This window comes from Giraffa tippelskirchi, chromosome 4 (assembly GCF_054371585.1).
Source record: "Giraffa tippelskirchi isolate mGirTip1 chromosome 4, T2T-mGirTip1v1.2.pri, whole genome shotgun sequence".
NCBI classification, from domain to species: domain Eukaryota; kingdom Metazoa; phylum Chordata; class Mammalia; order Artiodactyla; family Giraffidae; genus Giraffa; species Giraffa tippelskirchi.
In genome coordinates this window covers 138,535,513-138,823,870 of record NC_137278.1, presented here as the reverse complement: position 1 = coordinate 138,823,870, position 288,358 = coordinate 138,535,513, and the positions used below count along the sequence as shown (strand labels likewise).

Here is a 288,358-nt window from a genome sequence, read left to right as displayed (position 1 = left end):
TGAAGGACTGATTACAGTGCTTCGAAATTTGCATATTGTCATCTTATTCACATTCTGGGGGAACTAAGCCTTGAAGTTGTTCTGATAATTACCACTCCCTTTCCCCACATTGCACACAGATAATTCATATCCAATTACGATTTGACTAATTCAAATATGATTATTATTCAAACATAAATAGTCTTGTATTTTCATTGCTAGAAAAGAACTTTCTACTTGATAGAGCCAAGTTATGGAAAAGTCAGCATTGTCTGTTTTTCATAAAGCACATTCTTTCTCTGCTTCATGCCAAAATTCTGTCTCAGTTGAAAATAAAGTGGAAAAATCTTCATTATGGTTGATGTATAGCTTTTCTATGAGAAGGGATATATTATGATTCTAACTTTAAGCTTTGACCTTCTGTTCTGATTTAAGGCTACATGAGTAGAATATTTAAAAATCAGAAAGACTGCTTAGAATATGGATACAAAAGAGAAATGTTAGGTAATTTTTTTATTTTGACATTAAAATATTTTATGAAGTTAAAAAACTTAAGGAAAAATCTTCCATGGGACCTTTTTTACTTTTACTCAGGAAGATCAAAGCAATGTTATTTATAGATTATATCAGGCAGAAGTGCAAATTTTGTCCCCAATCAACTTCATCAAAAATGTTGTCTACCACAAACTTCTCTTTGCAAAACTTGATTTTAGATATTGAATTTCAGTATTATGTACACAGACTGAAATATGAGTGTTTCTCTTACTAATCCAGGTGGTTCTACTTTCTGTTCCCTGTTAACTAGATGGCTTAGAGTAGACCATCTTCCATTTTTATATTCCTCCCCAGCCTGAAATAAGCAAATGTTGCATGGATTTTTCCTTCTTGCTTTGGTTTCCCCTTGTTGCACATTTTGCCAGATGGCTGAGTTTCATTTAGAGAAGAATTTTCCATCATAACATATCGCTTGTTACTCATGGCCAGTGGTCCCACTCCCCCCTGCCATCTGCAAGAGCCATGGAATGGAGGGAAGTGGCAAATGAGTCAAGCCTGGCAGAGCCTGGAGGAGGGAGAGGAGAGAGGCAGCAAGGAGAGGGAGGCTTGGATTGCGCGAGGTGAAGGAAGAGTCTATCACAGCAAGAGCTGAGTGGGGTTGTAGGGGGGAGAAGGGGAGACAGAATAAAAGGGGAGAAAGGGAGAGAGAAAGGAAGAAAGGAGGGAGAGAGATTAAGAGAGAGAGGGCAAACCACGTGCACATACTCAGGAGGAATTGTGTATGTAAGTGTTTTGGAGTGTGTAGCTGCTGGAGGGCATTTTGACAGATGTGGAACATGTGTGGCTCAACTTTGTACAGAGGAGGGGAGGACTGGGGGAGAGGAACACTGCTGAGCTGCCAAAAGAGATGCGGCTAAGATCCTGGGTGTGCAAGGGAGGGCTGCGTGAGGGAAGCGGTATTAAGAAGGTTGGACAAACTCATGTTGGGCCATTTCCTGTGTTTGCCAAATTTTAGTCAGAACTACAACAAAGAAGAAATGAAACTCTTTATCTAGAGCTTGAGTTTATAATATTCAGAAATTGCAAGACTAAGGACTCTGCAGACAGAGTAACTATTACATAAAATCTAAACAAGGGGCCAGAAACTTCGTTCTGCCCAGTACAAAACAGGTAACTAGCAGATATGGTCTTCAGTGAGACTGGAGTTCATGAGAGCTAACTTTTGGACTTAGTGACTTTCAGCAATTATGTAACCTCTCTGAACTTCGAGTTCCTCTATTGAAAAGGAAGCAGTTGGTCTAGAGAAGTGTTCTCCAAACAATTCTCTACATTTTTTCCTAGAGAGTGCCTCTCCCTCACTTCCAGGGTTCACAGTTAATAAGGGTTTTCTTGCTTATATCTTAGTCCTTCAAAAAGGCATTCTATAGATTAAAAGAAAAAAAAGGTCTGGGATTCACCAGGTTGAACTCTAAGCTTCCTTCTAGTTGTTATCCTAAATAAGTTCACCTTGGTGTTGATGTGAACACATTCTGACCCATTCAGTCAGTCAACAAACATCACAAAGCATCTGTTATGGACTAGGCACAGTTACAGGCATTGAGAGTACAGCAGGAAAGGAGACAAAGTCCTTCAACATTCCAGTTGAAGGAAAGATGATGAATGAAGTGATTACAGCGGGTGCTTGATGTGTGAAAGGAGGGTCAGGATGCAGAGAGCTCCCCAGAGCGACTTTGAACAGACATCTGAACAAAGCGAGTGAAAGACTGTAAGGATGTGGGGAAGAGCATTCCAAGTAGAGGGAACAGTGAGCCGAAGACCTCGCGTGGATACACGACTGCAGATGTATCTTCCCACATGACCTGATCTTGGTCTCCAGGCTCCACGCTCCCCTGGGGAAGGAAACATTTGCTGATGAAAGATGATGGAGTCTCTTCTGCTTTTGGTAATGTCTGTGTAAGTGGTTCCTCCTTGCCCTTCTCCAGGGGCTCCTCCAACCTTGCCCACTTCCAATGGAGAGAAATGTCTGTTCTGCCCCATCCTTGGGGCTCAGCCTCTGTTCTTGCTCTGCCTGCTGAAGTAAACGCAATGTATCCTGATCCTGTTCTCTTCTGCATTGGAACCTGGTCACCCCTGCTGAAGACCATTGGCTTCCCCACTGCCCCACACCCGAGGACCCCAAGCCCATTAGCCTGGGGCTCTCTGTTCAGACCCCAGGTCCTTTGGTCTACTCAGCCCTGTTCAGGCTTGGAGCTTTGTTCTCTGCTGGAGGGAATGGGAGAGGCATTAAGAATCCAAGCTCCCGAGCCTCAGCAGGTGAGTATCTTCATATTTTCCTCTTTGTCTCAGTTCTTCAACCTGTAAAATGAGGGTGATCATGATGGTACCTCTACCATAGATGGTTGTTGTCAGGTATAAGTTGGTTAACATATTCAAAATGCTTTTAGAAATGCATGACATGTAGTAAATACCTGGTAGGTTTTTGGTTTATGACAATCCTAGGACAGTGCCCTGGGTTCCTTGCTCAGCATTGCTGTTCACCCAACCTGTAGCCAACAGAACCCCCACTTCCTGAGAGGACCAGAGTGCTCCATTAGCTCCTGTGGTCCAGCCTTTCTCCCTCTGAATGGGATACTCATTTAGAATTTCACATCCAACCACAGACTGTTTGTACTTAACCAAACATTTTCACGTGCATTATTTTATTGACTCCTCAACCTGCCATTGTGAAGTTTGAATGATCAACCCCATATTACACATGAGAGTTAGAGAGGTTGTAACTTGATCACACAGATCATCAGTAGCTAAATTCATGCTTAAAAAAAAAGAATTCTGCTTACAAAGTTCCTTTCAGTATACCTCAGCTGTCTCTTAGAAAATATTTGGATAAACACACAGGTCAGAATATTAGGCAGATGAACTGGGCTAAATTCAAGTGTAGAAATAACCTGTCTTATCAAATTCCTGCTTCTTTGTTTTCCCACACTATTTTTCATGTCATTAGTTTCTATTCTCCTTAGTCATTGAAATGTCATGAGTGAAGATGGAGTAGAAAATGTAATTTTGAATTGTTTTTAGTACTTTTGTATTTTATTTTAAGCATCATTTAAGTAAGGCTCATCAAAAAAAATCTTCTTGGAAGAAATCCCTCTTCCCTTTTTATTTAAACATAAATTGCAAAATAAAATCACTAAGTCGATTGATTATTCATCAGAGACTTGTGACAGGTCAAGAAATCAATTATTTATTTTAATTGTGAGAGAATGGTATATGGAAAGAATAAAATAAAATTGTTAAGAGAAATACTGTTGAGTTTCATACCAACAATTCCCTTTCAAATTATGAGTTTTACAATTCAACCACAGTGCAATTAAAATGTGAATGAACTGATTGCACAAAGTGTCCATCTACAGAATCCTGGTCCCAGAGAGTGAAGCCAACACTCCATACTGGCTCTTTTTCTGTAGTCATGACTCCTATCAAAACCCAAGTATATTTCAGTAATTATGGTCTTTTTCTTTTCCTTGCAAAGATCACATACAGTTAGTATTCTGTATATTTTGATAGACTCTCTAATTGATAGAATATCTAACGGTTAAAAGGAGTTCCACAGAAAACATTTTAAATTTATAGCACAATCTTAGGGGTAAAGCCTATGTTTTATTGTGTGAGAATTTTTCTGACTTAGCCTTTCAAAACCAGTGTCTGAGTTTTGTCGACTATTAGAAAGCTGCTATACATAGTTTGGAGAGTAGGGCTTTGCCTTGGACCGTGTAGCTGGCTTTTGAGAGCCTCGGTGGGAATGCTTGTTGGGAGAGATCCTAGTTCATGCCCTGGCTCTGCTCTTGCAGACACTGCCATGTGGACTTGTTACTTACAGGTATTGCTAACCTGTTAGTTCCACCCATGATGGGTTGGAGATGACGCCCCCCATGGTATCCAGGTAGGTCTACATCGCAATGATGCAGCCTGAGCTTTGGCCAGCAGCTTCCATTTTCTCTGTCTGAAGCATCCATTAAATCATGTCAAGAATTTCAAAGCTGAACTTTCTTTTCTTTTCTCTCTAGAAAGCTTGCCAAGTGCATTCCTGCCTGTGTATGAAGGGAACTGGGGAGTCACTGCAAGAAGGTTCAGAAGGATAAAAGAAACATTCCGATTTCCATGGTGTTGATCAAGAATTGTCGCACATGTTAGTTTTCAAGGGGCATCATGTAAGTCTTCGTTTTAATAAGTGTCACTGTTTGTGGTGGGAAACTGGGCCTTTTCACGGCTCCTTGCTTTACAGGAAATCTCTATAGGTCTTTTCCAAGAGTCTGTGCACCCCCTCAAAGAGGAAATGCAACCTTCCTCTTTATTTACGCTCACAAGTCTGAGAGGAATACTGTATTTTGAGAGCACCGCATGCAGCATTCCTAACTTTAATTATCTGCTTGAGGTGTCAACAACTAGGGAAACTGAGAAAGTCACAATTTCCGAGATGAGGGGGACTTTTCAGGTAATGCTAAGAGGTTCAAAAAGGTACCTTACTACTTTGGTGAATGCAGTCTCCCAACCGTTGTTTAATTATCTGTCAGTTAGAACACACAGGAAGAAAGCACTGAGATAGCTCAGCTTGTCTGAGAGGATGAAAGAATTCACTTTCTGGTGAAATAGCTAAAATTTTAAGCTGCTTTAAGGCATTAAGTGAGGAAAATTGATTTCAGTTCATTTTCTCTCTGTTGTAGTTTTTCTAGGTGACCAAGAGCAAATTATTTAAAGAGAGGGTGACGATTATGCATAACTGCCTTTTAAAATACAGAAACCAAGTTCATTCTTACTGGCAGATTTATTTGTATGTGTGTTCACCTTGGGTTGGAAGGTATAGCCTAACATGGCTCCATCATCTTCAGGCTACCATTTCTAGGAATGATCAGTCCAGAAAGACAGGAGTTTTCTTCTCCTCAGTTACATACCACTATTCTCTTTCCTTGCATTCAGCCTCTGTCTCTATCTTACTCTGTTAAGATTATGATAGTTGTCTCTTGGACACCAGGCCCACTGCACAGACTTGCTTTTCACTGTCTAACAGCAGCTTTGTACTCTGAAATGTCATCAGAGAGAAAGTTCACCTTCAAAATGTTTCTTTTCACAATGTTTTTTGAGGGACAGTATACAGGGCTCCATACCAGGTGCTGGAGCACAGTGGCAAACCCAGTGGAGAAAGATCCCTTCCCTCAGAGCTTATGCTCAAGGGAAAGGGAGATCAGCTTCTTACTGAAAATAGGCTGATATGTACATGGTATAAGCTGACCTTATATCTTCTGGAGCTTTCTCATCCCAAGATGTGTATTGGCGCAGTTTATACACATTTTACCAAGGTCAGGGCAGAACTCTTATTAAGAGAGAATTGTATGTACTGTGTTAGTGTGTTAGTTGCTCAGTTGTGTCCGACTCTTTGTGACCCATGGACTGTAGCCTGCCAAGCCCCTCTGTCCATGGAATTCTCCAGGCAAGAATACTGGAATGGGTTTCCATGCCCCTCTCCAGGGGATCTTCCCAACCCAGGGATCGAACCCAGCTCTCCTACATTGCAGAACACTGGAGTGGGCTGCAATTCTGTACTCCAGGTGATCTTCCCGACCCAGTGATGGAACCAGGGTCTCCTGCACTGCAGGTGGATTCTTTACTGTCTGAGCCACCAGTGAAGCCCCTTTACTGTATGAAGCCTTTGGTAATTTGGAACCAAGATCATTTGTTTTCTGCTATAGATGTATCATTCTGGTCACCAAAATCATATGAGAACAGAGGGCCTGAAAGACAAACTCTGCCCTGAGATACTTGTTTTAAATTTAAAGGTGAAAACAATCGAGAAGCAACACCAGAAAAGACAAAAAACAAACAAACAAACAAAAACCTCCTGCTTTCATACAGCTTGCATCTAGTTGAGGGGGACAGAAGGCAAAAAAATAAATAAGTTAACATATGTTATTGTGTCAGGTGCTGTTAGGTGATATGCAAGTACTGTTGGCTACACAGTTTGCAAAGTAATCTTGCAAACACCCTTCATTTGTTTAACCAATATTTGTTGAGTATCCAATATGTACCAGTCACTGTGCTTGTAGCAACTACATAATTGTTAGCTATTATCTAAATTTTAAGACTCTGGGCCTTGAAGCAAATATTTCTATAGAAGCGTCCTTGTTTCTTCTTTCACTACTTCACTTACTAAGTTGCTGCAGTCGTGTCCGACTCTGTGCGACCCCATAGACGGCAGCCTACCAGACTCCGCCATCCCTGGGATTCTCCAGGCAAGAATACTAGAGTGGGTTGCCATTTCCTTCTCCAGTGCATGAAAGGGAAAAGTGAAAGTGAAGTCGCTCAGTCGTGTCCGACTCTTAGCGACTCCATGGATGGTAGCCTACCAGGCTCCTCCATCCATGGGATTTTCCAGGCAAGAGTACTGGAGTGGGGTGCCATTGCCTTCTCCCACTTCACTTACTACTTAATGGCAAAATAAACATGTTTCTAGAGAAATGGATTTCTACCTTCAAGGATTCCTTGCCCTGGGTGCTGCTGGATATTTAATCTTCAGTTGATGAATTTGGTAGCCTAAAAGTTCATTATTACTTGCAAAAAAAAGTATGTTTATGTGTTTTAAAATTTGCATTTATAAACTTTCCTTTAAGTGAATTTAAAGAAATTCATTTACTGTAATCTTCCCCTCCCTGTTTCATAGTTTTTAGTTAATTTTCTTTCTTCAATTTCCTCTGGTTAAATACATTCGAAGTTCAATCTTTTGACTCTTTTCTAAACTATATTTGGAAAGTCTTTCAAACCTCAGTCTTGGCTGAATTCTTAAAAGCCCATGGCTTTCTGAATTCATCCTTTACCTGGAAAACAGGAGAAATTTTTGGAAATAATCTGAGTTGAAGTCTATTTCTACTGTTTTACATAAGTTTCCTGAAGTAGGCAGTTTAAAATAAAATTAGAACAGTTGTGGAAAAGTCAGCACAGAGTTGCAAATTGTAGTATTCGCAGGCCAGAGAAACCAGACTTCTTTTACTGACTGTTTATGCAGGAATTTTCCTTGAGTTGTGTTTTTAACCCTCTTCTCATTCCTTTTTTTTTGGCCATGTGATGGATCCATCTTCAATAAAAAGTTTTCAACTGATTTTGTACCAGAATGAATGCAGCATTGAGGATGTGAAGTCAGGACTTTGCAGTAGACAGAGTACAGCAATTTAAAAAAATAATTGAGCAGCTTGTATAATTGATAATCTTTAAAAAGACAAAATTAATAAACTTTAAAAATACAAGAGCAACTTTTGTTCAATGCAGAGACTATTACTGTTGATATCCTGGTATGGTCTATCATTTTGGTTATGTTTTCCTCCTATAAAAATTTGTAAGCATATATTATGGACTTCTGTGTCAATTTTTTTTCTTTTTGGTCTGCTTCATTTTTATGACTCTTTAATGGACTGATATAATTTCTCTATTTGTCTACTACTGATTATTTAAGTTATTTCTATTTTTCACTCTTATTAATAAGGCTATAATAAATATTCTTAAAGTAAAATATTTAAGTTCCTTAAACTAATTAACAGAAGTTGTTAGGTCAAAGGGTATATAGGATTTCTAAGGCTTTGTTTGTTTTGTCAAATTTTTCTCAAAATTCTTTATTTCTACTAGTAATAAGTGGTGAGCTAAAACATTGAATAAGAAACTTTAAAATGTATAAAGTATAAAATACAAATTTAAAAAGTAGATTTTAGATAATTTCAACAACTAAGTATACTCTGATTCTTTATTTTTTGGAGATTTCCTATTGGACAACCTTCCTAAAGAAAAAAACAGAAACACTAATATAATTGAGAAGCTCTGTGGAGTGTGCTTAGAGGGCAGTCAGGAAACTTGGTCTCTAGTCCTGGCCTTGCTACTTACTGATGTGTGTGACTCCAAGCCAGCCAGTTAGCCTGCCAGGGCCTTAGATTCTTTATTTGTGGTTCTAGCACAATAATTACTAGCATCTTACTTTACTCTCAAAGTGGACCATAAATCCTATACTTTCACTACTTGCCTATTTGGGAGGCATTTCACCTGTTGACGTGGATGTCTTTTGTTTTGGCTGCCTCTCCTGTTTCTCTCATTATGTTTTGTAAAACCACTCTTTCCCACATCATAGACTCTTTCCCAGCCTACACCTTGCAATCTAACTTCATCCTTAGGCATATGAACAGGCTTGGCCAGTCAGAGCATCACCTCCCTCTGCCTCAGAGATGGATCTAAATGCGGGCATGCTGCCCAAGCTAGGCTCCTGTGAACTACCCTGGATTTCTGATGGAATTGGCTCACATGGCCTGCAATTCCCAATTTCTAGGAATTGTGCAAATCAGCTGTTAAATATAGCCATTATTAAAAATTAGATTATACAAACTTATAATTAAGTTATATTAAAATATAGCTACTGAATACTCAAAATTCAAAGCTTTCTAATTATTGTATTATATTTTATTATTATCTATTGTTTTAAAGTTATTTATGTGTGTTGTACCTGTATGTATGGTGGAAATACTAAACGATCTTCCCTTTGCATTGGAGGGTTCCATATTCTCAGATTCAACTAACAGATGACTGAAATTGAAACTGGATAACCCTGAATAGGAGCACCAACTATGCTACACCATTTTATATAAGGAACTTGGGCATCCATGCATTTTGGTATCTGAGAGGGTGGTCCTGGAACCAATCCTGCAGGGACACAGAGGGCTGGTTGGCTGTATAAAGGACTAGTGCACAACCCTTCCTAACTCCATGTTTAGTGATGTCAAGTTAGTAGGTTGAAATTGACCAGGGTAGAAGTACTTACACCATAAAAATCAGCGAATGCCACAAACCAGCATTTTTTTCTCTGGAAAGCCAATTGTCAAAAATTTACTTTATTCCATTGGCTGAATCTATTGGGAGGGGATATTTTGCTTTTTTACTTTGTTGCTATGCTAGTAAAATATAATCCTGGAGTAGCCAAATGGTTGTTTTGGTCATTTGTGGAGAGTTTGTCCCAAGAATAATGCCCAGGAAAGCAGAGCTGAGGGTTGCAGAGAGACCAGATTCTTAAGAAGGTAAACATTTGATATTTTAGTTGAATGAGAAACAGGTTCAAACCACATTAGGTTTCTATACCTTATAAATGAAAGTCTTTTGATAATACAGATTCCATGTCCCTGCAACTGCCTCATAGCTTTAATAATACAATTCATAATATAAGATCCTAAAACTATATGAAAGGGTAACTCCTTAGCTAGATTTTGAGTGCCCATAGTTACTATCATGGTCATAGCAAACACCCTCTTCCAATAACAACAAAGAGAAGACTCTACACATGGATATCACCAGATGGTCAACACCGAAATCAGATTGGTTATATTCTTTGCAACCAAAGATGGAGAAGCTCTATACAGTCAGCAAAAACAAGACCGGGAGCTGACTGTGGCTCAGATCATGAACTACTTATGGCCAAATACAGACTTAAATTGAAGAAAGTAGGGAAAACCACTAGACCATTCAGGTATGACCTAAATCAAATCCCTTATGATTATACAGTGGAAGTGAGAAATAGATTTAAGGGACTAGATCTGATAGACAGAGTGCCTGATGAACTATGGACAGAGGTTCGTGACATTGTACAGGAGACAGGGATCAAGAAAATCCCCATGGAAAAGAAATGCAAAGAAGCAAAATGGCTGTCTGAGGAGGCCTTACAAATAGCTGGGAAAAGAAGAGAAGCAAAAAGCAAAGAAGAAAAGGAAAGATATTCCCATTTGAACGCAGAGTTCCAAAGAATAGCAAGGAGAGATAAGAAAGTCTTTCTCAGCGATCAATGCAAAGAAATAGAGGAAAACAATAGAATGGGAAAGACTAGAGATCTCTTCAAGAAAATCAGAGATACCAAGGGAACATTTCATGCAAAGATGGGCTCGATAAAGGACATGGTATGGACCTAACAGAAGCAGAAGATATTAAGAAAAGGTGACAAGAATACACAGAAGAACTGTACAAAAAAGATCTTCATGACCCAGTTAATCACGATGGTGTGATCACTCACCTAGAGCCAGACATCCTGGAATGTGAAGTCAAGTGGGCCTTAGGAAGCATCACTATGAACAAAGCTAGTGGAGGTGATGGAATTCCAGCTGAGCCATTTCAAATCCTGAAAGATGATGCTGTGAAAGTACTGCACTCAATATGCCAGCAAATGTGGAAAACTCAGCAGTGGCCACAGGACTGGAAAAGGTCAGTTTTCATTCCAATCCCAAAGAAAGGCAATGCCAAAGAATGCTCAAACTACCACACAATTGCACTCACTTCACACGCCAGTAAAGTAATGCTCAAAATTCTCCAAGCCAGGCTTCAGCAATACGTGAACCGTGAACTTCCAGATGTTCAAGGTGGTTTTAGAAAGGCAGAGGAAACAGAGATCAAATTGCCAACATCTGCTGGATCATCGAAAAAGCAAGAGAGTTCCAGAAAAACATCTATTTCTGCTTTATTGACTATGCCAAAGCCTTTGACTGTATAAATCACAATAAACTGTGGAAAATTCTGAAAGAGATGGGAATACCAGACCACCTGACCTGCCTCTTGAGAAACCTGTATGCAGGTCAGGAAGCAACAGTTAGAACTGGACATGGAACAACCGACTGGTTCCAAATAGGAAAAGGAGTACGTCAAGGCTGTATATTGTCACCCTGCTTATTTAACTTATATGCAGAGTACATCATGAGAAACGCTGGGCTGGAAGAAACACAAGCTGGAATTAAGATTGCCGGGAGAAATATCAATAATCTCGGATATGCAGCTGACACCACCCTCTTGGCAGAAAGTGAAGAGGAACTAAAAAGCCTCTTGATGAAAGTGAGAGAGGAGAGTGAAAAAGTTGGCTTAAAGCTCAACATTCAGAAAACTAAGATCATGGCATCTGGTCCCATCACTTCATGGGAAATAGATGGGGAACAGTGGAAACAGTGTCAGACTTTATCTTTCTGGGCTCCAAAATCACTGCAGATGGTGATTGCAGCCATGAAATTAAAAGACACTTACTCCTTGGAAGGAAAATTATGACCAACTTAGATAGCATATTAAAAAGCAGAGACATTACTTTGCCAACAACGATCCGTCTAGACAAGGCTATGGTTTTTCCAGTGGTCATGAATGGATGTGAGAGTTGGATTGTGAAGAAAGCTGAATGCCGAAGAATTGATGCTTTTGAACTGTGGTGTTGGAGAAGGCTCTTGAGAGTCCTTTGGACTACAAGGAGATCCAACCAGTCCATCCTAAAGATCAGTCCTGGGTGTTCATTGGAAGGACTGATGTTGAAGCTGAAACACCAATACTTTGGCCACCTCATGCGAAGAGTTGACTCATTGGAAAGGACCCTGGTGTTGGGAAGGATTGAGGGCAGGAGGAGAAGGGGACGACAGAGGATGAGATGGCTGGATGGCATCACAGACTCGATGGACATGAGTTTGGGTAAACTTTGGGAGTTGGTGATGGACAGGGAGGCCTGGCGTGCTGCAATTCACGGGGTCGCAAAGAGTTGGACACGACTGAGCAACTGAACTGAACTCAACTGAACTGAGTGAACTCACCCAATCTGTCCTCACTCAGAGTAGCATTAAATTAGCTAATAACTTAATGTTGACTAACTTATTAGTTAACATTAGCATTAATGTTAGCATTAAGTCTTCTAACAACGTTAAACTCATAAGATAAATAAAATAAACTAATGTTAATAATATCAGTTCATTTACCAGAATTTTCTCCTTCCTTTAAAGTGAAATGTATTTATTTTAAATTGGTACTCTTTCAAAGATTTTAAAAAAGTACTTTTAATTATCTTCAGATAATTAATCTTACCTATATTCAATCTTAGCACTGTTTCCAGAAAACCAATTAGAATAGAGTTACTCTTCATTTTAATAACAGTGAACTTTCCCTCTTTGAATTATTGATTTCATTTTACTGAAGCGCTTCCTGCCAATGTGTACCCTGAGGTACTGTTTCTTAATTAGAGACTGAGTCCGAAGTAGGTTCTACTGAGGTAGTAGGAATACTCTCCAATCTGACACTGCTTCGGTGTATATTAAACACTTAATTCCTGGCTCTCTGCAGCTATGACCTATTTCACATATTGTTGATTCAAAAGAATCAAAATCCCATTGGTATGTTTACTTTCTGGTTCTTGACTGTTGATAACTCAGAGGTGTTAGTGGTTAATTGTCACCATTCACAAAAACCCTGGGACCAAACCTGATAATTTGCCAAATGCTAAGTTGGTTTAAATTTACCACTCACCCCTGCAAATATAGTGTTCTCCTTTTTCTCTGCCTTTAAAAAGATGTTGAAGAAAATGTTTAGATTTGGATTACCCAAAAAATAAACTCAACAAAGAAAACCTTGACACTGATACTATTAGCTCTGTTAGAGTTACTTCTGGATGTCAGAACTTCGGGATGTCTTGTTGCTAATAGCTGGCTGCCCTCTCTCAATTCTATTGCTAGTTTGCCCCCTTTTCATTAATGAGGTGATATCATGCAACTATAACAAAAATGATTCAAATTAATATGGAGGAGAACCATAGTGTAGTGGAACAAATCAACCTTCTCTTTGACTAACTTTGGGTTAGTTCCCTACAACAGCATTTGCATTTCCTAAAGTGTATTCTCATGTTGGGAAAGATTGAAGGCAAGAGGAGAAGGGGACGACAGAGGATGAGATGGTTAGATGGCATCACTGACTCAATGGACATGAGTTTGGGTAAACTCCAGGAGTTGGTGATGGACAGGGAGGCCTGGCGTGCTGTGGTTCATGGGGTCGCAAAGAGTCAGACATGACTGAGTGACTGAACTGAACTGAACTGAAAGTGTATTCTGAGGAGCCTAGTTAGAGAAATAGTCCAGGTCAGAGTTTCTCAACATACTGGTCTTCTGCATCTGAAGCACCTGGGGTGTCTGTTAAAAAAGAGACTCTAGGCTGTTGTGGACTCCCATTTTCTGGGAGTGAGGTTGATATTCTAGATTTTTTTAACAGTTCCTCAGGGTGATTCATACGTCCTCTGGGAATAAGGATCTAATAAATCTGTGAACCACTTTTTTTGAAGATTTACAACCAAAGTAGCACATTAAAAGCACTGAAAAGTCCTGTAGTAGAGAGACTGCCTAACTTTTTAAACTCAGGATTTCCCCAAATTATTTGATTACAAAAACTCTTTTTTGGGGGAGTATCTGTTATTTGATCAAATACTATTGGGAAAGTTTTCTCTAACTAATCACATAAGAATTGTAGATTGTTTCAGGTGCTTTCTAGTTTGATACCAAAGAAGTTATGTCATATCTTTGTACGAACTTTGGACAGGAGGTATGAATTCTAGATTTTTCACTGTTGGCTCAGCTGCTGACCTGTAATGTTCCTTTCATTCCAAGGAAGATGGGATAAAAACATGAGTTAGTATCAACGCAGAACCATTGCTAGAAAGTTAATTTAAACAGAAAGCTCCTTCTTTGGTAATGTCATCTTTTATGAAGAGCAACCCATTAATACTTATGAGAATATACTTTGCCCAGACATTGTACTTCCTCATTATACGCCCCGGGAAGAGATCTGGTTACTATTTGACAATGGAAGATATGGAGAGAAGAAAAATGAGCTACTCTAGAGATGCCAATCAAGTTGAACAAAGGGAAAAAAGAAATACATTTGAACAGGAAATTGAGTGGAAGTGAAAGAATTCTTTATCCTGTAGCAGCAAGGGAGAAAGGCGACCCCAGTCTTCCGTCCCACCCTTCCTCTTTCTTATTAGCTGCAGACAACACAGAGACTGAAGAGGTGCAGGGGGTAAAGAAATGGTAAGTGAGGATGAACTGGGGAGCCTTCACTAGCCTCTCTGGGTGGGGCTGCCTTTTGCTTGGCTATAGAAATAGAAGGTGCCAAGATGAGTACAGACAAAGGAAGTAGGGGAGACATTAGCTAAAGGGAGAAAGATAAAGAGACCTTGGGGTTTCCTTTCAGATTGCTTGGACTGGTTCACTGGGGTAAAGGGGGATGTTAGCTCTTGAGCACGTTTTGCCCCCGCTTCTGCCCCCGACAGATACTTCATAGTCCAGTGACTTTGCACTTGCTGTCTCCTTTGTTTCAAATGCCTTTTTCTCTCCTACTATGTGTTCATGGAACGTTGCTGATTTCGGCTAGTTTAATCCCATAATATTATACTAATGGTATATTGTTGAATTAGGAGCTCTTTGAGGGCAGGAATATTGTCTTTTTTATTTTAAATATCTTGCACTAGGCACAGCTCCTGGCATAAAGAAGCATTTCAATACATGTTTCTTGGTGATAGCCAGGAAATCAGAGACCTGAACTGGATGCCCCCAAACAGGTCCCTGAGTATTTCTCTGGAGTTCCATGGATGCAGAGTTTTAGAACTGAAGACTGTCTAGTAGACTCTCATCATTATACAAATAAGAAATGGAGAGTTTACACAGGAAACAAGTAGTGACTCAGGACTCAAGCCGCCTAGTTCCTAGGCCAATGTTGTTTTGACTATTCCAAGGTGGTCTGTGTCATTAAAGAAAAAATTTCTTATACTACCCAATGGTGGCAGGATCTTTTCTGAATTATGGTATAAACCAGCATTTAAATTAATATTTGCATGAGTTAAAAACGTAGAATCATTGAGCTTGAAAGTGATTTGAGGAGGATATTCCACCTCCAAATAGAATTGTTCCATCTCTTTTTTTCACTCCTTGGATTTTTGCATCCCACTGTGCTCCTTTGGATTCTTGGCTTCACTTGGAAGTTAGTTAAAAACTGCTGGGTGAGAAGCTATTCTCCAGGTACTTTCAGCTTTATTGGAAAGAGAAGATCTCATAAATCACGTAAGGGAACTGGGCCTGTGGGATTGCTTAGTCGCCAAGTGAATTCTGATTGATTGCTTTGGAAAATATGTACATTTTCCAGGAGCTTATCTGAAATAAAATAAAAGATTCATACTTTCTCAGACTGAGCTCCCTCTCCACCAAATTTCAGTGACAGTCTTGTAATTTTAATGCAGTGAAAGGGCAGTTAAATCAACTGTATAAGCATTAGATATTTAGTCAAAAACTGGGAGAGCAGAGCACAAATGTTATTCCAAATGGAGGAAGGTGTGGAACAACAAAGTATCCCTAACTAAACAGAAAATCAGAACCAGATTCAGGTTATAGGGCTCATGTTGACTTTATCAAACTGATTTCTTAGAATGATCAGCATAGAAGAAGAATTGCTGGGAAGATCAGATGCAGCTATATCACTTCCATATCAGGCAGTGGTGTGAGTTAGGATTTCAGGGGAACTGAAATCGAGTATGTCCAAGAATAGTGAGATAAGTGGGAGGAAGGCATTTGAATTGTAATCCTTTTAGGTCATAGAATCTGTTGAAAATTTCTAAAAGCAGTGATCCTTCTCCCTGGAAAAATTCACAGAGACATAAAAGCCTTCGGGTGATTATTTCAGGGAATTCATAGACCCATAGACACCCAGGAATGTGGGACCCCACACTAAGGGCCTCTTACTTAGCTGTTCCTCCCAAAGTCCCTACTTTCTTCATGGGCAGCTCTGCCTGGCTGGCATCTGGGACTTCCAGGACTATTACACACACACATACACCCCCCATAGGGCCAAGTCCTAGCAAACAGAAAGGACTGAACATATGCTATGAGGCTGATTCAATTTTATTCAGAGTGAACAGAAATGGCTTTAATCCCCTACAGATTTCTTTAACTTTGTTGTATGGTGAGATCATCTGGGGGAGATTTAGACTTCTTTTAGCATTTATTTATACTTTCCTTTATAGTATGTCTGAAAGGAAAATGCAAACTTTTAATTGGACTGACTTGGTCATTTGGCTCAGTGGTAGATTAGGTTTAGAATTGTGTCTACATTTATTCACTGGATGATCACAATTCCCATGGGTAACAGGATCCACTTGATCTTGCAGATATACAGCTCACAGGATTTTCTAGTCTTCAGTCATTTCCATCTTATTGAATTCACTGGTGAAAGGAATTCCTTCTGTATTATTAGCCTAGCAAACATGGTAGATTGAATCCCTGAACAGACACGGGAAAGGAGGGTGGATAATAACAGTCTACAGCCCTTTTTGTTTATCCAGAAATCAACCATCTCCAGGAGGTTGACATATAATCCCATCCTTAATCTGTCATCCATACTTTATGTAATAACAATAATAATGATAATGATAATCATTTACACTTATATAGCTACTTTCATCTAGGGAAACTCAATGCTTTACAAACACTAATTAATTCTCCTAGTGTCCCTGTGAACTAGGTGAGGTCCATTTTACAGATGAGGCAATTGAGGCACAGGAAGGAGGAAGGACAAGTGGCTTTCACAAGGCCATTGGGTAGCCAATGACAGAAGCCTGGAGAGGTCTGTACTGTTCAGGTTTCCAGAGCCAGCTGCATCTTGTGGGTGAGAGCGTGGGAGGGACCACACTAGAACGAAACCCTTGCTCTTTTGGATCTTGGTTACCTAAGCCTCAGCAGTTCATAGAAACTCAGGGCGGGTTTCCAAAGCAAACACTTTACCATCCCCACATGACATGTGCAGTCTGTGAGGGGTTGTTTTTGAGGTCTAAGCAGTAGAGATGGAGCTAAAATTGGCTGTTGTACATGTTTGGATAGAAAGGAGCGGAATGAACTTGGGTGGAAAATTGCCTTTTCGTTGGATGCTGCAGAGAAGTGTTGCTCACTCTATGCCAAATCGGAGCAATTGTGGCCTTGGACCTATTTTATTCTATTCCACTCTGTGAACTTTCCAGTGTGTACGTAACAAGGATGAAATAATTAAAGAGGGCCCCATATGCAATTTTCTAGGGACCAAGTGGAAAATAGCTTCTCACTATTTACAGGCTTTTCAGTTGTAGAAAATACTGGAGTGAGTAGCCATTTCCTTCTCCAGGGGGTCTTCCTGGCCCAAGGATTAAACCTGGGTCTCCTGCATTCCAGGCAGATTCTTTACCATCTGAGCCACCAGGAAAACCTAGAAAATTCTTAAAATTCCCCCAAACAGGTGGTGCTGACTTCCAGGTAATATGATGGTCTATATGAGTGCTTCTCAAACTTTAAGATGCATACAGATAACCTGGGATCTGTTAACGTGCAGATGCTGGCTCAGTAATTCCGGAGCGGGGCCCAAGGTTATGACTCCAGGTGATGCCATTGCTAATGGTCCCTATGTCGTCATACAAGCAGCAAGATGCTATGCTGCTGCTATATGACTTGCTCAGTTGTGCCTGAGTCTTTGCGACCCCATCGACTGTAGCCTGCCAGGCTCCTCTGTCCAGGGAATTTTCCAGGCAAGCATACTGGAGCGGGTTGCCATTTCCTACTCCAGGGAATCTTACTGACTCAGGGATCGAACTGCAATCTCTCATGTCGCCTTATGCTTGGCAGGCAGATTCTTTACCACTGCGCTACCTGGGAAGCTTGAGACACTATGCTACTATCCATCAATCTGATAGGTTCATTCCTACCTACTGCTCTGGAGTAAGTTTTGATCTCTTAGAATGAGGCTTGGGCTTAGAGAACTAAGGCCTTGGTTTGAAAATTGATTAATAATTACATATGATTAATAGCTGAGAGATTTGGGACACTAAACCTTTCTGAACTTCACTTTCCATATCTTGAATGGATATAATGAATCCCTCCCTCTTAAGGTTGACAATGAGTAAGATAACCCAATAGGAAAACTCTGTCCTGGGCTGAGACTCCAAACATGTCCCTTCATTTCCCATCTCCCCAGTTCAGCCTGTCTGACTGTCTTCTCTAACAAATACTGAAGAGTTTCCCTCTATGTCTGACAAAATCACCAACCTCATTTGCTCCAGATTGCCTTTTTCATATAACTTTATATGCTTTTTCTTCCACATGTAAAAGCCAGTTTCAAATGTCAACTCTTTTTCATTATCAAATGCTTTCCTTGAGCTAATTTCTTGCCTCTTTAATGACTGTAAATGTGTCCCTGCCTTCCTGGGTTCTCATTTGATCTAAGCTACACAATGGAAGTGAGATTTTGGGTATTCATTTTAGTAGGTAAATATTTATTGAACATCTACTGTGTTAGGCCCTAGGTATACCACTGTGAATAAAATAGACATCTTTCTTTTCTTTCTAGTGTTTTTGTAGCCTCTATTTCCCATTCTATTGTTTTCCTCTATTTCTTTGCATTGATCACTGAGAAAGGCTTTCTTATCTCTCCTTGCTTTTCTTTGGAACTCTGCATTCAAATGGGTATATCTTTCCTTTTCTCCTTTGCCTTTAGCTTCTCTTCTTTTATCAGCTATTTGTAAGGCCTCCTCAGACAACCATTTTGTCTTTTTTGCATTTCTTTTTCTTAGGGATGGTTTTGATCACTGCTTCCTGTATAATTCACGAACCTCTGTCCATAGTTCTTCAGGCACTCTGTCTATTAGATCTAACCCCTTGAATCTATTTGTCATTTCCACTGTATAATCGTAAGGGATTTGATTTAGGTCATACCTGAATGGTCTAGTGGTTTTCCCTACTTTCTTCAATTTAAGTCTGAATTTTGCAATAAGGAGTTCATGATCTGAGCCACAGTCAGCTCTCGGTCTTGTTTTTGCTGACTGTATAGAAATTATACAGTATACAGAAATTCTGTATACAGAAATTAAAAGACGCTTGCTTCTTGGAAGAAAAGCTATGACAAACCTAGACAGCATATTAAAAAGCAGAGATATTACTTTGCCAACAAAGATCTCTCTAGTCAAAGCTATGGTTTTTTCAGTCGTCATGTGTGGATGTGAGAGTTGGATCATAAAGAAAGCTGAGTGCCGAAGAATTGATGCTTTTAAACTGTGGTGTGCGAGAAGACTCTTAAGAAGACTCCTTGGACTGCAAGGAGATCCAACCAGTCAACTCTAAAGGAAATCAGTCCCGAATATTCATTGGAAGGACTGATGTTGAAGCTGAAACTCCAATACTTTAGCCATCTGATGTGAACAACTGGCTCATTGGAAAAGACCCTGATGCTGGGAAAGATTGAAGGCAGGAGGAGAAGGGGACGACAGAGGATGAGATGGTTGGATGGCATCACTGACTAGGTGGACATGAGTTTGAGCAAGCTCCAGGAGTTGGTGATGGACAGGGAAGCCTGGTGTGCTGCAGCCCACAGGGTTGCAATGAGTTGGACTTGACTGAGCAACTGAACTGAACTGAGCCTCTGTTTAATTTTCTGGACCACAGAGAAGTCTTCTTTTAATTCTTCATTTGTTGATGGCTTTAGACATTCTCTCTTCCTCTAGTTTCATGTTCTCTATTCTTATTGCCCGTACTAATGCTTTGGTTCTTTTTCTCTGAATATATCAGGCTGACTTAAAGCTTCTCTACTAAAAATTTTTATAAAAGCTATTTTTTGTGACTCTCTCTGTGTAAAACTGCTTTTTTTTTTTTTTAAATACCAACACTGAAAGTCATGTATAGTTATACATACAAAAAAATCTGGAATAACACACACCTCACCGTTAGCACTAGACTGTGAGAGGGAAATCTCAATTTCTTCCTTATGTACTTTGGCATTTTTGGAAAAAAATTTCCCCCTTTCAGTCAGCAAGTTTGATCCTGTAACACAGGAAAAAAGTAAGGAGAAAAAAATTAACTGCATGGATTAATGGATAACACAATGAAAGATGAAGAAACAGGAAAATAAAACTTGCAATCTTCGAATCTTCCCACATTCTCACCTGTAGTTTTATGACTCAATTTCTGGGTCTGTCTTATTTAAGTTTCAAGTCACTGGTGCAGAACTCTGTCTTCCAGGGATTATACAGTGTCAGGAACACTGTTGGCATGAAAGCAACACTAATAGTAAAGCAACAGGAGGCATTTTTTACAAGAGAAAGCACAACCCAGATGGATTTTGATAAGGTTGGTATGCGCCCCAAGAGGTCATAATTACCCACATCAAAGAAGGAGTGGCTTCTTAAGCAAATGGACTTTATCTTGCCATCTGCCAAAAATGTACCAAATGCTCTTACTTCGTTGAAAAACATCTGCACTCTTGAAACCAAGTCTTCACAGTTTTGTACTGATGAGCAGGACTGAAGAAATACTTTTATTACTGACACATTTGACCCTCCAGTCTTTATTTGGCACCTTGTTGCTCTTACGTCCTCCTAGTTTAGACACATCATCTACAATTTGCATAAGTAAGATAGTACTATGTCATGGCTGAATTGAGGAGAGAGAGAAGCTATCTGATTAAAAAAGTGCAGGAAGAATTTAATTTCCCCAGCTCACAGTCAATTTTCACCTACCAGCTGGTATGCTAGGCTGAGTAGTTGTCAGAGAATTGAGGTGGCAGGCTAAACTGTATTAGAATTTAGCTAGGACTCAATATGGCTTCTTATTAGAATCTTCTAGAGAGGCTGTTTTATTTGGAGAGCTTGATTTAATCAGCTAAACTTCAATAAAAACAACAAACAAGTCAAAACAAAACATCAAGCACAAAACCCCATGACTTTCCAAGTGTCTGCTGGGACCACAAGAGGTCTTCAAACAGCACGGCTTGTAATTAGATACCACATAGTTCTCCAAAGGAAGACTGGACACTTCTGAACTTCATTCTGTTGTACATCTTTTGGTTTTATGCACACTGGAAAAATAATTGGATAGGTAGAAAAATTAGAATAGTCCAAGAATATGTTGAACATTTATAATTGTTTAAGGTTATTTAATATAAACAAAACTCTACTATTACATTTCTTTACAAATAAATCTTATTTCTTGGTGGTGATGGTTTAGTCGTTAAGTTGTGTCCAACTCTTGTGACCCCATGGACTATAGCCCACCAGGCTCCTCTGTCCATGGGATTTCCCAGGCAAGAATAGTAGAGTGGGTTGCCATGCCCTTCTCCAGGGTATCTTCCTGACCCAGGGATCAATCCAACTCTCCTGTATTGTAGATGGTCTCCTGCATTACAGGCGGATGCTCTACCCTTGAGCCACCAGGGAAGCCCCCCAAATAAGCCTTATTTCTTAAATATTACTTAATAAAGTATTTTTCCTATTGTTTCTGCAATAATGTTTAAATTATCAATCTTAAAAAAAAAAGAATAAAAATATGTTTATTCTCACACCGGAGCTTCTGCCACTGGGGTAATTTTAAGCTTTTTCCTGCTTCTCCTTTTTAGAAGTGCCGTACTTGTTAGATTTTCCATGCATTTGATAGAAGTGTTTGAGGCTATTTTTATGCTTTGTGGTATTAATTCTCTTTCCTTGTTTTCAGTGTTACTTGAGGGGTATATTCAGCTGTAGACTCCGGGAGTCGGTGATGGACAGAGAGGCCTGGCGTGCTGCAATTCATGGGGTCGCAAAGAGTCGGACACGACTGAGCGACTGAACTGAACTGAATATTCAGCTGTGTTGTTTTCGACTCCACCATTTTCCAGAGAGTTCTGGGTATAACATTTTAGAAGGTATCCCCATAGAAGATAATCTGGATGTCAAAAGACCTGAAGACCATGCTAGTGGTTTAGTCACCAAGTCGTGTCCGATTCTTGTGACCCCATGGACTATAGCCCACCAAGCTCCTCTGTCCATGGTATTCTCCACGCAAGAATACTGGAATGAGTTGGTTGCCATTTCCTTTTCCAGGGGATCTTCCTGACCTAGGAACTGAACCTGAGTGTCCTGCATTGCAGATTCTTTACCAACTGAGCTACAAAGGAAGCCCGAAGACCATGCTGAGTGATGAACATTTGAAGGAAATACAGGCAAATATCTTAGAAAAATTATAGTGTGAAATTGTAAGGTGATGGCTTCCTTAGTACATTTGCTTTCTTAATGAAAGTTTTCTTTTTTAATTAAAGAAAATTTAGATCCTCCAAAGTTGCAACCCTTGTTCCTTGATGTGCAACTTCCTTTAGGGCAAGGATGGTACTCATCATTCATTTATGTTGCTGCTTCCTCTTCATATTCATAATCTATAGCAGTGATTGATCAAAGCATTCTTTTCTGTTGAATCTGGACATGGCCTCAGAGTCTTTCTCAACAGTACTCCAGACAGCCACTACTAATTGATTGCTGATGGCATTAAAGATGATGCATATTTGCAATCCCTACCTTAAAGCTCTCTTGCTAAGTACTGCTGCCAGGAGGATAATTCTGTCCTTCAACCACTGAAGAGGCTTTATGATCTTTATTTGAATACCCAGAAAACAGTTGAGACAAGATTGGAATATTTTACTAGAACTGCAATCAAGGCCAGGTGAGTAATAGAGTGGGAACAGAGTAACTTAAAACCAGACAGTCTCGTCCATTTTCCTCTACCCATTCTTAGCCCATGATCCCCTAGAAAGATACATCCCTGCATAGTGCCTGGTCTTCCATGAACGAAAGTCATTTTTAATTCCAGCTTTCTGGGAATATTTTTTGTGTCTCCAGGACTTCAAAATTTAGACCCAAATAAATGAAGCTCTGGGGGTGGGGGTGGGGCGGAATTGCTCTATTTGTTTCCTTCTAAATTATAACTGAATTGCTTGACATTTATATGAATATTGGCAACAGAATGTTCAAACAACTCATCTTTAAGCAAAACCACACTTCACCAACATTCAGCCATGATCTCAAAGTCCCAACATTCTTTTAGGAGATTCATACATGTCAAGGTTATAAATGCTATATTCAAATATTTGAAGAGATACTTTGGAGAAGAGGGTGTAGGGTTATTGTGTATTGCTTCTGAGGGTCAACAGATCAGTGGCTAAAGATTAGAGGGGGACCACCTTGGGTTTGATAGGAAGTTATATTTTGTATTAATAAGAGCTTCCCTCACGTGAATAAGCTGTCTAATGCTATTGAATGCTCTTAGTCACTGGAATAATGTAGGTAAAGGCTGGATTGCCCTCTGCAAGAGATGAAGTTCAATGGATTCCTATTTTAGATGGAAAATTGAACTAACTCTCCTTTTCAGAGGAAGGCTCTGGTAAGCTAGATATAAGTAAGCTATGCAGTACAATATGTGCTCTTGTAGTGAGGTAGTCCACAGACCTTTTGACCTTTTCTATTTTGACACCTGCTGGCCAGCACATGACAAATCATAGGTCAGGATGATATATCTGCAACATCTGAATAGGAAGGTCTTTGAGTGGGAACTGAAAAGGCAAGGTTATGGAAAGATAAACTTGATATTTCCAAGGTGATGGAAAAATAACCAGTGGTAATATATGCTGGCACAGGTTTATAAGTAAATACAATACAGTTGCATTATAACATATACATGTATTCATATATAATCTATAGTTACTACTTTATGTGAATGCAACATAGTTTTAAAACAATTTTAAACATAATTTTGATCTTACAATTATGAGATGGAATATTATGTAACCTGAATAACACTGTTATGGAAAATATGTAACAGGGAAATATTCACACAATACAGAAGAAAAGCAGATTATAAAAATAACACATGATGATATGTTCTATAAGTGCTTTCAAAATGTTAAATAGTGTTTGTACTGGAAGGTGGGCTTACCGGGTGCAGTTAAGGAAGGGTATATATACCAGTAAAAAGGAGTAACTCCTTTAAGCCTGTATGTTAGGGCTACTTTTAAGGTTGTGGAGGCTGAGTTAATAATCAAGTGGTCAGACTTCAGGTGATGTCAAGAAAAGCTGTGAGGCGATTCCTTTTACAAGCAACCTGGCGTGGAATTGATTTAGAGCATGGGGCATCATTTAAGAAAATGACAGTTTATTTCTAGTCTTGTCAAAGATATGTAAATTTCCATACACCTTCTATTTTCATATTTGAAGTGAAAAGAAGGCTTATGTGTGTGTGATGCTTCAATTTACAGCCTTTGTGAGAATATTGTCATTGACCTGATAGTACTTGTTTAACAAATCATTCAAGTGAGACTATGCTACCAGACATGATTTCAAAAGGGCTGTGATTTCATAAAACTTATTTTCCTTATTTCATTCTCAATCAATAGGTAAAATATGAGTGATTCATGGTCACTTAATATTTTCTGAATTTATAATCCTTATAAATCCTTATAAATCCCAATTTTAATGTTAGCCATAAAATATTAATAGAAAAAAAAAAATAACACATGAAGTATGATTTCATTTGATCAGGAAAAGCCTATATTTGTGCTTTTAAAAACAGATTGGTTAAAGGTGTGCTTTGATTTTGTAAGAAAAGACTAGAAGAATATACTCTGAACAGTTAATAGTAGATACCACAGGATAGTAGAATTCTGGGTGATTTTTGTTGCTTTTTAAAATGTTTCCCCAAATTTCCAAAATCTTTAAGATAAACACACATTACTTTGGTGGTGAATTAGTTCCGTATTGTTGCCCAAACAAATTATGACAGATTTAATGGCTTAAAAAAACCCAAATGTATTATTTTATGGTTTTGTGGGTTAGGAGTCAAACATGAGTCTCACTGGGTTAAAATCAAGATGTTAACAGAGCTGCCTTTCCTTTTGAAGGCTCTGGGGGAAATTCCTTTCCTCACCTCTTCCAGCTTTAAGAGGCTACTTGCATTTCTTGGCTTGTGGCCCCTTCCTTCATCTGCAAAGACAGCAGAGTTACATCTCTCTGACATTCTTCCAGAGTCACACCTCCCACAGACAGGCTCTAGTTGGAAAATATTCTCTGCTTTTCAGGATCCTCATGATTAGATTGGCTTTACTTGAATAATCCAGGATAATCTCTCCATCTCAGGGTCCTTAACCCTAATCACATCTACAAAGTCCCTTTTGCCAGGTGAGGTAACATATTCACTGATTCCAGAAATTAGGCCATGAATATATTTGAGGGGCATTATTATGCCTTGAGCAAACTTTGGGAGACACAGAAAGACAGGGAAGCCTGCTGTGCTGCAGTCCATAGGGTCACAAACAGCTGGACACAACTTAGCGACTGAACAACAACAATTCTGCCTACCTCAAGTGATTAGGATAAAAATGATTCTGTAAAAAAATGCACTGAACCCCTACTGAACTTATACTGCACTTTTCAGTAGAAATAATGCCATGCATGAGGACATGCTCCCTGGTCAGCCACCATAACCTATATGACCTGCGTTAGAAGGTGCTTTGTTCTTTTAAGTACTGCAGGATAAGAACACTACTGAGACTATTTGACACAAAACCATGAATGACATTTATTTTGGAGAAAAAATGTGTTCAGAGTTCTCAAGAGGATACCCCTTCCCCTGTCTTCTCAGCATTTCCCCCACGTAACCTTATCATTGCCTCTCTCCCATCCTCACCTATTTGGAAAGTGTGAGTAGAGGACTCAAGTTCTAAGCTTTGGTGGTGGCTGCCATGGTCTGTGGCATGGACTTGAGCAGAGTGGGAGTGGGGAAGTGAGGGACAGCTGAAGAACTAGGTGACTCTGAGGGAAGGTAGCTGAGGGAGCTTTTCCTGGTGTAAATTAAATCTCTAGGGTGACCCTATGAGGGTTCTGGGTCTCTCCCTTAGTTCTCCCAGGGGCCTTGGCTTACCTACTTTTTCTTAGCTGCCTCTGCAGGTTTCAACAAAGTTTCTCTCCTTACTTGCTCAGTGTGGAATAAAATATATGATTGTTCACACAAGGCACAGCCTTTCTGGAGTTTTCTGAGGGCTTTTGTTTCCAGCAACTAGGGGAGAAAAAAAGCCCTCTCCCCTGCCTCCTTCTATTTATTTTTACTCATGTGGGGATCACACACATAGGTGCTCATGAAGGACGGCCTTGGAAGGTGAGGAACACAGGAAGGCTCTGCGGTGGGTCTGAGGCAGGAAAGAGCTGCGTACCCCTCACAGGGTTGATGTGAAGGGAAAGCCCCGGTTGGCTACTGTGGCCCCACATGATCCTGACCAGCAGAGCAAGTGTGTGTCCTCACAGCCTTGGTAGGCGGTGAGTCTATTGTCATCTCACTTCCTGAGATTCTCTGTAGTTCACTGAGGGAGTGTCTGGATGTTTGTTTTGGAGAAGTTTCTTCTTTTGGGAGGAGTTAAGGCAAACATGGCTCCTGAATGGGATCCAGGGCTCACTTCCCAGTGATGATGATGATGGTGCAAGCTGTGGTCGCTTTGAACACTGTGTCTACATGCATGGTCTAGTAAAATCCTCACTGTAATGCTATGACATAAGAACTAATTCATCATTATCATTTGCCAATGACTTCAAAATCACACAGGAAAACGTTTAAAACTGTGTACTAAATTGGTGCAATACATAAGCCACTCAAAAATCATTGGGAATAAGATACACTGAATAAAGCACTGAAGTCACGGAAAGGGCTTAGCTTGGCTGTGCCAGGCATGGAATAAGACACATAAAATAAAATGTGGGGTCTGACCTCTCCCCCTGCTGCTGCTCCTTGACTGGCTTTTGCTTGGCCTGCTATGGCCACTCCAGCACTCTTTCTGTCTCCTGAACACACCGAGCTTGTAATGAGCTGAACAGTGTGCCCCAAACTCATATGTTGAAGTCTCCTCACCCCAGCACCTCAGAATGGAACTGTATTTGGAAAGAGGGTTTTTAAGAAGGTCTTTAGTTAAGGTAAAATAGGTCATTAGGCAACTTCCCAGGTTGCTCAGTGGTAAAGAATCTGCCTACCAATGGAGGAAACGCAGGAGATGTGGGTTTGATTCCTGAGTCTGGAAGATCTCCTGGAGGAGGAAATGGCAACCCACTCTAGTATTCTTGCCTGGATAATCCCATGGACAGAGGAGCCTGGCAGGCTACAGTCCATGGGGTTGCAGAGTCGGGCACGACTTAGCCACTGAGCGTGAGGTCATGAGGGTGGCCTCTAACCCAATGTGACTGGTGTCCTTATGAGAAGAGAGTAGGACATAGATGCCCACAGAGGGAGGGCCATGTGAAGGTGTAAAGACGAGCCAGCTTTCACCAGCCCAGGAAGGGGGTCTCAGAAAAAACAACCAACCTTGCTGACACCTTGATCTCAGACTTCTGGCCTCCAGAACTGTGAGGAAACATGTTTCTGTTGTTTAAGCCCAACAGACTGTGGTGTTTGTTATGGCAGCCCTAGCAAATGAATAGAAAGTCTTTATGTCCCAGGAACTTTGTGCTCCATACCTTCTGGTTGCATTCTCTGCCCCCAAGTTCAGTTCAAGTATTCCCCCCTCACAGAGGTTGTCCCTACCTGTAGTTAGTAAAATCAGTGCTCTCAGCCTTCACAGTGAACCCCAAGCACCTGAGCCTGTTCTGAGTTTTTTTTTAACCTTGACTAGCACCTGGGATTCTCACCTGTCCGAGTGTTCGTTTCCTCTCCCTGATCCTTTGTAGAATTTAACCTCCTTGAAGGCAATTTCTTACTCCTTTCCAACAAGTAACACTTGGAAAAGGGAATGTTTCCGGTCCCCCTGAATCCATTTGTGTAAAGTCCAGGGCATCGTGGTATCTGCTGTCTTCCCTCCTATGACATCTGCAAATGCCAGCTGTTCGCTTCCCCATCAGCCACTATGGCTGCCTGGTAACCGCAGGACACCCTCACCCTCTTAGACTTTCCTGTCTGCTTCTGGCATCCCTTATGTTTTTGTTTGCGTGTTGTCCTAAGGGACTCAACATTCTGTGTGTCGTGGTACTGGGAGGGGAGTAGGAATCCCCCTTCGACAGCGAGAGCTGCTGTATGCTTAGAGTCAGAACTGAAAATAGATTTCTTCATTGGGCAGCAGTTTGGATGCCCCCACCTCCAGTAGCAGTAGCTCAGGGATATTATTATTTGAACATCATGGTGATGACTACATATCCACAGGAATATACATATGGTAGGGTATTAGAAATGTATAGAGAAGCCCGTTTATTGTGTAACTAAATGGATCTTGCCGATCATTTACAGGTCAGGTTAGCTGGTCTCACAATTTCAGATGGATATATTGTATTTAACGATTGATGGCCTTTCATAATTTAGTTGCTGGCATGGACAAACAGCAATCTGGGAGTGACTAGATAAAATAAAGACCCGTGATAATCTATTTTATTCTTGGGGAGGAAAATGAAGCTGATGCAAAAGAACAGATCTGCCTGCTAACATTTAAAAAAAGATCTTATTGAGAATGAATACAATTTCATGAAAATTGCAATAGTGTTTAATTTAGGTAATATTATTATTATTGCTTTACAGAAGCAGAAGCACTCCACTATATGACGGGCTACTTTTTACACTTATTAAATGTGTCATAGGAATTTTCAACTCCTAAAACAGGGCAGAAAATATGAAAAATATGCCCTTATTTTGGATAAAAAGAAGCAGAAGGCAAAGCAAGGGACAGGATATTGACCATACAAATAAAGTACAAAATGACAAAGACCAAACTCAAAACACTGAGGGTACCAATTTGCTAACTGAAAATTTTCTGAGATTATTGTTCCTTTAAAACTGTAGACAGAACCGTGAGCTTCTCCTCTTTATGGCTCATAGTTCCAGATTGACCACCGTCATCTTTCCATACCAGAGGGAGGAACTTTTTTTTATGGTTTTTGGATATTGAGCCTGCTCAAGGTGTGCAGGTCCCGGATGTGAACACAGATTTACACTGCAACGGCACAAAATCAAACCTCATTTTTGGACTTTGGTCTAAAAGCAAAATTTAACATTGAGGTACTGATTAAAGCAAGACCTCCCTGTTTCAAGAGGTTTATTCATTAAAAAAAGAAGCCTATTAGGAACTGAATGAGTTTACAGTTCTGAATACCTATATGTATGGTGTATAGTAAACAACCTGAATAGCCGTCCTAAATGAGTTCTTTATATTCAGCTTCTAGAAACTTGTAATTACATTGGAAGCAGGACATGTGATATAGAAGATGTAAAGCTATTCAGCCCCAACTGCCTCTTGAATTCAATGCAGGCAGCCCAGTGAGATCAGTGAACACAGAAGAAAATCACTGCAATTAATCATCTCTTAAAGTTGAACTGAGGAAAGCTTTTCCTTAAAAACAAATAGATTTAACTCTTTTTCATTAGTCCTGGGCTTTTAAGATAAATTGTGATGGGGTTGCATTTTCAGCAGCAATTGATCTTTTCCATCATACATTTTCTATCTTTCTTGGTCATATTAGAAAATTAAAAACATAAATACTATCACAGCATTTCAGTTTGAAAAGTGGAGGTTTGAGAAGAGAGTTAGAAAAAAAGGATACATTGATTTTCAACAACTCTGAAATCAAATGGGGGGCTACTGCAAGAATTTCTCCCCATTTTGAACTACAGAAGCACATCCTAAGAGAAGACATATATGCCCAAGGGAATTTAGAAATTTAAATATTAACAATCTTTGAATAAATAGATCATGTTTTAAATACGCTTATGTTAATAAAAATATGGCAAATTTGAAAGAGTTGCCTTTCCAGGCAGACTGACCAAATATCTAACAGTTTGCTCATAACTTTAGCTACTTGCAAAAATTTGATAGACTTTCTCATTCTTCCCAACACACATTCATTATTTCAAAAAAATATTTGTTGAGCTTCACTCAGTTCTGTGTGCTCAGTCACTTAGCCATGTCTGATTCTTTGCAGCTCCATGGGCTATAGCCTGCCCGACTCCTCTGTCCATAGGATTCTCCAGGCATGAGTACTGAAGTGGGGTGCCAGCCCCTATTCCAGGGGATCCTCTGAACCCAGGGATCGAACCCGTATCCTGTGTGCCTCCTGCATTGGCAGGTGGGTTCCTCACCACTAGTCCCACCTGGGAAGCCCTTCACTTAGTTCTATTGCTAATGGCAGTAAGCATTAAGAGCCTCAAGTTTCTTATTCATATTTAGGAATATACAATCCATTTATCTTCTAATCTTTCAGATTAGGATTAGGTCCAACCTCATTTCTTTCTGATCTTGGCTCTCTTGGGCTATGTCAATTATAGTTGAAGCCAGCTGCAATGGGACACTGGCTAGCGTGAGCTGATGCTGGCGAGCCATGCAGAGGAGAGAAAGAACCACGAAGAAGCGACGTGTGGGTGGCGTTACCATCCCGAGCTAAACCATCGGCTGCCCACATAGGTCATGGCTACACAACTGGACTATGCACTGCTCTTTAACTAGGCACCTAGTTTACTTGTTTTCTGGTGTTGGCACATGCCTTTTTTGTCTGCTGTTTCCAATTTTGGCGCTTTGAACTTTTAACCACTCTATAAGATATAACTCAAATCATTTTCCATCATTAAAGCATCTCTAATTTATCTTCTTCATTCTCTTCCCAAGATACTTTGTTCTTTTTAAATTTTCATTTATTTGTATTTTTATTTTGGTTTGAATCTAGGAGTGTGTTTCGTAGAAATTTTCTCCCTTGTATTCCTACTAGACTGTAAGTTCTTTGAAAATAAAATTTTCTGTCTTGTTTATCATAGTAGCCCATGGAAAATTTTGTTTGTCTTTTAAACAGAAGATGCTTGGTAAATATTAATTGACAGAATTGGGAAGAATTGGATGCAGTGTTGGTGACATGTATCTGGCATATGGGTTTTACTTTTACCTTTATTTTCTCTTTCATCCCCATAAATGATAAAAAAAAAAAAAATCCCCACATCAAGACTCCATGTATAGTCAAAGAATCCTTGAATTAGAGTGAAACAACAGAGGCTAGAATTCAGCTCTTTATGTTACATTTGTGGCACTAATTTTTCTAGTGGCCGTTTGGGAAGTCCCCAACACAGACATAACGTCATTGCAAACCAGGAGGCCAAGCATAGCTGCGGGAAAGAGAGCCCATGTTCAAAAGGAAATATCCAAAATAATAGGATGGAGGGTCTAGAAAATCGCCATCATGAATGCCTTTTTTGTGGTCTCATTTTCCCCAAGGTTGCTCTGGTATGAAAGTCCTCTTTAAGGAGATAACATGAAAAGAAGTAAGTGGTGGCAAAAAAAGTCCACTCATGTAATGGCCTTGTGTTCCTTGGCTATTTGAATGTAATGTTTATCTAATAAATAGCATTTCAGCGTCAAACAGTAGACCTGTGTCTGCACTCCTGTGCCAAAAGGCAGGACCTCCTTCAGGTCTTGCCATGCTCTCACTGCTGTAAAAAGGTCCTGTTTTAATGAAAAGAGATACTATATGCCTGGAGCCAGCACTAGTGATGGCTGTTTAATGTTTTCATGCTTCTGTGTAGCATTTAAGTCTTCAAACAGAATCAGAAGTTCATGTGTGTATGCATACATTCATGAAAAAATGTGATTTTAATAAAAATTCATAGTTCTTCAATAATAAAAAATCACCCAGATAGTGCATTTTTGAAATATTCTATACAGTTACTTCTTGTTCTAAACTATTTGAGAGAAGGCTGTCTGTAATGTGATTGGTTCATTTGCATAATAGCAATAGTGAATATTTTGATGTCAATGTTAAAAAAGAAGGAAAAAAAGAAGACTAATGTGTGGTTGTGAAGTTTAAAAAAATACTAATTCCAGAAGAGAGAAAATGAAACCTCTGTCCAATTACCCACCTCAACCTTTAGGCAGTCAACACATTTAGATAGTATCTGAGTCAGAGAAAATTCTAGAAATGTAGTCCCTGACCTTGCTATTCTCCAATGGAAGGAAATGTGTTTTGAAAAGAGTTAGGTAGATCTCCATCATGGTGGCATGAAGAGGTGACTGGGAGAGGGTAGGTGTGCTGGAGACGGACATTAAAGAGAATAAAATGTAGTGCGTTAAAGATGACCTCAACTACAGAGAGAAAATATATGATACTTTCTTGTTTACTTAATCTGTCTCTGTAAACTGAGAAGATGTTTATGTGGTTCTAAGATGGCATTTCTACTCTGACAAAGTATATGGATTTGGTTTATGAACCAAGGAGTTTCAGGCAAGAAAATGTGAAAGAGAAACTTGGAGGGGCAGTTGGTTAAAGCGTTATTATCATCAGTCTGAACTTCTGAATAAACCCTTATGTATTCATTCATGCATTCCGTTCATTAAAAAAAAACTATTAGGAGCTTTCTGGGAGCATTAGAAAGGGTAGAGACACTGAAACAAACATGTCCTTCCCCTGAGGAATTTAAGATTAGGTTTAAATTATGGTACCAGTTAGGCATAGTCTATATGCCCTGCAGCTCATTTTATTTAATTATTTAATTAATATTTTGGGAGTTGGGAAGGGTGGTTTTTATTTTGATCCTGTAATACTCAGGCTCCAGCAGCCAGCAGGCTATTCCATGTAATACTGGCATTGCTGTAGAGTTCCACTGCAACCTGAATATTGGCATATTCATCGAATGTTTCCTACACCCTCTCATTAAATACCTGATGACTATGGGCCAGTATTGCTCTAGACACTGGGCAGAAAGAACGAACAGTTCAGCATTTATACCTGCTAAGCTTTTATTCTTGTGATGGGATAATGATGTGAGTGAAAGTTGCTCAATCACGTTCAACTCTTTGTGACCCCATTGACTATAGCCCGCCAGGCTCTTCTGTCCATGGAATTCTCCAGGCCAGAATACTGGAATAGGTAGCCATTCCCTTCTCCAGGGGATCTTCCTGACGCAAGGATCAAACCCAGATCTTTTGCACTGGAAGCAGATACTCTAGCGTTTGAACCACCAGGGAAGTCTGGGATAATGATGCATGCATGTGTCCTAAGTCGCTTCAGTCGTGTCCGACTCTTTGTGACCTATGGACTATAGGCCACCAGGCTCTTCGGGTCCATGGGTTTCTCCAGGCAAGAATACTGGAGTGGGTTGCCATTTCCTTCTCCAAGGAATAATGATGTGAGGCGCCAAATGATCAGCCCACAAAGCATAGGAGAAACAGCTTTTTAAAGGAAAAGTCAGATGCTCTATCAGAAAGAGGGAAGGGGTGATGAGAAAGCAAAAGTGACAGATGTCTGGTGCAGTTCTCACCTAATGTTCAGCTTGACCCATCTCGTGTCTGTCACCCAGCATTTGACTTCAGACCTTGCTGTTTTCTTCCTCCAGGATCAGTGCACTCCTGGATGACAGCCTTGTTGCTTTAACCCAACCCCAAGATCTCTCTATTCTGTACCTTGACCCAGTGAACAGTCCCTGCTCCAGGGTGTCCTGGCCATTAGGGCAGGATGTGTACACGAGAACGAGGAGGCAAGGTGTGGGGATGACAGCAGCAGGGTGAGTGAGATGGGACTGGGGACGGGAAGTCATTGTAAAGGGGTGAGGACAACTTTGCAAATAGAAATGACAAAGCACGATAAATGGCAGTAACTCCAATGAAAGCTAAGTCAGCTTAGAGCAGGAAGAAATTAAGGGAATACTATTATTTTTAATAGAAAAAAAATGAATAAAGTGACATGAAGGAAAGGTATGGGGAGAAAAGTCCACTGTAGTGTTTCTAAGTGTAGGCCCAGGGACCACAGCATCAGCATCACCTGGAAGTTTGTTTAAAACTCTGCATTTTTCAGAAATCCTGTGAATAGAATCCCCCAGATGAATCTGATACAGGATATTTTTCAGGCCTTTTGTTCTAGAGGATGATGGATCCCACCCACTTGGTGATCCATTATTCTTTTAAAACAAGGTGCTGATACTTTGGCCCCCTGATGTGAAGAACTGACTCATTGGAAAAGACCCTGATGCTGGGAAAGATTGAAGGAGGGAGGAGAAGTGGGTGGCAGACAATGAGATGGTTAGATACTGTCATCAACTCAATGGACATGAATTTGAGCAGTGTCAGGGACATAGAGAAAGACAGAGGAGTCTGGTGTGCTACAGTCCACAGGGTGGTGAACAGTTGGACATGACTTAGTGATTGAACAACAACATGAAGAAGAACAACAATGATATTCTCTAGGTCCAAGCATGCTGCTGCAAATGGCATTATTTCATTGTTTTTTAATGGCTGAGTGATATTGTCGGCTTCCCTGGTGGCTCAATGATAAAGAATCTGCCTGCCAATGCAGGAGATGCAGATTCAATCGCTGGGTTGGGAAAATCCCCTGGAGAAGGAAACGGCAATCCACTCCAGTATTCTTGCCCGGGAAATCCCATGGACAGAGGAGCCTGGAGGACTACGGTCCTTGGTATTGCAAAATAGTTGGACACGACTTAGTGACTAAACAACAGCAACAACAATCTTTTAGCAATTCATAGGATGCTTCCTTTCTGATCTCTTCTTTCTATTCCTTCTTCCTTATTTTCTGTAATTTTGATCTGTAGCCCATGAGCATTACACAAATTGTCAAGGTTCAGGTCAATGAACATAGATAGAAAAAAGATAATGAACAGCTTGCAAGTTCTTAAGAGAAGTCACATGAATCAATCCAAACTTCAGCTTGTGACCTGCTTGCTCACAAAAATGCGTCAGTCATTTATTTGAGCAGACATGTAATGCAGAAAGGGATTGCACAATCTTTGTTGTACATTATCTCACACATACACAGAGACACATGCAAATATTGTAGAATTCAAACATCAAACTTTCCCACCTGAAATTAAAGGATAACAGTTTTTAAAATATGTATTTTTCTGCAAATAACACGTTAATGCTTTAACTTGGCAAATGTGCAGAGAGTATGTTCAATGTGAAGGAAAAAGACATTGGTTTCAAGTCAAGAGCAAAGAAACCAATAGAAAATAAATAACAATGGACAGTTTTACACGATATTAATATTTAGAGCTTCCCTGGTGGCTCAGAAGGTAAAGAAACCACCTGCAATGAGGGAGACCCAGTTTCGATCCCTGGGTTGGGAAGATCTCCTGGAGAAGGGAATGGCTACTCACCCCAGTATTCTTGCTGGTGAATTCTATGGATAGAGGAGCCTGATAGGCTACAGTCCGTGGGGTTGCAAAGAGTCGGACAGGACTGAGCAAGTAACACACATGATATTTATGTGCCAGGTCCTAAGTACGTGACATATGAATTTACTCAGTCCTCACAATGGCTCTGTGAGTTACGTGCTGCCATCAGGCCCATTTTATTTATTTATTTATTATTAATTTATTTATTTTAGTTGGAAGCTAATTACTTTACAATATAATATTATAGTGGTTTTTGCCAGTAGGCCCATTTTAAAGATGAGGATGAGGCCCTGAGAGGCACGATCTTGCTAAAGATCACACAGTCTGGATTTGCAGCCAGGGAGCAGAGACCAAGAATCTCAGTTCTTAACCTCCATCCTCTGCCTTGACCTCTGCTTCTAACCATTCTTCAATCCTTTCCTTGGGCATTCAAAATGCCATGGTGCTCCATGGTCCTCTGCTAGGGTGCAATAAAAGCATCATTTTGTTAGGCAGGAAGTTAGCTGAGAGCAATGAGAGATGAGCCCTTCAGCTAAATATCCAATGGCTATCTAATCCCACCAAGCTATTTACCAGTCTTGCCCCAAATATGCCCCTATCAGTACTCCAAAATAGTTAAGGGGCCAGAAAAATCCCCCACTGACTGGGAATTTTCCCTACCCTGGCACATGTGCATGCCTCACTATCCTGTACTAAAGTATAGGCAGCCAGCTTTGGCAGCCATTGGGCTCATTAACTGCTCATAAATATTCCATAAATACCTATATCTAATTATAATAGACTGAATTATGGGAAAGATATGTGCAATAGAACATCTTGTTATATCACCTGCAGCTGTCAATCAAGACAGTCAATCAATGACCTCCTGGATTATGCAAATGACCTTACCTAAAAAACTCTTGGCCTCCCTTGGCCTGGCCTACCTCTCCCTTGAGGTATTCTCTCCGTGTTCTTTCTTTCCTTATCTTCAATAAACTTTCTTCCAATGGGTAAGACCTCAGATGCTTCTTTGCATCCTTACCAAGAATTGAGGCCCATGAGAGGAGGGATCTCCAGACTCTCCTCCACTAAGATTTTAATAAAGTGCTTGGTATCAGCGTCGTAGCACAGACAGGAGAGCATTCTTTACTAAAATCAAAAAGACTGGAATCCCGAAGCAATGTCTTTTCATTTTGTCTCTCCACTCTCCCACAACTTGTACGCTTTTGCTTCTTAAATATCAGAGACACAAGAGTCCAAGATTGGCATTCCCTGACCACTCAAAACAAGTCCCAGCCCTGCCAGGGGGGCAACCTAGAGGAGGGTGTGAGCTATAGAACACTGTTTTAAATTGCCTTCAGAGGACTATATAAACCTTCTACTGAGAACACAGCCCAGTTCAACACAATAATAGCACGTAACGTGGCAGCAGCATCCTATTTGGGCTATGGGCACTCACACTTCACAGTCCCTTAGCTGCTCAACGCAGGCATGTGGGGGCCTGGTGTTACATCTATCTGATAGGCCTGGGTTCTTTAAGGTCTTAAAGAATGTGATTTAATCAGGACATAGAGAACAGACTGGTGGTTGCTGAGGTAGAGGGGGCTAGAGGAGGAGTGGCATGGGAGGTTAGGGTTAGGAGATGTAAGCTTTTAAATATAGGATGGATAAACAACAAGGTCCTACTGTATAGCACAGGGAACTATATTCAATATCAACAATGTAAAAGAATATTAAGAAGTACATATATATATGTTATAACTGAATCACTTTGCTGTACAGCCATAGTTAACACAGCACTGCATTTCAATTATACTTCAATTATAAAAATGTGATTTAAGAGTCAGAAAGATAAAGAAAAAAAGTTCAGAAATATTTTGCTTATTGACCTGAGAAGTGAGAAGCCTCCCTTGCCAATGGATTGCCTTCTGAATAAGAGTCAAATGCAAGGCCATCCTCAATTCTATACCTCACATTCCAATGTTCCCCAAACTTACCAGATATCAACAATTACTTCGAGTGCTATATTTAAAGAAGAAAAATGTTTGCCAAAAATGTGTTCTGGAGCTTCTGAATAAAAACGTTTAAATGGTGCTCAAGAATCAATGTTTGTTCTCTGCAGGTACACACACATACACACAAATAATTCTTTTGCTCTGACGTGTTTGGGAGGCACTGATGTACCTGATGCATCAGTTCAGCTGTGTTTATTTGTGCTCACTTTCTGTTCCTCTCCTGTTCTATACTTTACATCCCATAGCTTTATATGTCAATCTCTAGCTCCCTCAACTTCTGCCCACCAATACTATCTACTCCTATTGAAATGCTAGCTATTCTTCAATGAGTAGTATTTCTTGACCTCCCCAGTTGAAAATGGTTTCTTCCTCACTGCTCTCATAGGCAATTCAGTTGGTGTTTGTCTTGTAGCGCTGCTCACATTCTGCCTTGGATTGTGGGTAGAGTACCTATAACTCCTTTTTACTATATTGAAAACTTGTTGAAGGTAGAAATCATGTCTTCAAATAGCCATACGTATACAAAATGTCTGGCACAGTGCTTGGGACATTGTGTCTCATATTCTCATTGTATCTCATCCCTTCCCTTCCCTTTTCCTTTAGCAAGTTGTTTTGCTTATAGTATATGTTATTGCATCTGGTCCCATCACTTCATGGGAAATAGATGGGGAAACAGTGGAAACAGTGTCAGACTTTATGTTTTTGGGCTCCAAAATCACTGCAGATGGTGATTGCAGCCATGAAATTAAAAGACGCTTCCTCCTTGGAAGGAAAGTTATGACCAACCTAGATAGCATATCAAAAAGCAGAGACATTACTTTGCCAACAAAGGTCCGTCTAGTCAAGGCTATGGTTTTTCCAGTGGTCACGTATGGATGTGAGAGTTGGACTATAAAGAGGGCTGAGCGCCAAAGAATTGATGCTTTTGAACTGTGGTGTTGAAGAAGACTCTTGAGAGTCCCTTGGACTGCAGGGAGATCCAACCAGTCCATCCTAAAGGAGATCAGTCCTGGGTGTTCATTGGAAGGACTGATGTTGAAGCTGAAACTCCAATACTTTGGCCACCTCATGCAAAGAACTGACTCATTGGAAAAGACCCTAATGCTGGGAAGGATTGGGGGCAGGAGGAGAAGGGCACGACAGAGGATGAGATGGCTGGATGGCATCACCGACTCAATGGACATGAGTTTGAGTAAACTCTGACAGTTGGTGATGGACAGGGAGGCCTGGCGTGCTGCGGTTCATGGGGTCACAAAGAGTCAGACAGGACTGAGAGACTGAACTGAACTAAGCCTATGTTAAGTAAATGAGTAACTGATAAAGGAACTGTTGGAGGCTTTTGTTAATTTGTATTACTTTTTGGTCTAGATAGACATAAGTTTGTTGAAAAAAATACCTGGAGGCAATTACAATGCAGAATGGAAATGTTTTATCTTTCTGTGTCCACAGTCACAATGCTAAGACCTTGGCTGCTTAGTTTGGGGATATTTTTAGAAGAAACAAGCATTTAATTGAGTATATAGAAGGCACAAAAATTTCTCCAGAGAACTAAGGAAGGACACAAATGGGGTAATGTTCTCCTATTCTCATCAACTGTTTTCTTTAAACATAAGAAATGTTATCTTCTAATATAGTTCTAATATCTTCTAATTACTTCAAATTTCTGTTTGATTCTGTTTGTTTGGTATATCTTTAGATCAAATACAGTTTTACTTCCATAACTGTAATTCCAAGTAGATCAATATTTTTCATCAATTTTTATAGTGATTTCCCTTAGTGACAATTTCACTCTATGTGTTTTGCTTGATTTAGGTGATAGGGTTATCCTTTGGATCACTTTCCAGTTCCTTGAATTGAGATTAAGTTTCCTTCAATTCCATCTTGATGTGTAACCTTGGCTTTGCAAGGTCCCTCCTGTAAAACATCAACTTAATTGGATAATGATCACTCATCCATGTAGTTTTCTTATAAACATCCCTTATACAACTGGATGCAATTTTTTCAGAAATCCAGGAGGATTCTACCTGGGAAAGAAATCTCTTCCAGATATACCTTTGAGATTATGTTCTAGTATTATGATATAAAACTACAAAACAGTCATGTTCTGATGTTGACGAGGCAGCCATGGCCACGATAGCAAACATAAATTCACATTAAAAAAAACCCCAACTTTAAAAATGCATTCAGTTGTCCAAATATTTCTTAACATCCAGATGTTTGGCATTACCAGAACAAAACATCTGGATAGCAATAAAATGTTTTTAGTTATCACCGGCATATTTTGCTTCCTATAAGACCCTATAAGAGTCTCAAAGATATTATCAAATTTTTCTGATAATCACCTCCACAGTCAATGTAATCAAGGTCACAGAAATCTTAAACATGAATTGCTTCCCACTTTTGAACAATGCTCTCTGTTGTGGGCTCTCACCCAGAGTGAATGTATAGTGTGTACATTTCTTCTGAATGCACTGCATTCCAGTCTCACAAGTGGGGACTTTAAATAGCAGCTTATCATTATGTCAAAATTCCTTAATGCTTTTACACCAGAAAGAAGGCATATAAGGAAAATAAGAAATTGAACTGCTCTCGACCATCACACTGCTATTTTTGTGGTTCACAAAGTGACTTCTGAGGATCATAATTGTTCAACTATACAAGACAGCTGGTACATTTAAAAGATGAGTTCTTTAGAAATTGGTTAAACAAAAGGATTCATTTGGAACTAGTACTAATGGCTTTCTGTTACATAATATCAGATGTGGAAAACTTCTATGCATATGCCCTATGGCATTTTATAAAAATAGCATCTCTCAATGCAGCTTGATCACTAGGTAACCTTACTGAAGGTAGAGACAGGTAACAAGTAACAGTAATTTGTGGCTATCCAGCTTTAACAATGAAAACACCCCAAAAAGGCAACCTAGTGAACTCTTTTTAGTTAACAATCAGGCTCCTTTCATTCTTTTGAATTGTAAATTTCCAGAGGCAAAAAGAGGGAAAAGACCCACAAATATTTTGCCTCAATTAATTTGAACAGGATGCTGGAATGGATGTGTCAGACTTGACCATTATTAAACCTGGTATGTAATTACAGCAAAACATCTTATAGAATCTTGAAGCAATCATTTTTATTTTTCATTCCTATTTGGTGACTAAAAATTACCATTTCAAATTTCAACGAGTAATTCACATCAATTTTGGATACTTAAGTCATAGAGACCTAAAGATAGAATAAACATCCACAAAAGTACTCAGGTGGAGCTTTTGGTGGTTCTTGACTAGGATACTTCGATGTTAGCACTGCTTTATTTTGAATAATACAAACTTGGTAAATAGAAAAATATGTATCCTTTATCATTCCTCAATTTCATATACTGTATAGTACCTTCAGGGGAAGGAGAGAGCATTTCAAATGAGGGTGACCACAAATACCCATCTACTATTTGCATTCTCGGAGAAGGCAATGGCACCCCACGCCAGTACTCTTGCCTGGACAATCCCATGGACGGAGGAGCCTGGTAGGCTGCAGTCCATGGGGTCGCGAAGAGTTGGACATGACTGAGCAGCTTCACTTTCACTTTTCACTTTCATGCATTGGAGAAGGAAATGGCAACCCACTCCAGTGTTCTTGCCTGGAGAATCCCAGGGACGGTGCGGCCTGGTGGGCTGCCGTCTATGGGGTCGCACAGAGTTGGACACGACTGAAGCGACTTATCATTTGCATTCTAGATAAGTTAAAATAAAAGAAAAGAATGGAACTCCTAGCCCTGGTTCCTTTTCAGAGAAGGGAAAGGTGAAAGCAGCAGTAAGGAGAAACTTCAGGAAGGCTAGGCAGCTGTGTCTAGACATTTTAGGGGAGGGTAAGGGACTAGACAAGATGTCACTTGATGATAGGAGTGACCACTTCATTGTTGGTTTTTAGCTGTTGTAGGATCTCTAAACTTCTGATTTCTGGAAGGGACTGCCCCAGAAGTGCTAAATATCCTGAGAGAAGGAGGAAATCATGTTTTCCTAAGAGCTCCAGTTCAGTTTTTCCAGACTGCAGAGACAAAATGTTTCCCTGAGCAATGAAACTTTTGGGTGGTCATCCAAGATAAGCCGGAAAGCCTTTTGGGGTTCTCCAATTGCTACTTATCATTCACTGTAATTCTTATAATTATAGGTTTGTCTGATATGATCCTTGATCCATTATGCCTTTTACATATATATCAATTTTTCTATTTTCTATTTGTCCTAGGAGTGATTTAAAGCTATGCTATTATAGAATTTAAATTGGAAAAAGTAAATTTAGAAAAGTTATAAAATGTTACCTCTGAAATGTATATGTATCCTTTATAGAACTATCATTTCACTGGGTTTAACACAGTGGGATATGTTAAAATACTGTAAGCAAAGTGTGACTTTTTCTGTGATTAGTGAAAAGTTTTTCCTAGGATTTGCTTCAACTCTTATTGTGTGCACTCGCTGATGGGTTCCATAAGAGGATGGATTGGATGCTAGCTGATTTTAATTCTCAAAGATTCAGGCTGCAGGGATCGTTTCAGGTGCTCAGACCCATCAGAAGAAAAAACGACCAACAACCAGAAGTACTAGAGGATTGTCACACTCTATCTGCTTCTTTTTTCACGATATTGTTTGGAAGGTCAGTTCAGGTGTTGTCCCTGCTAATTGCTTCATGCATATGCAGTGCTATGCTGCAGAACCTCAGGCTTGTCTTCTTCCTCTGGGCTTAGGCAGAAAGCCTGCCAGTCTCCCACTGCACCATTCTAGGCTTCGCTTAATGCTGTGAACCCAGATAGTGCTCCAACCTTAGCCGTCTAAGTTCAATACAAAGCCAGCCCAACATTGATATAAAAAGGCACAGAGTACTTGCTTTCCCCCAGGGTGAATTCTCATAGCTGTGAGAAGGCATAAACATTGAGTAAAACAAATTATTAATGGCTGCTTCTTTCAGAAAAGAATACTCTTTTGCTTTGCTTTTAGATGGGTGAGCTCTGAGGCACCGGAAGAGCCATTTCCATAGCATCACTTGTTTTGGAGTAATGGAAAATGGTTTGGCAATTTCTTATAATCATTTTTATTTTATATTATTTGATACATTTATCATAGGACTCACTATCCCACTGTTAGGTATTTAGCCATGATAAGACTTGAGAAAATGAAGCCTCTCAATTGTGTCTGACTCTTTGCGACCCCATGGACTGTAGCCTACCAGGCTCCTCCATCCATGGAATTTTCTAGGCAAGAGTACTGCAGTGGGTTGCCATTTTATGTTCACACAAAATAGGGGACACCTCTATTCATAATCACCCATCATGGGAGACACTTCAAATGCCCTTCCATGAGTGAAAGAATAAACGTCCATTCAATGGAATACTACTTAGCAATAAAAAGGAACACACTATCAATATATGCAGCCACTTGGATGAATCCCAAAGGCATTATGCTGAGTGATAGAAGCCAGTCTCATAGTTGCATAATTTATGATTCCATTTATATGATGTTTTCAAAAATATGTATTTATGACTATAGCAACAGAGAATGGATCATTGTCAGAGGCTGGTTGTGAGGGATGAGGATTGACTGAGAGTAATGGAACTAGTCTATATTCTTACTGTGGTGTCAAAACACACTGTTACAGAAATGGAGAACAGACTTATGGTTGGTTGCCAAGGGCGAAAGGGCTGGGGGAGGAATGGATTGGGAGTTGGGGATTAGCAGATGCAGACTATTATACATAGGATGTAGAAACAACAAGATTCTACATGCAGCACAGGGAAATATATTCAATATCCTGTGATAAACCATAATGGAAAAGAATATGAAAAATAATGTACATATATATATATGTAACTGAATTTGCTGAACAGCATAAATTAACATAACATTGTAAATCAAGTTTGTAAATACTTAAATCAACATTGTAAATACTTTAATAAAATAAAATCTAAAAAACCAAGTGTTAAAACTCATAGGATCGTTCACCCAAAAAAGTAAATTTTACTATTTCTGAATTTAAATAAACACATGCTCATACACAGCAGCATCAGCAGAAGCTCAGGGAAGGAACCTGAAATGCAGGGGTCAATGGATCCCAGTATGACCTGCAAGCTCTCCAGGGGTGCCTGGAACAGATTGTGTGCCATGCTTCTGGACACAGACAGAGGCCATGCAGTGTGACTGCTATTTAAGGTGGCTTCAATGCCTGCCCCCCCCACCCCTTATCCTGCCATAATTCTTGATATTATTAGCATTAGAGCACCCCTCATCCCTGGGCTTAATGTATGTTGCCTTCACCCTGCTAATTCCAATATTATCTAGGAAAAAGAATCCATTAACGCCTTAGCAAGAAAGAGGTTCCTTGGATGAAGTCAACTCAGAGAATTCTGAGAAAACAGTGCACAAAGCTGCTGTGTTTGTTAGAAGGACGGGGAGGAGGAGGCTGGAACAAGGGAGGCTCCCAAATAAGGGAGACCTAGGGACAGGAGTCGAGGCCACAAAGGCTGTCAGCACCAGTCCTCATTTTGCCCCCTCTCATGGGGGCAAAGCAGCCATGTCAGCACAGTTCCTTTTCTGTAGACATTAATACCAAGTCAGTCAACCTTACAATAAGCCCCAACTAACAGGTCAAGAAATTCTAGCTATTGGAAATGGGTTATTGAAACTGCCTTTTGGAAATATGCTAACCTTGGAGAGGGCCCTCACTCATGCACAGTTTGTTTATAAATGCTAGAGAGCAGATTCTGCCCATCAGTGTCCCAGTAGGACACCCTGGAGATTCCCAGTCCCTGCTTCAGGTCCATACTCAATAATTATGGGATGACCGAAGTGACTCCTTCCAAGGGCCCCAGCGACTTCCTGTCCACTCGCAACAAAACCCACACTGTGTCTCACAGCCTTTGGGGTCCTACCTGGCCTGCCGCCTGTCTGACTCTTAGATTTGGTGCCTGGCCCCCCTTGTTTATTATTTAGTCTGTCTGACTGTCCTGCTGGTCCTTGAATACACCATGCTCAATCTCACCTCAGGATTTTTGCACTTCTTGTTTCGCCTGCCTGAACACTGCTCCCACAAACCTTATCCTTCCAGTCTCAATTCTAGTGTTATCTCCTGCCAAAGGCCTTTCCTGACCTCCCAACTAATGCAGCCTCTGCACACCAAGGCATGCTCACCTGACCCCCTTGGATTTTCTTCATTGTCTGGTCACTCTCTGAAATTATTTGGTTATTTGTTTAGAGGGTTGTTTGAGTCCAGTGATTCTAGAATGTGATGCCTGCTCTGAATCCAAGCATCACCACTTCCTGTGTGACCTTGGGAAAATAACAGCCTCGCTGTGCCTTGATTTCTCACTTGTCAACTGGGGGTAATGAGAACACCTATCTTGTGTGCTAAGGTTTCTCCTGAGAGAACACACATGAACTGTTTACAATAGTGTCTGGTGGTGGTGGTAAGTGCTGTATTTACTCAGATTACTACTTAAGAACTCAAAGCTTTTCGGGCAGAGTAGCTCATGTATGGCCTGGTCACAGTGACTTGTCACTGGGTGGACATGTGACATCAAGGGCGCCATTATGAGCCCTTCCTGAAGCCTGATATGGAAGGAAAGAGAGGACCACTCTCCCCTGGAAAGTTCAGGAGCTAAGATCGTGCACCTCAGGTCTCGCTGAGGGAGAACATAGACTTCCATTTGGAGGAAGCAGGGGAGGAAGGAGAGAGAGAGGCTGGGAATTCTATTATTATTACCTCTCTGAGTCTAGCCATGCCAGAAGTCAAACTACTATTAGAGGTTTTAGTTATATGAGCCAATTAGGACTCTCTTTCAGTAAAACTGGATAAATTGAGTTTCTGTCATTTGCAGCAGGAAACTAAGTCCAGAGGACATAAAAGATGCTGTTTTTGTTCCTGAGTATTCACTTAAGTCCCCTTCTCTTTGGTTTTCCTTTGGGAACCCATGCGCCTCTCCACACTTAAGTTCTGGGTTGTGGCACTTGGCTTGAACAATCAGTGGATTCCATCTTCTTGGCTACAATGATGGGTTCAGGAATTGGCACAAGGCATAATCCATGTCGGAGAGACTCAGTTTGGGGGGTTTTATGGGAACTATTGGAAATATGAAACGAGATTTTCTCTAGAATTACAATACCGGAGGTTGCCAGCCCAGAGCTCTTGGGGCCATTATGTGAAAAGGGCCTGCCTGGGAGCAAAACCCACACACAAAATTTGAACATGGAGAGATCAAGACTGATGACATCAAGGTTCAGAACAGCTGAGGTTAAGAGGTTCGGGAAGCTTAAAAAGCACATTAAAGAGAGTTGTTAATCAGCTGCAGAGCACACATGTTTAGAATCTTGCTAAATCACAGTCAACTTAAGCAGATTTTCTCAATTGGTGTTTTGATCCAGAAGAAGACTTTAGATTCAGTGTTGGCCAAAGGAGAAGTTATTCCTGCCATTTGCTCCATTATATGGAAGGGTTAAGGCCACGTTCATTGAAGTTATGATAAAGTCAGAATTTCAAAGCTGAAAAGGAGGGACCTTAGACTTTATCTAGACTGGTGGTTTCTGAGCTATGGGCCATATAGTCTTTTTTACAAGTGGTCCTTGAACCCATATACATCATAAATTTTGCCCTGTAGGTGAAAGAAAGCACAAACCTGGCACACATACACGATTTATACTTTTTTGGATGTACATAGATGCTACTACAATTCATTCTGCTAAGATAAACTTAAATCTGGACTGAAAGTGTAGTAATTATTTATCATTATATTTTCTCAATCACGATTGAGTAAACACATCACCAACATTTGGTGAGGAGGAGGGTCAGAAGATTTTTCAACACTATAAAATTTCATGTAATTGAAAAGATTTTAAAACACTTAACTTGGCTAAAATGTATTTCTATTAATCGAAGAAACTAAGAGGTTGCATGACCTGTCTGAACATTTGTCTGTGATACTTTTGGTACCCATCATGGCTATTGAAAGGCAGCTACCTAAGTGACATGGTACCATGAGGTAAATGGGATAGTGAGAGTCTTACTGACTGTTACAGCTTCTCAATCCATATCCTTACCATCCCTGGCCACGTCCTGCAGCTTCACCCCAATCATGTTGTCCCCCTTCCCCCTTGCTCTCTGCACATCTGTCTCGTGAGTTTCTTTCCTTGTTTTGGAAAGGCTGTGCTTTCTCTTGTCCCAGGGTGGTGGTTGCCTCTGTCTGTAATGGTCTCCACCCTGTGCCTCCTCTGTTCTCACCGCTCAGCTCAGGAATCATCTTCCAGGCAGGGCAGCTTGTCCCGGCTCCTGTCCAACTCAAGCGCTTTGTCACGTGTCTTCCATGATAGCATGGCTTTCCTTCTGACTGCTCTCAGCATCTCACTGTGCTCATGGGCTGTGGGTGGGAGTATCCTGAGAGCAGGGACTGTCCATTTTTGTGTGTTTCTGTCTTTGCAGTGCCCGTACCTGATAAAGTCTGTCGCACCAATGAGGCAGGCTGTGAAGGTGTTTTAAGTGCCCGTTGTCTGTGTCCCTCTGCCTCCTTTATGCCCTTTTTTGTATATTTTTTTGGTCTGCTTTCTACTTTTTCTGTCCTTAGACCTAGTCTTAGAACTCTTCAAGGGCAGAAACTGTATTGCATTTATCTTTCTATCACCAATACACGTACCTATTTTTATCCAAAATGTGAATAGAAGGCACACCTGCAAAATTGTGACATAACCAGAAAACTATGTCCTATATACAGCCCTGTTCTAAAAATAGCCCAGCACATGCTCTGGTTTAATCTGACTCAGATGCTTCATACCATAGAATTTCAGGAATAGGCCTGTTTTTATACACTAGTTAAAATCCAGGAATTGAGTTAGTACCTTCAAGCCACTGCTAAGATAAGATCAATATATTACTCCTGGGCTTAACTGGAAGCAAAGGCTCCTTAAGCCTGGTGCCTTCTGTGGCTTCAGAAACACCCCCTCTGCTCAGCCTTAAGTGAAAGCTATGGGAATGTAGGACACGTGGCCTGGAAGACCACCCAAGAATAGTGCCACATTTACCGCCACATGAAAGCAGAACGTTTGGAGTTACACACCCTAGGTTTGAACCTAGCTTTGTTAATGAGCAGCTGTGTGGCCTTAGCTGGCTACCAGATCTCTCTGAGTTTTGTTTCCTTCACAGTTAAGTGGAGAGGACAATAGTTCCTACCCCACAGGGCTGTGGGGAGTGTGGCCGAAACCATGCAGGTTAAGTGCTCTGCCCAAGGCCAGATGGAGGTGATCGTAATCATGGCTTCTCTGAGCTCAGGAGGGGTACGTGGGTCTACTGGGTGTAGCCTGAGTGGGACCAATATTCTGGATTTGGGAAAGTGTGCCAATTCTTCTTCTGCATTGTGGTAAATGGATGAGGGTTAACAAAGATCCCGGGGAATAGAGAATGAGCCAGCAGTGACCATTTGGTCTTTTTTTGGGTAAAAGTAGAGGAGGTGGGAGTGTTGGGGTGTGGTAGCTTGAAGATAAAGACGGGACAGCTGATAGACATTTGGGGACAGCAGTAAGCTTGTTCCAATAAGAAGAAAGTCTCAAAAGACCTTGAGGAAAGAAGACGGAGTAGATATGTGTAAAATACAGTTCAGTACAGATCCTGTGATAAACAGCAAGCGCCTCAGAGCTTCCTGGCAGCTGCAGACTGTTGGTATTTTTATTGTAGATTTTAAGTAGGGGTCGGGTTTGTGATGTTTTCTTTGTGTGATGCCTCACTTACATGCTCATTTCCACTGAGACCTGAAGTTTAATTATTGCCTTTTTAAATGGTGAGGATTCAGATTAGATAATGGAGTGAGAGAGTATGTTATAAAGTACAACACAAATGTGAAGAATAATCATTAAAGCTTTCTAACTCCAACAAACTGTTTGCATCAGTTCTTCTAATCCATTCTCCAGACTCACTTGGGGCTTATTCCTAAAACACAGTCTGCTCACATATTTCCCTTATTTGTAGTCCCCCTGTCTCAATACTTAGAGCAGTAATTGTCATTTTCCTGAAATTCTCAACTTTTTGTTAAATGGTTGAAAACAGCAAATGGGTACAGAAAAGCAACAAACCTTTTCCTTACTTCTTCCTTCCCCAGTCCTGCTCCTCAGAAAAAAACCACTTTAAATTCTCTTAGGTCTTCAATTTCTCTTTGGGTTCTACATAAATACTATGCTTACAATAGTATTTGATTTATCAATGTTTTTACTGCATCTGTTGACTTTCAGCATACCCAGACACAAAGACACAGGATTATTCTTTTTTTCCCCTGAGTCATTTGAGAACTGGCTGTAAATATCCTGCTCTCTTACTCTATAATACTTCAGTGTGTATTTCTTAAGAACAAGGATGCTCTCTTACGTAATCACAGTACAGTTATCAAATCCAGGAAACTGCACATTTGTATAATGTTATCTAATCTGTAGTCCATTTGCCATTTTTATCAATTGTCATAGTAGTGTATCTTGCAGACTCTTTTTTTTTTTTCCTCCAGTATAGGATACAGAACCACAGATTGTATCTTGGGGGGGTTACATTTCTTTAGTCTATAATTTGGAATAATTCTTCAGATTTTCTTTGTTTTTCATAACATTGGATTAAGAAAAAAGAATTATAGACCCTTAGTTTTATAGAATGTTTCTTGATGTGAGTTTTACGATAGTTTGTCATGATTGGATTCAGTTGTACATTTCCAGCATGGATACTACAAAAGGGGCACTGTGTCCTTCTCAGGGCATCACATTGAAGGCTTATGACATTAATTCTGGTCATCTGACTTTGCTATTGTCCAGTTTCTTCCTTGAGTGTACAGTTACTATTTTTCCTTTGCAGTCCTTGGAAAGACACTGTGAGAATATGTGCATATCTGGGTCCTCATCAAACTTTCTCCCCTAGATTGAGCATCCATTGATGAGTTTTTATTAAGCCAATCTTTACTCTGATGGTTACAAAAATGGTGATTTTCCACACCCATCACATCCTCCACTTTTATTAACTGACATTTCACCAAAAAGGAAGAGCTCTCCTCCCACTTTCCTCTTCCATTAGCCACCCCTACCCTTCATTGTCCCCCTGTCCTCTCCCCAGTCTGAGAGCCTTGAAGGGCTGCTGCTCACTTTCATCGATGTCAGGTCAGAGGGATGGAGGTGATGGCAACCAGTCTACTTTAGACATACCACCATATGGATGTGCATGCACACACACGCAGTTTAAAGGGATAGCTGAAGAATAAAGAAAAATTAATTCATTAATTTTTGGTTGCCTGGGTCTTCATTGCTTTGCATGGGCTTTCTCTGGCTTAGGTGAGCAGCGGCTACTTTTTGCTGCAGTGCACACTCTTCTCATTGCGGGGGCTTCTCTTGTTGGGGAGCAGGCTCTAGACTCGAGAGCTACAGTAGTTGCAATATGTGAGCTCAGTAGTCGTGGCACATGGGTTTAGTTGCTCCAAGGCATGTGGAAACTTTCTGGACAAGGTATCAAATTCATGTGCCCTGCATTGCCAGGTGGTTTATTATCCACTGAGCCACAAGAGAAGTCCTAAAGATATAGCTTAAAAAGGAAATTTTATCATAGATGTGCCTTTAATCTCTGCATATAATCAGAAGGTAGCCTTAAGATTTACCATCTGTTGAATCATAGAAAATGCAAGAGAATTCCAGAAATATTTCAACTTCTGCTTCATTGACTTCTTTGACTGTGTGGATCACAACAAACTGTGGAAAATTCTTAAAAAGATGGTAATACTAGACCACCTTACTTGCCTTCTGAGAAACCTTTATGCTGGTCAAGATGCAACAGTTAGAACTGGATATGGAACAACAGACTGGCTCCAAATTGAGAATGGAGTATGTAAAGGATGTGTATTGTCACCTTGCTTATTTAACTTACATGCAGAATACATCATGGGAAATGCTGGGCTGAAGGAAGCACAAGTTGGAATCAAGATTGCCGGGAGAAATATCCGTAACCTCAGATGTGCAGATGACACCACCCTTATTGCAGAAAGTGTAAGAGGCCACTGATGAAAAAGAGCCCCTTGATGAAAGTGAAAGAGGAGAGTGGAAAAGTTGGCTTAAAACTCAACATTCAGAAAACTAAGATCATGGCATCTGGTCCCATCACTTCATGGTAAATAGATGGGGAAACAATGGAAATTGTGACAGACTTTATTTTCTTGGGCTCCCAAATCACTGCAAATGGTGACTGCAGCCATGAAATTAAAAGATGCTTGCTCCTTGGAAGAAAAACTATGACAAACCTAGTCAGCTTATTAAAAAGCAGAGATGTCACTTTTCCAACAAAGGTCTGTCTAGTCAAAGCTATGGTTTTTCCAGTAGTTGTGTATGGTGTGAGAGTTGGACTATAAAGAAAACTGATCGCTAAAGAACTGATGCTTTTGAACTGTGGTGTTGGAGAAGACTCTGGAGAGTCCCTTGGACAGCAAGGAGATCAAACCAGTCAACCCTAAAGGAAATCGATCCTGAATATTCATTGGAAGGACTGATGCTGAAGCTGAAGCGCCAATACTTTGGCCACCTGATGCGAAGAGCCGACTCATTAGAAAAGACCCTGATGCTGGGAAAGATTGAAGGCAGGAGGAGAAAGGGATGACAGAGGACGAGGTGGTTGGATGGGGTCACCGACTCAATGGACACGAGTTTGAGCAAGCTCTGGGAGATGGTGAAGGAAAGGAAAGCCTGGCGTCCATGGGATTGGAGAGAGTTGGACTTGAATGAGCAAATTAACAATGAAAGAAGAAGATGGGTGGCTCATGCCTTCAGCTCAGTTCAGTTCAGTCGCTCAGTTGTGTCCGGCTCTTTGCGACCCTGTGAACCTCAGCACGTCAGGCTTCCCTATCCATCACCAACTCCTGGAGTTCACCCAAACTCATGTCTATTGAGTCGGTGATGCCATCCAACCATCTCATCCTCTGTCATTCCCTTCTCTCCTGCCCTCAATCTTTCCCAGAATCAGGGTCTTTTCAAATGAGTCAGCTCTTTGCATGAGGTGGCCAAAGTACTGGAGTTTCAGCTTCAACATCAGTCCTTCCAACGAACACCCAGGACTGATATCCTTTAGGATGGACTGGTTGGATCCCCTTGCAGTCCAAGGGACTCTCAAGAGTCTTCTCCAACACTACAGTTCAAAAGCATCAATTCTTCGGCGCTCAGCTTTCTTCATCGTCCAACTCTCACATCCATACATGACCACTGGAAAAACCATAGCCTTGACTAGACTGACCTTTGTTGACAAAGTAATGTCCCTGCTTTTTAATATGCTATCTAGGTTGGTCATAACTTTCCTTCCAAGGAGTAATCGTCTTTTAATTTCATGGCTGCAATCACCATCTGCAGTGATTTTGGAGCCCCCAAAAATAAAGTCAGCCACTGTTTCCCCATCTATTTGTCATGAAGTGACGGGACCGGATGCCATGATTTTAGTTTTCTGAATGTTGAGCTTTAAGCCAACTTTTTCACTCTCCTCTTTCACTTTCCTCGAGAGGCTCTTCAGGTCTTCTTCACTGTCTGCCATAAGGGTGGTGTCATCTGCATATCTGAGGTTATTGATATTTCTCTCGGCAATCTTGATTCCAGCTTGTGCTTCATCCAACCCAGCATTTCTCATGATGTACACTGCATATAAGTTAAATAAGCAGGGTGACAATATACAGCCTTGACGTACTCCTTTTCCTATTTGGAACCAGTCTGTTGTTCCATGTCCAGTTCTAACGGTTGCTTCCTCACCTCATACAGGTTTCTCAAGAGGCAGGTCAGGTGGTCTGGTATTCCCATCTCTTTCAGAATTTTCCAGTTTATTGTGATCCACACAGTCAAAGGCTTTGGCATAGTCAATAAATCAGAAATAGATGTTTTTCTGGAACTCTCTTGCTTTTTTGATGATCCAGTGGATGTTGGCAATTTGATCTCTGGTTCCTCTGCCTTTTCTAAATCCAGCTTGAACATCTGGAAGTTCACGGTTCACATATTTGTGTAGCCTGGCTTGGAGAATTCTGAGCATTACTTTACTAGTGTGTGAGATGAGTGCAATTGTGCAGTAGTTTGAACATTCTTTGGCATTGCTTTCTTTGGGATTGGAATGAAAACTGACCTTTTCCAGTTCTGTGGCCACTGCTGAGTTTTCCACATTTGCTGGCATATTGAGTGTAGCCCTTTCACAGCATCATCTTTTAGGATTTGAAATAGCTCAACTGGAATTCCATCACCTCCACTAGCTTTGTTAATAGTGATGCTTCCTAAGGCCCACTTGACTTTGCATTCCAGGATGTCTGGCTTTAGGTGAGTGATCACACCATCGTGATTATCTGGGTCATGAAGATCTTTTTTGTACAGTTCTTCTGTGTATTCTTGCCACCTTTTCTTAATATCTTCTGCTTCTGTTAGGTCCATACCATTTCTGTCCTTTATTGAGCCCATCTTTTCATGAAATGTTCCCTTGGTATCTCTAATTTTCTTGAAGAGATCTCTAGTCTTCCCCATTCTATTGTTTTCCTCTATTCCTTTGCTTTGATCACGGAGGAAGGCTTTCTTATCTCTCTTTGCTGTTCTTTGGAACTCTGCATTCAGATGCTTACACCTCTCTTTTTCTCCTTTACTTTTCACTTCTCTTCTTTTCACAGCTATTTGTAAGGCCTCTTCAGACAGCCATTTTGCCTTGTTGCATTTCTTTTCCTTGGGGACGATCTTGATCCCTGTCTCCTGTACAATGTCACGAACCTTGTCCACAGTTCATCAGACACTCTGTCTATCAGATCTAGTCCCTTAAATATATTTCTCACTTCCACTGCTCATGCTTTAAAACTCCCAAATTCCCTGAAGGGTTTCAGGAAAGGATTTTTAAAAACAAGGTGAGGGAGGAGTTCAAGTTTAGCTGTTGCAAGCTTCTTGGTGTAGGAATCCTTTGTCCACTTGGATCAGGTCAAGGGTGTTCCTGTAAACCTCTAAGAAGACACATGTTGTTCTCTGTTTTGCAACTTTTGTCTGTCCTGAATGGAAAAATGCTATAGTCTGAAAGGTCAGAGCTTTGAGAGTGGGCTGTCCTGTATATTTTAGGCTATAGGCAACATTCTTAACTCTAAGCAAAAGCAATAGAATACAAAGTTTAAAATAAAAGAGACAGATATGAAGTCAGTATTCCTTCTTCCTTATTACAATGCTTTAAGGATCTATTTATCTCAGGAGCAGCCTGATATTTGCAAAGTAATGTCTAGGGGGCAAACCAAACCAAACCCCAAACAAAAACACCCCTGCTATGATTTGAAGTTCCTAAGTTGTTTGAACCAGAATTTTTCTTGATTCTGCACAAACTAGAATACAGATATAAACTGGGTGCTGAAGATGCTATATGATTGCAACTGTTAACTATCAATATCTATTTTAAGCTGTGTACTTGTACTTTTATATTTGTTTGTTGTTTAGTCACTCAGTTGTATTGGATTCTTTGTAATCCTATGGACTGTAGCCTGCCAGGCTCCTGTGTCCATGGAATTCTCCAGGCAAGAATATGAGAGTGGGTTGCCATTTCCTTCTCCAGGTGGGATCTTCCCAATCCACGGATCAAACCTGGATCTCCTGAGGGTGCAGGCAGATTCTTTTACCATTGAGCCACGGGGGAAGCCCTCTATATTTGTATTTCTATTTATACCATATGTTTACCCAAACAGCCTAATTTTTACCACTGTTTGACCTTGAACTGAGTTTGAACATATAAAATCTATTCTAATTTTCTGTATCAAGGCCTTATTCTTTGGGTTTCCTCATAATCTAGTTAGAATGGAAAGATTAAAAAAACTCAAACTTTTGGAATCACTAGCTGAAGCCTAAGCTCCTTACAAGGACACACAAGGGTCTTTAAGATATGGTTTCTTCCTAACATTCCAACCCCATGTCCTGATCCTCTCTACTCCTTCCAAACTACTTGACACTCCTTGACTATGCTGAGGTTTTCTTGCTGTCATGTCTTTGCCTGATGGTTCTTGCCTGGCGTGTACTTTCTTGACTTGCTTACATGATGAAATTGTATTCATGCCTTCAGACTGAGCTCAGAAGTAATGTCCTTGGGGAAAGGTCACAGAGAGAGTCTGTTCATCTCTTCTAGCTGCATCTGGCCCCTCATGCACCCCATGACCTGGGGTGTGCTCATTCTCAGCATCTACTCCTTTTTCATGATTCTTTGTCAGTGGTGATTAAAGGTCTTGGGCATCTTGCCTTTCTTTCTTCCCTGTGCTACTGTAGTTGGAGGCATGTTCCAAGTACACAGTGACTGTAATTATTTGACAAACTCTATGATGGTATGCTATTTTCAAGAAATATGTTCAAATGCTGGCTTCCTGAGAAACACATTTCCTGTTGCAGAAATCAAAGTGTCAAAAGGTATGGATGGAGCTACTTCTTCAGCAATTTGTAAAACTGCCTCAGTGTTGAAGCTCTCAGGACACTCTAGGGCATTGGTGCTGTTTTGAGGACTTTAAAATGTTATTTAAAAAGTATTACTGGGGAGGGAGGTTCATGAGGGTGGGGACATACGTATACCTGTAGCTGAATCACGCTGATGTATGGCAAAAACCAAAACAACATTGTAAGGCAATTATCCTCCAATTAAAAATAAAGTTCAGTTCAGTTCAGTTGCTCGGTCATGTCCAACTCTCTGCGACCTCATGGACTACAGCACGCCAGGCTTCCCTGTTCATCATCACCTCCCAGAGGTTGCTCAAACTCATGTCCATCCAGTGGGTGATACCATCCAATCATCTCATCCTCTGTCATCCTCCTGCCTTCAATCTTTCCCAGCATAAGGGTCTTTTCCAATGAGTAAGTTCTTTGTACTCCTTTCCCAATTTGGAACCAGTCCCTTGTTCCATGTCTGGTTCTAACTGTTGCCTCTTGACCTGCATACAGATTTCTCAGGAGGCAGGTCAGGTGGTCTGGTATTCCCATTTCTTGAAGAATTTGCCACAATTTATTGTGATCTACATAGTCAAAGGCTTTGGCATAGTCAATGAAGCAGATGTTTTTCTGGAACTCTCTTGCTTTTTCTGTGATCCAACAGATGTTGGCAATTTGATCTCTGGTTCCTCTGCCTTTTTTAAATCCAGTTTGAACATCTGGAAATTCACAGTTCACATACTATTGAAGCCTTGCTTGGAGAATTTTGAGCATTACTTTGCTAGCGTATGAGATGAGTGCAATTGTGCAGTAGTTTGAATATTCTTTGGCATTGCCCTTCTTTGGGATTGGAATGAAAACTGAACTTTTCCAGTCCTGTGCCCACTGCTGAGTTTTCCAGATTTACTGAAATATTTTGTACAGCACTTTCACAGCATCATCTTTTAGGATTTGAAATAACTCAACTGGAATTCCATCACCTCCACTAGCTTTGTTAGTAGTGATGCTTCCTAAGGCCCACCTGACTTCACTTTCCAGGATGTCTGGCTCTAGGTGAGTGATTATACCATTGTGGTTATCTGGGTCATGAAGATCTTTTTTTGTATAGTTCTTCTGTGTATTTTCTTAATATCTTCTACTTCTGTTAGGTCTGTACTATTTCTGTCCTTTATTGAGCCCATCTTTTCATGAAATGTTCCCTTGGTATCTCTAATTTTCTTGAAGAGATCTCTAGTCTTTCCCATTCTGTTGTTTTCCTCTACTTCTTTGCAGTGATCACTAATGAAGGCTTTCTCATCTCTTGCTATTCTTTGGAACTCTGCATGCAAGGTATAAATATATCATACCACTTTATAGCAAGTTTATAACCAGAAAGGAAAAATATGTCTTTGTGTTTATTGTCCTAACAGTACCAAAGTTTTCTTAAGCATTTCCACATTGTTGGCTGTTCCACCAATAATACAATTATTCTATTAATTTAGGGACATTTAAATTGTTTCCAATTCTGGTTACTATGAATAATATTATAGAAAGCATATTTCCCCACATATTTTAAAATTATTTCCTTAGGATTGATTATCCAAATGACAAAATCTGTGCCAAACAATACAAATACCTTTTGTTTTTGTATCGTGAATCATGATAGTTATTACTGAACTACCCTCAAAAATGATTTTACCAATACACTATTCCTCTATTCCTGCCAGAAATACTAGTGCCCTTTCACCTCATTCTTGCTGCATTTTTAAAAAAATTTTTGACTAAATAATATTTCAATCTAGGTATTTTAATTTTGAATTATCTGTAAAGTTTCTAATTATCTTTCTTGATGGGAAGCTTACTGAGACATAAAATTTAAAAGTCTGCTTTTAAACTTAATTCCCTTTCACAGTTCAAAATACTGGAACTTGACTGCTTTCCAACTCATAATTATCAAATTATCAAGTGATCAAAAAGGGATATGATGAGTTCTAGCATCATTTTTTCATAAATTTAGTGTTTCTTCTTTGTTTCACTTCCTGAAGCTTGTTGCTATAGTAAAAGTCACTGTGAATCACATGGTGTCTATCCTGTGTTGGATAAGAAATAACGCCAACTCTGCAGTTGTCTGGCACATCTTGACTAAATATAAAGGCACTTTGAAGTGTCTCAAAGTTTTCTGGTTCCAAAATTTAGTTAAAAACTGAGTTGTTTGCAAAAGCAGGCATGAAAGGATTCACTTGGTATTAGGGACTTTAGGTTCTTTGATTGAAGAGTATGTATGAGGGAATGGAAATTATCCTCATTTCAATGCAATTAAATGCTTGATGTTTTTTCCTCTTTGTTCACTAGAAGAGATTGATAGTATAGTAAATGGAGATTCTAAACTGACTCTCAGGCCTTGTGTCTACATGATGCCAAGTTTTACAAGTGAACTGTAAATTTTGTTCTCAAACAGTTGCATGGATGGCTGATCAAATTGATCCACCTGCCTTAATGGATCATTGTGTAACAGGGTGGAAAAACAGGAAACTTAATTGAAGCACCATTTTGATCAGAGACTGAAATCACATGATGTGACTGCTCAGTCATTACGATGTCCTCCAGTAACTCTGTCCTGTGTGACTTCATCTCATTGTAGAGTGAGGAGCTCTGCTAACCTCACCTTAGTCAGGCTCATGACAAATGGAATCATTTTTCATAGCATCAACATTTCATGTCACTTGACAAAATGTTCAGTTTTCCCAAGACATGTTATACATGCAATACATTTTTGTTCTGAGAATTTTGATAATTTTTCCATGTAACTTTTGAATGAGGAGAATATATGTGGTTTTCTCAAGAGTGAGAATTAAACAATTCTCAACAAATCAGAATTTGTTGCGAAAAAAATGCATGTTGATTTTATAGTTGTTTATCTCTTTACACTCCTAGCTCATTTTCAGCTTTTCCATCTACTTACTGGCTCACCTACAACCTCATCCATCTACCTACCCTACCACAGAACTTGTACAACCCCTCGGGAAACACAAGGTGTCCTCTTCCTGCTAATGAGGGGAGTTTGGAAAGCATCTTCTCCTATAAGTGTTAGTCCTGAAACAGTTGTTTCATACCATTCTTCAGGGTCAAATAAAGGAGCTGCTATAAAGAACCAACCAGTTAAGTGAGTAACTAGTCAAACTGACTCATCTGCCTTAATGGATCATTGCATGCATGCTTAGTCATGTCCACCTCTTTGCGATGCTATGGACTGTAGTCTGCCAGGCTCCTGTATCCATGGGGTCTTCCAGGCAAGAATACTGGAGTGGGTTGCCATTTCCTTCGCCAGGGGATCTTCCCGACCCAGAGACTGAACCCACATCTCCTGAGTCTCCTGTGTTGGCAGGCAGATTCTTTACCACTGAGCCACCTGGGAAGCCCAAATAACGGTTAAAAACAACAATAACCAACCACTTTTGCATTTAAACTCTAGGGCTGCAGTGCCTTGAGGTCAGCCATATCTTTCCTGCCCACGTAACAGCTTCCTGAACCAATCTTTATTTGGGGAGGAAATTGGGAGTGTAGTGGGGTCTGAAGGTTCAGAGATGGAATGTTTGGTCTCCCTCTGCTAAAATCTTTATCTGGGTCTTTTAGTTATTTTCTTTCCAAGTTTTGTCTCTCCTTGACACTACTCCTGTGCCTTCCACCACCCTCACATAATTAGCCTGTCCTTTCTCCCCACTTGCTCCATCACCTAAATCTGTTATTCAGAGGCTTCCTTAGTTCAGTCTCCTGGAGGTGGATGTGTCTCCAGAATTACTGTGGAGCTTTGGCAGAACTTTGTTACTTTCCTCATGAGGGCTCTATCTCAGCTATGGTAGTTTCTCCTGATTCTGCTGCCCTTTCACCAGGCTGTTCTCTTGTCACTTTCCCTGTGTTAGGCAGTTAGTGCTGTGCTGTGAGTAGGTCAACCTTCTCTTAGGAGGTATTTTGAAATTTGCCTTAGTCGTTTGGATTCTGGGCCCAGATGAACCCCCTCTGCAGTCTATGTAGGTAAATGACTATGTCAAAAAGTGATACAAAAAATGATGTGAAAATGCACATTTGGAAAGTAAAGCCAATATAAATATGAATTATGTCATTGACTTTTCTTAATAGGAACAAAATCTTCTGGCAGCAGGGTGTAGAAACATAAATTTAGTTTCTGGAGACTCATTACTTAATAGAAAATGTTCCATTTTAATGTTTGTAAACAAACTTAAACTACAGTTTATTCATTAATTCATTCATTTAGTTAGAATATGTTAGTTGAGCATCTTTTATGATGTGGATTTTGCACTAAGTAATGGAGATACAAAGACGAATAGAATAGTTCCCACCCACTGGGATGTAACAGTGTAAAAGAAGAGACAGAAAAAGAGGTCATCTGAAAATAGCATGATTCTATAAACAGGGTATACACAGGGGCTTAGGGAAAATGAATAAATGAATAATGGGATAAGTCAATGAATCTAGTTCCTTTAATGTAATAGAAAGCAAGTAATTCAATTTGTTACTTACTGGATGTAGCAGTTTGAAAGTAAGTCTGTAGTGTTTTGTTTTTTTTTTTAACTTTTTTATTATTCTCTTTATCAAGGGATGGGTTTTAACACTCTTTCTCTTGAAACAGGGCAGGATATTTGACTATTTGTGATGGAAGTGATGCTATGTGACTTCCAAAGAGAAGATGTAAAGAGAATGCAGGAGCATCCTTGCTTGCTGGAACACTCATGCTGGAGCCCCAGCTGCTGTCCTAGAGGAAGCCCAAGTTAGCCCTTTCATAGAGACTTCATGGTAAAGCCCTAGGGCTGAGAGAGAGAGAGAGAGAGAATGATGCTTGGCCAGCCCCCAGTTTTTCCAACACCACTATTATTCCATCTTTAGCACTATTTGACAGCAACCACATGGGAGACCCCAAGCCAGAATTACCCAGTGAAGCCCTTCTCAGATTCCTGACCTGCAGAAACCATAAGACATAATAAAATGCTTGCTGTTGTTTAAAGACATGAAGTATTGGGGAGGTTTATTATACAACAATAAGTAAATGGAGCAGATTTTTGTTTATGTCTTTTAAAAAAATTTGTAGTGAGGTTCTGCAGTAACAGAAACATTAAACATATGGCATTAGCTTTGGGCCTAGGCAACAGACAGATGCTAGAAGAGCCTTGAAGAAATTGTTAGCAGAAGCTTGCTGGACCTTGAGGAATCTGTTGTAAAAGTTTAAAGGAAAATGAGAAAAACTTTATTGAAAACTGGAGGAAAGCAGATCTTTGCTAGATGGTGATGGGAAGAATTGTCACCTAGATCGTGTGGGAAAGAAGATGTACCAAATGAACTGATGGAGCTGGCTAAGAAAATTTTCAGGGAGAATGTCAAAAAGGCCAAATGCTTTCTTTCAGATGCAGGGGCTAAGATACAAATAGAAAGAGATAAGAACAAAATGCAACTGGGAAGTTTTCAATAAAAATTTAGAGAAAATATTAAGATGTCAAGATTCTCTAGGCTGGAAAATAAAACTGTTTCTTATTTGTAATTTAACTAGATGACAAGAAACTCTCAAATTTATTAATAGCTTTAGAGTAAAGATCAAATTCATGGCAGTTCTAAAACATATTTGGTTAAGACCTGAGAAAAATGTCAGGTGGTACCTTGTAGATCCTTTCAAATAGACAGAACATCTTTTAAGGATCTTGAGGGCATGCATCACAGGCTCTATCTGTTTAACAATAGGGCTTTTAAGAATCCCACATCTGGGCATATACCCAGAGAAAACCATAATTCAAAGCGATAAATGTGCCTCAGTTTTCATTGCAGCGCTATTTACTATAGCCAGGACATGGAATCAATCTAAATGCCCATCAACAGAGGAATGGATAAAGAAGCTGTAGTATACATATATATTATCCCATATACAATGGGATATTACTCAGCTACAAAAATGAACAAAATAATGGCATTTGCAGCAACATGGATGGACCTAGAGATTGTTGTACTGAGTGAAGTCAGTCAGACACAGAAAGACAAATATCATATGATATTGCTTATATGTGAAATCTAAAAGAAGAGAGTACAAATGAACTTATTTATGAAACAGAAGCAGAGTCACAGACATAGAAAAGAAACTTATGGTTACCAGGGGATATGGTTGGGAGAGGGATAAATTGGGAGATTGGGACTGACATAGACACACTACTATATATAAAACGGATAACTAATAAGAACCTGCTATATAGCCCTGGAGATTCTGCTCAATACTCTGTGGTGGCCTATATGGTAAAAGAATCTAAAAAAAAAAAAGAATGGATATATGTATATGTGAAAAAGTTGGCTTAAAGCTCAGCATTCAGAAAACTAAGATCATGGCATCTGGTCCCATCACTTCATGGGAAATAGATGGGGAAACAGTGGAAACAGTGTCAGACTTTATTTTTTTGGGCTCCAAAATCACTGCTGATGGTGATTGCAGCCATGAAATTAAAAGACGATTACTCCTTGGAAGGAAGGTTATGGCCAACCTAGATAGCATATTTAAAAGCAGAGACATTACTTTGCCAACAAAGGTACATCTAGTCAAGGCTATGGTTTTTCCAGTGGTCATGTATGGATGTGAGAGTTGGACGGTGAAGAAAGCTGAGTGCCACAGAATTGATGCTTTTGAACTGTGGTGTTGGAGAAGACTCTTGAGAGTCCCTGGGACTGCAAGGAAATCCAATCAATCCATCCTAAAAGAGATCAATCCTGGGTGTTCATTGGAAGGTCTGATGTTGAAGTTGAAACTCCAATACTTTGGCCACCTCATGTGAAGGGTTGACTCTTTGGAAAAGACCCTAATACTGGGTAGGATTGGGGGCGGGAGGAGAAGGGGACGACAGAGAATGAGATGCTTGGATGGCATAACCGACTCGATGGACATGGGTTTGGGTAGACTCTGGGAGTTGGTGATGGACAGAGAGGCCTGGAGTGCTGCAATTCATGGAGTCGCAAAGAGTCAGACACTACTGAGTGACTGAACTGAACTGAACTGAAGTGATTCACTTATACTTGAAACTGACACAACCTTGTAAATCAATTATACTCCAACAAAATTTTTTTAAAAAAGAGAGAAAATAGGGCAAAATTAAAAACAACAACAACCAAAAAAAAAAAACTTAAGGGAGTTTTCCAACAGCAACTTCACAGGAAGCCCAAGGTAGAGAAGGTGGCTTATCTTAAAGAGATTTGTATAGCTTTTGTTCAATGGAGTGGTTTATACATTCATATACAAAAATTCCACAAATATTTTAAAGGAATTGTATCAGCTTGAACTGAAAAAGACAAAGACAAAACAAAATGAAAAGAGGCCTTTGTTCAAACTAGTATGACCAAGAAGGAGGCTGAGAAAACTACTCTGCTGCAAACAGGCTGGTTTTTATGGTAAAGTAAAAATGACTTAGAGGGTAAAACCAAGGGTGTGTAGGGAGTGAAGCCAAGAACCACAGAGAAACACTCCTTGGTAGAAGGACTGGGCCTCAGCTAGGAATTGGCAACACATGCCTAACTGGATTTCAGAACTGTATGGAGCAGAGACTATGTTGTGCTCCTTGTTTTCCCCTTTATTAATGGGAGCGTCTACAATGGTTATCCTATACCTGCCCCTCCACTGTGTGTTAGGTACATGGGACAGACAACCCGCCACTCTGTTTCATAGTTGAGAACATTTTTTGCACATTGGAAGGGACTGTACCCGGAAACTCACATCCAAAGAACTGGACCCCAAAAATATCATCACACTTGGATTTGATTTAGATGAGAAAATCCTGAACTTCAAGCCTGATACCATAATGTAATGAAACGTGAGGGGTCTTGGGGAGGGAGTAAATGAATTTTGCTTATATAATTGTGCCCAGAAAGTGAACTGCCATGGTTTAAAAACACATCTGAAATCACTTTGGCACTCCTTCTGTCCAGAGGATTTTAGAAATTGTTTTGACCAATAGGGTAAGGAAGAGGAATGCTGTCTGATTTCTAAGATAGATCATAAATGGTAATGTAACTTCTGCCTTCTTCGCTGGAACATTGCAATGGGGCCTTGTGCTGGTAGCGTAAGCCACCAAACTGTGAGGAAACCCAAATGGCCCACCTGTGGAGATTACATAAAGGAGCCCTGAAGCAATATTTCTTTCTATACATCTCTGTTTCTGTATTTTTATCTATCATCTGTTTATCTGTCTACATATACACAGTCATCCCTTGGTATCCTCAGGATATTCCTTCCAAGACTCCCCACATATACCAAAATCTAGGAATGTTCAAGTTCCTTTTATAAAATGGAATAGTATTTGCATATTTGTACATCTTTCCATATACTTTAAATCATCTCTAGATTACTTAAATACAACATAAATGCTATGTAAATAGTTGAGGTGCATGGCAAATTCAAATTTTGCTTTTGGAACTTTTTAGGATTTTTTTTTTTTTGAGGGGAATATTTTTGATCCATGGTTGGTTGAATCTGGATACAGATGGCTGACTGTTAAGAGAGGTGCCTGGCCAATCCCTTGTTGCCCCAGACCTTCTGCTGTTCCTGTGCCAGCACCTGCCCCCTGCTTCTGACTAGATGAAAAATCCTGAGCTAGAGCTGCCCAGAAGAATCCTTCCAAAATACCTGACTCACAGGAACTAAGTTTGGGGCTGATTTGTTGTAGAGTCGTAGCTAGTCAGAATGCTGGCCATGCATACTTAAGAGTATGTAACTTACATTTCCAAATGGGAACATAGGTATTGACCTTTTTTCTTTTAGTCTTTACTTTATATTAGATACCTTGTAAGCAATGTGTTGAATGATTGAATCAATGAATACCCCCGTTTTAAGGTGAGAAAACTGAGTCATCGAGAGATTAAGCAAATTAAAGTTACAAGGTAAGCAAAATCACACTTGGATATGAAACATCCCAAAAGCCATTCAATAAAGTTTGTTCAACAAATACTTTATTGTGTTTCGTCTATGTGTCAAGCACTGTGCCAGGCAATCGGACTATAACAGGAAGCATGAAAGCGATAGTTCTTGCTTTCAAGGAACTTGCATTCCAATGAGAAACCATCAACAAGCAAGAAGTAATTATTCACTTTGATAACTGCAGAGGAGAAGCATAAGAGCATGCTCTAATAGCTTACATCAGGGAATGCTTACTCTAGAGAAGGTATCCAGGAAAGGTCTCTCCAGGGAGGAGATGTTTGAACTAGATCCTGAATGTTGAGGAGTAGCCAGTTATGTGAAGGGAACTCTTAGCAAGTTTTGGGGAAGTTGTGAGTTGAGTTTTCCACTCAGTACCTTGGCGTGTGGCTGCCCTTTCTGGAGCCTCAGATGAGTAGGACTGGCAGTGAAGCTGCTGTGCACTGGGCATTCTGCCTGGCGATGGTTGTCTAAATTTTGCACCTTTGGCATCCCTCCCTCACCCTAGTCCTAGCCCTGCTGTGAATTTCCACATTTAAGTCTGATGCATGACTGCTTATCAAGCTTAAGACTCAATTAATAAAATGAAAGAATTGATACAGACAGACTCACACAGACACACATACCTGGGAAAAAGTCAAAGCAAAACACTCTTAAAAATTATGAAGTTTTACACCAATACAGTATACTAATGCATATATATGGAATTTGAAAAATGGCAACGATAACCCTATATGCGAGACAGAATAAGAGACACAGATGCATAGAACAGTCTTATGGACTCTGAGGGAGAAGGGGAGGGTGGGACGTTCTGGGAGAATAGCATTGAAACATGTGTATTGTCATGTGTGAAACAGAACACCATTCCATGTTCGATGCATGGGGCAAGTGCTCAGGGCTGGGGCAATGGGATGACCCAGAGGGATGGGATGGGGAGGGAGGTGGGAGGGGGGTTCAGGATGGGGAACACGTGTAAACCCATGGCTGATTCGTGTCAATGTATGGCAAAAACTACTACAATATTGTAAAGTAATTAGCCCCCAACTAAAATAAATAAATTTATTTAATAAAAAAAAATTATGAAGTTTTAAAATAGAACTAATGGGAATCTTATGAAAGGTAGCAGGAGAACTGGCTCTTACATTCAGGGATGGAACTAGCTAAATAGGGTACAAGGCTGGGGTAATACTGTGGGGAGGGCTGTCTCCTTACACTTGTAATGTTTTAGTACCTGTTCAGTGATGAACTAATCAGCTCCAGGTGGATAAAAGGCAGTGATAGCTTCTGAAACAGAGAGAAAGAAAAGCAGTGTTGAGCCCCAGAGGCACTGTGAATGCCATTCCAGCAGGGGACTTCAGGAAAGTTTTACTATGCACAAAGTGCTCTTCTGTAACACAAATACCTGTTTTGGTCAAATTCTTAGAAACTCTCTCCTTCAGTGATTCAAAGAGAATGTGTTACTGCAGTAGGATTCAGAATGTATCATGGCCAAGTTGAACTGAGAGTCTCCCTTCATCAGTGGACTCACTACCCCTTACAGGTTCTAAAACATTCTTGGGACACTGAAGATAGTAGCTGAGGTGAAACTACGTGAATTGCAGACTCACAGAGGGAGGTGGTGCCTAGCAACAGACCTGAAACAAATCTGTACTTCGGGAAGAGATAATGTGTGTCTGCTCACTTCATGCTTTGTTTTCCAAGTATTCTTTTGATATAAGCAGCTTTGCTTATTCTATCATTGTTTATTTTTCTTTTTGATTCTTGGAGGGATTGTTTTTCCAGAGGAAAATGTTGTTCAAGGTCATTCATTTCTAATTCCCTGTATTTGTTCCTGTTGGGCTATTAATGTCTTTTTACTCTATGTATACCTTTTTTCCCCCTTCTGTCTATGAGAATTTTATGCACATAACTTTTCTTCTTTACACACACTTCCTAGTTCAGGCCTCACTGCAGCCTAAAGAGGCCCAGGACTCAAAGGGAACTGAGGAAAGCTTGAATTCTGCTCATCTGAAAAGCTCAGGCTAACTCAGGTTTATAGAGTAATTTCTTGAGCCAGGCATTGTCTCCTGGGAGTTGGGGATCTAGAGTTTCACGCATCCCTGGAAGAACTCACAACCTAATATAATTACCTATTTACATAAATGTCTGTAGTAGAGAGGTAATTATAATACTGATGCTGGAGCTGAAGCCCCAGTACTTTGGCCACCTGCTGTGAAGAGCTGGTTCATCGGAAAAGACCCTGATGCTGGGAAAGACTGAGGGCAGGAGGAAAGGCAGATTACAAAGAATGAGATGGTTGGATGGTTTCACTGACTCAATGGACATCAGTTTGAGTAAACTCAGGGAGATAGTGAAGGACAGGGAAGCCTGGCGTGCTGCAGTCCATGGGGTCACAAAGAGTTGGACACAACTTAGTGGCTGAAGAACAACAACAACAATTACAATACTAGTTATATCAGGTATACATATCTGATATAGATACAGATGTAGATAGATAGACACATCAGATATCAGAAAAGCATAGAGCGTGTTCTTGGAGTGAGCTGCTCACATGTGGGGTGATGCCGAGCACTCTTTTGAAGGACAACTTTGAGTTTTCCAAGTGGACCAATAGGGCATTCCAGATAAAGTGATTAATTAGGTCATTAGTTTTTTTCCTTTCTCTTTCTTTCCTTCTCCCTTCCTTCCTTTCTTTTTTCTATTCTCTCTCTCTCTTCCCCTTCTTCCTTCCTTCCCTACTTCCCTTATTTCCTTCCCTCTTTCCTTTCTTTCTATGCTTATTATGTGCCAGATATATTCTAGATAGTAGTCATACAAGGTGAATGCTGCTGCTGCTGCTGCTGCTGCTGCTAAGTGGCTTCAGTCATGTCCGACTCTGTGCGACCTCATAGACGGCAGCCCACCAGGCTCCTCCGTCCCTGGGATTCTCCAGGCAAGAATACTGGAGTGAGGTGCCATTTCCTTCTCCAATGCATGCATGCATGCTAAGTTGCTTCAGTCTTATCCAACTCTATGCGACCCTATGGACAGCAGCCCACCAGGCTCCTCTGTCCACAGGATTCTCTAGGCAAGAATACTGGAGTGGGTTGCCATTTCCTTCTCCAACAAGGTGAATAAGAATGGTCAAATAGCTGAGATATTTTTAGGTACTATGATAGAGGCCTAGACATGCATAATAAGGGGACAAAGGGAGAGCTAATTTCTCTTGGGAGAGGTTTCAGGAAAATTTTATAAAGGCAGTAATGATTGAGGAGAATGTTAATAGATAAGGGATGGGTTACCAGGCTATATGAAAGAGTGTGAGGGGAAGAGAATTTTCCAGGCAGGGTATGCACAAGGGCAGGGAGGCTTGAAGGAACTTACACATTTTGCAGAACTGCAAGAAATTCAACTTGTTTGGAGATTCAGCTGTTTATTTTGGGGCCCAGGGATGGAAGAGATGAGATGGTGCCCAAGGCCTTTACTGGAGGACCACACACTAGTAGAAAGGTGAGGCACAGGGAGGTTGCTTAGAGACCATAAGTGATTTGGCTTGTCTTGAAGGAAGGGAAGGAGAAGAGACTAAAGGAGAAAAGGGCATGCAATCCTGGCCTAAAGCAAATGGAACTTTTCCTTGTCAGTGGTGAGGAGCCATGGATAGATTAAAAAAAAAAATGGTTTAACAATTTTCATTTGTAAAAATTTACATGTAGTAAAATCTGCTTTGCTTGGTAAACAGTTCTATGAGTTCTGACAAATGCATAAAGTCTTGCATCAGCCCTCATGGACAAACATGGAATAGATCCATCACCCCCAACAGAGTCCCCCAGACTGCTGCTTTGGAGTCAACTCTCCCCCATCCCAGGCAACCACTGGTCTGTTGTTTTCTGTTCCTATAAGTTTGCCTTTTCAAAACATCGTATAAACAGAATCAGATAATATATATGGCTTGCTTCTTTCACTTATTATAATGCATCTGAGATTAATCCATTTGGTGTAGGTTTCAGCAGGCCATTCCTTTATTGCCAGGTGGTCTTCCATGTATATATATGTTCTGTAGATTGTTTATCCACAGAACGGTTGGGGGACATTTGGGTTACTTTAATTTTTTGGCAATTATGAGTAAATCTATAAATATTCAGATGCAGGTTTTTTGCATGAACATGTTTTCATTGCTCTTGGGTAAATACCTGGGAGTGGAATTACTATGTCATGTGGAGAGTATATATTTAACTTTGTAAGTAACTGCCAAACTGTTTTCCAAAGTGCTCATAATCTTTCATTCATTGGCAATGTATGAGAGTTCCAGTTGCTCTGCATCCTTGCCAACTCTTGATGTTGTCAGTTTTTTTTTCTTAATTTCAGTCATTCTCTAGGTGTGTAAACATATCTCATTGTGTGTGTGTTTTTACATTTCCCAAATGACTAGTGATTTGAATATTTTTCATATGTTTTTTCCCAAATGACTAGTAATGTTAAATATTTTTCATTTGCTTTTTACCATCTGTATGTGTTCTTTGTTGAAATGTGTCTTCAAATCTACTGCCAAATTTATTTTATTGGGTTGTTTATTTTCTTATTACTGAAGAGTTCTTTGTATATTCTGGATACAACTTATTTATCTGATATGTGTTTTACAAATATTTTCTCCCAGTTTGTAGTTTGTCTTTTTATTCTTTCAAAGATGTCTTTGGAAGATAAGAAACTTTTCATTTTGATGAGTCTAGTTTATCAATTTTCTCTTTTAGGGAAACCTGCTTTTGGTAGATTTTCTAAGAAATCTTTGCTTAAGCAAACATTTAAGAATTTTCTTCTATATTTTCTTTAAAAAAATTATAGTTTAGGTTTTACTTTTAGGTCTATAATCTATTTTGGGTTAATCTGTGTGTAGTGTAAGAGTTACAAGTAGAGGTTCATTTCTTTTTTTCTTTCTTTTTGAAGACAAGACAATTTTTTAAGAGCAGTTTAAAGTTCACAGCAGGGAGGCGGGGCTAAGATGGCGGAGGAATAGGACGGGGAGACCACTCTCTCCTCCACAAATTTATCGAAAGAACATCTGAACGCTGACCAAACTTCACAAAACTACTTCTGAAGGCTGGCTGAGGACGTCAGGCTTCCACAAAAACTGCGCATTATCTTCAAAAGAGGTAGGAGAAATTATAAAAGATAAAAAGAGAGACAAAAGAGTTAGGGACGGAGACCCGTCCCGGGGAGGGAGTCGTAAAAGAGGAGGAATTTCCAAGCACCAGGAAACCCTCTCACCGGCGGGTGTGGGGGAGGATTTTTTATCTCGGAGGGCAACGTAACTGGGAGGGAAAAAATAAATAAAATCCACAGATTACGTGCCTAAAGCAACTCCCAGCAAAGAACCCCAGACGCTCGCATCATCCGCCACCAGCAAGTGGGGGCTGAACGGAGAGGAGTGGGCGGCATTGCCTAGGGTAAGGACCGGGCCCGAGTGCCCCGAGGGCAATCTGAGGGAGCTAACGTGAGATATTAACCTAAACTGTGGGACAGCGAGAGAGAGAGAACTATCCCGCGAAAAGCCCAACTCTAAGGCACTGCCGGCCCGCTCACAGAACAAAGGACTGAGCGATACCAGAGGAGAGCTAGCCGGCTGCGGACCGCCCCATCCCCCGCCGGACACAGCGGGCAGGCGGGGCCCGCCAGAGCCGGAAAGGGGCAAACTCGGCTCCAGAGAGGGCACCCCCTACCAAACTGCAAACAGGCTCCCAGTTTCTAAGCAAAGACTGCCTGAGATCCCGGAGGGTCGACAGCCGCCGGGAGGGTCGCAGCCAGAGACCAGCTCCCCAGAACCGACACAAAGCACACCGGAGCCGGGCGCGCCCGTAAACCGAGGCGGGGACCAGGGAGGTGATAAGCCGCACCGCCCCAACAGGGGAGAGCGCCCTCGCCAAACTCCTGGCCGCCTGGGCAGCTCCGACCGGGAACGGCACAAGACGCGGGCGAAACCGAGTCTGCGCCTTTGTGGAGTAACCGGGAGCCTGAACCTGAGCGGCTTAGACCTGGGAAGTGCACGCAGCTCAGGGCCCGCTCCCCGGCCGAGTAACCTGAAGCCTGAGCAGGGTAGACGGGAAAGCACACACGCCGTGAGCGGGGGCGAACCCAGTGCGGCCGAGACACTGCGAGCTCACCACACACACGCCAGAATTGCAGTGTTCCTTCCTCCCCACAGCACGATTGAACAAGCGAACCTAAAGAGATCACCTCCACCGCTTTGTTGCAGGGCGGAAATTAGATACTGAAGAGATCTCCAAACAGAAGCCAAATAAACAGAGGGAAGCGCTTTGGAAGGGACAGGCCAACAGATTAAGATCCCTGTAGTTAATACCGACTGCATTAAAAAGGACCTATAGATCTTGAAAAGTATAAGCAGGAATAAGGATCTATCTAAAACTGAGCAGATCCCACACTGCTCACAACAGCTCCAGAGAAAGTCCGGGATATATATATTTTTTACTATTATTATTATTTTTTTTTTTTAATTTTTTTTTTAATTAAAAAAAAATTTTTTTTTCTCTTCTTTCCTTTTTCTTCAAGTCCTCTATTACACCTTTAACTTTCATTTTCATAACCCACTATTAACTTGCAAAAAAAAAAAAACCCTATTTTTGAAGCAAACTACATACATATATCTTATACCTTTTGTGTTTTCCTTTTTTAATGTTTTTTTCCTGTTCTACATTTTTTTACTGTTTCACTGTTTTTTTTTCTTTTTACACTGTTTCCTTTTTTCTTTTTTTTTTTTTAGATTGTAAGTTTTATAAGAGTCTAACCTCTACTCTAGATTTTTAATCTTTGTTTTACATATTTGATATCAACTTTGTACATTTAAGAAGCCAATCTTTAGGACCCATTTTTACTCAGGAGTGTGATCACTGGCCTGATCACTCTCTCCCCCTATTGATGCTCTTTCTTCTCCCTCAGGGAACCTCTATCTCCCACCCTCCTCCTTCTCTTCTCAACCCAATTCTGTGAATCTCTGAGGGTGTTCTGGGTACCGGAGAACACTTCAGGAACAGGATACTGCCCAGATCTCTCTCTCCCCTCTTAATTCCTCCCTTTCTACTCATGCTCACCTCTGTTACCTTCCTCCCCCCTCTCTATGTATCTCTGTGAATCACTCTGAGGGTTCCAAACTGTGGAAAGCACAGAGGGAAGTGCTTACTGGCTAGATTGCTCTCTCCACATTTGAATTCCCCTCTTCCCCTCCTGGTCACCTCAACCCACCCCCCCCACCTCATCTCTCCATGTAACTCAGTGAACCTTTCTGGGTATCCCTCACTGTGGAGAATCTTTTCACCATTAACCTAAAAGTTTTATTATTGAGGCTGTATGGAAGGAGAAGTCTTGAGGCTACTGCAAGAATAAGACTGAAAGCCAGGGGAAACATTAATTAATAAGAGACCATCCAATAGCCTCCATAAATTCACTGAAACCAAGCTCCACCCAAGAGACAATAAGTTCCAGAGCAAGACATACCACGCAAATTCTCCAGCAACGCAGGAACATAGACCTGAGCATCAATATACAGGCTGCCCAGAGGCACACCAAATCCATAGACATCTCAAAAATTAATACTGGTCACTCCATTACACTCTAGAGAGCAGAAATCCAGCTCCACCCACCAGAACACCGACACAAGCTCCCCCAACTAGGAAACCTTGACAAGCCACCTGTCCAACCCCAACCGCAGTGAGGAACCTCCACAACAAAGAGGAACTTCATACTACCAGAATACAGAAGGGCCACGCCTAACACAGCAATCTAAACAAGATGAAAAGGCAGAGAAATACTCAGCAAGTAAAGGAAAATGAGAAATGCCCACAAAGCCAAACAAAAGAGGAGGAGATAGGGAATCTATCTGAAAAAGAATTTAGAATAAGGATAATAAAAATGATCCAAAATCTTGAAAGCAAAATGGAGTTACAGATAAATAGCTTGGAGACAAAGACTGAGAAGATGCAAGAAATGTTTATCAAGGACTTAGAAGAAATAAAAAGGAATCAATATAGAATGAATAATGAAATAAAGGAGATAAAAGACACTCTGGAGGGAACCAACAGTAGAATAACGGAGGCAGAAGATAGGATAAGTGAGGTAGAAGATAGAATGGTGGAAATAAACGAAGCAGAGAGGAAAAAAGAAAAAAGAATCAAAAGAAATGAGGAAAACCTCAGGGACCTCTGGGACAATATGAAACGCCCCAACATTCGAATCATAGGAGTCCCAGAAGAAGAAGATAAAAGGAAAGGCCATTAAAAAATACTCGAGGAGATAATAGTTGAGAATTTCCCTAAATTGAGGAAAGAAATAGTCACAGAAGTCCAAGAAACCCAGAGAGTTCCAAACAGGATAAACCCAAGGCGAAACACCCCAAGACACATATTAATCAAATTAACAAAGATCAAACACAAAGAACAAATATTAAAAGCAGCAAGGGAAAAACAACAAATAACACACAAGGGGATCCCCATAAGGATAACAGCTGATCTTTCAATAGAAACCCTTCAGGCTAGAAGGGAATGGCAGGACATACTTAAAGTAATGAAAGAGAATAATCTACAACCCAGATTACTGTACCCAGCAAGGACCTCATTCAGATATGAAGGAGAATTCAAAAGCTTTACAGACAAGCAAGAGCTGAGGGAATTCAGCACCACCAAACCAGCTCTCCAGCAAATGCTAAAGGATCTTCTCTAAACAGGAAACACAGAAAGGGTGTTTAAACACGAACTCAAAACAACAAAGTAAATGGCAACGGGATCATACTTATCAATAATTACCTTAAATGTAAATGGGTTGAATGCCCCAACCAAAAGACAATGGGTTGCTGAATGGATACAAAAACAAGACCCCTATATATGCTGTCTACAAGAGACCCACCTCAAAACTAGGGACACACACAGGCTGAAAGTGAAAGGATGGAAAAACATATTCCATGCAAACGGAGACCAAAAGAAAGCAGGAGTCACAATACTCATTTCAGATAAAATAGACTTTAAAATAAAGGCTGTGAAAAGGGACAAAGAAGGACACTACATAAAGATCAAAGGATCAATTCAAGAAGAAGACGTAACAATCATAAATATATATGCACCCAACATAGGAGCACCACAATATATAAGGCAAATACTAACAAGTATGAAAGGGGAAATTAACAATAACACAATAATAGTGGGAGACTTTAATACTCCACTCACGCATATGGATAGATCAACTAAACAGAAAATTAACAAGGAAACACAAACTTTAAATGATACAATAGACAAATTAGATTTAATTGATATTTACAGGAGTTTCCACCCCAAAACAATCAATTTTACCTTTTTCTCAAGTGCACATGGAACTTTCTCCAGGATAGATCACATCCTGGGCCATAAATCTAGCCTTGGTAAATTCAAAAAAATTGAAATCATCCCAGCCATCTTCTCTGACCACAATGCAGTAAGATTAGACCTCAATTACAGGAAAAAAACTATTAAAAGTTCCAACATATGGAGGCTAAACAACACGCTTCTGAATAACCAACAAATCACAGAAGAAATCAAAAAAGAAATCAAATTATGCATAGAAACGAATGAAAATGAAAACACAACAACCCAAAACCTATGGGACACTGTAAAAGCGATACTAAGGGGAAGGTTCATAGCAATACAGGCGTACCTCAAGAAACAAGAAAAAAATCAAATAAATCAACTAACTCTACACCTAAAGCAACTAGAGAAGGAAGAAATGAAAAACCCCAGGGTCAGTAGAAGGAAAGAAATCTTAAAAATTAGGGCAGAAATAAATGCAAAAGAAACAAAAGAGACCATAGCAAAAATCAACAAAACTAAAAGCTGGTTTTTCGAGAAGATAAACAAAATTGACAAGCCATTAGCCAGACTCATCAAGAAACAAAGGGAGAAGAATCAGATCAACAAAATTAGAAATGAAAATGGAGAGATTACAACAGACTCCACAGAAATACAAAGGATCATAAGAGACTACTACCAACAGCTATATGCCAATAAAATGGACAACTTGGAAGAAATGGACAAATTCTTAGAAAAGTATAACTTTCCAAAACTGAACCATGAAGAAATAGAAGATCTTAACAGACCCATCACAAGCACGGAAATCGAAACTGTAATCAGAAATCTTCCAGGAAACAAAAGCCCAGGACCAGACGGCTTCACAGCGGAATTCTACCAAAAATTTAGAGAAGAGCTAACACCTATCCTACTCAAACTCTTCCAGAAAATTGCAGAAGATGGTAAACTTCCAAACTCATTCTGTGAGGCCACCATCACCCTAATTCCAAAACCAGACAAAGATGTCACTAAAAAGGAAAACTACAGGCCAATATCACTGATGAACATAGATGCAAAAATCCTTAATAAAATTCTAGCAAACAGAATCCAACATCATATTAAAAAGATCATACATCATGACCAAGTGGGCTTTATCCCAGGAATGCAAGGTTTTTTTAACATCCGCAAATCAATCAATGTAATACACCACATTAACAAATTGAAAGAAAAAAACCATATGGTTATCTCAATAGATGCAGAAAAAGCCTTTGACAAAATTCAGCATCCATTTATGATTAAAACCCTCCAGAAAGCAGGAATAGAAGGAACATATCTCAACATAATAAAAGCTATATATGACAAACCCACAGCAAACATTATCCTCAATGGTGAAAAATTGAAAGCATTTCCCCTAAAGTCAGGAACAAGGCAAGGATGCCCACTTTCACCACTACTATTCAACATAGTTTTGGAAGTTTTGGCCACAGCAATCAGAGCTGAAAAAGAAATAAAAGGAATACAGATAGGAAAAGAAGAAGTAAAACTCTCACTGTTTGCAGATGACATGATCCTCTACATAGAAAACCCTAAAGACTCTACTAGAAAATTACTAGAGTTGATCAATGAATATAGTAAAGTTGCAGGATATAAAATTAACACACAGAAATCCCTTGCATTCCTATACTCCAATATTGAGAAAACAGACAGAGAAATTAAGGAAACAATACCATTCACCATTGCATCAAAAAGAATAAAATACTTAGGAATATATCTACCTAAAGAAACAAAAGACTTATATATAGAAAACTATAAAACACTGATGAAAGAAATCAAAGAGGACACAAACAGATGGAGAAATATACCGTGTTCATGGATTGGAAGAATTAATATAGTGAAAATGAGTATACTACCCAAAGCAATCTATAGATTCAATGCAATCCCTATCAAGCTACCAATGGTATTTTTCACAGAACTAGAACAAATCATCTCACAATTTGTATGGAAATATAAGAAACCTCGAATAGCCAAAGCAATCTTGAGGAAGAAGAATGGAACTGGAGGAATCAACCTGCCTGACTTCAGGCTCTACTACAAAGCCACAGTCATCAAGACAGTATGGTACTGGCACAAAGATAGAAATATAGATCAATGGAACAAAATAGAAAGCCCAGAGATAAACCCACGCACCTATGGACACCTTATCTTCGACAAAGGAGGCAAGAATATACAATGGAGAAAAGACAATCTCTTTAACAAGTGGTGCTGGGAAAACTGGTCAACCACTTGTAAAAGAATGAAACTAGAACACTTCCTAACACCGTACACAAAAATAAACTCAAAATGGATTAAAGATCTAAACGTAAGACCAGAAACAATAAAACTCCTAGAGGAAAACATAGGCAAAACACTCTCTGACATAAATCACAGCAGGATCCTCCATGACCCACCTCCCAGAATATTGGAAATAAAAGCAAAAATAAACAAATGGGACCTAATTAAAATTAAAAGCTTTTGCACAACAAAGGAAACTATAAACAAGGTGAAAAGACAGCCTTCAGAATGGGAGAAAATAATAGCAAATGAAGCAACAGACAAACAATTAATATCAAAAATATACAAGCAACTTCTGCAGCTGAATTCCCGAAAAATAAACGACCCAATCAAAAAATGGGCCAAAGAACTAAACAGACATTTCTCCAAAGAAGACATACAGATGGCTAACAAACACATGAAAAGATGCTCAACATCACTCATTATTAGAGAAATGCAAATCAAAACCACAATGAGGTATCATTTCACACCAGTCAGAATGGCTGCTATCCAAAAGTCTACAAGCAATAAATGCTGGAGAGGGTGTGGAGAAAAGGGAACCCTCTTACACTGTTGGTGGCAATGCAAACTAGTACAGCCACTATGGAGAACAGTGTGGAGATTCCTTAAAAAACTGGGAATAGAACTGCCATATGACCCAGCAATCCCACTGCTGGGCATATACACCGAGGAAACCAGAATGGAAAGAGACGCGTGTACCCCAGTGTTCATCGCAGCACTGTTTACAATAGCCAGGACATGGAAGCAACCTAGATGTCCATCAGCAGACGAATGGATAAGGAAGCTGTGGTACATATACACAATGGAATATTACTCAGCCATTAAAAAAAATACATTTGAATCGGTTCTACTGAGATGGATGAAACTGGAGCCCATTATACAGAGTGAAGTAAGCCAGAAAGAAAAACAACAATACAGTATACTAATGCATATATATGGAATTTGAAAGATGGTAACGATAACACTATATGCGAGACAGAATAAGAGACACAGATGCATGGAACAATTTTATGGACTCTGAGGGAGAAGGTGAGGGTGGGACGTTCTGGGAGAATAGCATTGAAACATGTATATTATCATATGTGAAACAGAACACCATTCCATGTTCGATGCATGTGACAAGGGCTCAGGGCCGGGGCAATGGGATGATCCAGAAGGATGGGATGGGGAGGGAGGTGGGTGGGGGGTCCAGGAAGGGGAACACATGTAAACCCATGGCTGATTCATGTCAATGTATGGCAAAAACTATTATAGTATTGTAAAGTAATTAGCCCCCAACTAAAATAAATAAATTTATAAAAAAAATAAAATAAAATAAAGTTCACAGCAAAATTGGAAGGAAGGGTACAAGGATTTCCCTGATACCCCTGCCCTCACACATCCGTTGTTGTTGTTCAGTTGCTCAGTCTTGTCGGAACGACTCTTTGAGACCCTATGGACTGCAGCACTCCAGGCTTCCCTCTCCTTCACCAACTCTGGACCTTGCTCAAATTCATGTCCATTGGTGAATGGTTGGTGATACCATCCAACCATCTCATCCTCTCATCCCCTTCTTCTCCTGCCTTCACTCTTTCGCAGCATATTTCCCACATACATACACATGCATAGCCTGTCTTATTATCAACATCTCCCTGTAGAATGGTACTTTTTTTTTTTATAATTGATGAGCCTACACTGACACATCATAATCACCTAAAGCCCACAGTTTACATCAGGGTTCACTCAGTACTGTACATTCTGTGGGTTTGGACAAATATACAATGATATGTATCTACCATTAGTATCATACAGAGTAGTTTCAGTGCCCTAAAAATCCTCTGTGCCCTGCTTCATTTCTCCATCTTGCCCTGCCCAACTCTAGTAAGCTTTGATTTTTCTACTGTCTCCATACTTTTAGCCTTTCCATAATGCAATATAGTGGAATCATATAATATATCATATAAGCCTTTTCAGATTGGCTTCTTTTACTTGGAGATATGCATTTACACTCTCACTATGTTTTTTCATGGCTTGATACATCATTTCTTTTTATTACTGGATAGTATTCCGTCGTCTGGATGTGCCACAGTTTATTATTCCATTCAGCTACTGAAGGGCATCTTTGCTGCTTCAAGTTTTGGCAACTATGAATAAATCTACTATGAATATAAAGTTCATTTCTTCTCATTCAAGGTTGCATTTTAGAAAGCTTACTCTGAAACAATGTGGAAAATATGTTGAGGGACAAGAAAAGATTGGGTAGAATTTTTCTCAATTAATTTATCTCTTACTGTTCCAGGACAAGTTGTCCATAATAAGTAGGTACGTAGAGAAAGCATTTCCAACATAGTGATTGCTAGTATCCATGAAGCAATTTAAATGATTTGACTGAGTGGCAAAGTATTTTAAAAACATACCAATCAGTCTATTGGAGTTTGACTCAGTGACTTGGCCACAACACAGCCTGAACCTTGTTTGACCTTTTTTTTAATTGCTTAGTGGATATAAGGAATTTAAAAGGAAGAATGTGTTCTCTTTTATGTCACATAATTGCATATCTGAGTAAAATGATTAGTAGAGGCTTCACTAATGTTCTGGGTGGTGTCATATTATGGGAAGATGGATTTACTTTGATTAATGGATTAAAAAAATCTTAAGAAAATCTAGGTGTTGGCTTATGAGATCAAATACCTGATGAGACCAGTTGTTATTTATTCTGTAGACAGCAAAGATAGGAAAATGCAGCTATTTCTTTTGCCCATCTTGAAGTTTCATTTTCAGTGGATGAATAAAGTCTATGTGTTTCTTCTGAATTCCAGAAAAATAAACGACCCAATCAAAAAATGGGCCAAAGAACTAAACAGACATTTCTCCAAAGAAGACATACAGATGGCTAACAAACACATGAAAAGATGCTCAACATCACTCATTATTAGAGAAATGCAAATCAAAACCACAATGAGGTATCATTTCACACCAGTCAGAATGGCTGCTATCCAAAAGTCTACAAGCAATAAATGCTGGAGAGGGTGTGGAGAAAAGGGAACCCTCTTACACTGTTGGTGGCAATGCAAACTAGTACAGCCACTATGGAGAACAGTGTGGAGATTCCTTAAAAAACTGGGAATAGAACTGCCATATGACTCAGCAATCCCACTGCTGGGCATACACACCAAGGAAACCAGAATTGAAAGAGACACATGTACCCCAATGTTCATCGCAGCACTGTTTACAATAGCCAGGACATGGAAGCAACCTAGATGTCCATCAGCAGATGAATGGATAAGGAAGCTGTGGTACATATACACAATGGAATATTACTCAGCGATTAAAAAAATACATTTGAATCAGTTCTATTGAGATGGATGAAACTGGAGCCCATTATACAGAGTGAAGTAAGCCAGAAAGAAAAACACCAATACAGTATACTAATGCATATATATGGAATTTGAAAGATGGTAACGATAACCCTATATGCGAGACAGAATAAGAGACACAGCTGCATAGAACAGTCTTATGGACTCTGAGGGAGAAGGTGAGGGTGGGACGTTCTGGGAGAATAGCATTGAAACATGTATATTATCATATGTGAAACAGAACACCATTCCATGTTCGATGCATGAGACAAATGCTCAGGGCCGGGGCAATGGGATGATGACCCAGAGGGATGGGATTGGGAGGGAGGTGGGAGGGGGGTCCAGGAAGGGGAACACATGTAAACCCATGGCTGATTCATGTCAATGTATGGCAAAAACTATTACAATATTGTAAAGTAATTAGCCCCCAACTAAAATAAATAAATTTATTTAAAAAAAAAAGTCTATGTGTTTCTTAACTTTCATTAAAATTGATTTAGAAACTGTCAAGTGGCAGGTAAAATCAGAGAATAGGAGTTCAGGCTGTGGAATTTGACTGCTCAGGATCAGCTCCTAGAGACACTAACTGTGTGACTTCTGTAAAGGCACTTAAATACCATGACCTCATTTCCTCCTTTGCAAAGTAGGAATGATATTTACAGTACTTTTTTAAGGGTTCTTTTGAAAATTATTAGAAATAATATCTTAAAATACTTAACTAAAACTGATATATAATATCTGATCAATAAATACCATGTATAGTAAACATTAACCAAATTAAGAGCTTACTTTAAAGCATTGTGCAGAAATAGAATGATGAAATACTATATAACTTCCTCAGGAAGTTTGCAATTTGCAATATATTTGGAATGGCAGATCTGTTAAGAGCTAGCACTTATAACTCAACCAGAATGAAATAAATGTTGTGTTATTTTTACAAGATGAGGGGAAGCTAGAGTGGTGAAGGCTCCCTGGGAGGATGAGAAGAAGCTTCAGTCAAGGACAGCATTTGATCTGAACCTTGGAAGAAGATGAGGAGTGTATAAATGAAGAAGCAGAGAATGACCCAGACGTGGGTCCAGAAAGGGTTTAGAGATCGAGTCTCTTGAGCTTATAAATAGAAAGGGTAAGGGGTGATGGAGAAAGAAGCAATCGGAAAGGCAAGAAAAGAGTAGATTATAAAGGGCTCTGGATGCCAAGAGGAGCAGTGGGTTTGGTTCTAATTATTTTCAATACTTTAAAAATTTTTCATATCAGTGTTCTGAAAAAGCCAGCTTGGAAGAGAATGCATGCAAAGTTTTATTTCCTTTCCTTTGGAAAAAAAGCCCCCACCCTTGTAAATCATTAATGGCCCATTTAAAAAGGAGATTACAGTTGTGAGAGTTACTATTTTTCTGTTCAGCAGAGAAATAAAAAGAAGCATATTGAATTATGTGAAATATGAATTGGTCTCTGTGCTCCAGTACTTATCTAGGACAGATTTATAAATATAAAATGATATAAATGACCATCATTCAGCTCCTTTAATGTTAAAAAAAAAGCTTTTAATGTTAAATCAAGGGTACTGAAAGAGAAAATTTTAGGGAAAAACAGTTGTAGTCTGGAAATCTTAAGGTTATTCTTATTTTCATCTGTGTTCACTTATGTCTAACCAGTATTTGAAGATTTTTAGCTTTCTGCCTACTCTGCCAATTCTTAAAACACTTGAGGAATTGACAATTTACATACTCATTTATTTGTCCCTAAATACATTTTATAAGAAACAGTGAAATCTTAAATTGTTTCATCACTTTTCGATGCATAGTTCATTGCGGAAGAACTAAAATTCAGATAATTAATTTTCAAGAAATGTTTAATTAGTTCTAAAAATGACAGAAGATTGCTTTCCTCAAAAGTTTAATCCAATGTCTCCTGGAATAATACTGGGGAGTAGTGTTGGGAGGAGATGACAAGAAATTGTTTCAAATTCTAGGTTAGGCAAGCAATGCTCTAATTAGTAGATTGTAGTGGAAGGAAAAATTGTCCAAAAAATAAAACATGAAAACAAACTCTTTCAGTGTTCCAAGGATAGATAATTCTCTTAGAGAAGTTTACCTGTATCTCGACTGGGAATTATTTAAATTGTCTATGAAATCTTCAAGTTATTATTCAAAAGAACAACCAAAATAAAAACTTCCCTCAAAAGCTTTGTAGAGGAAAGTTTGGAAGCACTCACAATTTTATTGTTCACCTTTACCTGTTCCTCCCCCATTTCAGAGTCCAGATTGGCTTTAGGAGTTTTCTACTGTGGTATTTTTTTCAGGCTTACCCTCCAAAGGAATTTTCTTTTTTTTATCAAAACTAAGCTTAGTCATTTCCTTAGCACTCTGATAAATGATTGCCAGTTTGAATCTAGTGTTTATTCATTTGTTCATTTAGTATTTATTGATTTCTGTGAATGTATTTATCATGATCTATCATAAATACTTTTTCACTTACTTAAAAGGAAACATGAAAATAATAGAGACTTTAGAGTTCAAAGTTCTGAGGTGAAATTCTGAGTTTACCCTTAACCGCTCTGATGTCTCAGCTAAACTCATGTAACTTCCCTGAACTTCAGTTCTCTCATCTGTAGAAGTGAAGTGAAGGTGGCTCAGTCGTGTCTGACTCTTTGCGACCCCATGGACTGTATAGTCCTGGAATTCTCCAGGCCGGAATACTGGAGTGGGTAGCCTATCCCTTCTTCAGCTGATCTTCCTGAGCTGGGAATTGAACCGGGATCTCCAGCATTGCAGGCTGATTCTTAACCAACTGAGCTATGAGGGACTCATCTGTAGAATGGTGTGAGAAAAATTCCCACCACACAGGGTTTCTGTGAATACCATAAAGGAGAGTTGCAAACTGTAAAGTGCAACATGAATGCTATTTTTAAAAATTAGTAACTCCTGCTGAAGGAACACTTGATAGGCACAGGACACTCTTTTGATAATGTACATTTCAGGCCCATAGGCAGGCAGATGCAGGATAGACTGAGATGTGTGGCAGATGGATGTGCTCTAAAGATGGCTGCAGTAACACTCCAATCTCGTGTGTTCTTCTTGCAATGTGATCTTGGCACATCTCCCATTGAGAGATGTGGTCTGTGTCTCCTGTTGGACATGGAGATGCTGTGACCACCTCAACCAAGCAAGTATGGCAAGACTGACATTATATGACTTCTGAGGCTAGATTATGCAATGCCATGCACTTCTATCATGCTTTCTTGGGACACTCACATTTGGAACCCAGCCTCACTGCTGTGACGAAGTGCCTGTTTACACACATGGAGAAGCCACATGTAGGTGTACTGGTGGACAGCCTAGCTGAGGTCCCAATTGACAGACAGTATCAACCAGCAGTGACTGAAGAGGCCTCCAGATGATTCCAGCCTTCCTTGGGCCTTTGAGTCTCTTCAGAGAGCAGAGATATACCATCTATGCTGTGCCCTCTCCAAATATCTAATCTACCATAATCCTTGAGCAGAGTAAAATAATTGTTTCACACCATTAAGTTTTGAGGTGATTTGTTACACAGCAATAGCTAACAAATAGCCTTACAAATAGCTGTGAATAGAAGCAAAAAGCAAAGGAGAAAAGGAAAGATATTCACATCTAAATGCAGAGTTCCAAAGAATAGCAAGGAGAGATAAGAAGGCCTTCCTCAGTGATCAATGCAAAGAAATAGAGGAAAACAATAAAATGAGAAAGACTAGAGAGCTCTTCAAGAAAATTAGAGATACCAAGGGAACATTTCATGCAAAGATGGGCTCAATAAAGGACAGAAATTGTATGGACCTAACAGAAGCAGAAGATATTAAGAAGAGGTGGCAAGAATACACAGAAGAACTGTACAAAAAAGATCTTCTGACCCAGATAACCATGATGGTGTGATCACTCACTTAGAGCCAGACATCCTAGAATGTGAAGTCAAGTGGGCCTTAGGAAGCATCACTATGAACAAAGCTAGTGGAGGTGATGGAATTCCAGTTGAGCTATTTCAAATCCTGAAAGATGATGCTGTGAAAGGGCTACACTCAATATGCCAGCAAATGTGGAAAACTCAGCAGTGGCCACAGGACTGGAAAAGGTCAGTTTTCATTCAAATCCCAAAGAAAGGCAATGCCAAAGAATGTTCAAACTACCACACAATTGCACTCATCTCACATGCTGGTAAAGTAATGCTCAGAATTCTCCAAGCCAGGCTTCAACTGTATGTGAACTGTGAATTTCTAGATGTTCAAGGTGGATTTAGAAAAGGCGAGGAACCAGGGATCAAATTGCCAACATCCTCTGGATCATTGAAAAAGCAAGAGAGTTCCAGAAAAACATCTATTTCTGCTTTATTGACTATGCCAAATCCTTTGACTGTGTGCACCATGACAAACTCTGGAAAATTCTGAAAGAAATGGGAATACCAGACCACCTGACCTGCCTCTTGAGAAATCTGCATGCAGGTCAGGAAGCAGCAGTTAGAACTGGACATGAAACAACAGACTGTTCCAAATAAGGAAAGGAGTACGTCAAGGCTGTATATTGTCACACTGCTTATGTAATTTATATGCAGAGTACATCATGAGAAACGCTGGGCTGGATGAAGCACAAGCTGGAATCAAGATTTCCAAGCGAAGTATCAATAACCTCAGATATGCAGATGACATCACCCCTATGGCAGAAAGTGAAGGATGAAAGAGCCTCTGGATGAAAGTGAAAGAGGAGAGTAAAAAAGTTGGCTTGAGGCTCAACATTCAGAAAACTAAGATCATGGCATCTGTTCCCATCAGTTCATGGCAAATAGATGGGGAGACAGTGGAAACAGTGACAGAGTTTAATTTTTGGGGCTCCAAAATCACTGCGGATGGTGACTGCAGCAATGAAATTAAAAGATGCTTGCTCCTTGGAAGAAAAGTTATGAACAACCTAGACAGCATATTAAAAAGCAGAGACATTACTTTGCCAACAAAGGTCTGTCTAGTCAAAGCTATGGCTTTTCCAGTAGTCACTTACGGATGTGAGTGCTGGAGTATAAAGAAAGCTGAGCACTGAAGAATTGATGCTTTTGAACTATGGTGTTGGAGGAGACTCTTGAGAGTCCCTTGGACTGCAAGGAGATCCAACTAGTCCATCCTAAAGGAAATCAATGCTGAATATTCATTGGAAGGACTGATGCTGAAGCCGAAACTCCAATACTTTGGCCACTTGATGCGAAGAACTGACTCCTTGGAAAAGACCTTGATGCTGGGAAAGATTGAAGGCAGAAGAAGGGGACGACAGAGGATGAGATGGCTGGATGGCATCACTGACTCAATGGACATGAGTTTGAGTAACCTCCAGGAGTTAGTGACGGACAGGGAGGCTTGGCGTGCTACGGTTCATGGGGTTGCAAAGAGTTGGACACAACTGAGCGACTGAACTGACTGAGCTGAACTGAATAGCTTACCAGGACAAGATCAGAGGAGTTATCTATTCTAAACCTATTCTTAATATTTTAATATGGTTGTAAAGAAAATTGAAACTGCGTTACCTCTTTAATTTTAATAGCTCTACCCTGTAATAGAAAGCTATAGTTATTACTTGCTGGAACTCTAGAGCGGAACAGAGATTTAAAAATATTGGAGTTCTTACCTTTTCTCAAGTGGGACCAAATATAATGATGGTAATTGCCAACAGTCATCCGTAAGACCACTTCCTTAACTTTTCAGTGGAGGGCTAGGGTATTCCTGCTTGCTTGTTTCCACTTTTCCAAGGAATGAAAAGTGAGCCTCTCCATCTCCTTCAATCTCTTCAGATGGAATCCAACAAAAATTGTTTTTGGTGCTACCAACTCTGGCATTTCATCTTTCAGAATAAGTGGCAAGCAGAAAGCAGACACTCAGTGAATAATTTGGGAAGAGTGGAGAAGTATTTTATTCTCTTTGCAGCTTGATAAGACACTTTGGACAATATGCTTTTCCTGATCCCAGATGTCTCAGTTCTATAGTTCATCTCCTTCATCTGTTCAAGAAAATTATAAGCTCTCTCTAAACCTAAGCATTTTGCTCAAATGATTTATTCTAGTACAAATGACTCCCTTTACTTTAAAGTCTAGTAGAAATTTACTTTCTTCATGAAAGTTTCATGAGTTAGAGACAGCCCTTAAACCTTCTTAGCACTTTGTTGGCACTTCTCTTGGAATTCTTAACACCGCCAATGCTTGTTTCCCTGATTAGATTTCAATGCCATTCTTGGCAAGGTCACCATCTTGTTCTCCTTCATGACCCCTACTGTGGTTTCTCAGGAAATGCTTGTTGAATTCCATAAGGCAGGCTGAGGTGGTGCCAAAATTGTGCAATCAGAGTAAAGAGACTTGGCTCCCAGTCTCAGGCCTGAGCCAGGTTTGTCAATAAGCAGATCCTGAAAATGGGGTTGTGACCCCTGAAGAGTCTTCACCTTTCTGGGCCTCAGTCTGCTCCTCTGGGAAACAAAATTTTAGAGTAGATCAGACATTCTCAACTAGGTATGCTTTCTCAACACGGGTCTGGTTCATCCTTGGTTATACATCCTTGACTGGATACATGACTTATAAGATGCCTTCTGCTTCCAGAAATAAACATGGGTTTTTGGATGTTGCTGTGGCTTATACAGTTGGATGGAAGGAAGCGAGCAGATTGGGATCACAGGTTAGTACTTCAGAGACATTCAAAACAGAGTTGAATTAACTTTCTAAATGCTAATAGCTAACATTCATTAATCCAGGCCTTTTGCTAAGGGCTTGAAATACATTCTCGTTTGATCCTCATGATACCCTTAATGAGACTGCTGCTGCTGCTGCTGCTAAGTCGCTTCAGTCGTGCCCGACTCTGTGCGACCCCATAGATGGCAGCCCACCAGGCTCCACCGTCCCTAGGATTCTCTAGGCAACAACACTGGAGTGGGCTGCCATTTCCTTCTCCAGTGCATGAAAGGGAAAAGTTAAAGTGAAGTCGCTCAGTCGTGTCCGACCCTTAGCGACCCCATGGACTATAGCCTACCAGGCTCCTCCGTCCATGGGATTTTCCAGGCAAGAGTACTGGAGTGGGGTGCCATTGCCTTCTCCCTTAATGAGACAGGTCCTATTATTACCCCCCATTTTATAGATGAAGAAACTGTGGCTTAGAAAGGTTAAACAATGAGGCGGGTTGCTAAACTAGGTTACTAAGCACCGAGATTGATCAAACCTAAGTTCTTTGACTCCAGAACCTGTATTTCTACACACCCCCTGGCTGCCTCTCTCTTAGTTTTTGTTTGTATAGTAGGAGATATGCTCATATTGTAGGGAGTTGTCATGTGGTTCTTAAAAATATTGACTTTATTAGTGTATATAATCCCTTTCTCTCACTGATGGCTGGCAAGTGAGGTGTACACTCCTAAGTGTAATAATTTTTATGAAGACAGACCATGGAGACATCATCAGGCTATTTAATTTTTGCAATTTGCAGTGTGCCACTCCAGATTTATACCACAGTGGCATCTTTTTATTCTGTCATACATACCAGGACAGACTGTTATATGAAAAGAACTTGCATTCTGAAAGAAATGCCTGGAGTTGAAGGAAGAGCTGGTGTTACAAGATCACCAAAGACCAGCAAATGGAACAAATCCTGTGGAAACTCACCCAGAGTTCTCATTAGTGGGGTGGGAAATGCTGCTCTGTAATTTCATAGATAGAACCATGATAACCTATTTCCATTTGCAAAAAGTTTCACTCCCTAGCATGATGGAGCACTTAGCACTCATGGCACCCCAGACATTGTACCTGTTTCTGTATGAGAATAATTCCCAGAATGACTTTTTTACCCCGTTTCCCTATCAGTTCATGGTTTCTAGCTTGCCTCCGTAATGCTTCTGCCACCTGAAATGGCTCTTGGCTTCTGCTGAGCACAACTGGTTTTCCCCTCAGGTGTTTTGAGCACCCAATTTCCTAGCCTTTGTGGGCAGAATGCCTTTGCCTTTGTCTGATAGGTACTTTGCTGTAAGGTCAGTTGGGCTGTTAGCCATTTGTGCTCTGTCTTCCAGTCGCTGCCTGATCTCATGACTTGTACCTGCATTTCTAAAGCCTCTTCCCACACTCTCCTTTTCTAGAGGATTATGATCCCCTGTCCCACACCCGCAGTGGTCCTCCTCCACCCTTGACCTCTTAACCTCTGAACAGTAAAAAAAAAAATCCTATTACAAACTGGTAAAGTGATCCTTTCCCTTCTAAAGTCAGTGTGGAATAGTGTAAGTGGGCCTGGTGTAACCAGTCCTTGTGCTTGGAGCTGCAGGAGATGAAGGAAAGACAAAGAAATTGGAAAGGACCTCAGTAGGGTTGTGGAGGGCTGGTTCCAGGTGTTGGGCAAAGTCCCCTGGCTGCCTGTTCCTGGGAACCTGGCACGTGATGTCAGGGCCAGGACATGCAGCCCTGGCCAAGAGAGGGCTTGAAGACTTGGGCAACTTAGTCACTGACATCTGGGGACTTCAGTCCCTCTACAGGAGAGGCCTCCCTGGTGGCCAGTCTCCCTTCCTTGTATTATGGGAAGTGACAGAGTGCCTCACCAAACAAGTGCATTTCCCAGCCTCCTCGGCAAGAAGTATAGCCACACGTGTCTGCCATGCGATCTCAGTAAAGTTCCATGTGAGTTTAAAGTAGGAGGTAACTGAGTGGGGAGGGGCTCCTTTTTGGCCTTTCCTCCTTTCTTTCCTGCTACCTCCTGTGCAGATATTGGAATTTCAACAGCCAACTTGCACCCTGAGGTGCTTGGGAATAGAAAGTATGCCTAATGTATTAGTTTTCTACTGCTGTGTAATAAATTACTACAGATTTAGTGGTTCAAAGCAGCACAAGTTTATTGTCTTACAGTTTCTCTGGGTCTGAGGTCTGGGTAGGAGCTAGTTAGATTTTCTGCTCAAGGTCTCATGAGGCTGGAGTCATTCAGCTATGTTTTCATCTGGAACTCAGGCTCCTCTTCCAAGCTCGTTCAAATTTTGGCAGGATTCAATTCCTTGCAATGGTAGGACTGAGGTCTTTCTTTCCTGCCCAGTGCCTACAGGCCACTTGCAGGTTATAGCCACTTGACCCTCTCACACAAGGCAGCGTTCTTTTTGAAGGCTAGCTTGCAAATCTCACTCAAGAAGGTTTAAAAGCTAGCTTTTTTTTTTTTTTTTTACCTTCCATATTTGTAAAAGCTAGCTTTGAATATCTTCCTTTAAGAAGATCTCAGTACCTCTTAAAGGTTCACCTAACTAGGTCAAGCACCCCAGGTTAATCTCCTTTTTAGATTAAATCAAAGGCACTTGGGACTTTAACTGCATCTGCAAAATCTCTTCACCTTTGTCATATAATATAACCTAATCACGATGGTGAGAGCCATCAGATTCACAGCACTGCCCATGCTTACAGTGAGGCGGTTGTTCTGGGCATATACACTAGGGGCAGGAATCTTGGGACCATCTTGGAGTTCTGCCCATCACAAAGAAGACAGTGGAGATCCATCCAACAATTACCACCATGTACAGGGCTTCCCAGGTGGTGCTAGTGGTAAAGAACCTGCCTGCCAATGCAAGAAACGTAATACAGGCATGTTCGATCCCTGGGTCGGGAAGAACTTCTGGGGCAAGAAGTGGCAACCCACTTCAGTATTCTTGCCAGGAAAATCCCCGTGGATAGTGGAGACTGGCAGGCTACAGTTCATAGGGTCACACAGAGGTGGACATGACTGAAGTGACTTAGCACACACTCACAGAGTATTGGTATGCAGAGATCCTGGTTCTTAATGACCTTGGTGCCTCTACCACCTATAGACTGTTCTTCTTTAAAATGCACTTCTTTTAGATGAGAGACATATCCTCAGTTGATTGAAGCCATGGTATTCAGGCCTCTTTTATCAGCAGCTGAGAACAATTCCTGACTAATTCAGTGAGGGAGCTGGATCAGATAGTTTTTTCATTCTCTGGAGAAAAGAAGACATGGAATTTGAAGTCAGAAGACCTAGCTCCCAGCTTGGGCTTTCTCATTTATTAACTTTGTAACCTTGAGCAAGTTCATATAGTTAAACTTGAATGTCTTAATTTAAAATGGTGATCATCATCAAACTTGCCTTGCCAACTGTACAAGGCTGATGTGAGGAATAAACATGTGAAGGTGTTCTGAGTACCATAAATCTGTGAGCAAATGTTAATGACATGCCATAACCCACTCTTCCTTCTTTCCTTCCCTCTTTTCCACAAAGAGTTACTCTGCATGAACTATTTGTCCAGCATTGAAATAGTACTAGACAATAAGACTTGTCAGAGAGAGTTCCTGGTTCCTGCCATCATGGGACTCAATTCTGTGGGAGAGACAGACATATAAACAGTACAGTGTGAGACTTGCTATGATAGAGGAAAGTATGAGTTAGTTTGAAAGCCCCTGACCTAGACCTAAGGGCTCAGGAAAATCTTTCTAGAGGCTATGGCAAATAATAGATAACCAGATGAATAAATATTAATAATAACAATTACCGCCATGTATACAGTATTGGTATGTGTTAGGAACTGTTGTAAGTGTGACATATATATATGTGTATATATATATATTTGTGTATGTATATATCTGTATGTGTGTGTGTGTGTGTGTGTGTGTGTGTGTGTGTGCGCGCGCACGCGCACTCACTTGGTTATGTCTGACTCTTTGCAACCCCATGTACTGTGACCTGACAGGTTCCACTGTCCATGGAATTTTCCAGGCAAGAATACTGGAGTGCTGTTTCCTCCTCCAAAGGATTTTTCTGACCCAGGGATTGAACCTGCGTCTCTTTCATCTCCTGCATTGGAAGCAGATTGTTTATCACTAGCACCTCCTGGGAAGCCCTAATAACTCTATGACATAAGTACTGTTATTATAGCCTCCATTTTGCAGATAAGGAAACTAAGGCACAGGGTAACTAAACAGTTTTCTCAAAGTAACACAGCTAGTAAGTGGAAGAGCCAGGCTCGGAATCCAGGCTATCTCATTCCAGAGCCAGAGCTTGTAACTGATATTCATTGATAAGGTCGGGTGGGGACTTCAGGCAGACATAACAAGAGAGCTTATTACTCTGAGAAATTGCAAGAAGTTCACCAGGGCTTGAGGAAAACACCAAAGAGTTGGGGGAGAGAGGGAGGTAAGATTACAAGGGCACAGAGAGATAGGATAGGACAGAATCTGGAGAACTTTGATGTTCTACCATGTGAAGCTTTAATATGGTAGATGCAAAGGGATCCTGCATTCATCCATTCCACCAATACTGGCTGAGGCCCTACCATGTACTAGCCACTCTCTGAAGTGCTGGAGACACATTTATGTCCAAAACACACTAAAAGCCCAGTTTTCAAGTTTGCATTCTGGTGGGAGGACTCAGATAATGAAATAACAGAGTAAATTAGGTGGAATATTAAAAGTTGGTAAAGGCTTAGGAAAAAAACAGAAGCAGGAAAGAGTCCTTGGAGGAGTGAAGAGGGGCCTGCCTGAGAAGGTAGAGATCTGAGCAAAGACATGGAAGGAGATAAAAGAGAGTTGTGCAGATATTGGGAAGAAGAATATTCCAGGCTGAGGCTCAACTGCAAAGGTCCTCTTTGCAGAGGAAGGGGTGAGCCTGGCTTCTCTGAGTTACTGAGTGGCCAGTAATAGGAGGTAATGTCTGAGAGGTAATGGTAGGGTGTGGTGGCATGTTGCTTAGGGCCTTTTTTGATCATTTTAAAGATTTTGGCCTTTTATTAGGAGTGAGACGGGAAATCACTAAAAGATTTAGAACAGATGGCTGAACCACGCTGGCTCCATCTTGTCAGCTCCATCTAGGCCTGCTGCCTTACCCCCGCCCTTTCTGTGAGACTGAGCTTTAGCCTGAATTACAAGGAATGTACCCAGGCCAGATAAGTTCCCTATCAACTTGCCTTCATCTGATATGAACCTGGAAGAATGCCTTTTGATGACACAGATGGTTAACGGTCCTGAGAACCTCCAAGGGGAGAGAAAAAACCCTCAATTCCTGTTGGTGTGGACGTGCCTCTCACTTTGTTGTCAGATTCCATTTTTAGCTCTGGCCTCTTGAAATCCCCCTGTACCTCCTGCATTGGAAGGTGAAGTTTTAACCACTGGACTGCCAGGAAAGTCCCTCTTTTCACCTCCTGATACTGCTAATTGCTGGACTCACTGTTTCCTATGTACTTTTCATCTCTTATAAAGCCTTTGGAGCTACTTGCCATATTAAATTCTTAATATTGGACTAGCTGGTATGGACTGTTTTCCTATTTGGATCCTGACTGGGACATATATTTATTGTAGAAATTTGGCCAAAGGAGAATTTTGTAGAAAATACAACAAAGCATATGAAGTCACCACTAACCCCACTATTCAAAGGTACATATGGTTAACATTTTGATGTGTATCTCTCCAGTTTATTTTCATATGCATGTACACATTTTTTTCTTTCACAGCTTTGGAGTCATACTGTATTCTCTGTGATCATCTCTATCTTTCCATTTAATCTATTGAAAACAATTGTCTCATTCATTAGGTATTCTTATAAAACATGATTTTTAAATAGTTATTCTGTGACTTCAAATGGACGTACTGGAATAACGGATATATTTAGCCATTGTTGGTTATTTAGATAGCTTCCAATATTTTGCTACTGTAATAATCCTCTATGCTGAATTTTGGCTTATATTTCTGATTGTTTCTTTAGGATAGATTAAAAGTGTAACTACTATGAGAACAGAGGTTTTGTCTGGTTTGTCCAATAATGAATTCTCAATTCCTTCCTGATGGTGGGCATTCTTGGTGTGATTGAAGTAGGATGACTACATTAAGGGATATTAAGGGACACGTGCAATCTGGGAAAGATTGAAGGAAAAAGGAAAAGGGGGCAGCAGATGGTGAGATGGTTAGATAGCCTCATCGACTAAGTGGACGTAATTTTCTGAGCAAACTCTGGGAGATAGTGAAAGACAGGGGAGCCTGGCGTGCTGCAGTCCATGAGGTCACAAAGAGTCAGACATGACTTAGTGACTAAACAACACAATCTAGAGATCCCATATGTCTTGACATACTTCCCTTTGAGGGCCAGGGCTGATTCATCACACAGAAAGCAGTTGGCTCAGAACTGGCCAGCTGTCTGATGAATTGTACAGAATGGAGTCTCTAGGCTACCACAGCTGCTAGGGGTCATTCAGCTGGTGGAATTTGCCTTGTTGCAACTGGAAACCAGCTGGACTGAGAATGAAAGCCAAGGCTACGTGGATTCCTGTGAAGTCCACTTCTGCTCCCCCAGGATATCCTCTGGCTGCTCGGCTAAGGCTGTTGTAACTGTGCTGTGGTAAATCTCAGGCTAACCTCAGCTGGACGAAGGCCGGGGGTGGGGGTGGGTCCTTCTGGGCCAGATCCTTGTGATGGAGTTCTCTGGTCTCCTCAGCCCTGAATTTTTGAAAACTGAGATTTTTAAAATTGGAGGCTTTCGACGAAACTCACAAACAATACACTACTTTGAGGGTCACAAAGAATGGTTTGAGTAGATGAAAGAAATTTTGTCCCTTCTGGTAAAGGAAGATACTTTCTTTATTGTTTTCAGTTGACAAGCTTAGCTTTTTTTCTGTTTGTTTTTTAAGGTGAGACAGCCACATGAGACTAGCACCTTGGTGTCCACGTTTATCTTTGATTTTTGTAAGCCCAAATACATCTTTGTGCAACCCAATCTTATGCTCCTGGGGATGTTGTCTGCTCTCTTTTGGCCTGTTTCCTAGTCTGTAGAAGGGGTGTAAGATCCTCCAGAGTTGGCAGGAGAAGTCAATGAGTTACCATTTGCGATGTGTGTGGAACACTGCTTGGGACCTGGGACATCCCACGTTGTTACTCCAACTTCTCCTCCCAGAGGGGTGGGGGTGGAGGGTGATGGGGGACATTGGTGTGTGTCCTCTGTATGGGCATCGACTTTCTAGCTTCCACCTCCTTGTGACTTTCTGACCTTGCTCATGGCCTTTGGTGTTAGTTATTAGTCTGTCTCTTGTCTGGGGGTTGATGCAGCGCTAGGCTAAGTGCTGTGGAAGACAGAGAATTCTAAGAAATGGTCTTTTCCTGATATGCTGGGACTACGAGGGTCAAAGACATCTGGCCCAGGAAGGGATGAGCCTTAGCTTAGAATGCAGGCATGAGTGTGGGGTCCCCAGAGTCCCTGTCCTTAGAAGGAGTGAAAGGGGCTCTAGCCTCTGAGAACTGCACAGTTGCTAGAACAAACCTATGTATTCGCAGAAAATCCAGCCTTTCATTCAGATTTAGGATTCTTTGGACTTTATGCCTTAGAGATAGTAATTGAGCTCTTGCTGGAATATTTCTTTCATTTATTCATTCACTCAGTCACTCGCTGGACAAGGAGCTTTATAGGGACTTCATTACCTGTCCTGTCAGACAGCACCAGAAATCCCCATGCAACTTCCACCTGGTAGTTCTTACTCTGGTTTTGCAAAAAACAAGTCAAATTTCTGTTTTATGTGTTTAATGGCACACATTTTCTTTCTAAATCTTTTCATTTTTGGACTCATCATGCCATAATCAGATCATTCAATAGAAATGGTATGAGAAGAGTTCCCCATGCTCTGCCATTCTGATTGCTTTCCTTGAGAAGAATCTCAGTCTGGGAATCTCCTTTTTAAAATTTGGCATGATGATTTAGTTTCAGCATACGTCTTGTACACCGAGTCTCCTTGTTGCTCTACATCTACTAATGTAACCTAAGACTGTTTTAACTTTTAGAGAAAAATGTGTGTAAAAACCATTATCCACTCAGCTTTCTTCCACTCTATAGTTGTGTAATTGGTTTTGTGAGCCTGAATGCAACTATTTATATGATTTTATTATTTTTTTACATGAATTTATTTTAAATAACTTCAGCTCACCTATCCTTTGATGTAATTTTGAATTTATCAGTTAGAGGTATTTGTGCCATCTATAATTTTGATGAGCATAGACTGAATAAGAAAAGGGAAAAATCAGCACACTCCAGCACCCCACCACAAATTTATTCTGAGGTTTTACCCATCTAATAATCAACACTCTTTGGCTTTTGGGTTTAACCAGTTGATTCTTCCTACAAATTGGAGTCACTCCATAATCTGAAGCTCTTCATTGATTAGCAGATCAACATTGGAGAAACTATGGGACCTTGTCAAACCTCAGTTTCATTAACTGGAAAGTGAGTAAGTATCTACCTAATAGAGTTGCAGTGAGGGTAAGATATATTAGGTAATGGGATTATCAGTGTCAAACAAATGGTAAGCATTTAAATGTCAGTTATTTAACATGTTATTTCTTTTCTCCATCATATCTATTAAATATCACAAAGACTGAAATTTCATTATCATAGTTATAATATTTTCTTATCTTTGCTTTTATGGAGCTTTCTCATTTTAAAGACTTTTAAAGGATTAATTGGCAATGATCTTGAAATGAGCCTAGAGAATTGTTTGAAGTAGCAACTGAGGGCAATTATGACTTCCTATAAAGCCCTAAATCAGCCTAGTGACAAATACAAATATTATCATTAGTTATGTGTGGAGGAGATGGAAAGCCAATTTGACTACAAGAGGTGAGAGTCAGAACAAGATGTCAGACAATAGGTTTTTTTTTTTTTTTTTAATTAGTTATACAGAAATCAAAGACAATACAGGGTAATTTTTATTAGCTTAGATTACAAAACATTCAGCAGGACTCAGGGGTTGCTGCTCAGAGTGTGGTGGCTGATTGCTGTTTTCACCTTGGACACTTTATCCAATAGCATGATCATGATTAAGCACTTCTAAGGTCAGACTGCCCTGACTACCATTTATCCCCTTGGCTAAGCTCAAAGCTGAAACCTTGTACTGAGTCTCAGTTAGTTTATCATTTGAATGATGTTAAGAATATAAGTTTGATCCCAACAGAACTCTGAACATGTATTCCTAAAAAGGCACTTAATAGAATGTTCAAAACAATGGTATTTGTGGTGGTGCTATATTGGAAATTATAGAAAAGACTATAAAAATAGAGTCTATGTAGAGTTATGATATATACATATTCTGTAGCATTGGAGCATTGAGAATAAACTATCTACAATTATGGGAAAAAAAAGAATATAAGGTGGTTTGAGGAGGATGAGAGACAGGGCATCTAAAGTGCTTGTGTTGGTTCCTACTGAGTCCATAGTCAGTACTCAATAAATGGTAGCCATGATTTTAATTATGCTGAGAGAAAAAATTGCACTAAGGAAGTGCCCACAGAACACCACTGACTTGCAACCGAAAACTATAGCTGGTGCCTTTTCCAGAATACTTGCTTCTTTTCTGATCAATTGCGTAACCTGTGACCGAATGACAGAGAGAGTGCTTTCTATCAGCAGCCCCCAGATTTCTCTTTCACTGGAATTCAGCTTATTAGCTGTGTGGCCAGCTCCGAGAGCCAAGAAACCCTGTCCCACACATGACACCACTGTCAAGCAGAGGAGACAGATATTTCTCGGCTTCCCCTTTCTGGGACTTAATAGCTATTGAAGGTTAACCCTTACTGACTCATTAAGCCATGTCCGTCTAGGGGTCCGTGGTGGCCTAGCTTGTGTTAACCTTGACAAGCAGCCATCACTGAGGCTTTAAGAAGGGAGATGTTGCATTTGGGAGAAAGACAGGTGATACAACACACACGCCATCCTCAGATGGCCGTGATCCCCTGGAGATGAGTAAAAAAAATATGTGTTTTCTTATAGGATTAAAAGAAAAGCCTTTGCTTTTTTTCTGTGTAGCTTATCGGTAGGAGATCTCAAAATTCAATCCCTTGTTCTCTCTCTGCCTTTAATCCATTTGCTAAGGAGGACCACTCGCATCCAGCATCTACAATGGTGAGCATCTGAGAGGCAGAGTGCTGTGGCCACTGCTGGGAATGTAATGAAACCCACTGGGAAAGGAGGGAAAAACGATGTTATTCTCTCTTTCAGTGAAGCATTTAAAGTAACTGGTTTTATTTTTCTCTTTTCTCTCTCTGGTGTCCCATGTATAGATTGATGGAAATGGAAATGATTCCATTTGATGTTCTCAACTGAATTGTTCTGAATCTATTCTGATGTGCTTCTATTTATTTTCTTACTGAGTCTGCAGCTGCCTAATCTATATGCTGTTTTTCTTCTAGTTCCCCAGGTGCAGTTCACCCTTCTTCTCTTGTGAGCCGCTTGGAATCTAAGCTGTTTCTGGAATGGAAATGCATGGGTGGGGTGAAAGTGTGCTGCCATTGTCAACAGAGAATATTTATTGAGTGATTGGACAATGGTCCCTGGAGAGGGTCCGATGACATTTTCTTACTGAGCCAATACTGGCTTCTGGTGAGCATCCTTTAGTAGGTGTCAGAAGTCAGTTCTGTAACAATCTATTCTATAATAGAACTTTGTTAGGCTTAAACTTTATGATAGTGTGTACATTTCTGATTAACACCTCTAATAATTTCTCTGTAACTGTAGACTTCAATTTATTCAAAGGGAAAATACTCATTCCTTTGGGCTTCTGGTCTGTTTTGTGTGGTTCACTCTATGCTTTATAATTTGAAGAACTTTTTCTTTGGTGGACAAATAAGGAATAAGTTTCCTGTTGGTAGTAAAGAGAATGGTCAAAAAAGTTGGAGATATAGATGGGGTTAGAACTGTGCTTTCCAATATGGTACATGTGACTAGTGGCTACCATCTTGGATGGGGAAGATACAGAACATTTCCATCATCACAAAAAGCTCTATGGAACAACACCAGGTTAGAAGGGCAAAAGAGTAAGACCACTCTCTGCTGGCTTGGAGGTCTTCATCAGTAAAAGTCGAGAGTGCTGTAGAATTCTTCAGGTTCCACCCCTCCCTACCTCCTTGTCAACACATACCCTCTTTACCTCCTCTGTGACCTTGGGACCACAAGGACTGTTCTCATCATGTCATTTATCATAAGAAGCCCAGGAGTGCCCAGTCATCTTCATCCCTGGACACCAACTCCTCTATGATTCTACGTCTCCTCTTTAAAGGATTTCATGGGCCCTTTGGAATTTAAGGTCAGCTGTCAGCGTAATCCCCCATAATCTCAAGGCTTCACTGAATCTTCTCTTTACCTTCTTGCTCCCTGCAAAACACCACTTCCCTGCAGCCCTCTTGGGAGATTGCTGTTTTCTCTTCCTTCCTTGTTGCACTGCTGGACCTGGAGGTGAGGAGGTAAATTCTTCTACTCACTTCTTCCTCTGGACCATACTCTCTCTCTCTCTCTCTCTCCATACTCAGCTATGAAGGAATCTCTGTGATCAACTTAATTCACCCACTAGTCCTCACCCCCTCACTGTGGTCAATTGGCACAACCTGGACCACTCAACCTGCTTTCTTGAAGACGTTACCTTTGGCTCACTGCCATTCCCTCATCACTCTTTCTTTACTGTTGGCAATTTGAATAGACAGGTAGAGGATTCTGGACTTTCTCTCCTCTGATTATCTTGTTCTCTGTCCTTTGTCAGCAACTCCCTCTCTTGGTCAGTCACAGTCCAGCAGACCTTGCTCTTATCCTAAGCCTGGATCTTGCCAGAATCTTAATTTCAAATGTTATACTCTCTGACTACATTTTTCATCTTTAAATACAACCTGCTTCCTGTAGCCCCATGACTGCAACGGGATTTCCAACCTAGGGTCTCCACTAGTCAAACCCCAAAGGCAGCCCCTCTGAGTGGATGAATTAGAAAGAGGTGTCCTCACTGAGTGACACAGCCCATGACTTGGGACACAGACTAGATTTCAGTCCCCCTTAGCCCTTTTCAGCCAGGCACTTCTGTGTAGTATACAAGCTTCACAAGTGTACATGAAAGGCTTTTTTTTAATCTATTCATTCTGTCACATTTTAACTGTTCCTCACCAGGATCCCTAGGATCTCATTTCCCTCTTTACCTTGTTTAAATTCCATGATGAACCATTATTATCCCCCGGTTGTGTACACCCTTGACTCCCACAACTCTTCTTTGCTTTATTGTACTCTCCTGGCTAAACTCTAGCCCTGGTTAAATCCAGCTCATTTTTTCCCTTCATGCCTAAGTTCTGCCATTAACATGGCTAAGGGAAAACGTTTAACTGTGCTTGCCTGGCATGCCCTGTGACTCGGATCCTAAAGAATCTGCCTGCAATGCAGGAGACCCAAGTTCAATCCCTGAGTTGGGAAGATCCCTTGGAGAAGGAAATGGCAATCCACTCCAGTATTCTTGCCTGGAGAATTCCACAGACAGAGGAGTCTGGTGGGCTACAGTTCACGGGGTCACAAAGAGTCGGACACGACTGAGCAGCTAACAACCTTAAGTGGGTCCTAACTTTATAATTGTACTGTATTTTCTTCCCTAACATAATTTTCTATTTTCCTAGACAATTCTTCGGTTTATTTTCCTTCTCCTTAAGATTTTAACACCTCCTCCCTCACTGAGTTTTAGCTGGTGCCCTTGCTTTCCACCTCGCTGAGGAAACTGAAGATGTCAGAAGGTGCTTCCACAAGTCCATCCCAGCCCACCTGCCCTCCCTCTGCGCCTGTGTCCACAAGTGAGGCCCGCCCTTCCATGCGCTCCCTTTACTTGTGTACCAGCTGTCCCTGCTCTGTCCTACTTAGGGATGCTCCCCCTCTCTTCTGTGATCAAATACTGCCTTTCCACTGAATCATTGCTACCAGAGGATAGACTTGATTTCCTCCCCCTTAAACATATCCATCCAGAGACCCCATTTCCTCGTCAGTTACGGCTCCACTTTTTTATTTCATTTCATAGGAAAAATCCCCGAGTGTGTGGTCTATACTTGAGCTCTCCATGACTCTGGTCAGGCTTTCCCTTTCCCACTCCACTGGTACTTTTGTTGAGGTCACCAGCATCACCCACATTGCTAAATCCTGTGCTCAATGATCATTCACCCTTTCCTTGGCCTATTAAAGTCATTTACCATAGTAAGTGGAACTTCCCCCGTGGCTCAGCCATAAAGAATCCACTTGCAATGCAGGAGAGGTGGGAGACTTGGGTTCGATCCCTGGGTTGGGAAGATCACCTAGAGAAGGAAATGGTAACTCATTCCAGTATTCTTGCCTGGAGAATCCCATGGACAGAGGAGCCTGGTGGGCTACAGTCCATACGGTTGCAAAGAATCAGACATGACTGAAGTGACTTAGCACAACATAGTAAGTAGGTGTTTCTTTCTTGGAATATTTTTTTTCGCTTAGCTTCTAGGATGCCTGCTCTTCTGGTTTCTTCTGACCTACTTTTCTCCACACACAGTGACTTAGCCTTGACTGGTTTTTCCTCCCCTCTAACCTCTAAATATTGGAATGCCCCAGGGCTAGTCTTTGGTTCTCTTTTCTGTTGTTCCATCTGATCTTATCTGGTCTCCTAGCCCCAAGTAATATTTTTATGTTGCTGATTTTGAAATTTGTGGCTTCAGCCCAGATGCTCCCCAGAACTTTAAACTTGTACTTCACACCTCAATTGCCTACTTAGCATCTCTATTTGGATATCAAATAGGAATCATAAATGGAACAAGTTCAAACTGAGCACTCAATATGCCTCCCTTTCCCATCCTGAAATCTGTTCCCTTACCTCTATGACGACAATCCCATATTTTTAGTTGATTACCCCCAAACCTTGGAGTTGTTGATTTATATTTTTTCTCAGAACATCAACAAATCTCGCTGGCTCAGCTTTTAAAATATACTCAGAATCTAATCACTCCTCACCTCCTTTACTTCTTCCACCCTGGCTGAGCAACCCTCATCTCTTATTGGATATTTTTAGCAGCCTCCTAACTAGTCTCCTAACTAGTCTCTCGGAGAAGGCAATGGCACCCCACTCCAGTACTCTTGCCTGGAAAATCCCATGGATGGAGGAGCCTGGTAGGCTGCAGTCCATGGGGTTGCTAAGAGTCGGACACGACTGAGCAACTTCACTTTCACTTTTCACTTTCATGCATTGGAGAAGGAAATGGCAACCCACTCCAGTGTTCTTGCCTGGAGAATCCCGGGGACGAAGGAGCCTGGTGGGCTGCCGTCTATGGGGTCGCACAGAGTCGGACACGACTGAGGTGACTTAGCATAACTAGTCTCTCTGCTTTCACCCTTGCTCCATTTCTGTTTTCCACAGAGCAGCCAGGCTGATCCTTCTCAAACCATCATTCCCCTACTTATAACTCTGCAATGGCTTCCCAGCTCATTCAGAATAAAAGCCTAAGTCCTGTGCATAACTGACTATGTATTCTGGCTCCCAGTTACTTCTATGCCCCATGTCTGGCCTCCTATCCTACTAGTTTTCCTCTCTCACTTTCAGCCACACTTCCTCCTTGAATACACCAGCCATCCTACTGTCTCAGGACCTTTGCACCTGCTGTTCCTATGCCCCAGATGCTCTTCATCCAGGTGATGACATGACTTATGCCCTCACTTCATTCTTCACCTAAATGTCTCAGTGAAACCTTTTGTAGAGCCCCTATCTAAAATTTCATTCTCCTGTGCATACTTTCAGTCTCTTCTCTCCTTCTCTTTCTTTGCTTAGTTTCTTAGTACTGTTAATAATTATTACTATCTAACTTAATGGATATTTTATATTATCTGGCTCTCCTATAAGAATTTAAGTTCCACTGAAGCAAAGCTTTTCATTTGTCTGTATTTGTTTTGCTTACTTCAGAATCTCCAGTGCTTAGAAAAGTGCCAGCCCCTCAGCAGATAGTTAACAAACCTTTGTTGGTACCTAATTGATGGTAAAGAGGAACTGGCCAGTACTGCTTCTTTTTTTGAAGGAATTATAAGCTACTGCTAAAGAGTGGGGGTTCAAAATCCCACTTGTGTAACCTTAGGTAGGTTACTTTATCTGATTCCTCTTTTGTAAAATGGGGTAATAAGTGTTCCTACAGTGGTTGATAGTAAGATTAAGTGAGATGATATATGCAGGGAAATCCATGGAAATTAGTTCTGCAGGGATGACACTTGCAGAGTATGTGCACAGTAAATCTTCATTCTCACCATTACTGTTGTCCTCTGAACATCATGTCACCTTCCCATCTTCCCCTAACACTTTCCTCCTAAGTTCTTTAAAAGTACAAATAAAGGCATTCATAAGGATCCCAATTCTGCTGCTCATTAACTGTGTGATTTAAGACAATGTAGTTAATTTTTCTGAACTTCAATATTCTCACCTTTAGACTAGAGATAATACTTTGCAGATTTATGGTGAGGATTAAACACTGTCTCAAGAGCAGTTTGATATCTTTCCCTGACACATAGTAAATGCTCACTAAATCATAGCTGTTAACTGTGTTGTAGGAGTGCCCGCGACGTGGAAGAGGCATTCTGGCTGGGGAAGCATGTGCCTGGCTGTGGAGCCTGCTAGACTGTCACATTCAGGTTCTTCTAAACTTGGAACTTCTCTGAGAGCAGTCTGTGCAGTCACAGTCTTTAATTCAGTTCTTCCTTTTTCTCATCGACATCACTCCAAGTTGTTTTTTTTAAATCAGGGATTGTGATTTTTAAGAGTTCCTTTAGATGTGTTTCTTTTTATAGTTTCTTTCCTCTGTAAGCTCTTTTCTCTGATTTTTAAACATCCTGTGTAAAGTCTAGGGAAAAAAACGTTCCTTCTTTCTTTGTTTTTGTTCAGCTTCAAGGAACACTGTCATTCTCTTCCAAGGTTCCAGTCACTTCTGTATCACTAACCAATCCTTCCTTGTTACTAGAATCACAGACAGCAGCAAATCCACTTGTTCCTGCCTCTGCTATTTAAGCATCCAGCAATGAGACTGACATTGTTTATAGATTACAGAGCATGAAGATGTCTACACTGATCTGCTTTAAACTAATGTTCCCTCAAGCCAGACTTAACCAGGTTTAGCACAATTCTGAGAATACCAGGTAAGCTGATTATTCAATACCACCCACTTTCACCCTGAAACATCCTTTGGTATTGTTGCCCAAGCTCATCTGCTGTCCTGTTTCAGAAGGAACTCCATGAATGGAAGAATCCCTTAGGGGACAAGAGTGAGAGTTAAATCCTACACTAAATACATGAGCTCATCCTTTTAGAATCCTTCACAGCAGAAAGTGGAATTCTGCCAACACTTCACATTGACCAGGCAAACTTTCAACATGGTCTACTTCCTTTCTCTTAGAAGGATTAACTATCTTTAGAAAAACCTGCTCAGAAGCTTTGGCAGAGACCGACTCCCCTCATCCTAGTCATGCTCTAATTTTTAAAAATTGAAATACAGTTGACTTACAATGTTGTGTTAGATTCAGGTGTATAGCAAAGTGATTCTGTTATACATTCATATATATCTATTTCTTTCAGATCCTTTTCCCTTATAGGTTATTACAAAATGTTGAATACAGTTTCTTGTGCTATACAGTAGGTCCTTGCTGGTTATCTATTTTACATATAGTATGTATTTATATTAATCCCGTGTGCGTATGTGTTAGTTGCTCAGTTGTGTCTGACTCTTTGCAACCCCATGGACTGTAGCCCACCAGGTTCTTCTGTCTGTGGAATTCTCCAGGCAAGCTTACTGCAGTCGTAGCCATTCCCTCCTCTAGGGGATCTTCCCAATCCAAGGATTGAACCCAGGTCTCCTGTATTTTGGGCAGATTCTTTATCACCTGAGTCAAATCCAGCACCCTAATTTATACCTCCCCCTTCCTTTTCCCCATTAGTAACCATAAATTTGTTTACTATGTTTGTGGGTCTATTTCTGTTTTATGTGCATATTCATTTGTATCATTTTTTTTTAAAAAAGATTCCACATATAAATGTTACCATTTGATAATTATCTTTCTCTGTCTGACTTACTTCACTTAGGATCATAATCTCTAGGTCTATCCATGTTGCTACAAATGACATTATTTCATTCTTTTTATGGTCATGTAATGTTCCAGTATATAAACATACCACATATTCTTCATCCATTTATTTGTTGATGAACATTTAGGTTGCTTCCCTGTCTTGGCTACTGCAAAACAGTTTATGGCTCTAGTTTAAGTGAGTAGGCAAAATGAAGAAAAATGGTTAAGAACAGAGAAAAAATTTGAACACAGTTTTTAAAATGAATTTTCCCCTAAGTAAAAATGTTGAGATTGGGTGGTAAAATAATTCTTAGAGCCAATAAAGGACTTTCCAATTGTGGAATATTGCATATTTAGTAATATATTTTGTGCCATAGTATTACACAGTTTTAGAAGAAACTGAACATTATTGCTAATTAATTTGAATTTATTTATGAAATAAAAATTTCTTCAGCATTTTGTTGCATAGATAAGTGCCCTTCCATGCACAGAAGTGAAATAAAATACTAATTGAATTGACAGTTTTTCTTTTAATGAGGTAAGAACTTGTTAACATCTCCCCCTCTCATTTATTATTTATGTAATTCATAGTTATCCATCCTGATTCCATTTCTCCCACATTCATGCAGCTCTTGAAAACAAGCCAAAAAAATAGAGATGGGATTTTTGAAGCTGTTTTGCTCTGTCACATTTGTTTTTAAAGAACAGCTTTAAAAATCAATTCATTTCTTCAGAAACTTCTTCTAGCAGTGCCTGCATGGGGTGAGTTGTGCCATGAGAAGAGGTCAGACTTTTGAAATCAGGACACTTTTTTTTTTCTGAGATGTTGAGAATGTCAATATTGTTGGCAACTCGCTGCTCAATCAAATGGCTTGATACATAGGGGAAACGTTTTTAGTTCTAGCGTTTTGGCACCAACAGGTGAATGGCCTTTTCCTCTCTTCATATCAAGCTCAAAAGTGAACTACAACAGCTCCAGAACCCTATTCAATGCACTCCCAAAGTACTCACTTTAAGCCCTAGATGGATCTTGCACTGTTCTCTCAGAGTTTACTGTATTTTTTTTTTTTTTTACTTTTTAATTGTTCAAATAGAAGTATAGTTGACATACAGTATTGTATTAGTCTCAGGTGTACAGCATTGTGATTTGACATTTTTATGCATGAAAAGTTGATCACCAGGTTAAGTCTAGTAACCATCTGTCACCACACAAAGTTATTGCAATATTATTGACTGTATTCCCTATGTTGTACATTACATCCTAGTGAAACATTTATATTATGACTGAAAGTTTGTACCTCTTAGTCTGCCTCATCTATTTCATTTACCTCCTTACTACCCCCAACCTTGGCAACCACCAGTTTCTTCTCTGTATCTATGGATCTGTTTCTGTTTTTGTTATATTTATTGATTTATTTTAGGTTCCACGTATAAGTGAAATCATGTGATATTTAGCTTTCTTTGTCTGACTTATTTCATTTAGCATAATGCCCTCTAGGTCCATCCATGTTGTCAGAGATAGCAAAGTTTCACTCGTATTATGACTCAATAATATTCCATTATCTGTAGGTATGTATATGCATATATGCATGTATACACACACACACATGTGTATATATATAAAACTTCTTTATCCATTTGCTTATTGATGGATACTTATTTTGCTTCCATATCTTGGGTATTGTAAATAATGCTTCAATGAACATAGGAGTGGAGTGCATATATCTTTTCAAGTTAGTTCATTTTCTTTGAATGAAAGAAAGTGGAATCCTTGGATCATACGGTTGTTCTATTTTTAATTTTGGAGAAACCTCCATACTGTTTTCCATGGTGGCTGCATCAGTTTACATTCATATCAACCAGTGGACGAGGTTTCCCTTTTCTCTACATATTCATCAACACTTGTTTTCTGTTGTCTGTTTGATGATAACCATTCTGACAGATGTAAAGTGGTGTCACTGTGGTTTTGATTTGACTATCCCTGTTGATCAGTGATGCTAGCATCTATTCTTGTGTCTGTGGGCCATCTGTATGCCTTCCTTGGAAAAATGTTTATTCAGGTCCTTTGCTCAGTTTTAATTGGATTATTTGTTTTTTAATATTGAATTGTTTGAGTTTTTAAAAAGTATATTTTGGATATTAATTTTATGATGGCTGTATCATTTACAATATCTTTCCCATTCTGTAGGTGGCCTTTTCATTTTGTCGATGGTTTCTTTCACTGTGCAAAAGCCTTCTAGTTTGATGTAGTTCCATTCATTTATTTTGCTTTTGTTGCTTTTGCCTCAGGAGAGACATCCAAAAATATTGCTAAAATCGATGTCAAAGAGTGTACTGTCTATATTTTCTTCTAGGAGTTTTATGATTTCAGGTCTTAGATTTAAATCTTTAGTCCATTTCAGGTTTACTTTTGTATGTGGTTAAAAAATCATCCAGTCTTACTCTTTGGCATGTAACTGTTCAGTTTTTTCAAAATCATTTATTGTAGAGAATTCCTTTTCCCCATGATATATTCATAGATCCTTTGTCATAAATTAACTGACCATATAAATATGGGTTTATCTCTGCAATCTCTGTTCTCTTCCATTGATCTATATGTCTGTTTTTGTGCCAGTTCCATAGAGTTTTGATTACTATAATTTGTAGTATAGTCTGAAGTCAAGGATCACAATGCTTTCAGCTTTGTTCTTTCTTAGATTGATTTGGCTATTCAGGGTCTTTTATGTTTCCACACAACTTTTAGGATTACTTGTTCAGTTCAGTGAAAAATTTCATTGATATTTCAATAGTGATTTCACTGAATCTGTAGATTACTTTGGGTAGCATGAACATTTTAACAATAATAATCTTCCCATTCCATGAGAACAGTGTATCTTTCCATTTATTTGTGTCATCTTCAATTTATTTCATCAATGTCTTATAGATTTCAGAGTATAGGTCTTTCACTTTCTTGGTTCAATTTTTATGCCATTGCAAAAGGGATTATTTTCTTAATTTCTTTCTGTTAGTTCATTTTTAGTGTATAGAAACACAACTAATTTCTATATGTTGATTTTGTATCCTGCAACTTAATTGAATTCACTTATCAGTTCTAGTAGTTTTTTTGATGGCATTTTTAGGATTTTCTATAGCATCATGTCATCTGCAAATAGTGAGTTTTGCCTCTTCCTTTCAAATTTGGATGACTTTTATATCTTTTTCTTGACTGATTGCTGTGGCTAGGACTTCCAATATTATGTTGAAGAAAAGAGGCGAGTGGGCATCTCTGTCGTGCTTCTGATTTCAGAGGAAAAGATCTCAGCTTTTCAGAAATTGAGTACTACGTCAACTGTGGGTTTGTTATATGTGGCCCTCATTATGTTGAGGCATTTTCCCTCTATATCAGATTTGTTGAGAGGTTTTTTTTTTTAATCATAAATGGATGTTAAATTTTGACAAGTGTTTTTTTCTGCACCTATTGAGATGATCATATGATTTCTATCCTTTGTTTTGTTAAGGTGGTGTATCACACTGATTAATTGTGGCTAGTGAATCATTTTTGCATTCTTTGGATAATCCTAAGGGTTAAATCTCACTTACTCATGGTGTATGATTCTTTCAGTGTATTTTTAAATGCAGTTTGCTAATTTGTATTGAGAATTTTTGCATCTATGTTCATCAGGAATATTGGCTTGTAGTTTTCTTTTTTTAGTGTTTTTATATGGTTTTGGTATCATGTTAATACTTCCTTTATCAAACAAGTTTAGACGTGTTCCTTCTTCAATTCTTTGGAATAGTTTGAGAGGGATGGGTGTTAATACTTCTTTATATGTTTCATAAAATTTTTCTATGAAGTTGTCTGGTCCTGAATTTTCATTTGTTGGGAGTTTTCTTTAAATTACTGATTCAGTTTCATTGCTAGTGATTGGCTAGTTCAGATTTTCTATTGTATGTCTGTAGGAATTTATTCATTTCTTCTAGGTTGTCTTATTTGTTGGCATATACTTGTTCATAGTAATCTCTTATGAGCCTTTATATCTCTGTGGTGTCACTTAATAACATCTTTTTTATTTCTAATTTTAATTACTTATTTGGCCTCCCTGCCCCCCAAATCTGGTTATCAATTTTGTTTATCTATTCAAAGAAGTAGCTTTTAGTGTCATTGATTTTTTCTATTGTTTTTTAGTCTCTATGATCTTAGCTTTATTTCCTTCCTTTTTACTAACTTTGGGCTTTGTTCTTTTTTTTTTTTTTTTTTTGGTTCCTTTAAGTGTAAGGTTAGATTGTTTTATTTGAGATTTTTCTTGTTTCTTGTTTCTTGTTTCCTGAGCCGGCGTGGTTATAAACTTTCCTATTAAGACTGCTTTTGCTGTGTCCATAGATTTTAGAATATTGTGTGTTTCTATATTGATTTGTCTCTAGGTATTTTTAAATTTTTTCTTTGATTTTTTCATTGACCCATCGATTGTTTAGAAACATTGTATTTAGCCTTCACATGTTTGTGGTTTTCCCAATTTTATTCTTGTAGTTGATTTCTAGTTTCATAACATTGTGACTGAAAGGATACTTGATATGATTTCAGTCTTCTTAAATTTATTAAGACTTGTTTTGTGGTCTAACATGTGATCTGTCCTGGAGAATGTTCCATTTGCACTTGAAAAGAAGGTGTATTCTCTTGGTTTTGGATGGAATATTCTGTATAATCTATTAATTTTATCTGGTCTAATGTGTCATTTAATGCCAATGTTTCCTTATTGATTTTTGGTCTAAATGATCTATTCACTGATGTTAGTGGGATGTTAAGATTTCCCACTATTATTATATTATTGTCATTTTCCCCTTTATGTCAGTTAATATTTGCTTCACAAATTTAGGCACATTTTTGTTGGGTATATAGATATTTACAAGTGACCTATTCTTTTGTTGGATTGATCCATTTTATCATTATGTCAGGTCCTACTTTGTCTCTTGTTACAGTCTTGTTTTAAAGTTTATTTTGTCTGATGCAAGTGTTGCTACCTCAGCTTTCATTTTTTTCCATTTGCACAGAATACCTTTTCCCATTCCCTCACTCTCAGCTTGTTTGTGTCTTTAGATGTGAAGTGAGTCTCTTGTTGGCAGCATGTACACAGTTCTGTTTTTCTATTCAGTCAGCCATTCTAAGCCTTTTGATTGAAACATTTAGTTTATTATATTTAAAATAATTATTGATAGATGTGTACTTCCTTCCACTTTGTTAATTGTTTTCTAGTTGTTTTGATAGTTTTCTGCTCCTTTCTTCTCTGTTCTCTTCACCTGTAATTTGATGACTATTTTTAGTGTTGTGTTTGTGTTATTTTCTCTTTATTTTTTGTGTATACATTATAGGCTTTTGGTTACTCTGGGGTTCATATACAATAACCTGTGTATATAAGTGTTTATTTTAAGTTGATGATATCTTAAGCCCAAATGCATTCTACATTTTATTCCCACCTCCATGTTTTATGTTTTGGCATCATCTTCTATATCTTTTAATTTAGGTGTATTCCTTAACCACTTTATTGTACATAGAGATAATATTATTACTTTGTTTTTTATACTAGCTTTGCAAGTGATTGATCCAGTACCTTTATCATATGTTTGCCTTTACCAGTGAAAATTTTTTCTTTCATAATTTTCTTATTTCTAGTACTGACCTTTCCTTTTCCATTTAAAGAAACCTGTTACATTTTTTCTAAAGGTGATTTAGTGGTAATGAACTCCTTTTACTTCTGTTTGTTTGGGAAATTTTTTATTTCTTTTTCAATTCTGAATGATAACCTTGTTTGATGGGTATTCTCAGTTGTACTTTTAGTACTTTGAATATGCCATGTCACTCCCTTCCATCTTATAAAGTTTTTGCTGAAAAAGCAGCTGATAGTCTTATGGGGATTCCTTTGTATGTAACTTGCTATTTCTCTCAATGCTTTTAAGATTCTCTCTTTTTTTTAATGTTTCACATTTTAATTATAATGTGTCTTGCATAAGTTTCTTTAGGTTCATCCTGTTTGGCACTCTCTGTTCTTCCTGGACCAAATATCTATTTCTATTGCCAGGTTAAAGATGTTTTCAGAAATTATTTCTTCAAATAAATTCTCTGTCTTTTTCTACCTCTCTCTCCTTCTGGGGTCCTCTACAATGCAAATGTTAATATGCTGGATATTGTTTGAGAGGTCCCTTAAATTATCTTCATTTGAAAAAATATTCTTTTTTTTTTTTTTGCTGTTCTGGTTGGGTGATTTCTACTACAATGTCTTCCAAATTGCTGATTGTTCTTCTATATCGTTTAATCTGCTGTTGATTTCATTTAGTATATTTTTCCGGAGAAGGCAATGGCATCCCACTCCAGTACTCTTGCCTGAGAAACCCCATGGACGGAGGAGCCTGGTAGGCTGCAGCCCATGGGGTCGCGAAGAGCGGACACGACTGAGCGACTTCACTTTCACTTTTCACTTCCATGCACTGGAGAAAGAAATGGCAACCCACTCCAGTATTCTTGCCTGGAGAATCCCAGGGATGGAGGAGCCTGGTGGGCTGCCGTCTATGGGGTTGCACAGAGTCGGACACGACTGATGTGACTTAGCAGCAGCAGCAGCAGTATATTTTTCATTTCAGTTTTGATATTCTTCATTTAAAGTTGATTGCTTTTTATATTTTCTATCTCTTTTTTGAAGGTCTTATTGAATTCCTCCATTCTTCTCCCCAGTTTGGTTAGCATCTTTATGACTGTTCCCTTGAACTATTTATCTGTTTTATTTTTCAGTCCTTTTTCTGAGGTTTTGTCTTGTTTGTTTATTTGGAAACTATTAATTTCCTCCTCATTTTGCCTGGACTTCCCTGGTGGCTTAGAGGTTAAAGCGTCTGCCTCCAATGCGGGAGACCTGGGTTCGATCCCTGGGTCGGGAAGATCCTCTGGAGAAGGAAATGGCAAACCACTCCAGTATTCTTGCCTGGAGAATCCCATGGATGGAGGAGCCTGTTAGGCTACGGTCCACAGGGTCGCAAAGAGTCGGACACGACTGAGCGACTTCCCTTCCTTCATTTTGCCTAACTTTCTGTATTTGTTTCTATGTATTAGGCACATCAGTTATATCTCCTAGTTTTGAAAGAATGACCTTATGTAGAAAATGTTATGTGGGGACCAGTGGAGCAATTCCTTTGATCACTGGATCTAGGTGTTCCAGGGGTATCCCCTATTTGTGTTTTGTGTACCCATATCTTGTGGTTGGGTTTGTTTGTTGCAGGTGCACTCATGGGCATGGTTTGCTCTCAGTCCAGCAGGCTGAGAAAACTGGTTGTGACTGTAGCAGGCATGCTAATGTGTGAGGCTTGTTCTCAGTTTATCTGGTTGTAAATCAAGGCTGCAACTCTTACAGGCAGGCCTAGCATTTAGGGCTGACTGCCTGGAATGGAGCCACTTTAGAGGGACACCAGTACAGGTTGATATAGCCTGCCAGGTAGAGTCGGGCAGGAACTGCTTTGATCAAGCCACTCATGGCCATGAGCTGGGGGGAGTTAGTCCTCAGGAAATGCCAGGGTGGGGCCCATGACATTAAGTAGATTGATGGAGAGTGACAGAAATGTACACACCAGTGGTGTGCCACCTAGATGAAAGGAGAGTAAAATAAATGGCATGCTCTAGTGCTTTTGTTCCTGGAGAAAGTTCCACCAGATGCCTGCCTTCAGGTACATGCCCTATTAGTTAATAAATTTCTTTCTTGTATGATCCAGGCTCTTTTCAGCCTGCTGCCTGTGCTGGGACTTGGAATGAGTGAGTTTGTACACATGCCCTTCAAAAGCAGGTCTCAGTTTCCTATAGCCCTCTCACTCTGCTGAGTGAAAGCCCCACTGTCTTTCAGAGGCAGACACCATGGGGGCTTATCTTCCTGGTGTAGATCTCCCAGACTGGGGAGACTACATGGGGCTCAGACCCTTCATTTCTGAGTGTGGGGGTGCTGCATGGTTGTGATATCCCTCCCACTTGTGGGTTGCTGACTACCAGGGTGTTGGTTCTGTCTAGATTACATCTTTGACCCTCTTACCTATCTTGATGTGACCTTTTCTTTATATCCTTAGTTGTAGAAAATCTGTTAGTTTTCAGGTCTTCCTCAGAAATTGTTGTTATATATTTAGTCATAGTTTTGGTGTGTCCATGGAAGGAGGTGAGCACAGGGTCTTCCTCCTTTGCCATCTTGATCTGGACCCCTCAGGATTTACTTGTCTTATCTCCTAAACCAGATCATCATATCTTACCTCGTGGGAAGAGACTTACTTTAAAAAAAACTTTTTTTTTTATTCAAGCGGGCTTCTTTGGTGGCTCAGATGGTAAAGAATCTGCTTGCAATGCAGGAGACCCAGGTTCAATTCCTGAGTCAGGAAGATCCCCTAGAGAAGGGAATGGCTACCCACTCCAATACTCTTGCCTGGAGAATTCCTTGGACAGAGGAGCCTAGTGGGCTACAGTCTATGGGATCGCAAAGAACTGGACACGAATAGCAACTAACATTAACAGTAACTATAGTTTATTTACAATGTTGTGTTAATTTCTGCTGTAGAGCAAAATGACTTGGATACATACATATATATGTGTGTGTGTATATATATATATATTATTTTTTCATATTCTTTTCCATTACAGTATATCACAGGATGTTGAGTAGAGCTCCCTGTGCTATACAGTAGGACCTTGTTGCTTATTTAACCTATATATAACAGTTTGCATCTGCCAATCCCAACCTCCCAATCCTTCCCTTCCCCACTCCTTACTACTGCTCCTCCTTGGCAACCACAAGTCTATGGAAGAGACTGACTCTTAACCATCTTCTTTCAAGGTGGATACTTTAATGAGAGTTTCTCAAAGGGCCGTCCTCGATATCCTATGTCAGGAATATCTGGAAAGTCTAACTAAAAATGCAGATTCTAAGGCCCCACCCATCTTACTAATCCAGTATTGGCTGCAGTGAGGAATAAAAATATGGGTTTTAACAGCGTTCCCAGGTGATGCCTAAGCATGCCAAACTCTGAGAACCACAGCCTCAAAGGCACAAGGCAAATATTTGCTGACTGGCTTCACTGACATCCCTCGGATACTCTCAGGATAAGTCTTTGAAGACCACAGGGATCAGCAGGTTGGGCCCAAGAGTAGAATTTGTACCTGCATTCATTTAACAATCATGAACTTACTATGCTGGTTATGGGTATATGATGAGGAGTTAGATAGAAACAGTCTCTGCCCCAGTGGACGTAAAACTTCAGAACCTGGAAATAGTCCCTTCCTCAGTATTTCCTCTTTATTTCTCTTTTTGATTCCTCATATGCTTTATGGGTGTCTTCTATTAGTCAGACTATGTTCTATTATGAACAAGACAGATAAAGAGCCTTCCTCTCTTACAGAGTTTAAATTTCAGAAAGGAGAAAATGAAAATAAACAAGTAAATCCAACCCCCCATGTTAATCACAGATCGTGATAATCACAAAGATGTAAATAAACAAAGTAAAGTGTGGAGAGATTGACTTTAAAGGATGAGGTCGCATTTGAGTTGAGAATTGATGGATGAAGGTCTTTGGGTCATGGCTGCAAACTGGGGCAGACTGATGAGTCATTTGAAGCACATAGGCCTAAGACGGAGTGATAATGATGATAATAATGACAGCTATTACATGTTGAGCATTTCCTGTGCATCAGACTGTGTATTAAACATTTTATATGCTCTATTGTATTCAGTCTTGGCAGGAAGCCTAGAGAGAGGTGTTATTACTCCCACTTTCAGATGAAGAAACTGAGGAAGCCCGGAGATGTTAACTGTGTTGTTTGGGTCAAACAGCTATTAAGTGACAGATGGAACAATTAAACTTAGCTCTGTGTGATGGCAAAGCCTTCACTCTTTGGCACTACACCTTTTTCCTTTTTGGTGGTACGAGGCTGCTGATGCTGACTGCAGAGGAGCATGATGAAATAGGAAGTTCACAGGCTTCTTATGACGATGAGGATGGTTAATATTAAAAACATTTAATAGTAATAATTTAACACTGTTGAGCATCTGCTCCGTACAAGGCACTGAGCAAAACACCTTATATTTATTAACTTGTGTGATCCTCAGAACAATCCTTTGAGATACAGATGACAAAATTGGGTTTAGAGAGGTTAAGCAACTTGGCCAAAGCCACTCAACTAATAAGTGGTAGAACCAGAGTCACACTTAACAAGGTCTGATCCTGAATGTTGACTCTCTCCCCTCTGCTTCCCTAATGAAAGGAGCTAAGGTCTGTGCAAGGGCCTTGGACACACTTAAACACAGAGCTTCCCAGGTGGCACTAGTGGTAAAGAACCAGCCTGCCAATGCAGGAGATGTGTGAGGGACTCGGGGTCAGTCCCTGGGTTGAGAAGATCCCCTGGAGGAGGGCATGGCAACCTACTCCAGTATTCTTGTCTGGAGAATCCCATGGACAGAGGAGCGGGCTATGGTCCATACGGGCACAAAGAGCTGAGGAGAAACACGTGAGGACTAACATGGCCGTCTTAGCACACACACACAGAGGAAAGCCCAAGAAATCAACCTTCCCCAAACCTACCATGGCTGTTTTACTTCTGGCCTGGCTCCTCCCTTGTCACTTTGGGACACTTGCTTCAGAATCACAATGCTTTTCCTCTCCTGTGCTGACTTATGAGAGTTGACTGTTATTGGCGAGTACCTGGGCATGTCACAGGAGAATTTGCCAGTTTTCTCTCTTTAGAATGAATGCTGTCAATCCAGCATTAAATTGCCTCCAATCATTAATAAGCCAGCATGGGTCTGTCTGTCACCAACTTTCCATAGGGATGGGACTACTGAAAGCCGGGTGCAGAGGAGCGAGTTGCACTAGGAGGAGGCTGCCTGCCTGGTTCAGAGGCTCAAGGAGTGAAGTTGTAGCAAAGACTCAGAAAACTAGGCTGGAGAGGAAGGTGGAGTCTCCCAGGGTTGTGATTTCCCCCAGGGGGGCTTGAAGCTCCTTGGAATGGAAGACAGATGGAGAAAAAAATTAAACTTCAGCATTTTTCCTAGTGTGGTCCTTTCTGCTGGCTCACATTGAGTCAACACCACCACCGCAATAGCTCCAGTCTTTATTATGTGTCTCTGTACAACAGCAACAATGGCATCGGATGGCAGTGAATATCCGGTTTGTGATTCCATGTTGTTGCTTTGCTTTTCAATATCAGTTAAAACATGAGACTTATCTCATTCCTGGAAAATCCATTCCTTTGAGAGTTTTTGACCCATTCTGTTTGGGCTATTCTGTGGCTTGGATGGGGTTACATGTGGAGGGTGACCCGGCCCATTCTCTTCACCCTTTGTGTTACTCTGGGTTGGGATTAGTGGGATATGGCTTCATTCCCTGTGATTTGGGGTTGAGCAGGGTTGAGTTTGGGGGAAAAACTAGGGCTCATTCTCAATCCACCAACCCTAAATTTTCAGCTCCCTACCAGTGTGATTTCATCATTGGCCAGCTGGTCACACATTTCGGAGTTCCTATTATTTTGTCAAACTTAAATCTAGAAAGATGACGGGATCTTATGCATTCAGAGAGTGGTTTTATCTTCACCTTAATCTTGGACTTTGGTATGAAAATGTATTTTATCATCAGTGTTCCATCTTCTTTTCTGTCCAGGCTAATTGTATATAATTAGCTATTCATATGACATGCATTTAAAACTTTTTATTGCCCCAAAAGGATTAAAAGTAGGTTTGTACAATATTTTGCAGTACAGTTTTATTATTAGAACTTTTTGAAAAAGCTCTGAATATGTAGGTGACATCTCTAACGTGTAGAGTTGGAAAGAGCAGTAAACCAAGGGATCACCTGGTCTCCGGTTCTTGCTTTGGCACCAACTAGTTTTGTGATAGTGGGCTAATGCCCTTGTCTTTTTATGTCTCAGCTTCCACGTTTGCAAAGCAAGGCCAAAGGTGAAGGTTGGGGGACGGGAGGCTGCACTAGCTGACTCCTATGCATCCGTCCAACTATGATTATTTTTTCATGAAAGTGACCTTTGACTTCTATAAACTGTCCCTTTGTGTTACTGTCAGAGGCAGTGACTGATTTGAATGTGCTTACATTCTAGCACACCAACATATGGTTTCTATCCTTATTTTAAAATCATGATGGAAATCTTTGCAGTGAATTCAGATGCCAGCCTGGCTTCACAGGCCCTGATTGCTTTGGTATGGCACTTGGGTGAAAAGGTTTCCACTGATTCTTTTAAATTGTAGGACATGGGTTTCCAAATTGCAACTTTGAACATAATCTGTTCTTCTTAGCCCAGGCTTTGTTGAAGCCTTAGGCAGCAGATATCAAAAAATCAGCCAGCTTTATGCACTGACTTTTTTTCTTTAAAATCTTTTTGGCAAGCTTCACTGTGCTTGTCTCACCATCATACACAAGGGGACTACTTTCCCAGTTAATAGAAGAGCTAAAGACCAGGCTAACAGGTTTGCTGCCGTGCTAATATGGAATAATCTCTGATAACTATAATTAACTTGTATGCGCCTGTCATTGGTTGACTCACCAGAACATTCACACCCTGCAGGATTGCTATTCCTCTTTGAGAGGCAAGCAGATGCTTCCACCAGCTATCTGAAGCCCCAGTGCTGCAGCCTCAGTTTTGTAGGCATTTATCCTCGGCAGAAGCACCATCTATTTTAGGAAGGTATTTTGACGTTACCTCTGGGCTACAGTTTCTCCAAAAATGCACTCCGTGAACAGAACAGCTCTCTCTCCCATGTGACAGTCAGCCCCAGCACGTGCTGTGGCAGAGGAAGCTGGCCTGAGACCAAAGCAGCTCGTCAGCACTGGGTTTATTCTGGGGCGCAGTTCCCCACCATTCACTGACAGTTCTGCCTGGCTTCCTCTCCTGGTAGCCAGCCCTGTTGTGTAGAGGGGCTGGACAAGGTGCTGGGGAATTCTCATTAGGGTGCATTCATGAAAATGAGGCTGTTGCCAGGCTTCCCACTGGGGCTCTTCTGAGGACGTTTCAGAAGGACAGTCTTTTCCCTGGTAATGCTGTGGGCTGCCTGGCTCCTCAGGGAAAGCTGTTCTTCCTTGTATGGGTTTAGGAGAATGCTATGGAGACTATCTGCTCCTTCCCTCTGTGGCAAAGGTGAGAATCAGGATGAGGAAGCATTCAGAAAACAAAAGAAATACCCAGACCTATTTAATATACAAATAAATGTGCATAGAAATAAAAAAATAAGGGATTTATATGAAACAAGGCCATGATTTATTTTCTAGATTTGGGCAAGGTAGAATTGTATCAGACAAGACAGATCTAACCCAGTGAGAATAAGTTAGTGAAGTCTGCATAGGAGTTAGTAGTGGGTGTTTCCAAGTAGTTTCTTAATGAAATAAACTCTAAGGATGCTGTGATGGTCATTTTTTTCTGAACTTTTTTTTTTGGTTTCCTGGAAGTCTATCTTTTTCATATTCTCAAACCCTAAACCCCAGCACCTAAGCCACATTAGTAAGAAAATCTGCTGCTGGTTGCTAGTGACATTTACCAAAAACACAAAGTGCCTCAGAGGAAAAAGAAGAGGAGTCTGTTCTTAAAGCTGTTTATAGTAAATATTTTTAAAATTACAGAGTAGCGGCTGTCAACTTTTCTGAGGTAAAACAATATTTGATTTGTTTTCAGGCATCTTGGGAAAGTCTTAACTTGTTCTTTCTGAAATTTTCCTTCATCTTTTTTTTTCTATTTTTAAGGATCGTGAATTCCCCCCAAATGGTTTCTTATAAGTCAGTCATTAGAAGTAGTACAAATCTGTGTGTGTGTTAGTCGCTCAGTCATGTTTGGCTCTTTGCGACCCCAGGGACTGTAGCCCACCAGGCTCCTCTCTCCATGGGATTTCCCAGGCAAGAATACTGGAGTGGGTTGTCATTTCCTTCCCCAGGGAAGTGCAAATTCGTAAACCTCTCTAATATTATCCTGTGAAAAGGCAGGTCTCACCACAACATGTGTCTGAGTCAAGAAAGTTATACAGACTGTTGACAGGAAGGTCTGTGTGATCCATCACCTTGGCAAAACCAGAAAAACTCCCTTAAAACAATTATACTTCAAAGCCAGGCAACATCTTCAAAATTTCCCTATTTTCTTTTAACCATTAATGATAGTCCATATTTGTTATTCTTTAAAATGCTAGCATTTTCAGAGTGAATGAATATGAGCTCTTATTAAGGAGATAAGCAGGGCAACATTGCAAAGAAGACAGGGCATTTTCTAGATGGGATAATCTGTTGTTACTTTAATTACAATATTTTCAGTTAAATTGTTTCAATTATTGGGCCATCGCAAAACAAAATACAGTTTACATTTTTCTTCATTTTTAGAGTTTAAACAAAGTATTATTTTAAATGACAGCAAAAATTACTCTCCAGGATTTTCACCTTTAGAATTCCAATTTTGTTTTTTTCTGATTAAATGAGATCTCAAAAAAAGTGTGTCTGAGCATAAAAAGAAATATCTGGAATACAATTACTTAAAAATGTTCCATTTTTGCATTTATAATACACTTCAGAATGTGGAATGAATATTTCATGCAAAATCTACTTTTGACTTGAAGATGATTTTATATTTAAGTCTCTACCCAAATGTATTCTCAAAAAGAATATATTCAGTCACCCATTGTTTTCATGTCCAAGCTACTGTCAGAAGAAGGGAGTTTTTGGTGATATTCCAAAAGTAATTTTTCCATTTGCAGAAAAGATAAATTAACATCTTTATGCTAATGTGGTATGCTCAGCTGACCTTTGATTCTTTATATGGTTAAGTAAATATATGGCATAATTTTTAGATTTTCCTATGAAAATGAAAACCTGGCACATCTATCAAAACTCCAAGGTTGGAAATTCAGATTTTGTTGAACATCAAGTATATACCATGGACTCCCCTCACAGTATCTTAGTTTTCACAGAAAACAGGTGAATGTGTGAGTGTTGTGGACAAAGGCAGAAATGTCTTGGTAAAGTACCGTTTGGCATGGAGTATTGTCTCCGCACGCCTCATCCTGCCCTCTCTTCTCTAGGTCCATCTCCTGTGCTTGGTCAGGCCGGGGCTCCTGGTCTCTGAGCTCTCTCTCCTCTTCGGGCTCTGGCGGTGGGAAGGTTTGTGAGCTACTACTTTCGGCATAAGGTTAACTGAGCTGAAACATATCTTCCATTGAGCCAGAGCTTAAAAGTTCTACCGCTCTCTGTGAAAAGCCATGTCTCCTGCCAATATCTGACTAAAGCAGCTAAAAGGTACTACTGTGTAGTCCTGTTACCAAACACAAGTTCATGTATCCGATGCACAGAGAGGACAAACATATCCAAAATGTCAGAGTATGGAGTAGAAAAAAGCTTATTGCAGGCCCTGCAAGGAGACTGGGTGGCTCATGCCTCAAAACCCCTGAAGCCCCTGAAGGGTTTCAGCAAGGCATTTTTAAAGATAAGATAAGGAAAGGGCAAAGTTAGTTGTTGTAAACTTCTTGGTGTAGCAATCCTTTATTCTTGCAGCTTTCCACACAGGTCAGGTCACAATGTTCCTGTAAGCCTGTAATGTGACAAATGATATTCTCTGTTCTGCAATTTTTTATTGCTATATGAGCAGAAAAGTGTTACCCTTAAACATCAGAGCCTTGGGAATGGGCTATCCTATATATTTCAGGCTATAGGCAACATTCTTAACTTGAAGCAGAAGTAACAGAATACAAAAGTTACAAAATGGATCTAATATGGAGTCAGATATTGTTCTTCCCTATTATAGTCTTATCATATCCTATATTACATGGGTTATAGGTATACATAACCATATACAGGACTTAGAAGATACAGACTTAGAGTCATAGAAGATCAGGGCTGGAAGGAGACTTTGAGATCATTTCGGGCAGTGGGTTTCAGAGTTTCCCTAAGTATGAATGTTGGGGAAGGGGTCAGAAAGGAAGGCTCAGGCCCTTTCAACAAGAACAAGCTAACTATTGTTTTATATATTGTTGTTCAGAGTAGTATTTCTTCAGGGAAGAAGTACTCTGCCATTTTCCCCACTAAACTATTTGAGAACCACCGAGCCTGTCTTTTTACAAGTGAGAAAATAGCGGTCCAGATTTATGCTGGGTGTTAATTCAATGTCACTTGCAAATACAGAGATTTTACCTAGGCTGGAAATTCTTGCATAGCCAGTAGGTAATACATGTATCATTTTGATGGAAACTTCTTAGCTGGAAAGCCATGAACAAAATGTTTATAATGGCCCATTTCTGGGATTGTTCCACTGTTGCAACAAACACCCTCAGCACATGGGCATGTATGTGGGGGTGTGGGCTCGCATATGCTGCTTGAATTAGGCTGAGGAGCCATTCATGCAAAAAGTCTGCAGAACTTGGGGATCAGTCTGGTCCCCTCAGTAGCTGAAGGAGCAGTGCTTGGAACACTTCCTAATTTTTCCCACAATATGGCAGGCGCCACTTTCTTTAGGAATCAGATTGTAAATCCAATCTCAAATCCCTTGGCCCCCATTGCCACTAATGTGGCTTTGATATTGGTGTTGATTGAAGACCTTTGGATGTTTGGGAGAGGTCATGAATTTACTGAGAATGTTCTGTTCTGGGTGTGGCACCCAGGCCCTTGAGTGCATAGCATGTCAGTGGGAGGGCCAATGGGACATGGTCACTGGAAGCTGGTGTGGTAAAGAAGCCTATAGCCATGGTTACAATCTGATCAGAATCGTTTGTTCTAAGTTTTCAGAGTTCACCTCATGAAACTCGACCTTCTGTTTCCTTCCTGTGCACCACATTCAGTTCAGTCTGGTCCAGCAAACACCTCTACATGCTCTGTGCCAGTCATGGGGCGTGAACCTCATGAGAAAGATTCTGTGTTAACTTGGGCCAGGATATCCATATTTCTTTCCAATAGATTATTTACAAATAGGTTTAAATGGGATTGATAGACCGATGGGTATAAGCTTAATGTCCATCAAAACAAATGAATGGAGTAGGGAGGTGGCAAAACCTACCTAAGGGGTCATTCAATTCCAGCCCATCATTGTCACCTGGAAACGTAGGCTTTGTTGTTGCCATATCATCTAAATTATATGAAGCAAGGAATCCAGATTTTTAAAATGTTGCATATCCTAGTTTTTAAACGTTGACAACTTAGTAAAAGAAAAAAAGGTAAAAGCCCACGTCTGTGAGCTGTTCTCTTGTTCCCAGAAAGCCCAGTTTGTGACTAATGCTTTAAACTCATCTTTGAAGGTGATCCTTGCATTTGTAGTTGACTGTCCTGCTACGGGAAACATATTGTCTCTGAGGCTGTGATGCTGGAAAGCTTGCGTTGCACATATGGTTTTGTGGACATATTGCGGGAAGCCAATGAATATTAATCATCTGCAGCAGTTTTATCACCGCTGTTATGCAAGCTTGAGAAAGCCATTGTAAAGCAGTTAGTATCAAACCTGCAACAGTCATTGTGGGACTGCTTTGGAAAATGATGATCCAGAAATAGATCTCACTCACACATTTAAAAGCAATCATGAGCCATGAGAGAAATATGATAATGCAATGGTCCAAAGGCTGAGGTGTTTTAAAATAATTTCTATGGATTGAAGAACTGGAGTACCTTGCCTTCCATGAAGATTTAGTATAATTGATTTTATATATATACATATACATATATATATATATATATGCTACTTGGTTTCATGGAAACCATAAAATGTTCATTTGCTTGATTGGTATGACGGCTATAGCTGCTTCTTCTCCATTATTATAATCATAAGCTCCTTCCAGATTTTACAATTGTAGAGACAAAATTTAAGAGATCAGTTCATGGAGAGAATAAAAGATACATTTTTTATGAAAATGAGGTGACAGTGTGTACATTGCTCCTAACAAATAAATGCCCTTGATATAGACTGAGTTTGTATTTTCTCCAAATCATATAATGGCATTTGGAGGTGGGGCCTCTGGGAGGTGATTAGGTTATGAGAATGCAGCCCTCATAAGTAGAATTAGTGACTTTATACAAGAAACCTCAAAGAGCTCCCCTACCCCTTCTACCATGTGAGGACACAGTGAAAAGATGGCCTGTGAACAAGAGAAAAGAACTTCATCAGATAACAAATTTATGCCTCGCACTTGTACTTCCCAGTCTCCAGAACCATGAGAAATAAATGTCTGTTATTTATATGCCAACTTGTCTATGGTATTTTGCTACAGAAACCAGAACAGACTAAGATAGCCCTTATAAATAAAATTCACAACTCCAAAGCTGCCCTTAATAGAATACTTAATAGCATCAGTATTTAGGACTAAGAACAATCTTGCAGATGATCTACTTCAACTCTAGGATGCACAGAGAAGTCAAGTGATTGACCTAGTGCCACACAGTCAAACAGTCTAAGTCTCTAGCACCAGGTACAGGAATCTAGCACATTTATAGTTTTAACACTTGTAGTTTCAATTACATATCAATGATCTAAAATCCATGATACATAGTGTTTATAATTTTGCTGAAGCAGGGATTTGCATGCATGCATGCATGCATAGTGATGCAACTGCATTGAAATGAGTCACTTTACTAGTGAATGAGCCTAGCTGACTGTTTGGTATCTAATCTCAACCTGGTTGTGCTGTTTTCTGCTCTAAAGGGGTCGCTTAAATTGTTTGATTTTACTTTATTGCCTGCCTGTAGCAAGATTTCAATAAGATGCTTCTTAAATGAATTAGTGAATGAAAGACTACCATTTTATGGAGAAAATTATATGTTGTAGAAGCATTCGCAAATATAAGTATTCACATTTTCTCACAATGTTAGTCCTTGTGAATGTTAAGGGTCAACTGTAATTTGTATTAATAGAAACGATATTCAGATAAGGAGGTAGAGTCTCCAGTGGTTTCTCCCAAAGGAATCTAAACCAGTCTCATGAATTTGTGGGGTTAAAAGGTAAGACTAAAATAAAGACTTAAAAATATTGAATCAGATTCTTCTAGTTCTAAAACTGGTCCCTGAGATTAAGTTAGGGACCTATGAAAGCTACATCACCCCATTCCAGTAAATCTATGTACTGTTTGATAAATTATTGCCTTAGGGATAAAAAAAGTGTTAGGCCTAGACGTTGAATAGTGTCATATGATCAAAACTCCCCTTCTGAATATATACGTTTAACTTGGGCAAGGCACTCAGCCTTTCTACTTCTTGGTTTCCTCATCTGTAAAACTGACGATGACACCTGGAGCCAGAGAGTGTCTGGAAGTTCAGAGGGAGCCCCTTAGGAAGGTGTGCTGGGTACTCCCTGGTCTCCCTGGTGCTCTTTCCTAGCAGGCTGCCTCTCCTTCCTCTGTTGAACTGTAGTCGCCTGCTTGCTTGTCTGTGAGTATCCACATCAAGCTATTCTTTGGGAGTGGGGAGAGGAATGTCTTGCTGCCTTTTGTGTCCTTCTCAGTAAATGTTATTGAATAACTACAGGGCATAATGTAAATGTTAAGGACCTATTAGAATTCCATCTAGGAAGTCTGTTTTTTCTAAGTTGATGGTACCAGGTATTCCTGCAGACACCCCTGTTAGTCCAACCAATGTACTCTGCTCAGTTGAAAAATGTGGGAAAGTTGTGTGTATGTGTGTGTGTGGGGGTACATGGTATACAACAAAGAGGGGTCCTTTCTTGGGTTTTGCAGTGGGTCGTATTCAAGCTTGTTGTGCTATGTCACTGTGGCACACTGTAGCAAGATCATTGTTTCAAAGACTGGTTTCTTTTGTTAAGCAAAAAGAAAAAAAAATAACAAAGATAGAAAATTATAGAAGCAGAATTGGGAAAGTCCATGGCTCTGAGATTACATTTAATACAACAATGTGTTTACTTGCTATAATGTTTTATGGTTTTGTTCTCCCCAAAGCACAATTTACAATGGTTTTACTAAAGGGTTTCAAGTCATCTTGGTACGTAATCTTTTGTTTATGTGTCTTTTAATTACCCAGATCGGTTTTTCCTTGACTTTAGCTCATCTTAAAAATTTTCAGAGGGCGTGACAGGATAGCTTAGGGGGCACCAGGTTTCTTGCTAGACAGCCAGAAAAACCACTATATATTTGTTCTGGGGAATCATAAAAAAATTAAAAGGTGTAAGGGAGTGGTCTTTGTAATCATATACTCCTCTCGAGCTCCAGACCAGTTGTGTGCTCTCTCCTGAACCTAAACCCAAAGCTATATATGGTATTGGTATGAAACAGCATCATGCTAGAGATAATTATGTCTGTCTTGAGGACTTGGACCCAACCAGGCTGACACTTCATAAGAAAAGTCTTGTGATGCTGGCATACTTAGCATTTGCCTGGGGTGATTTGCAAACCTACTCTATTAAAGACACAGGCCCTTCTAAGGGAAATGCTCTGTGCTTGGAACTCCTCAAAACTTTTCACTTTAAGCTAATAGCAGGCTTTCCTGTGGGCACAGAATCAAGTAAATATACATTTAAAATGAATTTCTGACGTCCAGTCATAAATGTATTATGTCTGGAAGACATAACATTTTTGGAGAGCAGAGACCTGTGACAAACACATGTTCATAGTTGCTTCATTATTGTAAAATTTGACCTGAAGTCCTGTGATATATGTTTCCTGGAGGAAAAAATACTTAACTCCATTGTTCTATCAATTGTGGATAATCGAATCCAGTTGCATTGTGCAGAAGAGGAAGCAAGAGCCCCAGAGCATACCTTGCTTGGTGTCCCCCTGAACTCTCTCTGCTCTGATCTCTACCCTTTGCTGTCTTTTCTAGCTGCTCCCTGCCAGTTCAGCCCAGTCCTGGTCTCTACAACCAACCTGACCCCAGGCTGAAGCCTGAAGAAGTTCCACCCAGACCCTGAGACTCTGTGGCAAATCAGTGTTTTTGCTGGTCTGGCTTTGTGTCTGGCTTCGCCCTGGGTCCCAGCTCTGAAAACTGCGTTTCTGATCTGTCTTGTTCCCATGTGCCTGACTGCTGATCAAAGTCACCTAGAGCCCTGGTCCCTCTAAAGCTGAGTCTTCTGTTCCTGCTGGTTTCCTTTCTAGTGCCTGGAGCCTTTACTCTCACAGAACAAGTGACAGAAGCCCTGATGATGATGATGAATATATTTTATATAGAATATTATGTTAATAATAATAAACAATATTAGGCACCATGCTTATTGCTCTGCATACATCATTCTTCTTAATCTTTACAGACAATTTATAAGGTAAATTAATAAATTGATAATATTAAATTTATCAAGTAGATAATATTAATATGCCCGCCTCCCCAGCCAGGGCCAGTTTCAGTCCAGCCCCACTCAGTCTGCCCTGTTCTGCTACTGTTGATTCAGCCGTGCCCCTGGTGTGATACTCAGTTTGCTGGTTACTCAACTGGATGGTGGGAAAACAGATGGGTGTTTGACTTGAGACCAGCACTGAGACTGTATCGAGAAAAAAACCCCACAACATTAAATGAGTAGTTTATTTGCATTTTAGGGAAAAATTAAACCTCTGATGTAACTTTTGAAATTCAGGAACACAACTTCATAAATCTTTATAAAGATCTTCATAAAGATATTGTTCATAAATATTCAGGGATAACCTCATACATTTTTCAAAATTGATTATATGGTAAAAATATTAATCAGTCTGTAGAACCTGTACTTTTCTCAGAGTAGATATGGTAAAAACTCATCCCTTGACTTGCACAGTACATTTAGCTCAGAACTACTTAAAACTGAGCTCTCTGTTCATTACTGATGCTCTCATCAGATTGTACTTATGTGTATTCCTGTATCCACATTCCCATCTGCCTTTCTGTATCTTCATATATTCTTACAATGCTTGATTTTTGACCAAAATATCTAATAAGTCATCTATGTCAGTACCATATCATTTAGGCCATTCCCCACACCTAATTCCTCTCTGACCCCAAACAAACCTCAGTTTCTTATATATTTATACTTTTGCTAACCTTCTACACATAGTTTTATTTACTCTGGCATCTACATCCCATTCTTTTAACCTTGACCTGTCTCTGCGGTTTCTAGTCAGGTGACTTTGGGTGACCTGGATAAACCACTCTCTGCCTCTGAGACACTGTCTTTGAGGAGGCAGATAATAACCACTCCTGCAAAGGGCTTAAAAGAGTTGCAGGCATGCACGAAATGTTTAATACAGGATGGCTAAGTGTTCTCTCCATTACACAGGTAGCTCTGCTTTAAGAACTGTCCCATCTCCCACTCTACCATATGGGCAAAGGGAGGGCTCCAGTTGTGGGTAGAATGAAAATACTACTATTTTCAGAGCACCTTCTCTGCTAAGCACTTGCATTATTTCACTCAGTCCTTCCAACAATCACCAAACAGGCCAGTGCCATCACATCATTACAGGTCTGGGGTAATGACTAGTCTGAGCTTCAGGAAGTATTTTTCCTCCCTTGCTTCTCAGAGATCAGGTTTCTGAACATGTCCTGTGTCACCTCTGTGCTTGCTTGAGGCGCCCGTGCAGTTGCAGGGTGTCTTGTGGGTTTCCACATGGGAGGAGATCAGTGGACAGGAGCAAGGACAGTCTTTGGGGGAGGCTATAAAAGACTTTCAATGTTTTAGAGAAGTGGAGGGCCTTCTGGTTACAGAAGTGTGTATACCTCCTGGATACTTTGTGGAAAAAAACGATCTCTTGAGTACTGAGCGAGATTAGGGAATGGTAGAATTGTGGGATAATGTTAATTAAAAAATAGAAACATTTTGTGAAAATAACTTGCTTACTTCTGTTCCTGAGATGAATCATTGAGGGTTATTTGAAAAGGATTGGAAGCTCCTAGAAATGTCTTGATCTGAGAGTGAGGAACCAAGTGGCAGGGAGCCCCAAGACCTGCCCATTGTCAATTCTCTGCAGTAGCCTTGTCAGAACCTGCATGGTGGATCCTCCAGGGCAGGGGCAAGGTCTGGACCAGGCATCCTTCAGGTACCCTGCTGCGTCTCTTATGAAGGGAGTGACAGGGTAGGGAACCCTGGGGAGACTTTTGCCTACACTTCCAATGCATGTGCATTTGCTAAGTATTACGACTTCTGGAAAAAAAAAAAAAAAAAAAAAAAAACCTCTGTTGTGCTTCCCTGGTGACTCAGACGGTAAAAAGTTCATCTGCAATGCAGGAGACCTGGGTTCGATACCTGGGTCGGAAAGATTCCCTGGGGAAAGGAATGGCAACCCAGTCTAGTATTCTTTTTTTTTTTTTTTTTTTTTAATAAATTTATTTATTTTAGTCAGTCCAGTATTCTTGACTGGAGAATTCCATGGACAGAGGAGCCTGGCAGGCTATAGTCCATGGGTTGCAAAGAGTCAAACATGATTGAGCGACTATAACTAACTAAGACTTCTGTTAGAAAGCTGCAAAGGAAAATACAAGACTTGATCCTAAACTCTAATGTTTGAGTCTTTAACATTGCTACTATAGGTTCTAAAGGGAAGAGAGCAGAGGAAACTGTCTGGGCAAATGCAACCTCTTTGTTGTTATGGGGCTTTGGTCTCAAATCCCGGTGGTTGAGATGAGCTAGGTTGGAGCTTGTGTCAGCAGTGAACCTGCCCTTTGCCTGTCTAGGTTCAGGTGGGAGATGAAAAGTTGAAAGATAAGTTCAAGGTAAAATAAGTCTATATAGGAATAAGAGCCAATAAAACATAATCCTAAAGTCAGATGTGAAAGAGAGAATGATATGCTCATGAATGAGAAAGAGTATGAGAGTGGCCTTACAGGCATCTTCAGCTTCTGTGCTGGACTTCGTTTTGTGTAGAACCATCAAGCATGGTCCTGGCGTGCTCCCTTCTCAGGAAATAGTGAGATCATGCGGGAGCAACCTTCAGCTTTTCCCAATAGCTGAAGTGTGCCTAAAACATGCACTACAGCAATCTTGGAGGGAATTCTCTAAGGAAAAGTGTATTCCCTGGGGCCGGAAATTTTAGTAGATTACAGTCATTTTCAAACCTTCTTTTCTGTGAAGGGATACTTCTTTTAGGCATAAAACCTATGAAACTCTAATATGTAAACTATAAAAAATGTCTTCTATTTGTATAAGTTTATTTTATGAGCTCAAATGTAGTAAAGCTTTGCCACATACTATCTTTAATGGATATATAACATGAGAAGGTTGAGGGGAGATAACTGCTTACTGAAAAGGAGGCTTCAAACCAAATTTTCAAAAGAAATCAAAAGTTCAGTAATACAGTTATAAAAACCCCAACAGTTTCATAGGCTGCATACAGTTTTCTCCATGAAGTAGTCTGATTAAAACATTAATAGAGAATGCTCAAAGAGATAAATAAAAGAGTGATTTTCATTAAAAAGGTCAAGAAATTATGAAACAAGATCTGCTAAAAACGAAAAAAAGTTTAAGGAGAAAAAGAACAATTAAGAAAATGGAGAATCAATTGCAATGCCCAAAATATCTTTAATAGGAATTCATGAAGAATAAACTAGTGGTAATGGTGGAGAATTAATACTTTGAAAGGTGGTAAACAATGAACCAGAATTGAAAATAGACGTAGGTCTTTGAGTACTCTGAGGACCAATCCCAGAATGGATAAAAATAAATTCATAAGTAGATACATGATGGTGAAATTGCAGACTATCAAGGTGCTTGCTACGGCTGCCATAACAAAGTATCACAATTTAGGTGGCCTAACAAGAGAAATGTATTTTTTTACCATTCTAGAGGCTAGAAATCCAAGACCAAGGTGCCAGTAGGGTTGGTAGGGTTGGTTTCTTCTGAAGGTCTCTCTCCTTGGTTTGCAAATGGTCATCTTCTCACTGTAACGTCACTGAGTCTTAGCTTAGTGCCTGTGTCCTGGTCTACTTCTTATAAGGACACCAGAAAGGTTGGATTAGGTCCACTCTACTGGCCTCATTTTAATTTTATCACTTCATTACTGGCTCTGTGTGCAAATACAGTCACATTCTGAAACGTTGAGCTTCAACAACATGAATTTTGAGGAGCATATAGCTTGGCCTGTAACATAAAAATAAGGAATAAAACCTTAAGACTGTCAATGAAAAAGACTCTCACAGAGGAGAGGCCATCAGACTTCGCTGTGGCCTAAGGGAGAATGAGCTTCCATTTACTGAGAAGGGATAGCAGTTATATATCTGGATTTTAAAAGAAGCTAAAATACTGTTAAAATGAAGTACAGTTAAGTAGATAATTTTTTCAAGTCTCCAATACTAATAAGTGAGAGGATTAGACTTTGATTTTAAGCAGTCTGACACCACCAGCCTGTATTTTCAATCATTTGGTTACTATTAGGAACAAAAAAATTATTTTAAAAATAACAAGGAAATATCATGAACAATTGGTGTTAATAAATTTGAAAACTTAGGTAAACTTTGTACTTTTTGAAAAATATAAATTATTAATGCTGTTATTCAGTCGCTAAGTCATGTCTGGCTCTTTGAGACCCCATGTACTGTAGCACACCAGGCTCCTCTGTCCTCCACTATCTCTCAGAGTTTGTTCAAATTCGTGTCCATTGAGGTGGTGATGCTATCTAACCATCTCATCCTCTGCTGCCCTCTTCTCTTTTTTCCTTCAATCTTTCCCAGCAGCAGGGTCTTTTCCAGTGAGTCATCTCTGTACATCAGGTGGCCAAAGTATTAGAGGTTCAGCTTCAGCATCAGTCTTTCCAATGAATATTTGGGTTGATTTTGTTTACGACTGACTGGTTTGAGCTCTTTGCAATCCAAAGGACTCTCAAGAATCTTTTCTAGCACCACAATTTGAAAACATCAATTTGTTGGTGCTCAGGCTATTTTATGGTCCAACTCTCACATCTGTACATGACTACTGGAAAAACCATAGCTTTGACTATACAGACCTTTGTCAGCAAAGTGGTATCTCTGCTTTTTAATACTCTGTCTAGGTTTGTCATAGCTTTCCCTCCAAGGAGCAAGCATCTTTTAATTTTGTGGCTGTGGTTACTGTCTCTGTGATCTTGGAGCCCAAGAAAATAAAATCTGTCACTGCTTCCACTTTTCTCCCTTCTATTTGCCATGAAGGGGTGGGACTGGATGCCATGATCTTAGTTTTAGAATGTTGAGTTTCAGCCAGTTTTTTCACTCTCCTCTTTCACCCTTATCAAGAGCCTCTTTAGTGCATCTTTACTTTCTGCCATTAGACTGGTATCATCTGCATATCTGAGGTTGTTGATATTTCTCCCTGCAATCTTGATTCCAGCTTATGATTCATCCAGCCTGGCATTTCACATGATGTACTATGCATAGAAGTTAAATAAGGAGGGTGATGATACACAGTCTTGTCGTACTCCATTGCCAATTGGGAACCAGTCAGTTGTTTCATGTCTGGTTCTGTTACTTCTTGAGCTACATACAGGTTTCTCAGGAGACAGGTAAGGTGGTCTGGCACTTCCATCTCCTTAAGAATTTTCCACAGTTTGTTGTGATCCACATAGCCAAAGGCTTTAGCATAGTCAATGAAGCAGATGTTTTTCTGGAATTCCTTTGCTTATTCTATGATTCAACAAATGTTGGCAATTTGATCTCTGGTTCCTTGGTCTTTCCTAAACCTCACTCGTACATCTGGAAATTCTTGGTTCACATATTGCTGAAGCCTGTCTTGAAGGATTTTAGGCATAACATTGCTACCATGTGAAATGAGCACAATTGTATGGTAGTTTGACCATTCTTTGGCCTTGCCCTCCTTTGGGATTAGAATGAAAACTGACCTTTTCCAGTCCTGTGGCCACTGCTGAGTTTTCCAAATTTGCTGACATACTGAATGCAGCACTTTAACAGCATTATCTTTTAGGATTTGAAATAGGTCACCTGTACTTCCATCATCTCCATTAGCTTTGTTCGTAATAATGCTTCCTAAGACCCACTTGACTTCATACTCCAGGATGTCTGGCTCTAGGTGAGTGACCACACCATTGCGGTTACCCAGGTCATCAAGACCTTTTTTGTGTAGTTCTTCTATATATTCTTGCCACCTCCTTAATCTCTTCTGCTTCTGTTAGGTCCTTACTGTTTCTGTCCTTTATCTTGCCCATCCCTGCATGAAATGTTCCCTTGATATTTCCAATTTTCTTGAAGAGATCTCTAGTCTTTCCCATTCTGTTGTTTTCCTTTATTTCTTTACATTGTTCATTTAAGAAGTCCTTCTTATCTCTTTGCTATTCTCTGGAACTCAGTATTCAGTTGAGTATATCTTTCCCTTCCTCCCTTGGTTTTTGCTTCTCTTCTTAACATTGACACAAAGGAAACAGAAAACCTGATTAAATTTCAATTTCTACAGATATTTAATGCCAAGTCAAAAATCTCCTCTCTGAAGCAAACAAGCCCACATAGTTTTACTGGCTATTTTCAATAACATGTTCAAAATAGATACTTTTTTATGTTATATAAACAGTTTCAAAGAATTAAAAAGATACCCAGGAAACCCACTTAGCTTGTGTTAGGACACTAGGAGAATTTTGACACTTAAGCCAGAAGAAGAGCAGCATAAGAAAAAATGTTATAGATTATTTTTACTTATACACAAAATTTCAAATTAAAAAAATGCTTAAATAAGCTAATTTATCATAAAAAATCTATTAAAAGGTACATAAATTAATAGATTAAACTTAAAAATTTCTTAAATGATACAAAAAAAGCACTTGATGAAACTTAATAATTCTCAATTATAGCAGTTATAAAATGTGGATAGAAGGAAATTTCCTTTCCCTAATAAAGTATGTCTACTTGACTTCTACAGTAATATCAAATAACAATGAGACCTTACAATCATCTCATTAAAGTCAAGAAGAACTCCAGGATGTCCTGAGTCAATATTTCTTTTGATCTTGGTACTTGAGATTCTAGCCATGAATAAGACAAGTCAAAGAAAAAAGATTAAAAAGGGGGAGATAAAACTATTCTTATTTGCAGGTGATAGGATTCAACCCTACAAAATAAAAAAGAATTTACAAGTAAATTCTTAGAAATAGTAGTAAGTTTAGCAACATTGGTTTCTGGCTATAAGATCAACATAAAAATATCAAAACCAGTCTGTACAAATAGAAGATGAAGTTGAATGATCCTTTTATAATAAGAACCCAAAATAGAAAGTATAGAAATAAATCTAACAAAGATGTAGAGAATCTTCATGAAGAAAATTCCCAAACACAGAAAGACACAAAATAAAACTGAATAAGTAAAGAGATAGATAATATACATGACTAAAACAAATCAGTATTGTAAAGATGGCAATTCTCCTCAAATTAATCCATGTATTTAATGTAACTCTAATCAAATGTTATAAGGATATTTTATGGTACTCAATACTAAAATTAACATTAAATAGCAAATTATGAAAAATAAGAAAACTGTGAAGGTTAACAATATAGGAAGACTTGTCTTATCATATCTCAAGGTCTATTATACACTGTAACAATTAATAATTCAAACGGTCGGAAAAACAGAGAGCCCAGTAACAGACACATGTGTGCGTGTGACAGGGGTGACATTTCACATCTAAAATGTCATGTACAAGAAAGGAGAGAATATTCAATAATTTTTTCCTGGACCAATCAGTTAGCCATTTATAAAAAAGTAAATTCTTCCTGGAAACTGTACAAAAACCATTCCATGTATATTCAAGGCATAAGTATGAAATGAAAGCAAAAATAATATTTTAGATGAAAATATAGAAAAATATCTGTATAACCTTAGGGTAAGAAAGAAATCGGTAGAGACACCACAAAAAGCACAAAGTATGAAAGGATACATTGATATATTTGCCTACATTAACACTTGAACTAAATGTTCGACAGAAAGCACTATAAGAAAGTCAAAAGAGGAGTCACGAAACAGAAAGAGATATTTGTTATGTAAGTAAGTGACAAAAAATATTGAAGAGACTCTTTATATAAAGCTTTATATGAAGTAATCTTGTAAATTAAGAACAACCCAAGAGAAAATGGGCAAAAGAAACAAAAAAAAAATTCTAAAATGGGGGAATTAAAATGGACAATAAACATATGAAAAGATGCACAAATTTACAAATAATTTGGGAAATAAAAATTAAAAGAAAAATGAACTATAATATCATGCCCATCAGAGAGGCATAAATGAACAATATCAAGCGCTATGGAGGACATAGAGCAGTTAGGGAGAACACTTTGGAGAGGACTTTGGTAACATCTTGTGATTTTGTATCTAAGTGTTCTCTATGAAGTAGCTATTCTGCATCTAGGTATAGCCTTAGAGAAACCTACACTTGTGATCAAGGAGTCTCATTGGTTGTGATGTTATTAACAGAAGAGGTTCATGGCCTCAGTTCAGTTAGTTCCAGCACTCAGTTGTGTCCAACTCTTTGCAACTCCATGGACTGCAGCATGCCAGGCTTCCCTGTCCATCACCAACTCCCGGAGCTTGCTCAAACTCATGTCCATTGAATTTGTGATGCCATCCAACTATCTCATCCTCTGTTGTCCCCTTCTCCTCCACCTTCAATCTTCCCCCACAATCAGGGTCTTTTCCAATGAGTCAGTTCTTTGCATCAGGTGGCCAAAGTATTGGAGTTTCAGCTTCAGCATTAGTCCTTCCAATGAATATTCAGGACTGATTTTCTTTAGCATAGAATGGTTAGATCTCCAAGGGACTCTCAAGAGTCTTCTCCAACACCACAGTTCAAAAGCATCAATTCTTCAGCGCTCAGCTTTCTTTATGGTCCAACTCTCACATCCATACATTACTACTGGAAAAACCATAGCTTTGACTAGATGGACTTTTGTTGACAAAGTAATGTCTCTGCTTTTTAATATGCAGTCTAGCTTGGTCATAGCTTTTCTTCCAAGGATCAAGCATCTTTTAATTTCATGGCTGTAGTCACCATCTGCAGTGATTTTGGAGCCCAAGAAAATAGTCTATCATGGTCTCAATATCTATTAATATGAGAATCAGTATACAGTCATATTGTCATGCAATAATGACAAATAACTTACCAATTTAAAATGAATTAATTACAACCAGGTGTATCAATATGGCCAAATCTCAGAAAAAATTGCTTAGCAAAAACCCCCCACAACAGAACAGGATGGTTATTGTAAATATATATATATATATATATATATATATATATATATATATATATATATACACACACATATATGGATTCCCTGGTGGCTCAGACGGTAAAGTGTCTGCTATATATGCAAAGTAAAGTACAGTAAGACATGTATATATATACATGATTTGTCAGTAGAGCTGACAACCCTACTGACTATTAAAGCTATATAAAATAAAAAACATAGTCTATATTAAAGGGAATTTTCACTGGAGCAGAAAGAATGGAATGGTATCGGGAAATGATAAGCTTGAATTTTCAACTGTATCTGTAATGTTTTATTTTCAAACAAAGCAAAGCATAATAAAACAGGCAAATATGGCAAATGTTCAAGAATGATCATTGCTATTTTCTATAATGTCAATAGAAACATTTTCTTTTTTTCAACTGTTTTGAAATTTTCTGATTTTTTCCTATAGAAAAATTTTCTATTTTTCAGTTTCAACTGAACTATTTCATAGTTAAAAATAAATCACAACACTTATTTAGAAGAAAGTCTTTCAATGAGAAAAATGGACTTTGAGTAAAAGTCTTAATATGTCGTAGTGGACTGATTGGTTTACCACACGATCAGGATAAAAGCACAGTACAGTGCCTTTTAACTGGAACGGTCTAGAGCACGGATTTTCAAGCATTTAGAAATGTATTATGCCAAGCTCCACCATATGAAACGAGTAGTTCTAGTTTACTAAGGTAATTTATTTCATAAGAATATATATCCTTATGAAATACATATGTATAAATCCTCAAAAATGAATATACATTCACTAGAATGCAAGGAGAATAGATTAAGAACCCCTATTATCAGTAAGAGAAAGAACTCAATGGAAAGATTTTTAGAGGATACCCAAATGGACAATAAACACATGAAAAAGTCTTTAACACTGCTAGTCTGCCAGAGGACCATATATCCTGGGAACAGTCCCAGTTTACTCTGCTAAAATTTTAAAACTCCCTAAAAATTTAAAACACCTCCTTTCACTTTTGGTTTAAATGATACATGTTGTGGTTGCCCTGCTTATACCAAGGGAATACCAATTTAAATACCAGTGAGACAACACCACGTACCAGAACCGGCAATGCCAATGGTTGGCCAGGATGGGAGAGAGTACTAACTTAAAATCCTTCCCAGAAGAGCCTTGTGTTTCATTCATGACACTCCTACTGGAGCCTATTTGGGGAGGTGGAGGGGGATAACTACTGGAATTTTAGAACCTTCCCAGGAGGTGGACCTGGGTCTGAGCCTCTGCTTAAACTTATGGGAACTTTGCTTAGGGAGTCTGTTTCAAAGCTGGTTTAACTTAGGTTGCAGTTTACCATACATATCTAATTTAGTTATGGTTAAGTGTTAGTTCAGAACTGGGTAAGACTTTGTTCAAACATATGGCCCCAGCCCTGGACTTAGAAGTCAGCTAAGTTACAGAAATCTTGATCTATAGGAAGGGGGTCTCAGATGCCTGCTGGGGCAGCCTCCCTGTACTTTTCCAGGTCTCTATGACTTCACTTCCTCAGACCAGCAGAAAGGCTCACACAGTGAATGAGGTCAGTCTTTGAAATCTTTCTGGAGGCCAGCTCCAACTTGTTTCATTCATCTCTTCAGGGCTGCTGCCTGGTCCCTTATAGGAAAAGAGGGACTGGCATCCTTGTTATCCTTTGGCCTTGCACAGAGATCACCTTCTTCCAGAATCCAAGAAAACCAACCAATTGCCCGGGCCTCCAAATAACCCTCTGTGTCTACTTTCCAGCCACCAAAAAGAACAAATTTGACCAGACATTCCAGATCACTCTCTGGTTCTTCATTCAAAGAGAAACATCATCCCCCCCCCCCCCCACGTAAATTAAATTGCAAGAGTCAAGGTCAACAAGTCACCTGGGATTCCTCACTCTGCTTTCCTCACTTTGTGGCTCCAAGTGAGACAATGAATGTGCCTTCAATTTGCATGTGCGGTGAAAACGGATTCTTGTCTGACTCCATCACACTTGCAGCAGACACGAACACGGTCTGGCTTCTTCTGCCCTGCCCGTTTTTGATTACCTTTGCTTTGATGCTCGCGGATTTATTAACCAGCCAAACGCTCCCCGGGGAACCTCAGCGGCTGGGAAGCCCGGTGCCAAAATCGCAAGGTGCTCTCTCCGTCACACAAGGCTTTTGTTTAAACAGTTCTCAAGCAGCGAACCCGCCTGTCAAGGCTGATTCTGTGGGAGAACATATTTGTAAGACAAAGTAAGGCTGCGGCCGACCAGGAAGCCTATGACTCGCGCGGTGAATTATTCACTCCCGGCCACGCAGGGTCACGGATGCTCACAGCGGGAGCGAGGCGTTATTCATTACCAAGCTTGGGTTTGCAGTCTTCAGATATCCCCCTTCCCCCTTCCGTTGTTCCTTCAGGTTTTAACAAGACATCACATTCTTTCAAACTTCCCCTGGGCAGCAGAGGTCTACCCCTCCCCACTCCCCCCTTTTTTTCCACACGCAGAAGGTACAATTGAACATAGCAAGCTGGAGCAGTTGTAAATTGCAGCAGTTAATGTCAAATTGATGGAGCAGTGATCAAATGAAGTTCATAACCACACAATGCAACCTGAGGGCGGAATGCTGTTTCAAACATTTCTAATGACAGGGTTATAAAATCATAAAAACGGAGCCCTTCCCCGCCCCCTCCTCCCCGCCCGCGGCAATAAAAAGACCATGTGGGTGATCAAAACTATTAACGAGCATAAGAGTGGACATTGGTTTGGGGATAGTGGCGCCCCAGTCAGAACTTCAGCTCTGGGACATCCTTGAAGTTTGGATTTTCCCAGCTCTCTACTTCCTGATTTTTTAACCTTGACTGCAACGGTAACAGGAACAGTTAGCTGGTCTAGAAAAGCAGTGGTGGCAAATTGCTGAGCTGTCTGCCTGGCTCCGGCATACAGCACAGTCCATTCACAAAACAGAATGAGGGACAATGTCACAATTAACGGGTAGGGAAACATTTAAAAACGTATTAAACTAGACACTATGCAGCTGACTTCCAGCTGTCTATTCAGCTGCAGACAGCAGAAGGAAAAGTGATTAGACGCAGGAAAATGTTACAATAAAAAGAGTCAGAGAATAATATCGAACACATCCCATTGTTACTTTGGTATAGAGGGGAAGAACAGATCCACTCACTTTTAGCTTATTATAGTCTCCCCCGCCAATGGGGGTGAATGGTAAGAGAATAACATGATTTCTTTAGAATGATTTAGTTATAGGGAAAGTAAGAAATCGAACGTGGTGGCAAGAATAATGACATGAGATAAACAATGGAGGCCACTGAGACAACATTAGTCTCCCCTCTCTGCTACTCTTATTCTGCTGCACAGGCTGTTGACCGTGTCTGTTGTTATTATCAAGCAGAAGAGTGAAATGTCAACTTGTTTTCAAGCAGGCCCCCTCCTGTCTTAGGGAATCTATCTTCTAACTGTTGAAACTGTGGTTTGTGAAATAACCACTTTATTCAAGAATAGAGATAGCCAGGGAAATAACTGAGCCTGTAAAATAGGAAAATGCACATAGACGGTAAAGATAAACATATATGAAAGTATATACAAGAATATAAAAAATATACAAAAGAATGACATAGGTTTATAGAGCTTATGTACAGAGCACAGAAAATCACATGCGACTGGATTATTCTGACAAGCAGCTTTGGTTTGCTCTTAATTACCTAAACAATTCTGATGTTGTTCTTAATTACCTAACAAAACTGATGTTGAAGCTGAAACTCCAATACTTTGGCCACCTCATGCGAAGAGTTGACTCATTGGAAAAGACCCTAATGCTGGGTAGGATTGGGGGCGGGAGGAGAAGGGGACGACAGAGGATGAGATGGTTAGATGACATCACCAACTCGATGGACATGGGTTTGGGTAGACTCCGGGAGTTGGTGATGGACAGAGAGGCCTGGCGTGCTGCAATTCATGGGGTCACAAAGAGTCGGACATGACTGAGCGACTGAACTGACTGACCTAAACAATTCTGGACCTAGTTGAACCATTTTTGATTATTTGGGTAGTTCCCTTTGATTGTGTGGACCTGGGTATTTAATATATTTCAGTTCCTATAATTTCAAGGCATATGTATAGACTAAATATTGTCAAGCAGGATATGGCTCCTGGAGGATGCCAGCATTCACCCACTAATTGACCTGCTAAGAACCAGCAGCAACATGCTCTCCAGTTGTGGTCTGGAGACTGAATTAAAATAAAAACCCACAGTAGTGTCCTATTTAGATTTGTCCGATTAAAAACTCATATACAAAGGTGATGAGACCCGCTTTAGTTGCAAGTTAATGCTTGTTGGTTTCTTGCAGTCAACTCACCAGCCCTACTCAGTAAACAAGAACTCGGGCTGAGTGGGTGCTCTTTGCTGCTGCCAGAAAGGGAGGAAGGAGAGGAGTCAGCTGAGGGGCCATGTGAGAGCGATGGTCTTGGAGCCAGACAACCTGGGTCCTAGTCTTAGTTCTTCTCTCTTTTCCTTTGGTCCCCTGGCTACTTAAAGAAGCCAGACTACATTTTTTTTTTCACATGTAAAGTGGAGGAAGTGACCTGGACCTCATAGATGGTTGTGATGTACATGGGAGATAAAGTCTGAGACTGTCTCCCCACAATCAGTTCATTGGTACCGAGATGATTGATGTTTGTCAGTCATTTCCTGGGCAGCATCACCATGGGGATTTGTATTGGGAGAGGACTCTGTGAGAATATGACCGGGGATGTTCTGTTCCCTAAAATGCTGTCCAGACTCCAAAAAACAGATCTCCAGAAAGCAGGAAAGCAACTGCATCTGACTTAGGGGTTTTTGGGCTCCCCTTGGAAATAGAATATCTTTAGCAAGGGTTTTAATGACAGTTCCCTTCCAGTTTGAGGCAAGTCTGCATTGAGAGAAATTTGATGCCTTGGGCCTTGGGAAGCAGAATTAGTGTAGGTCTTTTCATCTTAAAAAGTAAGGAATTTTAGTTCACAACCATCCAGTGCATTTTGTCTAGTCCACCTGATGCACTGTGTTCAGGTAATCTCATCAAATGAGAAAAAAATCACATCAGTTGTGGCTGATTCAGAATGTCCTGGCAGAGGAGGTGTCAGTGGAGATTTCAGGCTCATGGAAAAGTGCTTAGGTGTGGCTTCGTCTGCTTCTTCCATTCTAATCAGAGAGGTCCTCTGTGGGTCATAAGACAAGAAATAAGAGTTTAGAAAGCCCCTCAAGAACAAGGGGGCCAAAAACTGAATCTGAGGAGCCAAACACTTAAACAAGCTCTGGCTGAGGAGGGAAGGTTAAATGACTCCAGGGATGAACCAGCTCTCTCTGAAGCAACTTCCTTGGTTTGGAGCCAGAGGGCCAGATGCCCAGTGCCTGTGAACACAGAGGATTTAAGGCAGACTGCTGCACTCAAGAACCTTCTGTGCTTTTAGCTTAGTCTTGGAGGAGTTTTATTCCATAACTTATATATTTTGAAAGGCAAACCTGTGACCCACTGGGTCCTGGACACAGAACCCATGCTTTGAGAAAAGTCACTTGACCCAGTAATAAAATGTTTTGAGATTTAGTCCCAGCAAAAAGATAAAAATCTTAAATTGCCAGCATCATAAGTTTTGATTTTATTTAATCATAGACACATTTTCTGCTATAACTTTTTAAAGATGGTCTACATTTGAAAAGAATTAGGACAATCCTGTATCTTTGATCAACTCAACATCTCTTTAGGGGAAAAGATTTAACACTCTCGTTTTTAAACAGAAATATAAATATGCATCAACTAACAGTTTTCCAAATTAGGCAGCAAAAACTTTATGATTTCCTGACATCCAAATGAATAGGAGCCCTGTTTTGTGCTTAGAACTGACTGTCTTTGAACTAAATACACTTGAGTGAGGGGGTTTTGTATGTCATTATTTTTGACACAACTTGTCATTAGTTTTAACTTTGACCGGGTTATAGTGAGGAATTTGGTTGTGCAAGTTTGACTATTGTTTATCTATACACGGACTTAATGATTGTTTCCCAGGTCAGTCATTGTTGTTTTAAGTGGAAATAAATGGCCTTTACCAATGGGATGATTCCCACAGTTTATGATATGTAGTTAGACCATGAAGTCAGATGTAAAGCTGTAGTGGGCAGAGTACTCTGAGGGTAGAGAGCGGGTGGAGTGTGATCCGGTTACTTGGGAGAAGTTGGAAATACAAGGCTTTCTCTTTTTCAGAAACACTTCAGGGAGATGGACCAGTTAACGACTGCACAGGGGTGGAAGAGTGGCCATCTCAAGCCATCTCAGAAAAGTCCTTTCTGTGTCCCCACCATAAGGCATTTTGAAATTTCTGCTCTCAAAGAACTCCTTACAATGAGAGAGGCCCTATTGACATGATGCGAGGACCATTTCTTATTGTGTGGAATTTCCTGAATATTGCAGGATGTTTAGTGTCCCTGACTCTCCCTTCCCAGTTATTTTGGCAATAAGAATGTCTCCAAAATGTTCAAGAATTGCTACACACATTAGCCGGGTCAGTAGAGAGCCATGCATGACCCAGGCTGAAAAATCACAGAGATTTTCTTGGGGAATGAGAGGAGAAGGAAACTTCAGAGCATGTGATAGATCATGTCAAGAGGCAGAGGAGCTAAAAAGAGCACAGGCAACCAGTTTGCCTAGGAGAATGTGGCCAAGTGTGCCCCTGTTGTGTAGGGAGGGGAGGAGGAAATAACATTTGAATACTGTACCTATTATGTGCCAGTGTTTTGTAAAGATTACTTAAATTAGTCATCATTATTCTGTGAATTAGGTGTAATTATCTATCTTCACATAAAGAACTCGAATCAGAGAGAGAGAGCTGCCAGTGACAAAGGCAGGATGGGAATCCCAGACCATTTGAACCCTTTCTCTTTTTAAAGATGTGGACTCATAATGCAGCTTCCCCTACATTTCAAGTGCATTGTTTTTCTTTTCATCCTAGGTATCCCAGGTTACATGAACAGATAAAAAACCAAGTGGTCCTGTTACTGTAACTTGGACAAGTAAGCTCTACCATGAACCTGGTAGAACATTGGCCACATAGGGTATACTGTCTACCTCTCCCTCCTCTGCCAATCAGAGATATATTTGCTCAGTGCCTGGGGCAGCAATTCCTGCATAATTCTGACAACATTAGACCATACTTCACACTGAGGTCACCACCATTTTCTCTGCGGCTAATAAAACAGAACTGTCAAGTGACTATTGATAAGATGTTAATGATACTACTGATGGGCTGGAAGTCGGGTCTAGGAAAAAGTGCCAGAGATTGGCTAGCTGTTTACCAAAATTGTTTCCTTTTCCACCAGGACATACAGCTAGAAAACATCCCCAGCGTCCCTGCAGTTAGGTGTAACTGTGAACTGAATTTTGACTGACGGATTGTGACTGGAAATGAATATATCTCTTCTAGGCCTGACCCACAAAATCCTCCTTGGCATTCTGTATTCTCATCTTGCTCTGTCTGCTGCCTGAATGTTGGCATCAAGATGACCTTGGGAACCATGTGCTGAAGCTGGCAGAGCCGTCATCTCCTTTGGTCCCTGTGAAGCAAACTCCTCTTCTCAGCCTTTCCCACTCTTGACTGGATTTTATGCATTGGGTTAAGTCCATTGGTGTGCTGTCTCTGGCTTGTACTTGCTGGCAAGAGCTGATTGTTTTGTAGCTTGTCTATATCAAGTTGAAGGCTTCAAATCATCATAATTGTATAGTTTACAACACAGAAACTGGCCAATGCCACAAACCAGAGCTTTTATTTTGGAGTCATTTTACTAATATGCCACTGGCTAAGCCACTGAGATTGTATCTGTATACAAGTAACATTCTTATAATCAATATATATACTGCTACTCAAAGTGATGTTCTTTAACAAAACCTTTTAGGTGACACAGTGGTAAAGAATCCACTTGTCGATTCAGGAGACACAAGAGATCCAGATTTGATCCCTCGGTCAAGAAGATCCCCTGGAGTAGGAAATGGCAACCCACTCTAGTATTCTTGTCTGAGAAATTCCATGGTCAGAGGAGCCTGGCGGGCTATAGTCTATGGGGTCACAAAGAGTTGGATATGACTGAGCATGCATGCACAAAAGACTTGAAGTTGGTTTGATGATTGGGTGGAGGTTGGCAGGAAATGGGCATAAACAAAATGGATATCAGAGACTGGAAAAGCAGCACCTCATTTTATTTAGTGGCTAAGCATTTGGTAAAAGCATTATCTGCAGTAACTCAGAAGGCAGACTCAGTGTCCTTGCAGTGACTACCTCTTGGGGAAGTGGTTGGAAAACATAATGGTAAGTAATGTGTACTGTTTATTACCGGCTGTGACTGAAAAGTATTAAAACATAAGATGAACTCAGACTGAGACTTGTGTGTAAATAAAAATAGAGGTAAAAATATAAACATTTGTACAATTGAAATAATTTACTACTATAGGATCCCAAATAGTAGGAAAAAAAACAGGAAAAGCTTTTGCACGCCAAAGGCTCAGGTGGGTTTGTTTATTTCTGTCATCACAAACATTTTTAAGATGGGAAGTGTTTGAATGTGTTTGAATGAGTTCCTTTGGGAATCAGTCAGAAAGCAAGATGAGCCATCCTGGTTGGCTCTCACTATAGCACTACTGTTCCAGTTACCTTCTGTTATACAACAAACAACTCTAAAACCTAGTGACTTAAAACAACAATCATTTATTTTGCTCCTGAATTTGTGATTTGGGCAGAGTTTGGTGAGGAAGGCTTGTCTCGGCTCCATGCAGTGTCAGCTTGACTGAAGGTAGAAGGGGCTGCTGCCAAGATGATGCATATATCTGGCAACCCGCTATTGGTTGTTGGCTGGGAGCTTGGCTGGCATTGAGAGTGGGGCACTTAGCTTCACCCCTACATGGCTTTCTCCACGTGGTTTGGGCTTTCTCACAGAATGGTGGCTGGGTTCTAATAGCTAGTGTCCTAAGAGAGAGCCTGTTGGATGCTATATTGCCTCTTCTATACTGACTTGGAAATCCCAGAGCATCACTTCACTTGTGCTCTGTTATTAATATTCAGAGTAGTCACAATGGCCTGCCCAGCTTCAAGGGGGAAAAGCATAGCTTCTGCTGTTTGATAGGGGGCATCAAGATTCTAGAAGAGCATATGGGTAAGAAATATCATTGTGCTACTTGCCACACTTATTATGCTGGGGAGTGAGAATTCATTTAGCCAAGTTCATTTAAGAAGCTGTCTTCATTAAGTGATCAAAAGGAATTTAATATCTCAAAGTTAGTGCAAAATTTTCTACTCATTTAAGATAACCATAATAAGGCAAATTATTATCCCGTAACAACCAGAACAAAATCTATAGCAAAATAAGTTCTGAAGGGGTGTTTAGAGAAGAGAAAGAAGTCATAGTTTGATAAGATAGAAGTAAGACTCAATACCCTCCATGTGTGCAGTGAACACTTGTTGAAGGCCTTCACTATTTCAAGCCCCATTCAAGTCACTAAGAAGATAAAAATGAACATTTATGTTCCTAAGGAAACTAACAGTGGTAGTGGTCGGGGGGTGGTGGCATAAGGCTTGGAGGTGAGTTAGGAAACATCTATACATTTTTAAGTCATTACTATAGACCCAATGGTAGAGATGGGAACAGTGCTTGAGAAGTACCTAGAAAACGTCATTCTACTTGGGGTAGCTGTGAAAGATGGCAGGAATTTGTCATGAATCTTCACTTACCAAAGATCATGAATCAGTTTCCTAATGGAGGCAGAGCTGCAGACCCAGCTCTCCCGATTTGGAGTCAGTGCTCTTTCTATGACACCACATAGCGTTTCAGGTTGAACTGGGTTGTATAGATTATGAGTGTGCTGGAAGTTCAAGTGTTAACATTTCTTCTGCCATTGTGTCTGCTCCAAACCTCAAGGAGATTCAGCTCAAGGTCTTAGTTAGACCTTGACAAATGGGGCGAGCTTGAAAATAGACGTGTTCAGATTAAGCAGAAATTTCCTTGAGTTGGAGAGTTTGTATCTCTCTGACTGAACTGTTGCAAGCGTTGGTAACAAGATACCATAGAGATTTGTTTCCATTTTATCGCTTTCCTTTCTATTATCAATATTCTGAAAGAAACAGTAATAATCATCGTAATAGCCAAAAGGTGGACAGGAAAAAATAAAGATATGACTAAGTTGACAGTTCAGAAATTAGGAATTAACTAAACGATGATGACTATGAGAACTCATATATTCATGATCTAGGAAACAATTGTCTCTACATATTTAACATAGAATTTTTTTTTCTCCCCCATCTTTTATAAGCTTTGTGTGTTTTGTCCAGAGTCCTTCGTCTGACCAAGATAAAGAACAGGGGCAGAGATTACTTTGGCAAAAAACCTAGGGTATTTTTGCTTACTTTAAAGGTATCTAAAAATTCTTGAAATGGAAAACTTTTAAATTAAGCTGATTTTAATTTGAAAAGTGGCTTGTCCCTCATGAAGTGAATATAGGAGAAATTAAGTGAATTTAAGAGAAAAAGAAAAATATTCTTAAATGCAACAAGTGATAACTGGGCTTGGAAACATTGAAAATGTTTACAACCCCTGACATATGGGGTGGGAGATCAAAAGCTTTAAGAAACTATGGACTCATGATGACATTTCTTGCATCTGGAGGCTTTACTTAACCTAAATTTCTAGGTTAAGTAAAATTTCCCCCACTTTGCCTTAAAGCAGTCTTCTGAACTGTGTTCTGTTCTTACACCATCTCATCATTATCCTGAGAGCTGAGAAGAACTTGATGGGCCTTCCTAAGCCTGTGACAGTTCATGGAGGTCAGAGCACCAGCCCATTTCAATAATTTTCATGCTGTAAATAATGTGATTTTGTAACAAGATGGTGGTTGCTGGCCAACTATGAAAAAACATGCTAGTTTTAATAGAAAACTCTATTTTCAAGTGCATTTCACAGTTTATAGAGTGAGAAATGCCTAATTCTCACCATGTGAACTTCCAGATTGCTTATGTTGAGTAGTGCAGATGTAGCTGTCTTGAGACCCTTTGAAGCCAAAATCCAGCTTTTATCTCAAAACATCTTACTTTTATAATAACATATACGAGAAGCAGTGATCTGTCTTAGCATCATGGACAAGTTTTCCATCACCACTGAACCCATGTGTTGAGCGGTGTAGCATGTGTAACATCATGCCTGTTTGATTCTAAAAGTCTGCACTAGAGTCTGTGGATAAAAAGACTTAGGCCTATCTGGCAGCTGTTAAATCACAAAGGCTGTTGGATCGTGAATCAGATGTAGAAAATATTTTGTTTAGTGGTCTAGTGAATTTGAATTCTATACCATATATTGTGCAGATTTTTATGGTGGATGATAACCCAGAAAAATCCTGAAACATTGAGTCGATTAATTAATTGCTTAATTAAATGAATTGTGGTTTTTAGGGTAAAGCCTATAGTTTCCAAGTAATATACTAGTCCTTGCAAGTCTCTCTAGACTCATTTGACCTCATTCTTCCCTCTCTGCCTGTGTACAAGTTATGATAGACTTAGAGCTATAATAGACTTCATTTCTCCTGTGTTGTATGCTCTGTCCTGCCCTAGGATTTGCACTTGCTATTTCTTCTGGCTGAAAACTTCTCTTCCTCTTGGTCCTCTGAAAGCGAAAGTCACTCTGTCCTGTCTGACTGTTTGCAACCCCACGGACTATACAGTCCATGGAGTTCTCCAGGCTAGGATACTGAAGTGGGTAGTCCTGCCCTCTCCAGGGGATCTTCCTAACCCAGGGATTGAACCCAGGTCTACCACATTGCAGGCAGATTCTTGACCAGCTGAGCCACCAGGGAAGCCCAAGAATACCGGAGTGGGTAGCCTATTCATTCTCTAGCAGATCTTCCAACCCAGGAATTGAACTGGGGTCTCTTGCATTGCAGGCAGATTCTTTACCAGCTGAGCTACCAGGGAAGCCCTAGTTCACTGTTACTCATCCTTTAGATTTTGGCTCAGATGCCCCTTCTGCTAGGAAGCTGTTCCTTATATACCATTGTACACTCTAGTCACACTGCATAACTTTCTTTCATAGTGCCTGGAGCAGTGTGTAATTATTCACTTACTTGTATATCTATTTGATTGGTGTTTGGCTCCTATACAGGACTCCATGAGAAGAGAGACCACATTTCTTTTGCTTATCATTTATATTGTCAGTGTCTAGTAAAGTGCCTGGTTCATGGGTAGTGCTCCGCAAATGTTTGTTGAATAAAACTATTGCATCAAGCACCTAGCAGAATGGCTGGTATGCAGCAGTCTCTAAGTAAAGAGCAGCTATTAGCCTGGTCTTCTGAATTACCAAGAAAATTTAGCTTCTGTGGATGGATTTCTCTTTGACTTCATGACTCACTTTACTTCACAGTTCTAATGAATTCCTGGACAAACCTGGAAGGTCACATCCTTGGTGCCTCAGTTTCCCAAGAATGGGCTGATTGATATCAGTAGTTGCATCAACCAATCCCTAGGGAAGCATGAATGCCAAACTGATTGTGAGATGTGGATATACTTTGGGAAATAATTCTTGTACTGTGTAAACCTATGAATGTATTGGGTCCTAGACTCTTCCTCCCATTCTTTTATGTCTTTCCTTTCTCTGTTTATTCTAGTCTCAATGCCTTTGAAAGGAAAGTGGTACAACACTAGTGTCTGTTTCCCTTTCTCTGTGCTAGACTATGTTATGTATAGTATTTTGTTTTTAATATTCTCATGAACCATTTGAGACAGGCATTTTGATCTCCATTGAATGAATAAAGAAATTGAGGCCCAGAGAGGTTAAGAAACTTGACTCAGGTAATTTAGATAGTAAATGATGGAGTTGCGGTTTAAGTAAAAGTCTCTCTTATTATAGATCTTGTGATATTTTCCACTATTCTGACTAGAATAGCTAGCTTTACAAGTGTGTCTAACACCTGGAGGATTAGTTGTCCTCTCTAATCCAAGCAGGGTAGAAGCTGGGGTGACTGGAGTTGGGGTTCAATTTTTTTCATGGTTACAATTTCCTACCTCACTTTACAAAGGGTCTGACACCCCACTGGAGAGAAATGTGAACTTGACCAGACTGATAAAAATATGTGGGACTAGGGTAACCAAAGAGTAGTTTGCTGTTGGGTTATTTAGAGACCAGAAGACCTCTGGAGACGGCTCACCAAAGCGGAAGAGGAGGCTGGCTCACAGAGCAGACCCAGCCCTGCCTGGAGGTCAGAGGCTGGAAGTACAACAGTTGACTGTCATGGAATCCATTTCAATTCAAGCACCCAGGGAAAGGGTCAGCCTGTTGATAGGAAGACAAGTCACGTTCTTGAACTTGGACTAAAACTGATACAGAAAGAGTAGTCTCTCACTCAGCTGTCATATGATATGCCAGTTTCACTGTCAGAATTCTCAGGGAGCAGCGTCACAGAGGCAGAATCTCTGATCCGAGTTGTCTTCTGAGGTTTTGCGTGGTCCTGCATCACCTGATAGTGATGGAGCACTATGGCCAGGTATGTTTGTTCTGAGGATTCCTTCACAGATTGGTGGCTGAAGGCAGATTAAGTTCCACATCTTTTGGGATCACAGACAATGACTATTAACACTGGTGTGGAACTATCTGTTGTGCTCAGTTGCTCAGTCGTTTCTGACTCTTTGTGACCCACGGACTGTAGCCTGCCAAATTGCCTGTCCATGGGCAAGAATACTGGAGCAGGTTGCCATTTCCTTCTCCAGGGGATCTTCCTGACCCAGGGATTGAACCCACATCTCTTAGGTTTCCTGCATTGGCAGGTGGTTCTTTACCACTAGCGCCATCTGGGAAGCCCTGTGTCTGTCTGTAGTCACTGTTTAGTGAGGCCTGAGATACTTGGGCTCCATCTGGAATAATAAGATTAATGAGGCAGATTCTCTCAACAGGCATGTTCTATGAGGCATAAGGGCTTAGGGCTTTGGGAGAGGGGATACATTATCTTTTATTTGTGTGTGGAATTTTTACTTTTTCTTAATTAAGAGACTCTATTTTGAACACAATCCTCTCTTAAGGTTCTGATCAATTTATGCATATAAGTAGAATTAACTTAGGCTTCCATATTAAATAGATGAATTGGAGTAGAGTCAGGAGACATGAGTAAAAGATAAATAAATCTATCTAGTGAATATTTGGGGCTTCCCTAGTGGCTCAGCAGTAAAGAATCCACCGGCCAAGTAGGAGAGAGATGCAGGTTCAATCCCTAGGTCAGGCAGATCCCTTGGAGAAGGAAATGGCAATCCACTCCAGTATTCTTGCCTGGGAAATCTGATGGAGATTAAAGTCCATGGGGTCGCAAAGAATTAAACATGACCTTAGCGACTAAAAAACAACAACAACAACAATAAGAAGTGAATATTTACTTAAATTTAACATTCTGCAGGATGCTGGGGATGTGATGGTGCCTTAACGAAGCTTATAAACTAGTGAGGAAGATACACATTAAAATCGATTGTACAGTCTTGTAAAATTAAAAAACTACACGAATATATGTAAAATTATTTTAGTGGTAAGTGCTATGAAGTTAATGGCTTGGGCAGAGCCTTGAACAGGGGAATGTAACTTAGTCAGGGAAGTCAAGCAAGGCTTCCTGGATGAGAATAAGCCTCTATGTAAGGATTTGAATTGGGAATGGAGGCAGCTGCCAGAGTGTTTTATAAAGTGGGATCAGCAAGGCCAAAATCTCAGAGGCTTTTGATGAGAGGAGGCAAGCATTTCTCAATCTTACCTCTACCAGTAAAACCAGAGTATTGAACAAGGTGATTCTTTTACTTCTTTTTCAACCTAACAGTCTATGAGTTGTTTATTTGAATACATTTGAAGATATATTTTCTGATCATGTGTGAGAACATGAGTTTGAATTTCTCCTCCACCACATCCTAGATTTAAACTTCCTCTGCCATAAAATAAGAATAAAAATATATGTTTTACCCACATTCTGAAGTTACTGTGTGGATCAAAATAATATAGCCCATGTATCACCCTATAAATGTAAGATGCTTCTCTTAAGTTCATGTACAATTTCAACCTGATAAATCTGAAGGCAGACATTCTAGGTCAGGTGCACTGGGCCGTGATTCTCACCAGGTGGTGAAAGTGGCATAATTTAATGCCTTGCTCTTTGGGGAAATGTTTCAGAATTCTCATGGTGGATAAGTGGTGTCACTCAGGGAACTAAGAATAGAGATCTGTCATAATCTACAAATACAATCAAGGGCCCTTTAACATTGGAATTGCAAAACAATTTTCCTGTGGCCCTTTACCCTGGTATATATTTTTAAACGAATAAACTTTGAAACTAATGCTTATTAAATTTTTTTTTCATGGAGAAAAATCTCTTCAAAGGCCTCACTGAGAAAAATGAATGTGGAAGATAGACTATAGAAATGGATGATGGATAAGGAGTCTTAAGACCTCACTCTGGTTGGGGTCTGGTTATCAATGAGGAGGTTGGTATTAATAATATGCAAGCCCTCAGGAAGCACATCTTTTCTGTTTGATGTTTTATTTGGTGTCACATGTTCTTTTGGCTATCTCCGCCTGCAGTTTGTCTCAGCTTTCACCAGCCTTTGAATACTAATGAGGCATTCATTTCATATCTCACCACTGCTGAGCCTCCACTAGTTCACAAAGAAAGTCTCAATTTTTTTTTTCCTGGGAGGCCCTCTTCAAATAGTTCCATGGTGCCCACAAATCAGTCATTAACTCCTAAGCTAGCAGTGGAGCAGAAACCCAGAGTTGCCCCTCAAGCCCTGATCCTGAAACTTCTGCACTGATGTCATTGGCACAGAAAGGACATCAGTGGTGAGCACAGAGCCGGGATGGCTCAGGCTGGCCCCTGCCTTGAGAAGTGCCTCAGTGCTGGACCATCTCTACTCTAAGTCAGATTTCAATCATGCTGTGTTACAAGTGATAACACACAATAGGAGACAAAGAGCAGAGCTAAATTACCTCCTGCTGGAAGGTGTGCAAAGCTGGCTATATAGAAGAATTGGAAGTAAGGAAGTGTTAGTCGCTCAGTTGTGTCCAACTCTTGGCAACCCCAGGGACTGAAGCCTGCCAGGTTCCTCTGTCCATTGAATTCTCCAGGCAAGAATACTGGAGTGGGTTGCCATTCCCTTTTCTGGGGCATCTTCCCGACTCAGGGATGGAGCCTTGGTCTTCTGAATTGCAGGCAGATTCTTTACCATCTGAGCCACTAAGGAAGCCATTCAAACCAAATTTTGAAGGATGGACATGATTTTGATGGGCTAAATGAAAATAAAATGCATTTAGGGTAGAGGGAATATATAGGAAAAGGAGACAAAAACATGAAAATAAGCAAAATTTGTTGCAACAGAAGTAGGCCAGATTGGTTGAAAGGTTAGGGGTTCAGGGGGTGTAGTACTGAAAAGTTTGGAAAATGTTGAGCGAAGGAGTGATACTTGAAAGTCAAACAAGAATTTGGGCTTCATTTTATTCACCTGTGTTGCCATTGACAGCAGTTCTGCAGAGGAGTGATAGCACAGGATCACTCTAGCTGGGGAGGGGACTGACGGGGAGAAGATTCTATAGCAGAGGTATGGAAATACAATGTGAGCTACAAAGTGGAGCCACCTGTAATTTTACATTTCCTAGTAGCCACATGTATAACCACATGTATTAGTTTTGCATTGCTACTTTAACAAGTTACCATAAATTTAGTGGCCTAAACAATACAAACTTAATCTCTTAAAGTTCTTGAGGTAAGAAGTCTAAAACCAAGCTGTTGACTGGACTGCTTTCCTTTTGGATTCTTCAGGCTAGAATCTGTTTCCCTGACAACTCTGACTTTAAGGGAACTCCTATATTTTTTGGGTCACAACCCCTTCCTCAGAGCTAGTAGTTGAGCATCTTCTGTAGTCAATTCTCCCTCTGTCTCCCTCTAGTAAGGACCCTTGTGATTACACTAGGCTTAAGTGAATAATCCAGGACAATCTTCCCACCTCAAGATCTTTAACTCTACCATATCATCAAAGTCCCTTTTGCTCTGCTAGATAAATACTCCTAGCTTCTAGCGATTTGGATTTTGATGTTGTTGGGAGGCCATTATTCAGCCACAATAAAATATATAAAATGAACTAGTGAAATATTTAGTACTTCAACCCAATATATTAAAAACATATTAATTTCAACGTGTAGTCATTATACAAGTTATTAATTATATTCTCTTTTTAATACCGAGTCTTGAATACAACAGGACTTGGTACTCACAGCATGTCTCATTTCAGATGAGACACAGTTCAAGGACCCCATCTCCATGTATGGCTTGTGGCTGCAGTGTTGGGCAGTACAGTTCTAGAAGGAGGTTGATTTGCTGAAAGCTGGAAATCTAGGTGGGCTGTAATATGAAGAGGCGAAGGGAACAAAGGTGACAGACCTTGAAATCAACATTAGGTAACTGTTGGGATATGCTAGGAAGAGGTGGAGAGAGCTGAGTGACAGAGATGGTGGCTGTTAGCTACAATCACTGAGGTGGGAGTTTTTCTTTCTTTGACCAGAAGTCAAAGACAGTCCTGTTTCAGATAAATGAATGAACTGTCCAGTAGAAAGTTAGAAATGGGGGTCTGGAAGTCAAGAGAGGGGTCGATCTGGCAGCTTACGCTTAGAATTACTTTATGAGAGATGGCTGGATCCATGATGGTGGCTGAGAACCAGAACCTTGGAAATGTCCATGAGGATGGAACAGATGGAAGAAGGGAGACTGAGGAGAAAGTGGGGGAAGCATGGGCATTCCTAAGATTAGAAGAAGGAGAAATGGTAGCAGCAGGGAGGAGAGTGGGGCTTTTCCAAAGCCCAGTAGTATTTCTGAGATAATGATGAGTCTCCTTGTGGGTTTGAAGTCCCTGTTTCAGATCTGAGGTCATTATTCAGCCTCCCATGCAGAGGTACTTTTCAGTCTTCAGTGGGAGTGGGAAGATGCTTGTTTACAAAACTGCTCATCTTTAAAGAATAACTTTATGGCTGTATCTACCAAGATGGGTTTGGCATTGGACAATTACGCAGTTAAATTGATGAATATAGATAGCAGAAGGGGACATTTCAGGCCCCTCTCTCCTCAACCCCAAAGGAAATTTTTCTATAGAAAAACTAACAGAACAATTTCCAGGTCTTCCTTCAATGTGAAAATGTTTAAATGATCTATCATCTCTTTGAAACAAATCCTATTTCCTTTCTAGATTCCTGCTTTTAATCTTTTAAAGAGGCACTTCTGTGCAACAGTTAAGCATTGAGTTTGTAAGTCAAACTGCTGCTGCTGCTGCTGCTAAGTCACTTCAGTTGTGTCCGACTCTGTGCGACCCCATAGAAGGCAGCCCACCAGGCTCCTCCATCCCTGGGATTCTCTAGGCAAGAACACTGGAGTGGGTTGCCATTTCCTTCTCCAAGTCAGACTACCAGGGTTCAAATCTCAGCTCTCACTCTTATTAACTGTCTTTGAACTAGTTACTTAATCTTTTTGTGCCTCTGTTTCTCATCAGAAAAATATGGACAATCACAGTATCTACCTTGGGATTGCTGTGAGAATTAAATGTATATGTGTATTTATATCTATACACATTGCTCTCCTCTGAACCCTCTCCAAAAGTTTAGAACATTTTGTCTCCATTTTAACAATATGGAATGACTTCTTTGGTGATTTGATATTTTATTTATCTTATTAGCTTAAATCATCCCATTCCTAGTCCCTCCCAATCCAACTCTCCCATCTCTGGCTCAGTATTAAAATGCTTGAAGATATTTGCTGTACTTCACCTATAACATCATGTTTAGTTACAGATAAATCTAACAGCCAAACAAAGCTTTCATTGATTAATTACTGGTATAACTGATTCAAGCTAGATTAAAAAAATTAAAAAGGACAAAGGTGAAAAATAAGATTAAACATACCTAAATCAATATTGCTATATTGTGCAACTATTTCTTCATTTTATGATTTTATTAAAGCCAAAGAATAAAGGCAAAAAAATTGCAGAATTAAAACAAGTAGAATTGTTTCTTATGTATTGGTACTAAGCATATTGAGATGGGAAGCCAACTGAATATCTTCAAGTTTTATTGTCTGATTTATTTGCACCAAAAATAGCCCTTATGGGTAGAAATAGGAAATTGTGTTTTCCTCAGTCTCATAACTTATTCTGTGTTAAGATTCAAATGAAAATGTATATACTCAAGCACACATTTTAATGTACAGGATGATCTTTTTCATCCTAGAGTTTTGCTTTATTTTTTGTTTTTGGTTCTTGGTCCTCTTACTTACCTAGGAAATAGATGGATGACTGCTTCCTGTAGAGCTCTCTACTCTTAAATCTCTTTGGTGTCCTGCAGATGACACTTTTCTTTTGAGTCTAGAATATCAGTGTTGAAGAGTAGCAAACATTGTAGTTTCCTGAAAATGATCTCAGGATGTACAATAACACTATTTAGAATTTTCTTGAGTGTTTGGTCACTAATAATGGAGATCAGTGATTCTTAATCAGGGGAAATTTTGTCCTCCAAGGGACATTCAACAACATCTGGAGACATTTTGATTTTCATGACTGGGGAAGGACATGGCTACTGCATTTCTTGTATGGAGGCAAAGTTGCAGCCAAATATTTCACAATAGATAGGACAGTCCCCCTTTATCCCAACAAAGAATTATCCAGCCCTAAATGTCAAAAGTGCAGAGGCTGAGAAGCACTGCTCTAGATTAAGTTCCAGAGAGAAAAGGAGGGTCCCAAAACAGGGGTGGAGGAATAAAAGCATTAAGAGGAGGTCATGACAGGGGTCATGTTTATTTTCAAGATTAGCTTTTATGCTTTTGCTATGTTTGTAGCCAGTATAACATTAAATACTACTATCCTAGGAGGCATTGGAGTCCATGGCCATTCCAGACAGCTCTATAACCTGTCATTTTCCTTTTTATGGAAGTTTATAATTTGTGAGTTTCAGAAAAACATCTACTTCTGCTTCAATGACTACACGAAAGTCATTGACTGTGTGGATCACAACAAACTGTGGAAAATTTTTAAAGAGATTAGAACACCGGACCACATCACCTGTCTCTTGAGAAACCTATATGCAGGTCAAGAGCAACAAGTAAGAACTGGATATGGAACAACTGACTGGTTCAAAACTGGGGAAGAGTACCACAAGGCTGTGTATTGTCACCCTGCTTATTCAACTTCTATGCAGCGTACATCATATGAAATCCTGGGCTGGATGAATCATAAGCTGGAGTCAAGATTGCCGGGAGAAATAGCAACAGTCTCAGATATGCAGATGATACCACTCTAATGGCAGAAAATGAAGAACTAAAGAGCCTCTTGATGAGGGTGAAAGAGGGTAGTGAAAAAGCTGGCTTGAAACTAGCATTAAATGACTAAGATCATGGCATCTGGTTCCATCACTTCATGGCAAATAGAATGGGAAAAAGTGGACACAGTGGGAGATTTTATTTTCTTGGGCTCCAAAATCACTGTGGATGGTGACTGCAGTCGTGAAATTAAAAGATGCTTGCTCCTTGGAAGGAAAGCTATGACAAACCTAGACAGTGTATTAAAAAGCAGAGACATCACCTTGCAGACAAAGGTCTGTATAGTCAAAGCTATGGTTTTTCCAGTAGTCATGTACGAATGTGAGAATTGGACCATAAAGAAGGCTGAGCACCAATGAATTGATGCTTTCAAATTGTGGTGCTGGAGAAGACTCTTGAGAATCCCTTGGACTGTAAAGAGATCAAACCAGACAATTCTAAAGGCATTCAACCCTGAATATTCATTGGAAAAACTAATACTGAAGCTCCAATACTTTGGCCACCTGATGGGAAGAGCCGACTCATTGGAAAAGACCCTGATGCTGGGAAAGATTGAAGGCAAAAGGAGAAGGGGGCAGCAGAGAATGAAGTGGTTAGATAGCCTCACTGACTCAATGAACATGAATTTGAGCAAACTCTGGGGATAGAGGAAGCTGTCATGCTGCAGTCCAATGGGTTGCAAAGAGTCAGAAATGACTCAGTAACTGAACAACAGTATATTATTTGAATACATACAGAAGATCCTGCAATCAACCAGCTATTGTGGTCAATTATCTGGGTACAGTCTTTCCTTGACATACATAGAAAGAGGCAAACTAATTCCCAAGATTGAAATGATTTCACTTCAACAAAATCAATCCTATGGGAAAGTGACTGTCAGAAGTTGTAGGAGAATGGTCTAGAGGATCGGGGAGGAGAACGGTGTGATTATTTTAATACAAAGATTAATTTAAAAAAAGATATAAAATGTCCAACATAGTAACAGTATATCACATGCAGTAATATCTCAGAAAATTTCAGTTATTTTAATTCTGTAAACTTAGGATCTGAGCTGTAAAGGGATAATTCACATAAATAAGAGGAAAGGAATTTTATGCTCATTTCCTAGGTAAAGAGCAGGGAAAAGTTCAGCCACAAAAATGCCCTTTTTCTCTGCACTGGTTGATGTTGCTTGGCTTCACATTGGTTACTATGTTGAATATACCCACTCATTTGATCTAGATTTTTTAAAATAAAGCTCTGGCTATTTCCCTAATAGGCAAACCATAACCATGATGAAACAGGCTAAGGAGTCTTTCCTTCTGTCCATGGTCTCTTGACCATATTTCCATCTTTCTTGAGTTTTCCTCTCAATCTGGGAACATCAGAAACTAAAGGTCTCTGTAGGCATCAGAAGAACACACCAGCTGGATGGTAGTGAGGTAATTAGCTGGAGAACCTAGATTCCAATCATGGTTTTTGTCTCTGAAGTTATATGACCCTAGACTCTGTGATACTTAACCTTTTGTTTACCTCTGACCTCAGCTTGACCGTAACGGTTATTAGGAAATTCACCACTGTCCAAAAGGAATGTTTGGAAGGTTAATGACATAATTGTATATAATCCTGATGACGAGGAGAGAGTAAATATTTGCATTTTGGAAATGTATAATAAGTTTACCAGGTAAATTTCATTTCATTTATTGAACTAATCATATCCGAAGGGGAAACCACATGAAGAGTTTTCAGTTTTAACAATTTTGTTCTTTTTAGTGGCCTGAGAGATTTCCAGAGCTTCTAAAGTAGGGCACATATGTTCTCAGCACAACTGGAACTTTTGATATTAAAGGGTTGTGAGTTTCCTGCAAGGCAATTATGCAGTTAGATTAACAGACAGCATTTTCCTTGCTCTCTCCCCTGAGCAAATTACCACACCTGTCTTCAGAGCAGAGAAACAGATTTTTTTCAGCTTGTGTCTTATTTTTTCTGGATTAAAGATCTCACAGACCACTTCCTCTACCTGACACTGCTTTAGAGTAGCAAGGTGAGCCAAAAATCTAGACTCTACATGGCCTGTCTGTGGGAAGGCACCCTTTTAACTCCCGAAATCTCTGTTATCTGAGATCAAACATTTATTGGACCTGATTAGAATAAGGTAAGGATGGAGGACAGCAATATGAGGATGGGGCCTGGTTACCCAGAGAATGTAGGGAAAATGGGGGAGGAATGCAAACCAGTCTGAGCTCCCCAGTGTCAGCTGTGAACTTTGAGGAAAGAATTCACTCTATATAAATAAAAAGACTAAATATTTATGAGCAAGTACTATTTTCTGAGCATGATGTGAGATATTTTCACATATATTTTTCTGGCTTAAGCTTTGCATCAGTTTTCTGAAGGGTATTATTATCACCGTTCTTAGTGATTAGTAAAGAGTGGTTGAATTGCTTGCCCAAGGTCACACAGCTCACAAGTAAGAGCCAGGATTCAAATCCAGATTAGTCTGATGCCCAAATCCATGCTCTTTTTCATAAACCACCATCCTTTTGCAAATGACAAAACTTTCTCACATTTCTCTTCTTCTCAGTTATCACATCCCTTATCGACTTTTCTAAGGATTTTGGAAATTTCAGTTGTACACGTGAGCATATGAAAATGGAGACAGCAAGTTTTTGCAAACAATGGTAACCATTACTGCAAATACCATTGTACTTGTAGTTTGTAAAGTGCTTAGTATATGAATGCAACCCTATTATTACCTAGTAGTAGTGTGTATTATTATAATAACATACAATTATTTAGCTTGGGTAAAATTAGAATAGTATATATTTAAGATGTCATCCAGGTTCTATTTTTCAAGACCTTCTGGAATATACTATTTCATTTAATAAATTGCATCATAATCTGTAACATATAGGAAGTTGATTTGCATTAAAATTTCACCTTTAGTTAGGAATTTCCTGTTTTCTAGTAAGATTTGCCAACTTGAATTTATTAACACTGAAAATGCATTAATCAAATAACATAATATCTCATATAGTTCTTGATATGAGGAGTATCCATGGGAACCATTTGGCCCAGCTAGCTAAATGTCTGATGTGTTTGAGAGAGAAAAAAGTTGCTTTGAGATGTGTCTGCCCCCAGCTTCAGACTACTGGGCAGCAAGCCCAGAGACCAGGTGCTGACACGCAGAGACCACCAAAACCACCAAAATCTTTCCCATTGCAGCGAGCTAACAAGTAGCTCTGATAGTGCAGAAAATACTCAGTTCACCAGGCAATAATTCTTCTGCTCTTTTGCTAAACCTTTGACTTTTAAGGGATATCTCTCCTTCCCCTCTGTGCCCATTAGAATACTCATTAGAAGTGGCTAAGGCCAATATATGTCATTCTGCAACGTCTGAGCAATGGTGGTTAAAAAAATTGGTGGTTAATAGTTTTGAAATAAGAAGCTCAAATTAGTTTTTTTTTTTTTAATTTCATGGTTTTGAGAAATTAACAATTTCTCTGATTCTATTTATTTGATGAACACATATTTATTGGTCAGTTAGGATGCTTCCAATCCTCTACAAACTTATAATGGGATATACAAGTAAATTCAATGTAATATACAAGCAAGCTGAATACAAGGGAGTATGCAATCTGTGGTATGTACTATATTACCAGCCATGATAATTTGCTTCAGTCAAATTTTGCTGCTTACACATTGTGTGCCAGACTTAAAGCTGGATTCTGGGGATACCAATATGAACTGAAAATTGATTCTAAGCCTCTCTTCATTTATCAGATAACCAGAGTTATGATAAAAAATGTCTTTTAATGGGTGATAGCTACAGATGAAATTTATGTGTTTAGGATAAGTTTAGTCTTTAATATGATATTTGAGGAAGATATAAAACTATGAAATGTCAATCATCAGTCTGAGAGTCAGCATATTCAGGGAAATGCTGGGATTCCTTGCTCTTCAGAAATCCTGGCTTAGTGCTATGCCAGTTTCTGCTCCTATTTGCTTAAGAATATCCTGTCTAATTTCTGGCTTCCTCCAGTTTGCAAGTCTCCAGGGAAGCTGCTTGTTTGCTAGTAGAAGAGAAAGGGAAGGTATGTCATCTGAGCATCACCCTTGAGGAGGTGCCACGGCTGACCTGAGTTCCTGGGAACCATTCAGGGCATGAGGATTTACTAGGGCTTGGACTTTATCCACCATTGTAGCCAGGGGCCTAGAATCAAATTAGATAATGGAGACCGGATCCAGCTTGCCCGAGGGTTTGGCAAGAAGGTGAGTGTCTGTGCGCCTGCTGGTGCATCGCATTGGCTCTGTGCCTGCTGCAGAGAAAGCTCTAAGGTTGCTGTTGATTAATATGCATGCAATCATTGGACCTCCATCCAAGTGATGTGGTTCAGGGCCCTGGATGGTGCAGGTGGGGCTGGGACCTCCCCTGTCTCTCCCTCCTCTTTTTAGGCTTCTGCTTCTCTCAGTTTGCCCTGTGGGGCAGGGTGCAAATTCTTTCTGGTTGCTGGTTGCCCCCAGGGACAGGGTGAGTCTTGTTAAGCAAGGAAGAAGCCAGTGAATCTAGCTTTTGTTTTGCAATCCTTTGGGACAGGCTTACAACAGAGGGTTTCATGATGAGTAAATTTTGGTCTTTCTAAAAGAGAAATACATCTACTGATGTATTTGTCTCCTGGCTGTGGTTTCTGAAGTCATATTAAATTACATTAAGAGCCCTTCTCTCATTGCCACTGGTCTTTCAGTATTCACTAGACATTTAGAAAGATGATATGTGGGTGAAAGATAAAAAGCTGAATGATGGTCACTGCCTTGGGGAAGATGTTCTCACAGGGAGGAAGTGCGCAGCTGGGCAGAGCAGGAAGGTCATTTCTTGGGCAGAGAGATGGTTAGAATTCTCTCTTCTGATGCTCTGCTGTCTCTCTCAAAGTGTAGCTTAGAATTGCCAGGCTAGTTATTTTAAGCTCTCACAAACAATCTCATAGGTTTATTTTTGCCCTCTGCTCTCGTAAATTGGGGCCCCTGTGCGGTGCGCTCTTGGCCGTTAAAATGGATTTGAGCTGCTTAAGGACTGGGGATACGGAGGGAGGGCAGACAACAGGATAGGACCATTCAAAACTAGAGTGTTATGGATGCTTCTTTAGGAATCTGCAGGGCTACCAATAGAGTTCTGTAGTGTGTGAATGCGAGCATTGATTTGAAAGTCTTTCCGATACTCTTGGTAAAGGAGATCTTTTCAGGCTGCTTTGTGTTTCATTTCTTTTTGCTCTCTTGTTTGAAAATTCATATTTTCCCTTTATGATAGGTTTTTAATCTGTCTATCTATCCATCTATCTGTTTATTAATTCTATCAGTTAATTTTGGAGAGAGATTTCAGTAGTGAGAGAAAGATGTTGAGAAAGCTATTTTGAGCATACTGCTTATGAGTTTCAGTCAGTGGAAAAAGCAGCACAGGAGGGGATAGTGCTGGCCTGTTATTAGTTGGAGCACCTAAATTGCTCATAAGAAACCAGCACAAACGGTGGGCTGCTGTTTCCCCTGCATCTGGAGCCCATGGGACACACTAGGCTGAGGAAAAACAGTCCTCATTCTTACCATCTGTGAGTCCTCTGTAATAGACAGGGGCAAAGGCAGTCTCCAAATGAGTAGATGGATTAATTTGAAGGAATCTGGACTAGGTTACGGAGAAGGCAATGGCACCCCACTCCAGTACTCTTGCCTGGAAAATCCCATGGACGGAGGAACCTGGTAGGCTACAGTCCATGGGGTCACTAAGAGTCGGACACGACTGAGCGACTTCACTTTCACTTTTCCCTTTCATGCACTGGAGAAGGAAATGGCAACCCACTCCAGTGTTCTTGCCTGGAGAATCCCAGGGACAGCGGAGCGTGATGGGCTGCCGTCTATGGGGTCGCACAGAGTCGGACACGACTGAAGCGACTTAGCAGCAGCAGCAGCAGGACTAGGTTATTTCCTCCCTTATTGGCTCAAGATTCCTTCAAATCTCATTGCTAGGATGTTTTTCTCTGGCTTATGACCTTGCTAATATCCCATAGCTGCCTTGTCGGGTGTTTACACCTTAAGTGCAAATTAGTTTATTGGCTTCTTTCCTTAGATCTAGAGAGAATGATGAGTAGATGATGAGAGAGAGAGAGGACAAAGGGAAAAAGGGTAAGAAAGTGGATGCCTGGGTGTACTGTAGATCAACCTCTACTTGAAAACTTTGCCAAGGAATGGTCGTGCCTGTGGGCTCTGCCTCAGGGCCTGCCAGCTGCAACCATTTCCTGTGCCATTCAGCACTTCTCCAAACAGAACCATCTTTCCATTCTTGAGATGTGACATCTGTTTTAAATTATGTCAATTGTACCTAGATAGTCAAGTGATTGACACCTTCTTCAGAATATGTGTGGAAACTACAGTAAAAGTGATGAGCCAGATGCTTCCAGGAGAGTAAATTACTCCCTGCATGTAAGTTAGCCATGGGGTTGGTGCATTCACTTTTTTAGGTCACCAATAAATTACTCCTGTAGAGTAGTAAATGGACCCAGTGTGGCCCAAAGTCCTTGTACATGTGTGGAATGGGTTCTCTTGTCTCTGTGTAATATCTTTTCTCCAAATAATTAAAAATGCTTAACGCTTGGGATTTGTATATCGATTTACCAGCATTTTTTAGTCATTTTTCATAAAATGTTTGTAAGGTCTTTAAGCAGGCAATTTTTATTAAATTTTTCTAAAAGGTAAGCCTTTGAAACTAGGCCAAACTGCTTAGCATAATAAAATATTACACTTATTTTTGCCTTTTGGGTGAATTCTCTCACCTCTACAATTATACAAATTTTACACACTTTCAGGTCACATTTAAGTCATATCATACTTTATACACACACACACACACACATAAACTGATGTACTTGGGCTGTGTCTGGTTACCTACTCTGATAATTTTCCAGAACTCCCTTCCCTGTATATTTTTTGGTTAGTGTCTGCCGCAGGAGACATTTTACCGCGGTGTTGGAAAGTTGAAGTGAAGTGGTAGCCATATTGAATTCCGAAGGCCAGTGCTGGGCATTGGACGCTGTGGTGACTCATGCATGTTGGTGCAGGCCTGTTGGCTCGCTGGGTGGTGCAGGGCAGTTCCAAGTCCTGTGTCCCCTCCAGTTCTCATCAGATACCCTCTCCATCCTGCACTTGATTTAAGTGCTAAGTCAACTGAATGTGCACTACCAGCAGGTTACCTAAGCCATCAAGGTTGAGACAGTGAGAGTTTCGATTCCCAGGTCATCGTCATGGCTTCCTATTGTCTTTCTTATTTTTATTCAGCTTTTCTTCCCAGCTGTCAGTTTGGCTGGCCTCTAGTGAATTAACTATGGTTAACTAGTTACAAAAGGAATATCCTGCATAGACTCCTCCATCAGCCTGCATATAGACTTCTCCCACAACTGAATATGCCCTAACCCCTATAATAAACCTCTTTTTATATTATTTGGAGTGATATGGTGATGCAACCCTGACTGATACATAAAAATTTAGATTTTTTTAAACAAGCATGTGGAATGTGAGCCACATAAAGGTAGCTCTTTAAAAAAATTTTCAGCTCTTTAGAAAAATCTTTTTTTCAGATGCTATGACTCCTATCCCTAGCATAGTGCTTGACACATAATAATCCTTCACTAAATATTAATTGGATGAGAGTCAAAAGTTTGGGCTTTTTATCTATATGGGCTTTTTATCTTTTTATATATAAGATAAGCAGTTCCTTAAGTTTTGATTTTATCTTGCGTTTCAGATACCTATGGGACTTCCAACTAGAGATTTGGTTATATGGATCTGGAGATCAGCAGAAAAGTCTGGACTGAAGCTATGTAGATTTGGAGATCTTTAACATATAATAGCCACCCTTGCAGTGGCTTCATGGTGTGTGAGTGATACCACCATACCTTGACATTGGACTGGGTTTTATTACTTCCTTTGGCTGATATATAGGTTGTGAGCAGATGCATGAAATGTCCTTATACACTTGGGTTTCAACTTTTATGTTCTGATCATCTGCCATGAGAGAGAAATGCTTCTAGTTGACAGTTCAGGCTGGGCCCTGAGTGAAAAGAGGCAGAGTAGACCAAACACAACTTGCAACATGGGTTCAACTCCAGCTGATATACTTTCTGAAACTGAGCCCACCCTAGTTAGACCAAAATATAGTCCATCTGCAGATTTGAAAGTGTGAAAATAAATGCCTGTTATTATAGGCCCTGAGATTGGAGATAGTTTGTTAGGTGGCATTATTGTAACAATTGCTGACTAATATTCATAACAACTGTAAATTGAGGAGGAAGAACTTATGAAAGGATCTGAGAAGGAAGAGCCAGACAAGTAAGGGAGCATTGAGGTGAGAGAAGCATCAAGGTTGCCAAGAAGAGAGTATTTCAGCAAGGAAAAAGCAGTGACCGGTGTCAAATGCCTCAGAGAAGTCAAACATCAAGGACCAAATTGTGTTCCTTCGATTTGAGAACAAAGATAGATGAAATCATGTGAAGTAGGAGATGCAGTCTTCTGAAAGTGAGAGAGAAGAAGGCTAGAGACCTGGCAGAAAGTGATAAAAGCTTGAAAATTCACTGAGAGGTAGTGGAAAAAGAGACCATGTGATTTTTCTCTAGCAATGACTGCAGACTTGATATAAGAAAAACTGAGGGGATTGATAGGATGTTGGAGTTTTTGGGGTATGTGAGACTAAAAGACACAGAAATTTTCCTGTCAATCCCACCTATTATTAACTCTCCTGAATTCTTGCAGCAATAGAATCTGTATTGTACACTTTTGTACTTTTCTACGTTACCATAATATATATGTGCATGTATTTAATGTATAATTTTATTTTATTTATTATTTATTTATTTTTTTATTGAGGTATAGTCAGTGTACAATATTATATACATTGTAGGTGTACAATACAGTGATTCACAATTTTTAAAGGTTATACTCTATCATTGTTATAGGACATTAGCTGTATTCCCTGAATTGTACAATATATTTTTGTAGCTTATTTTATACATAATAGTTTATCTCTCTTAGTCCCATATTCTTATATTGCTCCTTTCCCCTTCCCTCTCCCCACTGGCAATCAATAATGTGTTCTCTATGAGTCTATTTCTTTTTGGCTGTTAAATTTACTGTTATTCAGTTAAGTCCAGTCTGATTCTTTGCGGCTCCACGGACTGCAGCATGCCAGGCTTCCCTGACTTTCACTATCTCCTGGAGTTTGCTCAGATTGATGTCCACTGAGTCAGTGGTGCCATCCAACCATCTCACCCTCTGTCACCCCCTTCTCCTTCTGTCCTTAATCTTTACCAGCATCAGAGTCTTCCCATGAGTTGGCTCTTTGCATCAGGTGGCCAAAGTATTGGAGCTTCAGCTTCAGCATCAGTCCTTCCAATGAATATTCAAGGTTTATTTCCTTTAGGATTGACTGGTTTGATCTCCTTGCTGTCCAAGGGACTCTCAAGAGTCTTCTCTAGCAACACAATTTGAAAGCAATTCTTCAGCACTCAGCCTTCTTTATGGTCCAACTTTTACACCCATACATAACTACTGGAAAACCATAGCTTTGACTATACAGACATTTTTTGAAAAGTTATGTCTCGGCTTTTTATTACACTGTTTAGGTTTGTTATAGGTTTTATTCCAAGGTGCTAAGTGATATCATGCAGTGTTTGTCTTTGTCTGACTTACTTCACTCAGCACAATTCCCTTCAAGTTCATACAGATTATTATTGTTCATGAGTCATTAAATTGTGTCCAATACTTTTGTGACTCCATGGACTATAGCCCACCAGGCACCTCTGTCCATGGGATTTCCCAGGCAAGACTACTGGAGTGGGCGGCCATTTCTTTCTCCAAGGGATCTTCTGGACCCAGGGATCAAACTCATGTTTTCTGCATTTGCAGACAGACTCTTTAGCATTGAGTCACTTGGGAAATCCATATAGATTATTCAAAATTGAAAAAATTTCCCTCTTTTTAATTGCTGAGTATTATTCCACTGTGTGTGTGTGTGTGTCTGTGTTTACACTACATCTTCTTTTGTTTTTTTTTTTTTACACTACATCTTCTTTATCCATTCTTCAGTTGATGGACATTTGAATTACTTTCATATTTTTTATATTATAAATAATGCTGCTGTGACTATTGGGGTGCATATATCTTTTTGAATTAGTATTTTTGCTTTTTGTTTCTGGATATATACCCAGGAGTAGAATTGCTGGATCATATGGTAACTCTATTTTTAGTTTTTTGAGGAACCTCCATACTGTTTTCCATAGTGATTGAACCAATTTAAATTCCCACCAACAGTGCATAAGGAGTCCCCCTTTTCCACATCCTTGCCAACATTTGTTGTATTTTTTTTGATGCTGGCCATTCTGACAAGTGTGAAGTGATCTCATTGTTGTTTTGATTTACATTTCCCCAATGATCAGTAGAGTTGAGCATCTTTTATATTGATTACCTTTTCATCTACTTGTTGGCCATTTGCATGTCCTCTTTGGAAAATGTCTGTTGAGGCCTTCTGCCTATTTTTAAATTGGATTGTTTGCTTTTTGATGTTGAGCAGTATAAGCTTTTTGTATACTTTGGATGTTAACCTGTATTAGTCATATCATTTGCAAATATGTTCACTCATTCTGTAGATATTGTTTTTTCATTTTGTCAATGGTTTTCTTTGCTGTGCAAAAGATATTAAGTTTAACTAGGTCTGATTTATTTTTGCTTTTATTTCCTTTGCTTTAGGAGAGAGATCCAAAAAATATTGCTATGATTTATGTCAAAGAACATTTTGGCTATGTTTTTCTCTAGGAGTTTTATGACTTCTGTTGTATTAAGGTCTTTAAATGATCTTAAGTCTATTTTTGTATACAGCATGCTTCCTTTGTTGTAGATTAATTGACCATAAGTGTGTGGGTTTGTTTCTGGGATCTCTATTCTGTTCCACTGATCTTTGTGCTAGTACCATATTACTTTGATTACTGTGGCTTTGTAGTTTAGTCTGAAGTCAGGGAGTGTGATTCTTTCTACTCTTTTATTCTTTCTCAAGGTTGTTTTGGCTATTTGGGGCCTTTTGTCTCTCCATACCAAATTTAAAATTGTTTATTCTAGTTCTATGAAAAAGGTCATAGGTATTTTCATAGGGATTGCATCGAATCTGTAGATTGCCTTGAGGGGAGCTGTTTGGTCATTTTAACAATATGGATTCCTCCAATCTAAGGACACAGTATATCTTTCTATGTGTTTGTATTTTATTTATTATAATTTTCTGATACAGGTCTTTTATTTCCTTCAGTTCAGTTCAGTTGCTCAGTCGTGTCCGACTCTTGGCGACCCCATGAATCGCAGCACTCCAGGCCTCCCTGTCCATCACCAACACCCGGAGTCTACACAAACCCATGTCCATCGAGTCAGTGATGCCATCCAACCATCTCATCCTCTGTCTTCCCCTTCTCCTCCTGCTCCCAATCCTTCCCAGCATTAGGGTCTTTTCCAATGAGTCAACTCTTCGCATGAGGTGGCCAAAGTATTGGAGTTTCAGCTTCAACATCAGTCCTTCCAATGAACATCCAGGACTGATCTCCTTTAGGATGGACTGGTTGGATCTCCTTGCAGTCCAAGGGACTCTCAAGAATCTTCTCCAATACCACAGTTCAAAAGCATCAATTCTGTGGTGCTCAGCTTTCTTCACCATCCAACTCTCACATCCATACATGACCACTGGAAAAACCATAGCCTTGACTAGACGGACCTTTGTTGGCAGAGTAATGTCTCTGCTTTTCAATATGCTATCTAGGTTGGTCATAACCTCTCTTCCAAGAAGTAAGCGTCGTTTAATTTAATGGCAGCAGTCACCATCAGCAGTGATTTTGGAGCCCCCCAAAATAAAATCTGACACTGTTTCCACTGTTTCCCCATCTATTTCCCATGAAGTAATGGGACCAGATGCCATAAACTTAGTTTTCTGAATGTTGAGCTTTAAGCCAACTTTTTTACTCTCCTTTTTCACTCTCCTCTTTCACTTTCATCAAGAGGATCTTTAGTTCTTCGCTTTCTGCCACAAGGGTGGTGTCATCTGCATATCTGAGGTTATTGATATTTCTCACGGCAATCTTGATTCCAGCTTGTGTTTCTTCCAGCCCAGCGTTTCTCATGATGTACTCTGCATATAAGTTAAATAAGCAGGGTCACAATATACAGCCTTGACGGACTCCTTTTCCTATTTGGAGCCAGTCTGTTGTTCCATGTCCAGTTCTAACTCTTGCTTCCTGACCTGCATACAGGTTTCTCAAGAGACAGGTCAGATGGTCTGGTATTCCCATTTCTTTAAGAATTTTCCACAGTTTATTGGATCCACACAGTTAAAGGCTTTGGCATAGTCAATAAAGCAGAAATAGATATTTTTCTGGAACTCTTGCTTTTTCAATGATGCAGCGCATGTTGGCAATTTGATCTCTGGTTTCTCTGCCTTTTCTAAAACCAGCTCGAACATCTGGAAGTTCATGGTTCACGTATTGTTGAAGCCTGGCTTGGAGAATTTTGAGCATTACTTTACTAGCGTGTGAGATGAGTGCAGTTGTGTGGTAGTTTGAGCATTCTTTGGCATTGCCTTTCTTTGGAACTGGATTGAAAACTGACCTTTTCCAGTCCTGTGGCCACTGCTGAGTTTTCCAAATTTGCTGGTATATGGAGTGCAGCACTTTCACAGCATTATCTTTGAGGATTTGAAATAGCTCAACTGGAATTCCATCACCTCCACTGGCTTTGTTCGTAGTGATGCTTTCTAAGGCCCACCTGACTTCACATTCCAGGATGTCTGGCTCTAGGTGAGTGATCACACCATCGTGATTATCTCGTCCTGAAGATCTTTTTTGTACAATTCTTCTGTGTATTCTTGCCACCTCTTTTTAATATCTTTTGCTTCTGTTAGGTCCATACCATTTCTGTCCTTTATCAAGCCCATCTTTGCATGAAATTTTCCCTTGGTATCTCTTATTTTCTTGAAGAGATCTCTAGTCTTTCCCATTCTGTTGTTTTTCTCTATTTCTTTGCATTGATTGCTGAGGAAGGCTTTCTTATCTCTCCTTGCTGTTCTTTGGAACTCTGCATTCAAATGGGTGTATCTTTCCTCTTCTCCTTTACTTTTCATTTCTCTTCTTTTCCCAGATATTTGTAAGGCCTCCTCAGACAGCCATTTTGCTTTTTTGCATTTCTTTTCCCTGGGGATGGTCTTGATCCCTGTCTCCTGTACAATGTCACGAACCTCCCTCCATAGTTCATCAGGCACTCTGTTTATCAGATCTAGTCCCTTAAATCTATTTGTCACTTCCACTGTATAATCATAAGGGATTTGATTTAGGTCATACCTGAATGGTCTAGTGGTTTCCCCTACTTTTTTCAATTTAAGTCTGAATTTGACAATAAGGAGTTCATGGTCTGAGCCACAGTCCACTCCCAGTCTTGTTTTTGCTGACTGTATAGAGCTTCTCCATCTTTGGCTGCAAAGAATATAATCATCTGATTTCGGTGTTGACCATCTGGTGATGTCCATGTGTAGAATCTTCTCTTGTGTTGTTGGAAGAGGGTGTTTGCTGTGACCAGTGCATTCTCTTCGCAGAACTCTGTTAGCCTTTGCCTTGCTTCATTCTGTACATCAAGGCCAAATTTGCCTGTTACTCCAGGTGTTTCCTGACTTCCTACTTTTGCATTCCGGTCCCCTATAATGAAAAGGGCATCTTTTTTGGGTGTTAGTTCTAATAGGTCTTGTAGGTCTTCATAGACCCACTCAAGTTCAGCTTCTTCAGCGTTACTGGTCGGGGCATAGACTTGGATTACCATGATATTGAATGGTTTGCCTTGGAAATGAACAGAGATCATTCTGTCGTTTTTGAGATTGCATCCAAGTACTGCATTTCGGACTCTTTTGTTGACCATGATGGCTACTCTATTTCTTCTAAGGGATTCCTGCCCACTGTAGTAGATATAATGGTCATCTGAGTTAAATTCACCCATTCCAGTCCATTTTAGTTCCCTCATTCCCAGATTGTCGACGTTCACTCTTGCCATCTCCTGTTTGATCACTTCCAATTTGCCTTGATTCATGGACCTAACATTCCAGGTTCCTATGCAATATTGCTCTTTACAGCATTGGACTTTGCTTCTATCACCAGTCGTATCCACAGCTGGGTATTGTTCTTGCTTTGGCTTCATCCCATCTTTCTTTCTGGAGTTATTTCTCCACTGATCTCCAGTAGCATATTGGGCACCTACCGACCTGGGGAGTTCATCTTTTGTGTCCTATCTTTTTGCCTTTTCATACTGTTCATGGGGTTCTCAAGGCAAGAATACTGAAGTGGTTTGCCATGCCCTTCTCCAGTGGACCACATTCTGTCAGACCTCTCCACCATGACTCGTCTGTCTTGGGAGGCCCCATAAGGCATGGCTTAGTTTCTGAGATAGACAAGGCTGTGGTCCGTGTGATCAGATTGGCTAGTTTTCTGTGATTATAGTTTCAGTGTGTATGCCCTTTGATGCCCTCTCGCAACAACTACCGTCTTACTTGGGTTTCTCTTACCTTGGACGTGGGGTATCTCTTCACGGCTCCTCCAGCAAAGTGCAGCCGCTGCTCCTTACCTTGGACAAGGGGTATCTACTCATGGCGGCTCCTCCTGACCTTGAATGTGGAGTAACTCCTCTCGGCCCTCCTGTGCCTACGCAGCTGCCGCTCCTTGGATGTGGGGTAACTCCTCTCAGCTGCCGCCCCCTACCTCCAGCCCAGGGCAGCTCCTCTCAGCTGCCGCTGCCCCCGACCTGCAGCCCAGGGCAGCTCCTCTCGGCCATGCTGCGCAGTCTGACACAGCCGCTGCGCTTCTGCGCGGTCCGACACAGCTGCCCTATGTATTTTATTCTCTTTCATGCTATGGTAAATTGTATGTTTCTTTAATTTCTCTTTCTGATCTTTCCTTGTTAGTGTATAAAAATTCATCAGATTTCTGTATATTAATTTTGTATCCTGAAACTGTACTGAATTCATCGATGAGCTCTAGTAGTTTGTTAGCAAGGTCTTTAGGATTTTTTATGTAGTATCATGTCATCTGCAAACAGTGACAGTTGTACTTCTTCCTTTACTATTTGAATTCCTTTTATTTATTTATTTTTTTCTGTCTCATTGTTGTGGCTAGGACTTCCATTGCTATGTTGAATACAAGTAGTTACAGTGGGCATTCTTGTCTTGTTTGTGATCTTATAGGAAATGCTTTTAGGTTTTCACCATCAAGTATGCTGTTAGCTGAGGGTTCGTTATATATAGCCTTTATTATGTTGAGGTGTGTTTCCTCTATGCCCATTCTCTGCAGAGTTTTAAAAATCGTAAATGGGTGTTGAATTGTGTCAAAAACTTTTTCTTCATCTATTGAGGTGATCACATGGTTTTTATTTTTCCTTTTGTTAATGTGGTGTATCATTCTGATTGTTTTGCAGATATTTCAAATCCTTACCTCCCTGGGATAAATTCTACTTGACCCTAATCTATGATCCTTTTAATGTATTGTTGGATTCAGTTTCCAAGTATTGCTAATTTGATTTCCTATGAATTAACACTAACCCCAGGACCTAGCTTCACTTACCAGTGGGTGGAGAACCCCCAGAGTCTTCTAGGCCCTGACTCTACCCCTAGTGGGCCAGACTAACAACAGGGTCCCCTGGTGTTTTGCAGTCAGCCATCTCATGACCAGGCCCCACCAAAGAGTAGCTGGCAGTCTCCATGCTAGGCAGGGCCTGGCAACCCATTGGACTAGAAGGTCAACCAAGCCAACTATATTACCTTCTTAGTTGGCTTGCCACAACATAAGGGTTCATGCCGCCCTCCTATGGGGAGCTCCTAGAGTATATAGCTTGAGTGATGAGAAGGGAGTACACTGCTGGGATGCATAAGAATCTCCTCAAGGAAGCCAATTCTCCAAGATTGGGAAACCTATAAGATACATAAAAATAGAAGCAGCAGCTTACACAATGGAGGGCATCATTGGCTCAATGGACATGAGTCTGAGCAAACCCTGGGAGAGAGTGAAAGATGGAAGCCTAGCATGCTGCAGTCCATGCTACAGTTGCAAAGAGTCAGATGTGACTGAGTGACTGAACAATAGCAATAACAACTGAAGACCAAAAGAGAGTGACATAATATGTTTAAAGTGATGGAAAGGAAAAGCCTAAAGCCAAGAATACTGTAGTCAGCAAGGTTCTTATTCAGATTTTATGGAGAGATCAAAAGTTTTACAGACAAGCAAAAGCTAAAAAAATTCAACACCACCAAACTAGCTTTACAACAAATGTTAAAGGACTGTCTCTAGGTGAAAAAGAAAAGTCCACAACTAGTAACAAGAAAATGATGAAATGAAAAATTTCATCAGTAAAGGCAAACATACAGTAAAGGTAGACAATTACTGAGACATAAAGTTAGGAGAAAAGTTAAAAAACAAAAGTAGTAAAATCATCTGTATCCACAATAAGCAAATAGAAAGAAAATATCAGCAGACCAATGACCAGTAATGAAACAGAATCAGTAATTTTAAAACTCTTACCAAACAGAAGCCCACGAGCAGATGGCTTCATAGGTGAATCCTACCAAATATTTAGAGAAGAGTTAATACCTATCCTACTCAAATATACAAAACATTTACATGTAAAATATGATATCAAAATTAGTAATCATGAGAGGAGGAGAGTACACATGCAGGATTTCAAGAATGCATTTGAAATTAAGAGGTTGACAACTTAAACCAATCATATGTAGATTATTGTTTTAAATATATGTGTATTGTTTAAAGTATATGTGTATCTTTCTACCTATCTATATATACATATACATACATGCTTATATATAGAGCTATATAAAAATCTCATCAGTTCAGTTCAGTTCAGTTGCTCAGTCATGTCTGACTCTTTGCAATCCTATGGACTGCAGCATGCCAGACTTCGCTATCCATCACCAACCCCCAGAGCTTGCTCAAACTCATGTCCGTCGAGTCGGTGATGCCATCTAACCATCTCATCCTCTGTCATCCTGTTCTCCTCTGCCTTCAATCTTTCACAGCATCAGGGTCTTTTCTAATGAGTCAGTTCTTCACATCAGGTGGCCACAGTATTGGAGTTTCAGCTTCAGCATCAGTTCCTCTAGTGAATATTCAGGACTGATTTCCTTTAGAATTGTCTGGTTTGATCTCCTTGCAGTCCAAGGGACTCTCAAGCATCTCTTCCAATACCACAATTCAAAAGCATCGGTTCTTCAGTGCTCAGCTTTCTTTATGGTTCAACTCTCACATCCATACATGACTACATGGAAAAACCTCATGGTAACCACAATCCTCAAAATCTATAATGGATATACTCACACACAAAGAAAAAGGAATCCAAACATTGCACTAGAAGTAGTCATCAAACCACAATAGAAGAAAACAAAAGAAGAATGGAAAAAAAGACCTATAAAAGTAATCTGAAAACAATTTATAAAATAGTAATAAGAACACACATAATAATTACATTAAATGTAAATGGACTAAACGCTCCAATTAAAAGATGTAGAGTGGCTGAATGGATACAAAAAGAAGATATATATAAATGCTGACTACAAAGACTGACTTCAGAACCAGACTCACACAGATTGAAAGTAAGGGGATGATAAAAAGTATTCTATGCAAATGGAAATCAAAAGAAACCACACAAAGTGGACTTTAAAATAAAGACTCTTACATGAGACAAAGAAGAGCACTACATTATTATTAAGGGATCAAAGCAAGATGAAAAGGTAACAATTGTAAATATATATGCACCCAACATAGAAACACCTAAATACATGACAAATATTAATGGATATAAAGTAGAAATAATAGTAACACAATAATAGGAGAGGACTGTAACATCCCATTTACATTAATGGACAGATCATTCAGACTGAAACAAAATTGATAAACCCTTAGCCAGACTCATCAAGAAGAAAAGGAAGAGGGCTCAAATCAATAAAATGAGAAATGTAAAGGAGAAATTGATATCACAGAAATACAAAGGATTATAAGAGCCCTACTATGCAAAACTATATGCTAATGAAATGGACAACCTAGAGGAAATAAATTCTTAGAAAGGTACAATCTTTCAAGACTGAATCAGGAAGAAATAGAAAATATCAGCAGACCAATGACCAGTAATGAAATGGAATCAGTAATTTAAAAACTCTTACCAAACAGAAGTCCACGAGCAGATGGCTTCATAGGTGAATACTACCAAATATTTAGAGAAGAGTTAACACCTATCCTACTCAAATGAATCTAAAAATTTGCAGAGAAAGGAGTACTTTCAAACTCATTTTATGAGGCCAATATCACTCTGATACCAAAATCAGACAAAGATATCACAAAAAAGAAAATTACAGTCAATAGCTTTGATGAACATAGATGTTGTCTTATATTCTTTACTATTTTATATGCTAATAGCTTTTATTTCTCTCTCTATATCCATCCACCCATTTATGCATCTGTCCATCTGTTTATCTGTGCATGCATGCATCCATTATCCATCTATTCTTCTTCTACATTATTCCTTCAAGGATGTCAGAGAACTTAATAGGTAATGCTCTATTGAAATGTTTAAAGTGAAAATATCAGAATCAAAGAATATAGGTAAGTACACATGTATTCACATGATGAATGTCCCAATTTTTGATTGATTTAATAGTAACCCAGCAGAAAATTATGCTCATAGACTCCAATTTAGAGCTCTGGATTTACCCTTTAGGAATCTACCACTGCAATTAGGCTATATTTTAAGATATAAAAGAAAATTTGAGTAAGCTAACATGAAAAGAAAGTAATACATAAATCATAAATGCTCACCATGGAAAGCTTTTAGTTAAACAAATTCTCCTTTATATCTTAATGTACACAGAAAAAGAAGTTATTTTTATGTAATTTCCTCCATCCTTACCAGACTGTATGATCTGTTTCTCTTGTCCTACCTGTCCCTTAGGACAGATAAAACAAGTAATGTTGTCAGTTGTTAGACCTAAGAGAATGGAGAATGTATTACTATTTATCTTCTTCAGAGATGGAGAAAAGACTACAAAATACACATTAAATTCTAATTTTTTTTTGTATACACAAAAACTTATCTTCTGCCTCCTTTAAAAGGGGATTGGCTTTTTATTTCACTTACTTATTTTTATAATTTACACCTAGAAAAATGTAAGATTATTTTTATGTTCAAGGAATTTTGGCCAAAAAGAAAAGAAATCTGGCTATTCAGGTTAACTAATGCCTTTTCCAACTTCTCTTCAACTAGTAGGAAAATGAAATTTGTATAATAAATCCTATGTTATCATCATATTTCACAATTATGCCACTAGTAATACTTAAAAGATAGATTTAAATGACTAGTGCCATCTCCTATTTAAGTTTAGTATTTATATAAATTGAAAACTATTTAGAAAACATACCTATCTATCTCCATGAGTTCCAGGAAGATCCCTTTAAGAAAATAAAATATAAGCCAGTCTAAGTCACTGGTAACCTCAAGATTTAGGACTGCAATTTCCTCCAAAGTTTCTGGCAACACAATTAACTCCAGTAATTTCCTAGACCTTTCTTACATCCCAGCAACTGCTGTGATCATCTAGTGACATGTCATCCTTCTAGATAAGAGATGCCTTTCTTGATGATACCCAAGGTTCTATCATTGCACATTTTCCCTTGACCTTTATGGCAACTTTTCCTTACTCTACTGATCAGTACCTAGAATGAAACCCTTTCATAGAATTCTATGAAATTTGTTCATTCATTCTCTAGGCTTCCCTGGTGGCTCAAATGATAAACAATCTGCTTGCAATGTGGGACACCCTGGTTCGATCTCTGGATTGGGAAGATGCCCTGGAAAAGGGAATGGCTACTCACTCCAGTACTCTTGGGGTGTCTCTGGTGGCTCAGATGGTAAAGAATCTGCCTGCAATGCAGGAGAGACATGGGTTTGATCCTGGGGTCAGGAAGATCCCCTGGAGAAGGAAGTAGCAATCTACTCCAATATTCTTGCCTGGGGAATTCCATGGGCATAGGAGCCTGGCAAGCTACAGTCCATGGGGTTACAAGGAGTCGGATAGGACGCAATTGAGCGACTAACACTTCCACTCTCCTTACTCTGTTGATCAGCACCAAGAATGAAACCCTTTCATAAAATTCTATGAAATTTGTTCATTAATTTATTAAATATATTTTTAGGGCCTTCTGTGTGCCAGATAGGACACTGAGACCTAGGAATACAATGATGAACCAGACTACATTTCTTTATGGGACATTTTTGTAAGTGCTATAGGTAAATAGAACAACACAGCATGATAGGAATTCTTGTTACTGAATTGGTCACCTGGACCCACCTGGATTATAGAGAAAGCAAAGGAATTCCAGAAAAACATCTACTTCTGTTTCATTGACTACATTAAAGCCTTTGACTGTGTGGATCATAACAAACTGCAGAAAATTCTTAAAAAAGATGAGAATATCAGACCATCCTGCCAGTCTCCTGAGAAATCTATATTCGGGTCAAGAAACAACAGTTAGAACCCTGTATTGAACAATGACTGGTTTAAGACTGAGAAAGGAGTACGACAAGGCTGTTTATTGTCACCTGGTTTATTTGACTTATACACAGAACACGTCATGTGAAATGCCAGGCTGAATGAGTTACAAGCTGGAATCAAGATTGCCAGGAGAAAGATCAACAGTCTTAGACATGCAGATGATACCACTCTAGTGGCTGAAAGCAAAGAGGAACTAAAGAGACTCTTGATGAGGGTGAAGGAGGAGAGTGAAAAAGCTGCCTTAAAACTCAGTATTAAAAGCTAAGATCATGGCATCTGGTTCCATCACTTCATGGCAAATAGAAGGGGAAAGGGTGGAAACAGTGACAGATTTCCTCTTCTTGGGCTCTAAGATCACTGCAGATGGTAACTGTAGCCATGAAATTAGAAGGTGATTTCTTCTTGGCAGGAAATTATGACAAACCTAGAGAGTGTATTAAAAGCAAAGACATCACTTTGCCGCAAAGGTGTGTATAGTCAAGTCTTTCCAGTAGTCGTGTATGGATATGAGAGCTGGCAATAAAGAAGGCAGAGCACTGAGGAATTGATGCTTTTGAACTGTGGTGCTGGAGAAGACTCTTGAGAGTTCCTTGGAAAGCAAGATCAAATCAGTCAATCTTTAAGGAAATCAACCTTGAATACTCTTTGGAATGACTAATGTTGAAGCTGAAGCTCCAATACTTTGGCCACCTGAGGCAAACAGCTGACTCATTGAAAAATACCCTGATGCTGGGAAAGACTGAAGGCAGGTGAAGAAGAGGGTGATAGAGGAAGAGATAGTTGGATGGCATCACTGATTGAATGGACATGAACTTGGGCAAACTCGAGGAGATGGTGATGGACAGGAAAACCTGGTATACTGCAGTCCTTGGGGTTGCGAAGAGTTGGACAGGACTAACCAACTGAACAACAACACCACTACCCATCCCTGGGGTCCTAACCAGAGCCAAGACCCCTTGGCTTGACTGGGGATATTCTTTTCCCATACTGGACCTGCAGTCCAATGTGCTCAGACTGAAATAGCACAAGCCTTACTCAACAGCCAGATTATGGAGAAGTGGAAACTTCGTTTGCAAATCAACTTCTCAACACCATTTGCACTAAAACATTATATATATAGGAAGGTCAAGGTAAAAGGGAGAGAACTGAGTAAAGAGAGGAAGGAATATTCTTGAATTCATGACTTATCCAAGAACAGTGGTGTGGCTTGGATCTGGAATTGAGAGAACATTCTTTTTCAGCTCTTGTATGGGCTGTTCAGGGTGTTGTCATGGTAGTTGTCAACCGTTGTGGTGCTGGTGGTTGTGCCATTTAGCATCTGCTAATGTTTACAAGACAAGGCTGTGCCATGTGGGGCCACCCAAGATGGACAGGTCGTGGTGGAGAGATCTGATGGATGGTCCATGGTCCACTAGGGAATGGCAAACCACTTCAGTATTCTTGCCTTGAGAACCCCATGAACAGTATGAAAAGACAAAAAGATAGGACACTGAAAGATGAACTCCCCAGGTTGGTAGGTACCCAATATGATACTGGAGATCAGTGGAGAAATAACTTAAGAAGGAATGAAGGGATGGTGCCAAAGCAAAAACAACACCCGGTTGTGGATGATAGAAGCAAGGTCTGATGCTGTAAAGAGCATAGGAACCTGGAATGTTAGGTCCATGAATCAAGACAAATTGTAAGTGGTCAAACAGGAGATGGCAAGAGTGAACGTCAATATTCTAGGTATCAGTGAACTAAAATGGACTGGAATGGGTAAATTGAACTCAGATGACCATTTAATCTACTACTGTGGGCAGGAATCCCTTAGAAGAAATGGAGTAGCTATCATAGTCAACAAAAGAGTCCGAAATGCAATACTTGGATGCAATCTCAAAAACAACAGAAAGATCTCTGTTCATTTCCAAGGCAAACCATTCAATATCATGGTAATCCAAGTCTATGCCCCGACCAGTAACACTGAAGAAGCTGAAGTTGAATGGTTCTATGAAGACGTACAAGACCTTTTAGAATTAACACCCCCAAAAGATGTCCTTTTCATTATAGGGGACTGGAATGCAAAAGTAGGAAGTCAGGAAACACCTGGAGTAACAGGCAAATTTGGCCTTGGAGTACAGAATGAAGCAAGGCAAAGGCTAACAGAGTTCTGCCAAGAGAATGCACTGGTCATAGCAAACACCCTCTTCCAACAACACAAGAGAAGACTCTACACATGGACATCACCAGATGGTCAACACCGAAATCAGATGATTATATCCTTTGCAGCCAAAGATGGAGAAGCTCTATACACTCAGCAAAAACAAGACCGGGAGCAGACTGTGGCTCAGACCATGAACTCCTTATTGCCAAGTTCTGACTTAAATTGAAAAAAGTAGGGAAAACCACTAGACCATTCAGGTATGACCTAAATCAAATCCCTTATGATTATACAGTGGAAGTGACAAATAGATTTAAGGGACTAGATCTGATAGACAGAGTGCCTGATGAACTATGGAGGGAGGTTCGTGACATTGTACAGGAGACAGGGAGCAAGACCATCCCCAGGGAAAAAGAAATGCAAAAAAGCAAAATGGCTGTCTGAGGAGGCCTTACAAATATCTGGGAAAAGAAGAGAAATGAAAAGTAAAGGAGAAAAGGAAAGATATACCCATTTGAATGCAGAGTTCCAAAGAACAGCAAGGAGAGATAAGAAAGCCTTTCTCAGCAATCAGTGCAAAGAAATAGAGGAAAACAATAGAATGGGAAAGACTAGCTATCTCTTCAAGAAAATTAGATAAACCAAGGGAAAATTTCATGCAAAGATGGACTCGATAAAGGACAGAAATGGTATGGACCTAACAGAAGCAGAAGATATTAAGAAGAGGTGGCAAGAATACACAGAAGAACTGTACAAAAAAGATCTTCACGACCCAGATAATCACAATGGTGTGATCACTCACCTAGAGTCAGACACCCTGGAATGTGAAGTCAAGTGGGCCTTAGGAAGCATCACTGCAAACAAGGCTAGTGGAGGTGATGGAATTCCAGTTGAGCTATTTCAAATCCTAAAAAATAATGCTGTGAAAGTGCTGAACTCAATATGTCAGCAAATTTGGAAAATTTAGCAGTGGCCACAGGGTTGGAAAAGGTCAGTTTTCGTTCCAATCCCAAAGAAAGGCAATGCTAAAGAATGCTCAAGCTACCGCACACTTGCACTCATCTCACACGCTAGTAAAGTAATGCTCAAAATTCCCCAAGCCAGGCTTCAGCAGTATGTGAATCATGAACTTCCAGATGTTCAAGCTGGTTTTAGAAAAAGCAGAGGAACCAGAGATCAAATTGCCAACATCTGCCGGATCATTGAAAAAGCAAGAGAGTTCCAGAAAAATATCTATTTCTGCTTTATTGACTATGCCAAAGCCTTTGACTGTGTGGATCACAGCAAACTGTAGAAAATTCTGAAAGAGATGGGAATACCAGACCACCTGACTTGCCTCTTGAGAAACCTGTATGCAGGCCAGGAAGCAACAGTTAGAACTGGACATGGAACAACAGACTGGTTCCAAATAGGAAAAGGAGTACGTCAAGGCTGTATATTGTCACCCTGCTTATGTAACTTACATGCAGAGTACATCATGAGAAATGCTGGGCTGGATGAAGCACAAGCTGGAATCAAGATTGCCAGGAGAAATATCAATAACCTCAGATATGCAGATGACACCACCCTTATGGCAGAAAGTGAAGAAGAACTAAAGACCTCTTGATGAAAGTGAAAGAGGAGAGTAAAAAAGTTGGCTTAAAGCTCAACATTCAGAAAACTAAGATCATGGCATTTGGTCTCGTCACTTCATGGCAAATAGATGGAGAAACAGTGGAAACGGTGTCAGACTTTATTTTTTTGGGCTCCAAAATCACTGCAGATGGTGATTGCAGCCGTGAAATAAAAAGACGCTTACTCCTTGGAAGGAAAGTTATGGCCAATCTAGACAGCATATTAAAAAGCAGAGACATTGCTTTGCCAACAAAGGTCCATTTATTCGAGGCTATGGTTTTTCCAGTGGTCATGTATGGATCTGAGAGTTGGACTATAAAGAAAGCTGAGGACTGAAGAATCGATGCTTTTGAACTGTGGTGTTGGAGAAGACTCTTGAGAGTCCCTTGGACTGCAAGGAGATCCAACCAGTCCATCCTAAAGGAGATCAGTCCTGGTTGTTCATTGGAAGGACTGAAGTTGAAGCTGAAATGCCAATACTTTGGCCACCTGATGCAAAGAGCTGACTGATGCAAAGACCCTAATGCTGGGTAAGATTGAGGGCAGGAGGAGAAGGGGAAGACAGAGGATGAGATGGTTGAATGGCATCACCGACTCAATGGACATGAGTTTGGGTGGACTCAGGGAGTTGGTTTTGGACAGGGAGATCCGGCGTGCTGCAACTCATGGGGTCACAAAGAGTAGGACATGACTGAGTGACTGAATTGAACTGAACTGAATGTTTACAATGAGATATAATGAGGTTCCAGATGTACTGGAAACCAGGTATAATCCTGTCTTGAGTCTGCCTGGTGCTAATCAGTTCTTGTTTTTCTTTTTTGCAGCTTCCTGCTTTTGCGGTTGATGTTGAAACTCTGATAAGAGCAGTTGGTTTCCATTTGAGGGATGGGCAGGTGTCTGATTCTGGGGCAACAGCCTGTAACACTCATCATATTGATATTTATTTATTCTTCTGGTTGGATCAAAGCATCTAAACTTTGGGGTGGGGGAGTGGTAGTCCATGAATATATACTTAAAAGTCTATGTATTTTTTATGATAATTAAAAAAATTTTAAGTTCACTTTGATGATAATAAAAAAAAGTTTAAGCATATTCTTCGTCATCTGGATGATTAATTTGTAACAGTGATATTTTACATTTTTTGTGCTCAAGTGTATATTTAATTATTCAAAAAATCAGTTGCAATAAATAAATTGTATTCACATGAAAGATTTATATATAACATCATTGGTTATATAAAATGAAATATGTTAGTTATAATTTGTTGGTTTTGTTTTTACTTAATATGTAATATCTTTGATTTTGTATTTGTATAAGAACATAAGCAGAAATAGTTAATGCCATGTTTTATGCTTTTATTACTAACATTTAGTAGCATTCTGAGAGACTCCATATAAATAAAAATGGATAGGTCTGCACTTAAAATTATAGGGTAATTTTCCTTTGAAAGGAGTTCCTACATTACTAGAGTTGAGAAACCTTCATTCTGGTTCTATGTCAGTGATCTTTCAGGGATGTAGTCCATAGAATCCCTTTTCTTCATCACCTTTAAGTGGGTGATAACTATCATCTGCCAGCTTACAATTGTCCCTATTTTCACCTTCAGTTGCTGAAGAAGGGGAGGACCAGCTATATGGGATGGCAGAATATAATTTAGAAATACCCCAAGGGCTGAGTTTTTTAACCCCATTAACAATTATCTAAATGGCACATAAAAACATTCAAGCAATGTTAAGCACAGCAACCCTCTGGGTTATTTGCAGGTTGGATTTTCAGTTTTTAAAATGGTCTGTGTGTCCTCTCAGGATGTTAGGAAAATGGAAGATACTGACGATTTTGCTTTAATGTCAGTGAAAATTAGAAACTGAAAACGAATGGTGTCTATTAGATAGAATACAATTTTTATGCATTTTTAAGTGAAAATTTCAAGTGAATTCCAAGTTTGATGCTGGGCACTGCTTTAGGATGTACTAAGAGCCTTCCAGGCTCTGGCACTCTGTCTTCTCTGTCTGTAAGGGCTACTTTTGTGGAAAACTTTGGAAAGCTTTGTGCATGGGAAATCCTCCAAAGAGCTGAAAACCTGAAGCTATCCTCTCCTGACCAGAGTCTGAACATTTGCCTGGGAGACTGAGAAGTCTCTTTTGTGAGATCCCTTTGTGATAGCTTTGTGGATTCTTGAGTGTATTCTGGTATTCCCTACCACCCTGTCATGAGAGTGATTGTATTTTTCTTTGTTCAATTTATAGCAAAGTGCTTATTGCACATAAGGAGTAGAAGACATTTGCAATAGTTACTAGGTCCTCTCTGGGATTTTCTGTCTACAACTTGTAAACCACCAAAATAGTTGGACTTCCTTTCATCTGATTATCTCATTCTCATTATCTCCTGATCTCTGCCCACCAGTATATCAAGTCCACTCATTCATTCAACAGAGTTTCTGGATTCCTGAAATGCAAGGAGCCATCTGTATGTAATTGGACATTCTAAACATACTTTCACAAAACCTTCTCTATTAATATGACATCTCCTTGCCTTTGGTTTCAATGCATTATCTATTTAAAGAGGATTCACTAGCCTTAATGTCTCTGTTTTAATCAGACTGAATCAATAAACCTCTGTAGTCAATTTGGACCAGATCCTTTACCAATTTGGTGCCTGGTTAAATTAGAAGGCTGAATAACCAGATTTGGGCATAGAGATATGAGCCCATTTATCTTCTCAGTCTTCTCAAGCCTCTTGTAAATTCATCTACCAAATAAATGAACATCTTGTGTCTATCATTTACTTGACTTTGCCTTTGAATAGTGATTCTTAGTGCAGGTGGTGGTAGTGTGGCAGGTGTGAGTTTAGGATCTCCATTGCTATGTGTATTTATATATTTTGAAGTATATTCTAAAATTATCATGACCTGAGTTACTTCAGATCTTAATATCTCCCCAAAATCTTAATACACAATTTATTTTTTTTCAAACAACAATAAAGGAAGGCAGAAGACTTCATGTTTTTAAAAGAAGGCATGGGTTTTAAGGGATTGTAAAACACATCCTTGGAATTTACAGAGAGGATGAGCTTTTGCCAACTTTCCAGATCTGACCCAGCACCACACACCATGATAACCCTCTACTTGTAATGCTCCATTCCTGAGAATTCAGGATAACTGTGGCTCATCAGAAGGTCAGATTTCTAGCAATCTCTGCATCTTAAGACCATAAAGAAGGCTGAGCACTGAAGAATTGATGCTTTTGAACTGTGGTGTTGGAGAAGACTCTTGAGAGTCCCTTGGACTGCAAAGAGATCAAACCAGTCAATCCTAAAGGAAATCAGTCCTGAATACTCATTGAAAGGACTGGTGCTCAAGTTCCAGTATTTTGGCCACATGATGTGAAGAGCTGACTCCTTGGAAAAGACCTTGATGCTGGAAAAGATAGAAGGGAGGAGGAGAAGAGAACAATAGAGGACGAGATGGTTGGATGGCATCATCAACTCAATGGTCATGAGTTTGAGCAAGTGCCCGGAGATGGTGAAGGACAGGAAAGCCTGGCATACTGTAGTCCAGGAGGTCACAAAGAGTCAGACTTAGCAACTGAACAACAACAATAATATCTTAAGAACAAGGAAATGATAAAATAAACAGAAGCCCTTAGAGAACTTTCAGTTTGTATGTAATAATGCTGGTCTAGAAAAATCATGCCTCCATTTTAGTTATGTATAGTTAAGTGGCTAAGTTTTGGTCCACAAAACTGTAACAGGAATGTTGTTTGGACTTTCAGAACAGTTCTGTTAAAAGAAGAGAGTCATATCATCTGATTATTCCTCGCTTCCTTCTTTCTGCTGCTTGGAATAGGGTTATAATGGTTAGAATTCCAGAGCCCTTTTCGAGTATGACAAGTCATATAGAGCAAAGACAGGCCTCTAACGGCATTGTGGAGTCCTTCTATCTGAGTTGCTTACCTCTGCACTCCCTTTATACAGGTGAATAACATTTGCATTTCAGCTACTACAGTTGGGTTTCTGTTACTCACAGATGAACCTAACTTTAAATGATACGCCTTGTTAATTTGATTTCTCAGTAGCTTACAAGGACCATATTAGAAGCAGGAAGGGCTGCTTCCAGTAGCAAGTGAGGAAACAGAAAAATTATTATAGGCCAGAAAGCCAATTAATGGTGATGTGGCTGACGTCAATACAGAAAGAAGGCAGGAGAAAGGTGGGGAATATTTCATAAAGTTTTTTTTTATTGAAGATAGTTGATATTTAAAAACTCTCAGTTACTTTTAGATTTTATACTTTAGATGCTTAATTTTCCTTATCACCCTTTTTGTCAACAGCATTGATGGAGCTAGCCATTATGTGAATGAGGACAGAAATAAAAAACAATGTAACTCTGCATTCAAGCCGTTCACCGTAGATCCTGGGAAGGTGAAACGCTGAGTGCATCTTCCAGAATGTGGATGTACATTTATTTTGTGTAAGTGGGTAGTCAAGACAGCTTATTAGTTCAGAGACTCTTTCTCTGGCTACCCATAGTTGTATAAGTTGCCTTGGTCAAGTGGGGAGATGGTGGCTGAGTGTGAAACAATAATCCAAGCTCCTGGTTTGGTTCTCTAACAAATGACACTGCCTAGCTTGTCCTAAACTCTCTTTAAATAACTACAATTTATTCCCCTCTTGACTACCTTCTGACAAAGGGGCTCCTGTTCTCTTCCTTTCTGTCACTCCCAGTAATACCAGGAGAAGAAAGCTTCATCAGCAATGAAGGTCACAGTGTCAGACAAAGCTTATTGTCTGGGTTAGTGATTTTTATTCCAGGAAGAGAGCTCTTAAAATAACATCAAAACACCAAAAAGTAGAGCTGGGAATTATTCTTCCTCAAACGTCCCACAATTTTATTTCGTAAACCCAACACACTGAATAATTAATTTTTGAAATCTACAGGACACCTCAGTGACTGCTGATATTTGTGGGTAGAGATAATGCCTTGAATGGAACATGAGCAGAGAGTTGATTTTAAGTAAGGAAATGGGGTCAGGGAGAGGTTAAGTGGCCAGCCTGGGGTCAGATAGCAAGCTGGTGACTCAACGTTGCAGCTCCTGGACCTGAGGCCTGCAAAGAAAACCAGAGCCCATTTCCTCTTGATAAGTTAACTACTGTGGTCTGTATAAGCTTTTAAGAGCCACATTCCTTTTGTGACTGCAGATCTGAGCTCCTGTGACTTTCACCAGAGTCTGAAAACACGTTCAAGGTCAGACTGTGGTATATAGAGGGCAGAACAGCATTTCATTTACTACTGAAAATCATTATGCAGTTCACAGGAGTTGCCATCATTTTGGTGTCTTAGGATCTACATTCAGTACATATTCCCAGTAACCAGTCTACAGAACAGAGGGTGATGGAAATGAGGATGACCTGTGTTTATGGCGAGTTTGCTATGTGTCAGCTACTCCATGAAGAGTTTTAACATGGATCATCTCATTTGATTCCCACCACGACCTTGTTGAGTTTTTTTTTTTACCAATGAGGTTGTTGAGGATTTTCAGGGATTAAGTACTGAATCCACACTGACACTGCTAGAAGGCCACTCTGTGATGTAAAATTCCTGTACAATCATATTGACATTTTCCTCTCAATCTATTTTACAGCCTATGTGTGGCTATAATTTTCATTGTAGCCTTAGGCAAATGCTCTGACTAAAAAAAAAAAAAAAAAAATTGAGATTTTAATAGTGCAGTTGATTGTCCTCCCTCCAAACAGATCAAAGTTGTCGCTCTTCATTGGGTGTTGTTTGGAGATCTTAGTTGTACTCTTCAGAAAATAACTTTTTCCAAGCTAAAAGGCTGAAAATCAAAATATTTGAAAGTGGAATGCTATTTGAAAGTTCATGGTGTATGGTGACCCTTCCTCAGTCTTGGATTTCTTCCAATAGTCTTCATTTTCTGGAAAACATGGCTCATTAAACTAGAAAAAGATAATGGAACAGACATCAATAAAACTTTTTGTTGCTTGAAAACTTTTCTCCTAGAAATGGACTTTTATGTAGGTTCATTGGAAAAGCATCTATTTCTTTTGAAAGGGACACAACAGTTGCAGATGAATAAGAGAAGTACAACTTAAGTCTTAGAATTTTTGTTGTTTTAGGTGGCAAAATGTCACCTTAGAAACCAATAGAAAGACATTGTAAACTGAGTTAAAAGTTTTAGTAAGAAATGATTATATTAAATAATGTATTGGGAAAATTTATGTGTGTGAGAGAGAGAAGAGAGAGACTTTGGAGCACTGGTAGACTTCAGAGTTCAGTTAACCCAACTCTTATGAAATCAATTACAAAGGCAAGAGGGAAGGGACCAAGAGAAAAATGAAAAGAATGAGAGGAGCAGGTTGTAATTTTTCAAGCTATGAAATTTTGAGCTTTTTACAACAACACACATTGTAAACTAACAAGAAAGGATATAAAATGTTAGGGTGGAAACTCAGGGCCTCTTTATGAAAACAAAATGGCTAATGCATCCCACCACCTCTGGCAGCAGAGCTCAATTGTACACTACCTTTTTGGAGGTGTGAACACATTTCTTAAAAGCTAAAACTATAATTTTAAAAGCTATTAAAATAACTTTTTAAAAGGTTGTCAAAGCAATGTTCATTCTCAAAAAATAAAATAGAAAGTACAGATAAGTGAAAGGGAGGAAATAAGAGTTACCACAGTCCTATCACCTAGAATAGCCAATGTTAATACCTTGGGGTTTATCCTTGCAGGTCCTCCATAATTGTGTCCAAATAAGCATACATTTGGATCATTTTAATACGTATTATTTGATAAAAAACTTCTTCCATTTCAAACCCTGATTATAATGTTAATCTCCATAAATGTTTTTATATGACATGATTTTCCATGGCTGTAGTTGGATATTTAAGATTGTTTTCGATATTTTGCTTCTATAAAAACCCTTGGATAACTTTTCCTTTTAGGAAAACTTTGAACCATCTCCTAATTATTTTCTTAGGTTGCGTTCTTATTTTTATAGTTTCTGGATTAAAGGGAATGCAGAATTGGAGACATTTCAAACAGTCTACAGTGCCCTCCAGAGAGGCTTACCAATTTACACCATGATTATTGGTATCTATAAGCCAAGGTTAGCTCAGAAAGTCTGAAGAATTATTTTTGGTGACAACTGTGACTGCACTGAAAATTGTGAATGTTAGAGGAGGCATTTCTTGTATGGCTATCTTAGATTAAAATATTAATAAATGATATATATTATTATTAATACAGTTATTACCATTGAGATCTAAAATTTTTTAGAGGTCTAATGAATGTCATACCAATTCATTGATTGCAGGTCTTTCTAAGTCAAGAGCATTAGGCAAGTTTAGATATCATTAAAATAAGATACCTGAAGAAATTTTGAAAAAAAATTAGTATATGTGGAAAGCAGATGCTTTTATTAATAACAGCTAAGGTTTACATTTAGAATGTTGAGCCATGAGGGTAAGATTAATATCTTTGAGAATATGTGGATTTTTTTTTTAGCAAAGAAGCATATGTTTAAGAGAAAAAACCCTCACATGGTTTTAATAGTTATTAAAAAATTTTTAGTGGAGTTTTCTTTCTTAATGGAACTCGAATTATTTAACACTCTCCCTTTATGGAACTATCATATGATATATAAGGTTGTATTTTAATTGTGGAATTTGAATTTTAGCTCTTGTCTTTTAATGAGAACAATAATTCTACATCATTAAAACATACATCTTTGTTTTAAAATGGTGTTTAAATTTTTTTTGACATTTTCCCCAGTCACCTCAATGGGCCAGAAAAATACACACAGTGAGGCAAGATTTTGTAGAGGTAATTCAAGGCTTCTTACAGATGAATGACTCACTTAGTCTTTCACCTATCCATTCATCCATTCATCCATCCACTCACACTCACTCATTCATCCAATACATTTTTATTGAATACCTACTTTGTACTAAGTCTAGTGCTAGGAGCTATGTCTTACGGAAGAAAAGGCATCAAGTAGCAACATTGGCAACAAAGGAAGTTTAGCAAGTTACAAGAGTAAATTTGTGTGGGTAAACAGGAAATCAAAGAATTTAGGATGAAAAAGTCATTTTTGTCTGTATTTCTGAAAGTTTTAGATAGGCTATCTTTTTGCAATATCACAACAGGCTATCCCCATTCATTCTTATTATTTGAGATTAGATGGAACCACATATTAATTAATTGTTCAATCAACATATTTATCAAATATCTATTGTGAACCAGGTCCTGTTTAATCACTAGCAATAGAGGGATGAACAACTCACACCAGCTCTTCTCTTTTGGGAAATATCTGAACTACAACCCTCCCCCACCACCAACCTCCCCTGGGCTAGCACTCTGTATTTCCACTGCTTCACTGGGTGTTTTTAATAATTACCTGTTTATTAGCCAGTCTCTTCACCAGGCTGCTGATCTGCTTAAGGGTATAGAACCTCTTTTAGGCTTCCTGCTCTGTTTTCAGCCCCTGGCTCAGTCCCAAATAGAGTTGTTCTTTATATACTTAGTGGATGAATGAATGTTCATTTACTATCCCTTCCATTTACTTTTTAGGATCATTGGTGGCTCAGATGGTAAAAACAAAAGTCTTCCTGCAATGCAGGAGACCTGGGTTCAGTCCCTGGGTTGGGAATGTACCCACTCCAGTATTCTTGCCTGGAGAATTCCATGGACAGAGGAGCCTAGTGGGCTATAGCCCACTGGGTGAAAAGAGTCAGACATGCCTGAGCAACTAACACTTTTACTTTCAGTTTACTTTAGGGCTATGTTTACTATGTTTAAAACAATTGTGTATATCTCAAGACCACAAGAATAGTCTGTTTGACTTCAATTTAAATTTTCCGGGTTAAAGGGCTACTATATACTCCACATACTCTATGCTAATCCACTCCTAGTTTTCCAAAGGGATCCTGTGACTTTCCTTTTGCCTAGAATAACAATCTCTATTTTACTTCTCCAAGGCTCTGTGAAGCCTTCTCTAACTGGACTAATTAGAAACTATTACTATTTACTCCTCTAATGCTGCCATAGTGCACTGATTGAACAACTTGAGTAATTTTCCCTTTTCCCCCTGCCTCCTCCAATATCAACTAATAGTTCTTTGTTTAGTCTGTGTCTTGCCCCTTGAATATAAGATCCTTTGAGTAAAGAGCTTGTCTCATTCATCTGGGGTGCCCCTACAGTGTCCAGAGCAGTGCTTTGCACATATAGTAGGAGACCAGTAGATGTGTATGGAATGAATGAATGAAAGAATGAATTATATGTATATACTCTCCAAAGTGAATAGACTTTGTGTATAGCTCAGTGGAAGAAGCTTAAAATGTGTACTTGGGATTAAAGATATTAGATAAAGGATAGTCCATTGGGAAGGACACAGGAATGATGTGCATGGACCAGAGAAGGCAAGGTATTATGTAGAGAGCAATAAAGGGACAAGGCTGACTAAGAGGTAGGTTTAGAGGCCAGAAGGTTTTGAGTGTTGGACTGAGGAACGTGGTCTTGGGCCTAGTGAAGGTGAGTCACATTCTTGGTTCTTGAATTGCATTTCAGATATCCAGATATTTGTGGTACCAATTCATGCTTTCTTCCATCTATTCCTGTGTTCTTGACCAATGCATTCAGTAGGATGAATGTCATACTATAAAAGATTTTGGTGATAACTTCCATCCAACAGTAGCAGGTGTTATATTCAACTGGTGGGTATGGGAAAATAAAATTTCTAAGGGTATGGGAAAATAATATTTCTAACAGTGCTTTACACTTGAATGATAACTTTAAAATATACAAACTGTTTTCTAGTATATTTTTACCTGCACAACAAATCTGAAAGATGCTGAAGGGGAAACTGAGTCCAAGGTAGCATACATAGTATAATAGCAAAGTTAAGACTTCTGGGGCTACTGAAATCAAATCTAGTGTTTTATCTCTATATTTCTCTTGCCTTTTCTATCATGAAGGTAGTTGGGAAAGACAAGGAATGGATGATGAGAGAGGAGTGGAAGAAAATAGGGGGAGAAACTGTGATTTATTCACTCACTTAGTAACTAAATATCAAACGCTCTTCCTCTACTCCCCACTCCCTATGTCTGCCCATGTCTCGTCCTCAAGGATACTCCAGGTAGGCAATCAAAAGAAGGAGGGATAAGGGCCTTGGGAGCACTCAGTGGGAAAATTAGTCTAATTTTGAAAAATCAGGAAAGCTTTTTAGAGGAAGAGACACAGAGATTGAGACTTAAGGAAGGCAAAGGAGAACTTAGGGGAAATGGGACTGGGTGTTGAGGGTTGGGGGAAATGCTTCAAACCAAACATTGAAATTGAACCACTGATCTAGAGCAAAAAAATACACATCTAGAATAGAAAGGCAATTTTTAGATTGTGAGCAAAAAAGGCATAGTTAGTATGGCATCTCTGTTTCTTACGGTTGCTCTTTACCTGCCCCTCTTCCACTCCTGTGTTCTTTTTAATTGTTTTCCCAGTGGGGTAGGGGGGAATAAGAATCTGGCCTGTTTGGCCCAAGGTCTACAGTGTTTTTGCATTGAAAGGCCCATGGGAGAGTAATTAATTGTGTGCCTGATCTTATTTTATCAATGAATTTTCTCTTCCAGCCCCAGTGATGCTAATAGTGATCATCACCTGAGCCCCTGTGGCTCACATTTCCTGCGTTCTCTGCAAGCTTAGATGCAAGGCTCAATTTATATTCAGCCAGTTTCAAGATGTAGTTGCTTCTCTGTGGAAGAGATTGGTATCATAACTCAGAGAACAGATAGAAAATATACATTGGGAGGAAAGGAATAGATGTTATGCTAGGTTATAGATAGGAAAAGAAAAAAAATAATTTTGAAGACATTGCATGATTACTTTTTTAGTGATTAAAAATATTTCTTCTTATAGTGCTTACAATGATTGATGTTTATAGAATCTATGTATATTCTCAGATTACTGTACTCTTTTTCTTCCCATTAAAAATTAATTCTCTGCTTTGATTAAGCTCTTAAATTTCATTTCTCATTAAAGTAATGTAGCTGAAAGCTTAAAGCAGCATAGCTGAAACTAAGCTTGAACTATATTTTAGAAGAATTTTTTAAAAATGTAAAACAAAATTACCTATTATTGAGTTCAAAAGTCAGTACGTGTTCCACAGCAGCTCTGAAAATCAGAATCTCTGTATATGAACTGAACATTGACTTTTAAAAAATGTTTGAGTTGGTTTAACCTATTTACAGACTGCCAGAAGGCAAGAAAAAAGGTTTCTTCTGGAGTTGAGCTCAGAGAGTCTATTTTGCCAGAAAAATAGAGCCAAACATATTAATATCCAGTGACTTTTCAAAGTCCAGGCAACAGGAGGAATGCATTTGAAGGAGAGAAATTCATTGTTTTAGTCAGTCTGGCAAGTAGGAATGGAAAAATCAGTGACCTCTTAGCAAATCCTCTCCTACACACCCTGATAAACAATATTAGCCCATTTGCAGGGCCCCCCATTTGCCTTTTGTCCAGGGCTGTGAAGAGCTCAGTGGTATAGCAAAGGGTTTTCTCCATGAAGAAATGTACGTGTCCTCACTATGTTTACACATTGGAACAAAGGTACTCCAGGCAGAATTACAAGGGCTTTGTTACAAGTTCAAAAGTGTAAAATTCAAGCTAACCATATATTAATATATATGAAAGTTGAAAGTGTCAGTCATTCAGTTGTGTCCAACTCTTTGCCACCTCACGGACTGAAGCCTGCCAGGCTCCTCTGTCCATGGAATTCTCTGGGCAAAATTACTGGAGTGGGTAGCCATTCCCTTCTCCAGGGGATCTTCCCAACCCAGGGACTGAACCCAGGTCTCCTTCACTGCAGGCAGATTCTTTACTGTTTGAACCACCAGGGAAGCTTACATGTAATAGAACTACCAAACTGTAATTAATATTCATTTTCTTTCCTGGTTTATGAAAATTGAGCTTATTGCATTATCACAGCCCAAATAAATAAAGATTTTTAACTAAATTCTACTGTGTGGGTGTAACTTAAAGCTAGATTGTGTATAGTTCTCCCTCTGTATACATGGAGGATTGGCTCCAGGACACCAGTGGATAACCCAAGATACAGATGCTCAAGCCTTACATGGAATGACTAAGTAGAGTAGACCTTGCATGTCTGTGGGTCCTAGGGGGATTCAACCAGCCTCGGATCAAAACTCGTGGATACGGAGTGTCAACTGTAAGTAGGTAGGTAAAAGCACAAACATGGCAGAACACTGACTGTTCAGTTCTAGAGCATAATTTAGCAAGTTCCATACATTTTATATTGTTGGGTCAGAGCAGCCAGAATCTCCAATCTGGGCTGGTAGAGTCATGTTCCATATGTGTGGAGGAAAGACTAGACTTGTGGATACCCATAGCATGTGTTTTTTTTCATTATAGAAGAAAAGAGTTAATTTTTTTCTTCTGCAAAATGCAGAGATGTGACATACATTTCAGCAGTGACTGTTTGTGGCCGGGACATTTCTCCTGTAGAAATATTATTCCACGGGCTCCAAGGAGCTGAGTAGCACGAGGAAATCATGGGAAGGGGCAGGGAGCTTGCCTCCTCACCTAAGGAAAGTGAAAGAAGTCAAGTTTCTGACAACTTAGACAGCAGTCTTATCTTCCTCTCTCCCTTCCTCTCCCTCCTTCTCACTCTTCCTTCTCTTCCTTTTCTTTTCCCCTTCCTTCCCTTCCTTCTTTCTCTTCTCCCTTTCCCTTTCCTCCTTCTTCCCTCCACCCCACCCCTTTTCTTCCCTCCCTCCCTTCCTTCCTCTTTCTTCCTTCTAAGCACTTTCCCACACACTACTGATAGAGATAAGACATAAAGTTTAGACTAAACAGGGTATATACGTTGCAGCATTCTTTCAAAGTACTTTTCTTCTGAGGTTTGTAACTTAAATTCAAAGTAAATTCTTTAACGTTAAACCTTGGCCCTTTCAAGGTATTGATTTTACAGTTTAGTGATGATTTGTGTTAAAACCATATACAGTATTAAACTTCATACAGAACTGTAACTCTTTAGATGGAAGGAGAAAATGTATATGTGGCTTTTAATCTTATCACTTCAAAGGAGATTTGTGTTAGAAAATGGAAAATGTATGGGGCATTGACCAATTAGGTGAACTGGGGCTTTGAGGTTTTGGAAAAAGAAAAGAACTCTTTATAAAAATTGGAAACAAGGATACTGGGTATTATCCAAGAAACTTTCATAATGGAACTATGCTCCTCAAACAGTTATCTTGGTGTGCTTTAATTTATGGTCTCTAATGGGTAGGAAATCTCTAAGTAAGAACAAAGAGTTATGAACCCACTAAGAAGGTTATGAATGGATCTTGACAAGGTAGCTTAAAAGGAGACATTATGGCATCCAGGGGACAAGAATTTATATTTTGTTCTTAGAATGTATAATTTCCCTCAAAATCATGAAAGTTATCATCAGATAATATTTCTTAAGCTCTTTTAAGAATCTGGTATCTTAACATCTATATAAAATCAAACACATAATCATACATAGTTAATGTAAGTCACTTTACTTTTTTATGTTGTTAACAATCATTTCCCCAAAAGCCTTAACTCTAAATCTCTAAATACAATCTCACAAGAAAGAATTCTGCAAATACCATTTTCCATACTGATAGAAATGGAAACTTTATATATATATATATATATATATATACACATACATATATATACATACATATATATACACACACACACACACACACATATATATGACAAAGTAGAAACTTGAAAATCCCTAGTATTGGAATATAAAATTTGCTATAAATAGTTCAGGTCCATGTTATGGAAAAATCAGTGCAAAAACCCCCAGCAAATTATTGTAGACTGCTGCTGCTGCTGCTGCTAAGTCGCTTCAGTCATGTCATGCCCGACTCTGTGCAACCCCATAGACAGCAGCCCATCAGGCTCTGCCGTCCCTGGGATTCTCCAGGCAAGAACACTGGAGTGGGTTGCCATTTCCTTCTCCAAAGCATGAAAGTGAAAAGTGAAAGTGAAGTCGCTCAGTCGTGTCCGACTCTTAGTGACCCCATGGACTGCAGCCTACCAGGCTCCTCGGTTCATGGGATTTTCCAGGCAAGAGTACTGGAGTGGGGTGCCATTGCCTTCTCTGTATTGTAGATGACTATATTCTAAAGAGAAAGATATTTGCAGAAAAATTATAAAGGTAAATCACACTTGAGAGAGAATAATTATGATCATGAAGAGGTCATACCAGCAATCCAATGGGGGTTGAATTGGTTTATTTGGACTTATAAAAGAGTACTTTCCAGGGTACTCTCTGGAAGAAAGATAATGGGACTGAGTTTGTAATCCCCTCAATGAGTTCTTAGAGAACCTCACAAAACTTGAGGGTTGATAGATGAAAGCAGAGTAAAAATCCTTGTCAAAAGTATGGCCATCCTCTGCATTGAGACTTCATGAAGAAGGTGCTTGTTCTTAGCTGAAGCCTGATATTTGCAATTGGTCCAGTATTGAGGCTATATATACATATATGTATATATATTTATTTCTTGGCACTAAATACCTTGAATAGAGTGAATACAACAAACCAGCCAGGGTGTACTATTTTCCTTGTTTTATAGTTTAGGAAACTGGGAGATGTAGACTCACTTTTTTGACTCACTCCTCAGCTAAATGTTGGTAAGAAAACAGAAGCTTTAGGGTAATGACTACAGGGCCATACAAAGTGAGAGGAATTAGAGCACCCTGACCCTGAGCTCTGCACAACTCTGACTTCAGAGGCAGTATGAACTTTCACTTCAGCATTTCAGAATATTCTTTCTTCATCTCTGTTGGGGGAAGCTGGGAAAGTATCTCAGCTCCATTTTTTCAGCCAGGGAAGCGGTCATAGGGAGGTTATGGATTTATACAATAGCAGAGCTGTGCTTCAAATGGGGTTGTGCTAATACAGATCTCACTGCCTTCTCTCAAACAGACAAACTCCATCTCCTAGAGTAATGGAAGTAAAAACAAAAATAAACAAATGGGTTCTAATTAAACTTAAAAGCTTCTGCGTAGCAAAGGAAATCATAAACCAGATGAAAAGACAATCTATGTACTGGGAGAAAATATTTGAAAATAATGCTACTGGCAAGGGGTTTATTTAAAAATTATGAAAACAGCTCCTTATATGTAAAACAATCAACAACTCAATCAAAAAGTGGACGGGAGACTTAAATAGACTTTTCTTCAAAGAAGACATACAGATGGCCAACAGCCACATGGAAAGATGCTCAATATCTCAAATTACCAGAGAAATGCAAGTTAAAACTACAGTGAGTTATCACCTTACACTAGTTAGAATGAGTACCATTAAAAAGTCTACAAATAATAAATGCTAGAGAGGGTGTGAAGGAGACAGAACCTCCATACACTGTTGGTGAGAATGTAAATTGGTAAGCTGCTAGGGAGCACAGTATGGAGTTTCCTTAAAAAACTAAAAATAGAGGTACCATATGATCCTGCAATTCCACTCCTGGGCATATATCTCGAGAAAACTCTAATTTGAAAAGGTACATGCATCCCAGTTTTCTTAGCAGCAGTATTTACAATAGCTGAAACATGGAAGCAACATAAACATCCATCTACAGATGAGTGGATAGAGAAGATGTGGTACATATATGCAATAGACTATTTACTCAACCATAAAAAAGACTGAAATAGTGCCATTTGTCACAACATGGATGGACCTGAAGATTATCACCTTAAGTGAAGTAAGTCAAAGAAAAATATGATATCACTTATATGTGAAATCTAAAAAGTGATATAAATGAACTTATTTACAAAACAGAAATAGATTCATGGACAGAAAACAAACTTATGGTTCCCAGAGGGAATAGCTAGTTGGGGTGGGGGGAGATAAATTAGAAGTTTGGAATTACCATACACATACTACTATGCATACAATAAATAAACAACAAAGATCTACTGTATATCACAGGGAACTATATTCAATGTCTTGTAATGAATCTGTCATGGAAAATAATTTGAAAAAGAATATACATATATATATATATAACTGAGTCATTTTGCTGTTCACCTGAAACGAATCCAACATTGTAAACAAACTATACTTCAACAAAAAATTATTGAACAGAAAGAACTAATTTTTCCCAGTATCACACCTTCCTTTCAATATTTACTTTGTATACATTGATTGTACATTTTCAGAAGAACATGAACCATAGAAGTTAAGGAAAATGACCATTTCTTTAGTGAATGGAACTAACAGTTACTAGTTGGTTTTTCTTTTTATATGGTTGATCTCTATGTTTCTAAACATGAGAAGAGTAGTCTTAAATTAGTTCAGGCTGTTTTAGGAATGTGTTCTTTAAGGACTGTGTCTGAAGTGTTCTCAATTTGATCAGGTTAAAAATGCTTTAGTATTTTTGTTTTGCTTTTCTATAACTAGGAAAAGAAATGTGTTCTATATGTTGTATGAGTAAGCCTTTGTATAGCAATACCTATCACATATAATCATATAAATACAGACATTTTCTGGGCCTCAAAAAAAAGAAACCCCAGACAATCCCCAAAGAATGCCAAGTAGGGAGGCCAGGATCTGAGGATCAGGCTGAGGGAGGGTTACTGACCAGGTGTCCAGACAACACGCAGAAGGTCTTTAAATAAGCATTTCTTACTCATTTGGATTCTGTACACACACACACACACACACACACACACACACACACACACACAGGGCTACAAATTACTGTAGGTAATTAATTTTCTTGAAAGAGCAACAGGCCCCTTCAACATGAAGATAAACATTTCACTTAACATAGTTAATGTAGTCAGATGTGGAAAATTTCAAACTTTTGAAGAATATATGCCAGAGTTCTTAGTCTTATGCAGGCATACACACTAATAGAAATCAGAGTACCTCAGCCTCTTTCTAGGCTCTTTCTCTTGGAGGATATTTGCTTCCTTTGTTGGGTCTATTTAACCTGCATCTTTCTGGCTCAGAGTCCCTTTGAAGGCTCTAAGAGTAGTCAGAAGACAGGAGTGTTAAGATTTCTTCATGATGTCATTAATAAGGCAGCACTGACCTCAGAACTTAATTCATCTTGAACAGCTTGTCACTGAGGAGAGAAAATGTCATTTTCTGTTGGTAAGGAGAGAATGGAATGGGGGCAGAGAGAGGGAGAGAGTCAGTATCTGGCTTCCTGACAGCTGGATCCTTGCGAGAAGTGTCAGATGACTCTCGTCCCTGCCAAATAGGAGTTCCCCAGTTGTTTTGGAGTCTTCAAAATGCTAATAAAAAATACTTAAACATTTTCATTTGTGTTGGCTGGGGCTTGTATTAGTTAAAATACTGGCAGCTGCTATAATAGATAAAAGTTGAAATTTCCATGGCTTAACACAATGGAAGCGTCTCAGGAAGTCCAAGACGGTGAGGAGGTACCTTCTCAGAGGTAAAGGTCATGGGAAGGAGAGGGAGAATGTGGTGTTCTGGTCCACACAGTTATTCAGGGATCGACGGTGATGGAGACTGTGCCATTTCAACATGTGGTACCCAAGGTGGCCTTCTGTGTCAACACTTACTCTACTCACACAGGAATAAAGAAAAAGAAATGAAGAGGAAGAAAAAAAGCAGAAGAAAGAAAGAAGAAAGAGCACACCTATTTCTTATCTGCTTAGGTGTGAAAATGACACAAATCACTGCCATTCACATTCTGTAAATGGAGCTTGTTACGTGAACACACAGAAGTGGCAGGATGCTTGGAGTCCAGGCTGGTAACATCTTCCAGAAACAACTTTGTACTTTGGAAGGAGAACACAGATGGGGAGTTTCCATGTACTGATACAGCACTCTTTAGTGCAAGCAACAGAAACTAACTGATGATATTTTGTAAGAAGATAAAGTTGTTAGGAGGATATTAGGCAGCTCAAAAACCAATAAGAACACTTTTGGGGTAAAATTGTAGAAACTACCTGAAGGTTTTGTCAAGATGAGGCTGCCAAAATAAAGAAACAAACCTCTTTTTAAAATCTTCCTGTTCAGTGTTCAAATACTCAGGAGGAGTATGTGACTGGCTTAGCTTGGGTCTTTTTCTGGCTCCTCAGACTGTGTCCAGAGGTAACTACTCAGACAGAAAGGATATTCAGTAACAAAAAGAAATGGAATAAATGAACAGCCACAACAACAAACATTCACTCACCATCTTTCACAGCTGATGCCAACTTTGAGGTAAGAAAGAAAATAAAACTAATTTCTACCTCATGAAGATTATTGTTTATGAAGTATAAAGGAGAGCAGATTGGAAATTGTAAAGTCTTTGAAAGCATGACAGACCTCTGCAGAATCAGACAATGTGATAACTGCTTTTATAATTGGCACCATATACTCCTTTTCTTATTGCTGTTCTTCATAGATAACATGTATCGTTATCATTGAGCAGGGTCACTCCACCCATGAATCACCTCTTTCCATGGTTATCTGGGTGTTGTCACGATAGTCTTTGATGCCTTTTTCTTTTAAGAGACAAATGCAAAAAGCCACATCTTTACCCACCATCAGATAGAGGGAGTAGAGACCATAAATCCTGGGCACTTTAAACAGATTGAGAAGAAATAGTGTGCTAGGACTCTGAGTTGAGAGAGTTGGAAACCCAACTTAAAACAGTGTGGACAAAAAAGGAATTGTGAAGTCCAAGAACTTACAGTGTGGTTAGATCCAGGGATTCACATGATGTTATGAAAAATTAATCTATTTTTTCCCTCTATCTCTTGGTTTTGCTTTCTCTGTGTTGTTTTCATTCTTAGCAGTCTCTTATCAGTTGGCAACAAATACAGCTTCAGGTCCTCAGATGGAAAGAACCACAGAAAGATATAGTTTTTTGTTGTTGTTGTTTTTAGTTACCAGAGCAATGTCAGAAAAAGGATTCTCGTTGTCCTTACCTGGGTTGCAGGCCATTGCTGATTTCATGGTTTAGGGTGCTCGTTAGTCCAGCCTGTGTCACATGTTCACCTCTGAGGTGAGAGAGTAGGAGTCACTGTAGTAGTGCCATTTCTAGATGGAAAAAATACTGACGTGACAAGTGTCCATGTCACATAATCTGAGCAAAACAAGCAAAACCCCTAAGCTAACTGGCTTAAAACAATAAACTCTTAATATTTCTCCTGATTTTGTGGGTCAGCTGGGAGATTCTTTAGGTTTAGACTGACTCTGCTGTAGAGAGCTGATGGCTCAGCTGGGCTTGATGGCCTGGCCTGGTCTCATTCACATACCTGGCAATTGGCAGGCTGTTATATAGTGAGGTGTGATTCCACTGGCTACACACCTCTGCTCTCCTTGCTCTCACATCCTCCAGTATCCTAGCCCCGGCTTCTTCACATGGTGGTCTCAGGGTTCCAGAGGCCAGTAAGAGAGATGGCAATCACTAACGCAGAAGTACTTGCTAAGCATCTGCTTGTGCCATGTGGCCAAAGCAAGCTGTACGACCATGTCTAGATTCAAAGTCTGGAGAGGTAAACTTCACCTTGATGTGAGGAGCTGCAAAATCACATTTCAGAGGTGCTTGCCGAGAGGGATGGGAAGAATCTGGGGCATCTGTGCAATCTACCACAGTGTGCCTTTCTCGTCACCCTCTCCTTACATGTAGCTTTGCTTGTCTGTAGTTGACTTCATATATCCAGTGCCCACTGCAACTTGCTATGGTTTCCTTATCTCTTAGTTCAAAAATGTGTGTGTGTGTGCGTGCACATGTGTGTGTGAGAGAGAGAGAGAGAGAGAGAGAGAAACAGAGAGAGGTTGAGAGAGAAGAGACAAGTGCACGGAGAATTAGGCACAGTGGACCCAAGCAGCTCCTGTTGGGGGCAGGTAGGGTCACGCTGTAAAGTAGGGCTGTGCCTTTCATAGGACATGGATGGACTCAGTTAAATTAGAAAATTAGAAGAGGATAGACCTGGAGACAAAGTGACTGACGACTGGAATTGAACATAAAAAGGACTGAATCCAAAGTCATTTCTCCTAAGCCCTAGGATTCTGTTGTGGACTGTTACGTAACTGTTACTATGTGAACGCACCTTAATATAGTGCTCTGCACAGGAAAAAAACTAAATAAATCCCAACTAGACTCTCTGCTCCTTATGGTGATTATGTTTACATGTGCTGAGGCAGAGTAGGAGCTCACAGATTCTTGCTGAAGGCAACTGAATGGAGAGAGGGGCTAAGAAGAAATCATGAAGCAAGCATAAACAAAGTTTGATGAAGTCCCGATTACCAACAGTGTTTGATTCTCTGGAGAAGGCCAAAGCCAATACAATAAAAGACATTTTTAGGAGAAGATAGTGTATTTAACGACAGTTCAGAATATCATGTTCCTCAGATTATTAGGTAAATAAAAGGAGCGAGGAGAGATAAAGTAGGACAGTCTAGAGAATTATGTGAGGAATATGCAAACTATACAAATCTTAGAAAGTGGAAAAAACTGTGAGAATTAAAATCGTACTTGACTTAATTCCAAGATAGAATATTTTTACTTTTTTTTTAAAGTTGAAGTTCTGCTTTTTATTTGGTGTCAGAAAAAGTTAATATTAAAATTAGACATAAACTGGGCCTTGAATAAATGTCCCTTCATCTGTAAGTGGCACATGGATTGAGACAGAAGTCAGACACAAGAAAAAAAAATGTCTTTCTTGATGGAGTATCTGGATAAGAAATGATGATATTCTAGAATGAGAAAATAATGCCTTTAGGACATTTTCCCTCCTTGTCATAAAGTAACTCCTTAGTACAACTCTTCTTTTTCAAATTAGAAACACTGAATTTGCATATTTCATTTCTTAAGAGTTCACGGTGATAGGAAAAGAAAAGTAAGTGGGGAGGAGAATATGACAGAATATAGTTGGTCCTCTATATCCTTGGGTATGGCATCCTCAAATTTAACCAATCTGGATTGGAAATACTTGGGACAAAGATTTTTGGGAAGTTCCAAAGAGCGAAGCTTGAATTTGCTGTGCACAGGCAACGATTTATATGAGCATTTACATTGTTTGCAACTATTTACATAGAACTTGCATTGTATTTAAAACTGTTTACATAGCACTTACATTGTATTAGGCATTGTAAGTAATCCAAAGATGCTTTAAAATATATGGGAGGATGTGTGTAGGTTATATGCAAATCCCATGCCATTTTATATAAGGGACTTACTATCCTAATACCCCACAGATCTGAGGAATGATTATATAGATAACTGGTAACAACAGGCACTTTCCAAGCCTCATTACTTTATTTCATCCACAAATTTTAATACCTGCCTCCATTCGATCTGATTACAGCAAACAGCTCATAAGCATCGCTTTGATTTTTAGTTCTTTTTTTCCAAGCTGATGTATTTTTTTTAAAGGTACTAAAGACACAAAAGCAGCTTGCTAGAAAGAAGGCCAAATAAGGATGTGAAAATTTCACATTATCTAACAGTGGCCTCTGTTAGATGTGAACTGGTTTACTGGGGACAGGTCAGTCATGGTAATTGTATTTCTTGAGCTCAGTCCTGGATGACTGATAGTATGGACACCAAATCAGCTGGAGAAGGGTTGGGGAATGGCAGTGACAAGGAAAAACTGTAGTAAATAGTGATAAAAACCAACAGAACAAATTGGATTCCTAAGATGTCAATGCTAAGGCTGGCAAATAAATCAAGATGATAACAGCAGCCACACTTTCTCCGTTTATTGGGTGCTACCAAATGGTATTAGGGGCCAAACTAGGGACACATCCCCTCCCTTCACCATGGTTAAGCCTCTAAAATCAGCCCTATAGATCTAACTCCCCATGTTGTGCATAGAATTCCAGTCCTGAGAAAGACTTGCCCCCTCCCAGTTGAGATAAACCTCAGCCCTAACACCTGGATTCCATGAGCCTTAAGGCAAGTATTGTTTATATCCATCAATAACAGCTGGGGATATTTAGGACTGAATCTTGTCACAAAGAATGTGATCGGCAGGCTGTGGGGGTCTTTGTGAGACCAGAGGTATTAGGAGAAAAAGAAAGATTCTGTAACCAAAGTCTTTGATATCATTTGGAAAATATGGTCCTAACTTAAAAGTGAGGTTGCTTTACTTTCATGATTGCTTTGCCAAGTCAGCTCCTTTGAGAAGAGAGTATTACATGTTATTCTTTTTATTGCAACTTGTCCACAGGTTGGTTTATGAATGATCATATTAAGATAAACTAGATCTTGATAATTCTGAGAGCAGCCTGACAACAGCTTGGCATTCACAACCTTCAAGGCACATATTATGTGATTAACAGGGTACTGGAACAACAAACTGGTTCCAAATAGGAAAAGGAGTACGTCAAGTCTGTATATTGTCACCCTGCTTATTTAACTTATATGCAGAGTACATCATGAGAAATGCTGGGCTGGAGGAAGCACAAGCTGGAATCAAGATTGCCGTGAGAAATATCAATAACCTCAGATATGCAGATGACACCACCCTTGTGACAGAAAGTGAAGAAGAACTAAAGAGCCTCTTGATGAAAGTGAAGGAGAAGAGTGAAAAAGTTGGCTTAAAGCTCAACATTAGGAAAACTCAGATCATGGCATCCAGTCCCATCACTTCATGGCAATTAGATGAGGAAACAGTGGCTGACTTTATTTTTTTGGGCTCCAAAATCACTGCAGATGGTGATTGTAGTCATGAAATTAAAAGATGCTTACTTGTTGGAAGGAAAGTTATGACCAACCTAGATAGCATGTTAAAAAGCAGAGACATTACTCTGTCAACAAAGGTCCGTCTAGTCAAGGCTATGGTTTTTCCAGTGGTCATGTATGGATGTGAGAGTTGGACTATAAAGAAAGCTGAGTGCCAAAGAATTGATGCTTTTGAACTGTAGTGTTGGAGAAGACTCTTGAGAGTCCCTTGGACTGCAAGGAGATCCAACCAGTCCATCCTAAAGGAAAATCAGTCCTGGGTGTTCATTGGAAGGACTGATGTTGAAGCTGAAACTCCAATACTTTGGCCACCTCATGCGAAGAGCTGACTCATTTGAAAAGACTCTGATGCTGGGAAAGATTGAGGGCAGGAGAAGGGGACAACAGAGGATGAGATGGTTAGATGGCATCACCGACTCAATGGACATGAGCTTGGGTAAACTCCGGGAGTTGGTGATAGACAGGGAGGCCTGGCGTGCTGCAGTTCATGGGGTTGCAAAGAGTTGGACACGACTGAGCAACTGAACTGAACTGGACTTTATAATGTATAATGAAAGAAATTCTTGTCATTTTACTGAAGTTAGGTTTTGCTAGAAAATAATACAAGACCTAATAAAATGCAAACTTGTGTGACATGCATTGTATATGTAATAAAGCTTCTGCAGAGAGAATGTGTATGGGCTGAAATAGTGAGGAAGCTTTTTGAGGAAGTTAGAGTCTGGGTTGGGCCTTAAAGGATAAACAGAGACTATACAGGCAGAATGGGCTTCCCTGGTAGCTCAGATGATAAAGAATCTGCCTGGAATGTGGGAGACCTGGGTTTGATCCCTGGGTTGGGAAGATCCCCTGGAGAAGAAAATGGCTCGAGAATTCCATGGACAGAGGAGCCTGGTGGGCTATAGACCATGGTATCCTGAAGAGTGAGACATGACTGAGAGACTAACACTTTATTTTCATGCTGTGTTGTGTTAAAGAACACATATATCTATGATTTGGGCTTCCCTCGTGGCTCAGCTGGTAAAGAATCCGCCTGCAATGTGGGAGACCTGGGTTTGATCCCTGGGTTGGGAAGATCCCCTGGAGGAGGGAATGGCTACCTACTCCAATATTTTGCCCTGGAGAATTTCATGGACTGTATAGTCCATGGCTTCGCAGAGTCAGACACGACTGAGAGACTTTCACTACACAGGCAGAAGGGCTTCCCAGGTGGCACTAATGGTAAAGAATCTGCCTGCCAGTGTAGGAGATGCAAGAGACCTGGGTTCAATCCCTGGATTAGGAAGATCCCCTGGAGTAGGAAATGGCAACCCACTTCAGTATTCTTGCCTGGAAAATTCCATGAGCAGAGGAACCTGGTGGGCTACAGTTCATGGAGTTACAAAGAGTCAGACATGACAGAGTGACTGAGCACAGATATGCAGAAAGAAGAGGAAAGAACACCAAGAGTGAGACTATGGGATCCAGAAGTTTCCTCCTGCCTGGTGGGGCCAAGATGATTTCCATTTTCAAATGTTGACTTGTTTGAAGGATAGTGTGAGTTTAGGGAAGCCCAGTGCTTGGTTCTGCAATGGCAAATAGAAGCCACACACATTTCTCAGTATTTTGTTTGGTGTACCCACTGCCAATGTTTTAAAATGAGAGTTGAAATTTATTTGTTGACTTTTTTGGATACTTCCTCCAAGACCACAGCTGTAGAGATTTATGTGTGTGGGCAACATAAGCCAATTCCTCTCTCTTGTAAAAGATCCCTCCCCTTCCTCTTTAGTTCTTTTCTTTCTCTACTCCTATTAAGGAAAGTAATGAGAAATAAATCTAGCTTTAAATAAACACCTAGGTTGTGCTAAGTAATACATAATCTCTATCTTAATTCTCTGAAGAATCTTAAAGTTAAAATCGGCATTGTTGGTGGGCCAATGGGTTCCACTCTTCTACACATTTTTTGTAAGCAGGACCATATGTCCAACACAAACTGGCTTGCAACATCAATGGACCAAGACCTAGCTGATGTGTAGGATTCCTGACGCAACTGTCTAAATTTATGCAGGATATTCCATCACAAAGTTAAAGCCTTGGATTTTTTCCTTGTGGATTCCCTGAACTAGCCCTCTAGAAAACTGTTCTCTGTTCTCAAATTATTCAATATTAACAAAATATTTAAAGAATGCTTACAAAATGCTTTTAGCTACTAATAGCTGTTGAGCTTTTGGAGGAATTTGACATGATACAAATCTGTATGCTATTCTCTGCTGACAACCAGCTTCCAGAGGTAACTTGAATTATTAGATTCACTAAAATTTTGACCAAATTTTATTGAAAAAATTGATTTTATTTGGTTTTATTTATATTGTCATCTGTCTAGGAGAACATAAGGTAGAAAAATAACATTAGAACAAGTCATAAATACTGTAGAACAATTTTCAGAGTTAGCCGGGGTTTAAACCCAAGCCAACTATTACTCCCTTGAAGTTCTTTAAAAGAAAATATGAAAAGACAAGATAATTTCAGTTTGTAAATTATGGGTGTCAAGCTACACTTAACCTTTGGCTGTTACAAGTTTCTGTCATCAGATACATAGCTTTTAAATCAAACTGTTGATGTTTTTAGTTGATCCAATAACCCCAATGAAACATTTTGTTCAACGTTGTCCTTTCTCTCTCAAACCGGGTCTTCTGAGGGTTGTATTTTGAGAGCAGATGCTACACTTCACTCTTCTTTGAATCTCCTGTAACACCTGGCCTAGTGCCTGGCACTATGAAATAGTCAAGGAATTAAATGTGTTCTAAATACTGCTTCCTGTCACAAAATCTTCCTTACATTTCATTACATGTCATGAATTTGAGTGGAATACAATGGACTATATATGTATAAGGAATCTAAGCACCTGAGAATACTGTTTCCAGGTAATATATGAGATCAGAACCTTAAAGGAAACTAATTTATATTAGAAATCTTTAATTACTTTCTCTTACTGCACATGTGCCAGTCATCTTTAAGCCAAATCAGCATAATAAACATGACTGAACAGGTAAGACATACATGGATTTATTGATATTAATTAAGGTCTAGATCCAAATTCTTGATTAGGTTTTCTCCATCAATAATGTGTATAATGGCTCTGGAAGGCTTGTGTCTATTAAAGAGACATAAATGATTAGTAGTTTATACTAATAGTTTGCTTAAACAAAATTCTATTAGTGTGTAAATGATCAAAAATTTTGAAGTTAAAGACTTCAAAAAATAAAAATAGAAGAGCTGGTATTGCCTTGATGTGATTGGCAAATATTTAGAATTCCCAGTGTCTCTTTTTTCAGTGTGAAAATTAAATCCTAGTCATTAACTCAACAGATATTTATTCTGTACCTATTATTTACTTGGAATTTTTTTGGCCTCTTTCAATGGAATGTTGAAAAATGTCTTAAGAAGCTTTTATTTTGATGGGCTGCAGATACACTATAAAAATTAAACAAATAATTTCAGATAGTGGTCTAAAAACAGTAAAACAGGATACTGTGGTAGAATGAACTGGTATGTAGGGGATTCCTGTAGCTGGTGTAGTTAAGGTAGGTCTACTGGAAGAGGTAACATTTGAGACAAAATATTGTTGTCAGTGGTCATGTAAATGTTTTGAGAAAGAGTGTTATGGGTAAGGAATAGCAAGTAAAAGACAGAGGTGAAATATTTTCAGTGAGGAGTTCAAGAAACAAAAACAAGGTTAATATGACTGGAGTGTAGTGAGATGGGGCAATGGGGTGAGGAGGCAGGGGATTGTGGGATATGAATGTGAAATACTAATCTCAGAGAGTGGGAAATTATTAAGGGAATATGAGAGGATTGCAGGCTTCCCTGGTAGCTTAGCTGGTAAAAAATCCACTTTCAATGCAGGAGACCCTGGTTAGATTACTGGGTTGGAAGATCCTCTGGAGAAGGGATAGGTTACCCACTCCAGTACTTTTGGGCTTCTCTGGTGGCTCAAATGGTAAAGAATCCCCCTTCAATGTGAGAGAACTGGGTTCAATCCCTGGGTTGGGAAGACCTCCTGGAGGATGGCATGGCAACCTACTCCAGTATTCTTGCCAGGAGAATCCCCATGGACAGAGGAGCCTGGAGGGGTACAATCCATGGGGTTGCAAAGAGTTGGACATGACTGAGTGACTAAGCACAGCACATGAGGGGATTGCAAGCAGTACTGAGGGCTCATTTAAAATTTGTAGTCATCACAGACATGGAGAACAGGCTTATGGTTGCCACGTGGGAAGAAGGGGATGCAATGGATTGGGAGTTTGGGAGTAGCAGATGCGAACTATCATACACATATTGGATAAACAACATTCCTATTTCTGGAACTCCATCTTTACCCTCAGAAGTTTGTGGGTTGATCAAAGAACTGAGTATTTCCTTTTAGCTCTGTCAGGTTATCCTTTTGGGTATTAGGCTCAACTTAATTCAGTTATTTAACCACATTTACCTTGTGTCTACTAGATGTCAGACATGGTACTAGGTGCCAAGGGTAAAATGGAGAATAAGATACAGGCTCCATCCCCTTGCTGCTCCAAGAAGGACTTTTTGTAGTCTATATGTTTGGAAAATTTGAAAGTATATTTGGCAATAGGTAATGATGACACAATATAGTAAGTACTATGATACAAAACTATAGTTACTTAGGAGGGGCATTTAACCCAGAATTAGGCTAAGGAAAGTCTTCATGGAAGGGATAATACCTAAGCTGGAATCTGAAAGATGAATAGAGTGGTTGCAGGGTTTGGGGTCAGGGAGTAAGGAGTAGGCAAGTGTGTTCCAGAAGAAGGAAAGTAAAGTATATCCTAACCCTTTGGTTTACTTTCTTTGCCTCTTATCCTTAAAATGCTTTTATCCTTGTCCCTACATAATTAAACATATGCATTGTATTAATTCATATGATGACTTTACAACTTTATTCTTCTGTTTATTAAATGTATATTCTATACATTCAGAAACTCTTGGGGATCTAGCCTTTCTCTTTTTTCAGACAAATGTAAAATTGGGCGCTAACTTCCCAGATGGCCCTAGTGGCAAAGAACCTGCCTTCCAGTGCAGAGACGTAAGAGACTGCCTTCCAGAGATGTAAGAGACTCAGGTTCAATCCCTGGGTTGGGAAGATCTGCTGGAGAAGAAAATGACAACCCACTCCAGTATTCTTGCTTGGGAAATCTCATGGACAGGGGAGCCTCGCTGGCTACGGTCCATAGGATCACAAAAAGCTGGACATGACTGAAGTGACAGGCACGCACTAATTGATGAGGCAGATAACTTTCTATTACAGCATAAAAATATATGCATCTAAACAATAGTAGCACAAATAGGAAGTAGAAATAACTTACACGTGAAAAGTGAATGTTTAACAAAGAAACAGACTTACAAATTCACAGATAAATGCTTTTACTTAGAGTTTGTGTGAGCTATAATATCTTGAATTTTTAAAGAATGAAAACAAAATTCAGACTTGCAAAAATTCCCAGTTCCTACCCAAGGTGAAAACAGCTAGCAAGAAAACAGGACCTTAATCACACACGCTTGGAAGCAGATTGTTTCTGTAGTCCAGATGAGAAGGCAGCCAGCTGACACTTTGATTTCAGCCTTCTGGAACCTTGAACAGAGAATTCAGCCAAAATGTGCCAGATCCCTGTCCCATGTAAACTTTGAGATAATAAATTTATGATAAGTTTGTGATGATTTGTTATGCAGTGATGGAAAATTCATACCAAATGATTCCTCAGGGGTATTTTGAAGTTCACATGAGATAATGAAATGGCAAAGACCTAACAGAAGCAGAAGAGATTAAGAAGAGGTGGCAAAAATACACAGAAGAACTGTACCAAAAAGGTCTTAATGGTCCTGGATAACCACAATGGTGTGGTCACTCACCTAGAGCCAAACATCCTGAAGTGTGAAGTCAAGTGGGCCTTAGGAAGCACTGGAGAGTGAAAAAGCCGGCTTAAAACTCAATATTAAAAAAACTAAGATCATGGTATCCGGTCCCATCACTTCATGGCAAACAGAAGGGGAAAAGGTGGAAGCAGTGACAGATTTCTTCTTATTTGGCTCTAAAATCACTGTGACTGGTGACTACAGCCATGAAATTAGAAGACAATTGCTTCTTGTCAGGCAAACTATAACAAACCTAGACAGTGTATTAAAAAAGCAAAGACATCACTTTGCCAGCAAACGTTCTTATAGTCAAGGTTGTGGTCTTTCCAGTAGTCATGTACAGATATGAGAGTTGGACCATAAAGAAGGCAGAGTGCCGAAGAATTGATGCTTTTGAACTGTGGTGCTGGAGAAGACTCTTGAGAGTCCCTTGAACAGCAAGAAGATCAAACCAGTCTATCCTAAAGGAAATCAACCCTGAATACTCATTGGAAGGACTGATGGTGAAGCTGAAACTCCAACACTTTGGCCACCTGATATAAATAGCTGACGCTGGAAAAGACCCTGATGCTGGAAAAGATTGAGGGCAGGAGGAAAAAGAGGGCAACAGAGGATAAGATGGTTGGATGGCATCACCAACTCCATGGACATGAGTTTGAGATAGTGAAGGACAGGGAAGCCTGGCATGCTGCAGTCCTTGGGGTTGCAAAGAGTTGGACACAATTAATGACTGAACAACAACAATGAGATAATATGTGTGAAATGGTTAGCATAGCACCTGGCACACAGTAAGTGCAGCAAATATTAGTTACTTAACAGTATTAGTTTGATTTTAGGCAAGTGATTTAATCCAGCTAGATCTTGGTTTTTCTTATCCCTCATATGAGAGCATTAAACTAGAGCTAAATTTTACAGACTCTGAAATTTGATTAAATATGTTGCTGCTGCTGCTGCTAAGTTGCTTCAGTCATGTCCGACTCTGGAGGAATTTCTAAAAAGTCAAACCACTCTTAGGAAGTTATATGAAAAAATTGTGTGATACTTCAGAAACTGCTAATTTCAGCATCATTGGTTTCATAGACCTTACATATATCTTTTGCCTTCCAATGTTTGGGACCATGATCACTAGGATGCACTTTGCAGGCGATTCAGGTTTGTGTGTGTGTGTGTGTGTGTGTGTGTGTGTGTGTACTTGGTTTTTTAAAATTTGTTTTTTGATTGTTGTTGGAAAGAACAAAAGTTAGAATGCCTCATAACTATGGAACACTGTGCTGTAAGCTCTTTTTAAAAAGTGAATTCAAAAGGTTGAGCCAATTAACACTGAACAAAGAACATCCCAAACCAAACAAAAAAGCTATGGTATGCTTTAAAACTCTTTGAAAACATTAATTTACCAACAGAAGCCACCTGGTTGCAGGCTGAAAGTAAGATGCATGATTTCAACTGTTGAAAGCAAAATTTAGAGACTGTATCAACTAGGTGCTAATATATCTTTATTAGGGCCCATAACTTCAAAATTAAGTTTTCAGAAAGTGCTCAGATTGGATCCCATTAACTATTCTCCTCTTTCAGGATGAGATATTAGAAGTCAGTGAATTCCCACAGCTGTTTAAAAGCAGGGTTCCTGGATCTCACAGTTGTTAACAATGTGCAAAGATCAGCTATAAAACCTAATGTGTTGGACCAAGTCAGTATGACATCCCAGCCCTGATGAAACATTTTTTACCATATGCTCATTACAGAGCCTGCCTGCAATGTGCATAAAGGAACAAGGATAAACCTATCTTCCAGCAACCTGTAGTGGAAAATTCTGCTCCTTTCTTGCTGGCAGCCTGGCAGAAATGGCTTTCTTAATTCCTTTGGTGGAGACTTCATGTAAGCTTCAATAACTGGAGAAAGAAACTAGGAAAATAAGCTTTGTTGAAGACGTGGTGAGATTATTCAGTTTTTTTTATAGGTGTACACATTCCAAATTCAAGAGGACCACCAGCAGTTACCCCGCTCCCCACTTGCCTGTTATTAATTTAGCTTTGCTTTTATAGTTTTTGGTTGTATATATGTATTTGTGGTCATATTTATCTTTGTCTTGGAAGGTTATAGCCTGTTAAGCATTTACCTATGCATTTCCATGGCAATCCACTGGCCACTAGTCCCTGAGAGAAAATTGTCAAAATACTGGACAGAGCTCCTTCTCATGTAAAGTTTGGCTTTTCAAACAGTAGCCGTTGAATACTGAAGGCCTGCCATATTTATTGGCGAAGTATTTGCACCCCCTTTTTTCCATAATTTAGCCCCTCTATAGCAACTGTGGAGCTACCCTTGTGGCTCAGTGGGTAAAGAACCTGCCTGCAATGTAGGAGCTGCAGGAGATCTGGGTTCAATCTCTGGGTAGGGAAGATCTCCTGAAGAAGGGAATGCAACCCACTCCAATATTCTTGCCTGGAGAATCCCATGAACAGAGGAGCCTGGTGGGCTACAGTCCAGGGGGTTGCAAGGAGTTGGACACGACTGAAATGACTAACACATGCACATAGCAACTGTGATTTTTGATGGTAGACAAAAATTCACTGCTTTCATTTGCTATACATTGTTTGAAGTCTTTCCTAAATGATTTGGTGAAAGGTGGTAATTTTCTTCCCAGCGCTACTTTTACTCAACATGCTCACTCTCCATTTACCACCTGGTACAATGAGTAACCTACTATTGCTCATAATATAAAACTATGAAATCTACATATGGAGACCACCCTGGGTTCTGAAGTTAAGTGGTCTTTCTGGCAAGCAGTTGTCTGTTTAACAATGCTCCCTATAGTTTATGCCTCTAACACACATAGAATGATCCTTCAGGGCTTTGTAATCAATAAATATGTTAGAGTCAATGTAGATGGCCCTGAACATCATCCAAATTATCCCAAGGATTTTCTGGGTGATTTTGTGTGGAGATAGGTTCCCATAATGGACCTCAGGAAATCTACAGCAAGTTAGATCATTGCTGTGAACCATAAACCATTAAATAGGGCCATTGCTTGGCATCAGAGTCTGAGAACTCAGCAGGGAAGCTTAAAGCCCCATGTGGGGTGGTTTTAAGAAAAGCATTGCTTATGGAGGGAGGTATATGCTGAGCTAGAGCTGGCTAGGCAATGCATTTTGTTTAACTTCTTTTCTCAAAAAAAAATTTTTTTTTAATAGCCTAATGTACTGGGGAAAGGGCCTGCATTCATGTTAGGCAGGTGGTCTCTTAAGGTAGGTTCAAAACACATTACTCTGATGGGAAATAAATGAGCCCTTAGCTATTTCAGAAGGTGGTCTTTGAATATAGGTGGTCTCTAGTAATTTTTATTTTACACATTTAATGTATATATTTGGTCAGTCAGTGCACTTGTTTGTGTGTTCTGTGTCAGCTGACAAACTTCTAGGGGATAGTATCAGAATTAGCTTGCTTTTTTATAGACTGAGAACTGTCTATGGCTATTTTAGATGTGTTTTTAAGTATAAAATGTGCTGGTTATGTTAAGCTTGTAGGTGGTGTGAAAGAAAGGGGCTTACAGAGCAGATGACTGATTTAGGAAAGTCAGGTTACCCGGCTAGAGCTTGGGGTACGGAACCAAGATGGTTTATTCAGTGGGTTAGAGACACCCCCATATGAGAAGACAGGTACCGGATCTAAACTAGAGATAGATGTGAAAGGATAAGTCAAGTTTCCTTTAATCAGAGTATTATAGTGTGAACCAAATACTGAAGCAAAGTCTGATTTTATCGGGATCCAGTGTGGTCTAGACCCATGGTATAAGATGAATTTGGCCTTCAACTGGCTTAAAACAAGTGGCTACATCAAGAAGGGAGGAATATGGGAGTGTGGGTCAGTTCTCAGACTGTTTCTGCCACATTTTCCATTCTGCTTCACCTGCAAGAGTAAGCAAGACCACCTTACTGTTTAGTTTCAAAGAAATTTGCTATCCCTCGTCTTTAAATGTTAACATAGAGGCAGCTTTGGTGTTACCAGGGGTTGACTGACCATCTGTGCTCTGACGTCTTAGTTGTGAAATGATTGCACCTGAAATTTGATGTAGAGTGAAGCTTGGGTGCTGATGCCCAGCCTCTGCTTCATACCATGTTGGTGTCCCTGCCCCCAACCCACCCACCATGTTCACTGGGGTACTCCACAGGCTCCTCAAACTCAGAATGGTCAAGTGAAATCCACTGTGTTTTACTCCAAAGATTATGGATGAATTATCCATCTGAGAAAACAAAACTACTATTATCCCAGGAATTTGGGAGTCATGGATGACTTGTGCCTTTCCTTTTCCTTCACTCTTTCAGTCAGTCAAGCCCTAAAGTTGATTGCTACTGGCTTCTTCCAGTTCCTGTTCATGAGCTACTATCCTGGATTGGCTCTTATTACTCCAACATGGATTATTCAGTTCTCTTACCTCCTTGCCTCTAGGTTTGATCCCTCCAACCCATTCTTGAAAAGTTACTGGAAGAATCTTTCTGAAACCCAGATCTGATCATGTGTCTCCCTTGCTTAAAGCCTTTCAATGACAATTTCTTAAGATAAACACCCAAAGCCTTATCATAGACCACTTTATAATCCGGCCCCAATTCACCTCTTCAGTCTTATCTCCTGCTGTGTTCTTTCTTGTATACACATGAAGTAGTTAAATTGAACTATTCATAATAACTTGAATAAATCATACCATTTCATCCTTTCTGCCTTTGTTTGGGCTCCACATCAACCCTTCTCTCCCTCTTTACCTGGAGAACACCCCTGCTTACCCAGAGACATGTTTCCTTGCTAAGCTCAATGATTACCTTCTTTGTGAAGCTGGACATTCCTGAAACATTTCCTCACCTTCCTCATTATTCAACTGGAAGAACTACTCACTCTTTTACATTTTCATTGCACAAACATCTATAATAGTAACTATATCACTTCATTTCTTCTATTTGTGTGTATCACTCTATCCCTTTATCAGAGTTCTGAAGTTTCTGAAGAGCAGGCATCATGCCTTATTTGTCTTGAGTGGTGCCCAGTGTCTAGTAGTGATCACACATATTTGTCTAAAAAATAGAGTAGATTTGTCGCATACCTAGTGTAAGATTGATGAGAATTCTCATTACCTCTGCACTGAATAAGTGACTGAACCCAGTTAAGGTCTCTCTCTATGTCAACTTTCTAGATTCTCGTGGGTGGATGCAGAGATCTACTCGTCCTATAACTGCCCAAGTCTTAAATGTAAGTTCTCTTGCTTATTAAACCTGCCCCCTACCAACTTAGAGTGGTTTGCCTCTTTCTTTGGTTTCTCCTTGCTGTCCATGTGAGGACTTGTTGCAGATTTCACCTTGTAAATTCTTGAGGTTTTGAACCAACAACTGCTGAGCCAGCCAGGAGATGGAAGAAGTGGGTCTTGAGAAAGAGGCATCCACTAGGAAATCCTAAGTTGGGTGCCAATCTTTGTGTAGGGAGGGGTGGACCATTTTATATTAGGTGCTCATGGATCACCATGTGAATTCAGGGACACCCTGCAAACACTGGCTGGTTTGATGTATTTATCTGAGAAACTGCACAGAAGGCACTGCAGCAAAGAAGGGAAATGAATGCCTGCTATGGTGGGCTGGCATCTACTCTGGGGCAGTATAGTGGCCACTGATGCCCAACTAGAGGTTAAATCTCCAATTAGAAAGTTGGAAGAAGAGCTGAGACTAGAGAAGGACATGTGGTTGTCCCCTACTCTGCTAGCTTTGGGGATGGTGACAAGGTGGGAAAGCAGGATGATAAGTCAAAGAACTTAGTCTGCCATTTTGCTTGGATTAAGATCTAGGTGCTTATGAAGAAGCTTGATTAGGACACTAAGAGGTGAATTCCTTGGGAAAGTGAGGAGAATAAAGGGGAGGGTGTTGTGGTAATAGCGAAGCAGACGAGTTGCCAAAAGCCGTCTGACTCCTAACACAAAGGTGTGGAAGTTATGAGGGGCTACCATTGCCTACACTTGCATGGTAAATCAACATGTTACGCTTTTGAGAATACCAAGCTCCGTCATAGCTGGGAAAGGTGTTATCTACTGGAATTTGCATTGGACTTCCTACTGGGATGAGTGACTTACCTTGTAGCCCTGTGTAAGGGTGCAGTTTCCACCAGGATTCTATTGTCCTGCAGCAAGATGAGACTGTTAAAATATTCTATGCCTGAAATGGGAACATGCACCATTGAAAAGAGGAGAGGAAGTGGGGTCTGGCCTGGCATGCTCTTCCCTAGTTTGCTTTCTCATGCCTGACAGTGCTTCTTCCCCTAGTCAACATGTGTGGTATGCACCATAAGGTCACATGTCTACAGCTGCCAACTTCCCTCTCCTCAAGGCTAGCTGGGAACATCTGTTTTCCATGGTGCGATCATTTGGCTGCCATCTTCATTCCCTCCATTGCCTGTAGATATTATAGGACATACAGACTCACCCAGTGAACAAATGATAGGCAGCAAAGCCTGTCCTCACTGAACACTGAAATGTCTCTAATGAGAAAAGCTGTCCTCTAAAACAGAATGGCCTTGGACATTATGACTTCCTGGCTAGGAGACACCTCTGTCATTATCCAAACAGAATGTTGGATACATAACTGATGAGTTATATATGAGTTATGTACATAACTGATGAGTCTGTTAATGTGTCATTTGTATTAAATCACAGGTGGACATAAGTGAAAACCCTAGATAATTCAACCCCCAGCTTCAGTTCAGTTCAGTTGCTCAGTCATGTCCGACTCTTGGTGACCCCATGGACTGCAGCACGCAAGGCTTCCCTGTCCATCATCAACTCCCAGAGTTTACTCAAACTCATGTCCATTGAGTCAGTGAGGCCATCCAACCATCTCATCCTCTGTCATCCCCTTCTCCTCCTGCCTTCAATCTTTCCCGGCATCAGGGTCTTTTCCAATGAGTCATTTCTTCACAACAGGTGGTCAAAGTATTGGAGTTTCAGCTTCAACATCAGTCCTTCCAATGAATATTCAGGACTGATTTCCTTTAGCATGGACTGGCTGGATCTCCTTGCAGTCCAAGGGACTCTCAAGAGTCTTTTCCAACACCACAGTTCGAAAGCATCAATTCTTCAGCGCTCAGCTTTCTTTATAGTCCAACTCTCACATCCAGGGCTTCCCGGGTGGCTCAGAGGTTAAAGTGTCTGCCTGCAATGCGGGAGACACAGGTTTGATCCCTGGGTCGAGAAGATCCCCTGGAGAAGGAAATGGCAACCCACTCCAGTATTCTTGCCTGGAGAATCCCATGGAGAGAGGAGCCTGGTAGGCTACAGTCCATGGGGTTGCAAAGAGTCGGACACGACTGAGCAACTTCACTTTCACTTTCTCACATCCATACATGACTACTGGAAAAACCATAGCTTTGACTAGACAGATCTTTGTTGGCAAAGTACTGTCTCTGCTTTTTAATATGCTGTCTGCTGCTGCTGCTAAGTTGCTTCAGTTGTGTCCGACTCTGTGAGATCCCATAGATGGCAGCCCACCAGGCTCCTCCGTCCCTGGGATTCTCCAGGCAAGAACACTGGAGTGGGTTGCCATTTCCTTCTCCAATGCATGAAAGTGAAAAGTGAAGGTGAAGTCGCTCAGTCATGTCCGACTCTTAGCGACCCCATGGACTGTAGCCTATCAGGCTCCTCCATCCATGGGATTTTCCAGGCAAGAGTACTGGAGTGGGGTGCCATCGCCTTCTCCGAATATGCTGTCTAGGTTGGTCATAACTTTTCTTCTAAGGAGTAAACGTTTTTTAATTTCATGGCTGCAGTCACCATCAGCAGTGATTTTTGAGCCCCCCCAAATAGTCTCTCACTGTTTCCACTGTTTCCCCATCTATTTGCTGTGAAGTGATGGGACCAGATGCCATGATCTTAGTTTTCTGAATGTTGAGCGTTAAGCCAACTTTTTCACTTTCCTCTTTCACTCTCATCAAAAGACTCTTTAGTTCTTCTTCACTTTCTGCCATAAGGGTGGTGTCATCTGCATATCTGTGATTATTGATATTTTCCCCAGCAATCTTGATTCCAGCTTGTGCTTCCTCCAGCCCAGCATTTCTCATGATGTACTCTGCGTATAAGTTAAATAAGCAGGGTGGCAATATACAGCCTTGACATACTCCTTTCCCTATTTAGAACCAGTCTGTTGTTCCATGTCCAGTTCTAACTGTTGCTTCCTGACCTGCATACAGGTTTCTCAAGAGGCAGGTCAGGTGGTCTGGTATTCCCAGCTCTTGAAGAATTTTCCACAGTTTGCTGTGATCCACACAATCAAAGGCTTTGGCATAGTCAATAAATCAGAATTAGATGTTTTTCTGGAACTCTCTTGCTTTTTCGATGATCCAGCAGATGTTGGCAATTTGCTCTCTGGTTCCTCTGCCTTTTCTAAATCGAGCTTGAACATCTGGAAGTTCATGGTTCACGTACTGTTGTAGCCTGGCTTGGAGAATTTTGAGCATTACTTTACTAGCGTGTGAGATGAGTGCACTCGTGCGGTAGTTTAGGGGTCTCCAGCTTAGGGGACTCCAGCTTAGAGAGCTGGAGTTGGTAAAGTGATGGTTTGGATTGTGGGGCTCTTGGTGGAAAAAATTATCACTTTATATTGGGAATCACTATCTTAATCTGTGTTTTCTCTTGCATGTGGTTATACTGTTGCTGTGGCATCTGCCTTCAGTGCAGTCAGATAGCCAGCAAACGAGAAAGCTCCACACTAATAAAACCCTTTACTGACTACTCAGACACATTATGGGAGAGGAGGATATATAAAAGAGCTGGTCACAAGGGGTGGAGTATTGGAGGAGGTCATGGAGAAGACTTGACCACTGATTGACCCTGGAGCAGGTCTTGGGCAATCATAGCCTTTTTACTCTTACCCTGTATGTGGAATGTTTCCTCTACTATTACCATGTTATCAGTTATTTCAAGGATGTAGCTTTGAGACAGTAATGTGGTGTTGAGACCTTTGGACTGTATATGTGACTGAACCCATTTAAGACCTCTATGTAAAAATTTGATTCTGATATACAAGTGAGGAGGTCCACTATCTTGTGACTGCCCAAGACAAGACCTGTATGTAAGTTTGCTTGTTTATTAAACCCGATCTGTCTCTTTCTTTGGTCTCTTCTTGCCATCCATGTGTGGCAGCCAGTTTCAGATTTCACAAAGGAAGACCCTGAGGGGGTTTTGAACCAACAATTTAGCCCAATGCTCAATGTCTTACCACTTCCATTTTGAGTTCTTATTTGAACCTTGAATGTATTGGTGCTAGATTGTGCTTTCTGGATGCTGTTCTGACTTTCTATTAAGCATATATTATTATATACTGAGGTAGAATATTGTGATAATTTTAATTTCATTTTTTCCAAGTCCACATTAATTTCCTTTTTTGGTATGTATTCTTTTATGTTTTTAAGGTGTGCAATGAGAAGATGAAGGTTGAGATCCATACAAATTTTTTTTTCTAATTAAGGGATATAGAAAGAAATAAGCAAAGTTGGATAATATATGTATATTGATAATACAAGCTTTGTTTCTTTAGTTTACTTTGTACATCATAATATTGCCTTGGCACTTAAAGCTTTTCTTAAAATTTTTTCTTCATTTTTCTTTTTAAAATTGAAGTATAGTTGATTTACAATATTTTATTAGTTTCAGGTATATAGCATACTGATTTGATATTTTTAGATTATACTCCATTAAATTAATTATTACAAAATAATGCCTATAATCATTTGTGCTCAACAATATAGCCTGTTTCTTATCTATTTTATATATAAAAGTTTGTATTTCCTAATCCCACAATCCTATTTTTCTTCTCCTCACTTCCCTCTGCACACTGGTAATCACTAGTTTGTTTTCTATATCTGTGAGTCTGTTTCTGTTTTGCTTATACATTGGTTTGTTTTAATTTTAGATTCTACAAATAAGTGATATCATTCAGTATTTGTCATTCTCCATATGACTTACTTCACTAAGCATAATATTCTCTAGTTCCATGCACTTTGCTGCAAATGGCAGAATTTCATTTTTAAAGGCTCAGTAATATTCCACTATGTGTCTGTATATACCACATCTTTATCATTGCTTCTCAATGAATACTTGGATTATTTTCATATCTTAGCTATTGTAAATATTGCTGCTGTGAACACTGGGGAGCATGTATCTTTTTGAATTAGTGTTTTTTTTTTTTTCTAGATATATACCTAGGAGTGGAATTGCTGGATTATATTGTAGTTCTATTTCTGCTTTTTGAGGAACTGCCATATTGTTTTCCATGTGATTGCACCAATTTACATTCCCAGCAACATTGTACAAGGGTTCCCTTTTCTCCACATCATCTCCAACGTTTGTTGTTTGTAGACTTTTCAGTGCTAGTCATTCTGACAGGTACGGGATATCTCAGTGTTGTTTTGACTTGCATTTCTCTAATAATATTGAAGTTGAGCATTTTTCAAGTGCTTGTTAGCTGTATGTCTTCTATGGAAAATGTCTTTTCAGGTCATCTGACCTTTTAAATATCAGGTTGTTTTTTATTTTGATGTTGAATTATGAGTTGTTTACATTTTTTGGATATTAAGCCCTTGTTGGTCACATTATTTGCAAATGTTTTCTCTCATTCAGTGGATTGTCTTTTCATTTTGTTGATGGTTTCCCTTGCTGTGAAAAAGCTTTTACTTTGTCCCATTTGTTTAGTTTTGCTTTATTTCTTTTGCCTTAGTAGACAGATTAAAAAACATATTGCTACAGTTTATGTCAAAGAATGTTCTGCATATGTTCTCTTCTAGAAACCATATGGTTTCAGGTCTTACATTTAGGTCTTTAAAGCATTTGGAGTTTATTTTTTGTATGTAGTGTGAGAAAATGTTCTAATATTGTTTTATATGTGGCTGTCTAGTTTTCCCAGCACCATTTATTGAAGAGACTGTCTTTTCTCCATTGTATATTCTCACCTCCTTTGTCATAGATTAATTGATGACAGGTGTGTGGTTTGTTTCTGGGATCTCTAGTCTGTTCCATTGTTCTGTGTGTCTGTTTTTGTGTCAGTACCTACCATACTGTTTTGATTACTATAGCTTTGTAATATAGTCTGATCAGGGCTCATGATACTTCCAGTTTTGTTCTTTTCTTTTAAAGATTTCTTTGACAGCTTGGGGTCTTTTGTGGTTTTACATAAATGTTAGGATTATTTGTTCTAGTTCTATGAAAAATGTCATAGTATTTTGATTGCATTAAATCTGTAGATTGCCTTGTATAGTAAGGGCATTATTAATTTTTCCAATCCAAGAGTGTGGAATATCTTTCCATTTGTTGTATCATTAATTTCCTTCATCAATGTTTTATAGTTTTCAGAAGATAGGTCTTTCACCTCATTGGTTAATTTCTTGGTATTTTATTTATTTTTCTTTGATGCTGTTTTAAATGAGATTACTTTTTGCTTTCTTTCTGTAGTTCATTAGTAGTGTACAGAAAATTAAAAGATTTATGCATATTAATGTTGTATTCTGCAATTTTGCTGAATTCATTCATTGGTTCTAATTATTTTTCAGTGAAGACTTTAGGGTTTTCTATACATGGAATAATGAATGTCACGTGCAAATAGTGGTAGCTTTATTTTCATTTTCAGTTTGTGCATGTTAAGTCTCTTCAGTCATGTCTGACTCTGTGCAGCCCAATGGACTGTAGCCCACCAGGCTTCTTTGTCCTTGGGATTCTCCCAGTAGGAATACTGAAGTGGGTTGCCATGCTCTCCTCCAGGGGATCCTCCCAACCCACGGATGGATCTGTATCTCTTACATTTCTTGCATTAGCCGGCAGGTTCTTTACCATTAGCACCACTTGGAGAGCCCTGTCTTTCAATTTGGATGACTTTTATTTCCTTTCTTGTCTGATTGCCGTGGCTAGGCTTTCCAACACAATGTTAAATAGAAGTGATGGGTGAGAGTGAGTATCCTTGTTTTGTTTCTTAATTTGGAGGAGAGGCTTTCAGCTTTACACTGTTGAGTACGGTGGTAGCTCTGTTGTCACAAATGGCCTTTATTATATTGAGATATGTTCCCTCTATACACACTTTGATTAGAATTTTTATTATGAATTGATGTTGAATTTTGTCAAATGCTTCATATATGTTAAAGAGATGATGATCTGGTGATTTTAATCCTTCCTGTTGTTAATGCAGTGTGTCATGTTGATTAATTTGTGAGTAGTGAACTGTCTTTGCATTCCTAGAATAACACAAACTTGATCTAATGGTGTAGGAACCTTTTTATATATTGTTGAATTCAGTTTGCAAATATTTTGTTGAGGATTTTTGCAGCTATATTCATCAAAGATATTGGCCTCATTTATTTATTTATTTTTGTAGAGTCTAGTTTTGGCATTAAGGTAATTTTGGTCTTGTAGAATGATTTCGGGAGTGTTCCCTCTTCAATTTTTTGGAATAGTTTGAGAAGGGGAGGTATTAGCTTTTCTTTATATGTTTGGTAGACTTTTACTTGAAGTCATTTGGTCCTGGGCTTTTGTTTGCTGGGAGCTTTTTAAATCACAAATTTAATTTCACTACCAGTGATCAGTCTGTTCAAATTACTTTTTCTTAATTCAGTCTTGTTGCAAGTTTATAAAAACTTGTCTATTTCTTCTAGGTTGTCTACTTTGTTAATATATAATCATTCATAGTCTTCTCTTATGATTTTTTTGTCTCTGTGGTATCAGTTGTTATTTCTTCTCTTTTATTTCTTGTTTATTTGGGTCCGCTCTCTCTTTTTTCTTGGTGAGCCTGGCTAAAGGCTTATCAGTTTTATTTATCTTTTCAAAACAACACCAGCTCTTAGTTTCACTGAGCTTCACTATTGTTTTTTGGTCTCTATTTTATTTATTTCCTCTCTGATATTTCCTCCTGCTGACTTCGGGCTTTGCTTATTTGTATTTTTCTAATTCACTTAAATGGTAGGTTAGATTGTTTATTTGAGATGTTTCTTGTTTCTTGAGGAAGGCCTATATTGCTATAAATTTCCCTTTTAGAACTGCTTTTACTATATCCCATAGATTTTGAAAAGTTATGTTTTCATTTTTATTTATCTTGAGGCTTTTTTCCTGACTTGCTCTTTGAATTTTTGCATTGACTCATGATTTTTTTAAAATAGTATGCTGTTTAGCATGCATGTGGTTGTACTTTTTCCTTTTGTCTTTCTGTAATTGATTTCTAGTTTCATACTGTGGTGGTTGGAAAAAAGGCTTAATGTAATTTCTATTCTCTTAAATTGGTTTGGATTTGTTTTGTGCATAGCATATGATCTATCCTGGAGAACATTCGATGTATACTTGAAAAAAATGTGTATTCTGCTATTTTTGGATGGAATGTCCTGTAGTCATTGCCTAATTGGTTTGTGTGTCACTTAAAACCACTTTTGCCTTGTTAATTTTCTGTCTGTGTGCTCTGTCCATTGATGTCAGTAGGATGTTGAAACCTCCTAGTATAATTGTATTGTTGCCAATTTTTCTCTGTCCGTTGATATTTGCTTTCTATATTTAGGTGCTCCTATTTGAGGTACGCATGTTAACAAATGTAATATCCTCTTCTTGTATTGATCCCTTTATCATTATATAATGTTTTTCTTTGTCTTTTGTTATAGCCTTTGTTTGAAAGCCTATTTTGTCTGACATGAATTTTGTTACTCCATTTTCTTATTGTTTTCATTTGCATGAAATACCTTTTTCCATCCCCTCAGTTACGGGTTGTGTGTGTTTTTAGTCCTGAAGTGAGCCTCTTGTAGACAACATATCGATGGGTCTTTTTTTTTAGGATCCAGTCAGTCTATATCTTTTGACTGGACCAATGAGTTAATTGCCATTTAAACTGATGATTGATATGTATGTACATATTTTATTATTTTTATTTATCAATACCTATGTATATTTTATTATTTTTTTGTTTTTGTTTTTCATAATTTTCTGTTCTTTTTGTTTCTTCCCTTGAAGTTTGATGACTTTCTTAGTAGTATGTTTGGGTTCCTTTCTTCTTCCTTTTTTGTGTATATGTTGTAGGTTTTTGAATTATGGTTACCATGGGGTTCATATATGTTGACCTAAAATCTATTTGTCCTAAATTGGTAGTGTTTTAAAAAGTTTAAATGCATTCTAAAAAGTCTACAATTTTTACTTCCTTCCCTGCATTTTATTTCATATTTCAATTTGATATCATATTTTATATCATTGTGTTTTTTCTTGACTCTTCAGAGTTGCTATTATAATTTTTTTGTCTTTTACTCTTCATACTAGCTTATTTAAGTGGTTGATCCTCAGTGCTTATTATATTATTATATATCCTTTCTTAGTGGGATTTTCCCTGTCTTTTTCAACTTAGAGAAGATCCTTTAACCTTTATTTTAAGTAGGTTTGGTATTGTTGAACTCATTTAATTTTTGCTTGTCTGAGAAGTTCTTCATCTCTCTTTCTATTCTAAATGATAATCTTGTTGGGCAGAGTATCCTTTTTGCATGTTTTTCTTTTTCAGAATTTTGAATATATCATGCTACTCCCTTCTGGCATGCAAAGTTTCTGCAGAGAAATCAGTCAATAACCTTATGAGGATTCCCTTGTATATGACTTGATTTTTCTCTTGCTGCCTTTAGAACTGTCTTATCTTTAACTTTTGTCATTTTAATTATGACATGTTGCTGAAATGCTTAACATGTTGAAATGCTCACTGAGTTTATCTATTCCTTTCTCAAATTCAGTCAGCATTCTTCTTCCTAAAGCTTTGAATTCTTTATCTGGCTAATTGTTTATTTCTGTTTCATTATTTGTTTTTCAAAGGTTTTCTCTTGTTCTTTCAATTGAAACCAGTTCCTGTGCCTTTTCATTTTACTTAACTTTCTCTACCTCTTTGAGTTTAGGTGAAACAAGTTACCTATTGTGGTCTTGAAGGAGTGTTCTTATGTGGCAGTGTTCCTATACTGTTTCCAGTGCCTTTGGTGAGAGAGCTGGATTTGACATGGATGCAAGTTATATCTTTTCTCAGAATGTGCTGGCAGCTATCACCTTGGTAGGAGGTGGGACTGGAGGTCAAGTAGGTAGAGTTGGAGGTCAGCGTGAGGTAGGGTTTTCCCTCTGCCCAGTGGCTGTCACCACCCAGTCGGGTGTGGGTTCTCATCCCAAGTTGCTGGAGCAGAAGCTCTGAACACTGAGCCCATGCTGGCTCTGTTCCCTTTAAGTGTGTGCTTTCCTGCCTCCCATAACCAGGACCCTTGCCCCAGAGAGGAATAGTGCAGAAGCAAGGGGCACCTCTTTGGGCTCTCAGCTCACATTGGCCTCAGACAGAGTACCAAACTGTCTACTATGCACTGGCTGTACAGGCTCAGATACAGTGGGTCTCCATTCCTTTTGTCCCTCACAGCCTATTGTTGCCCCCAACTTCTGCCACCTCTACCTTGTTTAGAACCACACCACAGGGCAGGTGGGTTCCGTATGCATTCTCAGCATATATTGGAGTGTGAGCTGTGATGGAGTGGCCAGTGCCATAGATCTGGGCTGCTTTTGATGCTCCTCTTGAGTAAGCATCAACAATGGTGGCTGTCACCCCTCCTAGATGCTGCCCTAGGATTGAGCCACCCTTGCCTTCAGCGGTTGATCTTTCTCCTTGGTCATGGTAGCCCTAGATCCAATGCTGTGGTGTGATGTGCAGTAAGTTGGTCTGGAGTGTTCGCTTGGCTTGGACTGGAGCACCAGCTGGGGCATTCATTGGAAACCTGGCAGCTACTGCAACAGTCCTTAAATATTCCTTTCCACCCTTCCTCAGGCATAAGCCAGCACGTGTGCTCCTTGTAAGTGAGATTCAGTCTTCCCACAGCCCTCCTGTTAGTTCCAGGGTTCCTCCAACCAGCCAAGGGAGCTCATCTCTTCTGTGTAGAAGCCCAGGACTGAGGTGCCCAATATGTCTCTTGACTGCTTACTCCCCAGAGTAGGTCCCTTCCCAGGGACATAGTTCTTGACCTGATTACTTCTTCCCTTCCTACTTAATTGCGTGTGGATCTCACAGCTTTGGTTGTATAGGACCTTTCTGACAGTTTCCAGTTCCACATATGTATGTATTTTTGATGTATTTGTGTGGGGAGGTGTGTTCTCCTACTCTGCCATTTTGATCCTCTCCTTAAAGCTTTTTAAACAAAGGTTTTTTCCTCTCTCCCTGTTCAATGCATCTTTTTAATAATACCATAGAATGAAAATAAGTTTACTTGGGAAATGTAGACTGATTTGTTATGAGTAACAAGAATTATCAGTGAAGATCACGTCCATACATTTTGGGTGCTGCTGCTGCTGCTAAGTCGCGTCAGTCGTGTCCGATTCTGTGCGACCCCATAGACGGCAGCCCACCAGGCTCCCCGGTCCCTGGGATTCTCCAGGCAAGAGTACTGGAGTGGGTTGCCATTTCCTTCTCCAGGGCATGAAAGTGAAAAGTGAAAGTGGAGTCGCTCAGTCGTGTCCGACTCAGTGACCCCATGGACTGCAGCCCGCCAGGCTCCTCCGTTCATGGGATTTTCCAGGCAAGAGTACTGGAGTGGGGTGATTTTGGGTGCAGGAAAGAACATTTCAAACTTAGAACTCATTTCATTGCTCAAAGTATAATCAGTCATCTTGGACTTTAGGATTTGTTCATGAAGCTATTGTTTCAACTGAGGTAAAGTTGAACAAAAATAATAGCCCATCATTACAATTATACCAATTGTAACCATTATAGTAAACAGTTTTCATACATTTAATATGTTTGGATCTCAGAAATTAAATCTTTTCAACTCTTGAATTCATAGAAAGTTTATTTTTATTCAAAACGGTTTTTAAAAGATTTCCTACGAGAAGTTTTTTCCTGACTTATGAGTCATTTCTTCTGTTTTGTCCCATTCTCTCTCTCTTTGCCCCCACACTTTAAAAGGAAAGCCTGTTATCCTCTGTCCTTTGTTTGCAGCATGAGAAGGCTCACCGCATGGCTGTCTAATGAGGAACCTCCCGGCGATGGTGGTGACGGTTACTCCCCTTTGCCACTGAAAGCTTGTTCCACTTACTGACCAAGAACTTGGACTGGGTATGCAGCACATATGTTCTTCTGATGGCCTCATTTGGGATAATGTTTAAGAAAACTGTGCTATAGTAATGCCCAATTGCATGACCTGTAATTAGTCTGAATAACATTTTCCATTTTAAACTCTGATTTTATGGGATTTACTACTTGGCCCATAAAGTCTTATTCCAAGCTTAGACTTGGCATAGATTTTAGCATAAGCAAATTTACCATAGCAATAAATCATGAACTCAGTTCTTGAACCTATGGGATGAAGAGAAAACTCATGTTAAGTGACAGGGAAAAGTGCCCCCAGGTTTGGAAAGGGTGGCAGAATCCTTGCTGTTCCAGTTTTATGCACAAGCTATGCAACATCAGCAGTAGTACTCTCTGGGGAGGTCAAAAGTGGGATTCAGAAAATGGAAGAATTGTGGTGCTGTTACCCTCAGGGGAGTAAACAAGTGGCTAAAGACGTTTCAGAGAAAGAATAAGAATGGCATGATTTGGGGAAGTCTCTGCCCTACGGATTTGATAAATGAGGGAAGGAGGCTCTCTGAAAAAAACTTACACAGGACTGGTATTTTTTTGTGATAAACATGTCTATTTGAGTACTAGCACCTGATTTTTACTTTTCTGTAAGCAATGGCCAACACTACTAAACACTTCTTTTTCAAATTATTTGACAGGGCCATCCATGGGAAGAAGTACCATTATTTTAGCATTAATTAGTGGACTCTAATGTGATCATTGTCACCTGGGAACTCATTAGAAATGCAAATTCTTGGGACCTCCTCCCCCAGAGCTACTCAATCAGAAATGGTGGAAAGGGGCCATGTAGGATTCTCTTGTTTTTTTTTCATCTGTGATTCTGATGCCTGCAGAAGTTTGAGAACCACTGGTACACTGGTTAGGATAATGGGCTTTGGGATCAGGTGGATCTGGCTTTCTCTCTCAGCTCTGTCTCTTCTTTTGGAAATTATTAAACTTCCCTGAGACTCGATACTTTATTTGCTTATGTATACATGTATGTATGTATTGATGATGATGATATTGTAAAAATAATTAATATAGTGGTAATACCAACATCATAGGGTTTTTATAATTATGAAGTAAGCTAATGTACCTGGAGTCCTTAAGACATTTTTCTAGTGACTGATGAATGTTTAATAAATATTACTTTCATGTTCATAAAAATAAAAAGGGAGAAGTGGATGAGGCAGTTTGAATTTATCCCGATATGATATAAGATTCCTTATTCCTTTAAACCCACATGGCACATTTTGTGGGGATGCAAGTTTGAGAGTAGTTAGACCAGTAGCTTGTGTCCTGTGTTGCTAAGGCAATTCAGCTTTCACTTTGGCTGTTGAAGGCTAATGTCTCTCTCTTTACAGAATATAAGCCCAGACAATGAGAAGAATGAAGGATGGGTTTGGACAGTATACTCTCCAAATAATCAAGGTAACTGAAACAAAGAATAACTTAGAAACATTTTGTCTTCCTAAAGCCAGAAAAAATGATTTTCAGATTTTATTATCATGTTAGATAATTTCTCAGTTGTTTTTCAAGTTATTTAAGTAGAAATTAATCAGTGAATAGAAAGTATATACAGTGTCAAAAGGGCCTGACGATTCTACTTGTTCATATGATAGGAAGGATATTTTTAAGCATTAATTAGCTAATGCTTTGAAGATGAATATTACCCTATAAGTTACAAAAGTTATTATTATGTCAAAGATTATGAATCTGTCATTACCATAACAATTATAATTTGCAACTCTGCTATTGCCTATAATCACTCATTTATTTCATAATTTGGCACCAAAGGAAACTTAGACAATTCCTTGAAGAGTTAAATATAATTTCCATAAAGAGAAATTATTCTAAATAAGTATATAGTTTAATGGCAAATTCTTAAACAGTTATCTGTGATGTTTCATATGTCAAAGGTTTGTCATTACTACTCTGATTAGAAACAGTGATTTTTCACTTTGAAATTTCGGATTTGTATTTTATTCTGAAATCTTTTTGTACTGTGAAAGTAGCTTGAATTGATTCTCTGTATACACACACAGACATAGACACACACACACACACAAATTTGAAGATGCCCATATAGACATTTCTCCCAAATGTTGAATTCTTTATATATGTATACAATATACATACACTATTAAAGAGCTATTTTTCAAAATAAAATAAGTACCTGGACACAATTCAAAGTTTTCCTTCTTCAAATTTCTTCTAAGTGTAGAGATGAAGACTAAAAATAATAAGGTGGGGCTTCCCTGGTGGCTCAGTGGTAAAAGAATCCGCCTTGGGTCAGGAAGATACTCTGGAGAAGGAGATGGCAACCCACTCTAACATTCTTACCTGGGAAATCCCATGGACAGAGGAGCCTGGTGGGTTACAGCCCTTAGAGTTGCAAACGAGTCAAACACAACTTAGTGACTAAAGCAACAACAAAAAACAGTAATAAGGAAATCTAAGTCATTTCATTTTGGGGTACAAATTATGAACTGGGTGTGGTATAGCGATATAAATTGTTTCACAGTTAAGCTAACCCTCAGAAAGCAGCATTCCCTGTGTGAACAAGAGCCAGGATTACATCATGAAGTCCTTCTGCGGTGGTGAAATGTGGGAAGCTGGGAAATGTTCCCTCCTGAAGCTGCAGTAGAAAGGGTGCAGGACAAATTTTCAGGTAGACAGGCCTCTTTTCCCTCTCCTTCTTAATTTCTTGACTGGAGGAGAAGATGCCAGGAAGTAGTATGATGTATGGAATCACAAGAAAGGGATGTGAAATCATTTGGACCTGGGTGTGAGTCTTTTCTTCATTATTTTCTAGCTGTGTGACCTTGAGTGAGTTGCTTAAATTCTCTGAGTCTTAGTTTTATAAAAGTTGTTAAGTGCTCATTGAGCTCAGATGAGATTAATATATATATGAAACGAGGTGGTAAAGCTACAGATCCCAGCTATCATTATCCAAGATGTCATCCAATATTAGACTCATTCTCTCTTTTCCTGGAAAATAATCAGCAGGCCAAGAAGCTTGTTACCTTTCTTTCACCCTTAACATTCCAAGGATGGTAGACAGGACACCTGAAGCAATTGAGCTCATAAGGTGATCATGATGCTCGGATATGGCCCTGTTTCCTGAATCTTAAATTGTCATGCTTAAGAATACACATAAATGCTGGTTGGGTGAACTGGCACATTTTCCCAAATACCCACATCTACTCACATATATAAAAACTTCCATCTTTGGTGATGTCAGTATTTCTTTTCTCTAACTCAGGAGACACCACTTGGGAGCTTTTCTAAATTCTGTCTTTAGGGTCCAGGCTCAAGGGAAGTGAAACATTTTGTAGAAAGGAATCCTACTCAGTGTCTTTGCCCAGATGGGATCCTAGCTGCTGGACCTTGTTGTGACTTTTTCTCTTTTGGCATCTTTATGATGCTGAGGTTTCAGCACGCGGTGGCGGGGTTTTTTTTTTAATCTGTCTGAGGAATTAGCAGAGGGTTGGAAGGCCCAGCCAAACTACTTTTAGGGACAAATATATAATACAATGACTTTCCACTTCCTCTCATTTTGTTTTCCTTTTTGTTTCTCATTATGTAAATTCCATAAAATTAATCATGCATTAGAATAAGACAAGCAGGGTCTTTTTGGTTCACAGTCCTTAATTCTTCTGGGGTTGATACTCAAGCATATAGTCCAGCATTGTACGTTAATGTCTTGAGAAGAAGGGAGATTGAATATACACCAGAATATGTTTGATTTAGTAAGGAAAACTACCAGGCCCAGAATGTTTCAGAATACAGGGCTGAGAACAGAATACTGCGATTAGTCACTTTAGGAAAGAGGTGGTTTAGCCTTCTTATAAGTATCTAAAGATTGAACACTTTAAACAAATTTATCAGAGAACATTGTTTCAGGTGTTCACATTTTTTGGTGAACCCATGAAAAAACTTTGGTGTTAAGTAAATCTAATTCCTGAAATTTTTTTTTTTTCTGAAAACCTTCTTCCAGATAATTTGGGGGTGGATTGGGCTACTAATGCCCTCCTTCACTTTTTTTTCTGTTTTTTTTCCTTAAAAAAAAAAATTCCCACCAAGTTTAGCTGTTTGGCCCCCAACTACAACTATTAATTATCACCCATGTAATATGAATTGGCCAAAGTGCTAGGAGCACTTATGCATAATCCTATTTTCCTTTTGTAGTAATTCTGAGTGTAGATGCTACTATTATCCCTATTTTATAGAAAAGGACATTGAGGTGTAAAAAAGATTAAATCAATTGCCCGAGTCTCTCAAGCTAGTAAGTGGTGAAACAAGAATCAGCCCCTGGATTGTTTTCCACTTAAAATCCTAAGACCTACATGTTCCCTAATCAGGAGGAAACTAAAGAACCTAGTTTGATGATCAACTTAGTTTTGCTGAATTAGTCCTGTTTCAGGTCCATATTTCTGCTTTGTTTGTATGATTAACTCCTAGTCTTTGATTTTGTGTCTTAGTTCCTATAGCTGTTTTTCTTGTTCCCTATACTAGGGTTTCTCAATGATGGCATTATTCTGGGCAGAAAATTCTCTGCTGTTTGGGGCTGTTTGTAGATTGTAGGGTGTGTGGCAGCTTGCCTGGACTCTACCCATTAGACGCACTGGTATCCTCCTCAAGTATGACAACCAAAGTGTCTCCAGCCACTGCTTAGTGTTCCCAGTGAGGGAAATTGCTCTCAGTGGGAAACCTCTGCCTTACAGCATGCCCCTGACTGGGTGGTCTGCTGATGACCTTTTTGTCCTGCCTAGACTATGACTGACTGTCTTGTTGGGATCCTATGCCTGAGTGTTGGTCCTGTGCGTGGGCCCTCTGAACATTGCAGCCCCCCGAGGTCAGCTGCTTGCTGGAATCCCTGCATATTTTCTGGGTCTGAATGCCCCATCACCATTTACCTGTCCTTGGGACACAAGTGGTCCATCTATGAGCAGCCACCTAACTTGATGACAAATCTTCATTAGTTACTGTGTTCTTTGGGCTTCCCTGGTGGCTCAGATGGTAAAGAATCTATCTGCAGTACGGGAGACCTGGGTTCTATACCTGGGTTGGGAAGATCCCCTGGAGGAGGGCATGGCAACCCACTCCAGTCTTCTTGCCTGGAGAATCCCCATAGACAAAGGAGCCTGGCAGGTTACAGTCCATGGGGTCACAAAGAGTCAACACGACTGAGCGACTAAGCACATGCACCATGTTCTTTGACTCTGTGTTTAGCTCTCTGAATGGACGTCCTCTGACTGCCATCACCGCCTCCATCTGTCCTATCTCATCTCTTTCAGTTTGTTCCATCCATATTACACGAGTGGAAGGGACTCTGTTCTGATGTAGCCTTTGTCTCCCTGAGGGCTACTACTCTTGAATCAGCACAAATTAACTCTCTACTTTGATCCTTGCTTGTATTTAAACTTTCGCCTTTGATACAGCTGGAACTACACATTCTGTGGGAATTAGGTAACTTCCCAAGTCAGTGGGAAAGGCAAAAATTATGTAGTCAAATTTTCTCCTAAAAATTTCTTATGAAACAGTTAGCTGAAGACTATTTTCACCCTGCCATAAATCCAACCCATTCATAATTTGAAGTCTTATCTGATAATTTAGTCTCACAAAATTTATTATTCAAATAATTCAACCAAAGCTTTTGCTATAGAGACTCAGTCCTTCTTCAGGCTAGATTCTGAGAAATAGAACTTAAGGATCTAAGGTGTATATGTTTAAAGAGATAAAAACTGCTAAGTTACCATTCTTAAAGAGGGATTTAATTAAAAATTCTACCAATGAGATGAGTCTTTCCTATACCAACACCCTGATCAAACTGGTTATTCATAATCAATCTAATTTCTGCTAATCAAGTAGGTGAAAATGATATTTTGTTACTTTCATTTAATTTTCCTGATCAGAGGTGACATTTATTGTCTTTTCAAAATTTACTAGGCATTTATATTTCTGCTGTGAATGGCTTTTTCACATATTTGATTCACTTCATTCTTCCTGGCTGCTTAACATTTCATATTGATTTTTTAGAAATTATTTCCTGAACACTTTTATTCTAGTTGCTTGTGTTATATATATTGCATTACAGTCTGTAGTTCACTTTTTAAATTTATGGTTTCTTCAATTGTATGGAAGTAAATATTTAGGTACTCGAATCTCTTATTCTTTTCCTATCTGACTTTAGGGTATTGTATTTTGCTTGGGAAGGCCTTCTTCACTATAGTTGTTGCTGTTTAGTCACTAATTTGTGTTCTGCTCTTTGTGACCCCATGCACTGAAGCATGCTAGGCTCCCATGTCCTTCACTATCTCCAGGAGTTTGCTCAAATTCATGTCCATTGAGTCAGTGATGCTATCTGATCATGTCATCCTCTGAGCCCCCCTCCCTCCTTTTGCCATCCATCTCTCCCAGCATCAGGGTCTTTTCCAATGAGTTGTCTCTTTGGATCAGGTGGCTGAAATATTGGAGCTTCAGCTTCAGCATCAGTCCTTCCAATGAATATTCAGGACTGATTTCCTTTAGGGTTGACTGGTTTGATCTCCTTGCAGTCCAAGGGACTTTCAAGAGTCTTCTCCAGCACCACAGTTTGAAAGCATCAATTCTTTGGCCCTGAGACTTCTTTATGGTCCAATTCTCACATCTGTACATGGCTATGGGAAAAACCATAGCTTTGAGTATACAGATCTTTGTCGGCAGAATAATGTCTCTGCTTTTGAATATGCTGTCTAGGTTTGTCATAGCTTTCCTTTTGAGGAGTAAGCATCTTTAATTTCATAGTTGCAGTCACTGTCCACAGTGATTTTGGAGTCCAAGAAAATAAAATCTGTCACTGCTTCCACTTTTCCCCCTTCTATTTGCCATGAAGTGATGAGACCAGATGCCATGATGTTAGTTTTTTGAATGCTGAGTTTTAAGCCAGCTTTTTCACTCTCCTCTTATCAAGAGGCTCTATAGTTCTTCACTTTCTGCCACTAGAATGGTATTATCTGCATATCTTGGGCTTTCCTGGTGGCTCAGATGGTAAAGAATCTGCCTGCAATGCAGGAGACCTGGGTTCAATGGCTGAGAAGGGAAGATCCCCTGGAGAAGGGAATGGTTATCTACTCCAGTATTCTTGCCTGGAGAATTCCATGGACAAGGAATCTGGCAGGCTACTGTCCATGGAGTTGCAAAAAGTTGGACACAACTGAGTGACACTCACTTTCACTTTCATCTGCATATCTGAGCTTGTTGATATTCTCTGCAATCTTGATTCCAGCTTGTGATTCATCCAGCCTGGCATTTCCCATTATGTACTCTGCATAGAAGTTAAATAAACAGGGTAACAATATTCTTTTTCCTATTTGGAACCAGTCAGTTGTTCCATGTCCAGTTCTAACTGTTCCTTCTTGACCCCCATACAGGTTTCTCAGGAGACAGGTAAGGTGGTCTGGAATTCCCATCTCTTTAAGAATTTTCTACAGTTTGTTGTGATACACACAATCAAAGGTTTTAGTGTAGTCAATGAAGCAGAAGTATATGTTTTTCTGGAATTGCCTTACTTTGTGATCCAATGAATGCTGGCAATTTGATCTCTGGTTCATCTGCCTCTTTGAAACCTAGATTGTACATCCAGAAGTTCTCAGTTCATGTACTGCTGAAGCCTAGCTTGAATTTTGAGCTAGCCTTAGGATTTTGAGCTAGCTTTAGTAGCTTGGAATTTAGTAGCTTGGTGATGGAATTCCAGTTGAGCTATTTCAAATCCTCAAAGGTGATGCTGTGAAAGTGCTGCACTTGATATGCCAGCAAATTTGGAAAACTCAGCAGTGGCCACAGGACTGGAAAAGGGCAGTTTTCGTTCCAATCCCAAAGAAAGGCAATGCCAAAGAATGCTCAAACTACCGCACAATTGCACTCATCTCACATGCTAGTAAAGTAATGCTCAAAATTCTGCAAGCCAGGCTTCAGCAATACGTGAACCGTGAACTTCCAGATATTCAAGCTGGTTTTAGAAAAGGCAGAGGAACCAGAGATCAAATTGCCAATATCCGCTGGATCATCGAAAAACCAAGAGAGTTCCAGAAAAACATCTATTTCTGCTTTATTGACTATGCCAAAGCCTTTGACTGTGTGGATCACAATAAACTGTGGAAACTTCTGAAAGAGATGGGAATACCAGACCATCTGACCTGTCTCTTGAGAAACCTGTATGCAGGTCAGGAAGCAACAGTTAGAACTGGACATGGAACAACAGACTGGTTCCAAATAGGAAAAGGAGTCCGTCAGGGCTGTATATTGTCACCCTGCTTATTTAACTTATACGCAGAGTAGATCATGAGAAATGCTGGTCTGGAAGAAACACAAGCTGGAGTCAAGATTGCCAGGAGAAATATCAATAACCTCAGATATGCAGATGACACCACCCTTATGGCAAAGAGTGAAGAAGAACTGAAGAGCCTCTTGATGAAGGTGAAGGAGGAGAGTGAAAAAGTTGGCTTAAAGCTCAACGTTCAGAAAACTAAGATCATGGCATCTGGTCCCATCACTCCATGGGAAATAGATGGGGAAACAGTGGAAACAGTGTCAGACTTTACTTTTTTGGGCTCCAGAATCACTGCTGATGGTGACTGCAGCCATGAAATTAAAAGACGCTTACTCCTTGGAAGGAAGGTTATGGCCAAACTCGATAGCATATTTAAAAGCAGAGACATTACTTTGCCAACAAAAGTCCATCTAGTCAAGGCTATGGTTTTTCCAGTGGTCATGTATGGATGTGAGAGTTGGATGGTGAAGAAAGCTGAGCGCCAAAGAATTGATGCTTTTGAACTGTGGTGTTGGAGAAGACTCTTGAGAGTCCCTTGGACTGCAAGGAGATCCAATCAATCCATCCTAAAAGAGATCAATCCTGGGTGTTCATTGGAAGGTCTGATGTTGAAGCTGCAAAGGGTTGACTCATTGGAAAAGACCCTAATGCTGGGTAGGATTGGGGGCGGGAGGAGAAGGCGACGACAGAGGATGAGATGGTTGGATGGCATCACCGACTCGATGAACATGGGTTTGGGTAGACTCCGGGAGTTGGTGATGGACAGGGAGGCCTGGCGTGCTGCAATCATGGGGTCGCAGATAGTCAGACACGACTGAGCGACTGAACTTAACTGAACTGAACTTAGTAGCTTGTGAAATGAGCACAATTGTGCAGTAGTTTGAACATTCTTTGGCATTGCCCTTCTTTGGGATTGGAATGAAAACTGAAGTTTTCTGGTCTGTGGCCCCTCTGAATTTTCCAAATTTGCTGACATATTGAGTGCAGCACTTCATAATATTTTAAGAGTATTCTTTTAAAATAGCATTTTATATTAAACTTTTAAAAAAATATTACTTCTGCATATGGTTAGAATCTAAATATTTTTCCTAAATATACAGTGTATTTTTTAAGACCATTTTTTAAATAACTGACTATTTCCTTATTGAGCTCACATGCAACATTGTCATTTGTTAAATTTCTATATATAATTGGTGAACTTCCGTATTCTGTATTTTGTTTATTCATTTATTTAAATTTTTACAAAGAGCAAAGTTTTTTAATTGATTTAAATTTTATTACATTTTCCACTCACTGTTCTTTTTAAAATTATTTCTCAGCTCTTTTCTGTCTTTTGTTTTCCAGATGAATGTTAGAGTTTGTCAGGTATGAAAAATATTTGGTTGGTTATAGATTAAAACTATATCAAAATTATTGGTTACCTTGAAGTAATTGATAATTTAAAAATGTTTTTGGATCTTTTCAAATACACTTTCTAATTGTTTATTCCAATGAATGCTATTGATTTTTCTATATTTATATTGTAATCAGTCACCTTACTACACTTCCATTTTTCTTAACGTTTTTCAGATTATGCTTTTCAAGCCTTTTGATTCTTATGGAATGCATATCGGTCTGATGTGAGATGAGTTACAAAATAACTGTCAATTTCCTCATGATCTCTGGCTCTTTCATAATAGTGGTGCACCCACACATCACACAAACAGCTGCAACCCCATCACAGACTTGCCCAGTCCTCTTTGTTTGCCTGTACTCTTTCTTTCTCATGTTTCCCTGCTTTATCCACATCCTGTTTCCTGTGAACTACTTTGTTTACGTAACCCATTAGAAACATGTATCCCAATCACACCTCTGTATACCCTGTGGGCTTCACTGCATCTTGGGATCCAAGTATGATACGATCCCTCTGCCAGCCTCAGTCCTTCAGAGCCCTGTTCTCCCCTCCAACTGGGTTAGACAATTGAAAGTGCAATGGTGACCCTGAATAGCCCCATCTCACCTTATGTGGTTTTCCCAAACACCTCCACAAAATGGTTTAACAAGAGTGGTAACACTTTTACTCGAGCACTTGCTAGGTTCTAGGCATTTGACTATGCTCTAGGGAAACAGTGGTGAATATTTCCGACATGCTATCTACCCTCAACGAGCTTATATTCTGCAGGGAGTCCAGCATGGAAGGGGAATTCCTTCATGCTTTTCCAGGGGTTCCTGTTGGTGCTGGGAGTCTCCAGATCTTCAGGCCCCCAGGCAGCATTTGCCCTCATCTCTGATGTCGGTGTTTGGGAGAGTGGAGAGTTAAATCCAAATGGAAATGAACTGTTTTCATTAAAAACAAAAAACAACCTTGCTGAAGCTTTGCACTTCTTTACAACTTTGGATAGTATTTATGTGCACAATTTATTTTTATTTGTGGTCATTATTCCTCTACTTGTTTGTAAATTCCCACAGAAGCAAGCACTTAGCTCATATACTTTTCCTTCTCTAGAGCATAGCCAGGAGTATTGCACAGAATTGATGCTCTGTAAGTATTTGTTGTCTTTTTAGGTGGGGTAACTTGATAATATCCCTCAAAGTCATATTTCATCCTATTTAGTGAGTTTCCTAAGGCACTTCAAGTGACCACTCACTGCACCTTCCTTGAGGTTTGGAGTTTTAAAAAACCAAGGGGAAAAAATGGGCATGCTATTGTGGTCTTGGGTGGCATATCCTGTGTTAAATGAAAGAAGTCACTCTCATCTGTGGTTTGCTAATTATTGTTTTTTTTCCCTTACAGAACAAAGAAGAAAAAATTTCTTTTAAAGAAAAGCCAAAAAATTATTATAGATCTTTTCTTTTGACATTCCTAAACAAGAACAGGCCTAGTTGGTATCGTGTTTAATTCTTGCCCTAACTGGTATTGTTTGATTTATATTTTCAGATTGCCCTGAATTTTTGCCCAATTTTGTTTGTGTGTTTGGTAAATACTACCTCTACATGGAACAACTAAGGTTTCTTAACTGCTTATGTGCAAAATATTGTATTGTGTTCTTCTACGTTTAACAACTAACTTTATGTATGATTATTAGTTATCCTTTGAGTTTTTCTTTTTGAAAGGATGTACTAACATCTTAGGCCCCCAGAGACAAAGAATTCATGGAGATTGTATTTGGAATTTTCCCCTTATTATCTCCATATGGTGAACTCACAACTCAAAAGAAAACTGGATGTTGTATTATATGATTCAGAGATTTGTACTTTTGTTTTAGATTTTGTATGCTTTCTTTCTAGATTTTCTTTCTATCCATCTGGCTTAAGAGCCTCTTTTGGTACTATGGAAAGTTGTAGAATGAGTCTCATAAGGAGCTTATGAAAAACTCCAAAATCATTTTTTCAAGCTTCAAAAATTGCATCAGGGATTTATAAAAATGTGAGAGGAGATTTGCTATTTCATTTGTCATATTCAAACCAGAAACACACTGAAGTTCTAATAGCTTAGTGTTGGACTGAAAGTTTCTCAAAGCAGATTTCAAATAGGGAAACAAAATGTACAAGTGTCATTTCAAATTCCGATTTGTATCAGTCACACAGTGCAGAGGTGACAGAGTACTGGTTGTAGAGCAAAGAGTAACTGGTGAATAGTACTTATTGAAGCTGTTCACCTTCTAGTTTTGATTGGCTGACCACTTTAGCTCTCTTTCCCAGCGTGCCAAATCCATTTACGATCAGAACAAAAACATCTAGGCAAGTAAGCTGGACATGCTTCATAATAAATAATGATATCTAGTGTCTGGCAAAGATAGGGAAGATGATGGTCTAAAGCCACCTGATTGTATCTCAGGGAAACCTTCCTTTGAGAATTAATAAAGCTGGGGTTTGAAGACAATGTCTGGGTACCTGGATGTCGTACTTAGGTGTAACTGATTTTAGAGCTGAGTTCATGAATTCCTGCTCACTTGTTTAAGTCTCTTGGCAAATGTGTTTGTGAGAAGGAAAGAGGGGGAGACACAAGGATTTCCATTTTAAGCATTTTTATAGGGTGTAGTCATCCAGTGAATAAAGAGGAATTATAGCCAGAGAAACAGTATGGTGGAGAGATGGACTGTGAACTCAGTGCATGCATGTGATTTTAAACGAGTGATCTTGCCCTTATATTTTCTGAAGATACATCTGTCTTGTTGTTAAACTCATACATAATATTTTAGAATTTCTAAATATGCTTTTCTTTTGTCCCCTGAAATAAATGAAATGCTTATATGCCCAAGGGTCAACTTAAAAGTTAAGTGCTTGCTTAGGCACTGGTGTGCTTTTAGTGACAATTAAACTATGCCCTCTTCCCTACCTCTGGAGATTTTTGGTAGCCTTGCGTTTTCGAGTTTTATTTTAAATGCAGTTTTTAAAAATTTAAATGCAAATTTTTAAAAATGCAGTATAAAAAAGGAGAAAAGGAGGATTCTTAAATCCTTTCAGGCACTGAGATCTAATTTCTGGAGTGAGGTTATGTTAATGATAATTACTAATCTTTATTGATACCAGGTGCTAGATAGTCTGCTAAACATTGTTTAAACATCATTTAATTTAATTAATAGAGCTACTTTACGGTGTAGGTATTATTTGTTCTAATCTTGTACACATGAGAAAATTTAGGAACAAAAGTTTAAGTAACTTGCCTATAGTCATGCAGCTAGTAAAGGGCAGAACTGGAACTTGAACTCAGTCATAATGAGTCTGGGGCTTCCCAGGTGGCGTTAGTGGTAAAGAACCCAATTGCCAAAGCAGGAGACATAGAAGATGCAGTTTTGATCCTTGGGTTGGGATGATCACCTGAAGGAGGGCATGGCAATCCACTCCAGTATTCTTGCTTGGAGAATCCCATGGACAGAGGAACCTAGAGGGCTACAGCCCATGGTGTCGCACAGAGTCGGACACTAGTGAAGCGACTTAGCACATATGCACTCATAGGAAACCTAAGCAGAGTCATGGTCTTAACTATAGCCTAATAGTGCCTTCTTTCCTGCCCAGTCAAGCAATAGTTAGAGAAACTTGACTAAAAGCAAAGTCAAAGCGCTTGTATACTCTGGTATAAACTTGGTTGTTTATACAACAATTTTTTCACTTCCCTCCAATTTTATTCAGGTGTTGGGCAGCCAAGAACTTCAAGTACTGTCCCAATCTCAGGAAGTTAAATAGTGACTAGGTCAAGACTGGTAAATCCATTATTTTGCTTCTAATTGGTTTAGGAATGGTCTTGTGACAGAATTTTTGTCAATAAGACCTAAAGATAATTCTACATGATGGCATCTGGAAAAATGTATTTTGCTCTGAAAAATGGTTAAGAAAGAGATGTACTTTGTCCCTGCTTCCTAGATTGATGAGTGGGCTGTGAAGCTTGGAGCAGCTGCAGCCAGCTTGTGACCACGAAGACATAAGACTGAAGAAAAAAGTCCATTGAAGATGGCGGAAAGAATTTGAGTGCTTGCAGATGTTGTTAAGTTGCTGCTTTAATTAATTCTGGAATCTCTTTGCCTCTAACTCTTTAGTTTTGAGAAAATAAGTGTGCCCAACTGATTAAGCCATTCTAAGCTGAGTTTCTTTTTTTGTAACTCAGAACATTCTAATTGATACATCTGGGTTCCAGACATGTCCCCTTCCTATATCTTCCACATTTTATCCCCTCATATGTGATATCACTTTGTGTTTTCCCTTGTAGTTTTTGTTAGGTTAGAAACTGGCTATAAGATTTTCTAAACAGATGTTTGAGAATTTCCCAAACAGAGGTATTTTGAACAAAAGTGAATAGTTTTGACTTTAAGAACTAAATATTTACAGTTTCTCCAAGGCTCTAAAGCTGTCCAGGAAGAAAACTGAGTGAATGTTCTATCACATACAGAATGAAATAAACAATACACACGAGAACCCTCAGGGGACTGTCAAACTACATGAAATTTTACACATCTTTAAGCAAATCCACAGAGTCCAGTGAAAAATGGGAAATAAGAGCTGTGAGCCGGTTTGGGACCCTCCCTGAGGAATTCTCTGCTCTTTTGGGAGTATCCAGCAGTGACCGATGATGCTCAGCCACAGACAGACTCATTATCATCAGGAGACATTTAAAGAATCAGATAGAGTAGGCAGGTTTTGCAGTTGAAGTTTAAAGTATTCTTGACTTTATCTCTAAACCTGCATGTGAAGAGACCACAACTAAATGGAAAGTGTTCATGAAAGTGAAGGGAAGGTTTAATTTCTATCTGTCTATGATTTGCCTATCTATTTCTCTATCTAGGAAGCACTTGGTAAGCCTTTTAGCAAAGTTAAAGACATGTTGTCTTCTTTGGCTGTAGCCTGTTATCACCAGCTGTGACATGACGTTTATGTCAGTAGTATGCATGTCACATTTCACAAAATGGAGCCCACAGTGCTTTCTTTTGGAATGTAACCCCCTGGTGTCAAGGAGCATTTCTTCACTTAGTTTTCTTAGCGTGGGACATCTCAGACTCTATACTCATTCATAGGCTTGAAATTACCTCTAGGACTGGTTCAGATAACCTGGTAAATTATGAATGCTGAGTTTCATTTTCCCCCTGGATCCATGAAATCAAACATACGTTGTGTCTGGAGGTCCTTGCTGTGTGTGTCTTAGGGGTGCCTAACTCCTTCTGATAAGCTGGCTGGCCATGTAATGGATTGGCCTAAAAGTTTGTTCAGATTTTCCATAATATGTTATGGAAAAACCCGAATGAACTTTTTGGCTGTCTCCTCTAGTTTTTTCTGCCTCAGTTAAGTGGCTGAGAATGAGAGAATGGGGAGTTTGTTCTTGATGGTGTCTCCCTCAGTAGATGGTGAATTCCCTTAGGGAAAAGACATTTGTGCTTGTGCCTTCCCAGCATGTAGCACAGTGTCTGGTACACAGTTGCAGGTGATTAGTCAACCCCATAACCCTTTTTCTCCCTTCAATTGCATGAGGTCACAGGAAAGATCTAAAGACAAATATAGCAATGTGTCCTACAGTGATCTGTTGGCAGAGAATAGAATGGGCTAAGTAGACTCCAACCCAGTTGGTGTGCTGTATGCAGCCAAAGATTTCAAGGAGATGGATAGTCTCCTGGAACTGATTTGTCCTGAACAACAAAGGCAAAAAGCCAGATGTGTATTTGAAGGAAATCCATGGTGCTCTTGTTACAATTCTAGGAGCCAAAGCGAAAGATCCCTCCCTTTTTCTCTAAGCACTGAAATTGGGAATTGGCAGACACTTAATAGGGCATGTCTATGGTTAGTAAAGAATGGAAAACTAGAAAAATATTAAATCTAGGGTTATAATTATCTGATTAACCACAACTAGTGCAAAAATTGAAAATCTAATAAGAAAGCTGGCATGACAAGTAGGATTGAGACTTTCATAAAACTGATCAACATATTGAAACAGAAATGCATTAAGTGTGGTACTTGTAACTTGACAAGATTCCCCCCACTCCAAATCATTCCTAATACAATCTCATAGATAAGGAAATTTCCATAATGTCATGTGCTTCATCATACTTGTAGTGACCAAGATTCAGAATGCTCTGCTCAGCGTTAAGAAAGCTGCATGCGTGTAATTACAAGCAGAATGTCTTTGTTGGAATATTATTAATATTATTAGTTTGCTCATAAGACACCTTCCTTCTCAAAGTGCTCTGGGAAGCATATAAAAATATTAAAACACATTACCTTATGAAGGAAACCAACATGGTAGAAAGAAGTGGGGGAAGAAAGTTGGCTCAGAAGATGAAACATGACTCCAGTTCTGTGAATGAGGCCAGGGGATAGTTAGTGTTTAAACAGGCCAAAAGGAGCTTTTATTTTAAATTCTAAATTATATTCCAGATCAGCGTATCTTTGTGAGCATTTAACTTCAGGGTGGTGTCTGATAATACATGCTCAGGGTTTCTTAACTAGGATTTTATCAGTAAACAGGAATATCTTACAGTTTTGTTTTCTCCCCAGCTCACCATTGCAGCAAAGCACTAATTTCTCAATATTACACTTCAGTGAACAGTGACTAGAGGAAGAACAGACTGTACTTATAAGATGCTTTAATGGACATTTCATCAATAACCTCTGCCCTTCCTTCCCACTCTTGCTTGTAAAGCAGAGGCTCCAGGAGTGGTGGCATTTCCAGTATGGAGAACTAGGCCTGGGAGCAGTGAGGTGTAGGGATGTCTATGGAGTGGTAACAGGGCTGCTCATTTCTAACAGCGAGCTCCCATGAGGGATTAGTGAGATTGAAGGCTTAGAAAGAGTCCTTGACTTTGTGTCTGCTGTGGTTCTAAGTGCTTGGCTTATGTAATTTTATTTAATTCCTATAACAAGCTTATTAGTCAGGTACCTTGTGTGCCATATTAGTGGCTCAGTTGTGCCCAACTCTTTGCAACCCATAGACAGTAGCCCGGCAGTTTCCTCTGTCCGTGGAATTCTCCAGGAAAGAATACTGGAGTGGGTTGTAGTACCTGTCAGCATTTTAAAGGGCCAGATAGGATAGATAAAAGGTCACGCAAAGGTCACGGCAAGGGTGGACCCTGGAATTTAGCACAAGTACCACCTGGGCTGAACTCAACTGCCACACTTCAGTTGCCTCTACAGTTGTATGAGATCCGGAGAAGACAATGGCACCCCACTCCAGTACTCTTGCCTGGAAAATCCCATGGACGGAGGGGCCTGGTAGGCTACAGTCCATGGGGTCGCACAGAGTTGGACACGAGTGAAGTGACTTAGCAGCAGCAGCAGCAGCAGCAGTATGAGATCAGACCACGGACAGCCTTGAACATTATACTTATTATTTATTTACTCTTTATTCTGTTTGCAGACCAATGATTAGTAAACATTTTAAAGATTGTGGAATGCTCTTTCAAATGACGTTTTGCCCATATATGAAACAGATAAAAATGACATGCCCGTATACTAAGCAGAGACACGGTATATCAGCATTGTCAGATCAAGGGTACATGCTCTGGTTGAAGTGGGCAATACATGGACTCCATCTACCCACTACACTTTGTCCTGGCCGGAATACTCGTCTGTGACTCTCTCAGGGACCAGGTTGACCAGAATGGCCGTGTGCAAGGGGAATGCTGGAGTTTTTGAATAGAGCAGCATACTCTATTCTCTAGAATAAAGAATAGAATAGGGTCTCTTTAGAACTGATATGTGAGATGATAGGAAGACAGAGAAGGGCAGATGACAGCCAGTCAGGGGGCCACTGTGGGGGTCCAGAACTGATTTGATGAAGGCCTGTTCTAGGTGGTAAGAGCAAAGCAAGAGGTGGATGTGGAGGAAAAATTAAGCAGAGGATACGTGGTTGATAGAGGAGAATTACAAAAGTTGAGAAGGTAAATATTTCATCCAAAAATACTTTTTCCTTTTTTTATGGTTTCATTTGCTGTGCAAGAGCTTATAAATTTAATTAGGCCCCATTTGTTTATTTTTGCTTTTATTCTATTGCCTTGGGAGACTGACCTAAACAAAGAATGTTTTTTAAATTAAAAAAAAAACAACTGTCAAGAGTCATAGTTTTGACATAGTCATAGTCAAAAAAATTTTTTTTGCTATTTTTATTTTTTTTAGTTTTTTCATTTGGTTTTTTAATTCATTTTCTTTTACAGCAATTTTTTTTTCTTAGTTCAAAACACTTTCTTAGTTAAATTTTTTTTTTTATGTTTTCCTTCCATATTTCATTTTAAAAGGCAGATTTAAGAGCAGGATATATAGAACATGTTGTAATCCGCAAGCACTCAGGCATTAACTAAAAAGCTCATGATTAATTTAAATCTCAGAATGGTCTGTCACTACTCCCTGATATCAAACAAATAAGAGATTGATAGGGCAGTACCAGACCCGCAGAGGGAAACCGAAGTGTGTGGAGTGAGTGGCAGGGTTGTGGTTCCACAGACCTGACTTCAAGGAATGTACTCCTGGTTTTAAGAATCAATAGAACATTTATGTTGATTGTGTCAAGCTCTTAAATCTCTTTCACCTCTTGATGTCAACCAATCAGATTATGGAATTTTGGAAAAAAACTTCAGTCCAAAGTTAGGTAGATATGTTGCTATGTGGATGGATGAACCTTCCCCCAAACAACTACATTTTAGACCCAGAATCATAAATCATTTTTAATTGACTAAAGCTGGTCCCTAAAGAAGAGTAATCAAAATTCAGTGCTGGCTAATGAATCCACTGTGAAAGACAGTTGTAGCTCTGCTGATGGATGCCATTGTTTTTGAACAACCACTAAATTGTTTCAATTAATTTCATTTGGATTTATGAATAAACATTCATTCTCCCTTGGGCTTTCTAACCTGTCTTTGCCTCAGAAAACTCATCTCAGCTCCATCAATCTATGGTGTATTTTTTTCCCAGTGATAAGATTTATACACTCAGGATTTTCTAATTTCTATTTTTTTGAAAGCCTATCTCCAGGGACATTACACGTGACTGGGCAGTTAAAGCAGTCTATTGGGTAAAATATGTGAGAATGACTTAACAGAAGGAGATGTTAATGTAAAGAGAAAGTGTGATTTAAGGAGCTCTCTTGAAACAAGTTAGAACACTGACATTGTTGGGGAGGGGAGACTCCCAACACACTCCTGGCTTCAGGACTATTCCAGAAGCTGTACCGAAGTATTTCTTTAAACTGCACGAGTGTGAAATCTCTCCAAAGCTTCACAGAAAGCAAAAGAGGAATACTAATGAACACAAACTATAATACAATTCCAATTTTACAGCACACTTAACGTTGCTGATAGCTTCTTAGAGCATAATTAAGTCAAGTCGGAAGGAGATTCTAGTAGAGCAATAGTCCTCTTGGCTGAGAAAGTGAATATTCGTTTAAGTATTATTTACCCTAGGCTGACGACGTGCAAGCCGGCACTGTGGCGTTTATATGGGGGATTGCAAGAAGCTATTGAAACTGTTTTGAGTATTTAGTGATTTCCTTTATAGTACAAAGAAACATCTACTTTGGGATGAGGGAAGGAGAGGGGCAATTATGTTTGCACACTTAAATTTCTCTCAATAGAGGACTAAAAAAGGCAATACTACCCCTCCAAAAATATAATCCAGTTTTCAAATAACAAGTTGCTTAAATTAACTTAGGGAGCAGTCTTATAGAAGAGTGCATGGACTTTAAAAGTAAATTTCCCTGAGTAGGCTACTTTTTCTCTCGAACTTCATAAAGTGGAAAAGACTGAACACTTTCTTCCAATGGCCACTATGTTGTAATTTTAAAATGCTTGTTAAAAATGAAGGGTAACATCATTAAGCTTTGAAAAGCATAACCAGAAAATCTACCTGTGTAACCTCAAATGAATTACTTAAAATGTTCTCCTCAACTGGGATGATCCCCCATCCCCTGAACCTGATGCCTTGGTCTTTATCCTTTTAGCTGATGCTGTAATATTCAGCTCTCAAAGGCTTTCTGCTAGTTTCACATTAATTCCACTGGCTTAGACTTGCCTCTCATACCTCCTCTTTCCCCTCCTCCAGCCTCATCCAGCAAGAGTTGACTGGGTGGTATTCACTTGGGAAAAGGCTTATGTGTACATATCTGACTGATTCTTTCCTATCTTTCCTTTGTCCCATTCCTTTACTTTTTCCAGACTTTGTTTACATCCTAGAACTGCTCACGTACTGATCAAAACTTTGCAGTGAAGAACAACAGAAATATCAAATGGGCTTATGTCAATGAAGGAGTTAAATAGACATTTTCCAGGCATTTGGCCTCAAATTAGCACTCTGGAATGTGGAGAATGTTTTAAACATAAAAAGAGCTGAGTTGTATATTATAATACATGGTAACTTTTTAAATGTTAGGGTTTCATATCACAGAACATACACACTGGAAATTAAATGACCCATTGTTTTGAAACTTCTGCTCTTCAGATACTTACCTAAGTACTAGTTATAGTTGATTTAAAGACAGGCGGGGACCTCAAGTGCCTTGTGTATGATTTGAGGTTCTGCTTCCATTACTTTTATTTATTTATTTTTTTACTTTACAATATTGTATTTGTCTTGCCATACATTGACATGAATCCACCATGGGTGTACATGTGTTCCCCTTCCAGAACCCCCCTCCCCCCGCCCTCCCCATCCCATCCCTCTGGGTCATCCTGGTGCACCAGCCCCGAGCACCCTGTATCATGCATCGAACCTGGACTGGCGATTCGTTTCACGTATGATAATTTACATGCTTCAATGCCATTCTCCCATATCATCCCACCTTCGCCCTCTCCCATAGTGTCCAAAAGACTGTTCTCTACATCTGTGTCTCTTTTGCTATCTCGCATATAGGGTTAACTTTACCAACTTTCTAAATTCCATGTATATGCATTAGTATATTGTATTGGTGTTTTCCTTTCTGGCTTACCTCACTCTGTATAATAGGCTCCAGTTTCATCCACCTCATTGGAACTGATTCGAATGTATTCTTTTTAATGGCTGAGTAATATTCTGTTGTATATATGTGCCACAGCTTCCTTATCCATTTGTCTGCTGATGGACATCTAGGTCGCTTCCATGTCCTGGCAGAATTGAAAGAGACACATGTACCCCAATGTTCATTGCTTCCATTGCTTTTTATAAAAGCTTGGACGAGTCAAATTCCCAAACATTGGTCTGAAGATTGAGGGCTTATTTTACCCATACCTTTGGGTTGGGCAGGCGTTTAATTTCTTAAAAGGTGGGAGAAAACAAAATACTAGAGCCAACAAATTTATTTTCTGCTGTTTTACTGAAAAAAGACCTTTTTTTTTTTTTTTTTTTGGTATATCAGATAGATTTCAAAGTGTGAGATTTCCACCATGGAAAATTAGACAAATCAGACTCTAAGCTCTTTGAGAATATGATAATACAAAATGATTTATGATAACATAAATCTTATGTTTTCTTATAAACTTCACATTATTGTTAGTTTTCTTTGAGGAGGTAGATAGAGATCTTGGAAGAGCTCAGAAAGCCATGTGATGCCATGACTATCCAGTCAGCAGTCAAGTTGGTAGTGTTCAGAGACAATGGCTTGGGAAGGACCACAAAGCCTTATTGTTTTCCGGCCACTAAGTGGTGTCTGACTTTATGTGACCCCATGAATTGCAGCATGCCAGGCTTCCCTCTCCTTCACTATCTCCTGGAGTTTTCTCAAACTCATGTCCATTGAGTCAGTGATGCCATCCAACCATCTCATCCTCTGTCACCCCCTTCTCCTCTTGCCCTCAGTCTTTCCCAGCATCAGGGTCTTTTCCAAAGAGTCAGATTTTTCCCAAAGAGTCAGGTCTCTGCATCCAGTGGCCAAAGTATTAGAGCTTCAGTTTCAACATCAGCCCTTCCAATGAATATTCAAGGTTGATTTCCTTTAGGACTGACTAGTTTGATCTCCTTGTCGTCCAAGGGACTCTTGAAAGCCTTCTCTAGCATCACAGTTTGAAAGCATCAATTCTTCAACACTCAGCCTTCTTTATGGTCCAACTCTCTCATCTGCATGCATGACTACTGAAAAAAACATAGCTTTGAGTATACAGACCTTTGTTGGCAAAGTGATGTCTGCTTTTTAATGTGTTGTCTAGGTTTGTCATAGCTTTTCTTCCAAGGCTGTCTGGTTCCAAAATGCCTGCCCACACTTTACCATTCCTTTTACTCAGCAACCTCCCCTTTTCCTCACTCCAGTAATTACTTTTTCATGAAGGTAAAATTCCTGCCCTAGAGTTACTCCCTTTGTTACTTGCAGAAGGCCACCTGGTGCTGGCCAAGGGGGAGCCAGAGGGGATCTATCTTTTCATTCCTCCCTTCTTTCCCTTTCTTTTCTCCTCCTCTTCTTTTTTCCTTCTCTTCCTCCTTCAGAAAGAGTTTATGAGTTTATGATAGTGATTCTTTCTTTAATTCATTGCCCTGGAGTCTTTGGATAAGATTAGGTAATTTAGGGAGGGAAGAAAGAATTCAGGGCAATTATTCTTGCTTTTTTTCCCCTGCCACCAACAAATGAGTAGACACCTTCCTTCATGTGGTCAGCTCTGCTGGGTTTTCTTAACACCTTCCAAATGACAGGGTTATCATGGGTTTCCCTATGAAGGATATTAGTAAGACAGGGAGCAATGTGGAAGCAACTAGCTTCTCCCCCTACCACCACTTCCTGGGGAAGGAAAACGATAGTAAAATCAGTAAGTATTGAGAGTGGAATCATGAACAGCCATTGAGTGGGAAACTTCATTCCTTTCAAAATAAAATATGTGCTGGAATAATAGCTAAAAACTTTGCTTAGGGTTTTCCTTTCAGTAGTGCATGACACAGCAGATAAAAAGATGGTTTTGGATAGCTAGGAAGCCCACTGCTGAAGCCAAGAAGAAATGTAGAATTAGGTGACATCAAAGTAAAAAGATAATTTTACAAGATTCAAGTGAATATGTCTGAATGCAGTGGAGCTTTTCAGGCATCTGCCTATATCCTCAGGCAGAAAATCTATAAATAAACCAGAACCATTAGGCCATTTTGAAATCTCATCTAGAATTGTCAAGCCTATTCAATCACACTTTCATTTTAGAAAGATAACAGAATCTGCTAGAGCATCTGAGAAGAAAAAATAAACAGTGATCAAATTTGTTGTCTTATAGAAGATTTCTCTGTCATCTATCTATTGACCTAATTTCTGCTTTGAATTCACAAAACTTGATGGTGTCAAAATTATCCTGAAACTAATGTAACTGGCATAACATTTCTCCAAACAAGTATCTACTAGGCTATATTTTATGTTTTGGGTTTTCAGGCATGCTAGACAGTTTTCCCCTCCTCTCTTAAAATGCTAATAGTCACTCTGATCACCGTTTTAATACATAAACTTTATTATTTTTGCTTATTAGAAATAAACTTATCAAGAACCTTCCAGAGAACAGGATTGAAAGTGAGAAGAATAGAAAATTGCCTGCAAGGGATGAAAGAGTAAATAAGATGAAAACTGAGGTCTTATAATATCACACTTTATAGTTTTGTCTATAGCTATTTCTATAGTTATCCTGCTGCTGCTGCTGCTAAGTCGCTTCAGTCGTGTCCGACTCTGTGCGACCCCATAGATGGCAGTCCACCAGGCTCCTCTGTCCCTGGGATTCTCCAGGCACGAATACCGGAGTGGGTTGCCATTTCCTTCTCCAATGCATGCATGTATGCTAAGTCGCTTCAGTCGTGTCCGACTCTGTGCGACCCTATGGACAGAGCCCACCAGGCTCCTCTGTCCACAGGATTCTCTAGGCAAGAATACTGGAGTGGGTTGCCATTTCCTTCTAGAGGAGAATAAAGAAAGAAATTAAATGATGGATGTTTTTATGTGCCTCCTCATACTACTGATGTGTGAAGCAGTACATTCAGTGGAACATGGTTTACCACTGATTGATGTGGTTTTTGGATATCTCTTTACTAAGAAGACCCATGCTTTTAAGATTGGAAAGTGGCTGTACTAAGGAGCAATGTTTTGTCTTTTATTTTTGTCACCATGAGAGAGACTGAGGTCGGTATGAATGGTAGGCAGGAAGCAGAAACTAACCTTAAAAATCTTATGGGTATAAAGAGCAAAAATTTCCCTTCTTCAATCCTGTTTCTAGAAGAAATGTCAGTGTAACCATGGTACATAATAACTGTAATAACAAGTTCCTGAATCATTTAAGAGTATTGCCTTATTCTTTTGTTCTTGGTATTAGATTTTCCATTCCCTGTTGAATGCTGAAGCCAATCATGTATCTATCTATCTATTGACTTAATTTCTGCTTTGAATTCACAAAACTTGATGGTGTCAAAGTTGTCCTGAAACTAATGTAACTGGCATGACATTTCTCCAGACAAGTGTCTATTAGGCCATATTAACTTATTTAACTTAAGTTAAAGCCATTTAACTCTTCACAGGCATAGGCTTTATGGTTTAAATATCAAGCTAGATCTTTGTGCAAATCCATTGTTCGAGTAAATCTGTGGAAATGAAACTGCTAAGGATTTTGATGCTTGTTGACAATCTGCAGTCTAGCAGGGTTGTACTGATTTACATGGTTACCAGTATTGTTTTTTCCCTCAAATACTTGTCAATGATAAGTATTCAAATTCTTTTCAATATTTGTTAATAGCAGAGGTGAAAGTTTAGACACCTAATTTAATTTGCTAAGCTTTTTAAAGCAAATACTTCACTTATTTTCATTTATTCTTTTTTTTTTTTTTACAATAAAGAATTCAGGAGAGGGGGCTAAGATGGCGGAGGAATAGGACGGGGAGACCCCTCTCTCCTCCACAAATTTATAGAAAGAACATCTGAACGCTGAGCAAACTTCACAAAACTACTTCTGAAGGCTGGCAGAGGACGTCAGGCATCCTGAAAGACAGCGCATTATCTTCGAAAGCAGGTAGGAGAAATTATAAAATATAAAAAGAGAGACAAAAGAGTTAGGGAAGGAGACCCGACCCGGGGAGGGAGTCGTAAAAGAGGAGAAATTTCCAAGCACCAGGAAACCCTCTCACCGGCGGGTTTGGGGGAAGATTTCGAATCTCGGAGGGCAACATAACTGGGAGAAAAAATAAATAAAACCCACAGATTACGTGCCTAAAGGCAACTCCCAGCAAAGAACCCCAGACGCTCGCATCCGCCACCAGCAAGTGGGGGCTGAACGGAGAGGAGCGGGTGGCACTGCTTAGGGTAAGGACTGGGCCCGAACTCCCTGAGGGCAATCTGAGGGAGCTAACGTGAGATAATAACCTAAACTGTGGGACAGCCAGAGAGAGAAAACTATCCCGCGAAAAGCCCAAATCTAAGGCACTGCCGGTCCGCTCACAGAACAAAGGACTGAGCGATACCAGAGGAGAGCTAGCCGGCTGCAGACCGCCCCATCCCCCGCCGGACGCAGCGGGCAGGCGGGGCCAGCCAGAGCCGGAGAGGGGCAAACTCGGCCCCAGAGAGGGCACCCCCTACCAACCTGTAAACAGGCTCCCAGTTTCTAAGCAAAGACTGCCTGAGGTCCCGGAGGGTCGTCAGCCGCCGGGAGGGTCGCAGCCAGAGACCAGCTCCCCAGAACTGACACAAAGCGCACCGGAGCCGGGCGCGCCCGTAAACCGAGGCGGGGACCAGGGAGGTGATAAGCCGCACCGCCCCAAGAGGGGAGAGTGCGCTCGCCAAAGCAGCTCCGACCGGGAACGGCACAAGCCGCGGGCAAAACCGAGTCTGCGCCTTTGTGGAGTACTTGGGAACCTGAACCTGAGCAGCTTAGACCTGGGAAGTGCACGCATCTCAGGGCCCACTCCCCGGCTGAGTAACCTGAAGCCTGAGCAGGGTAGACGGGGAAAGCACACACGCCGTGAGCGGGGGCGAACCCAGTGCAGCCGAGACACTGCGAGCTCGCCACACACACGCCAGTGATACAGGTTTGCAGTGTTCCTCCCTCCCCACAGCACTACTGAACAAGCGAACCTAAAGAGACCACCTCCGCCCCTTTGTGGCAGGGAGGAAATTAGATACTGAAGAGATCTCCAAACAGAAGCCAAATAAACAGAGGGAAGCATGTTGGAAGTGACAGGCCAACAGATTAAAATCCCTGTAGTTAATACGGACTGCATTGAAAGGGGCCTATAGATCTTGAAAAGTATAAGCAGGAACAAGGATCTATCTGAAACTGAACAGACCCCACACTGCTCACAACAGCTCCAGAGAAAGTACGGGATATATATTTTTACTATTATCACTTTAAAAAAATTTAAAAAAAAATTTTTTTTCTTTCTTTTTTCTTTAAGTCCTCTATTACACCCTTAATTTTCATTTTCATAACCCACTATTACTTGCAAAAAAAAACACAACCCTATTTTTAAAGCGAACTGCATACATATCTTTTACCTTTTGTGTTTTTTTTTTACTGTTTCTTTCCTGTTTTGCTTTTTTTTTTTTTACTGTTTTACTGTTTTTTTTCTTTTTACACTGTTTTCTTTTTTCTTTTTTTTATATTGTATGTTTTATAAGAGTCTAACCTCTACTCTAGATTTTTAATCTTTGTTTTACATATTTGATAGCAATTTTGTACATTTAAGAATCCAATCTTTAGTACCCATTTTTACTCAGGAGTGTGATTACTGGCTGGATTACTCTATCCCCCACTGATGCTCTTTCTTCTCCCCCAGAGAACCTCTATCTCCCACCCTCCTCCTCCTCTTCTCAACCCAATTCTGTGAATCTCTGAGGGTGTTCTGGGTACCGGAGAACACTTCGGGAACAGAATACTGCCCAGATCTCTCTCTCCCCTCTTGATTCCTCCCTTTCTACTCATGCTCACCTCTGTTACCTTCCTCCCCCCTCTCTTTGTATCTCTGTGAACTGCTCTGAGGGTTCCAGACTGTGGAGAGCACAGAGGGAAGTGCTTACTGGCTAGACTGCTCTCTCCACGTTTGAGTCCCCCTCTTCTGCTCCTGGTCACCTCAACCCCTCCTCCCCCACTTCACCTCTCCATGTAACTCAGTGAACCTCTCTGGGTATCCCTCACTGTGGAGAATCTTTTCACCATTAACCTAAAAGTTTTATTATTGATGCTGTATGGATGGAGAATCTTGAGGCTACTGCAAGAATAAGACTGAAAGCCAGGGGAAACATTAATTAATAAGAGATCATCCAATAGCCTCCACATATACACTGAAACCAAGCTCCACCCCAGAGCCAATAAGTTCCAGAGCAAGACATACCACGCAAATTCTCCAGCAACGCAGGAACATAGCCCTGAGCATCAACATACAGGCTGCCCAGAGGCACACCAAATCCATAGACATCTCAAAACTCAATACTGGACACTCCACTGCACTCTAGAGAGAAGAAATCCAGCTCCACCCACCAGAACACCGATACAAGCTCCCTCATCCAGGAAACCTTGACAAGCCACCCGTCCAACCCCACCCACAGTGAGGAACCTCCACAATAAAGAGGAACTTCAAACTACCAGAATACAGAAAGGCCACGCCTAACACAGCAATCTAAACAAGATGAAAAGGCAGAGAAATACTCAGCAAGTAAAGGAAAATGATAAATGCCCACAAAACCAAACAAAAGAGGAGGAGATAGGGAATCTATCTGAAAAAGAATTTAGAATAATGATAATAAAAATGATCCAAAATCTTGAAAGCAAAATGGAGTTACAGATAAATAGCCTGGAGACAAGGATTGAGAAGATGCAAGAAATGTTTATCAAGGACCTAGAAGAAATAAAAAAGAGTCAATATATAATGAATAATGAAGGAAATAAAAGACACTCTGGAGGGAACCAACAGTAGAATAACGGAGGCAGAAGATAGGATAAGTGAGGTAGAAGATAGAATGGTGGAAATAAACGAAGCAGAGAGGAAAAAAGAAAAAAGAATCAAAAGAAATGAGGAAAACCTCAGGGACCTCTGGGACAATATGAAACGCCCCAACATTCGAATCATAGGAGTCCCAGAAGAAGAAGATAAAAGGAAAGGCCATGAAAAAATACTCGAGGAGATAATAGTTGAAAATTTCCCTAAAATGAGGAAGGAAATAGTCACAGAAGTCCAAGAAACCCAGAGAGTCCCAAACAGGATAAACCCAAGGCGAAACACCCCAAGACACATATTAATCAAATTAACAAAGATCAAACACAAAGAACAAATATTAAAAGCAGCAAGGGAGAAACAACAAATAACACACAAGGGGATCCCCATAAGGATAATAGCTGATCTTTCAATAGAAACTCTTCAGGCTAGAAGGGAATGGCAGGACATACTTAAAGTAATGAAAGAGAATAATCTACAACCCAGATTACTGTACCCAGCAAGGACCTCATTCAGATATGAAGGAGAATTCAAAAGCTTTACAGACAAGCAAGAGCTGAGGGAATTCAGCACCACCAAACCAGCTCTCCAGCAAATGCTAAAGGATCTTCTCTAAACAGGAAACACAGAAAGGGTGTTTAAACACGAACTCAAAACAACAAAGTAAATGGCAACGGGATCATACTTATCAATAATTACCTTAAATGTAAATGGGTTGAATGCCCCAACCAAAAGACAAAGCCTGGCTGAATGGATACAAAAACAAGACCCCTATATATGCTGTCTACAAGAGACCCACCTCAAAGCTAGGGACACATACAGACTGAAAGTGAAGGGATGGAAAAACATATTTCATGCAAACGGAGACCAAAAGAAAGCAGGAGTCGCAATACTCATTTCAGATAAAATAGACTTTAAAATAAAGGCTGTGAAAAGGGACAAAGAAGGACATTACATAATGATCAAAGGGTCAATCCAAGAAGAAGATGTAACAATTATAAATATATATGCACCCAACATAGGAGCACCACAATATATAAGGGAAATACTAACAAGTATGAAAGGGGAAATTAACAATAACACAATAATAGTGGGAGACTTTAATACTCCACTCACACATATGGATAGATCAACTAAACAGAAAATTAACAAGGAAACACAAACTTTAAATGATACAATAGACAAATTAGATTTAATTGATATTTACAGGACTTTCCACCCCAAAACAACCAATTTCACCTTTTTCTCAAGTGCACACGGAACTTTCTCCAGGATAGATCACATCCTGGGCCATAAATCTAGCCTTGGTAAATTCCGACAAATTGAAATCATCCCAGCCATCTTCTCTGACCACAATGCAGTAAGATTAGACCTCAGTTATAGGAGAAAAACTATTAAAAATTCCAACATATGGAGGCTAAACAACACGCTTCTGAATAACCAACAAATCACAGAAGAAATCAAAAAAGAAATCAAATTATGCATAGAAATGAATGAAAATGAAAACACAACAACCCAAAACCTATGGGACACTGTAAAAGCAATGCTAAGGGGAAGGTTCATAGCAATACAGGCGTACCTCAAGAAACAAGAAAAAAATCAAATAAATCAACTAACTCTACACCTAAAGCAACTAGAGAAGGAAGAAATGAAGAACCCCAGGGTCAGTAGAAGGAAAGAAATCTTAAAAATTAGGGCAGAAATAAATGCAAAAGAAACAAAAGAGACCATAGCAAAAATCAACAAAACTAAAAGCTGGTTTTTTGAGAAGATACACAAAATTGACAAGCCATTAGCCAGACTCATCAAGAAACAAAGGGAGAAGAATCAGATCAACAAAATTAGAAATGAAAATGGAGAGATCACAACAGACTCCACAGAAATACAAAGGATCATAAGAGACTACTACCAACAGCTATATGCCAATAAAACGGACAACTTGGAAGAAATGGACAAATTCTTAGAAAAGTATAACTTTCCAAAACTGAACCAGGAAGAAATAGAAGATCTTAACAGACCCATCACAAGCATGGAAATCGAAACTGTAATCAGAAATCTTCCAGCAAACAAACGCCCAGGACCAGACGGCTTCACAGCAGAATTCTACCAAAAATTTAGAGAAGAGCTAACACCTATCCTACGCAAACTCTTCCAGAAAATTGCAGAAGATGGTAACTTCCAAACTCATTCTATGAGGCCACCATCACCCTAATTCCAAAACCAGACAAAGATGCCACAAAAAAAGAAAACTACAGGCCAATATCACTGATGAACATAGATGCAAAAATCCTTAATAAAATTCTAGCAAACAGAATCGAACATCATATTAAAAAGATCATACATCATGACCAAGTGGGCTTTATCCCAGGAATGCAAGGTTTTTTTAACATCCGCAAATCAATCAATGTAATACACCACATTAACAAATTGAAAGATAAAAACCATATGATTATCTCAATAGATGCAGAAAAAGACTTTGACAAAATTCAACATCCATTTATGATAAAAACCCTCCAGAAAGCAGGAATAGAAGGAACATATCTCAACATAATAAAAGCCATATATAATAAACCCACAGCAAACATTATCCTCAATGGTGAAAAATTAAAAGCACTTCCCCTAAAGTCAGGACCAAGGCAAGGATCCCCACTTTCACCACTACTATTCAACATAGTTTTGGAAGTTTTGGCCACAGCAATCAGAGCAGAAAAAGAAATAAAAGGAATACAGATAGGAAAAGAAGAAGTAAAACTCTCACTGTTTGCAGATGACATGATCCTCTACATAGAAAACCCTAAAGATTCTACCAGAAAATTACTAGAGCTAATCAATGAATATAGTAAAGTTGCAGGATATAAAATTAACACACAGAAATCCCTTGCATTCCTATACTCCAAGAATGAGAAAACAGAAAGAGAAATTAAGGAAACAATACCATTCACCATTGCAACAAAAAGAATAAAATAATTAGGAATATATCTACCTAAAGAAACAAAAGACTTATATATAGAAAACTATAAAACACTGATGAAAGAAATCAAAGAGGACACAAACAGATGGAGAAATATACCGTGTTCATGGATTGGAAGAATTAATATAGTGAAAATGAGTATTTAATGCAATCCCTATCAAGCTACCAATGGTATTTTTCACAGAACTAGAAGAAATCACTTCACAATTTGTATGGAAATATAAGAAAGCTCGAATAGCCAAAGCAATCTTGAGAAAGAAGAATGGAACTGGCGGAATCAACCTGCCTGACTTCAGGCTCTACCACAAAGCCACAGTCATCAAGACAGTATGGTACTGGCACAAAGATAGAAATATAGATCAATGGAACAAAATAGAAAGCCCAGAGATAAACCCACGCACCTATGGACACCTTATCTTCGACAAAGGAGGCAAGAATATACAATGGAGAAAAGACAATCTCTTTAACAAGTGGTGCTGGGAAAACTGGTCAACCACTTGTAAAAGAATGAAACTAGAACACTCCCTAACACCATACACCAAAATAAACTCAAAATGGATTAAAGATCTAAACATAAGACCAGAAACTATAAAACTCCTAGAGGAAAACATAGGCAAAACACTCTCCGACATAAATCACAGCAGGATCCTCCATGACCCACCTCCCAGAATATTGGAAATAAAAGCAAAAATAAACAAATGGGACCTAATTAAAATTAAAAGCTTTTGCACAGCGAAGGAAACTATAAGCAAGGTGAAAAGACAGCCTTCAGAATGGGAGAAAATAATAGCAAACGAAGCAACAGACAGACAATTAATCTCAAAAATATACAAGCAACTCCTCCAGCTGAATTCCAGAAAAATAAACGACCCAATCAAAAAATGGGCCAAAGAGTTAAACAGACATTTCTCCAAAGAAGACATACAGATGGCTAACAAACACATGAAAAGATGCTCAACATCACTCATTATTAGAGAAATGCAAATCAAAACCGCAATGAGGTACCATTTCACACCAGTCAGAATGGCTGCTATCCAAAAGTCTACAAGCAATAAATGCTGGAGAGGGTGTGGAGAAAAGGGAACTCTCTTACACTGTTGGTGGGAATGCAAACTAGTACAGCCACTATGGAGAACAGTGTGCAGATTCCTTAAAAAACTGGGAATAGAACTGCCATATGACTCAGCAATCCCACTGCTGGGCATACACACTGAGGAAACCAGAATTGAAACAGACGCATGTACCCCAATGTTCATCGCAGCACTGTTTACAATAGCCAGGACATGGAAGCAACCTAGATGTCCATCAGCAGACGAATGGATAAGGAAGCTGTGGTACATATACACAATGGAATATTACTCAGCCATTAAAAAAATACATTTGAATCGGTTCTATTGAGATGGATGAAACTGGAGCCCATAATACAGAGTGAAGTAAGCCAGAAAGAAAAACACCAATACAGTATACTAATGCATATATATGGAATTTGAAAAATGGTAACGATAACCCTATATGCGAGACAGAATAAGAGACACAGATGCATAGAACAGTCTTATGGACTCTGAGGGAGAAGGTGAGGGTGGGACGTTCTGGGAAAATAGCACTGAAACATGTATATTATCATATGTGAAACAGAACACCATTCCATGTTCGATGCCTGAGACAAGGGCTCAGGGCCGGGGCAATGGGATGACCCAGAGGGATGGGATGGGGAGGGAGGTGGGAGGGGGGTCCAGGATGGGGAGCACGTGTGGACCCATGGCTGATTCATGTCAATGTATGGCAAAAACTACTGCAATATTGTAAAGTAAAAAAAAAAATTAAAAAAAAAAAAGAATTCAGGCTACAAGTTTTCCTGTGATCATAGTTTTTATCATTCCTTTTGATAGTTAGTTCCAATTGTTATTATTCTGTAAATATTTTATATTGATAATTATAATTTTTAGTTCAAGTTTCTTATGAGTATTTTAAAATTTCTATGTAGTTGTTCTTAGTTGAAATTAAAGTAACATTTTTAAAAAGTTGCATAATGAAGTCCATGTTATGGCAAATTTGTTTAGGTTTTTCCTTATAGCATTTCATTTTGTGTTTTGGTAAATATTCCAAGGATGTTTACAGTTTGCAGATTTTGGCAGGTATCTATTACTAAGTCTTCTAATGTTATCCAAAACTATTATATCATTTTTTATTGTCTATTTATCAGTCAGAGATAAGCCCACTGTCAACTACAATCTTAAAAATTATTTGTTGTGTTCCTAATAGCTTTTGTTTTATATATTTTAATATTTAATGTTTGGCATGTCTATATTTAGTTCTATAATATCATTGTAGAATGTAACTTTCATTGACAAAAAATAGTTCTCTTTTCTTCATCTAATACTCCTGACTTGAATTCTACTCTGTCTGATATTAATAGAGCTACTTCTTTCTTTTTTGAATATTTTTTATGCCATTTTAAGTTGTTGTATCTTCCAAATAGCATGCACAATTGTGGCTTTGTGTACTGGAGGTTGCTTGTTATTTTTTTTGCTTGACTAAAGAGAGTGGTTGTATGAAGGAATTTGATTAATTTATTTTTCTCAGGATGACATATGTTTAACTTTACTTCTACATCTTATTTTATGCCTGCATGTTTTTATTCTTTTGCTTTTTTCCTATCTTTGCTATATTGATTACATTTTTCTTAGTGTCTTTTTTTCTTTACTGCTTTGAAAGTTAGCTTCCTATTTGTATAACAGTTGGTTATCTTAAAAATAACACATTTCAACCTATATTTATCTATCAACATAAAGAATGAACAGTATATGCTTATTCTGTAATAATAACATATGAAAATTTCATAGTTGCTTGAAAATGCTATCACATTAATTTTTCTTTTTTTTAACTTAATTTTATTTTTTTTATTCCTCCTATCTTTATTTTTTTTTAAATTTTAATTGGAGGCTAATTACTTTACAATATTGTGGTGGTTTTACCATACATTCACATGAATCAGCCATGGATGTGCATGTGTTCCCCATCTTGACCCTCCCTCCCACCTCCCTCCCCATCCCATCTCTCAGGGTCATCCCAGTGCACCAGCCCTGAGCACCCTGTCTCATGCATCAAACCTGGACTGGCGATCTATTTCACATGTTAATATACATGTTTCAATGCTGTTCTCTCAAATCATCCCACCCTCACCTTCTCCCACAGAGTCCAACAGTCTGTTCTTTACATCTGTGTCCCTTTTGCTGTCTCACATATAGGGTCATCGTTACCATCTTTCTAAATTCCATATATATGAATTAATATACTGTATTGGTGTTTTTCTTTCTGACTTACTTCGCTCTGTATAATAGGCTGCAGTTTCATCCACCTCATTAGAACTGATTCAAATGCATTCTTTTTAATAGCTGAGTAATATTCCATTGTGTATATGTACTACAGCTTTATTATCTATTCGTCTGCTAGTTTGCATTCCCACCAACAGTGTAAGAGGGTTCCTTTTCCTCCACACCCTCTTATTGTTTGTAGACATTTTGATAGCAGCCATTCTGACCAGCGTGAGATGGTACCTCATTGTGGTTTTGATTTGCATTTCTCTGATAATAAGTGATGTTTGGCCCATTTTTTGATTGGGTCGCTTATTTTTCTGGAATTGAGCTGTAGGAGCTGCTTGTATATTTTTAAGATTAATTCTTTGTCAGTTGCTTCATTTGCTATTATTTTCTCCCATTCTGAAGGCTGTCTTTTCACCTTGCTTATAGTTTCCATCGCTGTGCAAAAGCTTTTAAGTTTAATTAGGTCCCATTTGTTTATTTTTGCTTTTATTTCCATTACTCTGGGAGGTGGGTCATAGAGAATCCTGCTGTGATTTATGTCAGAGAGTGTCTTGCCTATGTTTTCCTCTAGGAGTTTTATGGTTTCTGGTCTTACATTTATATCTTTAATCCACTTTGAGTTTATTTTTGTGTATGGTGTTAGAAAGTGTTCTAGTTTCATTCTTTTACAAGTGGTTGACCAGTTTTCCCAGCACCACTTGTGAAAGAGATTGTCTTTTCTCCATTGTACATTCTTGCCTCCTTTGTCAAAGATAAGGTGTCCATAGGTGCGTGGATTTATCTCTGGGCTTTATATTTTGTTCCATTGATCTATGTTTCTGTCTGTGTGCCAGTACCATACTGTCTTGATGACTGTTGCTATGTAGTATAGCCTGAAGTCAGGCAGGTTGATTCCGCCAGTTGCATTCTTCTTTTTCAAGACTGCTTTGACTATTCGAGGTTTTTTGTAATTCCATACAAATTGTGAAATTATTTGTTCTAATTCTCTGAAAAATACTGTTCATAGCTTGATAGGGATGCATTGAATCTATAGATTGCTTTGGGTAGTATACTCATTTTCACTATATTGGTTCTTCCGATCCATGAACCTGGTATATTTCTCCATCTATTTGTGTCATCTTTGATTTCCTTCATCAGTGTTTTATAGTTTTCTATGTATAGGTCTTTTGTTTCTTTAGGTAGATTTATTCCTAAGTATTTTCTTTTTGTTACAATGGTGAATGGAATTGTTTCCTTAATTTCTCTTTCTGTTTTCTCATTGTTAGTGTATAGGAATGCAAGGGATTTCTGTGTGTTAATTTTATATCCTGCAACTTTACTGTATTCATTAATTAGCTCTAGTAATTTTCCGGTGGAGTCTTTAGGGTTTTCTATGTAGAGGATCATGTCATCTGCAAACAGTGAGAGTTTTACTTCTTCTTTTCCAATCTAGATTCCTTTTATTTCTTTTTCTGCTCTGATTGCTGTGGCCAAAACTTCCAAAACTATTTAGAATAGTAGTGGTGAAAGTGGGGATCCTTGCCTTGGTCCTGACTTTAGGGGAAGTGCTTTTAATTTTTCACCATTGAGGATAATGTTTGCTGTGGGTTTATTATATATGGCTTTTATTATGTTGAGGTATGTTCCTTCTATGCCTGCTTTCTGGAGGGTTTTTATCATAAATGGATGTTGAATTTTGTCAAAGGCTTTCTCTGCATCTATTGAGATAATCAATATTCTTTAATAGCAGCATATGAAAATTTCATGGTTGTTTGAAAATACTATCACATCAAGTTTTCTTAAAAAATTTTGAGTTATTATATCTTAAAGCAATCCATATCAGGGAAAAATGGAGAAAAACACAAGAGGATATACTAGAAAGATTGAAGTTGTTCATAAACAATATTAGAGTTAGAAGTAAAAAAAAAAGCTATAATAAGTAGCTAGAACAGAGGGGCTAATTTGAGGAATAATTTATTAGGAATAAAGTTAAACATTTAATTACTGTTTTATGTTGAAATGGCTGATCATATTTTCAGGTATCTGGGTTCGTTTGGCATGGTCTGATTTAAAATAGAGGCCATGTGGTAGTGAAACTGGTGATGAAGCCATGGAGTGTAGGCTGTACCTGAGGTGAGGGCTCTTGTGGGGAGAGGAATTCCCTCATCAGGTCGGGCAGATAACAGAGACCACACTAGGCTTGTGGGGAGGAAAGAGAGTTTATTGAATCGAAACAGAGAAGACTTCTGACATAGACATCAGAAAGGGGCAAAAGAGAACACCTGCATCATCAACTTGAGCATTATAAACCTGTTGATTAGTTACTAAGAATGGATTAAAAGAGTATATCAAGGTTGTAAAAATTCTACCAGACCCTCTCCTACAACATACACCTTGAGATAACATAGACACAATATTAGTCAGAAGGAATGGGTTCCTGTTAAGAAGCAAAAACATGTCCTCGAGCAAGATACATTGTTGTTATATAATCATTAGCACAGGACCTAAGGGAAAACATGTCCTCAGGCAAGATATATTATTGCTATACAATCATTAACACAGAGCCTAGGGAAAACCAAATCCTTGAGTGAGATGTATTGTTGTTTACAGGCAAAGAATGTATATGTCCTCCTTAAGGGGTCTTGGACTCATTATCAACCTGCCTGAAGTTAACTATATCAGTAGGGCCACCAGAGAGAGGCACTTCAGGGAGTTCACCCTCCAAACCTGTGTAGGTTTGCAACTAAGATCCTTTATGCAAGCAGGTCTCAGTGAAACCTGATCCAAGATGAGCAGAAATGGGGTCTATTCCTTGATGAATGATTAGCAACTCAAAATAAACCACTTTATTGTTTTGTTGTTCAGTCGTTCAGTCATATCCAACTCTTTGTGACCCTATGGATTGCAGCACATCAGTCTTCCCTGTCCTTCACTATCTCCTGAAGTTTGCTCAAATTCATATCCATTGATGATGATGACATCCAACCATCTCATCCTTTGTCACCCCCTTCTCCGCCTGCCCTCAATCTTTCCCAGACTCAGCATCTTTTCCAATGAGTTGGCTCTTCCCATCAGGTGGTCAAAGTATTGGTGCTTCAGCTTCAACATCAGTCCTTCCAGTGACTATTCAAGACTGATTTCCTTTAGGATTGAATGGTTTGATCTCCTTGCTGTCCAAGGGACTCTCAAGAATCTTCTCCAGCACCATGGTTTGAAAGCATCAGTTCTTCAGTGCTCAGCTTTGTTTATGGTCTAACTCTCACATCCATACATGACTACTGGAAAAACCACAGCTTTGACTAGATGGACCTTTGTTGACAAAGTGATGTCTCTGCTTTCTAATATACTGCCTAGGTTTGTCAGAGCTTTTATTCCAAGGAGCAAGTGTATTTTAATTTCATGGCTGTAGTCACCATCTGCAGTGATTTTGGAGCCCAAGAAAGTAAATCTGCTACTGTTTCTCTTTTTTCTCTATTTGCCATGAAGTGATGGGACTAGTTGCTGTGATCTTAGTTTTTTGAATGTTGAGTTTTAAGCCAGCATTTTACTCTCCTCTTTGACTCTCATCAAGAGGCTCTTTAGTTCCTTTTTGCTTTCTGCCCTTAGGGTGTTGTCATCTGCACATCGGAGGTTGATATTTCTCCCAGCAGTCTTGATTCCAACTTGTGAGTCTTCCAGCCCTGCAATTCACATGATGTACTCTGCATAGAAGTTAAATAAGCAGGGAGACAATATACAGCCTTTCCCAAGCTGGAGCCAGTTTGCCTTTCCATGTCCAGTTCTAACTGTTGCTTTTTGACTTGCATACAGGAGACAAGTAAGGTGGTCTGGTATTCCCATCTCTTTAAGAATTTTCCACAGTTTGTTGTGATCCACACAATCAAAAGCTTTAGTATAGTCAAGAAGCAGAAGCAGATGTTTTGCTGGAATTCTCTTGCTTTTTCTGTGATCCAACGGATATTGGCAATTTAATCTCTGGCTCCTCTGCCTTATCTAAATCCAGTTTGTACAACTGGAAGTTCTCAGTTCATGAATTGTTGAAGCCTAGCTTGAAGGATTTTGAACATTACTTTGCTAGGATGTGAGATGAGCCCAATTGTGCAGTGGTTTGAACATTCTTTGGCATTGCCTTTCTTTGGGATTGGAATGAAAACCGACCTTTTCCAGTTCTGTGACCACTGCTGAGTTTTCCAAATTTGCTGACATGTTGAGTGCAACACTTTAACAGCATCATCTTTTAGGATTTGAAATAGCTCCGCTGGAATTCCATCACCTCCACTAACTTTGTTCATAGTAACACTTTCTAAGGCCCACTTGACTTCATAATCCAGAATGTCTGACTCTAGGTGAGTGACCACATCATTGTGGTTGTCTGAGTCATTAAGATCTTTTTTTGTACAATTCTTCTGTGTTTTCTTGCCACTGCATAATTAGCAACTCAGAATAACCCACTCAAGCACAATGAAGTTGGATGTAGTGTAGAGATCAGGTAAACTTACTCCACAAATCCTATAGTTCAGAGTTTAGATTTAATTTGATGGCCAGGAATGCTGTTCTGATTCCCAAGAATGAAGTAAATTCTGGACTAAATAGCATCTATTGTAGTTCTCTGTTTCCATTAGTTCTTTGGAAAATTCTAAGAAGAATTACACATTTCTCACTTTTGTGTGCACTTTAGGAAATGTTCTCAAATATTGGATTTATGGTATGCAGAGGCAATATTACTTCCACAGAACATTTTGTTTAAATTCTAATTGTTAGGATTTTAACTCATAATTCTTATGAAGAATTCCACCTACTCATGAAAGAGTCATGATTTGGGACCATCTGTGCTTTATTTAGGTGTGCCTGAACTATTTCTTGTAAAACTACAGAAAAATTCTACTCCTTCTCCCCCCTGATTTTATAGGCATCTCTTTAATCAGCTAATAAGATCTATGGTGAAACTATGACTTGCCCGACCAGTTCTCTGTTTACTGAAAAGGTTAAAAAATGATCTAAGAACATTGTTTTGGAAAGGAACCAGTGCTTGCCTCATCTGGAGTGAAAGCAAAAGGAAGAATCCGGAAGTATCAGTTAAATGTAGTGAGTGGGTGTATGTGTGTGTGAGGAAGTGCAGGCCTGGGACAGTGTTTTTTTTTTAACTCCATGGGTTTTAGACGTTTTTAAAAATATATTTTTTTTAACTTTTAATGTTATATTTATTATAGTTTTGTAAACTATATTTCTATAAACACTGGCCAAAAACTTATGAAAGGTGTGTACATTAGGGCTAAACTATGAAATATCATATGAAATTTAGACATAAAAATCAAAGAGTTGTTCTTACAGTTGAAGAAGAATATATTTCAAATTCACTGGCATATCTATAGTTAAGAACTACAGCAGGAGAGAAAGCTGTTGCATGATTTGAAGCAATTAAGCTTTGAATTAATAAGGTTTTTAAAAATATTTATTTACTGTGTTTTGTCCTACTTGCAGCACGCGGGCTTCTCTCTATTTGTGGTGTGGGGGCTAAGTAGTTGTGGTGTTTGGCCTCCAAAATGCATGGGCTCTGTAGTTTACAGCACACAGGCTCAGTTGCCCCACAGCATGTGGCATCTTAGTTCCCCGACCAGGGATCAAACCCTGAATTACAAGGTGAATTTTTTTTTGTAACCACTGGACCACCAGGGAAATCCCAAGGACAAGTTCTTAATTGATCTTAAGGAAAACAAGTGAAGAAAGCTATCAGGTCACTGAGTTGATTTCTGAAAAATTTGCCACGTTTAATGTCTGTAACAATTAGTGGTAGAAAACCTCTGAGACTGTATGCAAAATATTTCTAAACCAGATCTATTATCATCTAACTGTTATTCAACCGAAGATAATATTTGGAATATCAGCATAGAGTGTCCTATCTCCCATAACTATCTAGAATACTATTCATTGTCCTTGGAGACCTCATATCAGAATTTTTTGTGTTTTCATTTAACTTCCCACAGTATGTTGCTTATATACCCATTGTAACATTTTGTGAAGGAAGAATGAAGCAGAACATTTTACCAAGGAAGAATGAAGCATTGAATGTAAATTGTAATTCACATACAATGTCACCCTTTTTAAGTGTATTTTTATTGTTTAGTCCTTTAGTCATGTCTGACTCTTTGAGACCTTATGAACTGTAGTCTGCCAGGCTTCTTTTGTCTGTGGGATTTCCCAGGCAAGAATGCTGGAGTGAGTTGCCATTTCCTTCTCCAGGGGATCTTCTCGACTCAGGGATGGAACTAACATCTTCTGCATTGCAAATAGATTCTTTACCGCTGAGCCATGGGAGAAGACTTTTAAGTGTATAGTTTGCTGCAAATGTATACAGTAATGTAGCTATTATTACAGTCAGCATACAGAATATTTCCATCATTCCCTCAAGTCCCTTTATAGCCAATTACCTCTGTATACCTCAAGATTCCAGCAATAAGTGATCTTTCTGTCTTCACAGATTAAAAAAAAATTTTTGTTGTTGTTTAAGTGTCTTAGGAAGGAAGCATTGCATAGATCCTGTATGATCCTGTATATTAAGAGAATGGATCTGTCTCTATATAATTTTGCCTTGAATGTCTTATAAATAGAATCATACAGTTTATAGTATTTTTAGTCTTTTTTGTCTGGCTTCTTTTCATCCACGTCATTTCATGAGTCCAAAGTTCAATTTTTATTGTTGCGTAGTATTCTATTTTATGGCTCTACCATAATTATAGTGTTATTTATCTTTACTAAAAAACTTGTCATCTATAGACATGTGGCGGCCATTTGCGTTATACTTGGTATGTCATGGGTGCTGGGGGTAAAAGTGCTAATTAAGACATAATTATGATGAGATATTTATATAAACAGATGAAGTTAATATAATAAGGCTAGGACAGGGTGCGGTGTATTCATGAGTATAGAGAAGGGACATCTAAGATAAATTGAGCCTTTCAAGAGAATAAAAATCAGCATAGAAAAGATGAAAGAATGCAGAACAAAGAGGAATGAGCATGAAGACAGATAATAATGTATGAAATGCTAAGAACTTAACTAGAATATAAAGTTTAAAGCCTTGGTGGCAAAAGAGGCTAAGAAAATAAGTAGTAGCTGGAACTTGGGAGACTTTAAATGTCATGGAAGGAACTTGTTCTTTATTATGTCGCGTGAGGGATTCTTTGATTTATTTTAAGATGGAAGAGTTGGTCTGATTTGCGTTTTAAGCTCTATTTAGTGTGGCAAGTGGAGTACGAAAAACAATTTTAGGTGGCCTTTGCCGGTAATAATGAGGACCTGAACCAGACCAGGAGTCTAAAAGATAGAGATATAAGAACCAGAAAGAAATAAGAAAGGAAAAGAACTTGGTTATTGAGTGGTTGTAGATGAAAAAGCATAGAGAGACAGAGAGGCTGATTCCCATCATCCCAGAAAGGATGTTGGGATGAATATTTGTGTAGCTTTGAAGAAGGGAAGTAATTTTAGTTTTGGGCATACTGGATTTGTGGTGCCTACAGTGCTTTCAAGAGGAGATTTTTAGTAGGCATTTGTGTTTATGAACATGACTTCACACGTGAAATTAAAGCAGAGGTTAAGAATAATTAACATATAGTGAAATACATGGAACTGGAAGAGTTAAAATTCTTGGAGAGTAGGGACAAAAATCCTACTTATGTCTGTGTTTTTCACGGCTCACAATACAGAGCCTGAAATGCAGAAGATGCTCCAAAATATTTATTAAGAAGATGAATTCCCAGATTAAATTCTGTCTTATGTCTGCACACTGGAATTCAAGGGATTTAGACCTATAACTAAGGCATGGAATTGCATGACCTATATAAAGGCAGCTGGATAATATTCTCTATCTCTGGCAGATAGCGCTTTGTGCAATGAACAAATAATAACCTTATAGTTATTTTCTGTTTCTGGGTTGTTGAGGGAAAGAGAGAAGGCCACCTGGAGCTTGGGTTGCACAGATTGCCAACCCACCACTCTGTCTACCGTTTAGTTCTACCTTGATTAGGCCTGAACTGGGTAAATGAGTGTTTCATCTTGCATTTTTCCACATAAACAGATGTCCTTACCCACATATAAATTTAGAAAACTGTGTGGTTTTAAAGAAAAGGAGGCTATTTTTCCAGTTAGGAAAAAGGTGGCTGTTTATCATCACTCTTAAAGACAAGTTTATTTTTCAAAACCCAGGTAAAAGCAATCCCAGCTCTTCCAAGAAGCCTTCTCAGATCTTGCCAGTTGAAACTAATCTCTACTCACCATTTATTCTTATATTATTTGTTTTGGAAGCTGTGTGATACATTAGAAAGAGCCTGGATTTTGGAGTTAGGTAGTCATGGGTCCTAATGCTTCCCTGGTGGCTCAGACGGTAAAGCGGTCTGACGGTAAAGCCCGCAATGCGGGAGACCGGGGTTCAATCCCTGAGTTGGGAAGATCCCCTGGAGAAGGAAATGGCAACCCACTCCAGTATTCTTGCCTGGAAAATTCCATGAACTGAGGAGCCTGGTAGGTTACAGTCCATGGGGTCGCAAAGAGTTGGACACGACTGAGTGACTCCACTTTTTTTTCTTTTAGATCCTACCTTGGTGTTGATAGTTACTAAACTTCTCTGAATCTCACTCTCCTTATCTGTAAATTACCTATAATGATGCATGTTGGGGTGGGAGGGAGGCCTGTTAAACAATCATTTCCTCATTTCTAAATTCCAAACCTTGGAAGATACATATGGACAGGTGGACTGAAAATGCTAGTTGTGCCTTTCTCATGCATTAATCAGTGAAGCTTCTCCTTCTGCAAGAGGTTGATGAAGGAGCTGCTAGTGCAAGTTATATACTTGTCTTTCCTTTAGAGTAGAATATAAGTGGGGAATAAACATTCCCTTATAAAAATACCTAGTTTTAAGTTTATCTTCATGCTAGAAATAGAGCTTCTTGCTTTCTTTAGTGCTCTTTATAGCACTAAGTATAGTACTTTAATATGTAGGTTATCATTTGATGTTTGTTGAATTGAGTTACAAACAAATCTCATTTGTTTCATTAATATTAGGTATTGAATTTCTCTCCAGAATTTTTATACTTCTTTTACCATATGATCTTTAGACACTGTAGGTCTATACAATTTATTTTCCTCTTTTACTTACAGATAACTTCTAATTTGAAGTATAAATATACATACAGAAATGTACAAAAATCATAAATATTGAGGAATTATGCTTGAAGATTATGATAAATTGAACACACTTGTGTAGCCATTACCTTGATAAAGCAATAGAACACAACCTGCATCCTAGCATTCCCCTCTGAATCCCCTTCCAGAGGTAGCATTAGCTTCATTGCTAACCCTTATATTAATTTTGTCTGTTTTTGAAGTGTGTATGTTTGCGGTCTTATCTGTTCAGGTTATGTATATGAGATGTATTTACTACCTTTTGTATAAATGTAACATGTTCACGTTTATTTGCTATGTCATTTTCTATCATAAATGTATTACCATTTATATATTGAATCCATTGTTAAGTGACATTTGGATTGTTTCCAATATTCTGCTATTATGGATAAAATTGCAATGAAGATTCTTGAACACTTTTTGGATATTTATCTTGAGGACATAGCAGGGAGATTGCTGGGACACACTGGAAGTATGTATTTAGCTTTAGTAGATAATGCAAGAGTAATTTTTCAAGCTGGTTGTACCGATTTACATTCCCATTGGGATTGTTTGAGAATTCTACTGCTTCATATCATTATCAACACTGGATAATCTCAGGTTTCTGAGTATTAGCTACTCTGTTGAGCATGTACTGATATCTCATTGTGGTTTGGGTTTACATTTACCTGATAACTAATAACATTAAGGACATATTTATCACAACTTTGTTTGCCATGTCATTCTATCATGATGAAATTCTTCTCCATGATTTTCATCTGTTTTATTAAATTAAAAAATTTTAAATTTTATTATTAATTTTTGATCTAATTTAGAACCTATTTTCTTTACAATTAGTGCTTTTGGGTGTTCAATTAATAAATTGTTGCCCATTTTGTCATTAAAATATATGTGTCTGTTATCTCCTGGAAGTCTCCCCTCCCTCTTTTACATGTACATCTATCTACACCACTCCTAGAATTGATTTTCTGTGTGTGGTATGTGATAGGGTCTAGGTTCATTTTTTTTTTTTGATAACAAGTTGAACAGGACTCTTTATTAAAAAGAACATCTTTTAAATTTCCCCCTTGTTCATTGGTCACTCTTTGTCATAAATCAATAGTCTATGTAAAGAGATTTGTTTCTAGACCTACTGTTATATTCCATTGTTCTGTTAATCTATTCTTGATTACCACAATCAAGAATACAGTTTTAGGATTACAGTTTTAAAGCTGTAGATTTGCAATGTTTTGACATCTTGTGGCATAAGTCTTCCAGTTTTTCTTCAAGATCTTGGCTGTTCTTAGTCCATGGCATTTCCATGTAAATTTTCGAGTTATCTCGTCAATTTCTGCAAAAAAAAAAAAATCCGTTGGCATATTTTTAAAATTTTGGGATAATTTTATACTTAAAGAAAAGTTGTATAGATAATAGAATTCTCATATGCCTCTCATCCATTTTCTCAAAATAACACCTTATATTACTGTGGTACATTTATCAAAACTAAGAAACTGACAGTGATGTATTACTCTTAGCTGAACTCCAGACTTTATTTGGATTTCACCAGGTTTTTCTATTAATGTCCTCTTCCTTTCTAGGATTCAATTCCGTATACTACATTGCATTTTTTAAAAAAGATATTTTTGATGTGGGCCATGTTTAAAGTCTTTATTGAATTTGTCACAATATTGCTTCTTTATTTTATGTTATGATTGTTTTGGTTGCAAGGCATGTAGGATCTTAGCTCCCAAGGATTGAACCCACACCCCCTGCAGTGGAAGGTGAAGTCTTAACCCCTGGACTGCCAGGGATGTCCCCACATTTAGTTGCATTTAGTTGTCATGTCTGTCTAGTCTCCTCAGATATGGGACAGTTTCTCAGCCTTTATTTTTCATCATGATTTTGGTAGTCGTAAGGAGTACTGATTAATTCATCTGTAGAATGTTTCTCATCTCAGGTATTCTATTATTTTTCTTATGATACTTCTGGGGTTTTAGTAAAGAATGCAGCAGATGGACTTCCCTGGTGTTATAGTGGATAGGAATCTGCCTGCCAGTGCAGGGAACATGGGTTCAATCCCTGGTTCAGGAAGATTTCATGTGCCTTGGAGCAGCTAAGCCCATGCACCGTAACTACTGAGCTGGTGTACTGCAGCTACTGAAGCCCAAGCACCTCGAGCTGGTCCTCTGCAACGAGAAGCCACTGCAATGAAAAGCTCATGCACCACAACTAGAGAAAGCCCTCTTGCAGCAATGAAAAACCTCGTACAGCCAAAAATAAATAAATAAGTAACTTAAAAAAGAATACAGCACAGCTGAGTACACTTCTTATCACATTATATCAGGGAATACATGATACCCACATGAAATTACTGGTAATGTCAACCTTCATCATGTGGTTAAAGTACTGTTTGCCAGATTTGCTCAATTTAAAGTTGTATTTTTCTTTTCTTACTCCATTCTTTGGAAGTGAGTCATTAAGACTGGCCCACCCTGGAGGTGGTGGTGAGGGGGTGGTATTAACCTCCATCTCGGGTAAGATGCACTATCTTTACATATTATTTGGAATTCTTCCATAAGAATGTTTCTTTTCTGTTTATTCAATCATTCATCCATTCTTTCATCCAACCATTCATATCAGTAGGGACTCATGTATGTTTATGTTATATTTTCAGTTATAATCCAATACCACTTTATTTATTTTGTTGCTCAAATTGTCCCAGCCTTTGTTGGTTTTGTTCAGTTGCTCAGTCTTGTCTGACTCTTTGCAACCCCGTGGACTGCAGCACACCAGGCTTCCCTGTCCTTCACTATCTCCTGGAGTTTGTGTAAACACAAGTCCATTGAGTCAGAGATGCCATCAAACCATCTCATCCTCTGTCATCCCCTCTTCTCCTGCCCTCAGTCTTCCACAGCACCAGGGTCTTTTTCCAGTGAGTCAGCCCTTCCCATCAGGTGGCCAAAGTATTGGAGCTTCAGCTTCTTCATCAGTCCTTCCAATAATATTCAGGGTTGATTTTCTTTAGGATTGACTGGTTTGATCTCCTTCAGTCCAAGGGACTCTCAAGAGTCTTCTTTAACACCACAGTTCATCTGAATTAAATTCACCCATTCCAGTCCGTTTTAATCCACTGATTTCTAAAGTGTCTGTGTTCACTCTTGCCATCTCCTGTTTGACCACTTCCAGTTTTCCCTGATTCATGGACCTAACATTCCAGATTTCTATGCAATATTGTTCTTTACAGCATCAGACTTTACTTTCACCACCAGACACATCCACAACTGGGCATTGTTTCTGCTTTGGCTCAGCCTTTTTGTCCCTTCTGGAGCTATTTCTTCACTCTTCTCCAGGAGCATATGGGGCCCCTAACGACCTGGGGAATTCATCTTTAAGTGTCATATCTTTTCGCCTTTTCATACTGTTCATGGGATTCTCAAGGCAAGAACGCTGAAGTGGCTTGACATTCCCTCTCCAGTGGACCATATTTTATCAGAACTCTCCACCATGATCCGTCTGTCTTGGGTGGCCCTACATGGCATGGCTCATAGTTTCATTGAGTTAGAAAAGGCTGTGATTGATGTGATCAGTTTGGTTACTTTTCTGTGATTGTGCCCTCTGATGGATAAAGATAAGAGGCTTGTGGAAGCTTCCTGATAGGAAGGACTGGCTGTGGGGAAAACTGGGTCTTGCTCTGGTGGGCAAGGCCATTCTCAGTAAATAGGGAAATTTTTCAGATTGGTTCTTGTGTCTCTATAATTTTGTTTTGAAGCATTTCCTTACTTACTGGCACTATAAGATACTCCAGGCCTATCTTTTTACCAGCTGAGCCACAAGGGAAGCCCTAGGCCTATCTTTTATATGCCCCACCCTAGACCTAGAATCAGTGATTTCTCCAATGAGCCCTTGTTTCTTTTACTGGAGAATGATTTTTAGAAACCAAGATTTGGACATTTGGTGTGCTCATTGTTACCATTGCTTCTAGGCCCTCTCAGTGAATAGTACTGTATATTATATATTTATATATGTAGATACACATGTCTGAACATATGTCTATGAATACTAACCCATCCATATACACATTTATAATTGTTCTGCATCTATCATGTATATACACATATATATATATAGGCTAAGTATGAGTTTATACTGATATTTCTGACTTATTAAATTCCAAAAAACTGAAAATAGATGTTGGCAAGGTGCAGATCAACAGGAACTCTCATTATATGCTGATGGTAATGAAAATAGTACAACCACTTTGGAAAACATTTGGCAGTTTTTATAAAGTTAAACAGAGATCCACCATACCACTCAACAATCACACTCCTAGGAATTTACCAAAGTGACTTGAAAATTTATGTCCCAACAAATGTTTCTAACAACTTTATTCCTAATTGCTAAAAACTGAAAACATCCAACATGTCCTTTAACAAGGGAATAGATGAACTGTGACACAACCATATGATGAAATACTATTCAGCTACAGAAATGAATGAGCTATTGATTCACACATTGACAGAAATGAATCTTTAATGCTTTGTATTAAGAGAAATAAGTTGTACTCAAAAGACCACATAGTGTATGATTTTATTCATATGACATTCTGGAAGAGGTAAAACTATAGGAAATGAAAACAGATTAGTGGTTGCCAGAGCTTAGAAGTAGAGGAATTGTTGACTCCAAAGAGACTTACAGAGGTACTTTATGGTGAAAGAATTATTGGGGAGTGATGGACATGACTATAAGCATTTGTCTAATGTGTGCAAACTAATTCATGCATTTGAAAATTGATGTTTTGATTAAAAATTATAAGGCTATACACAAAAGAAACTGCACATAAACACTGTACTCTAGTTGGTGAATTTCTTTCTTATGGAGATAGAATAGTTTATTAGATAAAGCAAACAATTCTAAAACTGCTTTTAGGTGTATACTTTTTAAACAAATAAGTAAATAAATAATAGATGGTAAGTGCCAGTTTTCTCATCAGGGAAGAATTATAGACAAACTAGCAAGGAAGACTAAAATGAAACTGATAGTATTGGATTAGAGTCAGAAAATTAGTATAAATTTATGTTTAGCTCTATGTACTTGTTCTTACAGTCACATTTATTAGTGTGATGCTTTTTGTAATCCTTATATTAATGTCTGTAGGGTGTATAGTGATATCTAAATTTTAATTTTTAATATATTGGTAAGTCATGATTCATATCTTCCTTTTTGGACAGTCTTAGTTCAGTTCAGTCACTCAGTCGTGTCTGCCTCTTTGCGACCCCATGAATGGCAGCACGCCAGGCCTCCCTGTCCATCACCAGCTCCTGGAGTCTACCCAAACCCATGTCCATCGAGTCAGTGATGCCATCCAACCATCTCATCCTCTGTCATCCCTTCTCCTCCCGCCCTCAATCCTACCCAGCACTAGGGTCTTTTCCAATGAGTCAACTCTTTGCATGAGGTGGCCAAAGTATTGGAGTTTCAGCTTCAACATCAGACCTTCCAATGAACACCCAGGATTGATCTCTTTTAGGATGGATTGATTGGATCTCCTTGCAGTCCAAGGGACTCTCAAGAGTCTTCTCCAACACCACAGTTCAAAAGCATCAATTCTTCGGCGCTCAGCTTTCTTCACCATCCAACTCTCACATCCATACACGACCACTGGAAAAACCATAGCCTTGACTAGACGGACTTTCGTTGGCAAAGTAATGTCTCTGCTTTTAAATATGCTATCTAGGTTGGCCATAACCTTCCTTCCAAGGAGTAAGCGTCTTTTAATTTCATGGCTGCAGTCACCATCAGCAGTGATTCTGGAGCCCCCAAAAATAAAGTCTGACACTGTTTCCACTGTTTCCCCATCTATTTCCCATGGAGTGATGGGACCAGATGCCATGATCTTAGTTTTCTGAACGTTGAGCTTTAAGCCAACTTTTTCACTCTCCTCTTTCACCTTCATCAAGAGGCTTTTTAGTTCTTCTTCACTTTCTGCCATAAGGGTGGTGTCATCTGCATATCTGAGGTTATTGATATTTCTCCCGGCAATCTTGATTCCAGCTTGTGTTTCTTCCAGCTCAGTGTTTCTCATGATGTCCTCTGCATATAAGTTAAATAAGCAGGGTGACAATATACAGCCTTGACGGACTCCTTTTCCTATTTGGAACCAGTCTGTTGTTCCATGTCCAGTTCTAACTGTTGCTTCCTGACCTGCATACAGGTTTCTCAAGAGACAAGTCTGATGGTCTGGTATTCCCATTTCTTTCAGAATTTTCCACAGTTTATTGTGATCCACACAGTCAAAGGCTTTGGTATAGTCAATAAAGCAGAAATAGATGTTTTTCTGGAACTCTCTTGCTTTTTCGATGATCCAGTGGATATTGGCAATTTGATCTCTGGTTCCTCTGCCTTTTCTAAAACCAGCTTGAACATCTGGAAGTTCACGGTTCATGTATTGCTGAAGCCTGGCTTGGAGAATTTTGAGCATTACTTTCCTAGCATGTGAGATGAGTGCAATTGTGCGGTAGTTTGAGCATTCTTTGGCATTGCCTTTCTTTGGGATTGGAACGAAAACTGACCTTTTCCAGTCTTACTAGAGATTAATTAATTTTATTAGACTTTTGAATACACCAACTTTGGCTTTATTAATTCTATTGTATATTTGGTTTCTATTATACTGTTAATTTGTTTTTTATTGTTTTATTTTTTGACTTTTTATTTTGAAGTGTAGTTTAAAAACTTTTGTATTGGAGTATAGCAGACTAACACATTGTTGTGATAGCTTCAGGTGGACAGCAAAAGGACTCAGCAATACATATACATGTATCCATTCTGCCCCAAGCTCCTCTCCTGTCCAGGCTGCAGCATAACATTGAGCAGAGCTCCCTGTGCTGTGCAATAGGACCTTGTTGGTTATATCTTTTATTTATATAAAGAATCTTTTTTATACCTTAAAAAAATTCTTTTTGTTTTTTTTTTTGGCTACACTTGATCGTTGTTGTTTTGTTTGTGCTCTCTCCAGGTGCAGTGAGTGGGGTGCACGGACTTCTCATTGTGGTGGTTTCTCTTGTTGCAGAGTGTGGGCTATAGGGCCTGGCATGCGTCAATAGTTGCATAACACTGGCTCAGTGGCTGTGGCACACGAGCTTAGCTGCTCTGCAGCATGTGGAATCTTCCCAGACCAGGGATCAAACCTATGTCTCCTGCATTGGCAGACAGATTTTTATCCTCTGCACCACCAGGGAAATCCTGGTTATCTATTTTAAATTTAGCAGTGTGTACATGTTGATCCCAAACTCCCTAACTATCTCTTCCCTCCATCCTTTCCCCCAGTTCTGCATCTGCAGATTCAACCAACCATGAATTGTTCAGTACTTACTTACTATCGAAAAAAAATCTGCATAAAAGTGGACTTGCAGAGTTCAAACCCATGTTGTACAAGGGTCAACTGTGCATTTGTGTGTATATATATATATTTTTCAACATTTCTGTATTCTAGTATTTATGGTATGTCTCCTAAAGCAGCACAAACTTTACTTTTTAATGCAGTGTTTCACTTATATTTAATTGGAGTGTATATACATATAAAGAGTATATATACATATAAATTTGTATTTGTGAGCGCTAAATTCCTTCAGTTGTGTCCAACTCTGTGCGACCCTATGGACTGTAGCCTGCCAGGATCTTTTGTCCATGGGATTCCCTAGGCAAGAATACTGGAGTGGGTTGCCATGCCCTCCCCACCCAGAGATTGAAACTGCATTTCTTACGTCTCCTCCATTACCACTAAGGCCACCTGGGAAGCTCATATTTATATTTACAATTATGATTTATTTTCTATTTGTTCCAAATTTTCTATGCTTCTTTGTTTTTAATCCTTTCTTAACTTCTCTTGAATTAAATCTTTTGTATTATTTTATTTCTCCTCTCTGTTGACTGGTTAGTTATGTATATATATATATATATATATGTATATGTATATATTTTGCTTTTTGTCTGATAGTTTCTCTAGAGATTTCAACATAGTCTTGAGTCATTAATGTCTAGTATAAATTAGTACTTTTACAATTTCCCAGATAATGAAAGGATCTTAGAACACTTTAATTCCACTTTTCCCCTCACATCTTCTTATATTATTGTTGTCATGTATTTTTATTCCATAGGTTTTTTTTTTTTTTATAAATTTATTTATTTTAGTTGGGGGCTAATTACTTTACAATATTGTAATAGTTTTTGCCATACATTGACATGAATCAGCCATGGGTTTACATGTGTTTCCCTTCCTGGACCCCCCACCCACCTCCCTCCCCATCCCATCCCTCTGGGTCTTCCCATTGCCCTGGCCCTGAGCCCTTGTCTCATGCATCGAACGTGGAATGGTGTTCTGTTTCACATATGATAATATACATGTTTCAATGCTATTCTTCCAGAACGTCCCACCCTCACCTTCTCCCTCAGAGTCCATAAAATTGTTCTATGCATCTGTGTCTCTTATTCTGTCTCGCATATAGGGTTATCGTTGCCATCTTTCAAATTCCATATATATGCATTAGTATACTGTATTGTTGTTTTTCTTTCTGGCTTACTTCACTCTGTATTATGGGCTCCAGTTTCATCCATCTCAATAGAACCGATTCAAATGTATTTTTTTAATGGCTGAGTAATATTCCATTGTGTATATGTACCACAGCTTCCTTATCCATTCGTCTGCTGATGGACATCTAGGTTGTTTCCATGTCCTGGCTATTGTAAACAGTGCTGCGATGAACATTGGGGTACATGCGTCTCTTTCAATTCTGGTTTCCTCGGTGTATATGCCCAGCAGTGGGATTGCTGGGTCATATGGCAGTTCTATTCCCAGTTTTTTAAGGAATCTCCACACTGTTCTCCATAGTGGCTGTACTAGAGGGTGTGGAGAAAAGGGAACTATTCCATAGGTTTTTAAGCACACAGACATTATGGTCATTTTGTACAGTCAATATTAATTTAGATGTACCTATATTTTTACCCTTTATATTGCTCTTTATTCCTTCCTGTATTTCCATGCTATTTTCTTGTTCCTTCTTCCTGAAGTACTTGCTTTAATGGTTCTTTTAATATGCATCTAATTTTATCTTCCTGAGAATGTCTTTTTTGCTTTTGCTTTTGATAAATACTATTGCTGGAAACAGATACTAGATTGGCACTTAGTAATTAGTTATTTTCTTTCAGCACTTGTGATATTCATATTGTCATCTAGATTCTATTGTTTCTGCTGACTAGTCAGCCCTGTCTTTTTAAAGTGTTTTATTCATGCATAGCTGATTTATAATGTGTTAATTTCTGTAGTACAACAAAGTGATTCAGTTATCCATATATATTCTTTTTCATATTCTTATCCACTCTGGTTTATTACAGGATATTGAATATACTTCCCTGTGCTATACAACAGAACCTTGTTATTTGTCTATTCTATATGTAATAGTTTAGTCAGTCCTCAGTCTTATTTTTTAAAGGAAATATTTCCCTTTTCCACCAGCTTGTTACTTCAGAATACTTTGGTCTTTGGTTTTCAGTAGTTTACTGTTATTCTTAGGTATGTGCCTTCTCGTGCTCTTTCCCTAAGTCATGTCCAACTCACTGCTATCCCATGGGCTATATAGCCCACCAGACCCCTCTGTCCATGGGATTTCCCAGGCAAGAAAACTGGAGTGGGGTGCCATTTCCTCCTCTACATTCTTAGGTATAGTTTTCCTCAAACATGTTCTGATTAGGACTTGTAAGCACTTTGCGATTTTGTGGCTTAATAACTTCTTTCAGTGTAGCAAAACTTAAGACTGTTACTTTTTCAAAATTACTTTTGAACTAAATTCTCCTTCTTCTCCCTTTGGGATCCCAAACATTATCTTGGGATATCATATGTCTTTTACATCCCCCCACCTCCTGTATTTTCCATCCTTTTATCTAGTATTCACCTGTCTGAATATTTTCTTTTAGCCTTTAGTTTCACTATTAATTTCTTTGTGTCTATTTCTGTTGTTAACTTATATATTACAGTTTTAATTTTAGCTAATGTATTTCTCAGTTTTAGAATTTTTATGTGATTTATTAATAAACTTCTCCATGTCTTCATCTAATTTATTCAGCATATTGTCAATAATAAGAGATATATTAAAATACTTATTTGATAACTTCATATCTTCTTTTATGACTCTGTTTCTGTTTTATTTATCTTTGGTTTTGGTTATGTAGTCTTATTTTCTGATGTGCCTTGTAATGTTTAATTGACTGTAGGACATCAGATATGAACAATTGTGGAGATAAATTGAACCTTTGGATGGTGCTTTCTGCATCACTGGAGAATTTAGTTTTGCATCTGTCAGGCAGTGAGGGTCAATCACCTTAATCCAATCAAAGATTGAGTTAATTCAAGTCTGGGATTCATTCTTTGCAAGCACTGATTTAATTTTGGTTTCTCTCTATTCTTAAGGTAAAAGGTTTCTGTGTCTGCATAGTTTAATATGGACTTTTCCCTTTGAACTCCAACTTTGTCCCTCAGTCATAAAACTATGAGGAATTTGCTCAGATTTTTAGCCTCATTTGTTGCCACTTAAAAGAAGAAGATTTATTTTAATTTTGGCTGTGCTGGGTCTTTGTTGCTCTTCATTGGCTTCTCCTGCTGCAGAGCACAGACTCTAGACATGTGGTTTCAACAGTTGTGGCTCATGGGTACTCACTAGTTGCAGCTGCCTAGCTCTAGAGTGCAGGCTCAGTAGTTGCGGTACATGGGGTTAGTTGCTCTGTGGCATGTGGGATTGGGATAGAACTGGTGTCCCTTGCATTGCAAAGTGGATTCTTAACCACTGAAACCACCAGGGAAGCCCCAAGTTGCCACGTTTTGCTCAGCTTCCTGATATCAAAGTCATCACCAGGGAACCCCCTCAAAATGACTTAAGGGCAAAAGAAGTACCAAATGTTGTTGTTGCCCCCCTAAGTTTCCCTTCTTTTTGGAATCTTGACCCGTTGGTCTTCATGGCTTTGGAAACCTCACATATCTTCAAAGAAACAATAACTGTATATATGCATATACACATAGTTTGGCTTTTCTTGCTTTTCATCATGAGTGGTCTGCAACACACTTGTCCATTAATATGGAAAGACATTATTATCTATATGATTCTTATACATCATGTGTATCTGTAAGATGGGTATAATAATGCTAAAGATTATTGTGAGACTCAAATTAGATCATCATGGGAAACCACTGAGCAAACTGAAAAGCTCTATGCAAATATCAAGTATTATTATTATCCTAGTTTAGAACATGATCTCTTTGAAACTTTCAGTGGTATGGCAGAGAAGGATTAATAATTTCTTATTTGTTATTTTTAGAAATATGGATTTTCTTAATGGACTTGGGTCAATCTAGTAAAGGTGCTATTCAATGTAGAAGTTGGATGGTCTAGAGGTAGGGGACCCTATGCCTGGTAAAACTGAGCTATGTATTCCCCCATGGAAACCCAAAAGTAGAGGTCATGCCTCAAGAGGACCTTAGTCCCACATATCAAATCCCAGCAGTGAGAATGAGCAGCAGGTCACTGCTGCTGCTGCTGCTGCTAAGTCGCTTCAGTTGTGTCCAACTCTGTGCGACCCCATAGACGGCAGCCCACCAGGCTCCGCTATCCCTGGGATTCTCCAGGCAAGAATACTGGAGTGGGTTGCCATTTCCTTCTCCAGTGCATGAAAGGGAAAAGTGAGAGTGAAGTCGCTCAGTTGTGTCTGACTCTTAGCGACCCCATGGACCGTAGCCTACCAGGCTCCTCCGTCCATAGGATTTTCCAAGCAAGAGTACTGGAGTGGGGTGCCATTGCCTTCTCCGAGCAGGTCACTAGCATGTGTAATAAAGTCAGAAGCTGGGGCAATCAAGGATAGAAAGGAAGGAAGTGGGCAGGTGACATAGATAATGAGCAATGAGAGGTACTAGAGTGTATCTGGAACATTTCATCAGATGTGGTTGTGAGACTAAACAAAACTCAATGGTGTCTGTAATTTACAACCTATTGCAATTTCATGGGCTTTTAATTTTACATCTCCTCAAGGTGTCTACCAGAAATATTTCTTTTATGCTATTTTCTTATACCCAAGTTAGAGATTGGGGTGTATGACAGCAATATTATACCCTATTGAAATGCATTGAATGTTATTATGCGTGTCTCTGAATACTGGTGGTGTGCGGTACTAAAGATGTGGGTATGCAAAGAAGGATGTATGAAAATGAACAGAAGGACAATATGCCAATTTTAAATGGTCTATCAGTTTAATTAAAAAAAATCAACATGAAGTACTTTCTGCTTAATATTGAAAATATGTTGTTTTCATTATGATAGTTACTGTTATTATTGGTTTGTTGATTTTGAATCCATAGAATCTGTTAATGGTGATGGTGGTTGTTGTTGTTCAGTCAATGTGTTGTGTCCAAATCTTTGCAACCCCATGAACTGTAGCGCCTCAGGATTCCCTGTCCTTCACTCTCCTGGAGTTTGCTCAAACTCATGTCCATTGCGGAGAAGGCAATGGCACCCCACTCCAGTACTCCTGCCTGGAGAATCCCATGGACGGAGGAGCCTGACAGGCTGCAGTCCATGGGATCGCTAAGAGTCGGACACGACTGAGCAACTTCACTTTCACTTTTCCCTTTCATGCACTGGAAAAGGAACTGGCAACCCACTCCAGTATTCTTGCCTGGAGAATCCCAGGGATGGCAGAGCCTGGTGGGGCGCCATCTATGGGATTGCACAGAGTCGGACATGACTGAAGTGACTTAGCAGCAGCAGCAGCAGCATGTCCATTGAGTCAGTGATACTATCCAGCCATCTCATGTTATGTTGCCCTCTTCTCCTCTTGCACTCAATCTTTCCCAGCATCAGAGTCTTTTCCAATCAGTTGGCTCTTTGCATCAGGTGGCCAAAGTATTCAGCTTCAGCACCAGTCCTTCCAATGAATATTCAGGGTTTATTTTAGGATTGACTGGTTTGATCTTACTGTCCAAGGAGCTCTCAAGAGTCTTCTCCAGTACCACAACTCAAAGGCATCAATTCTTCTGCGTTCAGCTTTCTTTATGGTCCAACTCACATCCATACATGACTACTGGAAAAATCATAGCTTTGACTAGATGGAACTTTGTCAGCAAAGTGATGTCTCTGCTTTTTATATGCTGTCTAGGTTTGTCACAGCTTTTCTTCCAAGGAGCAAGCATCTTTTAATTTCGTAGCTGCAGTCACCATCCACAGTGATTTTGGAGCCCAAGAAAATGATATTTGACACTCTTTCTACTTTTTTCCCCATTTATTTGTCATAAAGTGATGGGACCAGATGCCATGATCTCAGTTTTTTGAATGTTGAGTTTTAAGCCAGCTTTTTTTATTTTCCTCTTTTTCCTTCATCAAGAGGCTCTTTTGTTCCTCTTCACTTTCTGCAACTAAAGTGGTATCATCTACATATCTGAGGTTGTTGATATTTCTCCCAGCAATCTTGATTCCAGCTTGTGAGTCATCCAGCCCAGCATTTCGTAAAATGTATGCTGCATATAAGTTAAATAAGCAGGGTGACAACATACAGCCTTGACATACTGCTTTCCCAATTTTCAACCAGTCTGTTGTTCCAGGTCCAGTTCTAACTATTGCTTCTGATCCTGCATACAGGTTTCTCAGGAGACAGGTAAGGTGGTCTGATATTCCCATCTCTTGAAGAATATTCCACAGTTTGTTGTGATCCACACAGTCAAAGGCTTTAGTGTAGTCACTGAATCAGAAGTAGATGTTTTTTGGAATTCTTTTGCTTTTTCTATGATCCTGCCAATGTTGATGGTAGTGGAATGCTATTTTGAGTAGAAATCCAAGATGGGTGCTACCAATATATCTCTTCCTCTTAGACCTGCTTGTCAAGGATTTCAGTGAGGAATGGCACTGACCTCTAACTCACTCACTCTATCATTCCTTTCTCTCCAGTCTTGCTCAGGGATTTCACTGTTGGCAACCCTCCACTTACTCTTGTTCCCTACTCCCTACGAGTCCTAACTCCTCTTTGAACTCAAGCTTTTCATTAGAAGTTTTCAAAGACAAAAGGTTGGGAATTAGCATTCCTTTCATGCCAAGCACTGTATCTCATAAAGTAAAAAGACATTTCCAAATAAATCTTACCTATTTTTAAAAGCGCATTTTATAAATAGCTATAAAGAACATGGTGTATTAGCCTAGATTGAGTTAATATATGTTCTTAAGTAAAGAGTTATATGAAAGGTTCAAGTTAGTTATTCAGAGTTATAAAGGCCACTTCAAATGATGAATAAGAGAACCGTCAACAATAATATAAAAAGCAAATAGTGATTTAGAGTAAGTATGGGAGGTAGATCCTAGTGTAAGTGTGTTGTTTTACATAAAAGAGAAAAAGTAGATGGAGTTTTGTAAACCAAGGAGTAGAGATTAAAGCATTTTATCTAATGTAATAATGGAAGCTCCCCAGAAGAACTAAGGCTAGAAAACCACTGAGTGGTTGTCTTAGAGAAGTGGGACTGGGAGTGCTAAGGGGAGACAGACTTTTTCTTTTAACCTGATACAATTCTGTACTCTGATTTTTAAATTTATTGTGTAAAGTCTTTCTTTTATTATAAAAACAGTTTAAAATAAGTGGATATAGACAAATGCAGATAGCATAAAGATATCACTTATAATGACAGGAATGAATATTTAAGAAATTAAAAGTACTAAAGATATGAAAGTGATTACATTCATAATTTCTTCAGTTAAAGAGGAAATTGAAAGTAAATGCATAGTACTCTTCAGAAGTGACAAACATATCTTTGCATAGAGTAGCTGTACTGTGCTGTTACTGGTTCTATTACTGCATAAATAGCTATTCACCTGCTAATGGGCATTTGAATTGTTTTTAGTTTGGGACTAATACAAACGTCTTATTCATTTACTTATGTAAATGTCCTAACCTACTTAGAATATGATTCTCATTCTACTTGAAGGACTTCAACATTTCTTATGATAGGGGTTTGCACGTGTGCTAAGTTGCTTCAGTTGTGTCCAACTCTTTGCAACCCTATGAACCATAGCCCACCAGTTTCCTCTGTCCACAGGATTCTCTAGGGAAGAATGCTGGAGTGGATTGCCATGCCCTCCCCAGGGGAACTTCCTGACCCAGGGATTGAACCTGGTTCTCTTATGTCTCTCCTGCATTGGCAGGTGGGTTCTTTACCACCAGCGCCACCTGGGAAGCCCCATGATAGGGGTTTACTAGTCATCAAACGCATTTTTCAAGCTTTTGTATGTCTGACAGAGACATTATTCAATCTTCATGCTTGAAAGATATTTTCACAAGATACACAGTGCTAGGTTGGCAGTTGCTTGCTCTTAGTTCTTTCAAGGTATTTATCAACTATTTTCTTCTTTGCACTGTTTCCATTGAGAAATCTTCTGGACTCCTTATCTAGGTCCCTCTATGTATAATATGTCCTTTTTTTCTCTGGCAACTTGTAAGGTGTTCTATTGATCACCAGTTCTGGGTAAACTAATTATGATGTACTTTGGTGTAGTTTTGTATTCCTTTTGTATTTTTGTATTCCTACAAATTTTGTATTCCTACAAATATTCTTGACCTTTGTTCAAGAAATTAGATAATTTCTATTACTGTATGTTCGTGTTCACTAATGTTTTCTTCTTCAGTGTCTAGCTTGTTATTCATTGCATTCAGTGTATTATTCACATCAAACTTAGTTGTTTTAATATTTAGAAGTTTGAATTGTGTCTTTTGTATATCTTCTATGTCTTGACTTAACTTTTGAATGTATGGAATAGAGTTATATTTGTTGTTATTGTCTATGCTAAAGCCTTTGATTGTGTGGATTACAACAAACTGGAAAGTTCTTAAATAAATGGGAGTACCAGACCACCTTACCTGCCTCCTGAGAAATCTGTATGCAGGTCAAGAAGCAACAGTTAGAACAGGACATGGAACAACATACTGGTTCCAAACTGGGAAAGGAGTACGTCAATGCTGTATATTTTCACCCTTCTTATTTAATTTCTATGCAGAGTAGGTCATGTGAAATGCCAGAATGGATGAAGCACAAGCTGAAATAAAGATTGACAGGAGAGATATCAGTAACCTCAGATATGCAGATGATACCACCCTTATGGCAGAAAGCAAAGAAGAACTGAAGAGCCTCTTGATTAAAGTGAAAGAAGAGAGTGAAAAAGCTGGCTTAAAACTCAACATTCAAAAAACTAAGATTATGGCATTTGGTATCATCACTTTATGGCAAACAGATGGGGAAACAATGAAAACATGAGAGACTTTATTTTCTTGGGCTCCAGAATTGCTGCAGATGGTGACTACAGCCTTGAAATTAAAAGATGCTCCTTAGAAGAAAAGCTATGACAAATCTAGACAGCATATTAAAAAGCAGAGACATTACTTTGCTTATAGAGGTCCATATAGTGAAAGCTATGGTTTTTCCAGTAGTCGTGTATGGATATTGAGAGACCATAAAGAAAGCTGAGCTCTGAAGAACTGATGCTCTTGAACTGTGGTGTTGGAGAAGACTCTTGAGAGTTCCTTGGACTGCGAGGAGATTAAACCAGTCAATCCTAAAGGAAATCAACCCTGAATATTCACTGGAAGGACTGATGCTGAAGCTGAAGCTGAAGCTCCAATACTTTGGCCACCTGATGTGAAGAACTAACTCATTGGAAAAGACCCTGATGCTGGGAAAGATTGAAGGCAGGAAGAGAAGGGGATGACAGAGGATGAGATGGTTGGATGACATCACCGACTTGATGGACATGAGTTTGAGCAAGTTTCAGGAGTTGATGATGGACAGGGAAGCCTGGCATGCTGCAGTCCATGGGGTCACAAAGAGTCAGACATGACTGAGCACTGAACTGAACTGTTATTATTCTTGTCTGCTAACTCTATATGTAGGTCAGGTATTGTTGATATCAACTCTTCTCTTCATCATGGGTTACATTTTCCTGCTTCTTCCTGTGCCTGATCATTTTTGATTGGTTTCCAGATATTGTGGAATTTAGATCATTGGAGGCTGGATATTCTTGCAACCCTTTAGGGGTCTTTTAAATATCTCTTCTATATTTTGACTTAATTTTTTGAACATAACTTTTAAAATGTTTTCGTGTACCCATTCTAACATCTGTATCAGTTCCCAGTGAGTTTTCTGATTGTTTTTTTTCCCTCATTAGGAGTCATACTTTCCATTTTTATGAGTCACTTTTTCTGCTGTGTTGCTTACCGGAGGATTTTTTATTGGATTCCAAACATTATACGTTTTACCTTTGCGTACTAGATACTTTTGTAGACCTATCATCTTGGGCTTTGATCTGGGGTGTTATTAGGTTACTTTTAATCAGTTAGTCTTCATGGATTTTGTTTTTGAGAGTTGTTAGGTATGGCCAGAGTACTGTTTAATCTAGGGCTAAATATTTCTCACAGCTGATGCGAGTCCCTTCTGAGTACTCAATCACTTGCAAAAATAAGGTTTTTCAGTCTGACTAATGGGAACAGACACTTTTTCTTGCCCTGGCTGATGCTGGGTAGTGTTTCCTCTAATCCTTTGGGTAGTATTTTCCCTGGCCTCAAGTTTTTTTTCTTTCCCATGAATTTGCCCTGATTAGTATGTTACTGACTCAAGGTGACCTCTGGAGTTCCTTCCTGTACAACTCTCTTCTCTCCAGGACTCTATTCACCTTGGTCTCCATGGACTATTTATTTTGCTTCCTCAACTCAGATAGTCCACCAGCCTCTGCCTAGTGTTATGCATTTTTCTGTTCTACTTCTTGGAATCTTTCTCAGGGAAGTAAGTGGGTGCAATTACAGTGCTCACCTCTTTTGTTTTCCATCTCTACCCCAATGTCCAGTGTCTTGACAACTGCTGTTTCATTTTTTTTTTCTTTTTGATTATTTTAGGCAAGAGGGTGCATCCAGTTCTTTTTAATTAATTTTTGTCAGAAGTGGAAGATAATAAATTCATTTTAAAGTGATAATTTTAGAAAATACTTCAAGAAAGATGTCCTGAAATAATAAGATAGCAAAAGAAGTATGTGACCTTACAACCAGATACTAGATTATTCTAGACTGGGTCTACTGTTAGATATTTATTTTTATGAAGATACAGACTTCATATAATTTTCAAGCTTTCCCCAAAATGATCTGTAACAACTGTAATAACTGTTGAAGTTTGAGCAATACATCTGTGTATTATTTGAGTATACTAAATGTAAAAACATATGACAACTTACATAAGGATCAAAATACCTAGATTGAAAAATGAAGCCTGATTATGTTCTAGGCATCTTATTTTAAAGCATCAATCTCTTTTAGATTTATTTCTTTTATAATTTCCTTTAAGATAGTGTCTTTGATTTATAAAATTCACTGATAACACTAGAAATCCAACACACTTATTAATTTGACATCACTTTAGGGTATTTCAGGACATTTTTAATATATATGAAATGGAAAATGGTATGAGGCTCATCTTATAGCTTGTTAAGTGTATATTCTGTGAATTGAGTTTTGATCTTTAATAATGGGCTATTTGAATTTGGGGCTTCCCTGGTGGCTCAGTTGGTAAAGAATCTGCCTGCAATGTTGGAATCTGGGTTCGATCACTGGGTTGGGAAGATCCCTTGGAGAAGGGAGGGGCTACCCATTCCAGTATTCTGGCCTGGAGAATCCCCATGGACTGTATAGTCCATGGAGTCACAAAGAGTTGGACATGACCGAGTGACTTTCACTTTTATTTGAATTTAGCTGCAAAATTTACATGTTTCTTTGTTTCATACATTTTGTGCAAAATGTATGGATAAGCTTGTGATAAATAAGATATCAATTAAAGTGATAAATTATACATCAATAATTATAAAGTAATTTCAGTTTGAAATCAGCTTGGCTTGAAACATTTCTGAGTTAGTACATTTAAAGTGGTTAGAACAGGTTCTGGAATATAATGAGTTCAATAGAGGGTAAAAATTAAATTATTTCCTCCTGCTTGATTATTTTTTGAGATGTGTATGTTGAAGTGTAGCTACAGTAATGAAGTAATGATACTGCTTCTGTAAGTTACTGGATCCTTGCATTCATTTACCACCAATCAGTGTTTGACTTCAGATGAGACCAGGGTGAGCCACATGTCAATGTGGAGGCTTTTTGTCTCTTTCGCTCTTTGTTGATAGTTTTTCGTTTTAATTCCTGTTCCTGTGGTAGAGCTTTCACTCCCAACTGACTCTGAGTGAGGAAGAATATTAAGATAAGTTGCTGTTAGCAAAGAGGGAAGTAGAGAATAGATATGTAAGGAAGGAAGGACATTTCTACAGAGGAGGCAGGGGAGCAGTATAGAATCAAGACTCATTTCTTGTAATATTAACTTGCCAGAGATTTCTTAGGGGAAATTCTTTATCTGGAAATGCAGTTAGGAGACAGTGAACCCATAGAATTTTAAAGCTGGAATAAACCTTGAAGTCTGCCAGGTAAAAGTAATTTAAACATGTGAGAGTAGTGATTATAAGAATTGTAGTGGAACAATTAGTATAAGAAGCTAGCAATCCAAGAACAGCCCCATTTGTTGAGCCCATACTATATGAAAGTTTATTTGCTATATTTATAAGTTATAATTAAAGTATTTTTTTCAATTTTTAAAAGTTGAAGTATAGTTGATTTACAATGTTGTGTTAGTTTCAGGTGTACAGTACAGTGATTCAATCATATCTCATCATTGTGGTGCTCAGTCCTGTCTGACTCTTTGCCATCCCATGGACTTTAGCCCACCAGGTTCCTCTGTCCATGGAATTTTCCAGGCAAGAATACTGGAGTGGGTTGCCATTTCCTCTTCCAGGGGATCTTCCCAACCCAGAGGTTGAACCCACCTATATGTATTATTTATATAAATATGTATAAGCTTATATATATTTATATAACTATATATTTATTTATATACAATATATATTTATATATTATATATATAAATTTATAAATATATATTATATATATATAAATACAGATTATTTTCCCATGTAGTTTATTATAAAATACTGAGTATAGTTCCCTGTAGGATATATGAAAAAATGCTCAACATCGCTAATTATTGCTGCTGCTGCTGCTAAGTCGCTGCAGTCGTGTCCGACCCTGTGCGACCCCATAGACGGCAGCCCACCAGGCTCCGCCATCCCTGGGATTCTCCAGGCAAGAATACTGGAGTGGGTTGCCATTTCCTTCTCCATCGCAAATTATTAGAGAAATGCAAATCAAAACTACAATGAAGTATTACCTCATTCTTCTCAGAATGGCCATCATTAAAAAATCTACAAAATAATAAATGCTGGAGAGGGTGTGGAGAAAAAGGAACCTCCTTACACTGTTGTGGGAATATAAACTGGTGAAGCTACTATGAAGAACAGTATGGAGATTACTTCAAAAGCTAAAAATAGAGTTACCATTTGATATTACAGTCCCACTCCTGGGCATATTCCAGAGAAGGCTCTAATTTGAAAAGATACACGCACCTCAGTTTTCATAGCAACACTGTTTTACAAGACGTGGATGCAACCTAAGTGTTCAATGGATGCAACCTAAGTGTTCATTGACAGATGATGGATAAAGAAGATGTGGTGGGTAGATAGATAGATAGATAGATAGACAGATAGATATTGGAGAAGGAAATGGCAGCCCACTCCAGTGCTCTTGCCTGGAAAATCTCATAGACGGAGGAGCCTGGTAGACTACAGTCCATGGGGTCATGAAGAGTCAGACAAGACTGAGCGACTTCGCTTTCACTTTTCACTTTCATGCACTGGAGAAGGAACTGGCAACCCACTCCAGTGTTCTTGCCTGGAGAATCCCAGGGACGGGGGAGCCTGGTGGGCTGCCATCTATGGGGTCGCACAGAGTCGGACACGGCTGAAGCGACTTAGTAGCAGCACCATATATATATATGTATATATACACACATAATTGAATATTATTCAACAATAAAAAGGAATGAAATATTAATAACACCATTTACAGCAACATGGATGGACCTAAAGATTGTCATGCTAAGTGGAGTAAGCCAGACAGAGAAAGACAATCATCACATGATATCACTTATATGTGGAACTTTAAGAAGAGATACAAATGAACTTATTTACAAAACATAAATAGGTCTGCAGACATAGAAAACAAGCTTATGGTTACCAAAGGGGAATGGGGGGATGGTTAAATTAGCAGGTTGGATTTAACATATACACATTACTATATATAAAATAGATAACAAACAAAGAACTACTGTAGAGCAAACTGATTATTTTTTTAATTAATTCTTCTTTTTTTGGTAAAATAGATCATATATAATAGGTAATATAGTCATTATTGACATAATAATGTTCTATTTCTTTTCAGATACAGAATACCAGTGTTTTCCAAAAATTGTTTTCCACAATCAATAGCATTGTCAAAAGGGAATCATTGAAAAGTTAAAACCTTTATGCAATTTTTGGACCGTTGTGGGGCTACAGATCCTTCTTTATACTGAACTTAGTTATCTCTCTGTTACATTCATCCATTGTAGTTCAGTATTTTTTGGAATGAAACAGAATAAGCCTCATTCATTTCAGGCTTTGAAGATAGCTATGCAACCCCCATTACCCTTTAAGTTTTCATCATATGACATGGTCCCTCTCCCCTCAAAATCCTGATTATCTTTCTTGATATAGAACTGATTGCCATGGTCTATCTTGAGAACAGAGATAAGAAAGAAACTTGAAATGTGTTTCGTATCATTAAAGTACTTATGAAAAATTGATTTTTTTTCCCCCAATGCTCATTGTGTATTTTTATGCCCAACAGGTGTGGCAAGTTAAGAGCTACAAAAGAGGAATTCAAAAAAATAAAATCATTTTAAGGGGCCTGATGAGTTCTAAGTGGCAGTGAAAGTTTGGCAACATGTGCTACCCAGACATATATGTCCCAGTAATAAAGGACAGATGCCAGTGAACTAACTCATTCAAAAATTACTTTTATTCATCCATTCAGTCTGGTAATACTTCTCAAAATGTGTTCTGGGGACCACTCTGCTGAGAAAAGTTTTCTGTTGTTAGGTAAACTCTACATACTAAGTTGGCCCTTTGAGATTCTCTGTAATAATTTTCACCTAAAAGAGTATGGTCATCCTACAGTAAGGAAAGTCCTTTAACATTGTTTCAATCAGCTTTTCCAAACTTTGTTTTGCTATGAAAAATTTTGTGTGTAAATTCATTGCCTTTTTTGCTGAACATATTTGGTAAAACAATGTCTTAAAACCCTGAACCAGAGAGTTGACTGGACTTTGTATTCCAAAAAT

The 288,358-nt window shown here is 39.4% G+C and overlaps 2 long non-coding RNA genes across 2 annotated transcripts; both read left to right on the top strand.

The window, feature by feature from the left end:
- The first annotated feature begins 68,555 nt into the window (after nucleotides 1-68,555).
- LOC145544600 (uncharacterized) lies at nucleotides 68,556-178,326 on the top strand. The gene is made up of 3 exons (XR_014081484.1): nucleotides 68,556-68,725; nucleotides 85,159-85,234; nucleotides 178,059-178,326. It is a non-coding gene; the product is annotated as an uncharacterized LOC145544600 (long non-coding RNA).
- On the top strand, nucleotides 91,637-117,661 carry LOC145544601 (uncharacterized). Its single transcript, XR_014081485.1, has 5 exons — nucleotides 91,637-91,906; nucleotides 93,661-93,779; nucleotides 95,737-95,926; nucleotides 101,299-101,473; nucleotides 117,445-117,661. It is a non-coding gene; the product is annotated as an uncharacterized LOC145544601 (long non-coding RNA).
- Nucleotides 178,327-288,358: the final 110,032 nt, after the last annotated feature.